At 43.8% G+C, this 286367-nt stretch overlaps 6 protein-coding genes, 1 non-coding gene and 1 pseudogene across 29 annotated transcripts in view; 5 read left to right on the forward strand and 3 right to left on the reverse strand.

Moving 5' to 3' along the window:
• Nucleotides 1–214: 214 nt before the first annotated feature.
• GLG1 (golgi glycoprotein 1) lies at nucleotides 215–144052 on the forward strand. Of its 2 annotated transcripts, none has more exons than XR_004523460.2 (26): nucleotides 215–666; nucleotides 78452–78484; nucleotides 91490–91576; nucleotides 95418–95633; nucleotides 100817–101020; nucleotides 101921–101992; nucleotides 102961–103144; nucleotides 105467–105681; nucleotides 109460–109581; nucleotides 111081–111182; nucleotides 113371–113524; nucleotides 115325–115462; nucleotides 117676–117762; nucleotides 120487–120549; nucleotides 121319–121432; nucleotides 122270–122358; nucleotides 123323–123440; nucleotides 124659–124751; nucleotides 131127–131264; nucleotides 132876–132999; nucleotides 133841–133983; nucleotides 134175–134276; nucleotides 135214–135321; nucleotides 137055–137175; nucleotides 137770–137910; nucleotides 139033–139171. XR_004523460.2 is itself a non-coding variant. In XM_033845718.2 (26 exons), exons 1-26 carry the CDS (start codon nucleotides 232–234, stop codon nucleotides 139198–139200), a joined length of 3537 nt encoding a protein of 1178 aa, XP_033701609.1. In that variant the 5' UTR covers nucleotides 215–231; the 3' UTR covers nucleotides 139201–144052. The 2 variants fall into 2 exon arrangements, 1 of the variants encoding a protein (XP_033701609.1); XM_033845718.2 differs by having other exon boundaries at nucleotides 137804–137910; nucleotides 139033–144052.
• LOC141277235 (STING ER exit protein pseudogene) lies at nucleotides 60713–73432 on the forward strand (annotated as a pseudogene).
• An 18841-nt stretch (nucleotides 144053–162893) lies between the features above and the next one.
• On the forward strand, nucleotides 162894–201611 carry PDPR (pyruvate dehydrogenase phosphatase regulatory subunit). Of its 9 annotated transcripts, none has more exons than XR_004523514.2 (19): nucleotides 162894–163061; nucleotides 170907–171194; nucleotides 172365–172498; nucleotides 176396–176477; nucleotides 176573–176736; nucleotides 177541–177662; nucleotides 178481–178598; nucleotides 179350–179499; nucleotides 181847–182039; nucleotides 183575–183699; nucleotides 185562–185717; nucleotides 185922–186055; nucleotides 186427–186575; nucleotides 187053–187165; nucleotides 188543–188637; nucleotides 190056–190145; nucleotides 195519–195701; nucleotides 196766–199018; nucleotides 201401–201611. XR_004523514.2 is itself a non-coding variant. In XM_033846122.2 (18 exons), the coding sequence occupies exons 2-18, from the start codon at nucleotides 170971–170973 to the stop codon at nucleotides 197168–197170; spliced, it is 2637 nt and encodes an 878-aa protein (XP_033702013.1). In that variant the 5' UTR covers nucleotides 162894–163061; nucleotides 170907–170970; the 3' UTR covers nucleotides 197171–201611. The 9 variants fall into 9 exon arrangements, 6 of the variants coding, with proteins under 6 accessions (XP_033702013.1, XP_073651805.1, XP_033702015.1 ...); XR_004523512.2 differs by having other exon boundaries at nucleotides 196766–198429; nucleotides 198865–201611; XR_004523513.2 differs by having other exon boundaries at nucleotides 196766–197549; nucleotides 198865–201611.
• Nucleotides 194359–275268, reverse strand: EXOSC6 (exosome component 6). 6 transcript variants are annotated; one of them, XM_073795714.1, is made up of 7 exons: nucleotides 267437–275268; nucleotides 264093–264313; nucleotides 217218–217410; nucleotides 212309–212501; nucleotides 207406–207598; nucleotides 202496–202688; nucleotides 194359–201294 (listed from the first exon to the last, which is right to left on the reverse strand). In XM_073795714.1, the coding sequence occupies exon 1, from the start codon at nucleotides 275182–275184 to the stop codon at nucleotides 274366–274368; it is 819 nt and encodes a 272-aa protein (XP_073651815.1). In that variant the 5' UTR covers nucleotides 275185–275268; the 3' UTR covers nucleotides 194359–201294; nucleotides 202496–202688; nucleotides 207406–207598; nucleotides 212309–212501; nucleotides 217218–217410; nucleotides 264093–264313; nucleotides 267437–274365. The 6 variants fall into 6 exon arrangements, 5 of the variants coding, with proteins under 5 accessions (XP_073651815.1, XP_033699900.1, XP_073651816.1 ...); XR_012327929.1 differs by lacking the exons at nucleotides 264093–264313; nucleotides 267437–275268 and adding an exon at nucleotides 223964–224369; XM_033844009.2 differs by lacking the exons at nucleotides 194359–201294; nucleotides 202496–202688; nucleotides 207406–207598; nucleotides 212309–212501; nucleotides 217218–217410 and having other exon boundaries at nucleotides 262823–264313; nucleotides 267437–272746; nucleotides 273661–275268.
• On the forward strand, nucleotides 240738–255717 carry CLEC18C (C-type lectin domain family 18 member C). 4 transcript variants are annotated; one of them, XM_033846130.2, is made up of 13 exons: nucleotides 240738–240874; nucleotides 241059–241294; nucleotides 241914–242005; nucleotides 244244–244483; nucleotides 250679–250776; nucleotides 251197–251318; nucleotides 251496–251603; nucleotides 252077–252169; nucleotides 252559–252665; nucleotides 253256–253385; nucleotides 253753–253849; nucleotides 254759–254850; nucleotides 255307–255717. In XM_033846130.2, exons 2-13 carry the CDS (start codon nucleotides 241156–241158, stop codon nucleotides 255342–255344), a joined length of 1356 nt encoding a protein of 451 aa, XP_033702021.1. In that variant the 5' UTR covers nucleotides 240738–240874; nucleotides 241059–241155; the 3' UTR covers nucleotides 255345–255717. The 4 variants fall into 4 exon arrangements, with proteins under 4 accessions (XP_033702021.1, XP_073651810.1, XP_073651811.1 ...); XM_073795709.1 differs by having other exon boundaries at nucleotides 240758–240874; nucleotides 241064–241294; XM_073795710.1 differs by lacking the exons at nucleotides 240738–240874; nucleotides 252077–252169 and having other exon boundaries at nucleotides 240993–241294.
• Nucleotides 266358–273005, forward strand: LOC141277132 (RNA-binding Raly-like protein). Of its 2 annotated transcripts, XM_073795716.1 has the most exons (8): nucleotides 266358–266448; nucleotides 266861–266939; nucleotides 270888–270935; nucleotides 271017–271159; nucleotides 271306–271419; nucleotides 271792–271931; nucleotides 272586–272655; nucleotides 272869–272993. In XM_073795716.1, exons 2-8 carry the CDS (start codon nucleotides 266869–266871, stop codon nucleotides 272952–272954), a joined length of 672 nt encoding a protein of 223 aa, XP_073651817.1. In that variant the 5' UTR covers nucleotides 266358–266448; nucleotides 266861–266868; the 3' UTR covers nucleotides 272955–272993. The 2 variants fall into 2 exon arrangements, with proteins under 2 accessions (XP_073651817.1, XP_073651818.1); XM_073795717.1 differs by lacking the exon at nucleotides 272586–272655 and having other exon boundaries at nucleotides 272869–273005.
• Nucleotides 269440–269510, reverse strand: TRNAG-GCC (transfer RNA glycine (anticodon GCC)). Its single transcript has one exon. It is a non-coding gene; the product is annotated as a tRNA-Gly (tRNA).
• A 1152-nt stretch (nucleotides 275269–276420) lies between the features above and the next one.
• Nucleotides 276421–286367, reverse strand: part of AARS1 (alanyl-tRNA synthetase 1) — a 26575-nt gene continuing 16628 nt past the window's right edge. For 3 of the 5 annotated variants that reach the window (XM_033843989.2, XM_033843990.2, XM_033843987.2), the window contains exons 9-21: nucleotides 286108–286258; nucleotides 285270–285394; nucleotides 284689–284833; nucleotides 283673–283851; nucleotides 282857–282970; nucleotides 281567–281773; nucleotides 280878–281062; nucleotides 279539–279647; nucleotides 278755–278868; nucleotides 278085–278234; nucleotides 277875–277961; nucleotides 277355–277468; nucleotides 276421–276947 (exon numbers count right to left, since the gene is read on the reverse strand). In XM_033843989.2, the coding sequence (XP_033699880.1) occupies nucleotides 276762–276947; nucleotides 277355–277468; nucleotides 277875–277961; nucleotides 278085–278234; nucleotides 278755–278868; nucleotides 279539–279647; nucleotides 280878–281062; nucleotides 281567–281773; nucleotides 282857–282970; nucleotides 283673–283851; nucleotides 284689–284833; nucleotides 285270–285394; nucleotides 286108–286258 (1866 nt within the window). In that variant the 3' untranslated portion in view covers nucleotides 276421–276761. The other 2 variants (XM_033843986.2, XM_033843991.2) reach the window with 2 other exon arrangements.

Here is a 286367-nt window from a genome sequence, read left to right on the forward strand (position 1 = left end):
CTTAAGGCGCACCAGGAACGCCCCCGGCAAAGAGCGCAGCTTTCCCGCCCGCCGAGGTCCGGGGCGTGGGCCATTCGGAGCTCGGCCACTCCCGGGCTTTGCTCCCAGCTGGCGGGTCTGCGCCGGCAGGAGAAGGGATCGGATGGACCCCGCCGGGCCCCGCCCGACTCCCCGCCCCCTCATTTAAATACGCTGCGCCGGCGGGTGCGTCGAGCTCGCCGCGGACTCAAGATGGCGGCGTGTGGACGTGTACGGAGGATGTTCCGCTTGTCGGCGGCGCTGCAGCTACTGCTGCTCGCGGCGGCCGGGGCCGACAAACTCCAGGGCCAGGGAGGCCACAGCCCAGGCCAGGGCCCGGGGGCCAACCTTCTGCCCCTCGGAGGGCAACCTGGAGGCGGCGCTCTAGGGGGTCAGCTCCAGCTGCCTCAGTCATCTCAGTTGCAGCAGCAGCAGCAGCAGCAGCAACAACCGCCTCAGCAGCCGCAGCCGCCTTTCCCGGCGGGTGGGTCTCCGGCCCGGCGGGGCGGATCAGGGCCTGGCGGGGCTGGCGGGGGCTGGAAGCTGGCGGAGGAAGAGTCCTGCAGGGAGGACGTGACCCGTGTGTGTCCCAAGCATACCTGGAGCAACAACCTGGCGGTGCTGGAGTGCTTGCAGGACGTGAGGGAGGTGAGGAGGCAGGACGGGGCCGGGAGGTCCAGGCCTGCTGCGGGCCCGAGGGTGTCGCCGGCCTTGGAAGCCGCTGACGACGGTCTGCTGCCTCTCTCTCTTCCTCTGAGCTGCGCTCGCTCCTTCCCTCTCTGCCCCTCGCTCCCCGGCGCATTCCAAGAAGGGGACCCCACCCCCACCTTTCATTACCTCTGGGTGCGGGGGTCTGGGACGCAGACCCCAGCTCCCGGCTGCAGTCGGCGAAGGCCCAGAGCGTGTTTATATTTGCTCCGGTCTTTTGTGTGATGCTGTAAGCGCGGTGGCTCCTCGGTGAAAACCTGTTTAGGATTTTGCCATCCGTTTCGACTTGGATAATTTGTAGCAACCCTTTTAAACATGAAAAATGGTTGGCGTACTTCAGCTGTTAAAGAATGCCCAGCTGTTTATTGGCAGTAGATAATGTTTGTTTAGGTAACTGGTTCTATTCTGATGTGTATTGTAGACAGCAACCGAATTTACTGTCTTTACCCTATTCTTTTGTAATTCAAAAATTCCTATTATTTACCAGCTGCTGAAAGTAATATATGCTTTTTTTTCCCCTTCTTTTTCTTCTTCATTTCTTTTGGTCAATTTGTAATGAATCTCAAGTGTAAGCTGTTACTTCAAGTGATTTAGAGTCCCAGAGCTTGAAAAGTTGGGGCAGTATTTGAAGATGGATTGTGGGGTCTTTGCCTTTCTGACGTCTGAATATGATTTTAACAGTACCTTTTAATGCAGTCTAGGTTTGATGTTGTTTGATGTGATTCAGTTAAGTAACAGAGAATTTCTTCTCTGGATTTAATGCTGCAGACTTAAGTGCATTTTTGACAGTTACCAAAGTTTGGGAGCAAATTTGGTAGGGATACTTTTTTTGTAAGGTTTAGGTGTATAGAATTAGGCCCAAAGGTTGACAGGTAGAATAAAGCCACCGCTGGATACAATTTTATTTGGGAAGTTGTTAAGAGAATTTTCTAAGGTGTTCATGGTCATAGGAAAACCACTGGCTTGTTGAAAAATGCTAGTCTTGGCAGGTTTTTTCCCCCTCATCCCCCTGTGATATTTGCTCTGGTATTCCACACAGAGTAATTCACAGGAGGAAAAGATATACATGCTCAGGAGACAGCGAGAAGGGAAATTTCTAGAGCCACCAGAAATGTGGGGCCTTAGATGACTTATCTACAATTTGAAAACTAGGAAGATAATCCCTTGTTATTCTTTATTCTGCAACTACTCCTCTAGTCGATAACAGCTATGATTCTTAATTCTGTCAGGCTTCCTGAAATTTTCTATTTGGCCTTCGAGGATATATAATAGATGCTGTTCTCTCAAACTAGGATCCTAATATTGAAGGCCAAACATTTGGTTAAGCAGTTTGTGGTAGAAACAGGATGTTATTAGCGAAAGTGGCAAAAAGTGACCCATTTAAGGAATACATGTCTCCTTACGTGCATTAGGGACATTTGGAAACAGTCACTCACAGGAGCAGTCTTCCTTTGTCATGCATGTAGAAGTGTGTAGCAGCATATATAATCTGTAAATAACTTAGCTTTGACCACTTTTGGAGTCTTTTTAATTTGGTAGGTACTATCTTTCTTGCATTAGTTAGTATAAAGATCCTGGCCTGAAAATGTAGTCCCTGCTCCACCTTTGACTGTAAGATTCTCAGCAAGGGTATTCTTTTGGTAACTACATTTTTCTTCCTTTATAGGGATTTAAACTCTTTGAAGGTAGTTACTAGGTCCTGTATTTCCTTTGTAACTTTTCAGAGTACCTAATTCAGTGCTGAGACTCAGTGAATAGTGTTGACTGATTGAAGGTGAGTAAGCTAATGGAGCCCGTTTTATGCTCTAGAGAAAGAAAAGGTGTCATGTAAATTGGAAGAGGCAGTTTGGGGGGGGGCAGGGGTTTCCAAATTTCCAATTTAATTAATTTTCCTCCAATTTTATATACATAAAAATTGAAAGAATAGTATCATGAACAGCTGTGTGTATTCTTTAGGAGGTGGAGCTATTTTTAAACTACTTCTTTTTTTCCTTTAAAGACAGCAAAATGAAATTTTATTCCACTCAGAGAATTAGTTAAATCTCAATTATGTGTTTGAAAGAGCATAACGATTAAAAAAGTAAACTAGCTAGGCACATTTGAAGTGAAAGTGTGGAATATGTTTTGTATGTGCTTTTTGGTAAGTAGGACAGTTTGATAGGAAAGTAGACATTTGTGCTTCTTTATCCCTTTGGATACATATTTGGGGAAGATTGTTCTCTGTGTTCTTGCTATTAGAATTATGAAAAGACAAAGCATGTGAGTATTTAAATGGTAGTATAGTAAACCACATTTTTATTTTGAAACAACGTGGGTAGGTTAAGTCTTAAGTTCAGATATTTTAAGGTTCTCTTTAGTGTTCAAAGTTATGTACTAATTCACTTAGAGAATCTATATGAAGGTATTTATACTTACCTTTAAATAATTTCAGTGGATACTTTCCGTTTGTCTAATGCATCATATGCCACCAAATTAAAATTTTATGTGTGAACTATATTGAAACTGTACATAGACTAAGATTAGTTCACAGCTTTTTCTCCTTTTGGCCACTATTTTAAGGTTATATGTTGTGGGGGATTCTTTTTTTAACTCTGTCAGCTGAGTCATACTTTTTAAAAGGTGAAGTATACCCAGCGAGTCCCCTGTTACATAGTGGGTATATTAGCAGTAATGATGGATAGTAGTCCTGGTTACGTGTGTGTGTATGTATATGTAGTTAGTAGTAGTTCTAGTCATAAGAATATATAACTAGAAGGTATAAGGGTAAAAAGGAAAAATACATCCTGGGCTGTTCTACCAGGTGGAGAAGTAATACCCAAAGTATTACTGTCTAGTATTTGATAAAGAGATAAGACATGCTTTATGTTGAGAGTAATTTTAAAATAGTTTATATATTTTTGGCTGAAATGACCAACAGTATCTTTTTCATTTTTTTAAAAAATAGATTTATTTATTTATTTTTGGCTGTGTTGGGTGTTCGTTGCTTCATGCGGGCTTTCTGTAGTTGCGGCCAGCGGGAGCTACTCTTCGTTGTGGTGCACGGACATCTCATTGTGGTGGCTTATGTTGTTGCAGAGCACGGGCTTTAGGTGTGTGGTCTTCAGTAGTTGTGGCGCACATGCTCAGTAGTTGTGGCGCACGGGCTTAGTTGCTCCGCGGCATGTGGGATCTTCCTGGACCAGGGCTCAAACCTGTGTCCCCTGCATTGGCAGGCAGATTCTTAACCACTGTGCCACCAGGGAAGTCTCGACCAATAGTATCTTGTGTTTAGAAGTTGCAGATGGAGATGTTGTTTCTTTAGAAGTTTATTAGTGATGTGCATAGTTTTTCTTAGGTTGTTTTTTTTTTGTTTGATTTAAAAAAAGAAACAAAAAACTTTCTAATATGGAAAATTTCAAACATAAACACAAATAGAATGGTATGATGACTCCCCACATACGCATCACACAGCTTCAGCTATCCTCACTTTTTTTTTTTAATCACACGGGTTAGGAGAATGTATATTTTAAAGCAAGTTCCAAACACTGTCATTTCTGTTATAAATACTTCAGTGTGAGTCTCTGATAAGGACTTAAAAAAAAAACCAGAATCTAATTGTTATTTTTTAGTATTTGAAAGCATTGTGAGTATTTTTTCTGAATTTCTTGGTACTTTGTCTTGATATATCAGTTTCAGGTTATAAATTTGTGACCACTATCTCTAAACTATGCACAGAGTGAATGCTTTGTAAATATTTATTTTAGATGGCCTATTTTACATATTGAACAGGAATTAATATTTCAACATTACAAACTTACTTTCAAACTCATAGGTGAACATTTTCTTATTCTATTCTTAGCCTTTCTCTTAACTGTACGTATCCTAAGATAGTATGCCATAATGTCCGTATTATCGCATTTATCCTGTGAGGTGAATAGTGTTATTATCTTAGTTGAGAAACAGGCTCAGATAGATGAAGTAATTTGTCCAGTGTTATATCCTAAGTTGTAGGGGTGGTATTCAGCAAGTTCTCTTTGACTTCAAAGATTGTATTCTTTCTAATCTGCCATGGATGGTTGCAGCTAGGGAAATTAGTATGTGGCTGTTGAGAACACCAGGGGTTCATAAGTGCACACAAAAGGAGAAGAGTCACCTGGAATTAGAATCTTCTTTTCTTCACTACCAAGAACAACTGGGTAGGAGCAGCATCTTTGCATTGGAGTATTGTCGATTTCTCAGGTGGACAGACTGGCATTATTAGACAAAGCTAATTTAATTACTAGTCTGAGTCCATTACAAGTAGAGTTTCTGCTTCATGAAAAGATTTTCAGATCCCATTTCACCTTAAGCAGAATTTGTACTGGTATAATGGAAGAATTTAGATATATTCCCCTACTATTTGTATTGAATCAATGGAACACCACAAAGAGTAAACTAGGACTAGAGCTGGCACTGCCATTAACTAATTCTATGACTGTGAGCAAGTCAGTTTACCACTCGAGTCTCAGTTTCCTCATGTGTTAAATGAGAGGCTTGGGAAATAGTACAATTTACAATTTCTAAGATTCCTATTATTTAACCTTTATCAGTTGTTTCCTGTGTATATTCCTGTATGTATGTATTTTATAGTTTCTAGGATTTATATATGTGACATCTCCTGGTTCCTTATTCATTCACGGGTGAAATAGTGAAATGGATAATGCAAACAGCAGTTAATCCAAACATCGTTTGGCTTTAGGATACATTATGATTGTTTTGTTTGAGCCAATATGGAATTTCCTCCTATGCTGACTCTCAGTGGTTGGAAGCAGTCTAACCACATAATCAAGGCATTATTTTATTTTTTATTTTTTATTTTTTGCGGTACGCGGGCCTCTCACTGCTGTGGCCTCTCCCGTTGCGGAGCACAGGCTCCAGACACGCAGGCTCAGCGGCCATGGCTCACGGGCCCAGCCGCCTCGCGGCATGTGGGATCTTCCCGGACCGGGGCACGAACCCGTGTCCCCTGCATCCGCAGGCGGACTCTCAACCACTGCGCCACCGGGGAAGCCCCTCAAGGCATTATTGATCCCCTATTATGCACTTATCATTGTGGAAGAACACTAGTACTTTAAGACACTACCATTGCTTACAGTTGGTTTGATAAATGGGATTGTGCTCAAGAAACAGTTATATAAGAGAGTGTTCATCACTTGGTGTCACACAGACAAGTAAATTCTTTAGGGCGATGAAAAGAGCACAAAATTAGGATTTAGACTTGGATGGAACTCCGCTCTGCTACTCTTGGCTTAAAAATCTTATCACTTTTTTTTTACCCTTAAGTAGGGACAGTTTAGCCCTGTTGTAAGTGAAGATACACATGAGTTCTTGAGTTTGATGTGCTAGTTGTATTTTTCTTTTTTATGTTAAACAAAATATGTTACCATTAAAGTAGGCAGTACTAACACATACCACCAGAAATCATCTTGCTTATCACCTATGGTACATGCTTTGGAACATTCTAAGAGTGGATTATCGCTTAAGATCCTTCCAGCTCTGGTACTTTGTGATTCTGTCATCTGTAGAAATACAAAACATTGCAAGGCAATCATAAGCACAAGTGAAAAGGGAAGATGCTTTGAGAAATTAAGGGGGCTGTACTGACTGTACTGAAGTAGAGAGTTTGCGAATTTTTTCAGAGTCCAGGTTATAAAGGGTCTTGCATACACCACTGTCTTATTCTCCAACTAAAGCCCAGAAATGGAATGTGTTTTTATCCCTGAGATAAAAATATTCCCCCAGATAAGTGAGTTACCTGTAAAATAGCACTGTCACTTATGGAAGGAACTTTTTAAGAAGCCTCTTGATAAGACTGCTTTACAGTATGTAGTTGCTGAATAATTTCATTGCTCTTTGGAAGAAAATAAAATACTCGATCAGTCCAAGAGATAAGATGATACGTTTCTCCTAATGTATTCAAAACAAATTTCATCAGCAACAATCCTCCCAAAAAACTTCTCCTGCTTATATGAGAAATGTATGTAGTATTTTAAAAAGAAGCAGTTAAAATGGCTTGTAGGATGTCATGCAAATTAATTTTTCTTCCTTCAGCAAACATTTATTGAATAAATACTGTGTACAAGACACTGTGCTTAGTGTTAAAGGTTACAAATATTGATTATAGCTAGCATTTATCGAGGGCTTTTTGTGTGCCCTGCCCTAAGGGACCAGATGTTCTCTAGGTGTTATATCTCATTTAATCCTATGAGAGATATATCATTAGTATTATTTTAATTATTACTATTTTTTAAATGAGGGAACTCCCTCAGGGCCAGTAAGTAGTGGAATTGATATTTGAAAGCAAGTCTGTCCAACTGTAAAATGGCTCTTTCCCCCTCCCCCTGTGCCTGTGGTAGTCACCAGCTATATATGTTGCTACTGAGCAGTTGAAATATGAGTAGTCTGAGTTGAGATGTGCTGTAAGTGTGAAATGCACACTTGATTTTAAAGACTTAGAACACACAGGAAGGTAAACTATCTCAATTTTTTGGGGGGGGTAGGGGTGCGCTGCACAGCTTGCAGGATCCTAGTTCCGCCACCAGCAATCGAAACCGGGACCTCAACAGTGAAAGCACAGCGTCCCAACCACTGTACTGCCAGGGAATTCCCGTCTCAGTTTTTATATTGATTACATGTTTGAATGATAATATTTTGGATATATTGGGTTAAAAACATTATTAAAGCCAGTTTTACTTTTTATTTTTTAATGTGACTATTAGAAGACATAAAATAATATATGTGGCTTCCATTATATTTCTGTTGGACAGCACTGATCTGGAAGAAGAAAAAGGTATCTTTATTAAAACTATAATACAAGTTATAAAGTAGTAAGTACCATAAGAGAAGGAGAAATTAAATGCTATGCGCATATGGTAGAGGAAATCGTTGGGAGAATCAGAAAAAAACTCTTCACTGCTTTTCAGTCTTAAATTGATGTTCATATCATGAAATTCTTAATTTAGCCACCTTAAAATGCCTGGTTAATAGATGGATGTCATTTTCCTCATGCCGACTTTATGAGTTGTAAAGGGGTACAGTAGCTCCTTCAGATTAAGAGGAGCTGAACTCATAAAACTGGAAGCCAGCAAGTGACTCATCTTTATTTGATTGAGTTAGATATATTTAAAACTTAAGAAAGAATGTCAAGTGATGGCCCTCAGAACTGTGCCAGTACTAACCCTTGTATCTGCATTAAAATAGAGTATGGAGGGACAAGAGTGTGGACTGGAATCTGAAAACAACGAATTAAGAGAACCAGACATGTATTTTCATTCAGTTTAAATAATTTTACTGAAATTAGAATATTATGTTAGATCGACTGCGTGGTGTTTACAGTACCTATCAATTCTCCTATTGAAGCCTTGAATAACATTATAACTCTATACAGGGGAGTCATAGTGAAAACGGGTACTTGGTTGAATTCCTCGATCTGCATCCTTGTAAAACAGAACAAAGAACAAACTCTTAAAACATTTTTGTGTTCCTTTAAAAAAAAAATAACAAATGTGATGTATAGTTAAAATCATAAGGAAGATAAACAGTGAAGTGAAATGATATGTGAGAGAAATTAACCAGGAGAATGTGTGTATGTTATAAGTCAATTCAAATGCAGAGTTACCAAAAAAAAAATGAAAGAAAAAAATCATGTTTAAAGAAAATGCTCTGATGTCTAGGAAGGTTTCATTTGTAATTTAAGTTAACATAGAAAGACAGACTGCAAGTCACTTAACAGAATTCCCAAAGTTCCTATGCTGGCCAAATCAGCTCCGTAATGTGATAAACACCATAAAGTGAACAAAAACTTCAAGGAGGGAGAAGGGAATGTAATGGAGAGTTTTAATCATGCACAAAGTCTGCCATTTGTTAATTAATGCCATCTACTGCGCATACTTGTTGCACATGAAATAATCAGCAGAGATAAGGTCCTGTAGTCATGTGGAGCTCATCATAGGAGGAGCAGTGTGGTGAGTGGTAAAGAGTGGGCTCTGGAACTGCAGTCCTGGATTCAAATCCTAGCTCACTTACCACTTACTGTGACCTTGGACAGATTTATCTCTTCAGCCTTCACTTTTCTTATGTGTAAAGTTGAGGTATGAAACCACTCCCACAGGGTTATGAAGAGGATGAAAAAAATTTAAATATATAGAGCATCCATCAAATTGCAGTTGCCCATCAGTGGTCTTTCTGCCCTTTGTTATTGCAGATGATGTCCTTCAAGATATGGCTTTATGTTCACTGTCTTAAGAGAAATCTGAAGTAAATTGTAATGTGCCACACCTTTTATTATAATCCTTCCAAGGCTTCTTCAAGAAAGCTGTAGTTGAACTTGAAGAGTAGTAAGGTCAAAAACTTTTTATAGGACTTCCCTGGTGGCGCAGTGGTTAAGAATCCGCCTGCCAGTGCAGGGGACACGGGTTCGAGCCCTGGTCCGGAAAGGTCCCACATGTTGCGGAGCAACTAAGCCCACGCACCACAACTACTGAGCCTGCGCTCTAGAGCCTGCGAGCCACAACTGCTGAGCCCGAGTGCCACAACTAGTGAAGTCCGCGTGCCTAGAGCCCGTGCTCTGCAACAAGAGAAACCACCCAATGAGAAGCCCGGGAACTGCAACGAAGAGTAGCCCCCGCTCACCGCAACTAGAGAAAAGCCCGAGCGCAGCAACAAAGACCCAAGGCAGCCAAAAATAAAAATAAATAAATAAATAAAAATTTATTAAAAAACAAATAATGCAGGTAGTATTTTAAAAAAAACTTTTTATAGAGTCTTTACCAGGTATTTAAAATGTGTACACTTTGAGGTTGTGGAGTGCAAAGGACTGAATTCTCTGGGTAAAGGAATTCAGTTCTACCAAATGTTCTTTCATTCTCTTGGCCTAAATGATGCCTAAATTTGGAATAAACTGCCTATCAGACAAAGGAAATCTCTGTTCTTTGATATAAGAGGGAAAAAATTAGTTCTTCTATTTCTGAAGACTGTGTTGCTTAAAACATCCTCCCTCTGTAGAATGGAATGACTAAGTAACTTTTATCAGCTGAGAAACAGAAGGCATTGATTGTTATCTTTTTGCCCTTTGTAAAACCAGATAAATATAAAAATCACTTAAACTTTCCTGAAAGCTGGCAACTTTTCAGAGGGAAAGTAATATGTAAGGACTTCTATGTTGCTAAGGTGGGAACGTTTTCTGGCCTATGAAACAGTCTATATTGAGGTATAAATACATAAATTAATCATACATTAAGGACAGCACAAAATATTCTCAGTATTTAAGCCTTCTTTCTGAGGTAATTAGGTAGTAGAGTTAGTTTTGAATAGTTTTGAAATAGGCAAAATTCCACAATCTCGGGACTTCCCTGGGGTCCAGTGGTTAAGACTTCGCACTTCCAATGCAGGGGGCATGGGTTCAATCCCTGGTCGAACTAAGATCCCACATGCCACATGGTGTAGCAAAAAAAAATCCACAATCTCTTATTCAAACTCTGATTTGCTAGGTTAGTACCTGACTGACGTGTGTATAGATAAAAGCTTTTAGTGTGTAGAGTTGTTGGTTTTCTTTTAAATCATTGTAAGAAGTTTCAAGAATTTATACGATTGTATATTGATTTTCAACTTGAAAGTATCATCTGAAACAGGAGAAATTAGAGCAGTGAAAGCGGAAGTCAGATGAGATTGGTATGGTTCCCTTCCTCTTTTGGAAACAAATTCACATTCTTTAGTCCATGGTCTCACGCTGCTTCTCCATTCTCCAGCTCTGCTTCCCACTAGCTCCCTACATGATATCCTACTGATCGCTACCTTTCCCCCAAGTCGTTTAATGGTATTGGCTTCCAGAGAGTGCCAGTTACAGCTGTTGAGTTTTTATAAATATTTTGTTGGCAGAGATTTTATATTCAGTGATTTGAGAAGTTTCTGCCCCAGACTGTTGCTCATTACCTTTCCCTTTGCACAGTCCACTGCCCCTACCCTCTACCAGTTCTCCTTTAAGCATTGTTTTCTGGCTTGTTTTTACTAGCAGACGGAACCATAAGAATTACTAATATTTGATCATATTTGATTTATAAAAAGCAGTTTCACATGGTTCAGTCTGTTGTTCATCTTGCTCAGATTTTGAGTAAGCAGTATATGCTTCTGTAGCAATATCATTGTTTCCTTTTGTATCATCTTAAACTCTAGAGACAGGAGAAATTTAGTCATTGTAGTGTAGGGCTTTCACCTTGGGAGTCTTCCTGAAATTTTTTCCCCAGCTTCTCATTTGGCTTATCTGCCCCTAGGACCAAAAGAAGAGAACCATTGTAGATTGTTTTATATTTTTACTCATTCATTTGTGAAATATTTACTGAGCGCTCACTGTAGGGGTTAATTAATAAGCAAGATGATTATTTGGCATTAAAAAAAGGTGACATGAGAGTTTTGTTTCTTAAAAAATAATGTATTCTGAAAAATTTTTCTTACCTCTCTTACAATAGGGGAAATGTGGAACCAGGTATAAATGTCAGGGAAGAACTCACCAAATATACTTGCTTTTTAAAACTTGAGTATTGACCTAACAACCTTCTCCCTAAATATTTAGTTACTCTGAGTTAAGTTGCTAGTTAACATTTAGTTTATGGAACCCTTTAAATCTCGTTTGCAGTTCTTGATAATGGTATGTGGTAGATAGGACAGATATCAGCCGTATTTTACAGACAGAAAAACCACAAGAATCAGATGGATTGTGATTTGGCCAAGTCTTGTAAGTATTAAGAAACAGAGCTTAGACGCCAACTCAAGCCTTTTTAAATTTAGAGCCTCTGTTTTTCCGTGCTACCACATTGCTTCTCTGATAATTTTCACATTTACATAAATGATATATTTTCATATTTTTGAATGTATTTTTATAGCCCATTTTTATTTAAATCTGCCAACAAATATTTGAACACATACTGTGTGCCCCTATTTCTTAAAATAATTTTTCTGTTCTCCTCTCCTGGGCGCTAATCTTACACAGGTTAAATTGCTTGCTATCGTCTCACAGTCATGAGGCTCTTTTCTTCACCCTCCTCTCCCCACCAACAGTGGGGTTGGGTTTTTTTTTTTCCCCTCTGTTTCATTTTGGATTATTACTATTGTTGTATTTTTAGGTTCATAGGTCTTTTCTTCTGTGGTTTCCAGTCTGCTGTTAGTGCCATCTGTCCAGTATATCTTTTGTTTTAGATACTCTATTTTTCATCTGTAGAAGTTTGATTTGGATCTTACATATATATTCCATTTCTCTCTTCGTTATGTTCATATTTTCCTTTACAACCTTGAATGCATTTGTAATAGCTGTTTTAAAAAGGTCCTCATCTGCTAATTCCATCATCTGTCATTTCTTGGTCTTTTTCCACTGATTAATTTTTCTTCTGGTGGTCACATTCCTACTTCTTTGCACGTGTGGTGATTTTTTTTATTGGGTGTTGGTCATTGTGCATTTTACGTCTTTGCTGAATTTGGTCGAATTCCCTTAAAGAGTGTTAGATTTTGTCTGGCACACAGGTTACATGGAGATCAGTTTGATCCTTTTGAGGCTTGCTTTTAAACTTTGTTAGGGCAAGTCCAGAGCAGCCTTTAGTCTATGTCTACTTTAATTCTACTGCTGAGATGTGACTCTTCTGGGACTCTACCCAATGTCCCAAGTTATGTGAGGTCTCTCCTTTCTGGTTGGTGGGAATGAACTACTCCCTGCCTTGTGAGCTTCAAGAATTATTTGACGTATTTGCTTTTCAGTGTTTCGTTTCGCACTGCATACACATAGGATAGGACTTGACTCAGGGCGATTCCTCTGAAGATCTCCTGTGTTCTTTGTACAGCTCTCCTTTCCATTACTCTCTCTGTCTTGCAAATTCTGGCCGCCTTGGATCCCCTGAACTTTGATTTCTCTCCTCTACTCAGCAAGTACACTAGAGTCTGTTTGGGTTCCTCCTCCCTGTGCTGCAGCCTAGAAACCACCTCCTGGCAGTAAGATGGGGTGATCGTCAGGCTCACATTGTTTCACTTCTCTCAGGGATCATAGGCTTATGCTGCCTGTTGTCCAGTTACTGAAAATTATTTCATATATTTTGTCTAGTTGTTAATTACTACGGGGGCAATTTCTGTGGTAATTAATAACTTTGTGAGCAGAAGTAGAAATCACTATCCCTTGAAGTTTAACTTCTGACCTATCAAATGGAAATGAATAGAAGAATTTGTTAGAAAAGGAGATTAAGCATTATTTATTAAAATTGCAAATGTATATATCTGTCTTTTGAGGTAACAATCCTACTTCTGAAAATTTATACATAACAGTATGATCAGTGTGTAGGAGGTATTTAATTGAAGTTTTTTTTTTTTTGGTAATAGCAAACAATTGGAAGCAACCTAACACCCTTCAATAAGGAAGTGATTAAATAAATTTATTGTACATCAATGCAATGAACTATTGTATTACTGTGGAAAAGAAACTCTTTATGTCAGGTATGGAAAGAGCTCCAAGATCTGTGACTAAATTAAGAAAGTAAAGTTACCACTTTGTATAGTATACTACCTTTTTTACAATCAAAGGGGAAAAATAATAATATTTATTAATATTTGCTTGTATTTGCATTAGAATGCTCCAGAAGGGTACAGAAGAAATTAAGGCTAATGGAGGATAAAAATGGGTGGGAAACTTTCCACTCTATTCTTAATATTTTTGATTTTTTTTCTTTTTGGCTGCACCATGCGGCTTGTGGGATCGTAGTTCCCCAACCAGGGATTGAACCCAGGCCCACGGCAGTGGAAGTGCCGAGTCCTAACCACTGATGACCAGGGAATTCCCTATATTTTTGATTTTTTAAAAAAATATTTGAGGTGTATGTATGTGTTACCCGTTTAACTTTTTTTTTTTAATTAAGATAAAGAGCTTTTTTCCCCCATTGCTCATGTTGACTAAACTATCTTAGTATGAGAGTTCCACAGGTATAATTTCATTTTGTGCCAAGGTCGGCTTGTTTGTAACTGGGTTGAGCCAAGCCTTTCACGAACTTAGAAGATAAAAGATTTCCTTAATGTATTATTTAGGGCAAAACTAACTGCCATACCAAACCCAAAACTACCAGTGGCTTAGCGCAAGAGAAGTTGTGGAAGACTGCCAGCCATCTGGTGATGGGAAACCCTGGTTCCTCCCAGCTTGTGGTCCTATTTCCTAGGACTTTAGAGTCTTCTGCTTTCAGGCAGACAAGAGAATTAGAAACCCTGCCTGCTGCTTTTTCTTTTTTTTTTTTTAAGTCCTTATTACCCTTCCTTCCATATAATTCACATACCATAAAATTCAACCACAAGTACTTTTTTTTTTATTTTTGGCTGCGTTGGGTGTTCGATGGTGCATGTGAGCTTTCTCTAGTTGTGGCGAGCGGGGGCTACTCTTCACTGCGGTGCTCGGGCTTTTCATTTCTCATTGCGGTGGCTTCTCTTGTAGTGGAGCACGGGCTCTAGGCACGTGGGTTTCAGTAGTTGTGGCTCATGGGCTTAGCTGCTTCGCGGCATGTGGGATCTTCCTGGACCAGGGCTCGAACCCGTGTTCCCTGCATTGGCAGGCGGATTCTTAACCACTGCCACCAGCAGGGAAGTCCCCCAAGCACAAGTTCTTAAAAGCCCTGGCCTCAAGGTGACCAACTCTTTTGTTCACATTCCACAGTCGAGAACTCTTCACATGCAGCACCTAAATACACGGGACTGGGTAATGCGCTCCTAGTGACAGCTCCCCACTGTGAAAAGGGGAGCACAAAATGCTAGCAAGACAACTAGCAAGTTGTATCACAGTTATCTGGGCAAGTCAGATCAAGTTCATGTGCCAGCCTTTTATTTGTCATATCAAGCAGTTATGTTCCTTCACATTTTCTCTAGGAAGATGACAGTTGTTTACAAGCAATCAGATTTTTCTTTGCTCTAAATGTGTGGAAATACTTCCATGTGATCAGTTTTCAGTGTTATGATCTCTTTGATTTAAAGTATGGAAGCAGTTTCAGCCTTGTGTAGTGATCTCAGTTCCAGTTTTATACTTGCTAAGGGTCAAGACCTTGTGTCCTATGCCTGGCATTAAGCCCCAAGCCCTAGGTTAATGGAACAGTCCCCCTTCTTCCTTCCTCTGCTTCTGGTGCCATGGTTTTTAATCCTCCCTCCCTCCTTTTCCTGGCACCTAGGGGATTCCTCTTTCTCCTGAGTTCATCTATGCCTTTGAAAGAACTTCATGTTTATTGTTGAAGACTTTTCAAGTTCTGAACATATATATTGCTAGAACCTGAAGTTCTTGAGTTCTGTGGCAGCTCATTCTTTGGATAAGTGACTTTGTTCAAAAGAGATGAGGAAGTAGATTAACATTTATTGGGCAACTGCTATGTGCTTGTATACATAATCTTATTTAATCACCACTGTTACTCTAAGAGGTAGATTTAGTTTTACCCCTCATTTTATTATGGAAAATTTCAAAGGTACAGAACAGTTTTAAAAAATCATACATTGATCACCCATATACCCGACCACTAAAATTTTACCATTAACATTTTGCTCTACTTGCTTTATCACATAAATACGTTTTAAACATTTACTGTAAGCTATATGAAAAAATTGTATTCCAAGTCAGTTTTAGTTCATAGCTTTTCTTGTGCTTAATAAAAACAAAACACTCTCCTACTGCCAGAACTTTAAAAAAAAAAAGAAAGAAAAGAGAAATTGTATCTTAGTCAAAAACAACTGCATTTATTTTGTGTTAGTCTTTTTTTTCTCCTCCTCAAGGTGGTTGGGAAAACCAGTGTCTTTTTCTGAAGCAGGTCTGCTCATTCTGCTATGATGAGCCAAAATCCTTAGACTTTGCTTTTTTCCTCAGTTTCTGAAGATGTTTATTTTCACTGTCATCTTTTTCTAGATCTGGCCTTTCCATTATTATAAGTTTATGTAACCTAAAAGGAATTCCAGATGATTCAAGATATACCAAGCTTGGGAAATTGAGCCGTCTTCTGAATGGCTGACCCTGCAACATGGCATGGCATTTCAAACTGATACATGTTGGAACTTTTGCTGAGTTTAACGATGCCATGCAATGGTGATTTATAGATTATATTGAGATAATAATAGATTCATTTTTTAGATTAATTAGAATGTAGCAAGTAGAGTGTAGCAAAAGCGCAGAGTGTTTGTTCCTCTGAGCTAGTATCCTCCGTCATCCAAAATAGTTGTTTAATAATTTAGTTATAATAATAACCTGTATAGGATGTTGTCAACCTTTTGATGTGTATGTTTAGTGTGCTTTTTAAAAAATTCCATTACTTTTGTTCTCCACTGGATGATTTAGAGCTCAGTCTTTTGTGATGATAAATCACTTCCATTGGCATGCTGAAGTCTGGACATAGGTTTATTCTTGCTGTGCAGCAACTATATTTCCTGGATTCAGAAGATGGCTGTCAGCTGGAGCTTTCTAAGAGTCAATTTAATATGATTGGCTGTATGTTAAAATGTTGTTGGTATTTGTAATGACTGCTTTTTGCCAAGAGGACGTTTAAGTTTTGTTTTTTTTTTTTTTTTGGCTGTGTTGGGTCTGTTGCGCACGGGCTTTCTCTAGTTGGCGGTGAGCGGGAGCCACTCTTTGTTGCAGTGCATGGGCTTCTCATTGTGGTGGCTTCTCTTGTGGAGCACGGGCTCTAGGGTGCACGGGCTTCTATAGTTGTGACTTGCAGACCCTAGAGCGCAGGCTCAGTAGTTGTGGCGCCACGGGCCCAGTTGCTCCGTGGCATGTGGGATCCTCCCAGACCAGGGCTCGAACCCATGTCCCCTGTATTGGCAGGCAGACTCTTAACCACTGTGCCACCAAGGAAGCCCCATGCTTTTTCTTTTCTTTTCTTTTCTTTTCTTTTTTAAATATTTTAAGAATAGTTTAAAAATAATTAACAATTTGTCACTCCATAAGGCTAGACATACTAAATAAATTTGTTTTAAACTGTTATGATCACCTTAAGAAACAAAGTATCTTGAAATTGTTGTCACAAGGCATTAATTAGCATATGTAGGAATTATAAGATAAAGTGTGAAATTAAGGACAAGCAATACTTTCTTTAAAATTTTTATTGGAGTATACTTGATTTACAGAATGGGTTCATTTCAGGTGTACAGCAAAGTGAATCAGTTACATATATACATATATTCACCTTTTTTTTTTTTTTTTAAGATTCTTTTCCCATATGGGCCATTACAGAGTACTGAGTAGAGTTCCCTGTGCTATACTGCAGGTTCTTATTAGTTATGTTTTCTGTATAGTAATGTGTATATGTGAATCCCAATCTCCCAGTTTGTCCCTCCCTCCTGAAAATGTTTATTATTAAAGACCTAATGAGAGATCATTATAATGGGATTAGCAAACAGATCTGCTTATTTCTGTGACATAAATTGTTAAAGTAGGACTGATAACATTGTATCAGGGCATCTTAGAATTTCAGGAATTTCATACAATTTTGGAACACTTCTGTTAATATATTCCTATATAAATATAAGGTTAAAAGATTGTTTTTCTTTAATTTTAAAAAATTTATTAAAAAAATAAAACATAATGGTACAAAAAGGTTGAAAGTAAAAGAATTGGAAAAGATATACCGTGCAAATATAAACCAAAAGGAAATTATATAATAACATATAGTAGACTTGAAAGCAAAAGCGTTACTAGAAATAAACAAGGGCACTTCATATCAACAAGTCCAATTTACCAGGAAGTTTTAAATTTGTATGTACTTAACTTCAACTTATATAGAGCAACAGAGCTACAAGGAAAAAACAGAGAAATTCACTATCATAATAGGAGATTTAACATACTGCTGTCATTCACTGATAGAGGATACTGCTTTCAGAACCAGGAGACACCCACCCCAAAAAATTAGTAAGGATATAAAAAATTTAAATAACATGAGCAGCAAATTTGATTCAACAAGCAGATATATAGTCATTATACTCCAAAACTTTAAATTATAAATTATTTTCAAGCACACTTGGAACATTTTTAAAACTGACCATATTGTGCTATAAGGCAAATTTTAACAAATTTCAAAGTTTTAAAATTATACAAAGTGTGTTTCTTGACTTGTAGTTAAGCTACAAATCAGTAACAAAAACGTAACTAGAAGTTATGAAATACACTACTTCTAAGTAACCCCCCAAAAAACAAATCACAATTGGAGTTAGAAAATAATTTGAACTGAATGATAATAAAAATATTACATACCAAAACTTGGATGTGACTAAAGCTGTGCTTACAGGAATATGTATAAGGACAAGCAATTCTCAAAATTATCCTTTCAGTTAGAAATGAAGTCTTTAGAGAGACTTCCCTGGTGGTCCAGTGGGTAAGACTCTGCGCTCCCTGTGCAGGGGGCTTGGGTTCGACCCCTGGTTGGGAAACTAGATCCCGCATGCTGCAACTAAGACCCGGTGCAGCCAAAAATAAATAGATAAATATTAAAAAAAAAAGAAGGAAAGAAAGAAAGAAATGAAGTCTTTAGAGTGTTTAATTTTCATCTATCACCATCATTGTTACATAGTCCTTGTAATGAATTGAATTTGATTCTGGATCAATTGCAGCAGACATTTCTTCCATTTCCTCCTGAGAAAAAGGCTGACCTTCTTCAGTCATATAGTTAATTAGTTCTTCCTTAGAAAGAAACCCATGTTTAGCTGGATCTAATACCTCAAAAGCTTGAAGAAGGAGATCTTCCAGAATTGGTCTGTATCTTCTTTCCAGTAGTACTTCAGTCATCAGGAAGAAATTTTTCAAATTCACTGTATCCAGTGGATTCTTCTTCCTCTACCTCTGCAATGAGATCATGTAGCTCTCCTTCACTAGGGCAGCTTCCTAGTGACCTGATAATTGTTCTGATCTCTCTGAGCCTTCCTTGTCTCTGTCGTCCACCATCTTGTTCTGTCTATGCTTTTTCTAATTCAGAGGTACTCGAACTTTAATAATGCAGTTTTTCAGTTCAGGAAGTTCTTTGTATTGAAGCATGCATAAAACTCTGCAGACATGGGATTAAATTACTTAGAAGTGTTATATGTGTTTTGAAAATAAAGAATCTTTTGAAAGCTTGTTAATATTTTGTTCTGTGTGGCTCTTACTATAAATGATGTGAATAATCTGTCTTATACTTACCTTTAGAAAACCCAGTTTAAATGATTGGACTTAAATAAGAAAAACTAAGCCACTTGATTGTATTACATACTATTATTTCATAAAGATTTTAGTATCATAGCATGATAACACATTATAGTTGAATTTTTTTCTTATTTTTAGGTATATATTTTGTAAATTTTATTTTGTACAGAAACTATCCCTTGAAAAAGAAACTTGAAGTTTCTTAATGGGCTATATTTTTTTAACAGATTTTTTTCCTAATGTTGAACCAGAGTTCATCTGTTATTTTAGATAGGTAAATTAATTTGCCATAATTTTATTTAGAATTTTGAATCTGTGAGCATTGGAATTTAAGGACAAATTTATAAAATGCAGCTGTCTGAAACTCTACTTGATAACAGTGTTGTAAATAATAATATTAATCATACTTGTAAGAAACACCCTAAGAGATAGTTTGTAAATGTTTTGCCAGCAAAACTTGGTTACTTAATGTTAGGCCTTTGTGATGCAATTAATAGTAACATTTTCAAGGTAATAATGCTGGTGGAAGTCTGCAAGGAACTTAAAATAAAGGAGAGTCAAAGAGAAGAATTAGTCATTGTTTTTCAATGCCATGGCCAATGGGAGAACTTCCCTGAGCAGCTGACATTAGTTGTTCTTGGCAAATTGAGCTCTTTAGTGAAATGTCTGCATTAGCTTAGATTCGTTTTTGAGGGAAATGGGAAGTCACTGAATATTATTGGGTAGGAGAATGGCATGGCAAATTAGTTAGGGAAATTATTATTATTTTTGGGGGGGAAATTATTTTTGTAGCAGTGTGGATTGAAGTAAGGAAGATCTGAAGGAACTCACTGAATAAGCTGCTTTTGTAATTGAACTGTGGACCACAGTGGACTAGTAGCAATGGAGATGGCAATGGGATTGAAGGGAGACTCATTACTTAGGAAAAATTGAGTGCTTTTGTTCATTCATTTGCCACATTTTGGATAACTGTTATTTACTACATGTCTGAAACTTAATGGTAGGTATTGGGAGTATGGAGATTATCATACCACTCATCTCCTACTCCTAAAAGGCATGATCCTTGTTCTCATGGGGCTTTCCATCTAGTGGAGGAGATAGCCATTAAAGAATCACAAAGTAAATGGAAAATTATAGCTACAATAAATGCTTTGAAAGAGATCTATGTGGACATTTGGCTAATCAGAGAGTCAGGAAATATTTTCCTGAGAAGACGTTGGCTGAGCTGAAGGAACAGTAGAATTTAACCAAGTGAAGAGAGGTTAAAGTTTAACTGTTAGGCTCCCTCCAAAAATATATAATTCTTAGCTTGTGTTGAATTTGAAGTGACAGCCAGGCATGTCAAGCAATTTCCAGTAAGAGGGTGTAAATTTGGAACTAGATCTTGAACTGAATCTAAATTTTAGTCATTCAGCTTAAAAGGCTGTAGTTGGAGGTATGAAAATGGTTGAGCCCTCTTAAAGAATGTATAAATAGAAGAGTATGATTCCAAGGACTGAGCCCTGGGGAATGTTCACAATTGAAGGTTGGAAAGAAGCTTGTTGAGGGAATTACAGGGAACAGAAGGAATGGTTGAGAGTTAAAAGAAGATTTAGAAGAGTTTTTAACTGTGGAGGCCAAGGAGGAAAATTTTAGTTGTGGGAACCAAGGAAAGGGACATTTGAAAGGAGGTAGTAGTAATCACTAGGGTAAATAGCACAGTTAAGATTAATGACTGAGAAAAGGGCATGGGTTTTTGTAAAACAGAGATAGAACAGGTTCTGCAGAACCCAGATTTGGACTATTTGAAACTATATTAGTCTATTTCAGAAGTGTGATAGTGACAAGAGGTGAGAATATCTGAAAGGGAGGCCATCTCAGTTAAATAAAGATATTTCAAGATTAAGGAAATTCATTTTAGTTTAAAGGCAGAGAGAAAGGAACAAGTAGAAGGTAAAAGGAGATGCTGGTGAGTAAGAAGGTAAATATAAATGCTCATAAAGAAGAAAGGAGGAGGAGATTCAAATCAGTTTGGTGTCAGAAAACATGATTTGTAATTTTTTGGGAGAACTTAAAGACTATAGCCCTTTTGAATTTCACAGACCTTACCAGTTCTCAAGAGAGTTGCTATCTTAGGTTTAACTTACAACCCACAGAGTAAAGATTATTCTGCTTTTCTTCTTTTTTTCCTTCCTCAGAACTGTTTCATTCCTAAATTAAATTTCAGTGAAAGTAAATAGAGATGTTTATCCCTATTGTTCAAAGTAATTGTGTAGTCATTTACTAAATTGTCACCATGTTGTTTAGTATTGCAAGGTAGTTTGGGGGTGGAGCCAAACACTTGGGGCTTTGTGCCCCACAAATAATATTTAGTAAACCTGGTTGCCTGTAGGAAAGTAGACAAAACAATGGTTTAAATGCCATTCTGGAATAGATGCAGAACAGTTGGGAAAAGCACCATAGTAGCTTCTGTAAAGAAGAATTACAGCTTTAGGAATGCAAAATGTCAGGACTGCAAGAGTGAACCTTCTCTCTCCAGCTAGAAGTTTTTCAATACATCGTAAAATGCCTAAACTTTATCAGTGTGTCACCTGATTTTGTGTCTGACTAGTACCACCTGGCCTCTTAGGCTCTGGGTGTATGTGCATGCTCACAGCAACACAACTGTTGTATTCCCATTTCCTAGCCGAGTGCATCTTATATGCTCAATAAATCCTGAATGAAAAAAGAAAGTAACTTTTTATTGGCTATGAGTAATTAGAAACTTAAATTATTTTAAGTTTCTCTGCCACTAATGCAAACAAGGAGTGTCTGGCTTTTGTATAGTTTGTTTTCTTTTTTTAAAAAAATATTTATTTATTTTGGCTCTGCCGGGTCTTAGTTGTGGGATCTTTTAGTTGTGGCATGCAGACTCTTAGTTGTGGCATGCATGTGGGAGCTAGTTCCCCGACCAGAGAGCAAACCCGGGCCCCCTGCATTGGAAGCACAGAGTCTTACCCACTGGACCACCAGGGAAGTCCCATGTATAGTTTGTTTTCATACTTGGCATCTACCCAACTGCTTGTTTTATTATCGTACCAGCAACATACAAGTTCAAAAAGAACCCAAAACTGTGTCGTCCATTTTTTTTATTGTGGTAAAATATACGTAACATAGAATTTACCATTATTAAACATTTTTTAGGTCTACAGTTCAAAATGAATTAAGTATATTCACATTGTTGTGAAACCATCACCACCATCCATCTCCAGAACTTTTCATCATCCCAACTGAAACCATAGCCATTAAACAATAACTACCCATCCTCTCTCTCCCTAGCCCCTGGCAACCACCATTCTGTTTTCTGTCTCTGAATCTGACTACTCTAGTACCTCATATAATAGTGGAATAGTACAATATTTGTCCTTTTATGTCTGGCTTATTTCACTTAGTGTCTTCAAGTTTCATCCATGTTGTAGCATGTGTCAGAACCTCCTTCCTTTTTTTTTTTTTTAAAGTTTTATTTTTTTTTATATTTATTTTTGGCTGTGTTGGGTCTTCGTTTCTGTGCGAGGGCTTTCTCTAGTTGCGGCAAGCGGGGGCCACTCACTATCGCGGCCTCTCTTGTTGCGGAGCACAGGTACCAGATGCGCAGGCTCAGTAGTTGTGGCTTACGGGCCCAGCCGCTCCACAGCATGTGGGATCCTCCTAGACCAGGGCTTGAACCCGTGTCCCCTGCATTGGCAGGCAGATTCTCAACCACTGCGCCACCAGGGAAGCCCCTCCTTCCTTTTTAAAGCTGAATAATATTCTGTTGTATGTGTAGACTACATTTTATTTATCCATTCAGCCATCAAGCAACTTGGGTTGCTTGCACCTTTCAGCTGTTGTGAATAATGCTGCTATGAACATGGGTATACAAATATCTGAGACCCTGCTTTCAATTCTTTTGGATATACATATACTTAGAAGTATCAATAGAATTGCTGGATAATATCATAATTGTTTTTAATTTTTTGAATGTATGACCATACTGTTTTCTGCAGTGATTGCACCATTTTACATTCCCACCAGCAGTGCACAAAGTTCCAGTTTCTTCACATCCTCTCCAACACTTGTTATTTTTAAGTTTTTAAAAATTTAATTAAATTAATTAATTTATTTTTGGCCATGCTCCGCGGCTTGCGGGATCTTAGTTCCCCAACCACGGATTGAACCTGGGCCATGGCAGTGAAAGCACTGAGTCCTAACCACTGGACTGCCAGGGAATTCCCTATTTTTTAATTTTTTAAATAATATTCTGATGGATGTGAAGTGATATCTCATTGTGGTTTTGATCTACATTTCCCTGATTATTACTGATTTGAGCATCTTCATGTGCTTATTGGCCATTTGTGTGCCTTCTTCGGAGGAAAGTCTATTCAAGTCCTTTGCCTAGTTTTTAGTCGGGTTACTTCTTGTTGTTGTTGAGTTGTAGGAGTTCTTTATGTATTCTCAATATTAAACTCTTATCAGGTAAATCATTTGCAGATATTTTCTCCTATCCCATGGGTTGCCTTTTCACTGTCGATTGTGTCCTTTGATGCACAGAAGTTTTTTATTTTGATGTAGTCCAGTTTATCTATTTCTTTTGCCATCATATCCAAGAAATCATTGCCAAATTCCATGTCATGAAGTTTTCCCCTTATGCTTTCTTTTAAGAATTTTATAGTTTTAGCTCTTACATTTAGGTCTCATCCATTTTGAGTTAATTCTGTACATGCTGTAGGGTAAGGATCCAACTTCAGTCTTTTGCATGAGGATGTTAAATTTTTCCAACACCATTTGTTGAAAAGACTGTCCTTTCCCCATTGAATGGTCTTGGTACCCTTGTTGAAAGTCATTTGACTATATATGCTAAAGTTTATTTCTGTCCACACTGGAGCAATTGTCAGTAACAGTTTAAGTGTTGCTGGCTCCAGTAGTGGGCTTCTTCTGGGCTTCAGCTTCCAGTAAACTGTGATTCCCTGTATTCACCTGTCTCCGATTTTGGGGCAACAGTTTGCCGAGTGACTTCAGGTCTGATGGATTTCAGAAGAGTTGTTGATTTTCAGTTTGTTCAGCTTTTTTCTCATTGTGAGGATGGGAGTGATGATTTCCAAGCTCTTTACATGTCGGACCAGAGACTAGAAGTTTTCCTGGCTCATCTTGTACTTTTCCAGTCCCAGACCTGGAATCAACCACTTCTCTAAGGAACTCTGTTTCCTTTTAGTGGAGAGTGGTCTTTAGAAGCCAAGGTCTGGGTGCTAGGTGTGCTCATTGCTACTCATGTGTCATTGCTTCAGCAGACAGAGCTAGAAAATGTATAGTGTCCTTGCATCTACATACATGCATTAATATAGACATATGCACACACATGCACATATGTGTATATACACAGACATCTATTCTTACCTGTGTGTATATATATAGACAAACATGTTAAAAGCTGATTTTTATTCATATTGATGCCTCCAGTACCACAAGGTTCATTCTAGCTTTCTCCCTTTCCATGTTTATAATTCCCTTCCATGACGGTGAAAAACTTGGTTCTTACTATCCACAAATTATTTATTTGATTGCTGAATCATATAATACACTTAAAATGGTTTCAGAATGCTAAACTATGTCACTGTGAGAAAGCAAACCTATAACTAGGGTACAGTATTTGTTTATAGCTCTTTTTGTCATTGCACTGAGGATATAAAGTCAAAATACTGTCTTTATAAGCCACTGGAGTGAGTCTCCCTCTTCCTTCCCCTCTCTCCCTTATGGTTATGGTATTCAGTTGAAATACAGTTAGGTTCGTTTGTTTTTCTTTGAATTGCATTTTTGCCTTCCCTCATTCTTAGTTTAAAAATTTTGGGGACTTCCCTGGTGGTCCGATGGGTAAGACTCCGTGCTCCCAATGCAGGGGGCCCGGGTTTGATCGCTGGTCGGGGAACTAGATCCCACGTGCATGCCGCAACTAAGAGTTGCATGTTGCAACTAAGAGATCCTGCATGCTGCAACTAATACCCGGCACAGCCATAAATAAATAAATGAATGAATGAATAAATAAATATTTTTAAAAAGTAAATAAAATTTTGAGTCACTAAAAATAACATGGTTCCAGAATTGCCTCCCTACTACACCTTTTACCCCATTCCCATCCTTCCACCCTTTTCTTCCCATTTGCAGGGTAGCCAGTCTCAGTTTTTAGTTTATACTTTCTCTTTCTTTAGGTACAATGAGCAGATACTATATGTATATTTTTTTCTTTCCCCTTATTTCTTACCCAGAAGATAGCATACTTGATACTCTTTTGTACTTTGCTTTTTTTCATTTAACCTTATGTCTTTGAAATCACTTTATATCAATTCATAGAGATCTTCCTTAGTTTATTCAGCCACTGTCCTGTGCATGAGTGTTTATTTCCTGTATTTTGCGGTTATGAGCAATGCTGCAGTGAATAGCCTTGCTTTTATGTAGTTTCATATTGTTGTAGATAATATTCCTGGAAGTGCAGTTTTGTTGGCTTTTGTTATTGCACCAACAGCATATCAGTTCAAAAGCAAACAAAAAATTTTTCAAGTTTTTTACATTTTATTGTTCACAAGCATTAGTTGATATTTTCAAAAACCTCTTAATAAAGGACTCCCCGGGTACTGCTACTGGGTGATGTAACCAGACAGAAAAATCCCACCTAACTGAATTGCTCTAAAAGTGAACATGGTAAAGTGGAACGGGAAGCATCTCCTTATCTCAGGTTGGTTAACTGCTCACTTGTAAGTCACAAAACATTGTATATATTTCATAGTGATTTTTCTTAATTAGTAATTCTTAGTTGGAATTTTTGGGAAAAGATTATATCGTGTACATCTCTGCAAATAATGTGAAGTACAAGCCTGTCACTCGTTAGGAAAAAAAAGCTAAACATATATTAACAATACTTATAATTTTTTATTTATTTATTTTTTTGCGGTACGTGGGCCTCTCATTGCTGTGGCCTCTCCCGTTGTGGAGCACAGGCTCCGGACGCGCAGGCTCAGTGGCCATGGCTCACGGGCCCAGCCGCTCCGCGGCATGTGGGATCCTCCTGGACTGGGGCACAAACCCGTGTCCCCTGCATCGGCAGGCGGACTCTCAACCACGGCGCCACCAGGGAAGCCCAACAATACTTATAATTTTAAAAAATGGGGCCTGATTAAAAAACAAAAACTTCGTTGTATTTATTATTAGTGTGGTTTTGCTTCTTAAGTACTTCCTATGATGAACTGTTGCTTTTCTCTTACCCAGCCCTTGGATATCCCATTTTCCTGATAGGCCCAGAAAAGCCTAACTAGTGTTTGTTCTTAACCCCATTTAGAGCAACATTTTCAATTTAGTTTTTTGATTTAGCATCTTTAAAATGTGATAGCCTTTAGGATTTAGATACGTGTTTTGGACAGTGGTGCAGCATGAGATTCAACTATTCTGGAAAAGTTTTGCTAATATCCTTAAATGACGATCTCTTGAGTTTTTAAAACAGTTTATGCATTTAATATCTCAAATCCTGGTACAGTATTGCTATTCAGCATTCCTGGGGCAGCCTTGAACCCTCTGATTCTGGATTCCAACTCATTTATGTGGATTATTAAGAACTGGCTCTTAATAAATGTAGAACTTTCAGGACACATCTACCTGTTTTCAGCTAGTTAAAGATTACTGAAATGCCTTCTTAGACCATGTTATCTTGGAAAAACATTGTTTCAAAGGTCTTTTCTTAAATCTTGTTTTAGCTGGTTGATTCAAGATAACCTATGCAAATGGTATTTTGGGGGAATTAAAACAAAACAAAACCAGCATCACTAGACCAGGTAACTTTCTTTGTGTACTGAAGCACAGCAGAGTAGAATTAGGAGTACATCTTAAGAAAATGCTCCCATATTCGCATGGATTCCATTTGTCCTGGCAGGCATATGGATTTTGTTTCTTCCCCTCCGTTTTTTATTCAGTAGTGCATATATAGTTTTAATACATAAAAATTAAAGTCAGAGCACAACCAGGTATATAATGGAAAAGTGTAATATTCTATTTTAGCTTTCCCTACTTTCAACTCTTAGTTCTTTATTTTTTTTATTTTTATTTTTATTTTTTTTTTTGCGGTACGTGAGCCTCTCATTGCTGTGGCCTCTCCCGTTGCGGAGCACAGGCTCCGGACGGGCAGGCTCAGCGGCCATGGCTCACGGGCCCAGCCGCCCCGCGGCATGCGGGACTCTCCCGGACAGGGGCACAAATCCGCGTCCCCTGCATCGGCAGGCGGACTCTCAACCACTGTGCCACCAGGGAAGCCCTCTTTATTTATTTATTTTTGCGATACGCGGGCCTCTCACTGTTGTGGCTTCTCCCGTTGCGGAGCACAGGCTCCGGATGCGCAGGCTCAGCGGCCATGGCTCACAGGCCTAGTTGCTCCGCAGCATGTGGGATCCTCCCAGACCAGCCATGGCTCACAGGCCTAGTTGCTCCGCAGCATGTGGGATCCTCCCAGACCGGGGCACGAACCCGTGTCCTCTGCATCGGCAGGCGGACTCTCAACCACTGTGCCACCAGGGAAGCCCCAGTTCTTTATTTTTGTATTTATCTAATTTTTAAGTAGAATACTTATATTCTCTTTTTTTTATTAGACATTATCTATTGATTTCTTACAAACTATCTACATTTTGTCCTTATAAAACACACATAACAGTATTTACTCTGAAATTGAACTTTGTAGAGCAAGAAATCCTACAAAGCTAAGGGGTAAAATAGACTGTGCCGCACCACAGACAGGATTCATACAAGTCACTGGCTTTAGAATGTGGCATTAATTGGCCAAGTTCTACAGAAAGCTTTGATCTACTCTAATGAGATCAATTTTGGTCCATTTCATTCTTGTCTCAGTCTCATTTATCAGTCATGAGTAATCAGCATACTCATATACTAAACAGTTTCTTAAAAAAGAGATCAGATTTATTGCTACTTAGGTCTGATTAGTTAAAAAAATAAAAGCAAACAAATGAAAAAACCTACAAAAATCCACAAAGTTGTGTCTTACTCATTTTTTTAGTTTTAACAGAATGGGAAGCAAGTCTAAGTCATTGCTGTAAGAATGTTTCAGTGTGAAGTCAGAATACTTCAAGCAACTATCAATCACCCCTTTGTGTTTTATGATTTTCATTTTTATATTTCTGTTATAGATTACAGTCTTCTGGCTATGTTTCTTTTGCATTTCTGGATCCACAGTCATGATGCATATTAACTCTGCAGAGTTCTTTCGTTAGAAAACATTTCTAGAGTCTACTTTTTGGTGATGATTTCCTTTGTGATTCAAACAATATCAAAATAGATTTACTTAGAACTTGTGTGAATCTGGTTTTTATTTTATTTTATTTTTAAATATTTATTTATTTATTTTTATTTTTGGCTGCCTGGGGTCTTTGTTGCTGAACGCGGGCTATTCTTCGTTGCGGTTCCCGGGCTTATTGCGGTGGCTTCTCTTGTTGCAGAGCACGGGCTCTAGCCACGCGGGCTTCAATAGTTGTGGCACTCGGGCTCAGTAGTTGTGGCGCACGGGCTTAGTTGCTCCGCGGCATGTGGGATCTTCCCGGACCAGGGCTCGAACCCGTGACCCCTGCACTGGCAGGCGGATTCTTAACCACTGCACCACCAGGGAAGTCCCTGAATCTGGTTTTTAAATTTGGAAAGGTTTTACTCTCCATGGGAACAGCTAAGGGTATATGTCTGGTTAATTTGAGACCCTCCTGAATTGGCATTCAGTTTTTAAGTTTCTCTTAATAACTACTGAAAACGCCATTTATATAAAACTCAGCAGTAAATTTATTTTCTCTTCTATAAACAGGTACATACTAGGCAGCACAAATAAAAAAACTCTTGCTTTGGCTTGGCTTTTCGCTAGTCCTAGAGACTTACTTCTCCTTCTTGATGGTTATCAGAGCCTGGGTAGGCTTTGCTATTAGCAAAAGTGAATAGGATGATCCTTTAAAAGTTATTTTTTGTGTATTTATATTTGAAGCCCAGGTTTTTGGAGGGTGGGGTCCCATGTATAAAGTATGATAGGAGTCATTAGAAATTTGCCCTCAATAACATCTTGACGTCTATTTTTCTAAATCAGAATTGGTACATGATTTCTTCTAAGAAATAAAAATAAAATATTTCTTCAGGTACTCATTCAGGATCATGAGTAAACAGAATGTTGTCAGTTATATTTTAAAGTGAAAAGAATAAAAAATAAACTTTATCTTCAGTAAGCTTCATTGTTTTTTGGCTTAGCAGTTCTTGTTAAAGCATTACTAAATAGCTATTAAATTGAAATCTAGAAGAGATCAGTTCTCTAATTTCTTCACAACCTTGTTTTATCAAGCACTCCTCTATGCCCATTTGTATCTTAGACTAGAAATTGGCAAACTACAGTCCATGGGCCAAATCCAGACCACAACCTGCTTTTTGTATGTCTCTGGAGGTAAGAGTTGTTTTTACAGTTTTTAAAAGGTTAAAAGAAGATACCACAAGACTGTAGAGATTGTTTGTAGCCCACAAAGCCTAAAATAATTACTCTATGTCCCTTTACAGAACAAATTTGTTTTAGGCTATAATATATAATGTATGTACAACTCTCTATTTGTATTTATTTATTTTGTGCAACTCTTTTTTTTTTTTTTTTTTTTTTTTTTTTCGGTACACGGTCCTGTCACTGCCGTGGCCTCTCCCGTTGCGGAGCACAGGCTCCAGATGCGCAGGCTCAGCGGCCATGGCTCACGGGCCTAGCCGCTCCACGGCATGTGGGATCTTCCTGGACCGGGGCACGAACCCATGTCCCCTGCATCGGCAGGGGGACTCTCAACCACTGCGCCACCAGGGAAGCCCGTGCAACTCTTTTTAAATGGTTTATAATCCATCTGAATTACCGTCACCTTCAGTAAGAAAAATGTCTTGCTGTATCTCATTACATATCCTTCATTTTTATAGGAATTCACCAAATTTGTTGGTTTTTATAGTTGATATGGACTTGAAATTTTTTTTATTTTTTGATTGAAGTATAGTTGATTTACAATGCTGTGTTAATTACTACTGTACAGTAAAGTGATTCAGTTATATATATATACACACACACACATTCTTTTTTTTTTTCTTTGTTTCTTTGACCACACCATGCGGCTTGTGGGATCTTAGTTCCCCGACCAGGGATTGAACCTGCACCCTTGGCAGTGAGAGCCCGGAGTCCTAACCACTGGACCGCCAGGGAATTCCCAACATTCTTTTTTAATATTCTGTTCCATTATAGTTTATCATAGGATATATAGTTCTCTGTGCTATACAGTAGGACCTTGTTGTTTATCCATTCTATATACAATAGCTTACATCTGCTCACCCCAACCACCCAATCCATCCCTCCCACAACACCCTCCCTCTTGGCAACCACCAATCTGTTCTCTATGTCCATGATTCTACTTCTGTTTCATAGATAGGTTCATTTGTGTCATATTTTAGATTACACATATAAGTGAAATCCTATGGTATTTGTCTTTCTCTTTCTGACTTCACTTAGTGTGATAGTCTCTAGTTGCATCTGGTGTGGACTTCTATTAATCAGAATCTGTATACATGACACTGTGGACTTTAATTAAACTAGCTTGGGATTTGAGACAGAAGGACAGCACCCCGCAGGTACTTGTGCTTACTTTTGTGCTTGCTCTTCGGTGCGTGCATTTTTGTGATGCTGCTTTAGGAATGGTAATGAATTTGAATATTGCCATTTCTTCATAGATGCAACATTTTCTCATTGATACATTTGCCTACTGCATAGAGAGTGTTATTTCTTTGAGGCTGTATTTTGTGGTACGCGGGCCTCTCAGTGTTGTGGCCTCTCCTGTTGTGGAGCACAGGCTCCGGACGTGCAGGCTCAGCGGCCATGGCTCATGGGCCCAACCGCTCCGCGGCATGTGGGATCCTCCTGGACCAGGGCACAAACCTGCGTCCCCTGCCTCGGCAGGCGGACTGTCAACCACTGCGCCACCAGGGAAGCCCCGAGGCTATATTTTGATGTTAAATTGGGTGGTGTGGTTGATTTGGCTGAGTTTTTTTTAAAATAAATTTATTTATTTTATTTTATTTATTTTTGGCTGTGTTGGGTCTTCTTTGTGGTGTGCAGGATTCTCTTTGTGGTGGCTTCTCTTGTTGTGGAGCATGGGCTCTAGGCACGCAGGCTTTGGTAGTTGTGGCATATGGGCTCAGTAGTTGTGGCTCGCGGGCTCTAGAATGCAGGCTTAGTAGTTGTGGCACACAGGCTTAGTTGCTCCGCGGCATGTGGGATCTTCCCAGACCAGGGCTCGAACCCGTGTCCCCTGCATTAGCAGGAGGATTCTTAACCACTGCGCCACCAGGGAAGCCCCACCTTAACATTTTGGAAATCAGGATGTATCTTAAATTTTATGACATAATTACAATTGGCAGTTCCCCCCACCGTGGTGCATAAAATAATGGTTCACCTTAAAATCAGTAAGGCATGGTTCATATATTCTACTCACTTATATTAACTGTTACGTGCATTGTTTTCTTGTTCCTTATATAAATTTTTAATAGGTTTTTAAAAATTTATTTATTTATTTATTTAGGCCGTGCTGGATCTTAGTTGCGGCACATGGGATGTTCCTTGCAGCACGTGGGATGGGGTTTTTTCGTTGCGACATGCGGACTTCTTAGTTGCTGCCTGCGGGCTTCTTAGTTGCAGCATGCATGCAGGATCTAGTTCCCTAACCAGGGGTGGAACTTGGGCCCCCTGCATTGGGAGTGTGGATAGAGTCTTACCCACTGGACCACCAGGGAAGTCCCTCTTTTTCCTTATATTGATTCCACCCCTTTTTACTTACTTGGATATTGCAGCCAAAATTCATTATTTTGGAAATCTTTAATCATTAAAGGATTTGTTTGGGGATTTATTTTAATTCTGAGATTTGTAATTTGAATTAGATAATAAGCATCATCATCCATATCTGGTCAACAGAGCAATTTAGGAAAATCCACAGTTAGCATAGTGTTTCTCTCAACTGAGATTCTTACTGCTTTACTTCATCTAACTTACTATAAAATAAAATGGATAACTATCCAGTGAATAAAGATCCCTAAAAATAAAATGAAACTCACAACTCAAATATTATGTAGTTATAGAAAAGTTTGCGATGTTTGAGATAAGAATTTACAAAGCTATTAAATCAGAGACCCTGGGTTCCTTCTAGTTTTGCTAACTATGCCAATTTTATGGGGGATTGAGGGAGAAATTGGTCAGTAGGAAAAGTAGAGACTCACCCTACTGATTCAAGTGTGGAGGGTAAATCTTCCTCCTACTAAATAAAGTACTTCACTGTTCTGAACAGTGACAATCTGAATACATTTTCTTTATGAGAACGTGATTAAGTTAATTAAAGACATATTATTAGGGTTGTTCTTATAAGTTGTTCCTATCTGCCTACATAATGTAAACAACCTACATACAGTTAGACTGTTAGTTTTAGCTCTGTTTTTACCCCTTGGCTCTAGACTTTAGGTTATTTTCCATATAACCTGCGTTACAGGGTGCTCCATACAAAAGTTGGTTAAATAAGGGCTTCCCTGGTGGTGCAGTGGTTGAGAGTCCGCCTGCCGATGCAGGGGACACAGGTTCGTGCCCCGGTCTGGGAAGATCCCACATGCCGCGGAGTGGCTGGGCCCGTGAGCCATGGCCGCTGAGCCTGCGTGTCCGGAGCCTGTGCTCCGCAGCGGGAGAGGCCACAACAGTGAGAGGCCTGCGTACCGCAAAAAAAAAAGAAAAAAGAAAAAAAAATTGGTTAAATAACGTGCTTGAGTTAGCCTCAAACAAAAACATACGTTTTGTGGAGAGAAGTCCATTTCTCCTAGTAAAAAAACTTTAAACTTTCTAGTAAAAGAACTTCTGGTATTTAAAACCAAGGTTTATAATGTGATAAAAATATTCAATATTGTTGACCGTTTCCATCATCTTGCTTTTCTCCTATAGGACTGTTTCACTTTCTTGTAGTAAAAGCAAAAGGGTATTTGTGTGTGTGTTTGTGATTTAGGAATTTAGAGTTAACTCACCAGCTTATAATTGTCCCTGTATGAATTAGTGACTGTTTTTCCACAGAAATTGTTTCTATCCTAGGCTAATTGTTTCTGAGCCATTGCTCAACCTGTTTTCAGAATGGGAGCACATTTTATTAATAATTAGCTCAAGAAAAACATAATTAATAAAGTTAATCTGTTGCTAAGTAAAACCATATGAAATTCCAAAGCAAAATACAAATATGAGTTTATGGGTTCCAAAGCGAGTTCCTTAGCGTAAGTAAGTGATAGAAAGCCCAGGCATGATCCTAGTTCTTGCTGTACAAAAAGGAGCTAGCAGGAGACTTTCTTCTTTGCCATCTTCTGCAGTATGTGAATTAAGAATACTAAGAATCTGGTTAACACACATTAACAGTTATCTTGATGTTATGCATGGTTATTTTATACAGAAATGTAAAAATAGTGGCAAATCATTCTTTGAAGAATAGAATCACATTTTAAATATATTGATGGAGTTAGTGATTTAAAGGAAATTTGTGCTAAGTTTTTTGTTTTTGTTCTGTATGGCAAGTCCCTTCACAGCATGAATAACAGACCTATTTTATGTTTCGTTGTCTGAAACAAAGCCACTAAACAAGACAAGATTATGATTTGGAATTTGGTGACCTGATTCAGTTTTCAAAGAAGGAAAAATTGTAATTTGTGAACTTTTAAACTACCACAGTGATCATTTGATCAGTATGTGAGAATAGTCCATTTAGTTAATATCTCCAAGCACAGCTATAACTGTTTTTTAAATTATTTTTTTCCTTTTTACCACAAAATCCTATAAAATAAACTGAAGGAAATTACATCTTTTTATATTAGCATCTCATCTTTATTGGGGTATCTGTCAGTAGGTCCACTGTTAAGCAGAGAGCTAATTAAAGTGACAAAGCAATGATGTCGTTGAATTTGCAAGTTGAGGAAATGAATATTAATAAGATCCATCCCATTAGAAAATAATTTTATTCATGCACTTTGCCAAAGTTCTTGGGTATAACTTAGTTCTTTCCCCGACTAGTCATTTTCATCCTGATTTAATGATGTCCCATCTGACTTTTCAGTGACCAACTGATATTTAGCAGTAATATATTCAGAAGAGTGTAGGAATCTCAACCGATTTATTGAAAAAATTCTGTCTTAAATATTTTCAAACAAAATAGGGTTTAAATAAATAGTACTGAGGAATTGTACAAATTGGTTTTTATTCCCCAGGACTGTTTTTGTGAGCATAGTAATTCCCAAGTATCTCTTTAAAGATCATTTTGTGTTGTACCTGGTTCTTAAAGACTTATGTTACTGAGGTTTAGCATGGTTGTAAACTATGTTGCCGTGGTTAAGAATGTTGGATGCATATGCTTTGGGTTGAAGGGTTTTTTTGGTTTGTTTTTTGTTTTTGCTGCGCCATGCCGCTTGCGGGATCTTCGTTCCCTGGGATCGAACCTGGGCCCACAGCTGTGAAAGTGCAGAGTTCTAACCATCAGGGAATTCCCATGGTTGAGGATTTTTAATAATCCCATGAGAAATCTAGATGGATAATTTGTATCTTTGTATATGTGAGTCCTGCTATTATCAGATGGCTACTTCTATAAAAGAGCTGTTTATTATACCAAATTATGGAATTTGGATATACAGTGAAAACTCAGCTTTTAACAGCTACAAGAAGACCAAAATAATGGCAAAGTGTAATAGGAACTAGAATGGAAACTGCTATGGAGTCCATATTTTAGAGAATGTTCCAGGAGATTCCTTGGCAGTCCAGTGGTTAGGACTCCATGCTTCTACACCGGGCCAAAAAAAAAAAAAAAGAATGTTCCAGAAAATTGCCGTTTGTCTAACTAACACTGTTAAGCTAGAATCTGTCGAAACAATCAAATTTTGAGCAAAGATAAAACAAGGTCCTGTGACTCAACCATGGACTTAAGTACAAATTAAGAGGGAAGATTTCTCTTAAGAAAGGGAGAATGGAGAACTCTCCCTGAATCTTTGCCCGCACCCGACTCTTCTGAGGTGTGGCTGAAGCAACACTGTAAAGGCATACCCCACGGGACACTGCTCACATTCTTCTGGCCCTTGTGCTCGAAGTGACCCGGCCTAGTTTTGATATTTTTTTAAAGGCAGTTGTAGAGGAGACTGAGCGGTCTACCTCATGCACACCACCGCTGCACTTCCACACTGGTGAATTAGCAGTGTGTTTACAAGAAACCAGGTTTGCCTCCTCGTTTTTTTTTTTTTTTTTCCACACACACATACTGTATTTTATTTTTACAAGAGATAAATAAACTGACACCAAGCATTGTAACTGGATGACCACAACAAAAGCAACAATGATTGCAGTTACCAAACATGAAACACACTCATACTATGTCATGATATTGACATTCAGTCCAGTAATCCTCCACTGTAACAGCTCCTTTACTTTACAGTGAAAATTGATTTGTATATTTTTTGCCTTGAGTCCTTGTGGGATTTTTTTTTTTTTTTTTTTTTTTTTGGTGGTACGCGGGCCTCTCACCGTTGTGGCCTCTCCCGTTGCGGAGCACAGGCTCCGGACGCGCAGGCTCAGCGGCCATGGCTCACGGGCCCAGCCGCTCCGCGGCATGTGGGATCTTCCCGGACCGGGGCACGAACCCGTGTCCCCTGCATCAGCAGGCGGACTCTCAACCACTGCGCCACCAGGGAAGCCCGGGATTTTTTTTTTATTCAAGCAGAAAGTCACAAAAATTATAATCATCCTCATCAGTTCACTCAGTCCCATGTAATTAATTTTTTTTTCACCTCCTCATTTTTTAAAAGAGTGGTATAATAAAATATATATTTGATCTTTGTCTCCAGTTCCTGGCACAGAGCTCCGAAAACCCTTGGAATTTCCTGAGTAATAGGATTTGTTACTTCATAACACGCCCCTTTCATTTCACTTGAGTTTATGCTAATGAAGTGATTTACAACGGGGCCCCAGGATAGCCAGAGAATGGGCCAGTCATCAGGAGTGATTAGAAGGTTGGAACGTTCAGTCCCACCCACCAGCCTCCAAGGATGGGGTGGGATGGCTCTCTGGAGACTGAGCGTTATAAAAACTCAAACTAGAAGACCTGGGGAGCTTCTGTGTTGGTGCACAGATCAAGGTGCCAGGAGGTGACGTGCCCTGTGTGGGCCTGAAGCTCTGTTGTGCCTTCCCTCACTTTGCCCTAGGCATCTCTTCCATTTGACTGTTCCTGAGTTGTATCTTATATAATAAACTGGTAAATGTAAGTAGAAGTTTTCCTAAGTTCTGTGATTTGGTCTAGAGAGTTATTAAACTTGAGGAGGGCGTCATGGGGACCCTCTAACTTGTAGCCAAGTCAGAAGAATTACAAGTGTCCTTGGGACCTGAGATTCACGACTGGCATCTGAAGTAAGGGCAGTCTTGTGAAACCGAGCCCTCAATTTGTGGGGTCTGCCCTAACTCTGGGTAGTTAGTGTGACGATGAAAATTAATCAGTAGTCAGTATATGAAAGTAGTGGAAAATTTTATTTGAGCCAGATTTGAGGATTATAACTTGGGAAGAGCATCTCAGAAAGCTCCCAGAACTGTTCCTCCCATTGGAAGTCAAAACACAGTTACATAAGTTTTTTTAGACAGAGGGCTGTACATTAAATGACGTATTATTGACAGTTTACACAATCCAGATCTAAACATGGCCCTTACAAGATCAAGAAGGAATGTTATCTTTTAAGGAGTTGTCTTATTGATTTTAGGAGAATGTTGCTCTTTGCTTCACTTGAACAGGTATTTCTTCTGATGGGGGAGGTTTGGTTGATGCATAAAGCAGATACACAGTAGGTGGGGAGAGAGGAGGCCAGAGGGCAGAGAAAATTTTTTATGTTTAAATTTTTCTTGTTTTGCCATAGAATATGAATTTTATTTCACAGTGTCAGAACTAAACTGACACCCAGTTAACGTAGGAGAATCTGAGAGCTGGTATCACAAAGAGTAAGCTCTGCTTGGGACTTCCCTGGTGGTCCACCTTCCAATGCAGGGGACACAGGTTCGATCCCTTGTTGGGGAACTAAGATCCCACATGCCGCGGGGAAACTAAGTTCGTGTGCTGCAACAAAGACTCAGCGTAGCCAAAAAAAAAAAAAAGCATAAATTCTGCTTTGTTTTTTTGTTTTGTTTTGTTTTTTAAATTAATTAATTAATTTTTTTGGGGCTGTGTTATGTCTTCTTTTCTGTGGGAGGGCTTTCTCTAATTGCGGCAAGCGGGGGGCCACTCTTCATCGCGGTGCGCGGGCCTCTCACTATCGCGGCCTCTCTTGTTGCGGAGCACAGGCTCCAGACGCGCAGGCTCAGTAGTTGTGGCTCACGGGCCTAGTTGCTCCGCGGCATGTGGGATCTTCCCAGACCGGGGCTCAAACCCGTGTCCCCTGCATTGGCAGGCGGATTCTCAACCACTGTGCCACCAGGGAAGCTCTCTGCTTTGTTTTTATGTGCTTAGTAGATATTAACATTTGCATTAAAAAATACATAAGAATAAATTTGCTCAAAGAAAGTGTCAACTGAAGAAAAATGCACAACCTAAAAATTGCAAGTTATGTTTTATTTCGGGACCTTGCTGAGGACTATAGCCCAGGAGACAGCCTCTCAGATAGCTCTGAGGAACTGTTCCAAAGAGGTAAGGGAGGAGCTAGGATATATAGGAATTTTTGCTGAAAAAGAATCATGTAGTTGAACATCAAAAGATTACTGCCAATCTCAAAAAAAAACCCAGACATTTCAAGTTAATGATTTTATTGCTTTTCTGTGTATGGGAAGAAGCTAGAGTCTGGGCTCATTGAAATTATTTCTTAGATACGCATCTTAACTATTTAGGGCCAGTATCCTGTTTTTTTCTCCATCCTGAATTCCCCTTATAGCACACTGTGGCACTGTGGCGGGGCGGGGGCTGCAGTGGCTGGTGGCTTGGTGGTGGCCACATTTGCTGTTTACTGGAATGACGGGCAACAGTGTTTGTTTACTGGAATGGCAGGCAACATCCTTTGTCCACAAAAGTAAAGATCCAACTTAACAGAAAGAGATAATATTCTTCCTAGATTTGGAAGACCTGCAGATCAGTTCAATGCAATCGCAGTCAAAATCCCAGCAGGCTTTTTTGGGGGGCTAGGTAATAGAAACTGACAAGCTGAGTCTTACATTTATATAGAAATGCAAGTGAGCTTGAATAGCTAAAACAGCTGAAAAAGAATAAAATTGGATGACTTGCATTACTTGTATTTCAGCACTTATAAAGATTTACTATAAAGTAATCAAGACAGTATGGTAGGGCTTCCCTTGTGGCGCAGTGGTTAAGAATCCACCTGCCAATGCAGGGGACACGGGTTCGAGCCCTGGTCCAGGAAGATCCCACATGCCACGGAGCAACTAAGCCCGTTTGCCACAACTACTGAGCCCACGCACCTAGAGCCCATGCTCTGCAACAAGAGAAGCCACCACAATGAGAAGCCCGCACACCGCAATGAAGAGTAGCCCCTGCTCACCACAACTAGAGAAAGCCCACATACAGCAACGAAGACCCAACACAGCCAAAAAAAAAAGACAGTATGGTATTGTCAGAAAGATAAACTTATAAACCTGGGGTTGACAAAATGGCTGTGTGTTTTGTAAGTAAAATTTTAGTGAAACAAAGCTAAACCTATTTGTTTATGTATTCCCTAGGGCTGCTTTTGATCTACAGTTACCAAATTGAGTATAACAGAGACTATATATGGCCCCAAGCCTAAAATACTGTCTATTCAGTGGTTCAGAATCGAAAGTTGATAAATAGGTCCACATATGCCTGATTGTTACCTGAAAACTGATTTCACCTCTTGGTGGGTGTTGAGCCAAAAGATACAACCAAGCCAAAGACTGGGAGAAGGAAGGATTTGTTACTTGCAGCAAGTAAGGAGGAGAACATGGGAGATCTTTCCCAAAGCAGTGTCTCCCTGAACAGCAAAACTGGGGAAGTTTTAAGCTAAGGGTACATGCATATTCATGAAGGGGCTTGAACAGAGGAGAATTCAGCATAGAACTGAGGCAGAGGTTGAGTCCAAGCTTTAGCTGATTAAAGTCATGAGGGTCAGAAAAGGTCACCATTATAATTCCTTAGATTCTGGCCAGTCTGGGGTTCTTAGCATGTAGTTGCCATTCTCCACCTGGATGGGGCCTTAGTTCCTGTTGAACAGCTCAAAGATATGTATCAGATTGTCATTTATATCCCTTGAGAAGGAACTAGGACTCTGTTCTGTCGCTGAACTATTGTTTCTTTCTTTTTTTTAATATTTATTTATTTGGTTGTGCTGGGTCTTAGTCGTGGCAGGTAGGCTCCTTAGTTGCGGCTCGTGGGCTTCTTAGTTGCTGCACGCAGGCTCCTTATTTGTGGCATGCAAACTCTTAGTTTCGGTATGCAGGTGGGATCTAGTTCCCTGTCGAGGGATGGAGCCCAGGCCCCCTGCATTGGGAGTGCACAGTCTTAACCACTACGCCACCAAGGAAGTCCCTGAACTATTGTTTCTTGACTGCTTTTCCTCTGTTCCTGCATTCCTTTGTTCACTTAGGATCATTAATTGCTGAGACCTGTTAAGGGCAAGCATTGTGGCCTGGCTTAGATTACAAAATGGCTTAGGCCTAAAATGGCTTCTTTTATGTCAAAAAAGGCTGTATCTGCTTCTTTTCCTCCGGGGATCCTATAACCTATCTGCCTACATGATCAAATGATTTTCAACAAAGATGCCAATCAAAAAGGAAAGGATAGTTGTTCAAGCACAATTTGTTGAGGAATCTGTTGTGTTTATATGGGAAGAAAATTAACTTCAGCCTTACATCACACCATCACCAAAAATAACTTGAAATGGATCATAGATATAAATTTAAAAGCTTTTTAAACAAAATTCGACTGAGTAAAAATGTAAAGATCTTACTGGCCTTATTCAGTGATTCATGAATAGGACAGCATCCCATCTAGCAAATAGAAAGGAGCTCGGAAGAGCTATACAAAATGAGTGGCTTCTATAGGTGAAAGGGGACAGAAAAAGGAAATTTCTAGCAAAGAGTGTGTTGTTTCAGGCAAGGTCACCTTCCTTTGGGGGACAGAAGGGGTCTCAGGCAGATTACCTCACTAGTGCTGACCAGTAATTAACCAGATTGACTGGTTAAAGGTTACATTCCTGGTAAAGACTGAAACTGCAGTTAGGTTAGGTATTGTCTTGATTTGCTGATGTGGGGCCATTTTGGGCCTGTCCTCTCTTTTTTTTTAACAAGCTAAAAATAAAAATTCTAGAAAAGATACAGAATATTCATCAACTCGGAGTAGGCAAAGATTTCTTAAGACATAAAAGCACTAACTATAAAAAGAAAAAATGGATAAATTTGATTACATAAAAATTAAAATTTCTGCTCTTTAAAAAGCACTATCGGGACTCCCCTGGTGGTGCAGTGGTTAGGAATCCACCTGCCAATGAAGGGGACACGGGTTTGAGCCCTGGTCCGGGACGATCCCACATGCTGATCCCACATGCCGCGGAGCAACTAAGCCCGTGCGCCACAACTACTGAGCCTGCGCTCTAGAGCCTGCGAGACACAGCTGCTGAGCCTGTGTGCTGCAACTGCTGAAGCCCATGCGCCTAGAGCCCATACTCTGCAACAAGAGAAGCCACTGCAATGAGAAGCCCACACATCGTGACGAAGAGTAGCCCCTGCTCGCCGCAACTAGAGAAAGCCTGCACGCGGCAACAAAGACCCAACACAGCCAAAAATAAATAAAATTGAAAAAAATAAAAATAAAAAAAATAAAAAGCACTATCAGAAAACGAAATGGCAACCACAGACTAGGAGAAAATATTTGTAAAACATATATCCATCATATGATGTGTCTAGAATAAATCAAGAAGTCTTAAAATTCAATAATAGTAAACTCAATTTTTTAAAACAAGAAAAAGATTTGAACAGTGCTTTACAAAAAAATGATATTAGTGGCCACTTATCACTTGGAAAAACTCTGTATATCATTAGTCATCAAGGAAATGCAAATTAAAACCATGAGATACCACTTACTATCCACTAGAATGGCTAAAATTAAAAATATGAAAAAAAAAACATGAGCAATTGTTGGCAAAGAGGTGGAGCAACTAGAACTCTCATGCATTGCTAGTGGGTGGGTTGTAAATTGGTGTAACCACTTTGGAAAATTGAATTAAAAAAAATTTTTTTATTGAGGTACAGTTGATTTACAATATTATATTAGTTTCAGGTGTAAAACATACTGATTCACAATTTATATAGATTATATTCCATTTAAAATTATTATAAAATATTGGCTGTATCCCCTGAGCTGTACAATATATCCTTGTAGCTTATTTATTTTATACATAGTAGCGAATTTTCTTATATTTCAACATACACTTAACGTATGATCCAGAAATTCCAGCCTTAGATATTTACCCAAAGTATACCTCGAAGTTGATTTTTAAAAAGAATTTTATTGAAAAATAATAAATAGGGAATTCCCTGGCAGTCCAGTGGTTAGGACTCTGCACTTTCACTGCCGTCAGCCTGGGTTCAATCTCTGGTCGGGGAACTAAGATCCTGCAAGCCTCATGGCACAGCCAAAATAATAAAGAAAAAGAATAAATAAAGAGCATCTCTTTTGCAAAAGTAATTTGATCACGTCTATTCCCTGATTAAACTCTTTTAACACTTTCTCACTGCATTTCAAGTAAAATCCAAATTCTTTCCTGACTTCTTTTGGAATGTATTTTCTGCCACTTTACTTTTCACTAGGCTCTGTCCATACCTGCACTCCTTAGTTGCTAAAACATGCCAGACTCTTTCCAATATGATGTTCCTTCTGCCTAGAATACTCTCCATCCACCCCCACCTTCCCCACCCACTTGTTCATAGCTACATCCTCTCCGTTTAGATCTAGGCTTAAATGACATCTCCACAGAGAAATTTTTCCTGCCCTCCTTACCTAAAGTAAAAATTTCCACTGTTATTCTTTATTCCCCAGTTTCTTTCATGACAAAATTAGCCATTATTTTAGTTGTCTGCCTATTTTTTCATTGTTTATCTCATCCTCTCGCGTGAAAGCTCCACAAGGTAGTGCCCTTGTCTGTCTTGTACAGCACTGTGTCTCCATCACCTACCTCAGAGTCACCTGGGCTTTGTGAAGGAGTGAACATTGTTCCCTAAGCCTGAAATCTCTCTTCCTTCTCATCTATTGTAACTCCCCCCTCATCTTTCAAGGCCCAGCTCAAATGACAACTATTCTTCAAAGCCGCCTTCCACTCCTTGTTTAATTCCTTAGTGTATAAGTTAGTGTTTGTACTACACTAAAATGTTTTCAAAACTGGTGAAGGGCGACTTCCCTGGTGGTGCAGTGGTTAAGACTCAGTGCTCCCAATGCCCGGGTCCTGGGTTCGATCCCTGGTCAGGGAAGTAGGTCCCACATGCATGCCACAACTAGGAGTTCTCATGCCACAACTAAGGAGCCCGCCTGCTGCAACTAAGGAGCTGGCGAGCTGCAACTAAGGAGCCTGCCTGCCACAGCTAGGACCTGGCACAACCAAATGAATGAATGAATGAATGAGTAAATAAATAAATATTAAGAAAAAAAAAAACCTGGTAAAGGAACTTAGAACCAAAGCAGAGGTTGAACACTGGCTTAAACAAAAGGACCTATAACTTAACGGAGTTCGTATCTTCCAAGTCAAGACATTTGAAAGAAAAAACGGTGATCTTTGGTGGAAAATATAGTCTATTTTCCACTCCTCCAAACTAGGTCATAGCAGTGTCTTAAGCTATACACACTTCCAACTTCTTTGGTTAAAACTTAACTCCTCAGGAGGATAGGTATAGGACTGGTAAGAAAAGAAAAACTGGAAAGGTGTTTGCCATTTTCTTTTAGTTGTAATTAACTTCCTGTTCTAGGCTAGCTTCTGTTGTGCCTACTTGGAGGAATGGGTAAAATTTTTAAGAGCCTGCAGGTGAAAATAAGTAGTTTTAAAAAGATGCCTTCCCCTTCTTCCTCCTCCTTTCTCTCCCCAATAATTCTCCTGGTACATGATTTACCTCATTCATTTGAAATTAGCTGTTTAACATCATTATAGCCTTTGCCATGACACCTAAAGGTGAGCCCCTCTGCCCCTGAACACACACACGTGCACACAAATCAACCGACTCTTTAAAGTTGGATTTTCTTTTATTAAAAAAAAAAAAAGGTATAGCATTTGAAGGGATGAGAAGATACAATTCTGTAAAACCCTAAAAGCATTTCTCGGATAATCCTGTCATAGTCCTCTGATTAATTTATGACTTCTAGGAATTAATATTCTCAGGAAGTTACAACAGCCAGTATGACAGAATAAACCAAAGTTGCTAAATTGCTTTTCAGCAGTGTGATCTGTATTTGGCATACTCTGTCTTTCTCATATCAGGAGTCCAAGTACTGTTACTTCAGTGGTTCTTAAACTCGAGCATGCATCAGATCACTTTGAAGCCTGGTTACAACATAGATTCAGTAGGTCCAAGAATTTGCAGATGCTGATATTGATGCACTTTGAGAATCACACAGTAGCTTATATGAATATTCCTACATATTTGGGTTGCCCAGACAAAAGCCCTCTTTAGGTGAATGTTATTTGAGTTTACAATTCACCTTAATCTAGATAATTTGTGTTTATTGTTGTTCAAGGAATTGAATGGGCAGGAAAATGGAGTTCTCATAATTTTAGATTTAACCTAGTCCTTATCTTAAAATTTTTCTTGCCTTATATAAAGCAGTTCATAAAACCTGTCTTGTCATCTCAGGCCAAACTAGAAGCTATTTTTATTACGTATAATTAACCTAATTCTCAGAAAAGGAGCAGGTGTGGGGGAATGGCCAGCATTGAAACAAGTGTGGAAGCTCTCAAAAATTGCTTTTCTGAAATTAATGTTACCAGCCTCAATATAGCATTTGAAGTTGTTGTTTTTAGAATCTTGGACCTAGTTACTCAAATCTAGGGCTGAGTTTGTAAGGGTTAAATAGTTTGTCTGTGGATTCAACATGAATATTTCCAAGGTTGTCCTAACTCCAAACGTTAGATCAGCTTATTTGAGAAGTTGGAGGTGTGTTACTATGCAGAAACTTGGAGAAGTAGTTAGAGAGAAATACAGAATCCATCCCATTGGTGAACCGTCTTTCAGCTTCTCACATCTACTGCCCGTGTTTGATGTTATCACAGCATAGTATTCCAGAAGCTGTTTCTATACATAGCATCTTTATGTTTATAGTATAACTATGGAGAAGTTTTGTTTAAATCTTTAAAAAAATTTTTTTCAAAGAATTGTTGCCAAGCTTATTCCCCATCTTTTGACTTTTGTTTGAATCTTTGTCTTATTTCAAAGGCTGAGAGCTGTTACCCAATTGAGCCTTGAATTATGAAAGTCCAATATTTTTGAAATCGTAAAATTAAAAAATCTTTTTTAATTAAAAGATTCTTATGTTTTAAATTTTAGACTTATCACGTCTTATGGACCAAAATAGCACATTCCGTTTTTGGCAGCTTCTGTCCTGCCCATGCCAATAAAAGCAGCACCATATGGTGTGACTGCTGTCCCACTAGGAAACCCACACCCTGTGGAGACGTTGCCTGCCATGAAGCAGAGCCGCTGCTCCCCATATGCTTATCTTTTTAAGCCAACATATTGACCAAGATATATTAAGATTCCAGGACATCCTATCAGTTGAGTCTTGTAGCCCTCTTTCCTACCAGCTTTAACATTTGACCACATTATGAAAATACATACTCAAAACTTTATGGAATCTCTTACCCAGCCTCAGAAAGAAGCTTTTGAATGACTACTGCAAGAAACGAAAATATGTACGTTTTAGAATACAGTCAGTAAGTGTTTCAGTGCTCCTTAACTGCTAGTACCCCTCCACAGCTATCTCCTCTCTTGCTCACCCCCCTCCCCTGACCAAACACCCAGAAGGAAAAGGGTTTGCAAATATTAATCTTAGGTGTTGGTGTAAGTGTAGGAAGATGGGCTGAAAGTTGTAGTTCTCTGTGATGGAAAGAGTTTAGAATGTGAAAGAAAGAGGGGATAATTGCTGTTCTACTCACTTCTGTGTATTCTGTCCTTTGTTGGATAGGTGTGCAGTGTTTTCCAAATAACCACCCTCTGCTGCCTGTTCTTTGTCTCTTTTATGCTGGAGCAGCCATTTAGTTATGGCTGGAGCAGCCATTTAGTTCATTGTAACCTTCATCCAAACACTTCTCTACCTTATAAAATTACTATTAAGGCTTTCCAGTATAAAATTATCTTAATTCTTCTGAAAATAAAGGCACACAGCTAAGTTTTGTTCATCATATAGATTATGTCTGTAGTTTTCAATAACTTTATTTAGTTATTCTTGAAACATGTATTATTGAGCATTTACTGTGTTAATTGTATTGGGCAATGTGTATATGGAATAGACAAAATTCCACCCTCCAGAAACATATAAGCAGGTTATAATACAGTATAATGCTTTACTGAAAAGATATGCAGTATACTATGGTTGTATCTTGAGGCAGCTCCTGAAATTAAAGTTTCTAAAGACTCAAAGGAAAATATAAAACTTTGGTGTTACAGCAAAGTGCTTATAAATGTTATTGCCTGGTCTGTCAAAAAAGTGCTTAAAGCTCAGAGAAATTTATAAGGCTGGTTCAAGCTAAGTGACAAATAACTGAAAAATTAAGTATCTTTAAATAATTTATGTTACAGTATTTCTAAAATTTGAACATCTAATAGTCATGTGCGATTTTTCAAAGTTAAAATTTTGGGGAATTATATTTTTAATTTGAATATGATGAAGTGTTTTGTTAGTAATGTATATGCCTTATATTTAAATTTCTAGAATAAGAATCTACAGATATTTTACATTTTGAGGTGTTACTAGATAGGAACGTGGTTTAAATCAGTGTTTTTCAGCAGGAATACTTTAGGCATCTTGGAGGAATCATTTCTCCTTGTGTAGTAGTGTCCTATACATTGAAGGACATTTAGTATACTCGGCCTCTTTTTATATTTTTTATATTCATATAAAAAGTTGAATGCCTTCTTACAGCTGTTTGACCCAATAACATTGAGGCTGCTTTTATTACGTATAAATGAAGACCAGTATGTATTTCTGATTTACTGTTTTTAAAAGCAGTAAATGATAGTTAAAACATTGCCCTCTAAATGCTAGTGTTTCTCCTCCTCCCACGTTGGTGTGATAAAGAAAAATATCCCTTCACATTTCCAAATGTACCTCGTTGGGAGTTGACCATCTCCTTATTACATAATACTTTCGCTTTCTGTACATGTGTACAAAATTTTACTTTCTGAACTTAAGAGATTTGCTCTGAACTTTAATAAATAAGACATCTCTCTTTTTAAAATTAGAATGCATGCTTAGATATGTATGGGAGGGGTTTCCAGCTGGCTTGGTGCAGGAGCGTATAATTTTGTTTACTGTAAATCTCAGCAAACATTTTCTCACACTAGGGACAGCAGCCACATCACACTGTGGAAGGTGCAATACTCAACCTGATCTTTTTTTTAACAGCTTTATTGAAGTGTATTTTACATATCACAGAATCCACCAATTTCAAGTTTACATTGATTTTTAGCAACTTTACTGAATGGTATAATCATCACCATAAATCAGTTTTAGAACATTTTTATCACCCCAGAAATATGTCTCGTGCCCATTTATAGTTAATCCCCATTCATTCCTTTACCTAGACTCTACTAATCTACTTTTATATAAATGGAATCATCAACATGTGACCATTCCCTTCTTAAAACATTTCTCTGTGGCTCCCCTATCAGACTGTTGTCTTTCACTCACCTCCTCAGTCAAGGGCTTGAATGTTCTATCCAGGGTTCTGTTCTCACTCAGCCTAGGTGATTTCATTCTGACCTAAATGTGATGATTACCATATCTCTATCACTAACCTAAATCTCTTTCCTGAGCTCCAGACACATATTGCCAACTACACCTGCAGGGTATGTCCACAAGCACCTCAGTCTCAACATCTCTGAAACTGAGCTCAATACCCGCTAATACAAGCCTAATGGGCCTGAATTTCACTTTTCAGGGAAGGTACCACCTTCCACTTTGTTCACCAACTTGTAAAGTAGGGCAGCCATCATCCTTCATTCTTCTTTCCCTCACTTCCACATCCAATAAGTTACCAACTCTGAAATTACCCTTTAAATACCATATACACTGAATACAGTCAACCTGAGTTTAGGTAGTATAAGTATGCCATGTAGTTTGGGTCAAGAATCTGTAGAGATTCTAAGCAAGATCAGGCCTTAACAGGAAGTGTAGTAAATTTTCACCCATTTTAAGTTTTGAGATTCACAAGAATAAACTCAGCACACTTAGTAACAAGGTATCTTTAAGAAGTTTCAGAATTCTTTAATTTTATTATAATTTTATTTTTCTTTTTTTAAGTTTTTTTATAAAAGTTACACATAAAGAATCAACAGATTCTACAGTGTTTCTTTTTTCCTAAATAAATTTATTTATTTAATTTTGGCTGCGTTGGGTCTTTATTGCTATGCGCGGGCTTTCTCTAGTTGCTGTGAATGGGGGCTACTCTTCATTGCGGTCCACGGGCTTCTCATTGCGGTTGGCTTCTCTTGTTGTGGAGCATGGGCTTCAGTAGTTGTGGATCGCAGGCTCTAGAGTGCAGGCTCAGTAGTAGTGATGCAAGGGCTTAGTTGCTCTGCGGCATGTGGGATCTTCCCCCACCAGGGATCGAACCCGTGTCCCCTGCATTGGCAGGTGGATTCTTAACCCCTGCACCACCGGGGAAGTCCCCCCTTTTTTAGGGGGGAAAAATTATTTATTTATTTATGCTGCACCCAGTCTTAGTTGTGGCACATGGGATCTTCCTTGCCACGTGTGGGCTTTTCGTTGCTACGTGTGGGCTCCTTAGTTGCAGCATGTGGGCTCCTTAGTTGCAGCATGCGGGCTCCTTAGTTGCAGCATGTGGGATCTTTAGTTGTGGCACATGGGATCTTTAGTTGCAGCATGCGGGATCTAGTTCCCTGACCAGGGATCAAACCCAGGCCCACTGCATTGGAGGTGCGGAGTCTTAGCCACTGGACCACCAGGGAAGTCCCTACAATGTTTCTTGAGGCATGTAGCAATCTGTATTTCCCCTTATAATTTTTTTTTAATTAAGGCTAAAACAGAGATTCTTTTGGCTTTTACATCCCCACTCCCAGATACTCTAAGTGAAGTTTTCCATTTTCTGTAGAACAGAAGAATAATTTACAGTTTTCTCACAAAACAAAATTGGTACTCGCATAACAAATTGAATGTCTATTTGCAGTGGTTTGACACAATTAGGTAGAGGCAGTTTCCTGTTCAGTAAGTAAATAAAAGAGTAATGTTTTATAACTTTACAAAAGAGTAAAGTTCCTTTCTATTTTATTAGCAGCAAATTTTAGTTGGATAAAGAGCATTTTAAATTTTATGTAAAATATTTGTTGACTTAGATTTTCAGGGTCCTCATCACAAAGACTGAGTGGACTTTGTGAAGAACATAGTGGAACATGGGATAGAATTAGAAATGAATTGTTAGACTTCAGTAGAAGCTAGCAAGAATGTCTTTTCTAAGCAGCTGTTAAGAAGCTAAGGAAAGGGGTTTTTCTTTCCATATAGGAGATGGCTTTCCCATTACTTCCTCTTCCCTTTTGAATTATTTTTGTTTGTTGTCCTAGGGAGATAATCAGTTTTTGCTCTTAGTTCTGTCTCTCTCTGTCTCTCCTCCAGATCTCATCGATTGGTGTTTATTCATATGAAATTTTTTCCTTAGTCATTTCTAAAAGCTTTACCTGAAGGATGAGCGGTTTCTCCTGAGGGAATTGGATTTAAATGAATAAGGGTGATGAATTCCTTTACAGGTGCGCAGAGGAACTCCAGAAATGTAATTCTTGATAATCCTTTCCTTCTCCATCCTAGTACTATTCCATCAGGAATCCAAAATAGTGGATTTAGTTTTCTGAGAATAGTGCTCTTTGACATCCTTATTTAATAATTTCTTGTCCTGTCCAGCTTAAATTCATTGCATAGTTTTGGTCTTAATTTGGGGATATCTTAGGGAATTGATGTTAAAATAAAAGGCCTGAAAAATAGACCAAAAAGGAAGAAGTTTAGGAGAAGCTGTGTATTTCATTGTGACCCCAGTGATTGACAGCCTGCCTTTGGAAGCTTAGAGATCAAATAGAATTTCTGTCAACCAAGTAACAAATATTTGTAGAATGCCAGTGTGTGCCTAGTATTGTGTAGCACAGGATGTAATTACTGCCTTCCAGGAACTTCCTTAAATATAAGTTATCTTAAGAAGAAAATTTTTGCCAGAGACTTGTGGGGGTTTGTGATCAACCAAGAATTTATTTTATTAGGATTTTAATATTTTTAGGAAAATTTTCAGGATAGATATAACTTGGAGCCAAAAATTATGTTTCATTGCTTGCTCTGTGATGTCATAGTTGCACCAAGTAAGAATTAGAACATAGATTTGAAATTCTTACTCAATTTCAGATTGAATAAAGGTATCCTGCAGCAGATATTTTTAGAATGGAGGATCAACTGAAGGGCCCAGGTTCTCATGCAGAAACTGATGTTGGGATATTGACTTTAAAACTTTGAATTTTTCACTCTGAATTATTTTTCTGTTCTGAAATGCAAGTTTAAGCTGTCATCAGTGGATTAAATCAATTTTTATATATATAATAAGAATACAACTTTTGATATGAGAGACAATTTAAATGATCCCCCTATTAATAGGAAGTGGATATTTTTCACAGATGTTAATTGAGTTGGTGATTATACTATCAGAATTGTCAGATGGCTTTAGATGGGTATGGCTTTAATTTTTATGGGAGAAAGGTTTGAAAAAATGTGTTTTTCTCTTTTCACCATACTTTAAAGCATTGTAACGGCAGAGGATGGGATTAATGATTAGCTCCTCCCAAGTCATCGTATGAGTTAACTGGTAGAATAGGGATAGAAATTAACAATTTCATAGTCTTAGTCAGTTGCTTTCCTCACCATACAAAAAGAAAGCTAAATGTGAAAAAAATGTCTTGAATTTTGTCATTAATGGAAACTGTAGTCTTAAGCCAATACACAGATATAAGACACTTTTGTTGTGTCTGATCTGTTTTGGTGGCAATTAATTATGTAAGTTAGATCTACTTAATCTTAAATTCTAAGGCAAAAGTGATCAGTCATCTTTGGAAAAAGAATCTGCTATTCATTATATCCTTTTTTTTACTGAGATTTTTAGAGAGGATGTATAATTATATTAAATAAGCTATTGGTGAAACAAGGAAAAGGTTGCAGAGATAAGTTATATTTTTAGGAATTTTTATGTTACTTTTTTATTAAATTTATTTATTTATTTATTTATTCGTTCATTCATTTTATTTATTTATGGCTGTGTTGGGTCTTAGTTCCGCCCACAGGCTTTCTCTAGTTGCGGCGAGTGGGGGCTACTCTTCATTGCGGTGCACGGTCTTCTCATTGCGGTGGCTTCTCTTGTTGTGGAGCATGTGCTCTAGGCGTGTGGGCTTCAGTAGTTGGGGCCCATGGGCTCCAGTAGTTGTGGCTCACGGGCTCTAGAGCACAGGCTCAGTAGTTGTGGCGCACAGGCTTAGTTGCTCTGCGGCATGTGGGATCTTCCCGGACCAGGGCTTGAACCCGTGTCCCCTGCATTGGCAGGTGGATTCTCAACCACTGCGCCACCTGGGAAGCCCTTTGTTACTGTTTTTTTGGGGTTTTTTTTTGCGGTACACGGGCCTCTCACTGTTGTGGCCTCTCCCGTTGTGGAGCACAGGCTCTGGACGCGCAGGCCCAGCGGCCATGGCTCACGGGCCTAGCCACTCCGCGGCATGTGGGATCTTCCCAGACTGGGGCACGAACCCGTGTCCCCTGCATCGGTAGGCAGACTCTCAACCACCGCACCACCAGGGAAGCCCTGTTCCTCTTTTTAATTGAGGTACTACCACCTCCAAGGGGCCTAGGGAGCAAAATAAAATCAGAAAAACTTAGGAACACACACACACACACACACATTCTTTTTATATTCTTTTCCATCACGGTTTATCACAGGATATTGAATATAGTTCCTTGTGCTATACAGTAGGACTTTGTTTATCCATTCTATATATAGTAGTTAGCATCTGCTAACCCCAAACTCCCAATCCATCCCTCCCCCACCTCACTCCCCCTTAGCAACCACAAGTCCGTTCTCTATGTCTGTGAGTCTGTTTCTATTTTGTAGATAAGTTCATTTGTGTCATATTTTAGATTCCACATATAAATGATATCATATGGTATTTGTCTTTCTCTTTCTGCTTACTTCACTTAGTATGATAATCTCTAGGTCCATCCATGTTGCTGCAAATGGCATTATTTCATTCTTTTTTATGGCTGAGTAGTAGTCCATTATATTATATACCACATCTCCTTTGTCAGTTCATCTGTTGATGGACATTTAGGTTGTTTCCATGTTTTGGCTATTGTGAAGAGTGCTGCTATGAACATAGGGGTGCATGTATCTTTTCAAATTATATTTTTGTCCGGATATATGGCCAGGAGTATGATTGCTGGATCATATGGCAACTCTGTTTTTAGTTTTTTGAGGAACTTCCATACTGTTTTCCATAGTGGCTACTCCAACTTACATTCCCACCAACAGTGTAGGAGGGTTCTCTTTTCTCCACAGCCTTTCCAGCATTTGTTATTTGTAGACTTTTTAATAATGGCCTTTTTTTTTTTTGCGGTACACGGGCCTCTCACTGTTGTGGCCTCTCCCGTTGCGGAGCACAGGCTCCGGACGCGCAGGCTCAGCGGCCATGGCTCACGGGCCCAGCCGCTCCGCGGCATGTGGGATCTTCCCAGACCAGGGCACGAACCCGTGTCCCCTGCATCGGCAGGCGGACCCTCAACCACTGCGCCACCAGGGAAGCCCAGTAATGGCCATTTTGATTAGTGTGAGGTGGTACCTCACTGTAGTTTTGATTTGCATTTCACTAATAATTAGTGATGTTGAGCATCTTTTCATGTGCCTATTGGCCATCTCTATAGGCCATCTCTATGTCTTCTTTGGAAAAATGTCTGTTTCGGTCTTCTGTCCATTATTCGATTGGGTTTTTTTTTTGTATTGAGTTGTATGAGCTGTCAGAAAAACTTAGGAATTTTTAATGGCACCAAAATGAACTTATAAGAGACTCTTTTAAACCAGGGAAGTCGGTTTCCAATTCCTATGCACTGTTTCTTTGTTTCGGAAGCAGGAACAATTTAGTAACCAGTCTAATAAATTACTTGGTAAGTCATGGATGTTGAGATCATTTATTCAGTGTCAAGCCTTCTGGAAAGGGAATATTAATACCTTCACTTATCTTTCTTTTCAAACTTCATTAACTGGCTGTTAGACCAACTATCCCATATTATTTGATGTTTTAAAATGTGTATTTGGTATTCACAATGTACTATGATGTAAAATAAACTCTTCTATACCTGAAAAAAGAAATGTGTATTTGATAATTTTGAGATGAAGTTTAAAAATTAAAATTCTGGCTAAAGGTTTTTAGTAAGTTACTTAATTAGATGATAAGATATCTCGTATGAATTATGTCCTAAATTTTTCTTTTAAAATCGGTCATGAATCACATATTTTGGCTTATGTATATGCTTCTGAATTCTTTATGTTAGTGGCATAACTAGCCACCAACATTCATAATGTTGTAAGATTCTTAACCAGACAGGTGACTCAGAGTAGACATAAAGGTGAGTACAGTACAGCTTACAATTGAAGTGTGTATTTATTTTAAAAAAAATTTTTTTTTAAGTCTTTATTGAATTTGTTACAATACTGCTTCTGTTTTATGTTTTGGGTTTTTTGGCCGCAAGGCATGTGGGATCTTAGCTTCCCAACCAGGGACCGAACCCGCACTCCCTGCATTGGAAGGCGAAGTCTTAACCACGGGACAGCCAGGGAAGTCCCCGAAGTGTGTATTTTAAATAAGTCTTAGAATGTTGCATTTTATGGATTTTATTTAGTCCATATTACAGAGAGAAGTCTCAGGTAAATGCTTGAATCTTTTCTTCTTGCATACTGAGGTGAAAATAAGGATCAGAGTCTAGGTAAAAGGTTAAAAATATTCCTTGGCACCAAAAGCAAGAGAGAAAGCAATCCAAAATTGACTTTCTACTGTTCCCCTCTCCCCAGTCTTTTTTTTTCTTTCTTCTGAAACTGAAACAAAAATATGTTTGGGGTTATTAGATATTAAGTCCTGCTTCTGAATAGGTATAGTTATGCCCTGCCTAATGCAGAGAGCCTTTCCCCAGTCGAGTTCTGTGATGTGGATTATTTAGTAAGATTTCAGTTGGGAAAACGCTTGTGTGCTTTCTGTGGCTCACTTATGTTACTTGTTCTGTCCTCTTTCTGTGGTCCATGAGGCATTTCATTTGTATCACATGTCAGAATTTAAAATATTATCTTTGAAATAGTGAACTTTCCTCCAGTCATAGATCCTTATCTTCTATATTTCTGGTGTAGACTAAAGATTCAGAGAACCTAAATCAAAGGCTTCTATTTTAGACATTAGATTTCCCAGTACTCTTCTGAAGAATAATAACTGTGATGATCAAAATTTTAAAGATACTGTTGTAAGGTCTGAGTGTATTTGAAAGAATTATGGTAGTGTAACCCTGGACCACTTTTACACTGCTTTGTACGATCTGTTCACAGGTGGCTGTCAGGTGATTTAAAGTAACAAACCCAGACAGATGCATGGCATTGACTGAATTGTCAAAGGCATCAGTCTTGCTTATTAAAATTGACAGTTGCTGACAAGCAGCATTTACTTTCACAAAATGAATCAGCTGGAGTTTGATGTGATGAGAGAAGTGCATTGATTGCCAGCAGTGGGCTAGAAACATTTACCAAGTAAAATTTAGAAAAGCGATTTTAGATGACTAAGAGCCTTGGTTTGTTTGCATATTTAAAGATACTTGCATCTAAACAGTTGGACTTAAATACAACCAAATACAGAGGTTGTTTGGAGCCTTAAAACAGTTGAGAGAACAAAATCAAAACTATTTAACTTCTGATGTTTACTTAGAAACAAAAACCTAAATGAAGTTCAAAACAGATATCTAACCTGGATTTGTATATGGATATTAGATTGAGAGATTAGAGTGAGGAGCAAGACAAATTCCACACACAGTTGTGCCGAGCAAACTTGGTGAAGTGATTTAAAGACTTTTCTTTCCATTAGGATAAGATTTTTCTACCTTAATTTCCTAAATTAATGTATTCCTTTACTCTAGTTTATCCTAATGTAATTGAACTACGTAAACTGAAGTTGCCTTCCTACAACAGTGAGGCCCGCATACGGCAAAAAAATAATAATAATTCTAAAAGGATCTGTGATTGTTCTGCCTGTCTCCTTTCACCTCTCCCAGTTATTTCTATAACAGTATTTCTCCTTCCTCAAAAAGGTAATTATCTGTTTTTCTTTTTGGCGGTACGCGGGCCTGTCACTGTTGTGGCCTCTCCCGTTGCGGAGCACAGGCTCTGGATGCGCAGGCTCAGCGGCCATGGCTCACGGGCCCAACCACTCCGCGGCGTGTGAGATCTTCCCGGACCGGGGCACGAACCTGTGTCCCCTGCACCGGCAGGTGGACTCTCAACCACTGCGCCACCAGGGAAGCCCTAATTATCTGTTTTTATAGAATCATATTAGTTAGCCAATTGGAGTCAAACTGTCTTGCTTTTTATTCAGTTTCCTACCTATTGTAACTGAAGTGTGGGGAATTATTATATATTCAGGTCATATAGTGATCATTGGCTCAACTGAACTTCCCAGCAAAAGAATCCTCCTGGTTTTTTGTTCTTTGCACTTTCGTTTCAAATCAATTTTATAATAGAAAATTACCACTTTAAAAGGCAAAGATGTGGTTTAGAGATTATGGATAATTCTTATTAAATATTGCATCTTTATTAATGTTTATATTAATTTTTCAATATTTCCCAGAGTAAGTGTTTAATTCTATCATTTCAGCCTTTATAGTTTGATATAATGGTAATTATTAACATACAATTAATGTACCTTTGTTCTACCGACTATAGAATGATATTATCTAAGCAAGAAGAAATATGGAAAACTTTTGAAGATTTCTGTAGATTTTATGTATATTACTGATGTTGTTAACCCCAGAAGATTGTTTTTAAAATATATCAATTTTTTCCCTGTTCAGCCCTAAATGCCTTTGAACTGGATGTTGAAGGATCTATTGGCATAGAACCTGATGAACTCCTCCAAATTTCACCAATCTGTTAATAAAGCAAAGCTGAATTTATTAGAACTTACTACAGTAAAGGAGAATACCACCTTGACAGGAAGAAGTAAAAAATGGGATATTTAAATGGCTTTGAGGTCTGAGGCCAAGTGGCTTTAATGGGATTTTTTTTTTTGGCCGTGCTGAGCGGCTTGTAGGATCTCAGTTCGTTGCAACACACAGGCTCAGTATTTGCGGCATGCGGGCTTAGTTGCCCCGCAGCATGTGGGATCTTAGTTCCCCGACCAGGGATTGAACCATGGGTCCCCTGCATTGGAAGGTGAATTCTTAACCACTGGACTACCAGGGAAGTCCCTGTTCAATAGTGATTTCTTTTGCCCTTTCAGTTTCTCCATGTGACTCTCTTTTGAGAGGAGACTATTTATGTGATAACTCTTTGCTGTTCCTCTACCACTTTTCAAGTCCATTTAAGCATCCACTGGTGTTAAGGTATCAGGTACTCTTCTTCCCCCATTCCAACTTACCATACTCAACTGTTCTTTTTTTGGCTGCATTGGGTCTTCGTTGCTGCACGCAGGCTTTCTCTAGTTGTGGCGAGCGGGGGCTACTCTTCGTTGCTGTGCGCGGGCTTCTTACTGCGGTGGCTTCTCTCGTTGCAGAGCACGGGCTCTAGGCACGCAGGCTTCAGTAGTTGTGGCATGCAGCCTCAGTAGTTGTGGCTCACGGACTCTAGAGTTCAGGCTCAGTTGTTGTGGCACACCCGCTTAGTTGCTCCATGGCATGTGGGATCTTCCTGGACCAGGGCTTGAACCCATGTCCCTTGCATTGGCAGGCGGATTCTTAACCACTGCGCCACCAGGGAAGACCTACTCAAATGTTCTTCATTGGGACTTCCCTGGCGGTCAAGACTTCGTGCTCCCGATGCAGGGGGCTCGGGTTCAATCCCTGGTCGGGGAACTAGATCCCACATGCGTGCCGCAACTAAGAGTCCGCATACCACAACTATGAAGTCCGCATGCTGCAACTAAAGATCCCTCACACTGCAATGAAGATCCTGCATGCCGCAACTATGACCCGGTACAGTCAAAATAAATAAATAAATAAGTAAGTAAAATATATTTTTTTAAGTTCTTCATCTCTCTCATTTAACTGAATTTTTATCTCCTGTGCATTCCTGCTTCAAAACTTGCACATCCTTCAGAATTATGCAATGTAGTTGCAGACTTAATTCAGATAGAAGGCCAGTCCCTGAATCACAGCTGTTCTCTTAAGCAGCACCAATCATCTGAAGTGGGTTATACAGAAAGGGTTCTGTACAGTTTGGCAATTCAGCCCTATTGGCTTCTTCTCATCAGGCCAGTAAAAGTAAACAGTGCACTCACCACTAGTCAGTATGGAAGAAATGTGGTATTTTTAGATACTTGGGTATGGAGCATGAGAAATTATATTTAATTTCAGGACTTTTTTTGCATCCTGTAATCTTATATCCATTTTTTGGTTTTATCTTTTCACAATTATAGAAGTAGCATAGTTGGATTGGAGGTAATGAGCTACATTGATAGAATCATTCCAGATCTACTGGGTATAAACATTAATAGTATTGTCAGATGTCTGGAAATTTTGTCTCTATTTTAGTCTCCTTTCCCACGTTGCATTTGGCTGTAGTAGCCACTGTTTTGACACATTTGTACCTATATTCAGCTGTTCCAAATCATCTGAGATGGCAAATAAAGAGTATAAAAGGTACCATATTAAAATTGACATTCTGTTCCTTTTCTTTCCCTTCTAGTTTTATTGAGATATAATTGACATACAGCACTGTATAAGTTTAAGGTATAGAGCATAATGATTTGATTTACATACATCATGAAGTGATTATCACAAAAGTTTAGTGAATATCCATCATCTCTTAGAAGTACAAAATTAAATAAATAGAAAAATTTTTTTTCTTGTGATGATAATCTTAGGATTTACTCTCAACAACTTTCATGTATAACATATAGCAGTGTTAATTATATTTATCATGTTGTACATTACATCCCTAGTACTTATTTATTTTATAACTGGAAGTTTGTACTTTTTGATTGCCTTTGTCCAATTCCTCTTACCCTCCCCACCCCCTGCCCTTCTTCTCTGGTAACCACAAATCTGATGTCTTGGGCTTCCCTGGTGGCGCAGTGGTTGAGAGTCCGCCTGCCGATGCAGGGGACACGGGTTCGTGCCCTGGTCCAGGAAGATCCCACATGCCGCAGAGTGGCTGGGCCCGTGAGCCATGGCCGCTGAGCCTGCGCATCCAGAGCCTGTGCTCCGTAACGGGAGAGGGCACAACAGTGAGAGGCCCGCGTACCGCAAAAAAAAAAAAAAATCTGATGTCTTTTTCTATGAGTTTGTTTGTTTATTTGTTTGTTCTTGAAATATAATTGACCTACAACACTATGTTAGCTGCTGTTATACAACATAGTGATTCAATGTTTCTCCTCATTCTAAAATGATCACCATGATAAGTCCAGTTGCTTATGTCACCATACAGAGATATTACATGGTTAGTGACTCTATCCCCCACACTGTACATTTCATACCCATGACATTTATTTTGCAATTGGAAGTTTATACCTCTTAATACCCCTCTCCTATTTCTTACTTCCCCCTACCCTCCTTCTCCCTGGCAGATATCTGTTTCTTCTCTGTATCTGTAACTCTGTTTATGTTTTGTTATGTTTGTTCATTTGTGTTTTTTTTTTTAGATTCCACATATAAGTGATATCATACAGTGTTTGTCTTTCTCTGTCTGATTTATTTCACTTAGCATAATACCCTCTGGGTTCATCCATGTTGTTGCAAATGACAAGATTTCATTCTTTTTTATGTCTGAGTAATATTCCATTATGTGTGTGTGTATGTGTGTATACCATATCTTCTTTATCCATTCGTCTGTTGATGGGCACTTAGGCTGCTTCCATATCTTTGTTATTGTAAATAATGCTGCAGTGAGCATAGGGGTGCTTATATCTTTTCAAATTAGTGTTTTTGTTTTCCTCAGGTAAATACCCAGGAGGAGAATTGCTGAATCGTATGGTAGTTCTATTTGTAAATTTTTGAAGAATCTCTGTACTGTTTCCATAGCTGTTGCATCGGTTTACAATTCCACCAACAGTGTATGAGGATGACATTCTTCTCATAATTCCTATAATGTTCTTCAGAGAATTTTGTTTTCATCTCTCATTTTAAAACTCCCATGTAACAGTTGACCACACTGGGAAAACTAGGCCAAAAATTGTTAATGTGCTTTTCTTAGAGTAGAACTACCAATGTAGGACTCTTTTTTTTTTTTTAAATACACATTTCTTCTTTCATTCATTCATTCATTTATTTTATTTTTGTCTGTGCTGGGTCTTCGTTGCTGTGCGCAGCCTTTCTCTAGTTCCGGTGAGCAGGGGCTGCTCTTTGTTGTGGTGCGCAGGCTTCTCGTTGCGGTGGCTTCTCTTGTTGTGGAGCGTGGGCTCTAGGTGTGCAGGCTTCAGTAGTTGCAGCACACGGTCTCAGTAGTTGCGGCCCGTGGGCTCTAGGGCACGTGGGCTTCAGTAGTTGTGGCTTGCTGGCTCTAGAGCGCAGGCTCAGTAGTTGTGTCGCATGGGCTTAGTTGCTCCATGGCATGTGGGATCTTCCTGAACCAGGGCTCGAACCCATGTCCCCTGCATTGGCAGGCAGATTCTTAACCACAGCCCCACCAGGGAAGTCCCCTGTAGGACTCTTAAAAGGGCCAGATTTCCACTTGCCATGTCCCAGAAGATGTTGATATTCTATATTTCCTCCCCACCACTACCCTATTTGGAATAGACAGTGGAAGAGAAAAAAAGAGAAAAATACGGACTGAGGAGGGTATATCATTAAATTTCCTCGGTGCCCCAACCATGAATATGTATTCCAGATATTTTCAAAGGTGTCTATGTTTATGTCTTAAAGTGGAATTATCTTTGATTTTTCTTCTTTTTTCTTCTTTTTTGCATGTGGTACATAATTCAAAAAGTGCAAAAGGGTATATAGTGAAAGTCAATATTTTTATGTGTCCTTTCAGAGATAGTATATACAAATACAATCAAATATGTATGTCATTTATTTTGAATTCTTATTCTTCTCCTGCATGAATTATGGGCTACTAGAAAGCAGTAATGTTGCTTTTGATGTTTATTTGATTAGATTATGTGCAGAGACTGAAGGGCCAGTATTATCTTATATTTGAAGGCCCTGTATAATTTTCAAAGGCCTTTTAAATAATTCTACTCATAACAGCCCTGTGAAGTACGTAAAGCAGGATTTATCTGTTTTGTAGACATGAAATTTGAAGCCTGAAGAATTATGTGACTTGATCAAGGCTTGCTATGCAATCAATATACAATGGAACTGGAATCAGAACTTAAGTTTTTTGGCTCCTAATCCAGAATTCTTTCTACCATGTTTCCTCTCAAACACGATGAAATGAGGGGATCTATTATATGGTGTCTGTTTTTATGAGGTATGAAAAATACTGTGAGTAGCTATTTCAGAAGAATTTTGGTACTGTATTTTTGTAGTGTTGCCATAGTAGTAGTAGTCATTGCAGCCTCACAGTTCAGAGGAAGTATGTCCTTTTTGATGAATTGTCTGCAAAATAGTTTATAAACGTTAGGCACTTTAGACTGAATGATAATGCTCTAGGTGCCACTCTTGTAACATGGGCACCAAAACTGACTTTATCCAGGAAACTGGGCAATGAAAAACAAGGTCTTTTATCTCTTTGCATCTGTGTGCCTGTCATGGCTGGAAGCCACGTTGACAGACCTGTCCAAGATTCTTTCCCTTGAAGGTTAAAGGGGAATCTGGCCAAGCATTTGATAGAATGCCTCTTTTTTCTTCCCCGCCCCCCCAAATTAGGACTAAATTGGATTCTGAATTTCTAAGTTGTCTCCTAGGGAGAAAAAAAAGAGTTGGTAGGAGGTAACTTTTTTCTCCTTGCTGATAGTAGGCTCTCATGAGGATGATTTAGTTCCAGAAAAATTCATTCACGATGGTGAAGTGAGGCAGAGTCCTTGCAAGGCCATAATTGGATTTTAAAGCACTTGTCACTACAAAACCATCCCTGTATTTCTTCAATATTAGGCAGTCCCAAATGGAAGGTTGATGAAAAGGTTGAATGAGCTCTGTATGTGAAAGAAATATCTCTAAACAATTCTTTTGAGGATGACCTGTCTCCTACAGTTTATAGGTACCTTTATTTCTGATTCATAATAGAAAAATGGGGGGGGGATGGGGAAAAACTTCACAATATTTCTTATAGTACAGAAAATTACTTGGTTTTGTAATTTACATTTTTTTTTTTTTTTTTTTTTTTTTTTTTTGCGGTACGCGGGCCTCTCATTGTTGTGGCCTCTCCCGTTGCAGAGCACAGGCTCCGGACACGCGGGCTCAGCGGCCATGGCTTATGGGCCTAGCCGCTTTGCGGCATGTGGGATCTTCCCGGACCGGGGCACGAACCCGTGTCCCCTGCATCAGCAGGCGGACTCTCAACCACTGCGCCACCGGGGAAGCCCTGTAATTTACATTTCCTAATAAACTTTAAGATTTGTAAAATGATAATCCAATGTGTATCCTTTGGGCCATAATGTAATGATGCAGTTTTTGTTCAGTAACTAGATTACTATATCCTTATTTGTCATTCCCTGCTCTGGGCACAGAAGATGATAAATTTTATTAATTTTGAGTGTTTCCATTTGGTCATTTGAACAAGTTTTAGAGTTTTCTTAGGCAAAAATAAGATGTAATTTGGCTTCTCAAAGTGAATTTTGGGGCATAGCATCTTCATGGATATGGATCATTCAGTCAGTGAGTCAAGAGTTGCTCGGTCTTGGTGTGTGAGCTGTTAAGTCCAGTAATTAGCCAGGTTGTTGTGCTTTAATATTTTTAAAATAGAGCTAAAGCCTCATTGAAGGTGAATGAATTAGTACTTGACAAAGCAGCAAGTCTTGCCAGTATTTTTTATCTATGAGTAAGTGTGTTACCTGAACCAGAGCAGAACCGTTTGCTAATTCCCACTATAATATAGATATGGAGATATATATATATATATATATAATTAGAATTAAAGGCCATTGAGGATATTTTTCATTTTAAAGGTATAAGACAAGTAAGTCTTGACCTCATCATAGTCCCCTGACTGTCCAAGAACCAGGGTTAAATGAGCCCTAATTTGTGCGTGTGGGGTCTTGCCTATTTATCTTTTATCCCTTTAAATTGTATCATGTTCCTATAGAAGTAACATTGAGTAACATTCTTGGTGTTGAGTTTTTGGGCTGTTTCTCTGAACTACACCTAAAGTAGTGCCCTGGTCAGTCGTCTGCTCCAACACCTTCGAACTGGGGAGGAATATGATGATGGTGAGAAGCCCCTTGATGTCTGTTACTCTTCGTGTTGCCAGATGGTCCTGGTACTGGACTGTCAGAGAAATTACCCATGAGTCCCCAGGATTGGTCTATGTAATTGATGCTGCCAAACACAGTCACAAATTTTGTAACACAAGTTGAAGATACTATGTATCTTTGGAGGCCTGAAGGTGTGGAAGGACAGCACAGGAAGAAGTGTACGAAGTGTAGACTGCCACTCTTCTGCCAGTCCCAGCTGAAGAATGCTCCCATGACCTCCATTGTGGATAGAGCAGTAGTCAGGTTTGGCCAGGGTTTTGGGAAAATGAAATACGTATACCCAGAAACAAGAGCCTCCTAAGAAGGTGATAATGACCAAATGGACTAAAGACATGGGCACATTCAGCTCTGTCACTATGTCTGCTATTGATGAAGAGGAAGAGAAGATTGAGGCTAGGGAAGTTGCTGACTTGTGTGCACAGAATGCCAAAGTGATAGAAAAACAGTTGGAACGCAAAGTCCTGAGCAACAGGCAGTTGCAAGAGCTAGCTGAACTAGAAGCCAAGAAAGCAAACATGAAAGGGACTTTGACTAACCATCAGTTCAAATGATCAGGACCTTTCTCTGAACCCAGCTGGAAGCAAACATTTAGATCAAGAGGAAAAAGAGCTTTTCTTAGACTACATGGACTGGTTCCTACCTTTATGCCCCAGCAGAAGGCTTTATGTTGTTTCCCTTTGATTCTCCTAGATTCAGTGAGGTCTGTGAGTCCATATGATCTGCTTTCTAGAAATGGATTTTTCTGAATCTTTCTGTATATAGGTCTTCTGTACTATTTTTTGCCCCTATGATGTACACTTCTTGAGCTGTGTAAAAGCTCTATGAATAGATCAGTGCTTGAGTGTCTCCAGTTTCTAAAGTAGCTGTTCTTATTCCTTCTTCAAAGTTAATAAAATGTTTAACGATTATTAAAAAGTAATTATACATTATTTACCTGTTGTTAACCCCACCACCCATTGGGGGAGCACAGAGGTAAATAACAGTAAATTGAAGCACCACTCTCTGCACTGAGTTTACCATAACATATTAATATGGATGATGGCAAACCACCGTTAGACCAATGTTGGGATTTTATTAAAATTTTGTAGTTATCTCACTGTGTATTAGGAGATGCCAAATATGTAAGCCTAAGAATGGTCACCACAGAGTTCCTCACTTTCTTGCTCAAGCCTCTGCCCTCTGTACAGAATATACCTTTCAAACTCCTCCACACCTAGTGTTCACAGCCCCCCTCTCATCTGCCTCAACCTAGACACAGTATTACATCACCAAATCACAACCTCCTTTTAAGACTGAACTCAATTGTTCCCTCTTCCATTAGACTCTCTCTGATTCTATCATCCTAACTCATGAGGGGTGGTGGTACTTCTTTCGTTCTTTAAGATATCAGCTCCTTCAACTCCACATTCAACTTTGTGTGATCGTTAGGTACAGACTCACGTTTTACCTCCTCTACCACAGTAATTTACTTGAGAGCCAGCATCTGTAACTCTGTTTCATACCTTTTCTTTTTATTTCGCACTGAACCTGTACATAAATCCTTTCTGAAGAGATGGATGAATGTTAAAGAATCATACAAAAGCAAAACTCTTTAGTGAATCAGAGCACAGTTGGAGGGCATGAAGCTTATGTTTATCACTGTTCTTTTGGAAAAACAATACTTAGCAGCTATCCCGGGTACAAATAAAAATTAATTCTGGGGGACTTCCCTGGTGGTGCAGTGGTTAAGAATCCGCCTGCCAATGTAGGGGACATGGATTCAAGGCCTGGTCTGGGAAGATCCCACATGCTGCGGAGCAACTAAGCCCGTGCACCACAACTACTGAGCCTATGCTCTAGAGCCCATGAGCCACAGCTACTGAAACCTGCGCGCCTAGAGCCCATGCTCCGCAACAAGAGAAGCCACCGCAATAAGCCTCTGCACCAGAATGAAGAGTAGCCCCCGCTTGCTGCAACTAGAGAAAGCCCGCACGCAGCAATGAAGACCCAATGCAGCCAAAAATAAATAAATAAATAAATATATTAAAAAATTAATTCTGACTCAGCCAGAATAAGGCACTAAAGGAACTTAGTTATGAATCTGACTGAGGGTTAATATTCAGTTTACACTTGCTCAGGGGAAGTTTACCCAGACTAAACGACTGAGTTTATCTAATCATTACCAACTATATTATTTTCAGTGTGCTTTTTTGGTGGGCAAGAGTGAAGTGGTTTGGGCCAAGTTAATAAATGAATTGCTTATATGATTGGAAGTTTACGGGGTTTTTAATGTAACTCCCAGAAGAAGAATTTACTTACTACTGTAGCAGAATGTTTCTAATCAGAAGGAGGCATCGCGCTGTTGCTCAGCCTTCAGATTTTTGCAAGGCCGTGAAAGCACCAATGCTACTGATTTCTTGTTTTGTTGTTTTTTTGTTTTCTCTTAGTGATTAATAAACAGTCTCTTGCCACTTAATTTAGTATCAGGTGTGATCTGGTGGGTAGTTCAACTTCAGTGGATGTGACTATAGAATGTTTCATATTTTAGACACAGTCTAATTCCCAAGATTTCTGTTTCAGAAACTGGGACAACTTCCAAGTCAGTGTTGTGAATCCTTTAATTTCTCCTGCCAGACTCATTAACTCAGCCTGTTCGCCTTTGGGGAAATCGTAGTTCCAGACTTCTACTCTTTGCAAAAATCATCCTCTTAAGTGAATGTGATGGTTGAATTAATTGAGAACATCGAGACTCAAGCTTTTCAGCAGTATATTCTGAAACCTGTTTGTTGTGACTTTGACCAGCATAGAATGATTAAGATGAAGTAGTAGGAAACCATAATCATAATACAAAAATTACCTGCATTAAAAGGTGTGGAATTCAACAAATACTCTATTTTTGTGTTCCACACCTCAGCTTTTATAGACTCAGAAAGCTGGAAAGAATCTCGACCATCTTAGACCCGTGTTTCTTTTTTTTTTTAAACCATAGTGTGCATTTATTTTTAAAAATCCAAATATAAGTGGACCCATATAGTTCAAACTCATGTTGTTCAAGGGTCAACTGTACTTCAGTGCATTGTTGGCTTTGATTATTATTCTGAAGACTGCCATAGTATTGTCTTGAAGGCTGTCCAGTGTTCTTTTTTTTTTTTTTTTTTTTTTTTTTGCCGTATGCGGGCCTCTCACTGTTATGGCCTCTTCCGTTGCGGAGCACAGGCTCCGGACGCGCAGGCTCAGCGGCCATGGCTCACGGGCCCAGCTGCTCTGCGGCATGTGGGATCTTCCCAGACCAGGGCACGAACCTGTGTCCCCTGCATCGGCAGGCGGACTCTCAACCACTGCGCCACCAGGGAAGCCCTGTCCAGTGTTCTTTTGTTTTTAACTTTTCATTTTATATTGGAGTATAGTTGATTAACAATGTTATGTTAGTTTTAGGTGTACAGCAAAGTGATTCAGTTATACATATACATGTATCTGCGCTTTTTCAAAGTCTTTTCCCATTTATGTTGTTACGTAATATTGAGCAGAGTTCCCTGTGCTATACAAGAGGTCCTTGTTAGTTATCTATTTTTTTATTTTTACTTATTTATTTATGTATTTATTTATGGCTGGGATGGGTCTTTGTTGCTGCATGCGGGCTTTCTCTAGTTGCAGCGAGCAGGGGCTACTCTTCCTTGTGTGCGGGCTTCTCATTGCGGTGGTTTCTCTTGTTGCGGAGCACGGGCTCTAGGTGTCCGGGCTTCAGTAGTTGTAGCACACGGGCTTCAGTAGTTGTAGCACACGGGCTTCAGTAGTTGTGGCTTGCGGGTTCTAGAACACAGGCTCAGGAGTTGTGGCGCACGGGTTTAGTTGCTCTGTGACATGTGGGATCTTCCTGGACCAGGGCTTGAACCTGTGTCCCCTGCATTAGCAGGTGGATTGTTAACCACTGCACCACCAGGGAAGTCCCTGGTTACCCATTTTTAATATAGCAGTGTGTACATGTCAATCCCAAACTCCCTAACTATCCCTCTCCGTATCCCCCCCGGTAACCATAAATTTGTTCTCTAAGTTTGTGAGTCTGTATCTGTTTTGTATCTCTGTTTTGTGTCTTTTTTTTTAGATTACGCATATAAGCAATATCATGCTATATCTGTCTTTCTGACTTACTTATGGATCTTTTTGAGATTATGATGACAGCTGTGGATTCTCTTCTCAGGAAAATATACTTGCACACAGAAGTTTGTATTCAGTTTCAGGACAGTCTCACTCCTAAGTCTGTCATGGATCCTAGGTGGTGAAATCCCTGTTATAGTCCAAAGCCTGTCCTTGGGAGTCTAGAGAAGTGACCCATCTAAAATCACAGAGCTTCTAGGGACTTCTCTGGTGGTCCAGTGGTAAAGAATCCACCTTCCAATGCAGGGGATGCGGGTTCAGTCCCTGGTCAGGGAACTAAAATCCCACATACCATTGGGCAACTAAGCCTGTGCACCGCAACTACTGAGCCTGCGTGCCTCAACTAGACAGCCCACATGCCGCAAACTACAGATTCCACGCACCCTGGAGCCTGCGCGCCACAACTAGAGAGAGAAAACCCTCAAGCCACGACTAGGGAGAAGCCCATGTGCCGCAACTAAGACCCGACACAGCCAAAAAAAATAAAGGAGAAAATAAATAAATAAAATAATAAATAAATATTAAAAATAAATAAATAAAATCACAGAGCTTCTATAGCTAAATACTTCTACTAGTCTATTGTTCTTTCTCCACAGTTCTATCCCTTAAAGCCCATATTGAGTTTACAGAACTAGAGGAAGGGCTTAGGGGTATTAAGCCTTAAAATCAACTGTTTCAGCTTAATTTACCCAGTTAGGAGATTAAAGTACAATAATACCCCAAACATTTAAGTCATTGATTTAGAAAAGCCAAATAAACTAAGCAAAGTTTTTTTTTATAATCTGTTGTGGTTATTCAAAGAGCTAATCTAGATCCCTAGTTGATCTAATTACCAGTTTCTTACCCAAGCTGTGGGCATCTGAATTCATTAAACAAATCAGTGTAGAGCACTAGTTCTGTTTATTCATCCTGTCTACCTTTCTTTGGTTTTTGGGGGGTTGGTTGCTTTGTTTGTTTGTTTTTAACATGTATATTGGAGTATAATTGCTTTACAGTGTGGGTTAGTTTCTGCTGTGTAACAATCAGCTATATGTATGCATATATCCCCATATCCCCTCCATCTTGCATCTCCCTCCCAGCCTCCCTATCGCACCCTCCCTATCCCACCCCTCTAGGTGGTCACAAAGCACTGAGCTGATCTCCCTGTGCTATGCGTCTGCTTCCCACTAGCTCTCTGTTTTACATTTGGTAGTGTATATATGTCATTGCTACTCGTCCCAGCTTACCCTTCCCCCTCCCTGTGTCCTCAAGTCCATTCTCTATGTCTGTGTCTTTGTTCCTGTCCTGTCCCTAGGTTCATCAGAACCAATTTTTTTTTTTTGAGATTCCATAAATATGTGTTAGCAACGGTATTTGTTTTTCTCTTTCTGACTTACTTCACTCTGTATGACAGACTCTAAGTTCATCCACCTCACTACAAATAACTCAATTTTGTTTCTTTTTATGGCTGAGTAATATTCCATTGTATATATGTGCCACATCTTCTTTATCCATTCATATGGCAGTGGACACTTAGGTTGCTTCCATGTCCTGGCTATTGTAAATAGTGCTGCAGTGAACATTGAGGTACATGATTCTTTTTGAATTATCGTTTTCTCAGGGTATATGCCCAGTAGTGGGTTTGCTGGGTCATATGGTAGTTCTAGTTTTAGTTTTTTAAGGAACCTCCATACTGTTTTCCATAGTGGCTGTATCAGTTTACATTCCCACCAACAGTGCAAGAGGGTTGCCTTTTCTCCACACCCTCTCCAGCATTTATTGTTTGTAGATTTTTTGATGATGGCCATTCTGACTGGTGTGAGGTGATACCTCATTGTACTTTTGATTTGCATTTCTGTAATAATTAGTGATATTGAGCATCTTTTTCTGTGTTTGTTGGCCATCTATCTGTATGTCTTCTTTGGAGAAATGTCTATTTCGGTCTTCTGCCCATTTTTGGATTGGGTTGTTTGTTTTTTTGATATTGAGCCGCATGAGCTGCTTGTATATTTTGGAGATTAATCCTTTGTCAGTTGCTTCATTTGCAAATATTTTCTCCCATTCTGAGGGTTGTCTTTTCGTCTTTTTTACGGTTTCCTTTGCTGTGCAAAAGCTTTTAAGTTTCATTAGGTCCCATTTGTTTATTTTTATTTTTATTTCCATTTCTCTAGGAGGTGAGTCAAAAAGGATCTTGTTGTGATTTATGTCATAGAGTGTTCTGCCTAAGTTTTCTTCTAAGAGTTTTATAGTGTCTGGCCTTACATTTAGGTCTTTAATCTATTTTGAGTTTCTTTTTGTGTATGGTGTTAAGAAGTGTTCTAATTTCATTCTTTTACATGTAGCTGTCCAGTTTTCCCACAACCACTTATTGAAGAAGCTGTCTTTTCTCCATTGTATACTCTTGCCTTCTTTATCAAAGATAAGGTGACTATATGTGTGTGGGTTTATCTCTGGGCTTTCTATCCTGTTCCATTGATCTATATTTCTGTTTTTTGTGCCAGTACCATATTGTCTTGATTACTGTAGCTTTGTAGTATAGTCTGAAGTCGGGGAGCCTGATTCCTCCAGCTCCATTTTTCTTTCTCAAGATTGCTTTGGCTGTTCGGGGTCTTTTGTGTTTTCATACAAATTGTGCAATTTTTTGTTCTAGGTCTGTGAAAAATGCCATTGGTAGTTTGATAGGGATTGCATTGAATCTGTAGATTGCTTTGGGCAGTATAGTCATTTTCAAAATGTTGATTCTTCCAGTCCAAGAACATGGTATATCTCTCTATCTGTGTGTATCATCTTTAATTTCTTTCATCAGTGTCTTACAGTTTTCTTCATACAGGTCTTTTGTCTCCTTAGGTAGGTTTATTCCTAGGTATTCTTTTTGTTGCAATGGTAAATGGGAATGTTTCCTTAATTTCTCTTTCAGATTTTTCATCATTAGTGTATAGGAATGCAAGCAATTTCTGTGCATTAATTTTGTATCCTGCTACTTTACTGAATTCATTAATTAGCTCTAGAAGTTTTCTGATAGAGTCTTTAGGATTCTCTAGGTATAGTATCATGTCATCTGCAAACAGAGACAGCTTTACTTCTTCTTTTCTGATTTAGATTCCTTGTATTTCTTTTTCTTCTCTGATTGCTGTGGCTAAAACTTCCAAAACTATGTTGAATAATAGTGGTGAGAGTGGGCAACCTCGTCTTGTTCCTGATCTTAGTGGAAATGATTTCAGTTTTTCACCATTAAAAACGATGTTGGCTGTGGGTTTGTCATATATGGCATTTATTATGTTGAGGTAAGTTCCCTCTATGCCTACTTTCTGGAGGTTTTTATCATAAATGGGTGTTGAATTTTGTCAAAAGCTTTTTCTGCATCTACTGAGATGATCATGTGGTTTTTCTCCTTCAGTTTGTTAATATGGTGTATCACATTGATTGATTTGCGTATATTGAAGAATCCTTGCATTCCTGGGATAAACCCCACTTGATCATGGTGTATGATCCTTTTTTTTTTAAGTTTTTTTTTTAATTTATTTTTTAATATTTTATTTATTTATTTTTGTCTGTGTTGGGTCTTTGTTGCTGTGCACAGGCTCTCTCTAGTTGCTGTGAGTGGGGGCTACTCTTTGTTGCAGTGCATGTGCCTCTCACTACAGTGGCTTTTTCTGTTGCAGAGCATGGGCTCCAGGTGTGCGGGCCTCAGCAGCCATGGCACATGGGCTCAGCACTTGTGGCTCGTGGGCTCCAGAGCGCAAGCCCAGTAGTTGTGGCACATGGGCCAGTTGCTTCATGGCATGTGGGATCCTCCCGAGCCAGGGATTGAACCCGTGTCCCCTGCATTGGCAGGCAGATTCCTAACCATTGAGCCACCAGGGAAGTCCCTGTATGATCCTTTTAATGTGCTGTTGGATTCTGTTTGCTAGTATTTTGTTGAGGATTTTTGCATCTATGTTCATCAGTGATATTGGCCTGTAGTTTTCTTTTTTTGTGACATCTTTGGTTTTGGTATCAGGGTGACGGTGGCCTCATAGAATGAGTTTGGGATTGTTCCTCCCTCTGCTATATTTTGGAAGAGTTTGAGAAGGATAGGTGTTAGCTCTTCTCTATATGTTTGATAGAATTTGCCTGTGAAGCCATCTGGCCCTGGGCTTTTGCTTGTTGGAAGATTTTTAATTACAGTTTCAATTTCGGTCCTTGTGATTGGTCTGTTTATATTTTCTATTTCTTCCTGTTTCAGTGTCGGAAGGTTGTGCTTTCCTAAGAATTTGTCCATTTCTTCCAGGTTGTCCATTTTATTGGCATATAGTTGCTTGTAGTAATCTCTCAGGATCCTTTGTATTTCTGCAGTGTCAGTTGTTACTTCTCCTTTTTCATTTCTAATTCTGTTGATTTGAGTCTTCCTTTTTTCTTGAAGAGTCTGGCTAATGGTTTATCAATTTTGTTTATCTTCTCAAAGAACCAGGTTTTAGTTTCATTGATCTTTGCTGTTGTTTCCTTTTATTTCTGAACTGATCTTTATGATTTCTTTCCTTCTGCTAACTTTGGGGTTTTTTTGTTGTTGTTGTTGTTCTTTCTCTAATTGCTTTAGGTGTAAGGTTAGGTTGTTTATTTGAGATTCTTGTTTCTTGAGGTAGGATTGTATTGCTATAAACTTGCCTCTTAGAACTGGTTTTGCTGCATCCCATAGGTTTTGGGTCATCGTGTTTTCACTGTCATTTGTTTCTAGGTATTTTTTGATTTCCTCTTTGGTTTCTTCAGTGATCTCTTGGTTATTAAGTAGTGTATTCTTTAGCCTCCATGTGTTTGTATTTTTTACAGTTTTTTCCTGTAATTCATATCTAGTCTCATAGCTTTGTGGTCAGAAGAGATACTTGATACGATTTCAATTTTCTTAAATTTACCAAGGCTTGATTTGTGACCCAAGATATGGTCTATCCTGGAGAATGTTCCATGAGCACTTGAGAAGAAAGTGTATTCTGTTGTTTTTGGATGGAATGTACTATAAATATCAATTAAGTCCATCTTGTTTAATGTGTCATTTAAAGCTTGTGTTTCCTTATTTATTTTCATTTTGGATTACCTGTCCATTGGTGAAAGTGGGGTGTCCCCACTTAAAGTCTCCTACTATTATTTTGTTACTGTCCATTTCCCCTTTTATGGTTGTTATTAGCATTTGCCTTATGTATTGAGGTGCTCCTATGTTGGGTGCATAAATATTTACAGTTGTTATATCTTCTTGTTGGATTGATCCCTTGATCATTATGTAGTGTTCTTTTTTGTCTCTTGTAATAGTCTTTATTTTAAAGTCTGTTTTGTCAGATATGAGAATTGCTACTCCAGCTTTCTTTTGATTTCCATTTGCATGGAATCTTTTTCCATCCCCTCACTTTCAGTCTGTATGTGTCCCTGGGTCTGAAGTGGTGTCTTGTAGACAGCATATATATGGGTCTTGTTTTTGTATCCATTCAGCCAGTCTGTGTCTTTTGGTTGGAGCATTTACTGTGTTTACATTTAAGGTAATTATTAATATGTATGTTCCTATTACTATTTTCTTAATTGTTTTGGGTTTGTTATTGTAGGTCTTTTCATTCTCTTGTGTTTCCTGCCTAGAGAAGTTCCTTTAGCATTTGTTGTAAAGCTGGTTTGGTGGTGCTGAATTCTCTTAGCTTTTGCTTGTCTGTAAAGGTTTTAATTTCTCTGTCAAATCTGAATGAGATCCTTACTGGGTAGAGTAATCATGGTTGTAGGTTTTTCCCATTCATCACTTTAAATATGTCCTGCCACTCCCTTCTGGCTTGCAGAGTTTCTGCTAAAAAAATCAGCTGTTAACCTTATGGGGATTCCCTTGTATGTTATTTGTTGCTTTTCCCTTGCTGCTTTTAATATTTTTTCTTTGTATTTAATTTTTTTAATAAGTTTATCTTATTTATTTATTTTTGGCTGCATTGGGTCTTCGTTGCTGCAAACGGGCTTTCTCTAGTTGCGGTGAGTGGGGGCTACTCTTCGTTGCAGTGTGCAGCCTTCTCATTGTAGTGGCCTCTCTTGCTGCCGAGCTCGGGCTCTAGGCACGCGGGCTTCAGTAGTTGTGGCCCGTGGGCTCTAGAGCTCAGGCTCGGTAGTTGTGGCGTATGGGCTTAGTTGCTTCGCGTCATGTGGGATCTTCCCAGACCAGGGCTTGAACCCGTGTCCCCTGCATTGGCAGGCAGATTCTTAACCACTGAGCCACCAGGGAAGCCTGTTGTATTTAATTTTTGACAGTTTGATTAATATGTATCTCTGTGTGTTTCCCTTTGGGTTTATCCTGTATGGTAGTCCCTGTGCTTCCTGGACTTGATTCACTATTTCCTTTCCCATGTTAAGGAAGTTTTCAGCTATAATCTCTTCAAATACTTTCTCAGACCCCTTCTTTTTCTTGTCTTCTCCTGGGACCCCTATAATTTGAATGTTGGTGTGTTTAATGTTGTCCCAGAGGTCTCTGAGATTGTCCTCAATTCTTTTCATTCTTTTTTCTTTATTCTGCTCCCTGGCAGTTATTTCCACCATTTTATCTTCCAGCTCACTTATCTGTCCTTCTGCCTCAGTTATTCTGCTATTGATTCCTTCTAGAGTATTTTTTATTTCAGTAACTGTGTTGTTCATCACTGTTTGTTTGCTCTTTAGTTCTTCTAGATCCTTGTTAAATTTTTCTTGTATTTTCTCCATTCTGTTTCCAAGATTTTGGATCATCTTTACTATCATTACTCTGCATTCTTTTTCAGGTAGGTTATCTAGTTCGTCTTCATTTATTTGGTCTTGTAGGTTTTTACCTTGCTCCTTCGTCTGTAACATATTTTTTTTGTCATTTCTTTTTTTTGTTTGTTTGATGGGTGGTACTGTAGTCCTGTCTTACTGGTTGTTTGGCCTGAGACATCTAGCACTCCAGTTTGCAGGCAGTTAGATAGAGCTGGATCTTGGTGCTGAGTTGAGGACCTCCAGGAGGCCTCACTCCAGTTGATATTCCCTGGGGTCTGAGGTTCTCTATTAGTCCAGTGGTTTGGACTCGGAGCTCCCACCACAGGAGCTCATACACAACCTCCGGCCTGGGAACCAAGATCCTGCAAGTTTCGTGGCATGGTGAAAGGAAAAAAAAAAAAAACGAAGAAAGAAAGAAAAAAAAGAGCTGTACAATATCAAAGAATAAGAAACAAAATAAAATTAGAAGGATAAAAAATATATTAGGAAAAATAAAACTATAATTGAAACAACTGCAGTAAGGTAAAATAAAACCACAGCAAAAAAAAGAAAAGAAAGAGGGGGGAGGGCAACAAGCCAAAAGGAGAGATCACTAACAAAGTATAAAAAATAAAATAAAATTAGAAAAATAAAAGATTTATTAGGAAAAATAAAAATATAAAAGAATCAACAACAATGAATCAACAAGGTAAAACAGAACCCCAATCTAAAAGAGGAAGAAGGAAAAGGAAAAAAATAAAGAAAAAAGCCTTGGCTATGGGGGTGGAGTTTAGGAGCAGGTGGAACTTAGGCAGGGGTGGGGTTTTGGGTGGGGCGGGGCCTAGGCAGGTGTCGGGGTGCGGGGTGATGTTTGAGCGTGGAGTGGGGCCTAGGCGGGCACGTTGCAGCGTGGGGTGGGGCCTCTGCTTAGGACCTGGGGAAGGGGAGAGGCAGCACATCCAAAGGAGGGCCTCTGGAGTGTGGGGTTCCGGAGTTTGGAGGTAGGGCCCTGAGTGAGGGTGTGTGGGTGGGGTTTAGGCCCAGCTCATTGGACGGGGTCTCCCAGTGTAGAGGTGGGGCCCGGGGTGGGGGTGTAGGGGCGGGGCTTGGGCTCTGTGCACAGGAGGGAGGCTCCGAGGGCAGAGGACTGGGCCCGGGAGCCCAACAGTCTTCCCGGTGCCTAAGAGGACAGGGGACGCACTGGCCACGTTCCCTTCTGTTTCTCTGTGCCCCTCCCCCACCTTCTCTCCCAGGTTCTCGCCCCCTAACGGGGGTGGGTACCGCTTGGTGTAGGAGCTCCTCACCTCCCCCAGCCGCCCCTCAGGGGTGCCGGTCCTGGAGGTCCGGCCTTTACTTTTACTCCGCCTTGCCTTCCTCCTACTCCCTCAGGACCTGCACAGCTGGAGGGGGCCTCTGTGGGCAGAGGATCAGGCCTGGGTCTTCAGCAGTCTCCCAGGGGCCCACATGGGCATGGTAAACCTGGCCATGCTCCCTTTTGATCCTCTGCCGTCCCAGTGGTTCCCCAATTTCCCCTTTCGGGCGTGGGATACCTTCCCCTCCCACAGCCACCCCTCAGGGGCGCCAGTCCCATCCCGCCTCCGCTTCTTCTCCCGCTTCACTACCCCCACACCCCACGTCCTACCCAGTCACTAGGGGCTCCTCCCGTTCCCTTAGGTGTCCGTGGTCCCCCACCAGTGCCTGGTAGGTGCCCTAGTTGTGAGGAGACGCGAATTCTGCGTCCTCCTAGTACACCATTCTTGATTTTGCCCCTGGTTTTTTTTTTTGCCGTACGCAGGCCTCTCACTGCTGTGGCTCCCCCGTTGCAGAGCACAGGCTCCGGACGCGCAGGCCCAGTGGCCATGGCCCATGGGCCCAGCCACTCCACGTCACGTGGGATCCTCCCAGACGGGGGCACGAACCCACGGCCCCTGCATCGGCAGGCGGACTCTCAACCACTGGGCCACCAGGGAAGCCCCCATCAGATTCTTTATTGGAGTCAGGCAGGTGTCTCCAAGTACTTAGGGCTTGTCTCTCCTACAGTGCTATTGCTGCATCATTCATTCAGCATTAACTGAGTTCCTTCTCTATTTTAGTCACTGCTGTGTTTGGTTGGGGGGATGCTTCACATTTTCTTTTTTCTCTTTCCTCTATTCATAATCATTTCTTTTTTGATATTAATATAGGTAACTTCAGCAGTCCCTTTTCCAAAATTTGATCATTAATTTAACAAAGTTATTTGTGAGCCTTTTCATAAAATTTTCTCCTCCCAGTTTTCTGTTGTTAAGAGGACAATTATTTTAATTCCAAAGAGGAAACACTTGATGTAAGAGTCTTTTCAAAGTCCAGATTTCTATCTCCAGAGTAATAGAGAGCAGCTAATAATGTGGCAAAGCTTAGCTTCTAATTTACTGCTTCCACAGCTAGGAACCTTCGCTTTGCCTCTGATTTGAAGGGGTAGGGATGGGGATAGGACTCCTAAACTGGTGAGAAGAAAGGTTTCAACTCTTAGTTTTCTATCTTGATCATGTTCTTACCGTTTGAAAAAATTACTAAGCATACTCTAGTAGATATATATTCATAAAATATTAATTATTCTAACATATATTATAAAAACATTAAAGTGTAAATTAAAGCATGAGCTTTTCAAAAAAGAGAGGTCCATTATTTTCTTCCTGAGCCCCAGGGGATCATCTAACTTGCATCCCCTTTGGAAATCATTCTTCTGTCTAAACCTTCAGGCCTAGTCAAGTCCCTGCTCTTGCTTACTTGCTTGATTGCACCATTTTATTTCTATAACTGGATTGTAAACTACCTGAGGTTAGGGACTATTTGTGTCTTACCTTTCTTCTGTATCCCACAACAATGCCTAGCACAGTTTTGGGTAGTTCATAATTATTCAGTTTTTACTTGTTGATTGATTTCTTGGGATCATTTCAGAGTATTATTTCACTGATTGTTAATAAAAGGAAAAAATCCTCAGCCTTTTTTCACCTTAGTAATTCTGGTGTTAGTCCTCATACTATTCTTATTCTAAGATTAAAGGTCATCAAGCCTATCTGCATTTACAGATTTGCAGAAATAGATAACGTCTGATGAAGTGACTTGATTGGGACCTCATGGCCATGGTGTAGGCTCAGAACCAGACCTGTGTCAGCACCCATGTTTGTTTTTGTTCCTTGAAATTTCTGTCTTAGTTTCTTATCAAATGGCTGAGTGCCAAACCATAGCATTTTCTCTTTATACTTTCTCTAGTTAGTTTGTGCTGGCATTATTCATGTTCCCACTGTTTGGGTATACTACTTTATATTTTATATTCTGCAAGTCTCTTTTCTGTTCCTCTGAACCACTACTTTGTCCTTTGATTCTAAAGACTCATTTAAATTTATAAGAGTAATTATTCATAATTACACTTAGAAATTCTTTATAGCTGTTCAGTTCAGTGAGTCTCAGTGGCTTAACATCATAACCTTGTTCTCATGGCAGTCCTATATTGTCTTCTCTCTGTGGGTAGAAAAACTAAATCTAGAAAGAAAAAAAATAAGCCAGTTTATTGTCAATTGCAAATTGATACAGCGAGAGAGATGAAAACCAAACACTGACCTCCACATTTGCAGTTCACTTATGTCTCTGTGGACTGTGTCATTCCTTCATAGAAGGTGTAGTATTCTGTACTTACTAATATAATTCGCTAAATTAAACCATTGCAGTTACCAATTACGACTTAAAGGTTTTGAGATTTTTCTTATTTCATTTGCCTGATGGGCTTATTAGTCATTTTTTTCTTCATTACAAACACCCTCAAAATTTCAAGGGCTTATAACGACAAATATTTATTCTTCTTGCTCATGGCTGTGCAGGTCAGTTGGGGTGGCTGTGCGCTGGGCTGCGGGTTAGGTTTAGGTCTGCTCCACGTGTCTCTCCTTTTCCTTGTACTAGCAGCTCTCTGTACATGTTGTTCGCATCGGGAATGTCAGGAGTGCGAGAGTACAAGCCAAACCACCCAAGCACATTTAAAGCCTCTTCTCATATTATGCCTGCTAAAATCCCATTGGCCAAAGCAAGTCAGTGGCCTAACCTAACATCAGTGGAGCAGGGTATATACTCATTCCACAGCAGGAGGCTATGCAGAGTTACAGAGCGAAGGATCTGGATATCAAATTGTATTAAAGAAAAGTAGAAAACTGGGGGAAATAATCCATTCTATCACTGTAGGAAAGTAAGACGTTAAAACACTCATTAATTTGCTGATTTAAGTCCTATGGACTGAAAACATGGCAATGCTTTTTTTCCATGGGTAACTTAAATGTTCTTTGACTACTTTACTTTGAAGATTCTCCAATGCTCTGAATTTCTTTCAAGAATGCCCCTTTAATCCAAAGTTATCATTTAATAAAAATGAACACAAGTAGAGATGCTAATGGTATTGATTGCTGTCTGTGCTTTGAGAAAGAGCTAGAATTACTGATTGATTGGAAAAAATTGAAAGGATAGATTAAAAGGGGATAAGGCAGAAAACTGCCTGTACAAAATAAAGTATTCTTGCAAATAAACTGTTAAGGGCTATAAGTTGAGCACTTGGAATTTCAGTGAAGGGAACAGAGTTAAGCTAGATTAACTCATAGTATGGAGGCTGACTTCTGAGATTTAGGAAGACACTTCAGAAAGACATTAAAATATCTATTCTTACTTAGACAAGGAAGGAGAAAGTTCAGAAGTGGTGTGTTATAATCTCACGATTGCCTAGCAATCTAATTAAAGTCCATTTTAATATAATATTTTATAAGTAAGTACAAAAATGAGTTTGTACATTAGAATTAATGCCTGCTAAATAATGTAGTGGAATGAATAGTTCCCTGGAAACCTTTTTCTTCCTAAAGTGATGCTAGGTGTGTCTGCTTAATTTGTTAATGTTTACTGTTTTCTGTATTGCCTTATTTCTATCCTTGAATAGGGAGAATCTTTTTATTTTGAAAGTGGCATCTTTTAACAGCCTATGTCAGGAATATTTCATAGAGGGGACGCAATTTACTTTGTTTGAGCAGGTTGGAGTACTATGGAATCTCAAAGGAAATAGTGCTTTATTATGGCGTACATTATGACAATTGTATCTCCTTTAACGGTGTGAACAAGGAAATTAAAGGAGAAGTGTATGGCAAAGGTATTCAATATAAGGCCTAACCTAGTCTACTTTTTTGTCACAGAATTGAAAGTTCATTTTATCTCTGTTATATGTACCTGGCTTTATGAGCGAATGTATTCATGGGAATATATAAATAATTTCTGTTTTTTTAAACTTTGTATTTTTAATCATAGACCTGCAAGATTATAGACTGATAAGAAGTTACAAACATAGACGTAGAGGTCCCATGTACCCACCACCTCACTTCCCCTAATGGTGACATGTGAGACTAATTTTTAAATCATTGTCAGACCTTTTTTGCCCTCTTTAATAAGCCTTCTTTTTTCCAGATATCTAACTTTCTTTAAAGCGAGGGCACCTGTATTGTGCCTGATCCTCTTCAGCTTTCAGAATTATGAAGTATTATGTAAGGATCCTTCTGTCACTCTTGCTTTATGTCTTTAGTACATCCTTCTCCATTTTCCCAATTTCCAGATTGTACCATTGATTGGGAAGGGACTGTGTCTCATCCTTTTCTGGTATATTTCTCCTCAGCAATCTAAAAGATGTATAAGCCCCATTTTACTCCTCATATTGAAGTATTATATTCAGTTGAATATTCAGATTTCTTGTCTTGAGTTTATTTTGGTGGTGTTTGAAAACTTGAGAGGATGTTTTTTTTAACATCATCTCTTCTTTTTTTTCCTTTTAGCCTGAAAATGAAATTTCTTCAGACTGCAATCATGTAAGTATGGATTTTCCATAATTCACCTTACGTGCTTTATATATATGATGATAGATATTGGGATGCTTTTCCTGTTGTTCTGGGAAGCATAATGTTTTCTTAAATTCACTTAATCTTAGCAAGAGGGTGATTAACCTCATTTATGGTAAATCTACACCTACTCACTCCTCTATTGTTGAAGTCAGTAGGCTCTGCCACATAATATTAATATACTTAAGTTTAAATTTTTCTTCAGTTACAGCTACCATATGAAATTGTTTCTTTGCATGTCAGGCTTACAATTGTAGAGTTTTGTATTTTAAAGTTGTTTCATTTAGTCATCATACAGTCATCTACTGTGTGCCAAACACTGTGGTAGAAATTAAAGACACACAAATAAGCACCTTGAAGATAGAGACATATATTAGAGTTAGCAGATAAGAACCCCAGAGATAACTACTATTAATACATTCAATGTCATATATATGTGTCATATATATATTTGTAATACATTCAGTGTCTATATATCTCCCCATATTACATACAGTCTGACATTAAAAGGAGAGTGACGTGAAATCAAATCTGTGCAAAAAGTACCAGGTGCTTCAGCAGAAACTTGTAAGAGTACAATGGGGACACAAGAGTGAATTTTGCCCAGGTGGGTTGATGTCAGGAAACACTTAATAGTGGAGATGATACTTGAGTTGTGTCTCAAAAGAGGAGTAGTTATATATCTGAAATCACTCTGTGTCCACATTATTTGATAGTTTGAATGGGAGACTGTAAGAATAGAGAAGCAGGTTGGCTGCCTAAGTTGACTACTTATTCTAAAGAAGGTCTAGATAGGTCAGAGATTTAAAGTAAAAATAAAACCACAAGAGTAGTAGAAGAAAACATGAACAGAGGGTAGGGTTTTTAAAACATGATACAACCTCAAAAAATATTTAAAGAAAAAAAAAGATTTATAAATCTGATTGCATTAAAAACCTCAGAAAAGGGGACTTCCCTGGTGGTAAAGACTTCACCTTCCAATGCAGGGGGTGAAGGTTCAATCCCTGGTTGGGAGCTAAGATCCCACATGCCTCGTGGCCAAAAAACCAAAGCATAAAACATAAAGCAGAGCAATACTGTAACAAATTCAATAACAACTTTAAAAATGGTCCACATAAAAAAAAAATCTTTAAAAAAAAAACTCAAAAAAGAGATTTGAGGGTTTTTTCCTCAAAAATATTATGTAAATTATGAAAAAATATTTGCAGTGCAGATGAAAAGGACTACATTCTTTAATAGAAAGTACTGTTAATAAACATAGAAAACAGACATAAATAGACTATTCACAGGGAAAGAAAAAGATGTCCAGTAAACAACAAAAATTTCAATTCTTTCATAAAGTGTGAAAATTAAAAGAAAAATGAGTGCACTGTTTTTATCCATCTGATTAACAAATATTAAAAATTTGATAAATATACAGTATTGACAAGCATATGAAGATTTAAGCATTCTCTAGCCCACCAGTCAATGGCTACCCATTGGCCAAATCCAGACCACTGCCTGTTTTTATGCATAAAGTTTTATTGGAACACAGCCACACTCATTCAGTTACATACTGTAGCTGCTTACCATGTTATAATGGCAAGGTTGAGTAGTCACAACAGTGACTGTAGTTTCCTGAAAGCCTAAAAAATTTACTTTCTGGCCCTTGCGGGAAAAGTTTGCTAAACTCTGCTCTAGCCTATGGATAGGAATATAAATAAGAAAAACTTCTTTATAAAGCATTCAACTTAAAATGATATTTGTTATGGCATTATTATGGCATTATTTATTAAGCAAAAGATTAGGAAAAAATCCTCAAAAATCTATTAATAGACTGAATCTGACAGAGAGGAAGCCCAGAAAGAAGCTCCAGAGGGGTGGAGAAAGAAGCTGATCTCCAAAGGACATTACACCGCTGAAAATGGGGACAAATAGTATACAGAAAACGGAAAGATTTATGTCCTAATAAAGAGAGATTAGGGCACAGACACAGGAGAAGATGGACATCTACAAGTCAAGATGAGAGCCCTCAGAAGAAATTGGTACTACTGACACCTTGATCTCAGACTTCTACCCTCCAGATTTGTGAGCAAATAAATTTTTGTTGTTTAAGCCACCCAGTTTATGGTATTTTGTTACAGCAGCCCTACCAAACTAATACACTTGGGTTGGGATGGAATGCATTATAATTTTTCCCATTAAAGTTTTTATTTTATTTTTATTTTTATAAATTTATTTATTTATTTATTTTTGACTGTGTTGGGTCTTCGTTGCTGTGCGTGGGCTTTCTGTAGTTGCAGCAAGCAGGAGCTACTCTTCGTTGCGGCACGCGGGTTTCTCATTGCTGTGGCTTCTCTTGTTGCGGAGCACGGGCTCTAGGTGTGTGGACTTCAGTAGTTGTGGCACGCGGGCTCTAGAGCACAGGCTCAGTAGTTGTGGCACACAGGCTTAGTTGGTCCGCGGCATGTGGGATCTTCCCAGACCAGGGCTCAAACCCGTGTCCCCTGCATTGGCAGGCGGATTCTTAACCACTCTGCCACCAGGGAAACCAAGTGAATTTAAAAGTAAAACTATTTAAAATAGCATATAAAGCATCAAATACATAAGAATAAATCTAACAAAAGTATGTAAGACATCTCTACAGATAACTATAAAATATTACTCAGAGAAATTTGAACACCTAAATAAATGAAGAGATATATTAATATATACTATGCTAGTCAGTTGGAAGACTAAATATTATAAAGACATCAGCTCTTACCAAATTATAGATTCTGTACGATCCCATTTTTGTTGTTTCAAAAAATAGTAAGCTGATTCTAAAATTTACATGGGAACACAGTTTTGACCAATAATAGCCAAAAGTCTTGAAAAGAACCAAGCAGAGAGAATTCACCACCTGATTGAAGACTTAAAGTAGCAGTAATTAAGGCAGTGTGGCAGAGGCACAGGGGTCGACAAGTAGACCAGTGAAACAGAATGAGTCCAAAAACAGACTCATATATAGATAGACACTCGAATAAAAAAATCTTAATCCTTACTGCACACCATTCACAGAAATCTATTCTAGATGCATTATAGAGCTAAAGGTGAAAAGTATAATAAAACTTCTAGAAGATAACATAAGAGACTATGTGGGATAAGCAAAGATTTAATAAATGGGAAACAAAAAGCAGTAAGCAAAAGCAAAAGATTGATAAATCAGATTATATTAAAGTTTGTTTCATTAAATATAGTATTCAGAGTGTGAAAAGACAAGCCATAGAGAAGGAAAAAATATTTTAATCCTTATCTGACAGTATGTGCAGAATATATGAAGAATTCATACAAAGCAATAAAGAAAAGACAACAGGGCTTCCCTGGTGGCGCAGTGGTTAAGAATCCGCCTGCCAGCGCAGGGGGACATGGGTTCGAGCCCTGGTCCGGGAAGATCCCGCATGCTGCAGAGCAGCGGGGCCTGTGTGCCACAACTGCTGAGCCTGCTTTCTAGAGCCCGTGAGCCACAACTACTGAGCCTGCAGGTCTGGAGCCCGTGCTCCATGGCAGGAGGGGCCACCGCGGTGAGAGGCCTGCGCACCCCAGTGAGGAGTGGCCCCTGCTCACCACAACTGGAGAAGGCCTGCATGCAGTAATGAAGACCCAACGCAGCCAAAAATACAAGATAATAAATAAAATAAATATTAAAAAGTCTTAACTATTAAAAAAAGAAAAGAATCCCCCTGCCAATGCAGGGGACACGGGTTTGAGCCCTGGTCTGGGAAGATCCCACATGCTGTGGAGCAACTAAGCCCGTGCGCCACAACCACGGAGCCTGTGCTCTAGAGCCTGTGAGCCACAACTACTGAAGTCCACGCACCTAGAGCCCGTGCTCCGCAACAAGAGAAGCCACTGCCATGAGAAGACCGCACACCGCAACAAAGAGTAGCCTCTGCTCACCGCAACTAGAGAAAGCCCGTGCACAACAACAAAGACCCAACGCAGCCAAAAATAAAATAGATAAAATAAATTTTAAAAAAAAAGAAAGAAAGAAAAGACAACAGAATAGAAAAATGGAGAAGATAAATTTAATCAAGGAGGTGAAAGACGACCTGTATATTGAAAACTACAAGACATTACTGAAAGAAATTGAAGAAGACATAAATAAATGAAAAGATATTCCATGCTCATGGGTTGGTAGAATTAGTATTGTTAAAATGTTCATACTACTCAAAGCAATATACAGATTCTGTGCAATTCCTATCAAAATTCCAATGACATTTTTCACAGAAATAGAACAAACAATCCTAAAATTTGTTTGGAACCATAAAAGACCCCAGATAGCCAAAGCAATCATGAGAAAGAAGAAGGAAGCTGAAGGCATCACACGCCCTGAGTTCAAACTATATTACAAAGCTATAGTAATTAAAACAATATGGTATTGGCATAAAAATAGACACATAGATCAGTGGAACAGAATATAGATCCCAGAAATAAACCCATGCATATATGTCAGTTAGTTTACAACAAAGGAGCCAAGAATATGTAGTGGGGAAAAGAACAGTCTCTTCAGTAAATGGTATTGAGAAAAGTGGACCACTGCCTTACACCAGACAGAGAAATTAACTCAAGACCTGAGACCATAAAACTCTTAGAAAAAAAAGGCAGTAAGCTCTTTCATAGGTCTTGGTGATGGTTTTTTGAATGTGACACCAAAAGCAAAAATAAGGCGAGGCTATATCAGACTAAAAAGCTTCTGCACAGCAAAGGAAACCACCAAGAAAATTAAAAGGCAGCCTACTGAATGGGAGAAAATATTTGCAAATCAAATCTCAGATAAGGGGCTAACATCCAAAATGTATAAAGAACCCATACAACTCATACAACAAACAAAAAAACCCAATTAAAGAATGAACAGAAGATCTGTATAAACACTTTTCCAAAAAAGACATACAGATGGCCAATAAGTACATGAAAAGATAATCATCAGAGAAACCAAATCACGAGATGTCACCACAAACCCGTTAGAATGGCTGTCATCAAAAGGACTAGAAATAACAAGTATTGGTGAGGAGGTGGAGAAAAGGGAACCTTTGTGTACTATTGGTGGGAATGCAAATTGATACAGCCACTGCAGTGTGGAGGTTCCTCAAGAAGTTAAAAATAGAACTACCATATGATCCACTTCTGGGTATTTATCTGAAGATAATGAAAACACTAACTCAGAAAGATATGTGCACCCTCATGTTCATTGCAGCATTATTTACAATAGCCAAGATATGGAAACAATATAAGTGTTAAATGGTTAAGAAAATGTGTGTATACATACATACACACACACACAATGGAATATTATTCAGCCATAAAAGGAAGGAAATCTTGCCACTTCAAACAACATGTATGGACCTCGAGGGCATTATGCTATTGAAATAAGTCAGACAAAGACATATACTATACGATCTTTCTTTTATGTGGAATCTTAAAAACAAAACAAAAAAAACACCAAGCTCATAGATACAGAGAACAGATTGGTGGCTGCCAGAGGTGGGAGAAATGGGTGAGCTGGTTTTTGTTGTTGTTGTTTTAGTTTAAATAAATTGAATTTTTTAAAAATAGAAATTGTTCCTTAAAATACAATATAACTACTGGATGGACAAATTTAGGATAAGCCCTTAATTAAAAACAAAAAGAAAGAAAGAAAAGAAAAATGGGTAAGATACTTGAACATCCATATGTTAAAGATGGCAGTTGAATGATCTACAAATAAATGGAAAGGTGCTCATCCTCATTAATAATCAGGGAAATGGAAATTAAAACCTGAGTGAAATACTAGTATCTACATTCACCATTAGAATTGCTAAAATTCAAAAGACCGACAGTGTTAATACCGAGCATTACTGTGAATATAAAATAAGGGAGCTTTCGTGATCGTTTCGGCAGCACATATACTAGAATAACGGAGTTTTCAAATACTGATAGTGATAATGTAAATTAGTGTAACTACTTTGAAAGCTGTTGGGTATTACTTAGTAAAGCGGAACTTAGGCACAGTATATAATACAGCCTTTTCACTTCCAGGTACTTACCCCACAGAAATGCTTATGTATCTGTCTATACATGTAAGGAATATTTATAGCAGCTCATAATAGCCCTGTGAGTAAACAGTTAACAAAACCTTTCTTTCCCCTTCAGGAGAATTTCAATCCTGTTAACTATGTAGCTCAGTTCCCTGGTGACCTAGTAAGGGTGAAATACCAACTAAGGTTCAAGGCAGTATTACTTAAGATAAAAATGACCCTGATTGGTAAATTCTATATGGATTGGGGAGAACTATAAATGAATTATAAATACTCATTGGGGGTGCCATACTATAGGTTTCCCTGAATGTGGTGACTCTTGTACCTGGGTGTGTGTGTTCCTTGCAGGGATCCTGGAAACTATGCCCAGAGGGCTGTTTCAACAGATAATGGCTCGCATGGGGCTTGAGGTTTCTAAGCCAAAACTGCCTCTTCCAGTGCCTGTTGGGAGTGTTGTCTTCTCACACCTGAGCTGTCATTTGGAGAGAAGATACCGCCAGATGGCTACATAGACTGTTGCCATGACTCCCATTGGAGAGGAACAATTGATGCTGCCCTGCTGACTGACAATTTGTGGTTCCTGTCTTTTATCCAGCACAGACCTTTCCACAAACTCCAGACTCCAAGTGCTGATTTCACGTTTCTACGCTATCTCACAGTCATTTCTAGAACTGAACTCTTGATTTTCTACCTCTAAACCTCTCTTGTTACAGTCTTCCCAATCTCAGTTCTTCCCATTGCTCAAATCAAAAACCTTGAGTCCTCTTGTCCTCTTATATCCCACATTCAGTCTGTTAGCAGCCTTGCTGTCTGGCGCTCCTTTTGAAATGTGTCCTGAATCTGACCATTTTCACTGGTACCCCCTGGTTCAAGCCATCGTCAGTTCTCTTTTGTGCTTCTTTAATAGCCTCCTAAGCAGTCTCCCTTCTTCTGCCCTTGTCCCTCTACAGTCTATACTCCATGCTACAGCCTGAATGATTCCTCTAACAGTCAGGTCATATTACGTCTCTGCCCAAAACCCCAGAAGCTTTTTTCTCACTTATTAAACTCCCAGGTCCTTAACAGTGGCCTACAACACATGCAGAGAGTAGAGACCTGCTCCTTGGCCTCTTCTACCACTGTCCGCCTTGATAACTCTACTTAGGCCACAAGCAGCCTCCTCGCTATCCCTCAGATATTCACAGAATATGCCTGACTTAGGTCTTTTGCATTTGCTGTTCATCATGGAACAGTCACCTTTTCAGGATGTTCATTTTCCTTGTCCTCCTCTATTAAAGCACCCCTCACTCGTCACTTCAGTTCTTTTATACTAGCTTAATTTTCTTTATAGCATTCAATACCTGATCTATTTATTTGATCATTTGCATATTATCTTTCTCTCCTTCATACAGTGTAAACTACTTGAGGGCAGGGATTTTGCCCTTCTTTGCTCACATCTGTCTTGAGTGGTACCTGGTATATATTAGCCACTCCAAAAAAAAAGAAAAAACTTGAATGAAAAATATGAGAAAATTTCCAAGAACTGAAGGATGAGTTTCTAGATTAAAAGTGCCCATGAGTGCCTCACACCATGGATGGAAAGATAACCCAAACCAATTTTAGGGTTCTGAAAAGAACCCTGGGAGTAAATAAAAGATCTCAAAAGCTTTCAGAGAAAAAAATAATAATTAAAGTACTGGGAGTTTGAGTAATATGATACTTCTCATTAGCATTACTGGAAACTAGAAGAGAGTAGACCAGTGCCTTTAAAATTCTGAGGAAAAATTATATTTAGTCAAGATAATACAAAATAGACATTTCATACATAAAATTTTTCAAGACATTTACTACCCATACATGTTTTCTCATAAAGCTACTAGAGGATGTGCTTCACCAAAATGAGGGAATACAGCAAGACAAAGAAAACTAAAGAATCCAGTAATTAGTGCATCAGACTAAGAAAAAGCAAAGGAATTCCAAGGATGATGGTGAAGGATGACACCTGTGCAGAGGCTTAGATGGCAACCAGTCCTGACTGAAGCAGGAAGACGGAAGACTCCAAGAGGAATGTCTCACCTGAGAGATCACTTGAAGCATTTGAACATTTTGAGAGATTTGCTTTTCCAGTGAAGAGATGGGGGATTAATTAGTAATGGGTATATCGAAAATAGGCTGATGAAATAAATGACTGTTAACTATATGACAAACTAAAAATTGAAAGAAATATAATATTCTATATGGCTCATTATATATAGTATTTTTACATAATCAATAACGTAAATACTGAGTATCTAATGACATTATGATTTAACTATATTGGGAGGATTGGGATCAGGAAGAGGGTGTAAGAGTTCATTCCTTACCTTCTATAGTATAAAGCTATTATACAGTATCTAAAACTAACAGGTCAGGCAATTTTAAGCAATTTAATAGCTTAAAAGTATGGAGGTAATTACCATAAGAAAAAGGTAAAAGAATTGTCTCTGGGTAATGGGTAGGACTTTAGAAAGGGACTTTGTGGGGGACTGCTTGTTTGTTTAGATTGACTACCTTTGACTATTTAACTAAACAGACAGCTTTGATTTTAAAAATTTTAAGGATGAATGGAAGAGTAAGTAGATTAAATAAACTTAGACTATACTTTAAAGGAGCTTGACTGTGAAGGAAGAATTTTCCTTCATAAGTCAGACAGAGAAAGACAAATATCATATGATATTGCTTATATGTGGAATCTTAAAAAAAAAAGGGTACAAATGAACTTACCTACAAGAAAGAAACAGAGTTACAGACGTAGAAAACAAACTTCTGGTTACCAGGGGGCAAGGCAGGGGAGAGGGATAAATTGGAATATTGGGATTGACATATACACACTACTATATATAAAATAGATAACTATTAAGGACCTACTGTATAGCACTGGGAACTCTACTCAATTCTCTGTAATGGCCTATATGGGAAAAGAATCTAAAAAAGAGTAGATATATGTATATGTATAACAGATTCACTTTGCTCTGCACCTGAAACTAACACAATACTGTAAGTCAGCTATACTCCAATTAAAATTAAAATTAAAAAAAAGAATTTTCCTTCGCTCCCCACACCCAAATCTTGTCATTATTCTAAATAAATATCTCAAATATATCCCATCTTCTCCCATCCAAAAACTCTTGCCTTTTAACTGGCCTACTAACCCCCTCAGTGTAGCCCTTCTCTATACAACCAGAGTTCATCTTTTGAGTTCTCTGATTAAAATTATCCATTAGCCTCTCATTTCCTTTAAGGTAAAATCCAGATTCTTTAATATCAGCTACAGTAGTGTGATCTAACACCCCTTCTCCCCTGATCTTTCATACCCTCAACTCCAGCCATTCTGAACTATGGGATTCCCAGAAGTTATCATTATTCTTTCTGTCCTTTCTACGCTTGCAGTCCTAGAACCCCAGTCTTCCTCAGTTCATCTGACAAAATTCCTTCTTACTCCTGGCCCAGTATAACTTGACCACCACCAGCCTCACCTATCCCTCCTCTACAATCACTGTGATATGTTCTTTCCTTGTGTTCCCATAATATCTTCTGCATTCTTCTGTTACCACATTTATCACACTGTGTTTTTATTGCTTATTTTCTTCCCAGTCGAACTCTTCCATCTTTTGTTTCCTGTGGTTGAGCTTCTTGAGTACTAAGACAGTGGCTTTTTAAATTTTTTTTTACTTCCACCTGTCTCAACTTTGTCGCCTAACACAATACTCAGATTATAGTAGTTACTCAGTACATATTTGGGGGAGGGAGTTGGGTGCGTAGATGGATTCAAAGATGAGAGTCTTAAATTTAAGGAAATTGAAGCTGAAATACATCATGCTAACCAGTAGTATTTATTGTCAAATTGCAGTTATTTTTCTTAGTTGATTATAGCCACTCAGAGGAAAGGACACCTATCAAATATGGTGTAAATAATCACCTCTCAGTAATCAAGTGTAATGTGTGTTTATCTGTTTTCTAGAGGAAAATGTACTTGTGGCAACCTATGTTGAATTCCCTTTTAACCTATATTCCTGAAAGAGAATAATAAAGCGTTAATAAGTCATATTAAAAGTGAAAGACCAGAAAGTAGATTAATGGTTGTAAAGGATGGAAGTAGGGAGGATGGCGAGTGATAGAACAGGCATGGGGTTTCTGCTGGGGTGATGAGAATGTTCTTGAATTAGAAAGTGGTGATGGTTATGCACCCTTGTGAATACAGTTGACCCTCGAACGACACAGGTTTGAACTGCACGGGTCCACTTATACACAGGTTTTTTTTCAGTAGTAAATACTGCAGTACTGCAGGAATCTGAGCATGGGGAACTGTGGATACAGAGGGCCCCCTATAAATTATACTCAGATTTTCAACTTCACAGAGGGTTGGTGCCCCTAATGTGGCCGTTGTTCATATGTCAACCATATACTAAAAAAACACTGAATTGTACACTTTAAAATCGTGAATTTTATGGTATGTGAATTATAACTGAAAAAGTGAAAAAAAGACAAGAGGTAGAATATTTAGCATTAGACAATAGTATCATAGTTATCTGGGAGGAGTCCTGTTCGTAAGGAAATTTACACCTATTATCAGAACGAATAAGGTTCCAAATTAAAAGTTAAAGACATTCAAAAGATCTAAATGATTATCTGATAGGTTTTTGTCAGAAAATCTGTTTCTAGCCCAATCATAGGACATCTGAGTTTGTATTAGATAAAGTAAGGAAATACTCTGTCGTTTGTATTTATTTTTTTTGACATTTGTTGCTGTTCACTCCAACTCTAAGTACCAAACAACTTTTTTCTTTCTTGCATTTTCCCTTTTCTTCTTTCTTTCTCTTTCTTTCTTTTTTTTTTTTTTTTACATGGAAGAAATGCCATTGGGTCACCTGCAAGTCACTCAATAAGGAGGACATTTTTAATCTGTCTTTGGTTTGATGTACATATATAATCAGAATGTGTTGCCTTAATTTTAAAATATAACATTTAATTACCATGTAGTACTGACTTAGATATATGGTAATAGATAAATAGTAAAATATATTTGTCCAGTTCTAACCACATCTTTTGAATCATGGGATCTACTTCTGAGGAGCCAGGAGGCCTAAGATGCCTTCAGTTAGAACTAAGCTTCTCCTATATCTTTTCTCAGTTTGGCCTTATATGTCCTATTGGTTGAACTTATCATGGTATAGATTTGTTATTTTGTTGATCCATTCAACAGATACTTATCAATGCCTGTGTCTTACATGCACTCTTCTAGGCACCGGGCATATAGTAGTTAACAAGGCAAAAGTCCCATCCTCTTAAAACTTTCATTATAGATAGTAGCCAGATTCTTAACCCTTTTTCTAAAAACTCACTTATTGATGATAGTTGGGCGATTAGAATTTTTTACCGCTTTTCTTTGTTTTTTGGTTTTGAGGAGGGAGGAGAAGAAATCCTCCTCATCCTTTATATTTTATTTCTTCACAAAATCTTCCTCAGCACTCTTATGCGGAATTTACTGCCTGTTTCTGTGTTGTTCCTAATGCACTTTATATTAGCTTCTGTTCTACTTCTAAACAGCAAATCCGGTCATGTCACTCCCTTATTTCCCTTTTAGTGACTCCCCATTACTCTTGGGTTAAAGTTCAGACATGACTTACAAGGACTTTATGATCTGGTCCTGGCCTGTGTCTCCACAGTCAATCCTCCATTGGACTTTCAGTTCGTCTAACATGCCCTGCTTCCCATTCCAATGAGCTTCCATGCATGCTGCTTTATTTACTTAAAACAGTCTTCTTACCCTTTTTAATATGGCTAACTGCTACTAATTTTTCAGATTTCATCGTAGATAGCACTTTCTCTGGTAAACCTTCCCTGACCAAACCCCCTACTGCAGTGTGGGGTACTCCTCCCCTGTACTGCTGTGGCACCTTGTGATGCCATTAACCAAATACACATTACCTGCTATTACCATAGCCACCACTGGACAGTGTTTGTCTTTCTCCTCCTGTTTTAACCCCCAGTTCCTAACACAGTATGTGCTCAAACATTTGCTTCTGTTTCCTGTAATAACCTATGAAGCCCTTGAGATTAGACTGTGTGTGGTACATCATAAGAAGTGCTAAGCAGATGTTTGAATAATCAGTGAATGAGTGATTGTATTCTTTAGTCTTGGAGTGCAGCCATCTGAAAGAAAAGCTTGTGAACTGCCCCTCCACCCCCCAAACCTCTTCATGTTCTACGTCGTACAAAGCCCCTGCTCTGTCTCTCCATCCGAGCAGAGTTTAAGAGCTCATTTTTGCTACTTTTCAGGAATTGAATCATGTATTGAAATTTTTTAACTGAAGCTGCAAAAATAAAGTAATATTCAGCCCTCGCCCATGAATAGTAATGGATTTAGAGATTTCATAGCTTAAGACATGTTAAAACAGTTGTGTAAAATAGACCTTATCGTGTATATGTCAAGTTGAGGGTTTTAGAGGAATAAAGAAAGATGTGTCAGGAAACTAGACTCTGGACAACACTCCTTCATAAAAATGATGTGTGAAAAGCACTGTTGATTGTGAAATCTGCAACTACCAATTCTTGAGCTCCTGGGTTAGACTTTTTGATTTAAGAATTTTGCGTATACAACCTATTTATATTTTCTCTGAAACCCTTATCAGGAATTTTCATTTTAATTATTTTCCTGACTTAAAAAAAAATTTGTCCTTAAGTAAAAAGAGAAAAATGTATGTCCGAATGGTAGTGTTTTATTTTGTCTGCACATTTTTTCCTTTTATCTGTAAATACAGTGACATTTTATCTTTTTGTTTGTTAACTGAAGTGTGAATATGTTTTATCTGACTCTGTATAATGGAATTTTATCATTTATAGTAACCATTGATGTTAAATTTCATACTATTCTAACTGGAGTTTTTTTGGCTTTTTTGTTTTGTTTTTCTCTTATACCTAGTTGTTATGGAATTATAAGCTGAACCTAACTACAGATCCCAAATTTGAATCTGTGGCCAGAGAGGTTTGCAAGTCTACCATATCAGAGGTAGGTTGTGAAAGAAAGAATTTTGTGCATATTTAATGACTTAGAAGCGAAAATTACATCTGTTGACCAGACCAGTCATTAAAGGAGGAATGACTGATTCAGTAACTTTACTTTTCTTGGAATTAACATATGTCTTGGCTCAGAGATAGGCTAAAGGGGTGTAATTAGACTTCTTTTTCTTAACATTTACCTACACTTACAGTAGGATACTGTTGATTCAGACAAGTTGGAAATCAGGCTCTTTTTGTCCCCAAATGGAGAATACAATCACTTCTGTTATCAGTCAGTGCTCTCACACATTGTACAATCTGCTTATGACTGAGGCGTTATCAGAATGGTTTCCCCAGGAGGCTGATAAACATTCCTAAGTGTTTTGGCTATGCACTTGGACCAGTTGAACCACAGGGCATATGCTTCAAATAATAGGAGTTAGCATTAAAAAGGTTTGTAAAAAGATTGTATATATTGTTATAAATGGATATTGAGTATAAAAATAAAAATAATTACTAAAAATGTATAACATTATATGGATGCTAATTGGTGATATTTTTCAATCATTTCTCTTGGCTCAGTGTAAATATCAAATAATATGAGTGAAAATTGTGGTATTGAAATTTTTATTTTAATTTATTTTATTTTTTAGAATTAGTGATAGAAATTCCATGAAGCTGGGGATTTCTTCATACTGAAAGAATCACAAAGAAAATAGTTGCTATTTTTTTTACCTCAAAGTTAATAATCACAGATCTTGCATCATATAGATTTGTCCCCAAACTACCCTATTGATGACTTAATTCAGGACCATTTTCTCCTGAGGTCTTAAGGAAGACGCTACTCCAACCAGATAAGTCCTCAGCTTGTGTTCCTAACTTTCGTCATTATGGGATCTTGTGGAACCTGTTTTCTTCCTCAAACTTTCTACTACTGAATCAGATATGATTTATTCTTTTAAAGCTTTCTTCATATGCGTTGGGGCTTCAGAATAGAATAGCTTATTTTAAAACATTGATCTTCAGCTTCTAGGTTCAGTATCACGCACCTCAAACTCCCTATGTGACTCATGTACATACCCGTTTGAGTGCCATGTGGAAATTTAGCTCATAGACTATGCAGATTCATCAGAATAATCTCCCCCTTTGCTGGTTTTATCCATCTGTATTTATAAAATGAAACTGGCTTCCTTGTAATGTACATGTTATGTTATGGCCCTCTTGTAACCTTTTGGGGTGTTGTGGTTTTATAAAAGATTAATGTAACAGGGACACTTCTCCCTCCCTAGAGGGAGATTATACTGGAGTCAAGAAAATTAAATATCAGGAAGAACATAGTTGCCAACAAAACATTTTATTCTACATCTCCCTCTTATCTTCTTTCTTAATTTTGGAATCCTTCCAAGGAGGAAAACAACATCATAAGAATACTGAAGACTGCCAGCCAAACTTTTTATTTACTCTCCATGATTGAGTCAAATGTTGCCTGCTTTTCTCCTGCCTCATGTCAAAAATAGAGTGACTATAGCATTTTTTAATGGCACCTTAAGCATCTGCTCCCCAGCCACTTCAGAGTTTACTCCCATTCATAAATATGTTGACGATTTAATGCTGTTTTTTGCTGTTAATCTTAGAAATTTCTTTTATTAGACTTCTCTCCAATAGAGTGGTTGAAGAAAAGCATACACTTTTAATTCAGACACTACATCTGGTTGTAATTGGTGGTGAACAAATAGGTGTTTCAGTAAAATCTCAGGTGATGGAAGCTAAATATACATTTAATTTCTTATTGAGGCCCCAATGCAAAATGTCTCTTGGTCTTTCTTCAGAGTTTTAAACCATTGATTGCCCAGTATTAGAGCCTATACGAATACTTCTACTTCATTGTTTTAAAACCCAGGTGTCTGCCACTAGTCCTGTGTTTTTCATGCAGGGTTTTTCCAGTGGTTGAATTACAAATGCTGAGATGTTCAAGCAGCTATTTCTCCTTTCACTTTTGAAACTTACCTCTGTTTTGCTTTAAAAAAATCACAAACAAACAAAAAACCCTTTTCTTGGAAATACATTCATGGCCCTCTCTTTAGGCATCACCCAAAAAAAAGAGCTCAATGTTAAGCTGAAAACATTACATTCAGCTTGTTGACTGTTGAAGATCTCTGCTGCCTCTTGAAGCCAGTGTGAGGCTATTTAAATTTCCAGGTTTGCTTCTTTAAAAGTAAACACGATTTCCTCTCTTGAACTGAGTCTTTGACTTGCTCTGGATTTAATCCTGGGGTTAGACATGAAGAGACCCATCGGCCCATAGGACAATTAGTATGTGGTATATCCTTCACCTAGCACCTTTTGGAAAAGGAGATTGTATTTATCTTATCAAGTGTACATGTTTACCGTAGGTGGTGTAATAGTAGAGAATGGTCTCTATTGGTTTCAAAAAAACCGGTAAAATATTCCCTTCTCATTTTTTTTTCCTTCTCATTTATATTGGAAACAGACATTTACATTTGGCTCCTTCCTCTTGTCAAAACTGCCTTTTTTTTTTAATTGCTCCAAATGCAACAGGCTTTTTCTAAACAACCTTCTCTGCTTTATAATTCAAGCTTAAAACCGTGTAAGTAGATTTCACTTTTTTATGCCTGAATTTCAACATTTTGGGGCTATTTTCCTTCATTAGCGCTTGTGATTTTGTGTACTTTGCAGGAACACTACCCATGTGGAGTCACGCTGTGCTTGATCCACTAGATCATATGTCTAAACCACCCAAATTAGACTTGCAATGGCCTTCGCCTTCCCAAACTTCTTGCCAGACTGCACTGAACATCATTTTTTTTAAATAAATTTATTTATTTATTATTTATTTTTGGCTGCATTGGGTCTTTGTTGCTACGTGCGGGCTTTCTATAGTTGTGGTGAGTGGGAGCTGCTCTTTGTTGCGGTGCGCAGGCTTCTCACTGCAGTGGCTTCTCTTGTTGCGGAGCACGAGCTCTAGGTGCGTGGGCTTCAGTAGTTGTGGCACTTGGGCTCAGCAGTTGTGGCTCACAGGCTCTAGAGCGCAGGCTCAGTAGTTGTGGCGAACAGGCTTAGTTGCTCCGCAGCATGTGGGATCTTCCCAGACCAGGGCTGGAACGCGTGTTCCCTGCATTGGCAGGCAGATTCTTAACCACTGCGCCACCAGGGAAGTCCCTAAACATCATATTTAAACATATTTCTGTTCTAGACCACAGTGTTGAAGCTGGGATTCTACTAGGTTCAAAAACATATGTCCAAATCCATAGTTAATTCAGAACACATTAATGTCATGTCAAGAGGTAATAGTACGGCTTCCTCCCTCCCTCCCCTTGGTCATTAGGTTTACCTAACATTAATAGTTTGCTGTGTAGCTTGGCTTGGGATATGCAACTAGACTTTAGTTCTGCACCTGTTTTTCAGACCTATTCCTTAGACTGATCTTCTCACTGTCCATTGTGTTCTTTGCATGGATAAAGGGACTTCTCAGTAGAATCATTATAAAAAGAGCTGTCAAAAGCTCTTTTCAATAAATACATTTTAATCAACTTTCTCAACAAAGCTGAAAATTTTTAAAAAGCTCTTTACTCCATTTAAACATGAGTTCTACCTAAGCATTTGTATATGTATGTATTTTCTCGCAAAGCATATTAATCAGGTATTTCCTAGAAGGTGCAACGATCTGAGTAGGCATGGCACACGATTTTCTTTAAAACACAAGCATTTCTAAGTGTTTTCCTTTTTCTTCCCCGGAAGAAGAAACAAGAAAATATCATTCTCTCTTTTGTAAAAGTTGTTTGGTAAGAGAATAGTATAATTGTGTAAAACAGCCACTTTCCTTTGAGCAGATCAAAGAGTGTGCTGATGAACCAGTTGGAAAAGGTTACTTGGTTTCCTGCTTGGTGGATCACCGAGGCAACATCACTGAGTACCAGTGTCACCAGTACATCACCAAGATGACAGCCATCATTTTCAGTGATTACCGTCTGATCTGTGGCTTCATGGATGACTGTAAAAATGACATCAACATTCTGAAATGTGGGAGCATTCGGCTTGGAGAAAAGGTATCTACTACACTGCCTTCACCAAAGGGGTCTTACAGACTCGATGGATGAAAAGCTTTGTATGACTGGCATGGAAAAATTTAGGGCTAGAGGTAGACGTAAAGTTGAGGTCCAGACAGCCCCAATATCTAAGGCTAGTTGGCCTGTGGGTACACTTCATCTGTTTGTAACAAAATGTTTCGATACTGTATGGGGGAGTAGAGGAATTAATATCTGCTAAGATTAGTGTTAGCTTCAAAATGCAAAACCAGCTGCTGGTTACCTATAACGTTCCTCTGGAAAAGTATTCAGTAGTCCTTTGGGAAAAGTAGTTGGATTAGGAGGGACTCAAGTTCTCTAACCTTTCTTTGCATATACCTCACTGTTGCCATAAAAAAAAATTACTTAGTAAGCACACCAGTATAAAAGAAGATAATGTATTTAAAAATTAGAAAATTTAAAAATATGGAAGGTACTCTTAGCTTCTCAGAAGAAAGCTACTCTGTAAATGTTATATATGTTATGTTCATCTCAGGAGAACTAGTTTTAGTAAAGACAGGAAAGAAAATAACTACCTAGGTTCTTCTTCCTTAATTATATCTGATCTTGTTTTTGTCCTTGTTAGTCTGTTGTCCAGAGGGTCACAATGGAGGTTCAGCCAGGATAATGCTGAATTTGTTTGCTTAGCAAAAATGAAAGAACTCCTAAAAAGTAGCAGATGCCGGTGGGAGAGGTAGTCTGAGACCTATGTATGGCATCAGCTGTTAATTGCTGCTGCTCATTAATCTGCTGTTCAGGAAGTACGAGAGAAAGCAAAATCCATTTGTGCCTTTGCCCTCTGTTCAGAGCACTGTGACTTGCAGGCTTCCATCCCTGACTGGGGGGCGTGGTGTTAGAATTCTGGAACTGCACACACCAGTTCAAATGAAGGTTTGAGCGCTGGTTATTGTCTGGCTGTCACCAAATACCCTTTGCTTCATACCAGCACAGGGCTCGCCCTTTCACAGGGAACCTCTGAGTCAGTCTTGAGAGCGCCGTGAACTGACATTTAGCTTTCAGGCAGCTAATGAAAGGCCAGTTTTAATAAAGAAGGGTGATTCTTCACTTTCCCAGCACACTGTAGAAATGGAACAAAAGCATTTAAGTCACCCTGATAGTTCAGGAAGCGCCTCTGACTTTATTTAGGGTGTTGAGGGTTATATCCAGTTCCAAACCTCGCTCTTAAAAATCTTCATATAAGTGTAACAGACACACTTTTCAGGACTCAGTGATGACACATTTTCATTTTTGTGGTTAGTGATCCATGCTGTAGAGCAGACCATTACAATTCACCTCTCTTTGTAGTAGTTCTTCCCTATTGCCCACAAAGATCATCGCTGGTTAGCTTCCCACTAGCAATCTGAACTGTTAGTGTAAAACCTGCTTTCAGCTGCGTGTACAAGTTACTAAGTCTGCACTGACTTGAACCATGGTAGAATATAACAGTGCCAGAGCCCAAAGATGTGGCAGTGAGGATTGATTTTTCAGCTTAGTTAAAATAACAAAAAATGTTTCCATGGACCATCCAAATGCACATTTTTGTCATTTTCATCTTTGGCTCTACCTGCCAGTTAGATGAATTTCTTTTTACTCCAGACCCCCACCCTAGCACCCTAGAATGACTCATGCCTGCACTTCTGAAAAAGCATGTTCCTTTCTATGTAATCCACCCTATTGCTACAGCCAAGTTTAAAAATGATAGCAGTCTGTCCTCAGCCCTTCTTTGCCTTTTTCTAACTATAGTTTACTTCTCTGAAGCCAAGTTATTTAGTTTTGAAAATTATCCTGAAAATTTATAAAGTCAGCTTCTGACCACAGAAGAGAACACACTCATCAGTTTTAAATTTGTTGCCCTGAAGCTTGCAAACTCCTCTGTGACTAGCTTTGAACTCACCTCCAAAGGCCAGAGGAGAGGGGTCATGGTTAATCTGTTTATACCCTGCCTCTGTATGAACATATAAATGTCATAATTTCAAAACTATAATGATTCTTTCAGAATGTTAATATATGTAAATTTTTAGAACAAAGACTATATATTTAATAAAACATTTAGAATTTTCTAAATAAATATTTTTAAAATGAAAAGGCAGATCTCCAAAAGTAAATGTAAATAATTTATATCATTTGAAGAGAAAGTAGAATGTGGCATCCAGTACAGGAACTTAATTGCAGACAAGTGCCCCATATTATTACTACTTTTATACTTTTCACACACTAGTTTTATCATTTTATCCTTTTCTGCTTTTAACCAACTACTTTGAATAGTTCAGACATTCTTTTTCTCTCTTTACCTATGGAGGTAGATCACAGAAGACATTACAGATGTTGAAACGGAGAATGGTTAATAGCAGAGATGAAAACTGAGTTCTTGCCCACCTTTTTGTGATTAGTGTTATCCTTCTCTGGTCTTTCAAAAAATTTTTTTAATAAGGCAAGGTGTATGGAGAAGAAAAAATATTACCTATTGAACTGCTAAAAACTGATCGGGACCCTAGAAATAGTTTGTTGGGGGTTTTTTTGTTGTTTTTTTTTGTTTTTTTGCGGTACGCGAGCCTCTCACTGTTGTGGCCTCTCCCGTTGCGGAGCACAGGCTCCGGACGCGCAGACTCAGCGGCCATGGCTCACGGGCCCAGCTGCTCTGCGGCATGTGGGATCTTCCCGGACCGGGGCACGAACCCGTGTCCCCTGCATCGGCAGGTGAACTCTCAACCACTGCGCCACCAGGGAAGCCCAGTAATAGTTTTAAGACAGACATTTGTCTCACCACAATAAGAATTTTAAAAATTCATTTTACATCCATTTACAATATCATTTGTTATTCATATGTCAAGCCTGCATATTAATAACTTTTTAAAACCTAACCCTAAGTAATTTCATTTTCTTGTAGGTAATGTGCTGCTGTACAGTTCCTTGCTTTCATTCATATTCAGTAATAACCCTACAGTCTTCTTTGTCAAATATTTGCATACATTTCAGTTGTATAACTCAAATGGGCTGAACTGAAAAGCTCAGAGACTCTGGGAAACTGAAGAATTCCTGAAATATCTTTATTAGAAAAAATTGTCTAAAGTTATGATGAATGAAAATATCTAATGGAGGTGATGTTATGGCACAATACTAATATGTGGTGCTACAATTGCTATAATTAAAATTACATCTCACATTCCGTAGAGGACTTCAAACCAAACCATGGTGCTGGTGCATTTAAACAGTTGTAAACCCTAAGTATACAGGGAAACACTTAGACTCATTACAGGGAAATCATTTCTTTACCCTATGATGTCAGAACTGAAGGGTAAGTCTAAATCGTGAGTTGACTATCATGCTATTATTTTCAACCTCTTTTATGTGATTGTGACCTAATTGCTAGCAACCTCTCAGTAAGTTATTATGAGCTACTAAAATTTGGTATAGGACATTATTTCATTAACACAAAATCATGTTTATAATAATCTCTTGTAAACTGTAAATAGTAAGTGACTGATATGTTTCCAAATCTTTGTTATCACAGGTTTGTTTTTCCTTTGGGAAGTGGAAATGGGTAGGGCTCTTCTAAGTGGGCCAAAGTCAGACACATTTTAGTGTCACTCATAAATTAGGAAGAAAAAATAAGCCTTACTCTGAATTTCTGGGGTTGTGTCCACTTTTCTCTCTGTCCTTATCTTTTTGTCACTTGTCCTTCAGAGTTTTTTCTCCCTTCAGAATTACTCTCTCAAAAAGCTTTTTGCTCATCTCAGGTTTCTAAGCATTGGATGGAATCATAAAGCTAGTGAGAAAGTTTGAGGTACAGATAGAAAATAGGAAAGCACGAGAATCTGCTAGTATAGTGTGCTTCCTGATCTTTTTTGGATCAGAAAACCTTTTGAAATTTAATGAAAGCTATGAACTCTCCTCGGGAAAAATATACAAAACCCACATACAAATTGTAGGAGTTTCATAGCACTCCAAGATCTAAAAAATAAATGGTGGACTGTTAGCTAGGTGCCTTATGTTCTGCAACTTGGACAAGTTGATAAACTCCTTTAGGCCTCTGTTTACTCAACTGCACAATAGGTATCACAGCTCGTAGCCCCTTTCACAGGTATATTAGGAGAGAACATGAAAATTTTCATGAAAATACTTGGAAATAAATGTGCTGTGGAACAAACCCTATTACAACAAAATGGAAAAAAACTATATACATTTTTTGTTGAATTGAAATTTTAGTAAAATAGACGTTTCCCTACCTAGTTTTAGGAGTCTTATATACAGATGATTTCATAAACATGGTATTTTACTATAATGAGATTTTATATACGTGCGTGTGTGTGTGTGTGTGTGTGTCAGTAAAATGATAACACTGAATTTTCTGCTGCTTTGGTTTGGTATATTTATGGATATACCTCTCAAGTTTTTGAAGCATATCTTCTGAGTATAGGAAATTAGGACTCTTGAATAGAAAGTGTTTAGGGGAAATTTTTCATATTTTGAACGATTGAGTGCTTGTGGTTGCTATGGGGTAGATGCAATGTACAATTAAAGATAATTGGATTAGGAAAGCTCTCAAAAGCAGTTTGTATAAATGGTGGTAATCTTGTTAAATCATATTAAGATAAATCCAGAACATCAAAGTGAACAACATTACACTAAAGATTGGGGTCTTTGCGGACAGTATAAAATAGAAAAAAGAGAAAGAGGGTCTCTATAACATATTTTCTCAATGAATTTTGAGGTTTGTTGTTATTTTTTAAACTTGACTAAAGCACATTTGAGAAATACCTAGCCCTTAGAGGTAAATGAACAGATATTTCTGCAGTGTTCTATCAGTATTGACAATGAACTGTGATCACTACATTGGGCTGATGTAATTTCTTTAAAATTTTCTGACATTTTAAACTCTGAAAAGTCAGGTTCTTGTTTCTAGTGCAAACTAAACTGACTTAAATTTCCCAGGATCTGTATTTTCATTTATAGCTTGCAACTATTACATTCTTACCAAAGATTATCGAGGGCATTTTCTGTAACTTTCACAATGTGGTTGGTTCTCACCCTATTTCTCAATAGAACATTGATAAACAATTGTGTGTTGAGTTGATTTTTTTGGTTTTTTGTTTTTAACCAAATGATGTTTATTTGATGCTCATGGTGGTGAGAGTTTTTCAATGTTAGTATCCTTGCTGTTTTAGGATGCACATTCACAGGGTGAGGTGGTATCATGCTTGGAGAAAGGCCTGGTGAAGGAAGCAGAAGAAAGAGATCCTAAGATTCAAGTCTCTGAACTCTGCAAGAAAGCCATTCTCCGGGTGGCTGAGCTGTCCTCAGATGACTTTCACTTAGACCGGCATTTATATTTTGCCTGCCGAGATGATCGGGAACGTTTTTGTGAAAATGTGAGTCAGCTCAGAAACTGTTCTTCTTTGCTGCCTTTTCTTCCTAAATATTTTTTTATACTTGATTCCAAAATTAAACCAACACAAGCTGTCACATGTAGAAAAGTCACTGAAATGGAAGGTGGAGTTGGTCCCAGGATAACAGAAAGTTATCTGGGTACTGGATACGGCTCCTCAGCCTTGAGGTAACATCTAGTTAACACTTGGCTTCGAACAGTCTCCATACGTTGTTTTTTCTACTCTATCTCACTTCTCAATTTCAGTTCTTGGAAGTCTGTTTTATATATAGGAATCCTATCTTACCAGGGAATCCCATTCACATATATTCCGTGGCTAAAAATTGGCCATATTACGTATTTATATTTAACTACTTTTGGCTAAGACGAAGGAAGCAACAGGTGGCTAACTTTTAAAACCAAATCCTTGGTTACTACCTGCGTACCCTATAGAAGACCTTTCCAACCCTTTAGGCAGAAATAATCTCCATCTTTACCGCAAAGGACTGAGCGTGACTTGTGTACACTCCCACTCTGCCTGCTGTTTTGAATTAATAGCTTTAACTATCAGAACCACTGATCAGAGCCAATGCTAGAGTTTTATTGACTCTAGCATAAAGTTGTAAGAAGAGAGACTCATTGACGCTTCTCTTGGTTTCCTAATTAACAGTATGTCTGGGAACACATGACAGTGTATTCAAATACCATGGGAAATTTTTTTTCATCTTTACTGCAATCGTTACTTTCTTTCAAAGGCTACTAAATTTTACAAATGGCTGAGCCATATGTTCAAAGGTAGTCATCATTATAATAATTTAACAGAAAGTTCTTTATAAGATTGTGGATATTGCCCAGCGTAACTACTTAGCTAGTGATGATGATGATGTTATATTCCATCTTACAGACACAAGCTGGTGAAGGCAGAGTATATAAGTGCCTCTTTAACCATAAATTTGAAGAATCTATGAGTGAAAAAGTAAGTATTACTTTGAAACAAACCAGCATTTTATTCATTTTCTTAAAAGCTTTCTCAAATCCTCTCAAACAATATTCTTATAAACTCATACCAAAATATAAAATACTGATACAGCTTGTCCTTTTCAGGGGTAAGATACTTGGCTTTTAGTAGGAAACCAAAGCATATTTCACCTAAACCAAAAAAATTAAGCTTCTCGTGATATCTGGACTTTGGGACGCCAATGGGGAATCAATTTGGGGAGTAAAATCAGAGAATTTTATGTCAGAATTACACTGAAGCCATCCCTATGTACTCAAGAAGTTTAGACTAACCAAACCAATATGCTTCATAGATAATTAGCGATTTAATTTTTCAGCAACTGTGTCATTAAGCTTTCTCATTACTGTTAGTTCTTTGTCCCTGGATGAATGCAAGAATCTTTCATGACTTTTGAAAGTCGTTATTTTTGGCTTTGCTATCCTGTCACTTACTTTCCTGTGTGGCTGAAGAAATGTTTTTCATTTCACTTCCTTATATCATTTAGTATTGAATAATTATATTTTAAAAGTATAGTAGAATGGAGCTTCCAGAGTGTTATGTCAGTTGCCACTTTCATTCTGGTGGAATTTACTTTAGGGATATTGTTGAAGAGGAAAAGAATACTTTGTCAAGTTAATGTATTAGAATCTACCAAATATTTATGTGTTTTGGACAGTTGCTGTTGTTGCAACAATCAGCAATTCACCATAGAATTCCAGGCTTTCCTGCTCATATACCCCTGCTTCTTGCTACACTAGTTCAGCACACTTGTGCTCAATTTTAACCAAACCTAAACATAGACATTTTGGTAACCACTGCAGTTGTTTACTGTACTTGGCCATGAGCCTCTGCTTGTCTTAGAGGTACATGTACTTAGAGGTACATGTGAACGGCTCAGAGGTACATGTGAGCGGTCTCACAGCTCCCTTGGTGCCCTCTTTTCTCAGTGTCGAGAAGCACTAACAACCCGCCAAAAGCTGATTGCCCAGGATTATAAAGTCAGTTATTCATTGGCCAAATCCTGTAAGAGTGACTTGAAGAAATACCGGTGCAACGTGGAAAACCTTCCTCGGTCCCGGGAAGCCAGGCTCTCCTACCTTCTGATGTGTCTGGAGTCAGCTGTGCATAGAGGTAAGAGTTAATTTCTTTTTATCCTTTTCGCTCCTTTTTGGATCGTCTCCTGCTATGTGGGCTCTTTTGAGTACACTTGTACCTTGTGACTCAGGAGCCTTTCTTTGTAAGCAAAACTCTAGGCTGAAGGCTTGGTATCCCTAAGTCTTATTGAAGCCCCTTCCTCTTAACTCAACAGCCCTAAATTTTGTTTTTCTTTACATCCCAGCCTTTTTAAAGTAAGGTATATTTCTCAAATCCAATTTAAAAATTTTAAAATGCATGTCACACAGCAATTTTAGGAGAGTCAGGGAAGCGTAATGATTTAGCATATGAGCTTTGGGTCAGAGAGACGTGACTTCAAATGATGGCTCTATCACCATACTAACTGCCTGGGGACCATTATTTATGTTTCTTAATCTCTCCAAACCTCATTTTTCTTATCTATAAAACAAAAATATATTACCTGTGTTGAGGAGTTCTTGTGAGGATCGAATGACGTTTTTTGGCATAGCACGTAACATATGGTAAGTGATAAGTAAGTACTGTTATTATTCTAACAGTGTTGATATAAAGAAATGAAGCAGTGAAAGAAGGAAGGATTACCTTATAAGGTCAGACTCGGGGTCTGTTCAGTCCAAAAGTCAATCCCTGATAAAGGAACTAAGAAGGATGTATAAAAGGTCAGGGTCATTCAGAAAGAATGTTTCTTAACATGGGCTATAGGATGTAAAAATGAAATTTCTAGCTGTCGAATGAATGATGCTAGGACAATTGCCTAGTGATTAAAAAGTTAAGAGGAAAAAGATCAGTTGTTAAATAAAACTCAGAACTTTTTGTTGAATTTTTTTCTCATATCTGGGTAGTGAAAGACTCCTAAGCTTAAAAGCAATGGAATAGCAACCAGAGACCATGCCTGTTTGGTATTCATGCAAACGAAGGACATTTTGGAGGAAATTGGAGAATTTTGATTATGGTCTGGGTGTTTGATGAAATTTTCTTGAAACGTAAAGGCGGAGATTGTTGACTACTAAAAGCATATTATAAAGCAGAATGCAAAACATCTAATTTTGGTATTTAAAAAATAGAGAGTTTATCTCCTTAAACTGCAAATTAACAGGAAACACAAAAAGACTCAGCAAATAAATGGTCAAAGGATATGAACAGATAATTCATAGAAGTTATACAGATTTTTTAATACTAAAAAGTCTGACCATGTGAGTGTTAGTAGGATGTGAAAGAACTGGAACTACACTATTGATGGGAATTTTAAATTTCTACTTCGGAAAATAGTTGGCCAGTTTCTTAAGAAGTTCCGCATACATCTAACTTATGACCCAGCTGTGTAAATCCTAGGTTACCCAAGGTATATGAAAGCATATATCCATATAAACTCTTGTGTATGAATGCTCATAACAGCATATTTGTAATAGCCCAAAACTGGAAATAACCCAAATGTTCATCAGCAGTTTAAGGGATAAACGAATTGTAGTATAGCCACATAATGGAATCATATTACTTAGCAGTAAAAAGCAACGCACTGTTGATTTGTGGCTGAATCTCAAAAAGTCTGAAAGAAGTCAGACAAAAAAAAAAAGAGTCCATAGCATATCATTCCATTTATATGAACTTTATTTATATGAACTTCTGAAAACTGCAAACTAGTAAAATAATGTGTAGTCACAGAAAGCAGATCATTGGTTGACTGGGCATGGGGTAGGTGGGTAGAGAGGAAAGGAAAGGAGGGATTCTAAACGAACATGTGGAAGCTTTTGGAGTTGATGGTTATATGTTCGATATCTTGATTGTGGTGATGGTTTCATCGATGCGTACATATGTCAGACTTATCCAATTGTATGTTTTAAAAGCGTAGTTTATTATATGTCAGTTATACCTCAGCAAAGCTGGGTTTTTTTTTGGTTAAATTTCATAAGTTTTCCCAGATGGCATTGACAGCTCAAAGAAGAGTTGGGGAGCTGTAGTGAGTATTTGAAGTGAAGATTTTTCCACACGCTTAAAGGGTGTAAGCCAGTAGGGATTTTCCTGGCTTTGAGTTTTACCCCAGTAGTTATCTTATTGATAAGACTTCTGTTGGCAAAACATACGCATTACTAGTTCAGTAGTATAAAATTCTGTATAAGGCAGAACACTGACAGGATAAACCCTAGTCTTTGGAGTATTAAACTCATTTTATGCTGATAAAGCTTTTGCTAAGTTCTCTGCTTTTCAGTCTAGATAATAGCATGACTGGTATATTCTAGGGAAAAACTTGTACTTTTAATATGTGGTAATATCCGATCCTGTAGCTCACCATCCATAATGTTGTGACTTAAATCCTAACAGGGCGGCAAGTGAGCAGTGAGTGCCAGGGCGAGATGTTAGATTACCGCCGCATGTTGATGGAAGACTTTTCTTTGAGCCCTGAGATCATCCTGAGCTGTCGGGGGGAGATTGAACACCACTGTTCTGGATTGCATCGAAAAGGGCGAACCCTGCATTGTCTGATGAAAGTGGTTCGGGGGGAGAAAGGGAACCTTGGAATGAACTGCCAGCAAGCGGTAAGGACAGATTTTCCGCTGCCGTTGTTAATGTTACAGTTTATCAGCCGAGGAGCCTCTTCCTGACGCTGTCCCAGCTCATTTATCTGGATCATTTGTGACATCACAGTGAACCTTAGGTATTAAGAACTAGACACAAAATACTGTTTCTTCAGGCATATCAGAGTAAAAACGTGGAATTTGCTGCAGAGCAGAAGTTTGAGCTCATAATAAATAAAAAGAGCTATACAGTAAACTTAAAGAAATAGATTAAATGCATTGTTTACTGGAGTGTTTAAAGAAGAGATATCTGGCTAGATTGTATTTACTAAGGCAAACCGGGTTCTGGGAAATCAGAAAAGGTCTTCCAGCAAAAGAGAATGTGCCTCTCCCACCACTTTTGATTGAGTTGAGGCTGAAAGAGAGCTGAAATGAATTGAAACTTTCTAAGATTCTCTTCGTGTTACTGATATGCAGCATGGCATGAATTCCTGGCCTGAAGGATCAAGAAAGCATGTCGTTTTCAAAATCCCACCATCTTTTCTTGTTCAACAAGGGCAGCTGTGCATGGGAGGGTCTGTCTTTCTCTACCGCCAAACTCTACAGTCAGTTCTGTAAACATAGTTGGAAAAAATTAGTGTGCTTTGCTTGAGAAGATAAAGTTGTTCTTGATTCAAGGTTTATAAACAGTTGAGTAACTATAGATCAGGTACATATTATAATTTAACAAAGTATTATAATAGATACAGTGCATCTGTTTCATTACCATTATCCATGTTTATTGCTTTTTACCGAATAAGAGTCTTTGAGCAATTTACAATACGAAATGTAACAGTGGCATCCTGTACAATGAATTCTGTGGTTTCCTATACCTTCCTTTAGGAAGCACAGAAGATAGAGTTTAGCCTTATACTCTAAATTAGAAGGTTGAGATTCTCTCCTAAGTGAAACTTCAGAAAACTGCAATTCATTAGTCTCTTATTTTTGTTGTTGGCATTTTTTATTAAAAACAGAATATTAATTGAATTTGATTTTCCTCCTAATCAGGTAAAATCATAATTTTACAGTCTGAAACACAAAATTTCCATAGAATTTTGACATGGAGTAAAATTTCATCTTAGCTTCTATTACTCACCCTGACCCAGAGTGGACAGTAACTTACACATCCCATAGTGGGGAAAATAGACAAATGTCGCCTCTTATCCAGAATACCAAGCCTAGCTAGAAGGAAGGCTTCTGGATATAGTTCCTCAGGAGCAGTCTTTGCTGGTGATTGTCCTGGGAAACTTCTGTGACAGTGTGTGTGCCTGGGCCCCAGACCAAGAACGAATCAAGACATTTCATCCTTAATGCAGCATGCAAAGGGGAGGGTGGTGGTCAGGACTAAACTTATATTTTTCCTGAGGCTACACTTTGTACTAAGGTGTACAGAAAAAAGAAATTAGTCTGATTTTGTTTGGAAGCATCTAGTTTACCTCCAGGGCTTTTTGAAATTTAGCTTGTTGAGAGAGAAATAAATAGCACCCACCTCATGCTTTGTGCCCAAAAGAAAAGTGCTTCCAAAGCTAGAGGTTAGCCTCAAAAGGTAAAATACGTGGTTCTGTCCACATTAAGTTTGGCTAAGTGGGCAAGAAACACTTCATTTTGTTTTTTATGGACCTGTGGTCTTTAGCCTTTGCTCACAAAAATTGAAGATAGGTGATCCAAAGGGAGAAAGTTTTCCTTAGTCATCTACTTCATTATCCATCCTCAGTCACATGGAGGAATGTTTTGTAATAATTTGCTTTTCAAAGTTTCTTTCCTTGATACAGTAGACTTCCATATTGGTCTGTGGTTGACCATTAATTTTCCCTTGTTCTCTGCTTGGTGGTGCTTTGATTTAGTGATCTCTCAATAAATAGTAAAGCGAATAAATAGTGAAGCATAAGAATAATTATTATCTTAATGAGTATATACTCTTCCAAACACACTGTGATCATGAACTTAAATTCTTTTCAGTTATGGCTGAACAAATCTGGGCCCAGTCTCACCTAGGCTGAGGAGACTGCTGTCTATTCTCTAGACTAATTGTTTGGAAGCATTTTCTCACGTTTTCCTAAGCAATCAGGGCAGGAATAGATGTATCATCATGTACTATTTCACGTACGTAGTGTTTATTTCCCACACCTCTGTCACTGGATTCCAGAGTAGCAGTGATCCCTTGAGCCTTTGACCTCCTAGAGTCTGTAGGGCATTCACTGTCTTCTTTTAGAACCTGCAGTCTGGTACATGCACGGAGAATTCTCAAAGTTTGCCTGTCAGTCATGGATATTTAACTAAGTTCTTAGAGAAACTTCCAGACTCCCATGATGCTTATAATGTCCCTCAGAAAAAGAAGTAAATATTTTGGTCTTTGTCAGCAAATTAAAATTCGTAGTCATTTGACAGTAGTAGTAATCTTCCTACTAACTAACCACTGCATTTTGAAGCTTCTCCAAATTGCACCGAGAATTGGTATAAGTTCCATCCCAGAATATTAGATATCTTTCATACTTCTCTCATCTTGATTGTTGACTTCTTTTAGGAGAGACAAAATTGGGTTTTTCTTTTGATCTTTGTTCTCTGATCAAGTGTGTGATGGGGTCAGTGCTTTCATATGAGCCTCTATAGGATTGTAGGTCAAACGTATGAGGATCAGACAAGGCTCCTACAGAGGCTAAATCAATGACACAAAAAGGGCTCCAATTCTTTAACTTGGAACAAAAGGAACCCCAACCAGAAGCACCGTAGTTTTCAGATTTGCTTTGTGTTATTTAAGATTCCCACCCCAAACACCATCTGCTGCCCATCTGTAGTAATAATGATCTTTTACATCTGTAAAATGCTTTGCAGCTTACACAACCTTCTATATATTATTCTTCCTTATAATTCTTTGCAGTTAAAGAAACTGGAACTTAGAGGTTAATCAACTTGCCTTTGTTCTCAAAGCTAGTATCTGGCAGAGACAGAACTATTAATAGAACTCAGGTTGTCTCATCCTTGATTTAGAGCTTTTTCATCTGTGCCCCGACTGCTTTCTCCTCAGACAGGAAAAAAGAATCTGAGGCACATCTTATCATGCTTTCACTTTATTCTATGACAGAGTGTGGACCGAGCAAAAGTAAATGTTAAAGAATATATCCTCATTTTCAACTGCATAGTGACAAGTATTTTTCTGTATTACTTGTAATGAACAAGCTCTGGTTCATCTCTTGGTTATATAAAAAATAGTTGAGGAAAAATAGGAAATTATAAATAATATTCTTGTTTTTTGTAATTGGTATTTCTTGCAACTGAAATCTCACATCTCTTTTTAATAAAGCAGAGTATACTTGTTTTATGCCATTGTCTTTGCAGCAAAATTCAAATTCTAGATTTTTAAGACCAAATTAGATCTCTAACTGGAAATGTCTTCTGTTTACTCTTCTCCACTCAACTCTGCCTTGGCACTGAGTGTCAGATTTAGTAATTTGATTAACAGATGTGAGGAAAGAGGCAGCTTTTATATTGTAAGGTCCTCTTGTTTTGCACACATCCAGGGATGGTTCAGACAGGTAGGCAAGCTATACCTACAATGAGTTAAACAGAAAAACTTGCAAAGTAGAGGAACTAGTTGGAAAGTATTTGACAAGAGCCGTTGAGCTTGGCCAGTGACAATTGTAGTACCTTGTTAAGAGTACATTGTGATATACCAGACTGAGAACTGATTGAAGACATGACGTTGCTCATCCTAGATGTATAAGTGACTTTCTTTCTTCCTTCTTAATTTTTCTTAATCCAGCTTCAAACACTGATTCAGGAGACTGACCCTGGTGCAGATTACCGCATTGATAGAGCTTTGAATGAAGCTTGTGAATCTGTAATACAGACAGCCTGCAAACACATAAGATCCGGAGACCCAATGTAGGTTATCTTACTTGTGGTATTGTATTGTATTTGGCAGTGCAGCATGGGGAATATATCCCCAAATGACTTTCAGACGGTTTAGCAACTTAACTGAAATTTTGTTAAGCAGGAACACATACCAGCTTTTGTTAAAACTAGTATTGGGATGGAGACTTGGGCTCTGCCTCATCCATGATGTAGAGAACCTAGACCCAGCATTGTGATGATGTGTGTTGACAGTGACTGAGCATATACAGTCCTAGACATTAGGTCACTGAATAATCCTACTTAATGGTCAAATAAAAATCGGAGAGAAAAACTCACAGGATAAAATGAAGCATGCTTTGGCTCTATACTTTTCATCCTATGTGTATATTGTCTCATATGCATTGGCAACTTGATAATTATTAGAGAGTAATTAATTATAATTGAAATAAAGCACAAAATGTGGTGGTTGGAGGGGGTAATCATGGACAAAATGAACTCTGAAGTTATATCCAAGATCTAGGAAAGCTGTAAAATGCTGTAATAAAGCATTTGAGTCTCATGTATTGGTTTTTTTCCATATGATGTGCAAACAGCTCTTAAAACCAGGTTGCAAGTAAGAACAGGTTTTCCATTCTGCAAAAATCTTTATAGCCTGCAGCTGGCCGTACCCAACTGTGTGAAACAAATGCAGTCCATGTTTCTCATCATTCTCCTGTGCATATACTCCAGATGTTCATGCTGTGGTAGGAGGTTAAAAAAAAGATCTTCTTCCTTGAAGCTCTTTGTATGGTTGGTGGAGGTAGACAAACACTCTTAAGACTGATTAAGACTATTTACCAATATGAAAATAACTGTGTCAACTATTAAGGGAGCAGGGGAGAGGGAGGAAGGAGGGAACTGCTACAGATTAAATAGATTTGAGATACTGTCAGTTAAATGCAGGTTATGGACCTTTTCTGGGTCCTGTTTTGAACAAATGTGAAAAGGCATGAGATAATTGGAAAAATTTGAAAGCTGACAGGATATTTCATGATATTAAGGATTTTTAGATTTACTTCTTTGGTGGATAATGGTATTATGTTTTCATATTATAGAGAAACATGCTGAAGTATAATATTTACAAATGAAATGATAGGGTATCTGGGATTTATTTCAAAATATTAGCAAGGAGGGTATAGGGTTAAAACAAACTTTGTCTTAAAGCTATGGGAAGGGAAGATGGATATTATATGATTCTCTACTTTTGTATGGTTGGAAGTTTCTCATAATAAACAGTTAAATATACAGCAGCTGCACACAGCTCTTGTGTAAGCTGAGTCCTAAGTGCTAAGTGGCTCTAAAGTTGATAGAAGGCATAAGCACTGTTAGGTTGAGTTAATTTGAGTGATTCTCAGGAAAGTAAGTCCCTGATTGCCCTAGGAAAATAGCTAAATGGCTTTTTCTACAGACCAAGCAATACTGGTGTGAGAGTTCTGAATCCATTGTCAGAACTTTCTCTAGTTACAATTTCACCCCTGTTTTATGCCCAGGATCCTCTCGTGCCTGATGGAACATTTATACACAGAAAAAATGGTGGAAGATTGTGAACACCGTCTCTTAGAGCTGCAATATTTCATCTCACGTGATTGGAAGTGAGTATTTTGTTTTGTTTGGTCGGGGGGTTTTTCTGGCCACGCGGCATGTGAGATCCTAGTTCCCTGACCAGGGATCGAACCTGTGCCCCCTGCATTGGAAGCGCAGAGGCTTAAGCACTGGAAGTGAGTATTTTGAAGCCATAGTAAGGTAAGCCTCAACCTGTTCTCCTGTGTAGTCACTATCCCTTGTATTTTTAAAAAATAATCAGTAGGGCTTCCCTGGTGGCGCAGTGGTTGAGAGTCTGCCTGCCGATGCAGGGGACACGGGTTCGTGCCCCAGTCCGGGAAGATCCCACATGCCGCGGAGCGGCTAGACCCGTGAGCCGTGGCCGCTGAGCCTGCATGGGCCGGAGCCTGTGCTCCGCAATGGGAGAGGCCACAACAGTGAGAGGCCCGCGTACCACAAAAAAATAATAATAATAATCAGTAGTAATTTGTTTTTGTTAAGTTGTGGGATAGCTGACACTCTAATCTCCAGAAAAATCTCTTTCTTGCTTTCAGAACAGTATCTAAAAGCAGAGACAGCCCCTGCAGGTCTATTCCCAAGTGGCCCCATTAACTACTACATTGAAAGTCAGGGTCCAGTGTTTCTGATACCACAAACGTCTATCTAGAAAGAACTTGGGCAGCGGTGGGGCAGCAGAAGCATCTTCAGATATGTCTCTTATAGTGATTTTTATTTTTATTGATTTGTCCTGGGTATGGGAGTTTGCTTTATTTCTTTTACTATTCAAAGTTATTGAATTTATTCTGTCTTAAGAAGCTCTTCTCGGTAAATGACAACTTGATTCTCTTTTCATCCTGTTAGCCAGAAAAAAGGGAGGAGGTAGATGAAATAGAAGTATATCTCTTATAGTCAGAATAACTGTTTATTGGCTGCAATCCCTCCCTCTTTCCATGTCTTATTTTCTCTTCCCACCTCCAGACCAGGCTGTTCCTCCTGCCTCCCAAGTTCAGCTGCTTCCTGATTGTTTTAAGCCACTGTACTTTGGTCATTAATTATTTTTCTGGTGATTAATATATGTTTTACCCCCATACTTTACTGGAAAAAGATTACTTGAAGACTCAGTGTGTCTATTTCTGTTTCCTCAAGTTAACTCTTGAAAAGACTTCAGAAACTTGGGTGGGAATTTCCCTGTGCTTACTCTAGCTATCTAAACCGAAATAACAGACTGTTTACTGAGTTTATTACCTTAAAAAAGTATGTTTTTTCCTCTCCTGTAATTCCTTCATCCATGATCAAAGGATGCTTTCCAATCTTTAAAGCTACTTAAATATTAGCCTTTTTCCTCCCATTAAGTAGCCCTCCCCCAAGGTTGATAGTATAATATAGACAGAGTGAAGTATCCATTGGTCTGATTTGGAGAGGCAGCAGGCTCGTCACCTAATCCACTGTCTCCAGAGTCAAAGTTAAATGTCAAGTTTTTTTAATTGATAAGCATGTTCAGGTAAACTAAAAATATAACTGCCTTACCTTGCATGGGAAAAAGAACTGGAACAGTTTTACTAGAAAAGAACTTGAGGAGGAGACGGTTTATGTTGTCCTTTCCTGATCTTAATGAACCTAGTATATCAGGTAAGATTGACTTTTACTCACAGAAAAAGTACTGAGTAAAAGTTGTGAATTGCCTGGTGATTGCTACAACCCTTGTCTCATTTCAGCTAGGGCATGTTAATGCTGAGTCTATTATTGTAATGTTGTGTGCCTTACATTGGGAAGATACCATCTTTTTTTTTTTTTTTTTGCGGTACGCGGGCCTCTCACTGTTGTGGCCTCTCCCGTTGCGGAGCACAGGCTCCGGACGCGCAGGCTCAGCGGCCATGGCTCACGGGCCCAGCCGCTCCGCGGCATGTGGAATCTTCCCGGACCGGGGCACGAACCCATGTCCCCTGCATCGGCAGGCGGACTCTCAACCACTGCGCCACCAGGGAAGCCCGCGAAGATACCATCTTTGAGGCAGAACTTAAATCTTCTATATTAAGGATTAACAAACTTCTACAGATTAACCACTGTGTGTTCATGAAGAACAAAATTCAGGAATGTACTTGTGCTCACCTGCCGTCTCCATTCCCCTAGAAGTGATTGTCAACGGGTACACAAACAAGCACCTTGCAGAAACCCTTAGCATGTCTTGGGAGGAAAGGTATAGTAAGAGTGGTTATCTCTTAACTCTTAACCTTATAGGCTGGACCCTGTCTTATACCGCAAATGCCAGGGAGATGCATCTCGTCTTTGCCACACCCACGGTTGGAATGAAACCAGTGAACTTATGCCTCCTGGAGCTGTGTTCTCATGCTTATACCGACATGCCTACCGCACTGAGGAACAGGGCAGGAGGGTATGCACTCAATATTGACTTCATTTCTTCCTGTCGTCATTCAATTCATTTGCTGTGAATTGTTGTGATTCCTATCATCCTAGGAAAACTTTGTTAGTATATCTGGCGAGGAGGGGTTGCTGCACTACTAGAAGCTTCTTCAGTGAGTGTACATAGAATTGTTCTACCAGCTTCCTTCCATCTGATTTTATGTTTTTAACGAAATGAGGGGACATTTCCAGTTTTTCTTAAAATTACCAAAATCTAAATCACAAGTAGACAAATGCCGCTACCCTAACTGTATTTAGCGTTAAAGATCCATTAGAAGCTCTTAGCCAAGGTGTAAATGGTTTTTAGGCTTCTGCCCTTGGCAGCAGAGCCCATAGTGCGTGTATTGGTGAGGCCCCTCAGACAGCACACGCGTTGGAGCTACACCCTCCACGCCCCACTCCCTTGGTATTTGTCTGCCCTGAGTACTGCCTCTTGTTGGGATGTTCGTGTCTGCTTGGCTCTCAGGTGACATTTGTTGCCTTCTGGTCCCATACTGACATGCTACTTGCTCTCCAGGGTGGCCTTTTTAAGCCTTCTGAGATACTCTATTGCATTTCAGCCCTGCATTTGTTACAGAAAATATAGATGGTACTATTTCACAGGCATGTTTGCAAATACCCCTTCTGAGCTTAATGCAAAAGTCTGACTGTTTAGGATTCGGAATGAGGAGACTCAGAAAGAAATGTCATACTTTAGTTACTGCAGTATTAACCCAGTTTTTATATTGCTACGTAAGAAAATATGGAAATTTGTTGTTACTTTTTTCTTCGTATAACGAGCCTGTCATTAATCACAGGAGCTCCTAAATCCTAGCGTCTTGGTAGTAACTATAGTAGGAGGTTCCTTGTCTTTGTAAATAAAGAAAGAGTTGGAATCTGGTATGCTGTCCTTTTAAAAAATAGGCTTCTTTTAAAAATCGAGGTTAAAGTCACATAACATAAAGTTAATCATTTTAGAAGGAAAAATTCGGTGGCATTTAGTACATTCACAAAGTTGTGCAACCACCACCTCTGTCTACTTCCAAAATATTTCCATGTCTCTGAAAGGAAACTCCTGTGCCGATTAAGCAGTTACTCTCTATACCCACCGTACCTCCCTCCAGATGTGTTGGCTCTTTTAGGAGGAGAGGCTGACTGTACCTGTCAATGACAGCTTTCTCACAACTCTCCCCAAAATATTAGTTTTAATATGTTTGACCCTCTGCTTAATTCTCATTAACTTATCTAGAAGAGTCGGGTTCTGACCTGAAGTAACTCTCACCTTGTTCCGAGTTTAGGTAAATTTGAACTCAGTTCTCCTCACCCAAGTGTTTATTCTCTCTTGAATCAGACCCAGTATTCCACTCTACATTCATAGAGTAGTGGCAAATTAATTTTCCTGAACAAAAACCTCTCTACCTCATCTGAACAAATCCAGTTCATTTTTTAATTGAAGTATAGTTGACCTACAATATTATATTAGTTTCAGGTGTACAGCATAGTGATTCAGTCCTAATTCACTTTTATCAGGATACTCTGAGAAAAGAATATTGTTTCATACAGTATATATATTAGAAAATGCCTAATGTATTTATAATCACATTCCTAGAGATACAGGTGTTTAGAAGCCTCATAGAACATTTAATTTTTATTCTGGAAGAGATTCGAGGCTTAAAGTTTGGTTCAAATAACTGTCAACTTATTTGTTATTTTCCTGACAATGGATTTGTTCTATCTGGTGTCTTTTGGTTTTGGTACCTTTGAAGTATTTTGCTTATTATTTCTCATGTAGCTCTCACGGGAATGCCGAGCTGAAGTCCAGAGGATCCTACACCAGCGTGCCATGGACGTTAAGCTGGATCCTGCCCTTCAGGATAAGTGCCTGATTGATCTGGGGAAATGGTGCAGTGAAAAAACAGAGACTGGACAGGTAGGTGACAAAGCTACCTATTTATGGTGCAGTAATAATAATAATGTTCACGATTAACATTTTATGTCGACTACAAACACTGTAAAATCCATCTCCATCAGCTTCACAGGTGTGTGATTTGTTATATTAGTCACTGTTCTTCCTATAAGAAATCCTGAGGAAAATGTTCTCTTTGGTCTCTATAACTGTACTTTTCCTAAGCAGTTAGTTTGTTTGAATGTTATGGTTATTATGGTTTGTAATTGATTGTTTTCCCTCTTTGTGCTGCCTCTTGAAAAGCCTCGAGCCAAAGATATGGCGTGCCTCTCGCAGGTGTATTAGATTTTGTGGTAGGCATTTTGTGTACTAACTTACTACTGGCTTCATTCCACTTTCCTTAACATATTTTCTTTTTCCTTTCTCTTTTTTACTCATTTTTAATTGATTTTATCTTGCCCTTCTTTTTTTTTCTTTTCTCATTTTTGTAAGCTACATTAGGTCCTTTTGAGGGAAGGCAGAGTATAAATATATACATCGATATGTGAATACTGATATGCATGAATAGTACGCTTGCCCTACGACAGTCCTAGAAGAGATGTAGAAATGGAATTATTTTTTCCATTTAGTAATTGATACACTTGAGGCTCAGAGAAATGAAGGGTATTGACTTAACTTACCTTGAGCTCAGGTCTAATCCTAGCCAGGCATTTGTTCCATTTTATTATAACCTCTCCGTACAGGAAAGTGTAGAAAAGGAGCAACCCCAAGAATTAATGTGCATGCTATAAATGGTTTCTTAGGATTTTGTGCCTAGTTAAAAAAAAAAAAAAAGATACGTTGTTGCATTCTAGCAAATTATGTGGGAAGGTATCTTGTCTTTTAGATCAAGGCAGAGGAACCATGCAGTGAGGAATAGCTACTTATTTAAAGGCCCATTAATACTAGAAGGAGGCATGAACGGTTCCATTTGTACCACTCCAAAACACCCTCTGGGATTAAACTAATGAAAGTCACATGTGCAGGAATTGGACATTTTTTAAAAGCAACATGATGCCTGCTCAGATCTGTTGGGCCTGGGAATATCATTTTCAGCAGTCTGTTTCCTGGGCCTGCTACAGTTCTGTCGAGTTTATTGTTAGGAAATGCCATATAGTTTAGCTTGCTGTTGCCTCTGTCTAATGAAACAAGGGATGTAGTCATATGGAATCCCATGAAACAGTTTCCTTTCATACGCCCTGTAAAGTAACAGTGAGAAAGCTGCACTACATTACAGCCCATCCCTGTGAAGCTAACTTAGGAAAGGAGTCCATGAGTGGAATTTTTCCCTTAGCTATTTATCTCCTCCCAAAAGTTGTATGCATTTTCCTTTAGGGTCCCCACCCCCCATTCCCTTTCTGGCTCTTGTATAATTCCCACAATCCTTCTCCTCGCTTCCCATTCTAATTCTGAAACAGAGATTCTTGCAGAATAGTCAGTAAGTTAAACTTGATCCTTTAACAGAGCCCTTTGCTGAGAAATAGCTGTTCGTGTTCTTTGGGAAAGTAAGCTAATGTAAAACTTAAAACCTCTAAGTCCCTAAAAGGAATAGCAATAGACTGATGTTACAAGGTAACTCCAGCTCAGTTTCCAAAGCCCAGGTAAGATAGCTTTTAGATACTCAAACCCTAGTGTGCTCACTTGTTTTACAGTTACCCTCAGAGGATCCTTTTATGTGGGTTAGGGTTAGAATCCCAGATTTGATTTGCAGGAGCTATCAGCTCTCTACTGTGTTTCAGACCCTGAAACTGGGTCCCAACTTACTTGCCCACGAAGAGTCGTAGAACGTGCCGTGTCTTTCACTGTGAATATTTTGTCCAACGATAATTATCAAAATGCAGATTAGCAAGGTGTTGACGGAATGGAGTAAAGGCCTGATGAGATTTTTAGACTCTGAGGACACCTGAACATTGATTCTTGTTGGACTTATCAGTTTGGCCTTCTGGAGGATTTGCATGGCGGTTGTACCCCCTTGACCCTCTTAACCACCCTGATACATCAAATAATCATCTTTTCGATGATTATTTGATGAATCCCAGTTTGGGGACTCAAATAAAGCTCTAGCATTCTGTTCAGTGAAGTTGTTTAAAAGAAAAGAAAAGCAAGACCACTGAAAAGGAGGTGGACACTGGTGTCTCATCTACCCTTGACTATTTATATAACTGACAGGTGCTAAGAGAGTGCCTTTTCATTTGCAGGAGCTTGAATGCCTCCAGGATCATCTTGATGACTTGGCTGTAGAGTGCAGAGATATAGTCGGCAACCTCACCGAGTTAGAATCCGAGGTAAGCAGTTTGCAGCTCATGGAAGGAGAGTGCCCTGTCGGCAGCTTTTCTTTTCTTCTTAGTTCTTTCGTTTCAAGACTCTTGAGAATTCAGATTCCCTGTAGAACAAAAGAAACCTTGTCAGATTCTCTGTTTGCTTTTTAAAGATGAATATCATGATGCTTCTTGAACCCCTTTCCTCATTTCTGTAGCTAAACACTGCATTTAGCCCTTCGGTTTTCTTCATAAATTAGAATTATCACAGTGACAAGACCAATCTTTTTTCCCCCTTTAAGAAAAGATAACAGCTATACTTCACATCCCTTAATCACATTCAAGAATAGTCCAAGCATTCCTATTCTGTCATCCTTAGCTTTTTCAATTAGGTCATTTGGTAATGTCTTTTTGTTTCGTTTTTTTAACTTATTTATTTATTTTTGGCTGCTTTGGGTCTTCTTTGCTGCATGTGGGCTTTCTCTAGTTGAGGCACGCAGGGGCTACTCTTGGTTGTGTCGCGCAGGCTTCACATTGTGGTGGCTTCTCTTGTTGTGGAGCACGGGCTCTAGGCGTGCGGGCTCAGTAGTTGTGGCTCACGGGATTAGTTGCTCCGCGGCATGTGGGATCTTCCCCGACCATGGATCGAACCCGTGTTCCCCCCCATTGGCAGGCGGATTCTTAACCACTGTGCCACCAGGGAAGTCCCCATTTGGTAATGTTTGTGTGTGCACTGAAATAAAATAAAAGCCTGAGATTTGCAGTAAAACATGGAAGATTGAATATTATTGCATGTTTATACCTGTTCCATCCTAAAACTCACTAAAGTACAAAAAATGAGATTAAAAAGAAACCTCATAAACATAGGCATACTATTTGAAATATAGAGAGTATTGGGGGGGTGGCAGTTAAAATGTGAAAATTGTCTTGTAGGGCCAGAAATCAGGGAAACAGTGAATGGCTATTTTTTTTTTATGTAAACCTTTTAGAACTATTTAAGTTGTCAAAATTGGCAATACATAAAATTACATTTCTTAGGGTCTTTATTTTCTTTCTGTTTTTCAAAAATGCATTGTCTTCTTTTATCTTGTGTCATCTCCTGTCTCATTCTCATTGTCCTTGTGGGCTGATGAGGATGTTCTGGGGTGTGTAACTCTTTTTTTTTTGTGGTGTGCGGGCCTCTCACTGTCGTGGCCTCTCCCGCCGCGGAGCACAGGCTCCGGACGCGCGGGCCTAGTGGCCATGGCTCACGGGCCCAGCCGCTCCGTGGCATGTGGGATCTTCCTGGGCCTGGGCACAAACCCGTGTCCCCCGCATCGGCAGGCGGCCTCTCAACCACTGCGCCACCAGGGAAGCCCCTGGGGTGTGTAACTCTTTAAAGGAAGATGTTATTTCAGCAGCTAATGCTGCACAGCAGTTAACTCTGCTTGAAGGCAGTTAGCGTGTGTTCCCGAGAGGTAGTAGTTTGTCATCTGGTTCGAGGACAGAATGATAGATGTCAGTTACTCCTGTTTTCATTTTGAACTGCTTAGCTTTGGAGAAAAATTCCAAAGGCTTTACGTACTCTAATATTATTTTTATTTTTTTTTTTATTTTATTTTTTATTGGGGTAGAGTTGTTTATACTCTAATATTATTTTTGAATGTTTTTTTCTACCCACAGTTCTTACTTCTGTCTTCTCTCTTGCTCAAGCACGAGGGGAATCTGCCTCTAGAAAACTTGCCTTTCAAAGTATAATGAAGGAGCGTTAGAGGAGTAGCGTAGAACTGCTGTTCTGTCTGTGCTGGGGCTATCTAACCGAAATACTGGAAGAGTTTCCAAATGTACATATTGGACTATTTACCCATCAGATGATACTGATTCAGAGAAAGAAACTGCTCCTCCCCCACCCCTGGCTCTTTCTAAAGCAGAATTACTGATATTTTAGCTGGAGAGGGTGTGGAGAAAAGGGAACCCTTTTGCACTGTTGGTGGGAATGTAAATTGATACAGCCACTATGGAGGTTCCTTAAAAAACTACAAATAGAACTACCATATGACCCAGCAATCCCACTACTGGGCATATACCCTGAGAAAACCATAATTCAAAAGGAGTCATGTACCAAAATGTTCATTGCGGCTCTATTTACAATAGCCAGGACATGGAAGCAACCTAAGTGTCCATCGACAGATGAAAGGATAAAGAAGATGTGGCACATATATACAATGGAATATTACTCAGCCAGAAAAAGAAATGAAATTGAGTTACTTGTAGTGAGGCGGATGGACCTAGAGTCTGTCATACAGAGTGAAATAAGTTAGAAAGAGAAAAACAAATACCGTATGCTAACACATATATAGAGAATCTAAGGGGAAAAAAAAAGGTCATGAAGAACCTAGGGGCAAGACGGGAATAAAGACACAGACCTACTAGAGAATGGACTTGAGGATATGGGGAGGGGGAAGGGTAAGCTGTGACAAAGTGAGAGAGTGGCATGGATATATATACACTACCAAATGTAAAATAGATAGCTAGTGGAAAGCAGCCGCATAGCACAGGGAGATCAGCTCAGTGCTTTGTGACCACCTAGAGGGGTGGGATAGGGAGGGTGGGAGGGAGGGAGACGCAAGAGGGAGGAGATACGGGAACATATGTATATGTATAACTGATTCACTTCGTTATAAAGCAGAAACTAACACACCATTGTAAAGCAATTATACTCCAATAAAGATGTTAAAAAAAAAGAATTACTGATCTTTTAATCTTCTGCAGGATATTCAAATAGAAGCCTTGCTGATGAGAGCCTGCGAGCCCATAATTCAGAACTTTTGCCACGTAAGTGACGTCTAGAGGAACAAGGGTTAGAAACAGAACCAGTTTCTCTGGGGCTCTGGCCCCCACGTGTATTGAACTCATCTCTGTCTTCAGCTCACATTGCTCCTAAGTGATAACCAACTTTCACCAGTTAAAGTTGAAAATGCAAACATCAAGAGGGGCCACCGTCCTGGGAAACTATTTGCTTACCCCTCGTAGGTAACCAGATCGTTGGTTAACAGCACTTGCTGAGATGCCGTCTGTAAGGAAAGAGGGGAGGGGGAAGCCCCATTTGTAGGGCTGAATTGCTTCTGATAACATACAGCCGGGATTTGTTAACAATAATGTGGCTTCCCCTTCCAGCTCTCTCCTTGTACCTGATGTTGAGGGAATTCCGTTACTTTATTACTTTTAGTCACTTACTGAACTACCTAAATTGTGGGAGTGAAGCACACCCAGTAACCCTAAGGATCTGACCATCAGCAGACAATGTTAGATGTTATCCCTAAAGCCAGCTGCCGGCATCATATAAGGAAAAGAGTTAAGAGACCTGCATAGTACATGTTCTTGTTGGAGCTTCACGCAGTGAGGGCAACTTGCTGCGTAAATTTTATTCCCCTGAGTGTTGATCCTTTGTAATGTCTCAGACTTACTTTGACATAATTTGTGATGTGTCTTATTTGTAAAGGCTCTAGAATCGATCTCGTTTGCATTTTTTGTATGGGCTGGGGTGCAGGCTTTGTTCATTAACAGTTACAAATGAAGGGTAAATGTGCACTGCCTTCCCCAGGATGTAGCAGATAACCAGATAGACTCTGGAGACTTGATGGAGTGTCTCATACAGAACAAACACCAGAAGGATATGAATGAGAAGTGCGCCATCGGAGTCACCCACTTCCAGCTGGTCAGTAACACCTGGCACATCCTTCTCGTCTTGACTGCTTGGATGGTTACTGAATCCCTTCCTCTTTCAGAACATCAGGGCACCTCTTCTGTGAAAAATCATTTTTTCCAAATATCTGTTCAGTGCAGCAGCCCAAGTGTGTATCAGTACACTAGAATCTAAGCTTTTTTTTTCTTTTAAATCATACTACCCAGGTCTGGCATTTGAATAAGAAGGTTAAACCATAGTCTTCGTAGTTACCACATGTCTAAAGGAAGTATTTCTGATAAAGCAAGCACTTCCTTCCTAGAAGGGTGAAATCCAGTCATCTATGTAAAATTGACCTCTTCTTGGGGCACCTAGCCTCCCTGACTGCCATCCCCAAATGGTACTGAGGGCCTCTGGACTGTGGGCACTGGGAGACAGGGGAGAACAGACAAACCCTGCTGTTGTTGACTTGTTTACATTCTTGTGAAAGAAAGATGCAAAGGTACATTTACAAATATATAGTTTCAGGTGAGCCTGTGAGGAAAAATAAAGCAGTGTAAGGCCTGCAGGGTGATGGAGAAAAAGGGACTTGAGAAGGAGGTGTTTGAATAGAAGCGTCAAGAAAAGTGAGGGAGCAAACCATGGGAAGATCTGGGGGAAGAGTCACAGCCTGTGTGTGACTGGAAGCTGGTGTACGCGGAGCAAAAGGTGCCGTGGGCAGCTTAGCAGGTCATGAAGTCTGACGAGACAGAGTTGCGCAGGCGTGAAAAGCTAGCTGCTGCAAACGGTATATGAATACACTTACACCCAGCGCCGCTGATGAGACCTCGTCACAGAGCTTCTGATTTTCTTTTCCATCATCTTTTTTAGGTGCAGATGAAGGATTTTCGGTTCTCTTACAAGTTTAAAATGGCCTGCAAGGAGGACGTGTTGAAACTTTGTCCCAACATAAAGAAGAAGTATGTAGCTTTTAATTGATTCGTTCTGCTTCCCTAAAGTCCCTCTTAGCTACTGAATGAGTATCCAGGATGTCAGATGGCCTGCTGCTCTCTGACAGGATTAGGCCTGCAGGCCTCCTACACCCTCCTTTGGTAGTATGGCCAAACACTTGGATTGTCTAGACATATCCTCTTTATAGCAGCCTGGAGCCACACCTGGTGGTGGTAGTTCTGATATGGAGAGCCTGTGTCCTAAAGGAGCATTTTTAATTTTTCCAGGTTCAGGCTATCTAACTGATGAAGCACATACAGATTGTGTACTTAGAGGAGCACGTTGCAGTGTGAATAAGATGTTAACTGATTTCCTCCGAACGTCATTCCATTGTGTCATCTCTTCAGGGAAGCAGCAGAAGCTTTCACTGAGTTAGAGATGTAGTAAAGAAACAAAAGCTGTATTCATTTAAGAATTAGGTGTTAATGAGGAGAGTGATGAGCTTTTATAGCATGGCTGCCCAGATTCTTCCATGCTGCTCTTTGCAAAGGTGCATTTCTAGAACACAGTTCCCCTCATAGAAACCAAGTTCCCGTGTTTGCTTAGATTTCTGTACTTTTCAGGAATGATTTTCTCAGTATATCAAAGACACTGTCCAGAGTTAAGAGTAGAGTAGCATTCCTCTCTGGTCACATGTTTTCATCAAAACAAGTGTTAAACTGTCCTTGCACACATGTTCCCTCTCTGGCCTCCCCACCAGCCAGGAATGTTGTCAGCATTTGAGCTGTGGCCCAACTTTTATGACATATACAGACAAATTGCTGCTTTTAGCTCTCTGAAAACACAGTGAGACTTACAGGAAAGGCATTCAAAAACATGGTAAAGGGGTTCCTGGGTTCTGGGGGGATGGTGTGGCCCCTGCCCCAGCCCAGTGCTCGGCCATCTGCCTTTGTGTGGCTCCAGCCAGTCTCAGGCCTCTTCTTTCCTTGGCAGGGTGGACGTGGTGATCTGCCTAAGCACCACCGTGCGCAACGACACTCTCCAGGAAGCCAAGGAACACAGGGTGTCCCTGAAGTGCCGCAAGCAGCTGCGGGTGGAGGAGCTGGAGATGGTAACGCTGCAGAGCACAACCTCTGGTCCAGAAACCACAGGGCAGGGCTTAGAGAGTTAGGTGAAGGGTGAGGGCAAACTGAAAGATTTCAGCCACAAGCGTGATGGTTAAGACTTGGAGCTGCGTGCTAAAATTTTACCATAGGACGGCTTCTTGTTTCCCTTTTTTTCAAGGATAAAGTATTTTTTACCACACATAACTGGAAGTCCAGCTGTAAGACAGGCTGTAAGCATGTGATGTAGTCATTGCATCAATAATGTCCTCGAGGATCGAGGGTCTCTCCCTCTCCAGTCTGCTGCCTTGGACACCAGCTTCATTGTTAAGGCTGGTTTCCCTCATGGCCGCACAATGGCTGCCTGCAACAACTGGGCCACCCGTTGCAATATTCATCTCCAGCAGGAAAATAGAAACAAGAGAAAACTGCCCCCAGCCTGAAATAAAGGTCCTTCTCCTCAATTTGATTGTGTCAGTTTGAGATCTGTGCCCCGTCCCCCGTCAGGGGATGCAATCACTGATGAGCTTACTGATAATCAAGGGGAGGTGGATGTTGGGAAGCCACCCACAGTGTGCACTATGAGGGGACACTACTTTTCACTTTACTTTTGAGGATAAGCCTAAGCCACATAAGACGGCTAAAAATATATTTTAATATGTTTTGTATTGTGAATCATACTTACTTCACCTCAGTCTAAGCAAAAACTAGTAATGGGCACCAGGTATTAGTAATATCCCCAAAGTTGCAGTACGAGATTTTCATATACAGAGGTAGTGATTCTGTGGTAATTATATTTAAGTGGAACTGGCCTAAACATACTTCTATAATAGGAACTTTGGGTCCTCAGATTTGAACCTGGCTCTTTCAGTAACATGATAATAATAATAAAAGTAGAGTCCTACATCTGTATAATGGTTTTAGCTTTCAAAGTGGTTTCCACATCATGCTATCTTATTTCATCGCACAGCAGTCCTGTGAAGGGGTCAGAGTAGATGGTAGCATTTCATTTTGCAAACAAAGGCCAAGGCCTTGTAGCTAGGTAGTGGCAGAACTGAAACTCAATCCTACTTCTCCGTTTACTGCAGTGACCACACTGCTGCCACTTAGCTGTGTAGAAGTTATGGCCACCAGACAAGATCCAATCAACAAATAAATATGTAGAACATTTGATCTCTCCAGCTTAGAGTAAGCTCACTTTTCCATGCCGGTTCCCCCTCATACAGACAGAGGACATCCGTCTGGAACCAGATCTGTATGAAGCCTGCAAGAGTGACATCAAGAACCACTGTTCCACTGTGCAGTATGGCAATGCTCAGGTAACTTTTTGTTTTTATTTTTTAATTGTAAAGGTAACGTGAAGGTACCTTTTTAATAATTAATTCAGTGCTGGTGAGATAGGCCCCATCACATCCTATCCAGCCTGATCATCCCTTCTTAAGGTACACCAGGCTGCATTTCCCAGACAGACTACTTTTGCTCACCTTCATTCCTCTTTGTCACCTATTCATTCTCTTCCCTCTTTCAGGTTACCTTGTCCTCCTCCACCTTGTCTGCCTAGTAAACTCCTAATTATCCTTCAAATGCCTCCTCCTCTCTATAGCTTTCCCAACACTCTGCACCTCCAAAATTAATTATTCCCTCATACGATCCCATTGCACAGAAGTTCTTAACTAGAGGTCACGTAAGAACCATCATGGGAGGTTTTCTTACCCTAATTCACAGAACAGGGCCCTACCCAGAATCATCAGGAATGAAATGCAATCAAGTGGTTTTTTGTTTTTGTTTTTAATGTTCTTCCATTGACTCATCTACCTCTTCTAGTTCAGGGCATTGCCAGGTACTTTAGCCTTTGAGATAGTGGCTTCGTTGTCTTCTAGTATCTGCTGTTGGTGATGCAAAGTCTGATGTCAATCTGATTCTTATTTCTGTGTAGTTAATCTACCTCTGAGTTTTCTCTTTATCTTTAATGATCTGTAATTTCACTGTGATATAGTTAGATATGGTTTTTGTTTTCATTATCCTGGTTGGCTCATTCAGTCTCAGAATTCATGTCTTACTTCAGTTCTAGGAAATTCTCAAACCTTTCAAATATTGCGTTCCTTTTCCTTCCTTCTGGAACTCCTGTTAGACACTTGGAGCATCTGCATCTGTCCTCCATGTCTCTCAATTTTTCTTTTATGCTTTTCATTTCTTCATCTCTCTGTACTACACTGAGGTAATTTTTCAGTTGTTTCCCAGCTTCATAATTTATCCTTTAGCACTTTCCATCCTGCTCTTTAGAGAGACTACCAGTTGGGTTTTATTTTTCATTTCTTTTTTTTTTTTTTCTCATATAGTGTATGCATTTTATTAGAGAGCATTCGCAATTCCTTCCACCCATCCCTTGTGACATTGCTATTATTCATTTTTTATGCATATGCTATGATCACCCAGTACATTGTTATTAGGCAGTTATCAGATCAATTGAGAATAAGAAAAATAAATCATTTTTTTCACTTTTTTTCCTTCTCTAATGCTCTTCCTTGCTTTATGTAGATCCAAGGTTTTGACCTATATATTTTCCCTTCTGCCCAAAGAACTTTTTAACATTTTTTTTACAAGGTGCATGTATGGGCAATGAATTCCCTGTTTTTATTTGTGTGAGAAAGTCTATCTTCTCTTCATTTTTTTTTTTTCCTTTTTTTTGCCATACGCGGGCCTCTCACTGTTGTGGCCCCTCCTGTTGCGGAGCACAGGCTCCGGACGCGCAGGCTTAGCGGCCATGGCTCACAGGTCTAGCCTCTCTGTGGCATGTGGGATCTTCCTGGACCGGGGCACGAACCCGTGTCCCCTGCATCGGCAGGTGGACTCTCAACCACTGCGCCACCAGGGAAGCCCCTCTTCTCTTCATTTTTGAACAATTTTGCTGGATATAGAATTCTAGGTTGCTGGATATAGAATTCTGGGTTGCTGGATTTTTTTTTTCTTTCAATACTTTAAATATTTCACTTCACACAGTTTTCTGCATAGTTTCTGATGAGAGGTCCACTGTAGTTCTTGCATCTGTATATGAGTTTCATAGAGCTGCCAAATTACCACATACTGGGTGCCTTAAAACAAATTTATTATTTCACAGTTCTGGAGGCCTGAAGTCTGAAATCAAGGTGTTGGCAAGACTGCTTTCTTTCCTAAGGCTCTAGGGCGGAATGCTTCCTTGCTTTTTCCATCTTCTGGTGGTTCCAGTCCTTGACTTGGGGATGCATGATTCCAGTCTCTGCCTCCATCTTCTCATGACCTTCTCCTCCATGTCTCTCCTTTGTGTATTATGTATATTTTCTTATTCTTATAAACTTATAAAGACATTTACATTAGATTTAGGGCCCATCCAGATAACTCAGGATGATCTCATTTTGAGATTCCTCGCTTAATTACTTTTGCAAAGAATTTTTGTCTCAAATATTCACATTCACAACTGCGGGTTTAGGACTTATACATATCTTTTGGGGAACCAAAATTCAAGCTACTAAAATCTCTTTCTCTATAGATGAGGTGGTTTTCCCCTCATATTGTCATTTATTTAGGTTTTCTTATTGGTTTATATCTGCAATGATTTTTAGTTTCTGGTGTACAGTTTTTCTACATCTTTTGTCAGATTTATCCCTATGTACTTTATATTTTCTGATGCTATTTTATCTTGTAGTTGATTTCTAATCTCACAGTGTTGTGGTCGGAAAAGATGCTTGATATGATTTCAATTTTTTTTAATTTACTGAGGCTTGCCCAGCATGTGGTGTATCCTGAAGAATGTTCCATGTGCACTTGAAAAGAATGTGCATTCTGCTCCTTTTGGATGGAATGCTCTGTAAATAAAAGTTAAGTCCATCTGGTCTAATGTGTCACTTAAGGCCTATGTTTCCTTATTGATTTTCTGTCTGTCCATTGACGTTAAGTGCAGTGTTAAAGTCCCCCACTATTATTGTGTTACTGATGATTTGTTCTCTTAAGGCTGTTAGCATTTGCCTTATAGATTGAGGTACTCCTATGTTGGGTGCATATATATTTACAATTGTTATATCTTATTGTAGTGACCCCTTGATCATCACGTAGTGTCCTTCTTTGTCTCTTGTAGTAGTCTTTTTAAAGTCTGTATTGTCTCATATGAGTATTGCTACTCCAGCTTTCTTTTGATTTCCATTTGCATGGAGTACCTTTTTCCATACCCTCACTTTCAGTCTGTATGTGTCCCTAGATCTGAAGTGGGTCTCTTCTACACAGCATATATATGGGTCTTGTTTTTGTAGCCATTCAGCCAGTCTATGTCTTTTGGTTGGAGCATTTAATCCATTTACATTTAAGGTAATGACCTATATGTATGTTCTTATTGCCATTTTGTTAATTGTTTTGGATTAGTTTTTGTAGGTCTTTTTGCTTCCCTTCCTCTTTTGTTCTCGTGATTTGATGACTGTCTTTAGTGTTGTGTTTGGATTCCTTTTTCTTCTTTGTGTGTATATCTACTGTAGATTTTTGGTTTGTGGTTACCATGAGGTTTTGATATAGCAGTCTATATATATACACAAGATTGTTTTAAGTTGCTCTTGTCTTAATTTCCAATGCATTTCCAATATCCTGCATATGTACTCTTCTCTTCTCACGACTGCTGGTTTTGATACCATATTTGTGGATGATTTCCTACCTTTACTGTATGTTTGCCTTTCCTGGTGAGCTATCCCATTCATATTTTCCTTGTTTCTAGTTGTGACCTTTTCTTTTCTGTCTAGAGAAGTTCCTTTAGCATTTGTTGTAAAACTGGTTTGGTGGTGAATTCTCTTAGCTTTTGCTTATCCAGAAAGCTTTTGATTTCTCCATCAAATCTGAACGAGAGCCTTGTTGGATAGAGTATTCTTGGTTGTATGTTTTTCCTTTTCATCACTTTAAATATATCATGCCAGTCTCTTCTGGCCTGCAGTTTCTGCTGAAAAATCAGCTGATAACCTTATGGGAGTTCCCTTGTATGTTATTTGTTGCTTTTCCCTTCTTGCTTTTAATATTTCCTGCTTGTCTTTAATTTTTGTCAGTTTGATTAATATGTGTCTCAGTGTGTTCCTCCTTGGGTTTATCCTGCCTGGAATTCTCTGCATTTCTTGGACTTGGGTGTTAAGGAAGTTTTCAGCTATCATCTCTTCAAATATTTTCTCAGGCCCTTTCTCTCTTCTCCTTCTGGGACCCCTATAATGCAAATGTTGTTACATTTCACGTTGTCCCAGAGGTCTCTTAAACTGTCCTCACTTTTCATTCTTTTTTATTTTTTTAACTCTGTTCTGCAGCAGTGATTTCCACCATTCTGTCTTCCAGCTCACTTATCCATTCTTCTGCCTCATTTATTCTGCTATTGATTCCTTCTGGTGTATTTTCATTCCAGTTATTATATTGTTTGTCTCTGCTTGTTTCTTCTTTATATCTTCTAGCTCTTTGTTAAACATTTCTTGTATCTTCTCAGTCTGTAACTCCATTGTTTTTCCGAGATCTTGGATCATCTTTACTATCATTACTCTGAATGTTCTTTTCAGGTAGATTGCCTAGCTCCACGTTACTTAGTTGTTCTTCTGGGGTCTTAGCTTTTTTCCTTCGTCTGGAACATATTCCTCTGCCATCTCATTTTGTCAGACTTTCTGTGTTTGTGGTCCCACTGGCTTCAGGATTGTAGTTCCTCTTGCTTCTGGCTTCTGCCTCCTGGTGGGTGAGGCTGGGCTAAGAGGCTTGTGCACGTTTCCTGGTGAGCAGGGCCGTGTCAGTGGGGTGTGTTTAGAGGCGGCTGTGGGCTCAGGAAGACTTTAAGCAGCCTGTCTGTTGATGGGTGGGGCTGTGTTCCTGCCCCATTGGTTGTTTGGCCTGAGGCGTCCCAGCACCGGAGCCTAAGGGCTGTTGGGTGGGGGTCATGTCTTGGTGTCAAAATGGTGGCCTCCGGGATAGCTCACGCCAATGAGTACTCCTCAGTACCTCTGCCACCAATGTCCTTGTCCCTGCAGTGAGCCACAGCTACCCCCTGCCGCTCTAGGAGACCCTCCAAGTCCAGCAATGAAGTCACTGCTTTTCCCCCTGGGTCCTAGTATACACAAGACCTTGTGTGAGCCCTCCAAGAGTGGAGTTTCTGTTTCCCCCAGTCCCGTGGCATTCCTGCGATCAAGCCCTGCTGGCCTTCAAAGCCAAATGTTCTGCGTGCTCCTCCTCCTGATGCCAGACCCCCAGTCTGGGGAGCCTGAAGTGGGGCTCAGAACTCTTACTCCTATGGGAGAACCTCTGCGATATACTTATTTTCCAGTTTGTGGGTTGCCCACCCAGTGGGTATAGGATTTGATTATATCATTAATGTGCCCCTCCTACCATCTCACTGTGGCCTGTCTTTGGAAGTAGAATATCTTTTTTGGTAGGTTCCAGTCTTTTTTGATGGTTGTTCAGCAGTTAGTTGTGATTTTGGTGTTTTTGCGAGTGGAGGTGAGCTCAGGTCCTACTACTCCACGGTCTTGTCCCCTTCACTTATTTTTCATTTGTAACATCTCTAATTGGTTCTTCTCATAACTACCTGTTCTTGACTCTTATTTACTGTTTTCTTCTCTGTTGTTCTGAAGATATTCAATATACGTTTGATTGCTCTGTTGCCTTTCCCCCTCAGTTCTGAGGCCTTGATTTATTTTGTTTATCATCTTTCTTACGGTATTAGTGTCCCTTAACTGCAGTTGACCCTTGAACAGCATGGGGTTAGGAGTGCTGCACGTCCACATAGTTAAAAACCTGTGTATAGTGTCAGCCCTCCATATATGTTGGGCCCTCCCTATCTAAGTTCCACATCCACAGATTCAACCAGTCACAGATCATGTAGTCCTGTAGTGTTTACTATTGAAAAAAATTCTCATATAAGTGGACCTGTGTAGTTCAAACCCTTGTCATTGAAGGGTCAACTGTATTTGGTGATTCTTGGTTGTGCCTTGAGGATTTCATAGAAGTCTCATGACTACATGCTACAGCCCTAGCTACTGCAGCTTCCCATCTGCTTTCTTTCTTTATCTTTTTTTTTATAGTAGCTAAAAGTTTGTTGTAGGGAAGGGGAGGTTTTAGGATACACCTAATTCAGTCTCTTAAAATCTATCCCATGGCATTTTATTCTTTTATGTTAAGTCACTCATCTTTTTTATTGTAGTTGTTTATTTATATAACTGCCCTGTGAGACTGTATAGTCTTCAAAGGTAAGGATTGAGTCTCATTCGTAGCTGGCATCTAATGCTCTGTTCTCATGTGGTAAATGGTGAGTTGAACTGAACTTCCTGGCTTGTGCTTGCTGTCGAGTCAGGGTTATTGCTCCAGGGAAAGGCAGAGAGCCTGATGTATGCTCCAGAAGGGATCTTGACAAGGAATAGCCCTGGAAGGAAGAAGAAACCAGGAATCTTGAGAGGGTTTCCTTCCCCTTAGACTCCAGTACAACCTGCTCTTTATCCATAATGTTTATACATTTGGTTTGCTATTAGCCCTGGGGTTGTAAATCTATTATAATTCTCCTTTGTGAGGAAATCCTGATTCCTATTACCTAGGAATTAGAAATGAAAGGTACCTGTATAGAAAAGTGAGGAATGTACTAAGAACTTAATGCTTCAGCCAGAAAACATGGATTATCAATACCTGATCCACCTCTTAACTTGCCCGTAACTGTTATGCCCTAGATTATTGAATGTCTGAAAGAAAACAAGAAGCAGCTGAGCACCCGTTGCCACCAGAAAGTCTTTAAGCTGCAGGAGACAGAGATGATGGACCCAGAACTAGACTATACACTCATGAGAGTCTGCAAGCAGATGATAAAGGTAAGGGACCCAAAACCAAGGGTTGAGCACAGGGTAAGTCAACATAACAAAAACACAAACTTCTTTAAATTTCAGAGAAAATTCATATAATCTCTCAATGTCAACCTGTTTTATACAGCTACGGCTGTGGTTCTCGAAGTCTGGTCCCTATACCTGCAGCGTCAGCACCACCTGGGAACTTACAAAGTCTCAGGCCCCACCCCGATCTCTGAGTCAAGCTCTGGGAGTGGCGCCCTCTGTTTTCACAAGCCCCCGGGGGTTCCAATGAAGCTCAAGTTTCAGAATCACTAAGCTAAGATAGCTAACCTCACTTTGACCTGAGGAAGAAGTAAATAGATGTCCATTAAATATGTGATTGGTTTTCAGCGCGGTTGGTGGTAGGTATACTGAGGAGGCCACCATCAAATGTCCTGATCATCCATCTGTCACCATCAAAGGCTTTTTTTGTTCTACAGGTTGTTTTGCTTCATTTACTTCTTCAATAAATGCCCCCTGCAGCAGGGCTGACTGGAGAACCTGGATGTCAGTTCCTTTATTTGTCCACACGTACAAAGAGATTAAACTTACACCTTACTAAATAAGGTGCTAACCCCTTACTTCAGCTTCCCTTTAAAATAAAATGATACTCCTCACCCTATCAATAAACTCCAAAGAGAACTGTGAAAGTTAGAAGTCTCTTTAGCTGGGTCTGGAAGAGTTGAGTCCTCTGTAAAAGTGGAAATGTCAGGCTCTGATTTGAAGGAGGTTTGTAAGATTTTGATGACTTCTATAAAAATCAGTCAGCAGGGGCTTCCCTGGTGGCGCAGTGGTTGAGAGTCCGCCTGCCAATGCAGGGGACACGGGTTCGTGCCCCGGTCTGGGAGGATCCCACATGCTGCGGAGCGGCTGGGCCCGTGAGCCATGGCCGCTGAGCCTGCGCATCCGAAGCCTGTGCTACACAACGGGAGAGGCCACAGCAGTGAGAGGCCCGCATACCGCAAAAAAAAAAAAAAAAAAAAAAAATCAGTCAGCACTCCATGTCCCCATATTAAGATAACAGTGGACTATAATTAATAGACTGTGGATTAGCAGATATAGATAGAGTTTATCACTAGTCCAAAATGAATCTCTGACTTCAAGGACACTAACAAGTGTACGGGGGCTGGCTCCGCAGGATTTGGTAGGATTATAGCCCCTCTGGTTAAAGGGGTGAACCAGATAGGTCCTTCCCCCACATCCCTGTTCACACTGGTTGCTGGGTAATTCCTAAATTTCCCATTGGGATTGGGTAGATGTGGCTTGAGGGCTAGGTGGTCACCTGGTACAATGTTACGTTCATGCAAAAACAGTATGTAAGCTTATGAGAGGCCGTGTGATGCAGCATAGCCATGTAAGTAGGGAACGCATCCTATCCAAAATAGGAAGCAGGTAGTAGAAAGAAATGTGAGAAATATAGTAGAGAATAGATAAAGGGGAACTTGAGGCTGGGTGATTATTCAGGCTTACCATTTCTCGTCCCAAGTGATGCCTTTAGGTTCTGTCATAAGCTCCCCAAAAGATGTAAGAGTGATAAATATGGTGTTAATTGCCATATTTGGGTAACTACTTCTATAAAACTTTGTTTCTTTGCAGAGATTCTGTCCAGAAGCGGATTCCAAAACGATGTTGCAATGCTTGAAGCAAAATAAGAACAGTGAATTGATGGATCCCAAATGCAAACAGATGATAACCAAGCGCCAGATCACCCAGAACACTGGTAACATTTTGGCGTGGCTTTCCTGGTCCTGCTGGGTATGGCTTGAAAGGAATTGAGTGGGCATATACTTGCCTAATTAAACTAAAGGTGCTTTGTTGCTCCTGAGTGTTAAGGGAAGAGTCTGCATGTGATGAGCAAAGTGACTTACTTCTTCCTTGAAGAGCATCTAGAAGAACAGAATGAAAGTCATGGGAAAGAGGAGGCTGAAAACATAGGAAACTTGCCTTTGAAGGGTGTACAAAACGAATTAGGGCTAAAGTTCATTGAAAAGTCTAGAAATTTAGTAGAACTTCACGCATGTGGCCGAGAATATATGGGTAATCTGTTTTAGAACAGAGAAATTTAAGCTCTGAGTTGCAAGACCTTGTAACTTAGTGGTCAAGTTGAGTTGAATATTCTGTTCTCAGAATTTTCAAAAATATGTATCATGGGGAAGGTTGCTGATGTCTGCTAGATTTTTGTGAGGACTGCTTAGAATGTTGGCCTCAATAGATCCTGCAGAGATGCTGCGGAGTACATTTCCTGGGGGTTTCCACGTCTGCTCTTCCACCACAGTATATTGCTGATTTAAAACAGCGTGTTGAGGGAGTTCCCTGGTGGCCTAGTTAGGATTCTGGGCTTTCACTGCCATGGCCCGGGTTCAATCCCACAAGCCGCAGGACATGGCCAAAAATAAAATAAAACAGTGTAGTGAGAGCTCAGTAAACATTTACCAGATAAACAAATCAGTGGTGTATTAGTGGTCGTTGACCTAATATGCCCCCTTTGGGTAAGTGGATCTCAAAACATTTGTGAATCCAGGTGGAGTGTTTTATCCTGTGCTTATTCCTTTCTGCTCTAGATTACCGCTTAAACCCTGTGCTGAGGAAAGCCTGTAAAGCTGACATCCCTAAATTCTGTCATGGTATCCTGACTAAGGCCAAGGACGATGCGGAGTTAGAAGGTCAAGTCATCTCTTGCCTCAAGTTGAGATATGCTGACCAGGTAAACTGCCCTGGGCTTTCCACAGAGTGCACTTATGGAACCTCCACTAGTCCTGGCAGTTTTTTCTTTGGAGGTCCGTAGCTTGCTGCTACTTTCCCCAAGACCTTTCTGCACACCTTCCCCAAGCCAGGGCCCAGATAAAAAGCTGACATGTTCTAATAGGCTGGCATACTCTCCCTTGTCACATGTAGCGCCTCTCTTCAGACTGTGAAGACCAGATCCGGATTATTATCCAGGAGTCTGCTCTAGATTACCGACTCGATCCTCAGCTCCAGCTACACTGCTCGGATGAGGTAGGATCTGGGGACAAAACGGGTTGTGAACAGAGCTGGTCAGAGAAGTTTTTACTGGAGAAAAGTTCTTTACTCTGTTTCCCTTCAGCCCTGAATCCAGGGCTCTTCTAGGCTCTCCACTGTCTGAGTTCCTGGTTCTGTGTAACACTGAATTTGGTTTGTCCTTAGTCCTATCACTATTCAGTTTTGATTCCATATTTCTCTATTGAACAGCATTTTTGTTTATTATATCTGTCTACGTCTAGTTTGTCCTTCCCTCTCCTTATTCTGATGTTCAACGCAGAATACTCCCAACACTTGCCAGAAGGATAAAAGTGCTCCTGCAATGCCTCTGCCCAAGTGCCAGTTCTTGGATATTACTTGACTTTCTAGCTAGAAAAGGTCATGTAGTGAACCTTGTTCAACATATGTCCATTTTATGGGAACATGGCTAAAGATATTTCAAAAAAGCTTACAAAGCTGTCCAAAGAAGGTTAAATTTTTAACTGTGCTGCAGGCTATGTGTCAGGACCCCTTTGTGTGTGTGTGTGTGTGTGTGTGTTTCCAAGTTGTGTAGCTGGGTTGACTCTGAACCTCTGTCAATGTCAAGCATTTGCTTTTAGGATTTTACTTGGCTGTATGACCTTCCTCTTGAGGAATCAGAGAGTAGCCTTCTTTGTGACCAGCCCTGGGACAGTCTGACTCAGGTCTTGGGGTTGACAGCATGAAGATACATGTATTGACTGTTTTTCAGTTCTGTGCCAGTCCTTGTGAAGGAGAACAGAGCCTGGCATCCCATATGGGAGGGAGGGGAGTGAAATCCACCAGGAATCCGTTTGATCCGTTTGAGAAGAGCCCCGGGCACATGTGTGGGAGGATCTCCAATCGACATGCTTCAGAGACCAAGGTGTCTCGTGAGAGTAGGGGTTCCCTTGTTTTTTGTGTGTGTCCTGAACAGATTGCCAGTCTATGTGCCGAAGAAGCAGCAGCCCAGGAGCAGACAGGTCAAGTAGAGGAGTGCCTCAAAGTTAACCTGCTCAAAATCAAAACAGAGATGTGTAAAAAGGTAACTCCCATCAGTCACCATTTTCTCTCACTTGCTTTTCTCTGCTCTTCTTCCTCTTAAAGCTATAGTCTGTACATCTTAGTGATCAAATCTAAACCTTCCTTCCCAGAATTCTATCTTGTTCCCTCTTACCAAACTAATTTGCCTTTTGACCATTAATTGTCTGTAACTTAAATAGTCTTTCACATGTACTAATTACTTGTGAATATGTCTCATCCCCATGACTAGACCATTGTTTAAGGTCATTGTTTAAGTGCTATGCCAAAGTAAAATGTCAATTCCAATATATCAGTAAGCGTACTGCATTTGTAAAAGTCAATGAAACTACAAATTCAGTTCATTTCAGAAACATCACATAAAAACAAATTTATCAAAATATGATAGCTGGACTTCTCTGGTGACGCAGTGGTTAAGAATCCTCCTGCCAGTGCAGGGGACACAGGTTCGAGCCCTGGTCCGGGAAGATCCCACATGCTGTGGAGCAACTAAGCCTGTGTGCCACAACTACTGAGCCTGCCCTCTAGAGCCCACAAGCCACAACTGCTGAGCCTGTGTGCCACAACTACTGAAGCCCACGCGCCTAGAGCCCATGCTCTGCAACGAGAGAAGCCACCACAATGAGAAGCCCACACACCGCAACAAAGAGTAGCCCCCACTCACCACAACTAGAGAAAGCCTACGTGCAGCAACGAAGACCCAACGCAGCCAAAAATAAATTAATTAATTTTAAAAAAAAAAGATAGCTAAGAATGCATTATCTTACAAAATTGAAAGTGAAATAATGTATTTGATCTTTTTTAAAAAACTTAATCTCTTTTTGGAAAAGTGTTTCAATGATATTACTGAGTCACTGTGAATATTGTGTGCAGATATTTTCATCTGCTAAAAATGTTTCTAATTCCACATGGTCTGAGGAGTGGCAGAAGTTGGCTAAAGGCTAAATCCAGATATTTTCCTTTGAATACTTTTTCATCAAATTATCCCATTTAACTTCAAGGAGGACTTTTTGAACAACATTTCAGGGTTTTTTTTTTTTTGTTTTTGTTTGTTTGTTTTATTGTTTTACAGTCTGTGAAGCACAAAGTAATTTTTACTTAAGAAAGCAATTTTTGACTGTCTTTACCTGCTATAATTTCATCATGTATAAATGGAGAGTCTGCAGAGTTGATTTCAGTTCTATCATGTTTATATTCCTGTTGTTCAGAACATCTTTAAACTCAAATAAGAATTATTCTTGCAGTAGAAGTTATGCTCTGTCAGTTCTTTCTTTCCTTTTGAGGATAATGGAAGTAAAGTGAAACATTTTGCAAATGCACCTTTCTGTTTGGGAATTTTAGTATAGCTTATTACTCTGATTTTCAATTTTCACATTTTCAGACATATAAAGTAACAAAATAACTGCATTAAATCAATATAAACACTAACACTTAGTATTTAATAATATAGCATACCAGAGTGCCCAAAACCCAATTCTGATCTTAAACTTGCCTCGCTTTGCTTATTAGCAAACAACTCTGCATACGCTAGGTCCCCAAATTGTATTTATTGAATTAAATTGGATGCTAGCCGTCTGCGTTCTTTGCATCATCACCACATTGCCACCTATCTCAGAGTAGCCTCTGTTGGCTTAATCGTCCCTCCTTGACTTTTTTGTTTGTATGTAAAGTATTTACAGACAACGGATCTGATGTATTTCCTCTATAAAAGCTCTGTCTATGATCTTCCCTTCTTAGGAAGTGTTAAACATGCTGAAGGAAAGCAAAGCAGACATCTTTGTGGACCCAGTTCTTCATACAGCTTGTGCCCTGGACATTAAACACCACTGTGCAGCCATCACCCCTGGCCGAGGGCGTCGTAAGTCACGGTGTTCACTCTGACCCTGTCTGAACTATCTTGGGAGGAGCAAAGACTCCCTCTGAGACATCAGTTCCAGCTACTCTGTTCTGTAGCTGCAGCTCAACCATAGACAGCATCCACTGGGGGCCTGGTTGATGCCTTTGTGGCAAAGTGAGTTTAGGAGTAATCCTGCTGCAGGTTTGAACTGATAGAGCCATGACCCGAGGTAAAGATTTGATGACAAGAGGAAGTTGAGTTATTTATCAGGGAGGCAAAAGTTAAGCTATCCTCATGGCCCTCTTCCCTGCCTGTCCAACCTTGAACAGCTTCATCAGCTTCCCCAGTGGCCACAGTGGGCTCAGCAGACAGGTTCTGTGTGAGGTGGAACCTGGGCAGGTATATGGTTGTTTCTGAGCCATGTGTGTCCAATGAATAAAATGAGAGAGGTTTTAAGAGAGACTCTGGACAGCCAACCTTAAATATTCTTCTCCATGGTAGCTCTTGGGTTAAGTGTCCTTGAAGGGATTTAACTTTGTATAGCCTCCAGATCTGAATTCTCTGGTGGTTAGGTACCCTTCTCCCCATCCTTACCGAAATTTCTGTTCTGTACAGCTTCAGACGCTTCTTATCCCTTTCCGTTGCACAGAAATGTCCTGCCTTATGGAGGCCCTGGAGGATAAGCGGGTGAGGTTACAACCTGAGTGCAAAAAACGCCTCAATGACCGGATTGAAATGTGGAGTTACGCAGCAAAGGTAATGACCACGAGAATCACCTGATGTGGCGTCTCCTCTGTCAGTTTCCCAGGTCTCTTGGAGATACTTCACTGGCCTCCTTGTCCTTGTTGTGAGACTGGCAGTAGGTTTATTTGAAAAAATCTCTCAGTGCACCATAAGACGCCTGGGCTCTGTGAGCCTGGAGCCATCATCTCCAGGTAGCACAGCAGAGACATTAATTAGTCCCTTCTTTCGTCATTGGTTTCCGCCTTTGAGCCGCCAAGCGTTGCTTCAGTGACTCCACTGCTAGTTTTCTGTTGGCAGATGTTGGTGCTTAAATCAGATTAATCTGGAGCCTCCTTGCTCTGTTCCGAGTACATGGATGAGCACAGAAGCAGCCCAGACCTCTCTGGGCTGGACCCTTTTCAGCACCCAGGCTAAGTTGAGACTCAACGGAACAGGTCCGTGTGCACCTGGGGAGCCTTTTGGTCCTGATTCTGCTATAGTAGCCTACCACAGAGGTCCACTGGAGAAAGCACTGAGGAAAACTGAGGAGGAAAACTGGTTAGACTCTGAGTGTCCACGATTGGGGGAGTGATTAAGTATATTCAGTCAGCATAAGTCATGTTTGCAAGTTGTTTTTGGTGGGGGGCGGATGCTGATGATATGATGGTGAGTGAAAACAAGTCACGACAGAGAATTAGCACCCGACAGAATCTCAGCTTTTCTCTTTGTTTTTAAAAAGACAGCAACGTGAAGAAAATAAATCAAAATATGTAAGAACCTGTGACCTTGTGCAAGTCACTTGACCACTTCCCACCCCTCGGGCCTCCGGGCCTTCATCTGTAGCGTGGGAGTAGTAAAATGTATGTCCCAGGACTAATGTGAGGACTAAACGATTGAAACATGCTGAGCCCTTTGCCAGCACACCATCAGGTCCTCTGTGAGAGCTGTTACTACGTGGGCGGCAGTGATCACTGTGATGAATTGTATGATCGGGAAAAACAGTTGTAGCTCGGTGTTTGATTTTCTTGCCCGTTGCCCTCCTCTCTCCCCAAAAGAAATGACCTAAGTTACAGTAGCAGTCCAGGGGGGCAAGTTAGAGCAAGCATTGTCCCAGCCCACTTCTCTCCGAGGATGATGCCCCTGTGTGTTTTCCAGGTGGCCCCCGCGGATGGCTTCTCTGACCTCGCCATGCAAGTGATGACATCCCCTTCAAAGAACTACATTCTCTCTGTGATCAGTGGGAGCATCTGCATACTGTTCCTGATTGGCCTGATGTGTGGACGTATCACCAAACGAGTGACACGAGAGCTCAAGGACAGGTAGAGCCACCTTGAGCACCAGAGGAACTACCTGTCCAGTGCCCAGTTTGTACAGCCCTCCTGTATAGCGTACCCACCCACCTCGTCCTTCTGCGAGGTGACACCAACACCCATGTTAGAGCAGCAGCAGGTATCCACCGCATTGTCCCGTCTCAGACTTCACCCGTGTCCATGGTATCCTCCTCCTCGACCATTTGTGCAGCAGCTGGCCGCTTTGGGTATTGCCTTTGTTGGCAAACTCGGGTTTACCTGCCCATAGACAAGTCTCTCATACCGATGGAACTACCAGTACTTCCAGAACCAACTCACCTGACCTGCAACTCAAACGATTTTTTTTTTTAAAAACACCAAAAAAAAAAAAAAAGAAATTTTTAAAGAAAAAAATGTATATAGTAACACATCTCCTCCAGGCTTGATTTGAGCAATGGGGTTATTTCTTCTGTGTGACAGTGTGAAATGAAGGCAGGACTTTAGAGGGGAAACACACCACCCAACATGCTGTAACTGGGATGTCTTGCTTACTTCTCAACAGCACCTTTGGCCCATGTCAGGGCCATGGACTTCACCGAGTAGTGGGAAACGACTAACCAGCCCACTTTGGGTCTTGTTTTCTTCTGCTGAAACAGTGATGCCTTCCAGTTCCTACCCTAGTAGAGCCACTGCTGGTCAGGACCCCACAGCCGTGGGCATTTGTGTGATCTCCTCACCTCAGTGGAGTAGAGCATGAGCTTCCCTAGGCCGAGGGCAGGTGGGTTGGAGAGGGGATCAGAAGTGTGTGCAGCTGATCTGTCCACTGATCTGCATGGAGAGGCTGGACCCTGAGGCCCAAGGCAGAGTGCCCCAGTGACCTTCCTCCTCCAGGGCACTGCAGGACTCAAGCCGCGTTCGGATTGATCCTGCTGGGGTGGCAGTTCCTCCAGAAGCCCTCCGCTTCACCGGGAGGCCGTGACTCTGGGGGCCGGAGCTCAGGGCAGGAAGGAGGAGCGGGGTATTGATTGACTTTGCTTTACTTCCCAGGTGAGACAATGGCTTATAAAGACTTAGCCTGGTCTCAGGGTGTGACTGGCAGTCCAACCTGACCTTTCTGCAGGTTCAAGACCACCTTCCCAGACAAGCTCCTTTAGACCTCTACATGGAGAGGGTGTGGAAAATTACTACATTAAAAGATGGAGGCGTTTCTCCGTTTTTTCTTTCTGTCCGTTTGCTGCATATACCCACTACAGTAGGCATTGGCTAAATGTACTTTGATGATTCATCAGTCTTTCCTGAATCTGAGCTTTATGGAAGCAATATTCCTGACCATCCCTCGTCCCTCCAGTGTAGAGATGACAGGCTTGGAGTATAAAAAGGGAGGAGTGCAGGCATCACAGTTCAACCTGGTGCACCTGGACTTGAGTTTGGGGCATGGAATCCAGTGGCTGCACAAGAGGGCGGCGTGTACAGTAGAAGATATATTTATATAATATATATTTTATTAACCTGTTAGACTCCACAAAGTATTATAAATCACGTGCCTAAAACTGTCCACGTAGACCATGCTCCATCCCTTGCCCTGTGCCTCTTTGCCGCTGTGCACACGTGCTGAGGGACCTCCCCACATCTGTCTTCCCTGGAATGTGTTCAGTACAAAGTGGGTCAGTTTGTGGCTTGGTTGATCCAAATGACTCCTTGTCTAACCTGACTGACATATATTTGAATACTGTGGTTTTCTTCTTTTTCTTTCTTTTTCCTTTTTACTACCCTTCCTGGAGGCAGTGGGTTCCAGAAGCTGCATATGCCCCCTGCCTAGGGTACTCCAAGTCATGAAGGGGAGCTTCCAAGCTGCTTGGTCCCCCAAGTCCTGCTCTTAGGGTCTTCCTGATTCTTAGCAACTGTCCTGGGGTTCTTCAGCCTCATAAAACTTGAAACTCTTGGAGTCCGAGCAGCGCCCCCTCCTACCACCACTTTTGGACTGAACTGAGCTGATCTAGATAGTCCACCTCCAGGGGCTCCCCCCTGGGTGGTGGGGTCTGGGATCGAGGACCGGGGATATATCTGTACACAGGCCCCCACTGACATGTCTGATGTGGTTTACAGGATAGAATGACTGTTCCCTGTTTGATGAGAGTGGGAGTACCATTCTCCATCTCTGCAGTCTCCCTCCCAGTGTATGTAAAACATCTCCGTGGTTTAATGTGTCTAGATACTTTCGTTCTTTCTGAACTGAGAGATGATCTCAATTGTCTGCAGCAGATCTGGAAGTTTGAAAAGGAGTTTGATTCTTGAAACATTTGTCATCTTTAGAAATGATCCAGATAGATAGAAGGGATAACTCGGCCGGTATCTTTGATTGCTCGTTGTCAGAAAACATTTCACCATCCGACTTGGAGTAGTTTCAGTGACTGGTTTTTAGAATAGTTTCATATGACTGAGCAGTTTCCTGCATCCAAGGGGCCCAGCACCATCTGAAACTACGGCCCAACTATATCCATTTCTGTACCTCATTGGTGTAACAAAACAGGTTCTGGGACACCTCTGGTTACTGGGCTCATAGGTCACTCTTGGGTAAATCAGCTAGTCAAGAATTAGTCAGGAAGAAACCATGGCCCTAGTGGAGCTGATGACAGACCTGTGTCCTTTTTCTCTTCTGATGTCTAGCCCATGAACAATAACATAAGCAGCAGGTAGGGTTTTTGGCCAAGGCCAAGGCTCCAAGCACTTGCTGAAGATTCCAGTAGCCAGAGAACTCATCAGGCCTTGTCAGCTCACACCAGTGTGTCAGAGACTCAGACTTGGTGTCTCTACAACACCCCAGAGGTGCCAGGAGGTCAGTCTCTGGGCTGGAGGCCCTGCAGTGCAGGAGGTCAGAAATCTGAGCAGAACGTCAAGAGCAAGGCTGTCTTCTCCCTGCATTGGAGTTTCTCACACAGAAGGGTGGCTGTGGGAGTGAGACCTTGACCCTGGTGCATCCCTGGCCTTCCTCTGCTATTGCTGCTGTCCCAAGAGAAGTCTGCTAGCAAGATGCTCTGAGGTGGGAGCCATCGCTCGGGCTTGCGTTCACTCCAGCAGGAAAGCCCTCCTTCTTAGCGTTCCCTAAAATTCTGGTACCACTACCAGGCCCAGTGCTGTGGATCCCATCAGCTTGTTCTGAGCCAGTGCACCCTTAGAAGCGAGGGGAATTCTAATACTGAGTGAGCAGGTGTTGACTTGCATTCATTGCAGGCCTTTGACCGTCTCACATCCTGCACGTATTCTTCTTGGGGACGCTGGGAAGGAGGGAGATTCTGCTTTCCTAGGTGTGCCAGGAAATTACCATCAGATTTCATTTCTTCCTGTTTCCTGAGGTCAAGTAACAAGAGAAGCCAGTCGTAAAGAGTCGTAGGCTCGTTTACGTTTTATCAGACAGAGTGCTGACCTCCCGCCACCTTCCCAAAGGAAGATTCACTCTCCTATATCAGCCTCACTTCTGTGCCACCTCCAGGCTTGTGGTACCACTTCTATCCTAAAGAACCCCACTAGTGTGAGTCACCCAGGGAGGGGTAGGTTGCTTTGTGGGACCTCCTTACCTGGTCTCAAGTTCCTCTGAGAAAAGGCCTCCCCATCCCATTTCTTCCCCTCCCCCACCAAAAAGTAAACGTTTTCTGCATATAACTTACTCTAAGCAAGCAGATACGGAGAAGGAACCTGGAGCAGGGACCCTTAGAAGCCAGCCAACACAGCCTGACACATTCAAACTAAATTGGGGCCGTAGAATAAAAAGAAGAATATGGCTTTTTGAATCATGTGCATTTTGGTATGTTTACTTATATTTCTGATTCTTAGGAAATTTGAAAAACCTCAAAGACTCCTTTTATTTATTCTCACCATTTGGACAGCACCTAAGTAATTTTATAAAATGCAGCATTCCAGTGCCCTGAGTTTCCCCGAGGCCTTTAGGGATACTCCACTCCTAAGTCCCCTCTTCCGCACTGGTCTTCAGTTCCCAAAGGGCCTGGGGCCAGAGCTGATGTTCTGGTCTCCGTCTCTCTCTCACGTGTCTTGGTTGGTCATCTCTCCCACTACACTCCTCTTGGTCCTCCTCTCCCCTAGGACCAGGGTCACATGTCAGGGCAGTCAAGTTTGAAGCCGAATCCCCCTTCCTGCCCAGACCCCAGACAAAAGATCAGTCATTAGCAAACCAGGACTGACTCTTCAGAGTGACAGGTTCATCCAGGCCATCTAGTGAGATCACTGTGGAGACCCAGGGAGCACAAAGGTAGGACTGTCTGCTCGGGCTGGTAGTGACAGGATCCTGATGGTGGCTTCCTCTCCTTCTCCCTTCCCAAGAGCTGCCACAACGCACAGGTAGGGGTTTTGGGATACATGCAGTGGAGGAATCTCCTTGGGCAAGGAGAAAATTCAGATAGTGCCTCTATATTCTGTTTTGCCTTCCCCCCCAACATAGAATTGACAACTGGACCCCAGAGCCCAGCAGGCCCTGTACCACACACGCTAGATGGTTTGAACAGGTCCCTGTCAGACTGAGGGGCACTAGAGTGAATGACCGACGGGAGGGGCTGGCAGCCCGAGGCTTCCTGAGCGGCTTCTCCCAACACCATGTTCCCAGGTCAATCGAAGCAGGAAAACAGACTGTACAGCAAATGCTGTGTGAGATCTTAGGCCTTTAACTTTTTTTTTTTAAGAAGGAAAAAAAGAAAAGTAAAACTAACAAGCCTCTTTTGTAAATGGTTTTCCTTTCTATGTATAAAATCCTGGAAGTTTCTTGTTTTTACATGTTCATGCTGTGTAATTTTGAGATGTTACTGAGATTCTGAACATAATGTGCATTTTTTTCTGTACAGATGAAATGGGAGAATTTAATAAAGAGTTTGCAGGTTTTTACTTGTTAAATTTTCTCTGTGGTGACTGGGAGGACTCTCCTCCAACCACATGCTCTGCTGGAAGAAGTCTTCGGAGCTGTGAGTACTGACTGTAAACTTGCCACTGACGCTCAGAAACTTACTGTTAGAATGTCCGTGTTCTTGGCTAATTAGGTCAAACAGAGTAGGACCATAGGCCTTTACAGGAGAGCTGGAAGCCATATCTGGGGTTTTCTGACTCTCAAGCTCATGTGTCCAGACTTGTTCATTCTACTGATGTGTTTAAGCCATGTGATGAGGCTCCTTCCTGGGGGGAACACATACCTGGAACTTCTCCTTATAGATGTGACACATGGATGGCACCTGGTCTCTGATGGCCGCCTTCCCATTCAGGCCCAGAACTAGGCCACATTTATTTTCTGGGCCCTGCTATGTCCGCGTTTAGTCAGTGCTTGCCTCCCCCTTCCAACAGCCCACCCCTGAGGTCAGTGACCTCATGACACCCTTCCCGAACCTTGTCTTCTACCTCCTCTACTCTCAGCAAAGCCAATGTGCATCCGGCTGTTAAAAAGTAACAGCTTAAGGAATTGCATGGTAGCAAGGATTTCTTTAAGTAGTAATGGCTGTACTAATATTCAAGTAATGAAATGGGATGTTCAGTGAGAAAGGAGGGGTAACCTGGAACCCAGGGTTTCTCCTCAGAACTCCTCAAATCCATTTTCAGCAGCTGTCACTTAGGAGATAGTAGGCCTATGTGTACAGTGGACATGGGAGAAGGTGAAGAGTAGAAGAAGAAAGGAGGGAGCGGTTGAGGGGCATTTTGAGTCCCAGTGTGAATATTCCTTTATCTAGGAGGCTCAGGGCAGCCGTCAGCCCTGAATGCATGCCCTGGAGAGGCTACCTGGCTTTGGTGTAAGTGTAGGACTTGAGCTGTGGGTTCAGGCTCCTCGTCACCTGTATCTCTACAAGGGAGAAGTGGCTCGCCGGCCAAGCTGGCCTCAGCCCCCCGAGGGGACACCGCAGCAGTGAATGGCTTACGTGTCGCCTGGCTGACACCTTAGCAGTCTCTGAATGAATTGCCCCACTCCCAAATTCTGTGTGTGATTTTTCTGGTAAAAGATCCTTGGCCAACTTCAATCCTCAGAGGCGTTTGGCCTCTGTTTTCCAAAGGGACTAAGAACAAAAGAGTTTTAGCCGAAAAGGGAGAAGGTTAGACTGTCCAAGTCTCTCACTTAGATGAAAAAGTGAGGTGCAGGAACTTCCCTGATGGTGCAGTGGTTAAGAATCTGCCTGCCAATGCAGGGAACTACGGGTTCGAGCCCTGGTCCAGGAAGATCCCACATGCTGCGGAGCAACTAAGCCCGTGCACCACAACTACTGGGCCTGTGCCCTAGAGCCCATGAGCCACAACTACTGAGCTCATGTGCTGCAACTACTGAAGCCCATGGTCCTAGAGCCCATGCTCCACAACAAGAGAAGCCACCGCAATGAGAGAAGCCGTGCACCGCAACGAAGAGTAGCCCCAGCTCACCGCAACTAGAGAAAATCTGCGCGCAGCAATGAAGACCCAACGCAGCCAAAAATAAATTAAAAAAAAAAAGAGAGCTTCCCTGGTGGCGCAGTGGTTGAGAGTCTGCCTGCCGATGCAGGGGACACGGGTTCGTGCCCCCGTCCGGGAAGATCCCACATGCCACGCAGCGGCTGGACCCGTGAGCCATGGCCGCTGAGCCTGTGTGTCCGGAGCCTGTGCTCCGCAATGGGAGAGGCCACAACAGTGAGAGGCCCGCGTACCGCAAAAAAAAAAAAAAAAGAAAAAGTGAGGTGCAGAGGCGGGGAGGGGCTTGTGTTCACATACAGCTGATTAGCTGCAAAACGAGAGTGTTTGCCCTTGCCTAACCAGATTGGCTTCGGGACCTGTGTGACCAAACTGAAACTCCAGCCCCCATCCAGCTCTGGGCAGAGGCTGCTGACCTGACCCCAGAGCCTGCAGACCCTGGACAGGCCTCCCTGGGGAGCTCTTGACCTTGTTCCTGGGTTCCCACCTCCCCTGCTCAAAACAATAACCCTCAGCACAGCAGTGTCTTCTCAAATTACTTGTTATCTACAGAGAGAAAATAGTAATTCACAGTGGAGAAAACACAGCTAAACCACGTGATCCACGTTAACATCAAGAGGAGCAGAATGAACAGACATCACGTGCCTCCTGATATAATGTACTGAGGACACAACATCCTTTCGTCTCCCTGTCAAAAGAGCAGAGCCTGAATCCAATCATAATGAAACATCGGACAAACCCAAACTGAGCAACATGGTACAAAATAACTGCCCTGCACTCAACACTTATCAATCATGAAAGATAACGACTAAGGAATTGTTCCAGATTAAAGGTGGCTGAAGAAGGACATAATAACTAAATTCAGTGTGTGATCTAGACCAGAAAAAAAAAGTTTTGTTACCTAACACACATCTGAGGTAACCTTTTTGGAGAATTGGGTCACTAGGTTTTTAAGGCTGCCTCTCCACTACGGAGACCAGGGGGCCAACAGCAGTTCTTACTTTGTAATACTTTGATGCAACCAATAAAGAAGCCTTGAACGTGGAAAAAAACACTTTTTTTGACCATTGTATTGTGTTACACTAAGACTGATGGCTGACTTCGAATCAGAAATGATGGAAGTCAGAAGACAGTGAAAAGACATATTTAAAGTCCTGGGGTGATAAAAAATGCCAATGTAGAATTTTTTTTACCTAATGAACATAACCCTTAAAATAAAGATGTTCTCAGATAAAAGCTTAGAGAATTTGTCACTGTGAGACTTGCACAAAAGGAATCCGAAAGGAAAATCTTCAAGTAGAAGAGAATGATCCTAGATGGAAACACGGAAATGCATGAAGGAGGAGCACTAGAAAAGGTAAATATGTGCTTAAATATTAGCAAAAAGTGAAATTAAAATATATATGAATTTTAGTGAAATAAATTTAAGATTAAAAATAAATTTTATTTTTTTTGATATGTAAGAAGTGGATTTATTTAGAGGGAAACACACTCCACAGACAGAGAGTAGGCCATCTCAGAAGGTGAGAAAGGCCTAAATTTTTTTAATTAAAAAATATATAAATATTGTACAAAGCAATAGAAATGTCTTTAACATATATGTTGACTTAAAATGTCTTTAAAAAAACACACAGGGGTTCCCTGGTGGTGCAGTGGTTGAGAGTCAGCCTGCTGATGCAGGGGACACCGGTTCGTGCCCCGGTCCGGGAAGATCCCACATGCCGCAGAGCGGCTGGGCCCGTGAGCCATGGCCGCTGAGCCTGTGCGTCCGGAGCCTGTGCTCCACAAGCGGAGAGGCCACAACAGTGAGAGGCCTGTGTACCGCAAAAAAAAAAAAAAAGCCCACAAACGTTGGTAGGAGGCAAGTGAAGTTGAAGTGCTCTAAAGTTCTAGCCTTACTGGACAAGTGATCAAAGTAATGTATTAGACTATTAAGTCAAATGCTTTGGTGTGGTGGGGGTGTAAATTAGGAGTTTGGGGTTAAAATATACACACTATATAGAATAGATAACCAGCAAGAACCTATTGTATAGCACATGGAAGTATACTCAATATCTTGAAATAACCTATAATGGAAAAGAATCATATATATCATGGAAACTGAAATGCAGACTACAGTGAGATCAGCTGCACACACACCTGAATGGTTAAAATGAAAAGACAGAATGTTTCGTTTTGGCAAGGATGTGAAACCACTGGAATCCTCGTACAAATGTATTTTATCTGTTTTTGTTCATATTCCAAAATCAGAAGGAAATATTTGAAACCATTAATAGTAGCAGAGTGTGGGTTTATGATTATGGGAGGTCTTTTAACTTTTAATATTTCTCCTCCTGTTTTAATTGTATTTTTCATGCTTTAATCAGACAAAAATGTTCAAGTTTCACATTTTGAAAAGAACAAGCCCCTTCCGCACCACACACAAACACCAAGGCCCAGGACCAAAGGACGTCTCACCTTCATCTCTCCCGGCCTTCCAGCCACGCTCATCCCTGATGCCGCCGGCTCAGAACCTCGCGAGTCCTCCCCACCCTCCTCTCCCTACCCCCTCCGTCACCCCTCCAGGGCCCTCTGTCTTAGTTCTTGGCCTCTCTCTCCCTCACCCTCTCTCCCATCAGGGTCAGGGTCCGTCTTTGCTGAGGGCGGCTCAGTTTCCCCCGGTCTCAGTTCCCGAAGGAGAACGAGGAACAGACCCCGCCCCCTGCCCCTTCGTAGCCGGGCTCCACCGGCACGCGCCCTCTGTCTCCGGTCCTGCAGATTCCTCTCCCATCCAGCCTCCCTCCACCGAAGCCTGCGGAGCCCAGGTCTGCTTTGCCTGCCGCCTGGGTGGCGCCCAGCCTCCCTGCTGCTCCCGCTGCCCCCACTCCAGCTCCAGCCCATCCTCCACCAGAACTCCACCACGTGCGCCAGGCCCACCCGCCCAGACCTGCAGTGGCTCCTGTGCCTGCTGGCCGCCGCCCCTCCCCAGGTCGGCTCCCCAACCTGCTAGCAGTGTGACTGTGGATAACCCCGTCTCACCTATGCAGTGAGGGGTGTAGAACCTACATCACAGACTTGTCAGAAAGGTTAAAGGAGAGAACGTCTAGTGCGAGGTGGCTGTCTAATCAGTGTGGCCCACTTCTGCCATTTCTGTTAAGCTTCAGTGGACAGCATTGCAACAAGGTGGCCCCCACTGCCCCCCCGGAGTACTGCCTCTCTGTGCCTGCTGCTGTTCCTCCACCCTTCAACTGCCCTTCCAGGCCTCCCCCAGCCCGTCCATCCAGGTCCAGCCCTGGTGACCTCTCCCCTGCCCGCTGCGCTCCCATCCCTCAGGCCTGTGTTCTTCATGGGGGGTGGCAGTGAGGGGCCCACGGGGTTGTGCACCAGGATTCTGCCCTCCAGCCCATGGCCTCTGATACCCTCCCCAACCTAGGAGGCCCCTTCTTTATTGGCTCCTAAACCAGGATTTGTCTCTTGGGCAACCCCCCCACCTACCCCCCCCCATTAAAAAGGAGAAAGAGGCTAAGGATCTGGGGGTGGGGGGCTGGGAAACAAGGACCTCGCCTGAGGCAGAGAAGAGCAGCCGAAGCCACAGGGTCCAGCCAAGCCGGGAGACTGTGGCTCCTCTCAGAAGCTTTCCTTGGGTTACCATCTCCATATCTGCCCCGGGACAGAAGGCGCAGCGCTTCTCGAACTGAGCCGTCCTTGTCGGGGGCTTGGTATCTTCTTCCTCCCTAGGTAGGGAGGGTAGGGGACAGACACAGGTGCCTCTCAGTTCAGCAGCCGTGCCCCAGCCTCTGCCCGCAGAGCCGCCTCCTCACTGCCTCTCCGTGTCGCTCTCTAAAGGGCGCCTCTGCTTCCTGATGGGTCCGAAGAAGTGGGCAGCAGTTTCTCTTACAGCTCAGTGGTAAAAGCCCCAAGGTTCGGTCATCGGAGACCTGAGACACCCTTTCCTCCCAGGGACCAAGACCTCATGGTTCTGTGATGACAAGATCATCATCATCATCATCACAGAAGATAACTGGCCACCTCATCTCCCCCTTGGGTTGGGTTGTTGGGAGGACTCAAGGACAGTGCCTTGCCTGTTGGAAATACTTGGTGAACGAGGTAGGTTTGTGTTTTCCAAGATGGCCACCACAGCCTATCACCTCCCATGTGCCTTCTTTCTTTTTTTTTCTTTTCTTTTAATTTTTATTGGAGTATGCTTGATTTACAATGTTGTATTAGTTTCAGGTGTACAGCAAAGTGAATCAGTTATACATACATCCACTCTTTTTTTAGATTCTTTTCCCATATAGGCCATTACAGAGTATTGAATAGAGTTCCCTGTGCTATACAGTAGGTCCTTATTAGTTATCTATTTTATATATAGTAGTATGTGTATGTCAATCCCAAGCTCCCAATTTATCCCTCCCCCCTTAACCCCTGGTAGCCATAAGTTTGTTTTCTACATCTGTGACTCTATTTCTGTTTTGAAAATAAGTTCGTTTGCACCCTTTTTTTAGATTCCACACATAAGCAATATCACATGACATTTGTCTTTCTGTGTCTGACTTACTTCACTCAGTATGAAAATCTCTAGGTCTATCCATGTTGCAGCAAATGGCATTATTTTGTTCTTTTTTTGTGGCTGAGTAATATGCCATTGTATATACGTACCACAGCTTCTTTAGCCATTCCTCTGTTGTTGGACATTTAGGTTGTTTCCATGTCTTGGCTATTGTAAATAGTGCTGCAGTGAACACTGAGGGCATTTATCTTTTCAAATTATAGTTTTCTCTGGGTATATGCCTAGGAGTGGAATTGCTGGGTCATATCGTAGCTCTATTCTTAGTTTTTTTAGGAACCTCCATACTGTTCTCCATAGTGACTGTACCAATTTACGTTCCCACCAGCAGTATAGGAGGGTTCCCTTTTCTCCACACCCTCTCCAGCATTTATTGTTTGTAGATTTTTTGACGATGGCCATTCTGACCAGTGTGAGGTGATACCTCATCGTAGTTCTGATTTGCATTTCTCTAATAGTTAGTGATGCTGAGCATCTCTTCATGTGCTTTTCGGCCATCTGTGTGTCTTCTTTGGAGAAATGTCTGTTTAGATCCTCCACCCATTTTTTGATTGGGTTGTTTGTTTTTTGATATTGAGCTGCATGAGCTGCACATGCCCTTCTTTCCTTTTCCAACCTAGTATTTGTTATTTTTAAAATTGGCCCACTGTAAACTGCACATATCTAAAGTGTACAATTTGGTACAGTTTAACATGTATACACCTGTGAAACCGTCACCACTATCAGGGTACTGAGCATATCCATCAACCCTAAGTTTTCTCATGCCCCTTTGTCATCCCTCCCTCTACCCCACCCCTAGCATCTCCATGCAACCACTGGTGTGCTTTCTTGTCACTACAGGTTAATTGCATTTTCTAGACTTTTATATAAATTGAATAATACTGTGCATACACTTTTTTTGTCTGGCTTCTTCCACTCAGCATAATAATTTTGAGAGCCATCCATGTTGTTGCATGGATCAACAGTGAATTCATTTTTTTTAATTCAAAAATTTTTTTTAATTAAAATTTTTTTTTAAATTTTTTGGCTGCATTGAGTCTTCATTGCTGTGCTCGGGCTTTCTGTGGTTGCAGCGAGTGGGGGCTACCCTTTCTTGCAGTGAGCGGGCTTCTCACCGTGGTGGCTTCTCTTGTTGCGACTCTAGGCACATGGGCTTCAGTAGTTGTGGCACATGGGCTTAGTTGCTCTGTGGCATGTGGGATCTTCCTGGACCAGGGATCGAACCCGTGTGCCCTGCACTGGCAGGTGGATTCTTAACCACCACGCCACCAGGGAAGTCCGATAGTGAATTCATTTTTATTGCTGAATTGTATTTCTCTGTATAGCTATACCATAATTTACTTATCCATTCGCCTATTGATGGACATTTGGGTTGTTTCTCATTTTTGTTTACTTCAGATAAAGCTGCTATGAACATTCATGTGTAAATCTTTGTACGGACATCTGCATTCATTGCTCTCAGGTAAATAGCTTGGAATTGCGTGGCTGGGTCATATGGTAAGTGTATGTTTAACTTCCAAAGAAACTGCCAAGGATTTTCCAAAGCAGTTGTAGGAGAGCATCCTTGACAACCCTGGGCGTGGCAGGTCATTTTTATTTAAACATTCTACTAGGTGTGTAGTGGTATCTCATTGTGGTTTTAATTTGCATTCCCCAGTGACTAATGATGTTACCTGGGGTCATCAAGCTGGGAAGAAGCCAAGCATCGGCAGGGAGAAGCCCACATGTAGGTGTGCTGCTGACGACCAGCCTCAGCTTGCAAGTGAGCAAACCCTCAGATGATCCCAGCTTCCAGCCTTCCAGCCACCCCTGCTGGTGCCACATGGGGCAGAAACAAGCTGACCCCACGAAGCCCTGCCCCAGCTGCAGATTCATGGGCAAAGTAGATGATGGGTGTCATAAGCCTCTCTGTTTGGGGTGGCGTATGCAGCGGTGGCTAACTGAAACAGTGAGTCTGATAGCTGTGATGTGTTATTACTACTGACCTAGTTCTTTTCCTCCACATGTGGTTTATATTTGTCTTCTCAATAAACCCTCAGTTCCTAGCAGACAGACATCGTTTCTTTCATTTCTGGAATGCCAGCCCCAGAACCTTGCTCCTGACTGTCCTGCCCCCTTCTCCCTGTGACTCCCTCCTCCAGTCCTACCACATTCTCTCGTCTGTTACGTCAGCTCCCTCTGACCCTTTGCCTTCTCTTAGCCACCTCCCCAGGGGACAGAGTAGAGTGTTGAAGAGCTTAGGCTCTCCTGTTGGACTGCCTGGATTTGAATCCTGTCTCTGCTCCTTCTTTTCTAAGCTGTAAGAAATTGACCAAATTCTTTAACCTCTCCGAGCCTCAATTTTACCTTCTATAAAATGAAAACAGTGGCACCTACCGCAGAGGGTGGTGATGAGGCTTCAGTGAGATGATGCATGTAAAGAACTTAGACTTGGGGTGGCGCCACTACTGTTATTTTCACTATGGTGTTGTCTGATGCCTGTATGGATATAAAAACACCCTCTCATTCTCTCTCAGGGAGCTCGTCTGCCCAGCTCCTGATGGAAAGGTGTCTGGGTGGGAAGAGCTAACATCTGTTGTCCTAGGAGATTTACAAACATGAAATAACTTGCATTCTTTTTTCTTTTTTATAAATTTATTTATTTATTTTTGGCTGTATTGGGTCTTCGTTGCTGCGTGCAGGCTTTCTTTAGTTGCGGCGAGCGGGGGCTACTCTGTTGCAGTGTGTGGGCTTCAGTAGTTGTGGCACACGGGCTCAGTAGTTGTGGCTCACGGGCTCTAGAGCGCAGGCTCAGTAGTTGTGGTGCACGGGCTTAGTTGCTTCTCAGCATGTGGGATCTTCCTGGACCAGGGCTTGAGCCCTTGTCCCCTGCATTGGCAGGCGGATTCTTAACCACTGAACCACGAGGGAAGTCCCTCACTTGCATTTTTAAATCCTGGCTTCTCTCCTTACAGGTCTTATATTTCCAGGCAAAATATTCCCTCCTTCTGAGCCTACTTCCCACATCCAGAACAGGGGTAATGCTGTCTGCCAAACAGGGGTGAATGCAGGGACGTTACAATGCACTGTCCTGACACAAAGTGAGCCCCTGATGAATGGTAGCTTTTAACACGAATAACATTCACTCTGTGATGCAGCAGGTAATAGTTACTGAGGAAGGAGAACAAGGATGGGGGAAGATTTTTCAATGTATATTTTTTGGAGCTTTAAAATGTTTATATTATCTATGTTGTTTTAAAATTAAATATAAATTTTAAGAAATGAATAAAATTGATAAATTCAGATTATGAACAAATAAAATTTACAATATACTATGTTCCAGATAACTATTTTTGTCCTATTTTATAGATGGAGAAACTGAGTCTCAGAGTGGAGTAACTTGCCCAGGATCAAGCAACCAGCCAGAGCCGGAGCCGGGATTAGAACCCAGGTCTGCCTGACTCCAGGGCCCAGGGCCTTTCCCTGCGCTTGCTCTCTGGTTTCTGGGTAAGCACCATGGGGTGGTCAGGCGGCCTAATGGATGGGAGTAGCTTCCTGAAATCAGCTTCCCAGTGAGAAGCTGGTCCATCCCATGCCTCCTTAGACTCCTGAAGACGGGGTGTCTCCTCCGGAAATCTTCCGGCTGGGTGTCGGGGCCTCCTGACCCTCCCACATTTGCTCCAGCGGGCAGATCCCCACATCTCTGATGGCACCTGTGTCTAGGACTGAGCAGGTTTCTTCAGAGGCGCAGACCCCTCACTCCCAGTTCCGCTAACTCATGGTCTCACGTGGGGAGCGGTCCCATTCCCATGGGGTGGGGGGCAGTTTGGGAGGGCTTTGGCACCTCCATAATTCCCATCAACTCCTTCTGCCAAAATAATGAAACAGTTTCAAGGCAAGTCCTTAAATCCCCACTTCTCAATGCCCCTCATTAATTATTATGCAGACATTCCATACGTGACCAGTGGCTGCTCTCAGACTGCTTCCTGACTGTGGCTGTGCCACAGTCCCCCTCCTTCTGGCCCAATAGAAATTCAGCCCAAATGTTACAGGGAGCAACGACAGTCTAGAAAAGTACACAACTGTGGGGCAGGGGAGGGCCGGTGTCACGGGGCCTGGCCCCATCATTTTGCACTTGAGGAACGTGGGTGGGGAGTGGGGCACTGACACATGTCGAGTCAGCCATGGCACGGGCTCTCCAGGCCTTCTGAGTGCCCACCGATGCCCTTCTCCCTAAAGGGCAGGGAGTTAGAGGACAAACAACAAACAAAACAAAATCATTGCCTTTGAGCACTTATGAATGTCCCTGCTGGACAGGAGAAGATAGATTGAGGGGCGGAGCCCTGGATTCATGTCAAAACAATCAGGGAACCAAAGGCCATCCGGTAACAAAGTCCTGCAGCTCTCACAGAGTCCCATGGTCACAGGCTCTGCAGACGTATCCTAGGCACCTGCCCCGCAAAAGACCACACCTGATATCCACAGAACACAATTCACCGGCTCCCCTGGGGGCAGAGACTGGCATCCAATGTGCTTTTGAAACAGCTTTTTTGAGATTTAACTCACATACCATTCAATTAACCCATTTTAGGTGTAGAAGTCAATGGTATTTAGTACATTCACAGTGTTGTGTAACTATCGCCACAATAAATTTTAGAACATTTACATCACCCCAAAAAGAAACCCCATACCTGTCAGCAGTCACCCCTATTTCTCCCCAGCTTCGCATCCCAGCCTGTTGCAGCCAGAAATCTACCTTCTGTCTTTATAGATTTGCCTATTCTGGCCATTGTCTATAAATGGAATCATATAATATGTGGCCTTTCCGTCTGGCTTCTGTCACTTAGCTTAATGTTTTCAAAGTTCATCCATGTTGCAGCTGTATCCACACTTCATTCCTTTTTATTGTTGGATAATAGTCCATTGTACGGATATACTCTATTTTATTTATCCACTCGTTTGTGGATGGGCATCTAGGTTGTTTCCACTTTTTGGCTATTCTGAATAATGCCGCTATGAACATTCATGTGCAAGTTTTTGGCACCGAATTTTCAAAACCTATTTATAGCAGCTCAGTTATCTAATAGGAACCACTGCCTCAGTTGCTGTTCCTTTAAGGGAAAGTGGTAAATCCCATTCAGAAGCAGCCTGACGTGAGGGGCCCCTCTAGGTGCTCCTCTAAGCAGCAAAGAGAGTGCTGGGAAGGGGGCAGCTGAGGGCTAACAGTGGCGAATTTTCTATAGCTCTCACTCTGCCATGGAGAAAAAGGAAAACTAAAAATAGTTTGTAGGTGGATCCCAATGTTGGTTTGAACTTCAAAGAGTCTCCATCAATAATTGTCTCCTAGTTGCACAGTCAAGGTGTCGAAATGGTTGGGCCTCTCTTATTAGCTGCTTCCTAGAGAGTATTCAGCTATCCTTTTTTTAATTCAGTGTGTTTCACTCAACTCTAGTTGCAACTTGAGGAAAGAAAACACATGTCAAGTCTCCTGACAGAAGAACAAATCACTGAGCAGAAATCGGCCAGCGGGCACATGTCCTGGGGTTCATAGGATGAAGAGGCAACTCGAGAATCTGCTGGGCATTGGTGAGCAGGTGGAGTGAGGGAGGGAGAGAGTTCTGAGGGTGTTTGATTCTTCCTCAAAACGTTGGGTATTGTCATTCAGCCATTCCTGGTAAGAGACGCCGGAAACAGCTAAGGAAAGAATCCCCCTCTAATTCTGACGTGGGAGCTTCTCAGGGTGGGGCACCCAGTTATCTGGTGAAGGCAGGTGTCTTCAAAGTGGAGGCAAAACAAGTTTTGCTCAGTTAAACACCATTAACATAACTCTGCAAGTGTCCCAGCGGGTTCACAGGAGCAGCCCTGAAATGGTTCAGTTACACTTTTGAAGGGAAAAGATTCTGAGAAGTGACCAACATTAGGTGTGAACAACAAGCACCACACAGGCCCCCAGAAAAGCTGGAAAGCACAGAGGCCAAGTCAGCCAAGATCACCGGAGACCAGGGTAGAGCTGCTCACAGGTCATCCACACCCATGCATCCCTGGGCCTGGAAAGAGCTCACTCAGCTCAGACAAGCCCACTGGATTCCCAGGCTGCCTCCTGAGCGAGTGAGTCTCCACCAAGCCCAAGTAGCTCGTAAACAAGTCATAATGAGCGCAAAGCATCAGCCCCAGGGGCACCTGGGGACTCCCGCCCAGCTCCCGCCACAAGCGTCAGGCTCACAGGCCTGGGCACAGGCCTCTGCTCTTCATCTGCGTGTCACCAGCCTCTGTGGTCATTCAGTTTGGCTCATCACCCACACCTCCCACAGTCTGGAGTCTCAGGTGCCAGGCCGTGCAGCTCACTTTGCAAGAATAATAATAAAAGTAGCTGTTGTGTAAAATTTTTCACAAATTTTTGGCCAAGTATTTTATATGCATTATTTGAGTCTGCAAAAACAGAAACCAAAACGTATCGTTGCCCGTTTTACAAGCAAGTAATCGGAGGCTGTGATGATTAATTTTATGTATCAACCTGGCTAGGATATGGCGACCAGTTGTTTGGTCAAGCACCAGTCTAGATATTGTTGTAAAGGTATTTTCTGGATGTGAATAACAGTAAAATCAGTAGGCTTTCAGGAAAGCAGATTCCCCTCCATAATGGGGGGGGGGCCTCATCCGTTCAGTTGAAGGTCTTAAGAGAAAAGACAGAGATCCTGTGGAGGAAGAAGGAATTGGGCCTCCACACTGCCTACAAACTCGAGACCCCCAACATCAGCTGTTCCCTGGGTCTCCAGCCTACCTGCCTGCCCTGTGCATTTCAGACCTGCCAGCCCCACAATCCCATGAGTCACTTCAAGATAAATCTCTCCCTCTCTCTATATATACATCCTATTGGTTCTTTCTCTTTATATATAGTCTCTATTGGTGATTACTACAGAGGCCCAGGAAAGGTAACCACCTCCCAGGGTCATACACTAAGGAAGAGGCAGTGCTGGCCAGCTCCAAAGTTGTGCTCTTAACCAAACGCACAACAACCCTTTCAGCCTGGACTCTGAGAGGCTCCAGTCAGCTGATGCCCCAGATCCAAGTGTCTGAGGGTCCCTAACTCTACAGAACATCTCATGGGAAGGACAGCAGAGGGATGGGCACACCCCTCTCTTTGGGAGGCTGCACCAAAGGAGCTGCTCCTCAGTGGCTCCTGTGTCACAGGGACCACGCTGGGTTATCACCTCTCGGGGGAGATTTTATTAGTCTGACTTGGGTTTCTTACTAATCTCCACGTGGTGCCCTCCAGATGAGGGGCTGTGTGAACCAAGAACACAGCATTTCATAGGCCGCAGCACCACCTACTGCTGGTTTATATGAACAAAGAGAGTGACTGAACCACGCTGATCTGAGACCACTCCAGCATTAGCCCCATTTTACAGTTTGGCAAACAGAGGTTCTTTAAGAACCAGCTCAAGTCTTGCCTCATCCACAAAGCTTTACACAACTACCATTTCTCCTCCAGACTTTTCAAGAGTTGGCACCCAGGGGATTCCAGATACAAGAGGAGTTCCTGGAAAGCTATTTAGAAGAACAGATGTGTCTCTCAGCCTTGCTGATTCCAGTTCCTGTGGAGGATATGGGTTTAGATTCCCCAGGTGATTCTAATGTACCACCACGGTCTCTACCACATGTCTTAGCACTGACTTGAATAGTTCACTACTTCATAGAGACTTAGATGTGAGGCCTGGTTTTTATTATCTGCAACTTGAGAACGTGCTTCTCTAGGCCTCACTTTCCTCACAGTTCCTCACTTTCCTCACAGGATACTCTGCTCTAATTCACACAGTTGTGGTGAAGTTTCAACAAGGCAAGGCAGTTAGGGCACAGGAGCCACTTATAAAATTACTCTGTCTTACAGGGACTCTGTGAAATAGCGTCCTGCACCCTGCACAGCACTGAGTCCATACCAGGTGTTTTACTGCAAAACTGCTCCATGATTTGTGGGTGCAGGTTGGTGTGGTGAGCGCACTGGCTGCTTCTCTTAGACAATGAGCTTGTCTTCCCACAGGTGTGAACAGGAATGGGCACAGCCCTGGTTTCCACACAGACATGGGCTCACAGGTACATGGAGGATATGCCCTGTGCCAGGTGCTTACCATGGAGTCCGTGTAAGGCTGGATGTCAAGTCCAGTGACAGCGATAGTAACTTCAGGGGGAGGAATGGGGTTTCTCCCCCAGCCATGCCCCTACTGCATGGAGAGTAACATTTGTAAATGTTTGTGTCTTCATTATGTCAGTTCTCAAATTCTCTTTTACACTTCGGTAACAGGACAATGGTTTTTTTGGTTTTTGTTTTTTTTTAATATGTTGGGGATAGGAGTTTATTCATTTATTTATTTATTTTTGCTGTATTGGGTCTTTGTTTCTGTGCGAGGGCCTTCAGTTGTGGCAAGCGGGGGCCACTCTTCGTCGCGGTGCACGGGCCTCTCACTATCGCGGCCTCTCTTGTTGCGGAGCACAGGCTCCAGACGCGCAGGCTCAGCAGTTGTGGCTCACGGGCCCAGTTGCTCCGCAGCATGTGGGATCCTCCCAGACCAGGGCTCCAACCGTGTCCCCTGCATTAGCAGGCAGATTCTCAACCACTGCGCCTCCAGGGAAGCCCAGGACAATGGGTTTTTCTGCAATGTTTATTCCATCGTCTAACACAATGCCCGGCCACAAGAGGCCATCCCTTAAACAAAATTGGCTTGTGTGGTGAGATGGGCTTGAATCCAAAGAATGGGAACTGGTGAGTGTGGCCCCAAATGGAGCATAACCTGTGCCCATTTGATTATTATCCATTCAAAGACATATTTACTGGACAATGTGCCAAATACAGTTCCAAGTGCTGAGAACATAGTCGTGCATGAGATTTAGGTTCTGTTGTCAGAGGGCAAAGCTTGCAACTAGTGGGAAAGGCAGTCAACACTGATCTAATTTAGTGACAAGTTCTATAAAGGAAAGAAAACAGGGTGATGTGATAGTAAGCGGGGTGATGGAGTGGATGGGGAGCTTCTGAGAGGATGGAGTGAATGATTCCTCTTCCTCTGGTTCAGACTAGCAGGGAAGGTGCAAAGAGTAAGATCCAGCCCAGAGCTCAGGTCTTCTTATCCTGCCTCTGAGGTTGGGCCAGGCCAGAAGACTGGATTTCAGATCTGCACTTTGGTAACGTAACAGGACAACCATTTTATGTGCAATGTTTATCCTTAGTGATGGTAAATACATATGCCTGGTAGCTACAGATATAGAACATTTCTCAAGCAGACATGGCAAGAGTAGTGAAACGTCTGTTCATTCATTTACAAACCTAGTGACATGAAAAGAAAATCTTCATTGAAATCCGGCTTGATAGAAACTGTGCACAATGTTAATACCACATTTGCAGAGGGCAGAAATGCTCGGTCACCCTGTGTGCCTGTCATCACCAGGGCTCATGAGAAACATCCCATTTACTGAAGTGCCTCAGGGAATTCCCTGGCAGTCCAGAGGTTAGGACTCTGGCTTCCACTGCCGAGGGCCTGGGTTCAATCCCTGGTGGGGAACTAAGGTCCTGCAAAACACGAGGCACGGCCAAAAAAAAAAATTATAATAATAATAAAGTGCCTCAAACACCCTCAGGACCACATGCTGATGCAACACAGGGACAGAAAAGGCTGAGCTGAGCTGGACATTTACAAACGCAAAGAATAAGTTGTAGCCTTTACAATAATTATAGTGGCGTTTATCATACATCCCAAGAGTTGACCAGAGAGTAGAGAGTTAGCTGTGCTGTTAGAAAACCCTTCACTGAAATGAGCTGCGGTTTTGACCCCACACCCTCTTGTTCTGGGAAAAGAGAAGCTGTGTAGAGTGAATGGTTACCCTCAGACAGAAATTAAGGTACTTTTTCTTCCTCCTTCACGTCTCCACCCACCATGTGACACTCTACAGTATGAGGCATTAGAATATAGCTTGGAAGAAAGAGGTCCCCCAAGCTTCAGTTCTTGGTGTGCAAAGTAAATCCTGGCATTGATCTTTTGAAACAGGCGCTAAAAGTATCCTCCCCACCTCTTGTAATTCCTGTCCTTGAGAGAATGAAAAATGAGAAGGCAGAAGGTTTGCAAAGGATAAAACAGATGCACCTAGGGGCTTCCCTGGTGGCGCAGTGGTTGAGAGGCCGCCTGCCGATGCAGGGGACACGGGTTCGTGCTCCGGTCCAGGAAGATCCCACATGCCGCGGAGCGGCTGGGCCCGTGAGTCATGGCCGCTGAGTCTGCGCGTCCGGAGCCTGTGCTCCACAACGGGAGAGGTCACAACAGTGAGAGGCCTGCGTATCGCAAAAAAAAAAAAAAATAGATGCACCTAAATATCAGGAGAAACATGGCCCATGAAGAAATGTGTAATTCTGCAAGGGCTGCATACACTCTTCTCAGAGGATTCAAGAATCACACAAGAAATAACTCTGGTCTTTAATAGAAAAAGAGAAGTCAAGATCATAAAAACACTCAATCCTCTTGAAAAATAGTGCATCAGTGGTTATGAGAGCCTACAAAGCACAAGACAAAATTGACAATGAAAGGAGCCTTAGGACTTAGCATTTTAAAGTGGAGGCCAGGGGATTCCCTGGTGGCGCAGTGGCTAAGAATCCGCCTGCCAATGCAGGGGACACGGGTTCAAGCCCTGGTCTGGGAAGATCCCACATGCCGCGGAGCAACTAAGCCCGTGCACCACAACTACTGAACCCACGTGCCACAATTACTGAAGACCACGCACCTAGAGCCCGTGCTCCGCGACAAGAAAAGCCACCGCAATGAGAAGCCCGCGCACCGCAACGAAGAGTAGCCCCCACTCGCTGCAACTAGAGAAAAGCCGGAGCACAGCAACGAAGACCAACGCAGCCAAAATAAATAAATAAATTTATTTTAAAATAATAATAAATAAAATAAAGTGGAGGCCAGAAATGGCAATGGGGGAGGGAAGCAGGGAGAAATCTAAACAGCTTGTTCAGTACTTACTGCATGAAAACAATGTAATTAACAGGTTAAATATCACTATTCCATCCACCATTTCCTATACACAACTAGATTTCTCCCAAATTCACATGCCTGGGAGATGGCTCATCAAAAATATTTGTGACGGGACCCCTGGTGGCACAGTGGTTGAGAACCCGCCTGCCAATACAGGGGACACGGGTTCGAGCCCTGGTCTGGGAAGATCCCACATGCTGTGGAGCAACTAAGCCCATGTGCCACAACTACTGAGCCTGAGGTCTAGAGCCCGCGTGCCACAACTACTGAAACCCGTGCACCTAGAGCCTGTGCTCTGCAACAAGAGAAGCCACTGCGATGAGAAGCCCGTGCACTGCAACGAAGAGTAGCCCCCGCTCGTCGCAACTAGAGAAAAGCCCACGTGCAGCAACGAAGACCCAATGCAGCCTAAATAAATAAATTTTAAAAAATATTTTTTAAAAAATTGTGACTATTTTCCCTCGAAATTGCCACATCCAGGTATCAGAAAGACTTCCCCAAGAATATACCTCATATCTGTTAGTCTATTCCCTCTTCTTTTGGGGGGCAGCTGGTGACCCTAAGCTTTAAGCCCAGAGCTAAAATATTAACGTATGTAGCTAGCATGGAGTCCCAGAATGCCTTGAACTTTCAGGTAACAGAGTAGCAAAAGGCAGTATCTGTTCTCAGGAAACCAGACCTCATGTGGGCTGTCTTGTGTGAGTTAACTGGCAAGTGAGAACATATAAGGCTGTGGGCTAGCGTGGTAACACAGAGGTCCCTGGAGCTTTACTGCCACTCCTTAATAGCAGAAGCCCTTTCTTTCTTGTGCACTGCTGAAACCCATCACCCAGCAGGACGCCCAGCCACAAGAGGCCATCCATTAAACAAAATTGGCTTGTGTGGTGAGACGGGCTTGAATCCAAAGAATGGGAACTAGAGAGGTGGCCCAACACGCTGGGGAGGCTATACCATTAGATCACTGTCCATTCAAAGAATATGTACTGGACTTTGTGCCAAGCACTGTTCTAAGTACTGAGAACATAGCCCTGCACGAGATTTAGGTTCTGTCGTCAGAGGGCAGAGCTTGCAACTAGTGGGAAAGGCAATCAACAAACACTGATCTACTTCAATGACAAGTTCTATAAAGGAAAGAAAACAGGGCGATGTGATAGTAAGCAAGGTGATGGGGAGCTTCTCAGAGGATGTAGTGAATGAAATGATTCCTCTTCCTCTGGTCCAGACAAGCAGAGAAGGCGCAAAGAGTAAGATCCGGCCCAGAGCTCAGGTCTTCTTATCCTGCCTCCGAGGTCTGGCCGGGCCAGCAGACAGGATTTCCCATCTGCTCTGATAGCTATTCGCCCAAGAAGACCCGGGCGACTTACAAAAAACGAAGCGGCTGTCCAAGAATCTTCTTTACGCCCTGGACTAGAGTGTCTTTGGGCAGCGGACGACGTGGGACAAGACCTGGGGAACGCGCCTCAAGGGAAGAAAGAACCCCCGCTCTCTCCCCACACTGCAGCGGGGTTGCCACCACCTCGGCCGGCAGGACTGCACCTGCATAAATAGCAGGCTCCGAGGCTAGAGTCCTAAAGCGAGCCTCAAAGGGCAGTCCCACAGGTCGCCGCCATCTTGGCGGAGGCGGCCCCCATTTAGGGGACGGGCCTCCAGAGACCCAAACAAGCCCCACGTGTCAGGGGCGGAGCCCTACCACCTAACGTCACGGTGCGCGTGCGCGAGTCAGGTCACGTGCCGGCGTACCCTTGCTAGGCACCGTAAAGCGCGGAAGGTCGCCGTATCAAGCTTCGCCGGAACTTTTTCCTCCCTCCTGTCCCGCCCCCTTCCCAAGCCGTGTACCACCTTCCGGCTCCCGGGAACGCCGGCAAGGGTTGTGGCTGCTGCCCCGCTTCAGCCGGAGTGTTGCTGAGCGCGGAGCCCGAGGGCGCCCGTGAGGTAAGGAGAAGCTGCGGAGCCGCTCTGGCGTCCCCGTCCGCGCGGACCGTGGCGGCCCGGGTCCCCCAGCGCCCCCCCCCTTTCCTCTGTGGTCTCGGTCAGGGGGCTTCCGGCGTCCCTCGTTTCCCGTCGGTTCTGCCTGGCCCTCGGAAGGCGCTTCCCGGCGCCGGGACTCCGCCCGCCGGGGCCGACAGCGCGTCGCCCGGTCTCCCTCAGCCTCTCTGCGGCGGTGGCGTCTCGCGGACCCGTGCCCGGCTGCCCGGGGCCAGCGCACCGGCTCTGGCAGGCGCCCGCAGCCGAGCCCGGATGCCCAGGGCGGCCGGGGTAACCTCGCTCCTGAGGCCCGCCTCGGGCAGGCAGCCCCCACCCCCACGCCCCAGCGTGGGTCGGGCTTGTCCAGCTGGGTCGTCTCTGCAGGCGTAATTGTTTTCCCGCGTGGCAACGTGCGGTCCGCTTGTGCTTAACTAACTAGTAAAAGTGCTGCAGAGTCAGCGGTGAGGTTAGGTGGAAACGTCCATGCCGGGGCGGTGAGCTCTCTTCCCAACGTTTGACCCTTTGGGCCTGATGTGTATGACACCGAGATTTGATTCAGGCATCTTCACGTCCGTTTCGCCCGTGCTGGGGGGCGGCGAGGTAGCCGGGCTGAAGGGGACACGTTCCTAGGGCTAGAGATTTGTGTTAAGTTCTCAAACTTGGCTGATCACCTGGTGCACTTGTTGAAAAATATAGCACCCTGGACCGCAGGATCAGAATCTCCAGAGAGGGAGCCTGTGTGTGTGTGTGTGAGTGTGTTTTAAAATGTGTCCCAGGTGGCTCTCATTTGGAGGCAGGTGTGGGAAATGTTGTGTTAATCCATCTCTTCTCACCCAGTCTCCCTTGTGACCAGCAGCCAATTTGTACAAGGTGTTGTGACCATGCAGAGGAACAGCTCAGAAGGAGTTGGAGCTGTCCTCTTGCTCTTGTTGGTGTAAGCAGATCTGAGCATAACCAGCGTCAGTATTGAGATTGTTTAGCAGGAATTCTTCTCCTTAGCAGAAATTAAACACGTAATTTACTTTCAACCAGGTGTGTGTTTTACTTTGTTGTCTTTGACATCTTCCGTTTCTTCTCTACTGGCTTTATCTCCTTTGCTCTCAAGTTTTATTTTGCTTTAGCTGCCAAACCTACTGGAATAGACTGTGATGCCTTCTGTACCTTCACTGTTTGCATCCACTGTAAGTCCTTCTTTTTTTGTCCTCACCACTTCACTGACTCTTGAAGGTCATGGTGAGCACAAGGTCAAAAATCCTTTTCTTGGTTCTTATCACCCTGGCCTTTTAGTATTATTTCTTCCATCTTGAAACTCATCTGTTGTTATGTTTTTGGGGTTTTTTTATTATTTATTTTTGGCTGTGTTGGGTCTTCATTGCTGCGCGTGGGCTTTCTCTAGTTGTGGTGAGCGGGGGCTAGTCTTCGTTGCGGTGCGTAGACTTCCGTAGTTCTGGCTCACAGGCCCTAGAGCACAGGCTCAGTAGTTGTGGCATACGGGCTTAGCTGCTCTGCGGCATGTGGGATCTTCCCGGACCGGGGCTCGAACCTGTGTCCCCTGCATTGGCAGGTGGATTCTTAACCACTGCGCCACCAGGGAAGTCCCTGTTGTTACGTTTTTTAATGCTACCTTTGCAATTCCTTTTTTCTATTTGGGGAAGTGCCTTGTGGTTCTGGCCTCTCAGCTACCCTGTTTTAATCATCTAATCCTAACTTACAGGTAGCAAGAAGTAATGATTCAATGGCAGACTCTAATGCTGAACTGGCGGGCTTTGAATTGAGGCTCTGCCACTCACCAGTATTGTAGGATCTTGGATCAGTCACTTCACGTCTCTGTGCCTCCTTTACCTCAAGTGTAGAATAAAAATTGTAACATCTTCTAGATTTGTGAGGGTTAAATTAGTTGTATACATAAAGCAGTGCCTGGCACATCATAACTACCTATAAGAATATAACCTTTTTTAAAAAATTATATCAGGTTATTTAGAGATCTCCTCACATCTGGGGGCCTAGCCTTGAGATATGAGTCATCACTGAATTTTTTCCCCATCTCCTTTGTTCACTGTTCTCATTTAATTGTCAGGTTGTATTTCCAGGGTGCCTACTGTGACAACCCTGATCAAGTTATAAGTGGTCCCTGCTCTCAGAGAGCTCCATTATCCCAGGGGGCTAAAGGCTACCACTTTCCAAGTGCTTCTGAGGTGCCACTTGCCATGTTCTTCCTGCATTTCTGCTTTAGTCTTGCAGCAGCCACGTGAGGTAGGTATTCCTAGCCCATGTAACAGACGAGCAGCCTGAACCACAGAGATTGAACAACCTGCTCAAAGTCATACAGCTAATGAGTGGTGGGGGAGATTATCAGACCCAGATCTGTCTGCTTCTGAAGTCTGCTTCCTCCTCACGCAGCTTGCTGTTTTGCTTCCCTGATTGGCAGACAGACCGTTACAGAGTGTGGTTGGCTCTGAGCTGGGGCTTGTGCAGGGTGTTTGGGGAAATACAGAACAGTTACCTGAGTGTTGGGGGGAGAGTGGGAACAAATAAGATGTCAGACAGGCTGAGAGCTGCAGGGATTATCTTTATTTGGGGGGAGGGGTGGCAGGAACTATGCCACTGAGAAGGAACAGTCTGCACAAATCCCAGAGGTGGAAGAGAAAGTTCACGCCTGACACATGTGAGGAATTAAAGTAGTTTAGGTTTGATGCGAGTGTGAGAGGAGAGAGAGAGAAGAGAAATTAGATCAGAGATAAGAAGTGAGCAGGGTCTTGCACTTCCTATTAAGGAATTTGACTTTTTCTGAGGGCGCCAGATAGTCATTGAAGGGTTTGAGCAGGGGCACGAAATAGGATCTTCATTTCAGAGATGTGCTCAGGCCTCTGTGTGAAGGCTGTGGGGCGTGGGGAGAATGGTGTGCAGATTAGAGGCGGGAAGCCCAGTTGGGAACCTTTTGCAGTAAACAGAGAGGATGGCGGGCTGTGCTCAGTTCAGGGCAGTGGAGATGGAGAGTAGACCCACTGGAGGGAGATTTACGATGTAGGGTTGTTGGTTAGGCCTTGATGATTGACTGGAGAGAGGAGATGAGAGCAAGGGAGGAATGTGGGATGACACCCAGGATTCTAGTGTATGGTGTTCCTGGGGGACACAGGAAGTGGAGCAGAGTTGGAGATCAGGGAAGATGGCTTTACCTTTTGGATGTGCTCAGTTTGACCTGTGGGAGTCCAAGTGGAGGTGGCCCTTCTTCCACTAGACGTGCGGGTCTAAGGCTCAGGAGTGCTATGGGTTAGGCCATCAGTCATGTCAGGAAAGGGAATCACCCTGAACAGTGGTGGATGGGGAAGCGAAGCTGGCCTCAGGGAACCCTGGGGGACGTCAACACAGAGGGAAGGGCAGAGGAGAGAGGCCAGTGATCGGGGCAGAAGGTGCCACAGAAAACAAGGAAAAAGTGTGGATAGGAGGGAGTGCCCAGAAAGTGCCCTTGGAAAGGAGCAACATTTGCGTTCCTGGTAAGAGGAGTGCAGTGGCCTGGTGGGGCAGAAGCCCGACCACTTTTGGTTCAGAAGAGAGTAGGACGGGAAATAAAAAAGACAGGTTGTGAAATACATGTTAAGAAATTTTTGCTTAAAATGTCCACTGGCCGACTGTGCCATCACCAAGGTAATAAAAGAAGGACTTAAGGCAAAGGTGGTGGCAAACAAGTGGACGTCAGGGCAGCTCATTGCTGCAAAAATAACATTCTGGGAAAATATAATTGACACTGGTACTGGTGATCTTTGAGTGGAGGGAAATCTTAACTTCCTCCTGTTTTTCTTTTTTTTTAGATAAATTTTATTTATTTTTATTTTTGGCTACATTGGGTCTTTGTTGCTGTGCGCGGGCTTTCTCTAGTTGAGGCAAGTAGGAGCTCCTCTTTGTTGCAGTGCGCGGGCTTCTCATTGCAGTGCCTTCTCGTTGTGGAGCATGGGCTCTAGGCACATGGGCTTTAGTAGTTGCAGCACGTGGGCTCAGTAGTTGTGACTTGTGGCCTCTAGAGCGCAGGTTCAGTAGTTGTGGTGCATGGACTTAGTTGCTCTGCTGCATGTGGGATCTTCCCGGACCAGGGCTCGAACCCGTGTCCCCTGCATTGGCAGGCAGATTCTTAACCACTGCACCACCAGAGAAGCCCTTTACCTCTGTTTTTGATTTTTTGCAGACCATCATTTTATAACTTAGAATTTTTAAAATTGCTAATTGAAGAGTGTTTTGGAGCTTTGTTTTATTTCTTAAATCCCCTGGGCAGGGGGAGGGGGTACTTAAGCACATCTAAATGCTGAGGAGAAGGAGGTAAATGTGAAGGTATGTGAAAGAGGGAGGACAGCTGATGGAGCTCGGTTCAGGGGAAGGGGGCAGGAAGGGGGATCCAGGCCACTGTAAGGGATTAACTTCTGACCCTGTGAAGGAAGGCAGAGATGGTTTGCTCATGCAGGGAGGTTTACAGGTGGTGTTTTGGGGAACAAGATGAGACAGGTTATCTCCTTTGATGAAGGAAGAGAGGAGGTGGTGTTAAAGGTTGGGAGAAGAGCCATGTTATGGGTTCAGAACCTGGATGTAGAGAGAGCTGTGCCTGTGGCTTAATAGGAAGTAGCCCGGAGCCAAGTAGGGGTGCCTGCTAACTTAAGGCACAAAGGAACAGGGTCTTTCCCAAGTGTGACTGAGTGGTAATGGTTCAGAAGCAAGGAGGATGCCAACAGTGCCTCTTGATGGTGTCAGTGGAACAGGGCTGGCTGTGTGACAGTGACAGTTCCCTCAGGAGAGCTGCATTTCCATTAAGACGGAGGGTGGAGAGAACATTCGTGAAGGGGTGGGTGCGTCACTTTGGTAAGGGTGTTCTAGAGCGCCCATAGAGGTTTTAGGGAGGAAAACAGATGGTTTGGAACTGGGGAGAGAAATTGGTCATGTGGAGATGAGCTTACAGCAAGACTAGCTGTGTGGAGAAGCTTCCATCTTGAGACAGAGTTTGACAGGGACATGAGGCGTGGTGGGACCTCAAGGTGGCCAGAAAAGTTAGTCCCTAGTTGGTTGGGATTTCTCTTGGGATGCAGTCTGTGCCTGCCCTCGTCACAGATCTGAGAGTCCTCTGACAGGTGGGTGTTGATACGTGGCCTTAGGTGATTCAGGCTGATGGTGGAGCGTGCTGGGTCCTGAGGCTGCTGGTGGACGTGCTGTTGGTGACTTGCTAGCCACCCTCATGTCTGCTTGTCACCCCCACTCTGGTCTTCAGACCTCGTCTTCCTGTACGTCTGTGACGGCATAGTCTGCGAACAGGTCTTTCTTCAGTTTCTTGAAACTTGAACAGTCCCCTGTTTTGCTGTTAGATTAATTTTGTTAAAAGCCTGCCTTTGTCATATTCAGCCTGTGGTACTGGACCAAGTATCAGAGGCTTCCATGGTCTGGCTTCACCGTACTTCAGTTTCTGCTGTTACCCAGCGTTCATAGAAGCTGCGGCCTCTGAGCCACATCCTTCGCTGTCATCCACCAGTGGGTTCTTGGACTCTTTAATCAGTAGAAATTGAGGCAAGGCTTTATCGGGACTCGAGGGAGCAAAAGCAAGCGGCAGGTTCCCTTGCTCACTCCCCCGGGGTGGGGTCAGATCGGTGGGTGGGGCCGGGGGTGGCTGGGGTGGTGTGCCCACCCCCGTGGTGGTGCTGTGCGCGGGGGTCATGCCAGGAGCCTGCTTTTGCTTCTGGCACCTCAGAAATGGCAGGTGGGTTTTGGCCTCTTTGTATCTTTGTTCTCTTTGCCCCCATTGCCCTGCATGCAGTTATTCTTAGTCCCTTACTGTTTCTCTGTTTTGTTGCTCCAGGAGATGTTTGTCTTGGTGCAGGCACTGCAACAAAGGGTCCCAGGTCCCAGCCTGTCTCACAGGCAGTTAGGGCCAGGCTTGTTCTGCAGCTTGATGGTGTGTGCTTCCCGTCTCTGTCCCAACTTTGCCCCTCCCAGGCTCAGCTTAGGTCTTACGCTGTACACGATCCTCATCCCCGTGGACCTGGCCTCCACGCTTTTCCTTGTCTAACGTAGGATATTTATTGTCTTGTAGAAATGTCTTGGTTACAGCCTGTGACTGGTGTGTAAGTGATCAGCCTGACGGGACTCATCATCCTCTGCTCTCAGCAGCGCACACCTGGTACCTTCAACTCCCCCCATCGCTGTGGAAGCGTGAGGCCAGCTGTCCTTCCCTGCAGCTTTGAATCCCGTCTCTCTCTCTCCTTCTCCTGGGCCTCATCCTTTGTTCTTGCCTCTCCTTTCTCTGCCGTCTCTTTCCTTTTTACTGGCTCATCCCCCAAGCAGTGAAACATGCTTAATAGCTCCCGGCCCTAAACACAGACCGCCTTGCGCGGCTCTGAGTTCCTCTGCTCCCCTCAGAGCACGGGGTAGCGGTTGCCTCGCTCCCTCATCTCGCTTACTCTTTAGTTTGCTCTAGTCTCTGTTCTATCCCTGCCATTCCCCTGAGAATGTTCTTTTTGAGGACACCTGGGGCTCTGTGCTGTCACATCTGGTGGACACGTGGCCGTCTTGCTCCCCCCTCAGCACCCTCTGTAGTTACCACTTCTTCACACACGTTCCTCTGTTGGCTTCTGTGCCCTCTGCCTGGTTTTCTTTCTTCCTCACTGGCCACTCCTTCTCTATCTCTTCAGCCACTTTTCTTTTTCAGGACGCTCTGTGCATCTACAGCGTTCAGTCCTGTTTGTAGTCCTTTCCTTCTCTTCCTTGTGTGTAAATGCCGGGAGCCTTGGGGGTCTTGTTCCTCCAGATGCTAGGGCTTCAAATATTGTACATATGCTAATGACTCCCGGACCACACCCCCAGGTTTCAGGCTTGGGAACCCAGCTGCTGCTCCCTGTTTTCACGTGCTGCCTGCTGGGTCTCTGGCTGTTGACATCTAAGACTGGGACCTTTCACTGTTCACACGCATGCACACCCTCACAGCCTCCCTCCCTATGTCTGATCCATCTCACATAGTCCGTGGCCCCAGTTGCTTACCCCACAAACTTAGCCATCATCCTTATTTCTCCGTTTTTCCCGTTTTAACATCCAGTTTGTTGGCAAGTAAGTTCTGTGTTTTCTACTTCCCAAACAATCCAGTCATTTCTCTGACTCTGCTGCCACCATCCTCGTCTGAGCCACTATGGTGTCCCCCCTGGAGAACTGCCATAGCTTCCTGACTCACCCCTGCTTTCCCTGTCCTTCTGGGAGCCTTCCATGGAGCCAGCCTGATCTTGGAAAAACAGGCCAGATTATGTCATTCCCCTGCTTTAGTGTTTTCCTTTGCATGTAGAATAGATCCCACTCCTCGTGGTGGCATCCAAGAGCTGTGTACGATTGGTCTCTGCCACCTCCAGCTCGATCTCAGGTCACCTCCTCACCCTCACGTGCTGTGGACACACTGGCCTCTTTTCTGTGCTTGGACTCCTCAAGCTCTCTCACTTCAGGGCCTTTGCACATGCTGGTTCTTCTGTCCGAATACTCTCACGTAGCGGGTTCTTTTTCATCCATCAGGTCTTTTCAAATGTCACCTTTCTGACCATGATATTTTGGTGTGCCCCTAGTGACTCCGTCGTACTAGCTTTGTTACTTGTTTTATTTGTATATTGGCTGCTTGTCTCTCTGTCTCAAATGTAAGTTGTGTAAAGGCAGGGACCTCCTCATTTGTCTTCATTGCTGTATCTATACCTAGCAATGTGTCTGGAACTCAGTGAGTCCTCAGACATTTGCTGAATGTACAATTATTGTTCTGTGTTTCAACACTTTCTCGTTAATCTTATGCTCTTGGTTTTCTCTGTCTAGTTTGAATTCTTGGGATCCGCTTCTTGCTGAGTGAGAGCACGTCTCCCAGTTGCTGACAGACGTGATGCTTTACCAGTTGCTATCGGTGGTCCGAAGACCAAGAAGCAGCCGAGGATGGCAGAAGTGGTCCTCAGCCAGAAGCGGTGCGTCAGCTGCCAAAGCGCATTCTGTGGCCCTGCCTGCCCAGGCACAGGTGGTCATCTGTGGTGGTGGAATCATGGGCACATCTGTGGCCTATCATCTCTCCAAGATGGGGTGGAAGGATATCGTCCTTTTGGAGCAGGGCAGGTAGGGATCAAGCTGGACATGGCTTGGGGCTGTGCTGCACTGATTATATGGGCTTCCCTCATCCCTCTCATTTCAGTAATACTGACTCAGCAATAGCTAATGTAAGTGTCACTAAGTAGCATAAGTAGAATTACAGAAAAGTGAAATCTTTGGTACTTTGTTTTGCGATGCCTAATACTCCTGTTTTCTGGTTTTCAGAGAGATGGCAGATTGGGACATAACAAGTAGCTAAAAGATGTGTTTATTTCCGGTTCAAAGCACATCTTATCATCTTGCTCTCTTTGTTGTAAAAATACAGCAATAAATCCTGCGACTCAGGTGCTTCCTCTTTGAGCCAAAATGAAATTGGCTACATTATTTCTTATTTCTGTTCCTTTTCAGTTGATTAACTTACTTTAGAACAGTTTAGATTTATAGAACAATTGGAACGATAGTGCAGAGTTACCATATACCTTGCATCCAGGTTTACCTACTATTAACATCTTATATTAGGATTAATGTTTCAATTAATGACGCAATTGTGATACATTATTTTAAACTAACATTGCTGCTTTATTCGAATTTATTCACTTTTCACCTAGTGTCCTTTTTCTGTTCCATGCTGTTTATGTTGTTGCCTACCGCAAATTGGACAACATTTTAAAAATTTAAAGTGTGGTTATTTCTGAATAGGTGATACATTTACATAGTTCAAACTTGAAAATGTGTAAAAGAGTGTACAGGGGAAAGTCTCCTGCTCGCTGACCTCTAGCTACAAGTTTCCCTCACTGGAAGCCAGTTAAGTTCCTTAGGTACCATTTCAGATACTCTTCTCCATGTATAAGCAGATATGTATTGGTAGGTATGTATGTGGGTATATGCATATTCATTTATTTTTTTTCCCTTTTTCATACGAGTAGTAGCGTACCTTAAACAGTGTTCCTCACCTGGCTTTTTTCATTAGGGTTGTTCCATTAGGATTGGTGCATAAAAGTGTTCATTTATTTTTTATGGCCGTAAAGTATTCTGTTGTATAGGTGAACTCCAAAATTTTAAATCATTGTCAGGTTGATGGACATTGCGGTTGTTTCCATCTTTGGATGTTACAACAGTGGTATAATGAGGAACCTTGAACTTCTTGTATTCACCGATATATGCGTCTACCTAATAGCATTTGCATCTATCCTGCAGGCTGGCTGCTGGCTCTACGAGGTTCTGTGCTGGCATCCTAAGCACCGCCAGGCACTTGACCATTGAGCAAAAGATGGCAGACTACTCAAACAAACTCTACCATCAGTTAGAGCAAGAAACAGGGATCCATACAGGTAAGCAGGTAATCTAGACTCTTTTACTCAGTACTGTGTTTGGTCCTATACCAAGTCAGCTTGTGATTTGGTAATTCAGACTTGAGTTTTAATACAGGTTTTGCCACTTGTCAGGGTGTGGCCTTGGGCAAGTCACTTAGCTTGTTGAGCTATCTTCACTTTCCTTATCTGTAAATCGAGGACCTTCAGTCAGTATCCTGGCTCCTTTTCAGATTCTATAATTCTTATAGAGTGGAAGTTTTCCTGGGCCGTTTCCTATATATTTCACTCATTGAAGTCTAGTAAGTGGCAACACTTGGCTCCTGAATGAAGAGGAGGAGAAACAACTCAACTTTAGGTGCTTGGTAGTTAAATCATAGTTTGACCCACTGCACTTCAAAAAATTGATATTAAGGATATTTCTACCTAGAAAGCATAAACATGTATTTCTCCTTACCTGTGTAATCAAGGGGGTAAGGACACAGAATTGTAAGTTAAATAATACTGGAGTAAGTAGGAACTGTCCCAAGAAGAGGGAGACAAAGCCACGCTATGGTCCCATGTGGTAACAAGGTAGAAAGAAAGTCCAGCGCTTTGTTATAAGGTGATGGATTAGCTAGAAGCCCAGAGTCAAACCCAGTCTCGTGGCTGATGAAGCAGTTTGGTGACCACAGTATAATCATGAGAGGGTAGTGAGGCCCCGTGATGAAATTCAGGACAATGCCTATATGAGGCAGACCTTGCATAATTCAGATCACAGATACTTCAAGATTAATACAGACAAAAAATGGTAGCTTTTCTTTTTGCCAACCGAAGTGTAACCTTACTTGTAAATTGTAACTTAAGACTGATTTTCTAATAAATTGAATATGATAGACATGGACCTAACTGTATTTCAGTCCTTTTTGGTTGGATTTAATTTAATGACAACAAGGTACTTGAATCAGATACTAACCAGTATTTGAGTCAGAAGAGGGTCCACATAATGAGCCCAGAAATGGAACTGCTGAGTCCTGGTCCTTTGGTTCAGTTACTCGTGATTTGTTGAGCCTCGCATGGCTCAGCTGGTTAGATTCCAGAGGAATCAGGGCTGCAGGCTTCTGTAAGGTAAGTTAGTCTAGCTTTTGTTTGAGGTCACTGGCTGGAATCCTTTATTGGGCCTGATCTCTCTTTGATGTCTGTGGGGCAGTGAGGAAGTCAGGCAACAGAGAGTAAGGGCATCCCCCTCAGTCTGTCACCCCCATTGTAGTTCACCAGTGATGCAGTGAAAGATGATGTAGGGACTTCCCTGCTGGAGAATTCTGTTGTCCAGCAGAATATACAAGTGTGCATTCCAATGACTGCTGTCATTCAGTGGACTGCTTTGAGATATTAAATAGGTGACATGTGTACAACATACATTTGATGATAACATATAATAAGCTAATCCTCTGAAAATAGTTCATTCATGTGAGGTGTATGTTAACTGCTTTCTACTCTGAATTACTGGGTCACTCCAAGGGTCCTCATTACGCAGATACTAGTTTCTGCAGTGCTTCTTTTGCACATGATGTAATTTTTGTCAAGTGATTGAACATGATAATCTAAAAGTTTTAATAATCTTTGAAAGTATTCCACATATTATTTGATCTTATAATAAGGAAGGATCATTCTTTTTTTTTAAATTTATTTTACTTATTTATTTTTGGCTTCATTGGGTCTTCGTTGCTGCGCGTGGGCTTTCTCTAGTTGCAGCAAGCAGGGGCTACTCTTCGTCGCAGTGCACGGGCTTCTCATTATGGTGGCTTCTCTTGTTGCAGAGCACGGGCTCTAGGTGCGCGGGCTTCAGTAGTTGTGGCATGGGGGCTCAGTAGTTGTGGCTCGCAGGCTCTAGAGCACAGGCTCGGTAGTTGTGGCACACGGGCTTAGTTGCTCCGTGGCATGTGGGATCTTCCCAGACCAGGGCTTGAACCCATGTCCCCTGCATTGGCAGGCGGATTCTTAACCACTGCACCACCAGGGAAGTCCAGATCATTCTTTTACAGATGAAAAACCTAGATGCAGATAGATTAAACCATTAATTTACTAAGTCGGTGCCAAATCAATTTTAAAAAATTACTTTGTGGGTTAGAAGGAACTTTTAAAAAGTTTTAAACATATGTAATAAGTTATATACTCATTATAATAAATGTGAACAATACAGAAATCTGAAAATAAAAAGTGATCCTCCCCACTGAATACCCACCAGAAGGTTACTAGTCTGTGGTTAGTTTGTATGTATATACAGGTCTACTTCTTTTTTTAACCCAAATGAGATTGTATTAAGCATATTATGTACTTTGTTTTTTCCACTTAAGAACATCTTGTACAAAAATATACGTGCATGAGATTGGTAAAATAAAATGGAACATCCCCACAAAGGATTATTAGGTAGATGTAAAAAGAAGGAGGAAGATGTCTGAATTGCTATGGAGTGATCTCTGTGATAATTGTTAAATGAGAAAAACAAGGTGTTAAAAAGTATATAAAATGTGCTACTTTTGTGTAAGAAGAAATAAGAAAATATGCAAATGTATACTTAATTTTGCAAAGAAAGAAACATAGGAAGGATAAACCGGAAAGTACTGAGGTTGGTTACCTCCCAGGGTAGGTGGGAAACAGGGTGCAGGGTGGGGGCCTGGGGGGTAGTGGTATTTCTGGCCTGACTTTGTATAGTTTTGACTTTTAGAACAATGTAAACATTTTGCATATTCAAATATAGAATAAAACCATCAGGAAAAGGGGGGAACGTTCAGTGGAACACTATCCGAAATAATCTAGTTGCATTTCATGTGAATAACAGCTTTACTATGGGGGAAAAAAGAACAAACCCAGGGACTTCTGATCACAGTATTTAGACTCCACCTTCAGTCAAGACAAAAGGAAATGTGAACAAACATTGAGCCATAATTAGCAAGTTTATTTTTCACAGTGGTATGGACAGTTCTGCTTTCTGTGTACCCCAGGATTGAGCAAAGGAGTAAATATATTGAGGATAAATTTACCACTTATAAAATCAGGCTCTGAAATTTCAGTTTTCCGAACTTGGCAATCTTGTCATGTCTGCGAAGGGCATATTTATCTGATGATTTCAGAAGGAACAATAAAATATTTAAATATCGTGACTGTATTTCCTTTTTAAAAAGACACTTGATTGATGCGAGTGTTTCTTCATAACAGCTAAGACTCATTGCATTCTGGGAGGATTGTCATTGTGTAATAGTGGTCATATCCAGTACACTGATTGCAAACAACAGGAATTGACCATGGCTAACTTGGGCAAAAGGAGTTTGTTGGAAGGCCACTGGGGCCTGTAGAGTTGACAGGAGGCTGCCAGCTGGAGGCAGGGTGGAGGCCAGGTTGTAGGGACCCAACAGCAGCCAGTCCCTCAGCTGGAACAGGAATCATGTGGCCAGGACGCTGCTGCTCCCGAGATGAGGGACGTCCAGCCATTCCCCTCCTTGCTCAAGACTCAGTATTCCAGGAGGATCAGATTGGCTGAGCTTAGGTCACAGGCCTGCTGACTGTACTGAGGCGGAAGATGTGCTGAGTGGCCTTCACCAAGGGTTACTCTCCCACCAACAATAGGAGGAGAAAGGGTCTAATTATAATTGCATAAAGGAGTGAAGAATTGATGGGTCACAGTTACTTCTCGGCCCCCCCCCCCCCAAAAAAAAACCAAAGGTTTGTTCAGCATTGGCGTCCTTCATTTCTAGTGTAAGAGTGATTTTATGTACGTTAGACTCATTTGATCCTCACAAAACTGTGAGCTGAGAATGATTGGGAGGTGGCAGCCCAGGACTCATCACAGGTCTTCCACTTTACAGTCTAGTGGGCTTGCTCCTCCGCCCCCCTGCATTTGGCCTGCTCTGTCTCAGTTTGGGCTGTTTTTTCTTCCAGGTTACATAAGGACAGGCTCGATCTTTCTGGCCCAAACTCAGGACCGGCTGATCTCCCTGAAGCGCATCAATTCAAGGCTGAAGTACGTATGAGGCTAGAAGCCTGTCCTGACTTTACTGTCACCTGACCTCTGCCGGAGGGCAGTGAATGTCATTGTCCCCCTGTGTTCTGTGGCAGTGTTATAGGCATCCCCTCCGAGATCATCTCCCCCAAGAAAGTGGCCGAACTTCACCCTCTCCTCAATGTGCACGACCTGGTGGGGGCCATGCATGTCCCCGAGGATGCAGTGGTGTCCTCTGCTGATGTGGCTCTTGCCCTGGCAAGTGCTGCCTCCCAAAATGGTAAGCACGTTTTGGGGTTAGGAAGGAAGAGGTCGTCTAAGAAAGCATCTCTCAGTAGGGCAGGAACACCAACCAACTTCCATATTGGGACACTGGCTCCTGGCTCCTAGAATTTTTGTCTTAATATAGTATCTGTTAATATTTTTCTTCAGGGCCACATTTTTCTTATTAAGTTCCAAGGAACTGCTTTTAGTCCTGCTTAAAGCACTTCAGATGTAAGGGCATTTTCTCCCCCACAGGACTTGAGAAGCTCTAAGGTTGAAACACACCTTGGGGATTTAATCCACAGCTTGGATCATATCCTGATGTTGGAATGAATGGGGGGAAGACTAATCAGCGTCTATGGTGTTATATACTTTGGATGAACTGATTCATGATGTACGTAGATTAGGATTTAAGGATGCCCAATGGCACTTTTTCTCTCCTACCCCTTTTATGATCCCTGGAATTTTTTTGGCCATGCTGCGTGGCATGTGGGACCTTATGTCCCTGACCAGAGATCGAACCTGTGCCCCCTGCAGTGGAAGCGCAGAGCCCTAAACACTGGACCGCCAGGGAATTCCCATGATTCCTGGAATTTGATTACATACTAAAGTCAGTTTTTTCAGTTGGTCTGGTATTTTCAGTCTTGGGAAAGGTCCATTTACACAGTCTCAGGATGCAGTTCCAGGAGTTTTTTTGGTTTTTAAAATTAAAGGCCAGCATCGACCTGGCCTCTTCCGTGTTTGCTGTGAGTCTGCTGCACATGCCTAATTCTGAAACATCAGATGATGATGCCCCAACTCTTTGTTTACATTGGAACAGGTGTTCAGATCTATGACCGGACAAGTATTCTTCATGTTATGGTGAGGAAAGGTCAAGTCACTGGTGTGGAGACTGATAAAGGACAGATCCAGTGCCACTATTTTGTCAACTGTGCGGGTCAGGTAGGTTAGCGACAGTACTGGGTCACTGCTTTTCTTATTTAACTTTTGTCTCCAGGATTTTTTTGGGGTGGGGGGGCGGTACAGATGTACAGTTAATATTGTGGTGGACTAAGCATATGTCAGGGACCACACTGTTTCTTGTTTGGACAGGAAAACTCAGAATCTCTCACTCCAAATTGGAAGCCTGTTCTTATTCCTCAAATAGAAGCCTGGGTGACCTTTTCCTTCCTCTCCCCTGGCTAATTGGCGCTGTCCTGGTCAGGAAGGCCAGGAGAGTTGGGCATTGACAGAAATCAGTCCTTGGCGTCGGGTCTGTCTGTGGTGTTTCATTTCATCCTACCACCCAGCAGATGAGTATTAGGCTGTTTTATTGTGTCAGGAGTGTGGATTCAGTTTTCAGGACACTAAACTGCTGCTGCTTTGAAGGCAGATTGGTCCCTTGCCTCCCACTCCACAGTCTTAAGGGGACCTAGGAGTACTTGCTGCCATGTGCAGTTCTTTATGATTGGTATTTGGGGTTTGTGGTTGAGGCCAGGCGTTTTGTTAGAAGGGCCTCACTTGCTCCCCACGAGCTCCTTTCACAAGCTGGTAAATCTGTCTTCCTCTGCTAGAAAAGCAGACTTTGTGGTTTAAAGGGCGTAGTGTTGCTCCCCGTTCAATAACTGAACTAAAGCAGGCTGGAACTTGGCTTCCCACAGCTGACGTGGAGGCAAGAGCGCACAGAAGCCACTTGAAATTAAACTCTTTTCAAGAGGCTGCACTTGCTCATTTGTCTTTCTGTTCCTCTTCCACCCACAAATCAATCTGTCCGTTTGTAGTGGGCATACGAGCTGGGTCTGTCCAACGAGGAGCCGGTTAGTATCCCGTTACATGCCTGCGAACACTTCTACCTTCTGACTCGCCCCTGGGAGACCCCTCTGCAGAGCAACACACCAAGTGAGGACTTGCACTTTGTTTTTAATCTTGTTTCCTTGCCCCTGTTCTGTCCTCTGCAAAGGAAGGCTTTCTGCTAAGGACAGACTGCGCCCGGAAGAGTCTTTTCTTTTTGTTTCTTTTCTGGAGCATGGTACAGGGAGGTGGACCCCATTGTAACTTGACTTTAATAACTCTTTATGAAAGGATGGCCAAGCTGGGCATTGCACTTAAGCAGTTTTGTTTGTTTGCAAGCTAACGGGTAGTCTCAAACAGGTCTAAACTGAGAGTGTTTGGAATGTAACCTAGAGTTCTTGACTTAATGCTACACGTTGTGGAGATGTCACAGGTGAGCTATAAACTCGGGCTGTTCAGAGACTCCCAGCGCTGTAGGGAGGGGTTGATACCGCTTGGAGGCCTTCATCCCTGGAGTGGGCTCCGCAGTCCCCCCTTCTCTCTGGCTTTCAAGTGGCACAGTGGCAGTTAAGCAGTTTGATTCTGAGAACTAGTCAAAGCTTCTAGGTAAGTGATCTGGTTAGGGATAATCTGAGAAACAGTCTCCACTGTAAATCTGAGAGGGAGGATCCTCCCCCATGACCGGGAACAGTATTTTAAAGCTAATGAATGCCCGTGTTCACTGAATGCTGTTTGGTTAATAAGTCCAATTTTGGGTGTTTTTGTTTTGCTGCTTTTTCTGTCCATTTAGACAGCTGGCTTGTCGCTCAACCCTGTCTACTCCTCTACCCCCCACCCCCTTGTCATTTCTCTTCCTCAGCTATTGTGGATGCCGATGGAAGAATTTATATTCGGAACTGGCAGGGTGGCATCCTGTCTGGGGGCTTTGAGAAGAACCCAAAGCCAATTTTCACTGAGGGCAAGAACCAGCTGGAGATTCAGAATCTGCAGGAAGACTGGGATCACTTTGGTGTGTGAACTAGATTCTAACAAGATTGCCTTATATTTGTCTAAGATGGTACACTTTAAAGCCTTTTCAGGAACACAGGCATACCTCATTTTATTGTGCTTCGCACATGCTGAGTTTTTTCTTGGTTTCGTTTTTCAATTTTTTTTTTTTGAAGTATAGTTGATTTAGTGTCATGTCAAATTCTGCTGTATGATACTGAGTTTTTTTGTTTTTTTTTTTTTTTGCGGTACACGGGCCTCTCACTGCTGTGGCCTCTCCCGTTGCGGAGCACAGGCTCCGGACGCGCAGGCTCAGCGGCCATGGCTCACGGGCCCAGCCGCTCCGCGGCGTGCGGGACCTTCCCGGACCAGGGCACGAACCCGTGTCCCCTGCATCGGCAGGCAGACTCTCAACCACTGCGCCACCAGGGAAGCCCGATACTGAGTTTTTTATAGATTGAAGTTTGTGTTGAACAAGTCTGTTGGGACTATTTTCCAACAGCATTTTCTCACTTTGTGTCTCTGGCACATTTTGGTAATTCTAACAATATTTCAAGCTTTTTAATTGTTATGGTTGTTATGGGGATCTGTGATCAGTGCTTTTTGTTGTTACTGTTGCAAAAGATATGATTTGCTGAAGGCTGATGATGATTAGCATATTTTAGCAGTAAAGGCTTTTTTTTGGTTTGTTTTTGTTTTTTACTTTTTTTAGAAGTTTTAAATAATACACTGAAGTCTAAGTAGAAAATTTTTTTAAATGATCTTTTTTTGAGGTACAATTGATGTACAGTACACAAGTTTCATGCGTACAAACAATATAATGATTCACAATTTTAAAGGTTATGTTCCACTAATAGTTATTATAAAATATTGACTACGTTCTGTGTTGTACAGTACATCCTTATTTTTTTTATACATAGTAGTTTGTACTTCTTGACTCCCTGCCCCTATCTTGTCCCTCCCCTTTTCCTTCTCCCCAACAATAACCACTAGTTTGTTCTCTGTATCTGTGAGTGTTTCTTTTTTGTTTACATTCACTAGTTTTTCTTTTTTAGAGTCCACATATAAGTAATAACATAACAGTGTTTGTCTTTCTCTGACTCATTTCACTAAGCATAATACCCTTCAAGTCCACCCATGTTATTGCAAATGGCAAAAGTTTTTTTAAGAGCTGAGTAGTATTCCATTGTGTGTGTGCATGTGTGTGTGTGTATATACACACACACACACACATCTTCTTTAGCCATCTGTTGATGAACACTTAGGTTGCTTGCATATCTAGCCAAGTAGTTTTTAATTTACATTGTTTTTGGTTATGTACATTGTTTTTTAGACATAATGCTATTGTACATACAGTACACTATAGTATAGTGTGAACAAAATTTTTATATGTACTGAGAAACCAAAAAATTCACGTGACTCGCTATATTGCGATATTCACTTTATTGCGGTGGTCTAGAACTGAACCGAGATATACCTGTAGTTCCTTATTTGATCTTTGTAACAACCCCTTTTGGTGGTTACAGAGGGTAGTCTACAGAGTTTGTCTGATCTAAGGATACAGTTATTGGTGAGCAGATTCAGGGACCTAAAATTAAAATCTTGGTTTAAGGGACTATTGGCTTATCACTTATTCGCCTAAAATCATTGCTGAAATTTTAGGCTGGGAGGAAACCTTCTTTTGATAGGACTTCATTTAAAATTGAAGAGAATTTTAAGAAGCAAAACAGTTTCATTAATATGTTCTTTTACTCAATTTTTAAATAATTTTAATTTAATTTATCGAATAGGTAATACAGTCACATGGTTCCAAATTCAAAAGATATGAAAGGGTCTGTAGTGAAGAGTGTCCTTCCTTCCGCTTGGACTTAAAATTTTTTTTCTTTAAATTTAGGAAATTTCAAACTTTTAAAAATGAAGAGAATAGTATAAAGAAATCGCATGTACCTACCAGCCAGCTTCAGTCTGGCTTCATCTTTACCACTGTCCCCCTGGATCATTCCCTGACGATGGACTTACCTTAAAACAGGTTGAGGATCTGTCTTGTGCAGCTGTTCCAACTTAGGAAAACATTGCCTTTTATTGCACATCTCTTTGGGGGTCATTTAAGAGCTTTTCCATGAGTCCTGATCCCTTTGAGATTCTATAGCCAGATGTAGTATTTACTCTTCCATAGCTCTTTTCCCTCTGTAGGAAGGTCCCATACTTCCCCAAGGCTTCTGCTTCTGATAGATGGCCCAGTTGGCTCATCTTAGAAAACCTCCAGAAGACGTTTTCCGAAAGGAGAGAGAATAGAAAAGTGTAAGGGGTAGGGAGTTTTGAATCCCCTAAAGCTGACGACCGTGTTTGGGTCTGTTTTTGTTGCTCAGAGCCCCTGTTGAGTTCCCTGCTGCGTAGGATGCCAGAACTGGAGACTATGGAGATCATGAAGTTGGTGAATTGCCCCGAGACCTTCACGCCGGACATGAGGTGCATCATGGGCGAGTCCCCTTCAGTGCGGGGCTACTTCGTCCTGGCGGGAATGAACTCTGCTGGCCTTTCGTTTGGTGGAGGAGCTGGAAGGTAAGTCTTTCGCACTCAGGTTCGGCTTGCGAGGCTTCTTCCTTTCTGGAATTACTTCTGGTTCATAGGGTTTGTGATATACCTAATCCAGTATGTTCAAATAAGAGGAAGACACATGTCATGAGACAGTCGTCCCCTTGAAAGTACTTGCCATGGGAGGCACTCCCCGTGTTCCAGACACGTCATTGTACAGAATGTTTTTGGAACTCCTCTTTTGGAGTTAGCCTTGGAGCCAGTGGGGTGTTCTTCTGTACTACTTCAGTCATAACAAATGTTGGTCCTTTGAATCTGTATTTGAGTTTGGAAATAGCCAAGTGTGGTGAGTGAAGTAGAAGATCATGCTGATCACACAGGTTTTTATTTTCAAATTTGGTACTTATAAAAATTAAGTGAGGGGGCTTCCCTGGTGGCACAATGGTTGAGAGTCTGCCTGCAGATGCAGGGGACACGGGTTCGTGCCCCTGTCCAGGAAGATCCCACATGCCACGGAGCGGCTGGGCCCGTGAGCCATGGCTGCTGAGCCTGTGCGTCCAGTCCGGGAAGATGCCACATGCCGCAGAGCAACTAAGCCCATGCGCCACAACTACTGAGCCTGCACTCTAGAGCCCACATGCCACAACTACTGAGCCCACGTGCCACAACTACTAAAGCCCGCATGCCTAGAGCCTGTGCTCCGCAACAAGAAGCCACTGCAATGAGAAGCATGTGCACCACAACAAAGAGTAGCCCCCACTCACTGCAACTAGAGAAAAGCCTGCGCGCAGCAACGAAGACCCAACACAGCCAAAAATAAATAAATTAAAAATTAAGCCGGTGTTGAAAGGACAAATACTGTATAATTCCACCCATATGAATACTTACAGTAGTCTAATTCATAGAGACAGATGTAGAATGGTGCTTGCCAGGGGCTAGTGTAAGGAGGGAGTAGGGAGGGGCTGCTTAGTGGATATAGAGTTTGTTTGATGAAAAGAATTCTGGAGGTGGATGGTGGTGATAGTTACAGATAACGTGAAAGTGCTTAATACCACTGAAGTATACACTTGTAAATGGTTAAGATGGTAAATTTTACGTTGTGTGTTTTTTACCACAATTTAAAAACATTTTTTAATTGACCAGGGTTCTTGAGTGAATTGTAGAATGGCTCTGAAGACAGTTATGGAGTATAAGTTACCAAAAATGTTTGGAGCAAAGGCGATATGGCCAGATAACTGTATAACCTCCTGAGGTGACTTTTTACAGGAAAAAAACAAACAAAAAACCCATTGGATGTATGGAGTACATTTGTATGGAATGTGGCTTACTTATCTCTATACTTTCTAGGGAATCTTATCATTAGAGCTCATATCCTCATAGCGGTCTTGTGAGAGCAGTAGATGGATATAATTTGTTTCTTCCAGAAGTTAAGGAAATTGCCCAGAATTGCTCAACCACTCTTGACAAGATAGAGTCTTTCGATTCTGTTGGTGCTTGATTCCTAGTACAGCGCTGAGAGTATCACGGTGCTGAGAGGCCCAGCAACTCCCCCATCTACACAGGTACCTCGCCGAGTGGATGGTGCATGGCTATCCCTCAGAAAGTGTCTGGGAACTGGACCTGAAGCGTTTTGGAGCCCTCCAGAGCAGCCGAACCTTCCTGCGCCACCGTGTCATGGAAGTCATGCGTAAGTGAAGCTTTATCCCCGTTGCCCATTGTTGCAGGCATCTGACTGGTTCTGTCATCCAGAGGGGCAGATTCTTCCTTGGTTCTTTAGTAATTGCTTCAAGTTGGGTGTCTGAGTTTGGCTGTTTCAGGCCTGTGTTGGGGGCATTATGCCCACATGACATTTATGGAACATTTTCTTTAGTGTATTGTATCTTAGTTACCTCGGGGACCAGGAAAGTGGACTAGGACGTACAGGTGGTGATTCCTGTCAGACTCCTGGCAGCAGCTTCTTGAACATTCCCAGCATTGCCTCCTTTCCACTTTGCTGTGTCAGAATGAATGCTCTCACTCCCCACTTGGTCTCTGAGATCATGGTTTGCTTTCCAAGGCAGAGAATTTGCCAAGTTAGTCTCAAAGCTTCAGGCTCCTTTGAGTGACTCTCGTCATCATCCCATCGTATGCTAGCAAGATAGGAAACCATTTCTCATGTAAATACCAAACATACATTCCTGCTCTTTCTCCTTGTTTTTGCTTCTCTCTGACTTTGAAGGACGCTTTTAACTTGTTACTACTTTGTCTTGGCTTTGTTTTCCAGTGTGCCCTTTAGAGATAGCTTTTGAATCAGGAATTGAACCAAATCAGATTGTAATTTCATTTTTGTATACTGAGGAACTGTTTTCAGACTTGACCAAATATATCTGTTTGGGGAATAGTTATCCTCAGGACTAAGATTCTGCACTGGCTGTGACCAGCATTCTTGTTTAAGGACGGACTGCTGGTTTAGTAGCTGGAGGTTCCATTAGCAATGAGGCCTTTGGATGACCTGTCACACCTGTGTGCTCACTTTTGGTCTGGGGCAGAGAATTCACATCCATGGGAGTTAAAGGACCTGGAAGCAGTATGTGTAACTGCTAAGGTTATTTAGTGAATATTTTGGTTACAGTGTTGAACTGCTAAGAGTCTAGGTTTCTACATCCATCGTTACTTTGGAAGCTGTGCAAATTGTAAATGAGCTGGAGCTTCTTCTTGATGATGCAGTCCTTTTGGTGGCCGCCTCTGATTCTCATGAGCTGGAAGTCGCAGGCATGATAGAAAACGGGGAAAGGGAAAGTAGAACCTAAAGCCCAGAGGAGACTGTCACAGTATAAGGACACCAGCTTGGTTTCCTTCTCTGTGATCTCCCAGTCTCCCCCCACGCTGATGTACCTCTTGTTTGGCCTGGTGTGAAGTCTGGTCTTCTCTCTGCAAGAGACTAGAGACCACACTCTTTCTGGGTATTTTACTTATTCACTGTTGCAGATTGGACATTAGGAGAAATGAATTCTGACCCTCCCTTTGTTATGTAAATCATGTCACTGGGACAATACTTTGCAACCTGTCAGATTTCAGAACCACCAAATCAAGGTATGCTGTGTGCCCTTTTGCTTCAGAAATGGCTAAATATTAGGAAAAGTGTGTAACAGGTCTGAGACTGCAACAACACAGGCACTGGAAAGAATCAGGTGCCATTTTTTCACACTTTTTAACCACCTGTGTCCCGTGTAGACATAACCTTCATCTCTGCTGGGAGCTTAACAAGGTTTAGAACTCTGACCTTTCTGCAATTGTTTCTACCTACTAATTTGGAACAGTAATTATAAACAAAGATCTAGAGTTGTTATGTGACTCACAGCTATATAAGTCTGTGGAGGGGTGTTAACAGCTCTTGCAATGTGATCCTTTCTTCTGGAACATTCGTGTCACACTGGGTACTGTTTGGCAAATTAGGCTACAGCAGCCTGAAAGCATGCTTTTTTGAGTAGGAGCAGCTCCAGAGGCCCATGGATATTGGTGCTCAGCTCTGTGCGTTGGGCTTTCATAGACTGCTCTTCTCTCTCCTAGCTCTGCTGTACGATCTGAAGGTTCCCCGCTGGGACTTCCAGACAGGAAGGCAGTTACGCACATCTCCTCTGTATGACCGGCTGGATGCACAAGGAGCCAGGTGGATGGAGAAACATGGATTTGAGAGGCCAAAGTACTTTGTGCCACCAGACAAGGGTAAGAAGGCACGTTCTCATTTTTGGTTTTTGGGGTTTTTTTGTCTTAAGAATAGTAAACCTTGTTTTTAAATGTGCATAGCTAGTTTGTCTTCCTAGGAGAATAAATAATAAAAACCTACTATACTCTACTGATCTATCAAGGAGACTCACCAGTACAAGTCCCCTCCTTTTCTGTCTTCCTTTGGTTTTCTCTGTCCTGTAGACCTGTTGGCCTTGGAGCAGAGCAAGACTTTTTACAAGCCAGACTGGTTTGAGATTGTGGAGTCCGAAGTCAAGTGCTGTAAGGAGGCCGTGTGTGTCATTGACATGTCCTCTTTCACAAAGTTTGAAATAACAGTAAGTATTTGGGAACCAAAAGAACAGATTTGGAAACTTGTGTATTTATTGAATGCCTCTTGTTTTTCATCTGTCACTTCAAAGCAGACTGAGAACTCTGATATATTTTAGTGTTTCACCTGTATTATAACATTTTCTGGAATTTTTAGCGCTTTGTTTCTGGTTCTTTATCTGCTTGCAGAGGCTTATTTGACACTAGAATCAGTAGCTAGCTTTCTCTGGAGCTCGTTGCAGTGGAGCAAATCTGCAAATACTGTTGCACGAGTACCGGCTAATTGAATTTTCTCCGCAAGTGACTTTGCTTGTCAGGCTGCATTACCGGCCAGAGGTTCTCATGTTTGTTCTCTCTGCTTCATTCCCTAACCCTACAGTCCACCGGGGATCAGGCATTAGAAATTCTCCAATACCTCTTCTCCAATGACCTTGACGTGCCCGTGGGCCACATCGTGCATACTGGCATGCTCAACGAGGGCGGAGGGTACGAAAATGACTGCAGCATAGCACGGCTGAGCAAGCGCAGGTGAGCCGGCTGCCACTCTGCTCCCTCCGCCTAACGGCTGTGGCGGAGCCGAGCACTCAGCTCACCTCTCCAGGAAACTGTAATAACACTGAGGACAATAAAACATTTCAAAGTCACGGCCAGTTCATTAGCAGCCCAGCACACACACACACAAAAAGCACCAGGAGGAAAAAAAAAAAAAAAAAAAAGAAACCCATCAGATTATGTAAAACTTGGTGTGGAAAAATTACTCTATTGAGGAAAAATGCCTTATCTTATGTTAGTAGGTCTGTATAATTTCTTGGCACTAGCAGAAAGCCAGAATCTTCAGTTTTGTCATTATGTGGTATATCCTAGAAGTATGTGCAGTTGGCCTTCCCTAAAAGCTAAGAGATCATTCACCAGTGTTCTGTTCGTTGCTTTGAAACTAGCTGAGAACTTACTGCCTCCTGATCATTCTCCTGCCTGGTTTTGATTACTTTTGGGTCTCACTTTCAGTTTCTTCATGATTTCTCCAACCGACCAACAGGTCCATTGTTGGGCCTGGCTTAAGAAGTACATGCCAGAAGACAGCAACCTGATTCTGGAGGACGTCACCTGGAAATACACTGGTAAGGGGGCCCTCTGCAGTCAGCTGAGCGAGGAAAAGCCAGCTGATCGAAGTTGATCCAGATCTGTCTTCTCCATTTGCCTTCTCTATATCTAATATTCAAAAATGAGTGTCAGAATTAGAATCTTGGAAGAGGCTCCTGGTCATAGAAAATTGATCTCTAATGCTTCCCCATGTTTTTATAAGTGAAGTGTGAATGAGTTGGTGCTTCAGTTTCTTTGTGTTTTGTTTACTGCTGTGTCCCCTACAGCCAGCATATCAGAGTGCAAATATTTGTTGAATGAATGAGTGACTCATTATTAAAGTATTTTTATACTTATTATCTAAGTATTATTTTCTTCAAAATTTCCCCTTAGTTTTTATTTTTTCTTTAATGAGTAAATACTTTTTAAGGATAGATAACTTAATTTCCTTATTATCTCTTCCTCAGCAGTCTTCTCAGGGAGCAACCCCTCCTCTTCTGCCACCTGATTCCAGCTTTAACCCCTCCCTACCCTCAATGGACCCCTGCCCCTCGCCTCCACCAGGCCCTCATCCTCAGTTCATCATGGTAGCAAATATGATTACTTTCTCGCTACCAGATTAGAAAACTATAGAAGCTTATTGAAGCAAGCCTATTTTCTAGTCCATTTAAGGGTATTTGATGTGTAATTAGCTTAGGTGCTGTCGTAAATGTGACAGAATCCAGGCTGGGTGGGCAGCTCTCCTCAGGGCTCTCCATGTACTGATTTGGGTTTGGGGCTTTTTCCATCATGTAGCCACACTGGGAAGAGGAGGGGAATGGGAATTGTTTTTGTTTTGTCTTGTTTTTAAATATTTATTTATTTATTTGGCTGTGCCGGGTCTTAGTTGAGGCATGCAGGATTTTCATTGCGGCACATGGGATCTTTAGTTGCGGCATGTGGACTTCTTGGTTGCGGCATCTGGGATCTAGTTCTCTGACCAGGGATCGAACCCGGGCCCCCTGCATTGGGAGCATGGAGTCTTAGCCACTGGACTATCAGGGAAGTCCCAGGGAACAGGAATTGTGCAGGGGGTGGTTTGGCCAGCCCTGGGAGTGGGCTCCTATCCCCTGGCCTCATGATCCTAATCTAGTTGCAAAGGAGGCTGTGGAGTTTTGTCTTCCTTTGTTCAGGAAGAGGCAACACACTAGCCAGGCTGTCAGATGCCAGGAGTCAGTAGCAGCATTAAGCAGCCCTGTCAGGAGAAGTGTATTTGCCAGAATCAAGGTCCACCCTAGGATTGCCTAAGCAAATGGACATTTTCATGGTCTTGCCACCCACACCTGGCCATAGGTGAGCAAGTCAGAGCAGACCTTTCCCATTGGTTCAGCTATTCACCTGGAGCGGCCAGACATCTCTTGTTCTTTTCCGTTTAGCCCTCAATCTGATTGGTCCTCGAGCTGTGGATGTGCTGTCTGAGTTGTCCTATGCCCCTATGACTCCAGACCATTTCCCAAGTCTGTTTTGCAAGGTGGGTACTAGTAAAGTTGTAGTTTTTAAATAAGCAGGGAATATTTCTTTTATAGAGATGGCAATTACATGTTCTCACTATGGTGTTAATACCCACAAAGCATGTTCTGACTTTTATTAAGCAAACAGAATGACTGAGTAAATCCATTTCTTTATTTTTCAATCTTCATGTTCTTCTTGTTTAATAAACATTGATATCTTTGAAGACCTAATTTCTCTGAGTATCAATTCTATATATTTATTGATTTCTGTAGAGGTGGATTAAATTTTTAAGTTATAGTATTATGACGCGGATGCCAAAAAATGTCAAGGTCAGGTCCCTTCTCTCCATGCAGTGCTTCCTCTTTTCCATACACAAAGTAACTTCTGTGTATGTGGCACCTTCAGGTAAGAAATGATTTAGGTGAATCCCTAAACAACTTACTTAATTTTCTTTCTTTCTTATAAATTTTCTTTCTTATACTTGGCAACTAGAGCTGAGTGAAACAAATTGTAACCGAATAAAAGGAATGATAACTGAACACACTCTCTGGGAAGTGGTTGATTAGAGAGGTCCAGACAGACATGTTTTGGCAGCCTGTAACAAGCAGCTTCGGGACCGTTACTGATGGGATGCTCTTTGACGTTCAAACCGAAGTTAGGATCCACCTCTTAAGTGATTTTACAGCTCTCCTTTTTCTCCATGGCACAGTTAAAGCAACAGGAAACTCTGTTAGCTGGCAGCAGACCCTGTCACAGTACATTCTTTGCTCCTTGAAGAAGTAACCCACATGCGTGTGCCTACAGCGTACTGTGCTGCAATGCCTGCTCCTCATGGCAACAGTCTGCTTTAGGGCCGTCTGGGGCTTACCACTTCCCATTGCAGGAACGGTGATTGAGTCAGGGGCCCCTTTTGGGTAACTGAGCTGCTGGAATCACGTTTTGAACATGAGAAGCCCAGTCTCTTCCCCCAGGGTAGCAGGTGAACGGTGTTCTTTGGTCATCCGGCATCATCTTCTGTGGGGCAGGTACCCAGGACTTGTCTGCCAGGTCCACCAGAGAACACATTTGCCTGGTCTTCATTCCCGGTGTCTCTGACTAAAACAAATCTTTAGCACGACTTTGTAAAAAGAAGTATTTCATGCTTTTCAAAGACTTTGCCTCCACTTCCCTCCACTGGCTTGGCTGGCACTCCTGAACTGGGGCTGTTCATGAGAAGAGCATTGGAAAGGCTGTGCTCTGTTCCTAATGACCCCAATGCCTGGAAACAGACTGTCTTGAGGAAGAAATTTTCATTCACATGTATCTCCATTAGGGTCCAACACAGGGTACAGAGCTAATGAGAGGGGTTGCCTCAGGCATTCATTCCTCTAACAGACATGGAGGGGCCCACTTCCCCTAACAAGTTTCCACGATGACCTTCTCCCTTTGTTTCCACAGGAGATGAGTGTGGGCTACGCAAATGGGATCCGGGTGATGAGCATGACTCACACGGGAGAGCCAGGATTCATGCTTTACATTCCTATAGAGGTGAGAACCACGAGAGGATGGGTGCTGGCAGGGTTAGAGCACCATGTCTGACCGGGCCTTGGTCACTGAGGTAGGCTGCGTTAAAGAGATTTTAACGTTTTTAGCTAAGTTATATACTTTTTTTGTGTAGGTAATACATTTACATGGTCTAAAACTAAAAACCTCTAAAAAGTATTCAGTGCCACCCGACCAGTTCCCACCAGCCACCACCAGTGATATAATTGTTAGTTTATATCATGTCAGAGATTTTTGTGCATATGGAAGCAAGTTCAAAGATGTATACATAATCCTCTTTTTTAGAAACACAAATGGAGGCTTACTGCTGTTCTTCATCTTGATTTTTTTTACTTAGCAATTTAGAGATTTTTCCCTGCCAGTACCTAAAGAGAAAGAGCTTCCTTTTTCTTTTTTCTTTATTTTTTAATGAAAACGATATAGTATGCCATTATATAGTTGAATCGTAATTTATTTAACCAGTCTGGTACTAATAGACATTTATAGGGTTTCTAGTCCTTTGCTGTTATAAAAACTTCTGCAGTGTACAAGAGTGTCTTTTTCTTTATTGCTTGTACCAGCACACAGAGTTGTCAAACTTTGGGCTGATGGGTGCAGTTCCATGCAAGAGATCAAGCTACTTGTCAAAACCCATCTCACTCCGAGTAAAAGCCCATCTGCAGGGCGCACACAGCTCTGCCGACCTTCCTCCACACTGCTGCTCCTCATCTCACCCTGTCTTCTTGCCTCTCCTTGCTGGACATGTTTCTGCCTCAGGGCCTTTCCACTTGCCCTTCCCCTTTCTTTGGCATATCCCTCCCCCCTGTAGAGCCTCCCAAGCTCACAGCCACACATGCTTCAGGTCTTATTCACACCTCACCTTTTTTTCTTTTTAATTAAAAAAAAAAAAAAACTTTTTGGCCACGCTGCATGGCCTGTGGGATCCTAGTTCCCGAACCAGGGATTGAACCCACGTCCCCTGCAGTGGAAGCACGGAGTCTTAACCACTGGACCACCAGGGAGGTCCCCACACCTCCCCATTTTTTTTTTTTTTTTTTTTTTTTAGTTTATTATTTTTGGTTGTGTTGGGTCTTCGTTGCTGCCCGCGGGCTTTCTCTGGTTTCGGCGAGCGGGGGCTACTCTTCATTGTGGTGTGCGGGCTTCTCATTGTGGTGGCTTCTCTTGTTGCAGAGCACGGGCTCTCGGCGTGCAGGCTTCAGTAGTTGTGGCTCACGGGTTCTAGAGTGACAGGCTCTAGAGTGCAGGCTTAGTAGTTGTGGTGCACGGGCTTAGTTGCTCCACAGCATGTGGGATCTTCCTGGACCAGGGCTCGAACCCATGTCCCCTGCATTGGCAGGCGGATTCTTAACCACTGCGCTACCAGGGAAGTCCCACCTCACCTTCTTGAAGAGACCATTTAAAGTTGCAGTCTCTGGCCCCCTCCTCCCTAGCCTCCTTCCCTGTTTTATTTTTCTCAAGAGTGCTTACCACTGTCTCATAGAATGTATATTTTCTTTATCTCGTTCATCACATTACCCGTTTAAATGTAGGTTTGCTAAAGGCAGGGATATTTGTTTAACTTCTGTATCCCCAGCAGTTAGAGAAATACTTGGCACATAGTAAACGCTTAATAAATGTTGCATGAATGAATGTCCTGGCAGTATCTTTTGTCCGTTTTTGTATTGAATTATTGGTCTTTTCCCCCAATTTCTAGGCATTCTCTGAATCAGCCAGCCAGTCCTTACTATTAAGTTGTAAAATTTTTTCCAGTTTATCATTTGTCTTGATTTGTTTTTTTTGCCACATAGAAGGGTTTTTTTTGGGGGGGGGGGTTGTTATATATGTATTTTTTGGCTGTGTTGGGTCTTTGTTGCTGGGCGCAGGCTTTCTCTATTTGTGGTGAGCGGGGGCTACTCTTCATTGCAGTGCGTGGGCTTCTCATTGTGGTGGCTTCTCTTGTTGTGGAGCACGGGCTCTAGGCACGTAGGCTTCAGTAATTGTGGCATGTGGGCTCAGTAGTTGTGGCTTGCGGGCTCTAGAGCATAGGCTCAGTAGTTGTGGCACACGGTCTTAGTTGCTCTGTGGCATGTGGGATCTTCCCGGACCAGGGATGGAACCCATGTCCCCTGGCAGGTGAATTCTTAACCACTCTGCCACCAGGGAAGTCCCAGAAGGGTTTTCTAAATTTTACTTTTTATTATGGAAATGTTTCATATGTTGCAAAAAAATTTTTTTGTAGGTGAATTGATGAATCTTTTGTGGCTTCTAGAGTTTAATACATAGAAGGGGCTTCCCCACTCCAGAGTTAAAAAATTTTTCCACTTCTGGTGCTTTTATAGTTTGTGGTGTTGCTATTTATGGGTTTGTGTGTTTTGTTTTTTCATATTTAAATGCTCCAACCTTTTGCACTGTCTCTTGGTACTTTATGAGCTATGGATCAAACTATTTTTTCTAACATGGATGACCAGTTGATATGAGATTCTACCTTTATCACATACTAAGTTTCTATATATATTTAGATTTATTTCTGGACTTTTATTCTATTTGTGTATCCAGTATCACATTGTTTTAATTACTGAGTCTTTATTGTATATTTTAATACTTGGTAATGCTTATCCTCCCTCATAGCTTGGAAAACTCTGGAAAAGATGAATTCCTGTTTCCTTATTTTCCCTTATAAACTTTTTTTTTTAACATCTTTATTGGAGTATAATTGCTTTACAATGGTGTGTTAGTTTCTGCTTTATAACAAAGTGAATCAGTTATACATATACATATGTTCCCGTATCTCCTCCCTCTTGCGTCTTCCTCCCTCCCACCCTCCCTGTCCCACCTGTCTAGGTGGTCACAAAGCACCGAGCTGATCTCCTTATAAACTTCTATAATCATCTAGTTAAAACAAAAACACCCTGAGTTGTTGGATTGTTACGTTTGTAAATTAGGAAGAATTGACATTTTTATATGTGTTGAATCTTACAATCAAAATATACCTTTCTTTATGCGGGGTTTTTTTTTTTGGTGACCTTCAGAGGCATTTTGAAGTTTTCTTCATGTAGATGGTATACATTTCTTAAATTTATATGAATATTTTGGTGGTGTTGCTGTTGTGAATGGGAAGGGTGTCTTTATTCTGGTGTCTTCTGGTTTATGAAAGGTTTTTTCCCTGTATATTAATGCTTTAACCTGTTTCCCTCCTAAACTATCTTACTGTTTATAGCTGTTTTTTAGTTGATTTCTGGAATTTCCAGGGTATCCATACACAAACAATAATAGTTTTTGTTTCTTAACAATTTTTATTCCTGCATTTTCTTTCCCTTGTCCAGTTGTGACAAGTAGCAGTGATCTTCAACCTCGTCATGTTCTTGACATAGTCATACTACTCATGGTGTTAGGTTTCCTTTTAATTATTAAATGAAGCACGGATTTACCAGCCCATGAAATTTTATCTGCTTTTCCACACTCAAGAGTATTATAACAATATTAAGGTGAAGGGATTATTCATGGTTTGAGAAGAGTTAGTATGCATGTAGCTGATACGTTTTGCCTGTACTGAAGTGCCATATGGTCATTCAGGTGTTACCACCTGCTCCTGGGTCATTAATCAGCCAAGCCCATCAGGAGGGAGAAACCCTGTTTTCTACCCAATTTTCCTGGGCTGGTCCCATTTTTATGGTTTTCTGTGAGTCCAAGAGGTAATCTGTGCACTGCTTGGGTTCTTTTCAAGCTGGCTTTTGTCAAGAAGCTTATACTTGTCTCTGAGGAGCTGCCTTCCAAAGCATGGTGGCAGATAGCAGATTGGTTTGTTCACACTCAATCCCTGGCATCTGGTGAGAAAATGAGTAAGTAGTGGGGACCCACTTTTCGCTTTGCTCTTCTCTAGCCCAAGACTACTCACCTGCTTTAAACCTTTGTCTTCTTAATTCAAGTACAGAGCATTCAGCTTGAGACACTGAACCCGCCCGAGATACAGCTCATTCTTACTCTCGTTTCCCAGCCAGTCTCCAATGGTCTCCTCCACCCACCTTTGCTATTTGCAGTGTTTCACTTACACACATACCACAGGCTATGTTGTACCCAATAGCCCAGACTCCCTTTTCCACATCTAAAGTTGCCTTGATCACAGCAGTCTGCTTAGCCAGTGCCTGTTCGGCTGCAGTAGTGCAGTTTATAGAGCAACATACATTGCCAGGATAAAGAATTGCGATACCAATGAAGCAGATTTTTGTTTTTGACTTTTCCCCCGTTTTATTGAGATATAATTTACATACATCATTGTATAAGATTAAGGTGGACAGGATAATGGATTGACTTACATAGACTGTGAAATGATTACCACAGTGTTAAGTTACTAGCATCCATCATCTCATATAGACACAATAAAAAGAAAAAAATTTTTTTTTCCTTGTGATGAGAAGAACTCTCAGGATTTACTCTTAATTTTCATGTTATCACACAGCAGTGTCACCTAGTCATCATGTTGTGCATTATATCCCTAGTACTTACCTTATAACTGGAAGTTTGTACCTTTTGACCACCTTCCTCCAATCCCCAACTGTAACCACAAATTGATCTCTTGGTCTGTGAGTTTAGTTGCTATTTTGGTTTTATTGTTGTTTAATAGTTGTTTTTAAGATTCCACATATAAGTGAGGTTATACAGTATCTGTCTTCCTCATTCCTCTGTCTTGTTTTCTGTTTTACTTTTACAGTTTTTAAAGTAAACAGTGTAGTTTGTTGTTGGGCTTTAGACTTAACAGAGTATTTGAGTATTTGCTTTCAATTTGGAAAACTTTTGTTCATTTAAGTTATGTGATACTTAAACATGTCTGGAACCAAGAACAAAACAACATGAGAGACTGGATATTGTGGGACACGGGTAGGAGAGCTCTGATTTTTGGGGTCCTCTGTGACTCACTCTAGGTCTCTTAAGATACGCCATAATCAGTGTGACAAATCAGAGTTGTGCGTGCATGTCTAGAGTTACGTGTAACACCAGTTTCACAGCATAGGCCATTGCATAAGGGAAGGACCAAGTTCAGGGAACTGGCGCAAAAAAACAAAGCCAAAGCCAGTGGAGGATGCATGGCTGTTGGAGAGGCAGTTACGAGACTGGTCGTTTACTGAGTGGTAAGAGAGCTTCTGTGAGTTATTATTTAATAAGTGCTATATACTGAGATCCTAGACATTTTAGAGAAGTAAAAAGATAAAGGTGCTGCTTTCGTGGAGCTTAAGCCCGGGCTGCAGCACTTTGGTTCCTGAGGATTGTAGACAACCTTCTCCCTTGTCCAGGTAACAGTGTCAGCCGTCAGGCACTGCCAGACAGATTCCGTGTTTAATTCTGAAGGTCTGCTGGTTACTGACCTTTTGTCTCTCCCTCTAGTACGCCCTGCACGTATACAACGAAGTGATGAGTGTTGGACAGAAATATGGAATCCGGAATGCTGGGTATTATGCTCTTCGTAGTCTCCGAATTGAAAAGTTTTTTGCCTTCTGGGGTCAGGATTTAAACACCCTCACCACACCCCTGGAATGCGGACGAGAGTCTCGGGTGAAGTTAGACAAGGTATTGTACCTGTGCACACTCCACTCTGCCCTCAGCTTCCTGAGCAGGGAGCCTGCATGAGAACAGGAAGAGCTGAGGTGGGAGCAAAAGTGTATAGGTGTTGAGACCTCCAAATGTATCTATGGGATAAAACACTTAATATGGAAACATCATAAATAGACAACACTTGTTTGGGGCACTTTGTTCTCTTTTAGACTGAGTGCTTTCTGGGCAGTTTTTCTGAGTTGATTGTGGTAATTCATTAATATGCCACATGTACAAATGAGTCACTTTACATTCAACTGCCAAATTTATTTGTAATCACCATTCAAGAGGATGAAAAGGCTCTTTCCCACCTCTGAGCCCACCCAGTCCCACTGCCAGCTTGACCAGAAGCAGCAGTGTCCTGCCTCTCCTTGTAGAGAGCTTCCATGCAGTGCAAACAGATGAGTAATTTCCCCTCACCACGTTCTTAACCTTGGTGGTTGGATACTGTATACTTGGTATATTGCACCTTGCCTTTTTCACTTAAAATATCTTAACAGTCATTCCCTATCAGTATAGTAGATCTCTGATGTTCTTTTTGAGCAATTAGGTAAGTATTTTTCTCTGATATAAAAGTAAAGAATACTCGATTTGGAAAATAGGGAAAAACATAAAGAATATTTTTTCAGCGACACGCATTAAGAGTTTATTTTATCCTGCTCTTTTTTGGACATATGCATATATGTAAATATTTATGCATAGAATACGGATATATATGCATGGACTGCTGGTTGAGATTATATAAAAACATTGTTTTTTTACAATAATTCTAGCAAGCATTTCAAGTGTTGATTTTTCTTCCTATTTTTGTTCTGTGTGGTCTTGTGATTGAAATGTGTTTATAAAATAGAAAAGAGAGTGATGCTTATCTGTGTTGTTACAAGAATTCTCTGCAGGTGTCTTTCATACTGTGAATGCAGTTTTCCGCATGGGGGAAGCACACGTTCTCCAGAGCTTGCAGGGGTGTGGTGGGGAGTGGGCAGCCCACTGCAGTGACACCGGGTCCCAAGCAGTGATGCTGTCTCTGTGCTCTTTCCTAGGGGATGGATTTCATTGGGCGAGATGCCCTGCTGCAGCAGAAGCAGAACGGGGTGTACAAACGCTTCACTATGTTCATCCTGGACGACCACGACACAGACCTGGACCTCTGGCCTTGGTGGGGGGAGCCCATTTACCGAAACGGGCAGTACGTGGGCAAGACCACCAGCAGCGCATATGGTTACACCCTGGAGCGCCACGTGTGCCTGGGCTTCGTGCACAATTTTTCCGAGGACACCGGAGAAGAGCAGGTGGTGACAGCAGATTTCATCAACCGGGGAGAATATGAGATTGACATTGCAGGACACCGGTTCCAGGCCAAGGCCAAGCTCTACCCGGTCACCTCCCTCTTCACCCATAAGCGCCGAAAGGATGACGTGGAGCTCAGTGACTTGCACGGGAAGTAATGCCAGGCAGTCCCGCCACCTTCCCACCTTCTAGTCATCTTAGGAGCTCCTCTTCCTGATCCCATCTCTCTTCTTGATTTAACCTTTGCCTCCCACCTCTTATCTCGATATAATTTTTTTTTCCCTTGATATAATTTTAAGTGTTTAAAACTTTTCCTTTGCACCCTCTCTTGTCCCTCCATCTTCTCCTCCCTCCTTCTGCAGTTCCCATCTCCTGATACTCACTCTGGGCTGGTCATCCCTCCCCCCATCTCAGGTTCCTGTGGGGACAGGAAGGCAGGACAGAGGCAGACTCCACTTGTGGAAGTGGGTTACAGTGACAGCCTCACTTAATGCTGGGTCTTGAAGCAAGGGAGGCTTGTGGTGTGCAGGCCTCAAGGTAAGAGTCCCTCTCTGTGGGGCTAAATTTTCTCGAGTAACCTGTGAATTCTGGCTAGCTGCTGTCTGTGTGATACAGCCGTGTGGAATAGCTTATGCCTTTTAGCCAGGCAGGTCCTTCTCCCATCCCTTTGTGCTGTGGGTCGGCACCCTGATACCTCTAGCAGGAGGATGACCATCTACCTCGCTAATGAGAGGCATCACGTGGGCGTTACCTGGGGTTTAGCACAGATTAGTTCATCCTGGGCCTCCCTACTGACCCAGTTATCAGACTGTGACCCAGTTATCAGACTGTTGGGCTAGGGCCACCTGCCTATAATTTTCTTCATCTCTTGCTAATCTCTATTATGAGAGGGGTTGTGGTTTATTTAACCGACTAAACAAATAAGCCACAGTGTTTGAAAGGGAAAGACCATGTTGCCTTTAGTGTTGCTTTTCCTAGCTGAAAGGGTCTAACCTCAAACTAAGCTCCAGCGATGCTGAGTTTTCTATGAAACAGTGCTGCTTTTCTTTCAGCTACTCACAGTTCAGTCACCCCACCTTGATGTTCCTCTTCTCCGAGCACATGTGACTTTCAGTTCAGCCTCATGTGTCCCTTCCACAGGAGGCCCACTGGCTCAGTGCACGCTCTCTCCCTTAGGACGGGGGAGACAGGACAAGCATGCTGGCTGAGTAACTAAACCTTGTGGCCACACTGAGTTGAAGAGAGCTACTGGGACCCCAGGGTTGCTTCCCCCGCACAAAAGACACAGATCCACACAGAGATGACCCACTTGGGTCCCTTGAGATTTCCCAGTGTGGAGAGCGTATGTTACCTGAGCCCAAGGTCTGCCTTCCGTCTTCTTTTTCCAGACATCTCTCCACATTTTCTGGAATAGAAGGTAACTTGGGGTAAGAGCGCCCTGCGCACTTTTAAGCAGTGTCTCTATTTTCTAAGGGTGGAACTTGGATTGCACAGACTGTGGTATCCATCCCCACACTTAATTTCCCCTTGCAAACAAATGGCTGCTAGAGATTTTAATTAACCATAGCCTTTGTTATCTTGGTATCTTGCATGCATTAGGTCTTATAGGTCTGTAAGTATATTAGAGACAATCCTTTCATTTTATTAGAGCAGCTTACAATTCTCAGGTGTCTGCCTGCTCTGGCATTTCTCTGGGATTTCTGTTTACCCACTTGATCACTGACTTTACTGTCCACCTTCTTACGAGGTCTTCATTGATTTAACGAGGGAGTATGTGATTAGAATTCTGTCGGGGGGCCTTGGTATTTTGGTGCAAATGTGAATTTAACTAGCTGAGAGATACTGCTTCTAGGCAAAGAGGAGAGGTGCTGCCCAGCTGGAGAGCAGTGAACAGCAGCTGTGAAACTTGAAACTTGGGAGAGCAGGAAACTGGCACCGGACAATGCAGGTGTTACCAGCAGGGAGCCGACTGACCCAAGAAGATGGAAACAGATGTAGAACTAAAGGTATCCCATGCACACCACTGCAAAGTTGTCTTTATAAATGGAAAGTTATTTGGGATTGAATCCAAAAGAAAATCTAGATTTATGCATAAATCACATCTTGTCCATAAATAGGGGTCACACTTCTAAGACTGACAAGATGTTAAGATTCTGGGGGGAAATCACTTGTTTATTGAGTACCCTGAAACTTACATATTTATCTTCCAGCACTTTACAATTCATCTTTCAAGTCTCCTTTGGTTCATTCAAATATAGGCAATATGAATCTGGTAGGTTTCTCTATTTGGTCCTAAAGGGAAGGGGGTGACTCTTTCCTGCCTCAAGCATAGTTGACAATCAAAACATCTTCATTTCTGTGTCATCCCCGATGGGCACTGGGACCGCATGTGTTTGCTTTCTGTGACAACTCACCTCTCCCTGGAGGTTGCAGGGATTGTTCAAGGAGTAGCTGGACTCGTTTTAGGTGGTTGGTACTTTTTTCTTCTCTCTGAAATGATGTTATCACCACTTGTGCTGTCTTGGGAGAGGGGCTCCACAATCTTCTCAGCATATGCAATTGAAGAATCATTTTGCACCTAGAAACACAAAGTGTGCTGGCTTCAAACAGATGGAGAATCAAGTTTGCAAGTCTCCTGTGAGCCTTCTCCTCTCTTGAGATAAGCCCCTAGCTACTTGTGCCACATGTAAATCCCATGGTCATGTGACTGACATTGAAGATTTCTTGTCTGTGATAAAAGCTCTAATTCAGAAAGTTTTTAGAGCAAAAAGGGACAGACAAGACCTACCTGCTTGGATAGCACAATGTGATGTCCTTTAACTTGTGTTTTGGTCACGTAGCACTGCATGGGCAGGACAAGCTCCAGGAGAGAAAACTGAACAGTTCCCACTACATTCTAGTGCTTTTCTGAGAAGTCCCTGTACCCCCAAATGCAAGAGATGCCATTTAGCCCAGTGATTAACCCCAGTCTCAACTTTGGCCCCAAAGTTCCCATTTCTGCACCAAGTCACTTGTTTGATTCTCATCAGGAGGTGTGCTGTCCCTGGATTCTACGTCCTTGTACAGAGTTTTAGCTGTATCTCTTCTTTCCTAGGCTGTTGTTTCCAAGAAAGTAACTCAACATGAAACTAACTCTTCAGCTTTCTCCTTTATCCTGCCTTTGCATGCATTTGCGACATTAACCCCTCCCCACTGCCACCATGTATGTGGCAGGAATGATAGGAGCTTCCTAAAGTGATTTTGCTTCACTGGAGGGATGACCCCTCCGCCTTGATTTCTGCCTCTGTAAAACAACTGCATTGGCTGGCTTTCAGGCATTACAAGGTCCTTTTTATATCTTTGTTGCCTCTTGGCCAGTGTAGGCAGCAAGGATCTAAGTATCTTTAGTATCTAAGATAGAGATTTGGTCAACAGTGCTCAATCCTGAAGTATAACCTACTGTGTTCATTTTCTTTCTGTACACACACCCCCATCCCTCACAAACTTTGATATAAGCAGCATTTTATCAACAGGAGGTAGAGAAAAGTTTCTCACGAGTAAGGAATTTTCATCTGGCACATGTCATGTGCAGGCACATGGACTCAGGAGCAGCACAGTTGAGTGGAAGAGACGGCAGATGAAGTAACAGGCAGTAGCCGCGTCCTGCAGTGAGTCGTGAGGGAGCTAGGGAGCCACGTATCAGAGCCGCTCCCCACACCCACCGCCACCGCCCTCCACATTAAGGTGCTCCGTTAGTTGTAAGGCTCCTTCACTGTCATCACGGGGCTGGCATATGCAGTCCCTTACCATGACAAATACACTATTTTTCAAGAGGACTGAGTATTTTTGTATGTCTTTGCCTTCTCTTTATCCATTAAACACCAGAGTTCCTTGTGTATGATTCGTGACTTCTCTGAGCAGAACCCTTGGGGAATTACACGTTTCTTCATGGGCCATTTTTCTCGTGATATTTAGATACACCTATTTTCATCCTTTGCAGACTTTCTACCTTCTCATTTTTCTGTCTCTCAAGGACAGAAATTTTAAGAAGTGGAGAGGATACTTTTAGCATCTGTTTCTATGGATCTATGCCAGGATTTCCTTTGCACACCAAGAACTGGAGCTTGGGGCACCTCTTTCCTCCAAGCCAGGTTCTAGTGCCTTACACTCCAGAGTGTCACATGGTGGGTGGAGACGAAAAAAAGTACCTTCAACAGATGGGTGTAGGGTCGAAAGCTTCTGCAGCTCGTTTCAGTGAAGGGTCTTCCAGCAGCACAGCTAACACTTTACTCTCTGGTCAACTCTTGGGATGTAAGAAAATGCCATTGTAATTACTGTAAAGGCTACAACTCGTTCTTTGCATTTGTAAACGTGCAGTTCAACTCAGCCCTTTTCTATCCCATGTGTAGCATCAGCATGTGGTCCTGAAGACGTGCGAGGCACTTTAGTAAATGGGATGTTTCTCACGAGCCCTGGTGATGACAGGCACACAGGGTGACAGAGCATTTCTGCCCTCTGCGAATGTGGTATTAACGTTGTGCACTGTATTTCTATCAAGTCAGATTTCAATTTTATTTTATGTTACTAAGTTTGTAAATGAATAAATGGACATTTTCACTACTCTTGCTGTGTCTGCCTGAGAAATGTCCTGCATCTGTGGTAACCAGATATGTTTTTGCCATCACTAAGAATAAACGTTGTACATAAAACCATTTGTACCTGTTCCCAAAGTGTACAAGAGAATTTGAAAACAGGTAAATAAGATCCCTTCCCTCCATGCAATGGGCAGCATGGCTGTGGAGGAAAAGCCCCATTCCTCCTCCTGAAGTCCCTATCACTGTCACTGGACTTGACATCCTGCCTTACACTTGACTTAGTAGTAAGAACCTGGTACTTGACTCATCACTCAAGTATTGGGTTGGCCAAAAAGTTCATTCGGGTCTTTCGGTAAGATGTTATGTAACATGAGCCCATGTCTGTGTGGAAAACGAGCTGTGTGTGTATTTTTGCTTACAGCAGTAGAAGAGAAAAACAGAAGCAGCCAGTGATCCTTTACTATACTTAGCTTCCATCCAGAAATTTAGTCACTGGACTTCTATTCTCTTTACCAACTGTTCTGTGAGTCACCACATCTGGGAATCCATAGGTAGGCTAACATGTCTAACAAAAATTTCATCATCTTATCGTCCAAACCTGCTCTTTCTATTTCCAATTTCATGAATGAGCAACATTTGTTATGACTGAAGTAGTTCCAAAAAAACATCCCACTGGCTCCAAGGCTAACTCCAAAAGAGGAGTTCCAAAAACATTCTGTACAATGACGTGTCTGGAACACGGGGAGTGCCTCCCATGGCAAGTACTTTCAAGGGGACGACTCTCTCATGACATGTGTCTTCCTCTTCTTATGAACATACTGGATTAGGTATGTCACAAACCCTATGAACCAGAAGTAATTCCAGAAAGGAAGAAGCCTCGCAAGCCGAACCTGAGTGCGAAAGACTTACCTTCCAGCTCCTCCACCAAACGAAAGGCCAGCAGAGTTCATTCCCGCCAGGACGAAGTAGCCCCGCACTGAAGGGGACTCGCCCATGATGCACCTCATGTCCGGGGTGAAGGTCTCGGGGCAATTCACCAGCTTCATGATCTCCACAGTCTCCAGTTCTGGCATCCTACGCAGCAGGGAACTCAACAGGGGCTCTGAGCAACAAAAACAGACCCAAACACGGTCGTCAGCTTTAGGGGATTCAAAACTCCCTACCCCTTACACTCTTCTATTCCCTCTCCTTTCGGAAAACGTCTTGTGGAGGTTTTCTAAGATGAGCCAACTGGGCCATCTATCAGAAGCAGAAGCCTTGGGGAAGTATGGGGCATTCCTACAGAGTTCTTGGCATAAAGATGGAGAAAAAAGATACTCTTTAGAAAGGAAAGGAGCTCTGGAAAAGCAAATACTATATGTGGCCCCAAAATAAAATCTTAAAGTGATCAGTGGTAGTAAAAGAGCTCTTAAATGGCCCCCAAGGAGATTTGCAGCAATTTCAACTTAGGAAATCCTTGCCTTTTACTGCATAAGACAGAGTCTCAGCTTGTTTTAAAATAAGGCCAACACCAGGGAATAATCCAGTGGAACAGTGGCAATAGATGAAGCCAGACTGAAGCTGGCTGGTGGGTACATGGGTTCTTTATACATTCTCTCCACTTTTAAAAGATTGAAATTTCCCAGAAATTAAGTCCAAGTAGAAAGAGGAAAACTCTTCATTATAGACCCTTTCATATATTTTGAATTTGGAATGTGACTGTCTTAACTATTCAATAAATAAAATTATGTTAAAATTGAATAAAAGACTGTATTAACACAATTCTGCTTTCTAAAAAATGTCTTCAGGACTTCCCTGGTGGCGCAGTGGTTAAGAATCTGCCTACCAACGCAGGGGACACGGGTTTGAGCACTGGTCTGGGAAGATCCCTATGCCGCAGAGCAACTAAGCCCGTGCACCACAACTACTGAGCCCGCCTGCCACAACTGCTGAAGCCTGTGCACCTAAGAGCCCGTGCTCCACAACAAGAGAAGCCACTGCAATGAGAAGCCCGCGCACCACAACAGAGTAGCTAGCCCCCGCTTGCCGCAACTTAGAGAAAGCCCGTGCGCAGCAACGAAGACCCAATGCAGCCAAAAATAAATTAACAAAAAAAAAAACTCCTTAAAAAATAAACAAGTAAAACAATAAAAGGACCTATGGGAGACCTTTTCTTACTACTGACATTCTACTGGATGAAGAAGTGAACCAGGCCCTGAGATACATTATTAATCTAGGACAAGTTCAAAAGACAATCCTGAACTATACCCACAAGGCACTGCAAGCTCCCACTAAAAATACAGAGGAAGGAGCTGCTCCTTCACAAATCCCAGGGACCAAGTTCTTCTTAAAACCCGGAACGGGGTCCCCCGAAGACCAACTATTGCCAAAATGGAAGGGCCCCTATAAAGTAATCTGAACCACTCCCACTGCTGTCAAAGTGCAAGGGATATCTAGTTGGGTACATTTTTCCAGACTAAAGCTTTTACCTCCAGAAGCCCCGCAGGTTACAACAGAAGAGCAATACACCTGTAAGCCAGTGGAAGGTCTGAGATACCTATTCAAAAGACAGGCACCATCGACAGATAAGTAAAATGATGTAGTGGGTTGGACTCCTGTTTGCCACTCTTGCTATTGTACTCAGCGGATCATACGTGAACATCTTGTTAGAAATGCTGTAGAGCTTTATATGCTTAATCATCAACATAATAGTCTGCTGTCCCCTAACTGTTTAAGTACTAACAACAGTTATGTCCTTCAAGGGCTATCCGGTCTTAACAGCTGTGAGACAGACATTCAGGTCTGCACCCCCAGAAGGGTTTGTTTTCCTCTGCGGACACCCAAACCATCATATGTTACGGAATTATCGACAGACCCTGTCTTTTCCAACCAAGCCATAGCGTATAAATGCACTGACAATGTTCACTTCATAGGACAGTGTGCTATAAGGACTACAGGGTTAAGAGGGATTTTTATCTGTAACAGAACCAGTCAGGCTCACCACCAAACCCAGAAAGCACTAGGAATGATCTTTTTTCTCTATATATGTTTGTTTGTTTGGCTACGCGGAGTCTTAGTTGTGGCACACAGGATCTTTAGTTGCGAAACGCAGGATCTTTTAGTTGCGGCATGCGTGTGGGATCTAGTTCCCTGACCAGGGATCGAACCCAGGCCCCCTGCATTGGAAGCACAGAGTCTTAACCACTGGACCACCAGGGAAGTCCCCTAGGAATGATCTTAGCAAGGGCAGAGCTGGCCACAGGACTGGCAGCTCCATGGGGAGGCTTTACCTATCATGAAGCAACACTGAGATCAGACAGCTTGGTTATATGATGGAACAGACAAGACAAGCCTTAATGGGACTTAAGACCTCTCGTTTCTTTGGCGAATTTAGTTCTTGACAGTCGTCTAGCTCTTGATAACCTTCTGGAAGAACAAGGTGGAGTCTGTGCGATAATACTTCCTACTGCACCTGAATTAGTGTGATAGGACAGGTGGAAGTTAACATTAAGGAAATATATGCCCAGGCAGACTGGCTTCGTAATTTTAGAAGCGGCAATATCGCCTCCACTGCCTGGTCAACAGTTAAGGAAGCCCTCCTAAAGTTACGCTGGTTCCTTCCCTTTCTAGGCCCTTTAGTGGCTACTGGTGTTCTTCTTTTTGGCCCTTGTTTGTTTAGCCTTCTGGGCAAGTTTGTGTCTTCTAGGTTCTAAGAGTTTCAAGTAAGACTCATGAGGGCTCAAGGAATTCAACCCATTCCAGCAGAGGGTGGCCCAGGTCCCTACAGGTCCTTGGAACAGTCAGAGAGGGACTTCTACACCTCTAGGGTAAGCTAGGGTCTGCAGCCCCTGTCTGGCAGGAAGACGTTCCAGAAGATGAGACCCTTGGCCCTTTACCCCTTAAGAATAAAAGGTGTAGAATCCCTCAGGGGATAATGAGACAGACTAGGACCTGGGACCCTTTGCTGCAGTGCTTACACCTGAACAAATGAAATACAAACAAAATACAAAGAAACTGTAAGGGACTAAAAATAACTATATGCATGCATGCACAGCTGGGGGAAATTATAGACAAGATACAAAAAGACCAAAAAAAAAGCCAACTGCCACTTGTGAAGAGCTGGGAGCAAAAGCAGGAGTCAGGAGCAAAAGCAGGGTCCTGTGCATGCCCCCTGCACTCACCACCACCAGAGGGCGGGGGGGCAGACCACCCAAGCCACCCCTCTGGCCTGACTCCTGGACCCGCCCCTGCCCTCACCCCACATAAGGAACCAGCTCGCTGCCGGCCTCCTCGGAGCAATCAAGGGAAACTGTTACTTGTTTTCACTCCCACCTGCTGCAGCAGGAGCCCAATAAAGCCCTGCCTGAATTTTCTGTCTGGCCTCTTATCAATTTCTATTGATTAAGGAGGCCAAGATCCCTGGTTGGTAACACTTCACTAATGTTCTCTCCACCCTCTGTCTTAATGGAAATGCAGCTCTCCTGAGGGAACTGTCACTGTCACACAGCCAGCCCTGTTCCACTGACACCATCAAGAGGCACTGTTGGCATCCTCCTTGCTTCTGAACCATTACCACTCAGTCACACTTGGGAAAGACCCTGTTCCTTTGTGCCTTAAGTTAGCAGGCACCCCTACTTGGCTCCGGGCTACTTCCTATTAAGCCACAGGCACAGCTCTCTCTACATCCAGGTTCTGAACCCATAACATGGCTCTTCTCCCAACCTTTAACACCACCTCCTCTCTTCCTTCATCAAAGGAGATAACCTGTCTCATCTTGTTCCCCAAAACACCACCTGTATACCTCCCTGCATCAGCAAACCATCCCTGCCTTCCTTCACAGGGTCAGAAATTAATCCCTTACAACGGCCTGGATCCCCCTTCCTGCCCCCTTCCCCTGAACCGAGCTCCATCAGCTGTCCTCCCTCTTTCACACACCCTCACATTTACCTCCTTCTCCTCGGCATTTAGATGTGCTCAAGTACCCCCTCCCCCCGCCCAGGCGATTTCAGAAATAAAACAAAGCTCCAAAACACTCAATTACCAATTTTTAATTTTTAAAATTCTAAATTATAAAATGATGGTCTTTGCGAAACATCAAAAACAGAAGGAAGATTTCCCTCCACTCAAAGGTCACCAATACCAGTATCAATTATATTTTCCCAGAATGTTATTATTGCAGCAATGAGCTGCCCTGATGTTTGCCACCACCTTTGTCTTAAGTCCTTCTTTTTTTTTTTTTTTTTTTTTTTTTTGCGGTACGCGGGCCTCTCACTCTTGTGGCCTCTCCCGTTGCGGAGAACAGGCTCTGGACGCGCAGGCTCAGCGGCCATGGCTCACGGGCCCAGCCGCTCCGTGGCATGTGGGATCTTCCCAGACAGGGGCACGAACCCGTGTCCCCTGCATCTGCAGGCGGACTCTCAACCACTGTGCCACCAGGGAAGCCCCCTCGCTTAATTTTTATAAGTACCAAATTTGAAAATAAAAACCTGTGTGATCAGCATGATCTTCTACTTCACTCACCACACTTGGCTATTTCCAAACTCAAATACAGATTCAAAGGACCAACATTTGTTATGACTGAAGTAGTACAGAAGAACACCCCACTGGCTCCAAGGCTAACTCCAAAAGAGGAGTTCCAAAAACATTCTGTACAATGACGTGTCTGGAACACGGGGAGTGCCTCCCATGGCAAGTACTTTCAAGGGGACGACTCTCTCATGACATGTGTCTTCCTCTTCTTATGAACATACTGGATTAGGTATGTCACAAACCCTATGAACCAGAAGTAATTCCAGAAAGGAAGAAGCCTCGCAAGCCGAACCTGAGTGCGAAAGACTTACCTTCCAGCTCCTCCACCAAACGAAAGGCCAGCAGAGTTCATTCCCGCCAGGACGAAGTAGCCCCGCACTGAAGGGGACTCGCCCATGATGCACCTCATGTCCGGGGTGAAGGTCTCGGGGCAATTCACCAGCTTCATGATCTCCACAGTCTCCAGTTCTGGCATCCTACGCAGCAGGGAACTCAACAGGGGCTCTGAGCAACAAAAACAGACCCAAACACGGTCGTCAGCTTTAGGGGATTCAAAACTCCCTACCCCTTACACTCTTCTATTCCCTCTCCTTTCGGAAAACGTCTTGTGGAGGTTTTCTAAGATGAGCCAACTGGGCCATCTATCAGAAGCAGAAGCCTTGGGGAAGTATGGGGCATTCCTACAGAGTTCTTGGCATAAAGATGGAGAAAAAAGATACTCTTTAGAAAGGAAAGGAGCTCTGGAAAAGCAAATACTATATGTGGCCCCAAAATAAAATCTTAAAGTGATCAGTGGTAGTAAAAGAGCTCTTAAATGGCCCCCAAGGAGATTTGCAGCAATTTCAACTTAGGAAATCCTTGCCTTTTACTGCACAAGACAGAGTCTCAGCTTGTTTTAAAATAAGGCCAACACCAGGGAATAATCCAGTGGAACAGTGGCAATAGATGAAGCCAGACTGAAGCTGGCTGGTGGGTACATGGGTTCTTTATACATTCTCTCCACTTTTAAAAGATTGAAATTTCCCAGAAATTAAGTCCAAGTAGAAAGAGGAAAACTCTTCATTATAGACCCTTTCATATATTTTGAATTTGGAATGTGACTGTCTTAACTATTCAATAAATAAAATTATGTTAAAATTGAATAAAAGACTGTATTAACACAATTCTGCTTTCTAAAAAATGTCTTCAGGACTTCCCTGGTGGCGCAGTGGTTAAGAATCTGCCTACCAACGCAGGGGACACGGGTTTGAGCACTGGTCTGGGAAGATCCCTATGCCGCAGAGCAACTAAGCCCGTGCACCACAACTACTGAGCCCGCCTGCCACAACTGCTGAAGCCTGTGCACCTAAGAGCCCGTGCTCCGCAACAAGAGAAGCCACTGCAATGAGAAGCCCGCGCACCACAACAGAGTAGCTAGCCCCCGCTTGCCGCAACTTAGAGAAAGCCCGTGCGCAGCAACGAAGACCCAATGCAGCCAAAAATAAATTAACAAAAAAAAAAACTCCTTAAAAAATAAACAAGTAAAACAATAAAAGGACCTATGGGAGACCTTTTCTTACTACTGACATTCTACTGGATGAAGAAGTGAACCAGGCCCTGAGATACATTATTAATCTAGGACAAGTTCAAAAGACAATCCTGAACTATACCCACAAGGCACTGCAAGCTCCCACTAAAAATACAGAGGAAGGAGCTGCTCCTTCACAAATCCCAGGGACCAAGTTCTTCTTAAAACCCGGAACGGGGTCCCCCGAAGACCAACTATTGCCAAAATGGAAGGGCCCCTATAAAGTAATCTGAACCACTCCCACTGCTGTCAAAGTGCAAGGGATATCTAGTTGGGTACATTTTTCCAGACTAAAGCTTTTACCTCCAGAAGCCCCGCAGGTTACAACAGAAGAGCAATACACCTGTAAGCCAGTGGAAGGTCTGAGATACCTATTCAAAAGACAGGCACCATCGACAGATAAGTAAAATGATGTAGTGGGTTGGACTCCTGTTTGCCACTCTTGCTATTGTACTCAGCGGATCATACGTGAACATCTTGTTAGAAATGCTGTAGAGCTTTATATGCTTAATCATCAACATAATAGTCTGCTGTCCCCTAACTGTTTAAGTACTAACAACAGTTATGTCCTTCAAGGGCTATCCGGTCTTAACAGCTGTGAGACAGACATTCAGGTCTGCACCCCCAGAAGGGTTTGTTTTCCTCTGCGGACACCCAAACCATCATATGTTACGGAATTATCGACAGACCCTGTCTTTTCCAACCAAGCCATAGCGTATAAATGCACTGACAATGTTCACTTCATAGGACAGTGTGCTATAAGGACTACAGGGTTAAGAGGGATTTTTATCTGTAACAGAACCAGTCAGGCTCACCACCAAACCCAGAAAGCACTAGGAATGATCTTTTTTCTCTATATATGTTTGTTTGTTTGGCTACGCGGAGTCTTAGTTGTGGCACACAGGATCTTTAGTTGCGAAACGCAGGATCTTTTAGTTGCGGCATGCGTGTGGGATCTAGTTCCCTGACCAGGGATCGAACCCAGGCCCCCTGCATTGGAAGCACAGAGTCTTAACCACTGGACCACCAGGGAAGTCCCCTAGGAATGATCTTAGCAAGGGCAGAGCTGGCCACAGGACTGGCAGCTCCATGGGGAGGCTTTACCTATCATGAAGCAACACTGAGATCAGACAGCTTGGTTATATGATGGAACAGACAAGACAAGCCTTAATGGGACTTAAGACCTCTCGTTTCTTTGGCGAATTTAGTTCTTGACAGTCGTCTAGCTCTTGATAACCTTCTGGAAGAACAAGGTGGAGTCTGTGCGATAATACTTCCTACTGCACCTGAATTAGTGTGATAGGACAGGTGGAAGTTAACATTAAGGAAATATATGCCCAGGCAGACTGGCTTCATAATTTTAGAAGCGGCAATATCGCCTCCACTGCCTGGTCAACAGTTAAGGAAGCCCTCCTAAAGTTACGCTGGTTCCTTCCCTTTCTAGGCCCTTTAGTGGCTACTGGTGTTCTTCTTTTTGGCCCTTGTTTGTTTAGCCTTCTGGGCAAGTTTGTGTCTTCTAGGTTCTAAGAGTTTCAAGTAAGACTCATGAGGGCTCAAGGAATTCAACCCATTCCAGCAGAGGGTGGCCCAGGTCCCTACAGGTCCTTGGAACAGTCAGAGAGGGACTTCTACACCTCTAGGGTAAGCTAGGGTCTGCAGCCCCTGTCTGGCAGGAAGACGTTCCAGAAGATGAGACCCTTGGCCCTTTACCCCTTAAGAATAAAAGGTGTAGAATCCCTCAGGGGATAATGAGACAGACTAGGACCTGGGACCCTTTGCTGCAGTGCTTACACCTGAACAAATGAAATACAAACAAAATACAAAGAAACTGTAAGGGACTAAAAATAACTATATGCATGCATGCACAGCTGGGGGAAATTATAGACAAGATACAAAAAGACCAAAAAAAAAGCCAACTGCCACTTGTGAAGAGCTGGGAGCAAAAGCAGGAGTCAGGAGCAAAAGCAGGGTCCTGTGCATGCCCCCTGCACTCACCACCACCAGAGGGCGGGGGGGCAGACCACCCAAGCCACCCCTCTGGCCTGACTCCTGGACCCGCCCCTGCCCTCACCCCACATAAGGAACCAGCTCGCTGCCGGCCTCCTCGGAGCAATCAAGGGAAACTGTTACTTGTTTTCACTCCCACCTGCTGCAGCAGGAGCCCAATAAAGCCCTGCCTGAATTTTCTGTCTGGCCTCTTATCAATTTCTATTGATTAAGGAGGCCAAGATCCCTGGTTGGTAACACTTCACTAATGTTCTCTCCACCCTCTGTCTTAATGGAAATGCAGCTCTCCTGAGGGAACTGTCACTGTCACACAGCCAGCCCTGTTCCACTGACACCATCAAGAGGCACTGTTGGCATCCTCCTTGCTTCTGAACCATTACCACTCAGTCACACTTGGGAAAGACCCTGTTCCTTTGTGCCTTAAGTTAGCAGGCACCCCTACTTGGCTCCGGGCTACTTCCTATTAAGCCACAGACACAGCTCTCTCTACATCCAGGTTCTGAACCCATAACATGGCTCTTCTCCCAACCTTTAACACCACCTCCTCTCTTCCTTCATCAAAGGAGATAACCTGTCTCATCTTGTTCCCCAAAACACCACCTGTATACCTCCCTGCATCAGCAAACCATCCCTGCCTTCCTTCACAGGGTCAGAAATTAATCCCTTACAACGGCCTGGATCCCCCTTCCTGCCCCCTTCCCCTGAACCGAGCTCCATCAGCTGTCCTCCCTCTTTCACACACCCTCACATTTACCTCCTTCTCCTCGGCATTTAGATGTGCTCAAGTACCCCCTCCCCCCGCCCAGGCGATTTCAGAAATAAAACAAAGCTCCAAAACACTCAATTACCAATTTTTAATTTTTAAAATTCTAAATTATAAAATGATGGTCTTTGCGAAACATCAAAAACAGAAGGAAGATTTCCCTCCACTCAAAGGTCACCAATACCAGTATCAATTATATTTTCCCAGAATGTTATTATTGCAGCAATGAGCTGCCCTGATGTTTGCCACCACCTTTGTCTTAAGTCCTTCTTTTTTTTTTTTTTTTTTTGCGGTACGCGGGCCTCTCACTCTTGTGGCCTCTCCCGTTGCGGAGAACAGGCTCTGGACGCGCAGGCTCAGCGGCCATGGCTCACGGGCCCAGCCGCTCCGTGGCATGTGGGATCTTCCCGGACAGGGGCACGAACCCGTGTCCCCTGCATCTGCAGGCGGACTCTCAACCACTGTGCCACCAGGGAAGCCCCCTCGCTTAATTTTTATAAGTACCAAATTTGAAAATAAAAACCTGTGTGATCAGCATGATCTTCTACTTCACTCACCACACTTGGCTATTTCCAAACTCAAATACAGATTCAAAGGACCAACATTTGTTATGACTGAAGTAGTACAGAAGAACACCCCACTGGCTCCAAGGCTAACTCCAAAAGAGGAGTTCCAAAAACATTCTGTACAATGACGTGTCTGGAACACGGGGAGTGCCTCCCATGGCAAGTACTTTCAAGGGGACGACTCTCTCATGACATGTGTCTTCCTCTTCTTATGAACATACTGGATTAGGTATGTCACAAACCCTATGAACCAGAAGTAATTCCAGAAAGGAAGAAGCCTCGCAAGCCGAACCTGAGTGCGAAAGACTTACCTTCCAGCTCCTCCACCAAACGAAAGGCCAGCAGAGTTCATTCCCGCCAGGACGAAGTAGCCCCGCACTGAAGGGGACTCGCCCATGATGCACCTCATGTCCGGGGTGAAGGTCTCGGGGCAATTCACCAGCTTCATGATCTCCACAGTCTCCAGTTCTGGCATCCTACGCAGCAGGGAACTCAACAGGGGCTCTGAGCAACAAAAACAGACCCAAACACGGTCGTCAGCTTTAGGGGATTCAAAACTCCCTACCCCTTACACTCTTCTATTCCCTCTCCTTTCGGAAAACGTCTTGTGGAGGTTTTCTAAGATGAGCCAACTGGGCCATCTATCAGAAGCAGAAGCCTTGGGGAAGTATGGGGCATTCCTACAGAGTTCTTGGCATAAAGATGGAGAAAAAAGATACTCTTTAGAAAGGAAAGGAGCTCTGGAAAAGCAAATACTATATGTGGCCCCAAAATAAAATCTTAAAGTGATCAGTGGTAGTAAAAGAGCTCTTAAATGGCCCCCAAGGAGATTTGCAGCAATTTCAACTTAGGAAATCCTTGCCTTTTACTGCACAAGACAGAGTCTCAGCTTGTTTTAAAATAAGGCCAACACCAGGGAATAATCCAGTGGAACAGTGGCAATAGATGAAGCCAGACTGAAGCTGGCTGGTGGGTACATGGGTTCTTTATACATTCTCTCCACTTTTAAAAGATTGAAATTTCCCAGAAATTAAGTCCAAGTAGAAAGAGGAAAACTCTTCATTATAGACCCTTTCATATATTTTGAATTTGGAATGTGACTGTCTTAACTATTCAATAAATAAAATTATGTTAAAATTGAATAAAAGACTGTATTAACACAATTCTGCTTTCTAAAAAATGTCTTCAGGACTTCCCTGGTGGCGCAGTGGTTAAGAATCTGCCTACCAACGCAGGGGACACGGGTTTGAGCACTGGTCTGGGAAGATCCCTATGCCGCAGAGCAACTAAGCCCGTGCACCACAACTACTGAGCCCGCCTGCCACAACTGCTGAAGCCTGTGCACCTAAGAGCCCGTGCTCCGCAACAAGAGAAGCCACTGCAATGAGAAGCCCGCGCACCACAACAGAGTAGCTAGCCCCCGCTTGCCGCAACTTAGAGAAAGCCCGTGCGCAGCAACGAAGACCCAATGCAGCCAAAAATAAATTAACAAAAAAAAAAACTCCTTAAAAAATAAACAAGTAAAACAATAAAAGGACCTATGGGAGACCTTTTCTTACTACTGACATTCTACTGGATGAAGAAGTGAACCAGGCCCTGAGATACATTATTAATCTAGGACAAGTTCAAAAGACAATCCTGAACTATACCCACAAGGCACTGCAAGCTCCCACTAAAAATACAGAGGAAGGAGCTGCTCCTTCACAAATCCCAGGGACCAAGTTCTTCTTAAAACCCGGAACGGGGTCCCCCGAAGACCAACTATTGCCAAAATGGAAGGGCCCCTATAAAGTAATCTGAACCACTCCCACTGCTGTCAAAGTGCAAGGGATATCTAGTTGGGTACATTTTTCCAGACTAAAGCTTTTACCTCCAGAAGCCCCGCAGGTTACAACAGAAGAGCAATACACCTGTAAGCCAGTGGAAGGTCTGAGATACCTATTCAAAAGACAGGCACCATCGACAGATAAGTAAAATGATGTAGTGGGTTGGACTCCTGTTTGCCACTCTTGCTATTGTACTCAGCGGATCATACGTGAACATCTTGTTAGAAATGCTGTAGAGCTTTATATGCTTAATCATCAACATAATAGTCTGCTGTCCCCTAACTGTTTAAGTACTAACAACAGTTATGTCCTTCAAGGGCTATCCGGTCTTAACAGCTGTGAGACAGACATTCAGGTCTGCACCCCCAGAAGGGTTTGTTTTCCTCTGCGGACACCCAAACCATCATATGTTACGGAATTATCGACAGACCCTGTCTTTTCCAACCAAGCCATAGCGTATAAATGCACTGACAATGTTCACTTCATAGGACAGTGTGCTATAAGGACTACAGGGTTAAGAGGGATTTTTATCTGTAACAGAACCAGTCAGGCTCACCACCAAACCCAGAAAGCACTAGGAATGATCTTTTTTCTCTATATATGTTTGTTTGTTTGGCTACGCGGAGTCTTAGTTGTGGCACACAGGATCTTTAGTTGCGAAACGCAGGATCTTTTAGTTGCGGCATGCGTGTGGGATCTAGTTCCCTGACCAGGGATCGAACCCAGGCCCCCTGCATTGGAAGCACAGAGTCTTAACCACTGGACCACCAGGGAAGTCCCCTAGGAATGATCTTAGCAAGGGCAGAGCTGGCCACAGGACTGGCAGCTCCATGGGGAGGCTTTACCTATCATGAAGCAACACTGAGATCAGACAGCTTGGTTATATGATGGAACAGACAAGACAAGCCTTAATGGGACTTAAGACCTCTCGTTTCTTTGGCGAATTTAGTTCTTGACAGTCGTCTAGCTCTTGATAACCTTCTGGAAGAACAAGGTGGAGTCTGTGCGATAATACTTCCTACTGCACCTGAATTAGTGTGATAGGACAGGTGGAAGTTAACATTAAGGAAATATATGCCCAGGCAGACTGGCTTCATAATTTTAGAAGCGGCAATATCGCCTCCACTGCCTGGTCAACAGTTAAGGAAGCCCTCCTAAAGTTACGCTGGTTCCTTCCCTTTCTAGGCCCTTTAGTGGCTACTGGTGTTCTTCTTTTTGGCCCTTGTTTGTTTAGCCTTCTGGGCAAGTTTGTGTCTTCTAGGTTCTAAGAGTTTCAAGTAAGACTCATGAGGGCTCAAGGAATTCAACCCATTCCAGCAGAGGGTGGCCCAGGTCCCTACAGGTCCTTGGAACAGTCAGAGAGGGACTTCTACACCTCTAGGGTAAGCTAGGGTCTGCAGCCCCTGTCTGGCAGGAAGACGTTCCAGAAGATGAGACCCTTGGCCCTTTACCCCTTAAGAATAAAAGGTGTAGAATCCCTCAGGGGATAATGAGACAGACTAGGACCTGGGACCCTTTGCTGCAGTGCTTACACCTGAACAAATGAAATACAAACAAAATACAAAGAAACTGTAAGGGACTAAAAATAACTATATGCATGCATGCACAGCTGGGGGAAATTATAGACAAGATACAAAAAGACCAAAAAAAAAGCCAACTGCCACTTGTGAAGAGCTGGGAGCAAAAGCAGGAGTCAGGAGCAAAAGCAGGGTCCTGTGCATGCCCCCTGCACTCACCACCACCAGAGGGCGGGGGGGCAGACCACCCAAGCCACCCCTCTGGCCTGACTCCTGGACCCGCCCCTGCCCTCACCCCACATAAGGAACCAGCTCGCTGCCGGCCTCCTCGGAGCAATCAAGGGAAACTGTTACTTGTTTTCACTCCCACCTGCTGCAGCAGGAGCCCAATAAAGCCCTGCCTGAATTTTCTGTCTGGCCTCTTATCAATTTCTATTGATTAAGGAGGCCAAGATCCCTGGTTGGTAACACTTCACTAATGTTCTCTCCACCCTCTGTCTTAATGGAAATGCAGCTCTCCTGAGGGAACTGTCACTGTCACACAGCCAGCCCTGTTCCACTGACACCATCAAGAGGCACTGTTGGCATCCTCCTTGCTTCTGAACCATTACCACTCAGTCACACTTGGGAAAGACCCTGTTCCTTTGTGCCTTAAGTTAGCAGGCACCCCTACTTGGCTCCGGGCTACTTCCTATTAAGCCACAGACACAGCTCTCTCTACATCCAGGTTCTGAACCCATAACATGGCTCTTCTCCCAACCTTTAACACCACCTCCTCTCTTCCTTCATCAAAGGAGATAACCTGTCTCATCTTGTTCCCCAAAACACCACCTGTATACCTCCCTGCATCAGCAAACCATCCCTGCCTTCCTTCACAGGGTCAGAAATTAATCCCTTACAACGGCCTGGATCCCCCTTCCTGCCCCCTTCCCCTGAACCGAGCTCCATCAGCTGTCCTCCCTCTTTCACACACCCTCACATTTACCTCCTTCTCCTCGGCATTTAGATGTGCTCAAGTACCCCCTCCCCCCGCCCAGGCGATTTCAGAAATAAAACAAAGCTCCAAAACACTCAATTACCAATTTTTAATTTTTAAAATTCTAAATTATAAAATGATGGTCTTTGCGAAACATCAAAAACAGAAGGAAGATTTCCCTCCACTCAAAGGTCACCAATACCAGTATCAATTATATTTTCCCAGAATGTTATTATTGCAGCAATGAGCTGCCCTGATGTTTGCCACCACCTTTGTCTTAAGTCCTTCTTTTTTTTTTTTTTTTTTTTTTTTTGCGGTACGCGGGCCTCTCACTCTTGTGGCCTCTCCCGTTGCGGAGAACAGGCTCTGGACGCGCAGGCTCAGCGGCCATGGCTCACGGGCCCAGCCGCTCCGTGGCATGTGGGATCTTCCCGGACAGGGGCACGAACCCGTGTCCCCTGCATCTGCAGGCGGACTCTCAACCACTGTGCCACCAGGGAAGCCCCCTCGCTTAATTTTTATAAGTACCAAATTTGAAAATAAAAACCTGTGTGATCAGCATGATCTTCTACTTCACTCACCACACTTGGCTATTTCCAAACTCAAATACAGATTCAAAGGACCAACATTTGTTATGACTGAAGTAGTACAGAAGAACACCCCACTGGCTCCAAGGCTAACTCCAAAAGAGGAGTTCCAAAAACATTCTGTACAATGACGTGTCTGGAACACGGGGAGTGCCTCCCATGGCAAGTACTTTCAAGGGGACGACTCTCTCATGACATGTGTCTTCCTCTTCTTATGAACATACTGGATTAGGTATGTCACAAACCCTATGAACCAGAAGTAATTCCAGAAAGGAAGAAGCCTCGCAAGCCGAACCTGAGTGCGAAAGACTTACCTTCCAGCTCCTCCACCAAACGAAAGGCCAGCAGAGTTCATTCCCGCCAGGACGAAGTAGCCCCGCACTGAAGGGGACTCGCCCATGATGCACCTCATGTCCGGGGTGAAGGTCTCGGGGCAATTCACCAGCTTCATGATCTCCACAGTCTCCAGTTCTGGCATCCTACGCAGCAGGGAACTCAACAGGGGCTCTGAGCAACAAAAACAGACCCAAACACGGTCGTCAGCTTTAGGGGATTCAAAACTCCCTACCCCTTACACTCTTCTATTCCCTCTCCTTTCGGAAAACGTCTTGTGGAGGTTTTCTAAGATGAGCCAACTGGGCCATCTATCAGAAGCAGAAGCCTTGGGGAAGTATGGGGCATTCCTACAGAGTTCTTGGCATAAAGATGGAGAAAAAAGATACTCTTTAGAAAGGAAAGGAGCTCTGGAAAAGCAAATACTATATGTGGCCCCAAAATAAAATCTTAAAGTGATCAGTGGTAGTAAAAGAGCTCTTAAATGGCCCCCAAGGAGATTTGCAGCAATTTCAACTTAGGAAATCCTTGCCTTTTACTGCACAAGACAGAGTCTCAGCTTGTTTTAAAATAAGGCCAACACCAGGGAATAATCCAGTGGAACAGTGGCAATAGATGAAGCCAGACTGAAGCTGGCTGGTGGGTACATGGGTTCTTTATACATTCTCTCCACTTTTAAAAGATTGAAATTTCCCAGAAATTAAGTCCAAGTAGAAAGAGGAAAACTCTTCATTATAGACCCTTTCATATATTTTGAATTTGGAATGTGACTGTCTTAACTATTCAATAAATAAAATTATGTTAAAATTGAATAAAAGACTGTATTAACACAATTCTGCTTTCTAAAAAATGTCTTCAGGACTTCCCTGGTGGCGCAGTGGTTAAGAATCTGCCTACCAACGCAGGGGACACGGGTTTGAGCACTGGTCTGGGAAGATCCCTATGCCGCAGAGCAACTAAGCCCGTGCACCACAACTACTGAGCCCGCCTGCCACAACTGCTGAAGCCTGTGCACCTAAGAGCCCGTGCTCCGCAACAAGAGAAGCCACTGCAATGAGAAGCCCGCGCACCACAACAGAGTAGCTAGCCCCCGCTTGCCGCAACTTAGAGAAAGCCCGTGCGCAGCAACGAAGACCCAATGCAGCCAAAAATAAATTAACAAAAAAAAAAACTCCTTAAAAAATAAACAAGTAAAACAATAAAAGGACCTATGGGAGACCTTTTCTTACTACTGACATTCTACTGGATGAAGAAGTGAACCAGGCCCTGAGATACATTATTAATCTAGGACAAGTTCAAAAGACAATCCTGAACTATACCCACAAGGCACTGCAAGCTCCCACTAAAAATACAGAGGAAGGAGCTGCTCCTTCACAAATCCCAGGGACCAAGTTCTTCTTAAAACCCGGAACGGGGTCCCCCGAAGACCAACTATTGCCAAAATGGAAGGGCCCCTATAAAGTAATCTGAACCACTCCCACTGCTGTCAAAGTGCAAGGGATATCTAGTTGGGTACATTTTTCCAGACTAAAGCTTTTACCTCCAGAAGCCCCGCAGGTTACAACAGAAGAGCAATACACCTGTAAGCCAGTGGAAGGTCTGAGATACCTATTCAAAAGACAGGCACCATCGACAGATAAGTAAAATGATGTAGTGGGTTGGACTCCTGTTTGCCACTCTTGCTATTGTACTCAGCGGATCATACGTGAACATCTTGTTAGAAATGCTGTAGAGCTTTATATGCTTAATCATCAACATAATAGTCTGCTGTCCCCTAACTGTTTAAGTACTAACAACAGTTATGTCCTTCAAGGGCTATCCGGTCTTAACAGCTGTGAGACAGACATTCAGGTCTGCACCCCCAGAAGGGTTTGTTTTCCTCTGCGGACACCCAAACCATCATATGTTACGGAATTATCGACAGACCCTGTCTTTTCCAACCAAGCCATAGCGTATAAATGCACTGACAATGTTCACTTCATAGGACAGTGTGCTATAAGGACTACAGGGTTAAGAGGGATTTTTATCTGTAACAGAACCAGTCAGGCTCACCACCAAACCCAGAAAGCACTAGGAATGATCTTTTTTCTCTATATATGTTTGTTTGTTTGGCTACGCGGAGTCTTAGTTGTGGCACACAGGATCTTTAGTTGCGAAACGCAGGATCTTTTAGTTGCGGCATGCGTGTGGGATCTAGTTCCCTGACCAGGGATCGAACCCAGGCCCCCTGCATTGGAAGCACAGAGTCTTAACCACTGGACCACCAGGGAAGTCCCCTAGGAATGATCTTAGCAAGGGCAGAGCTGGCCACAGGACTGGCAGCTCCATGGGGAGGCTTTACCTATCATGAAGCAACACTGAGATCAGACAGCTTGGTTATATGATGGAACAGACAAGACAAGCCTTAATGGGACTTAAGACCTCTCGTTTCTTTGGCGAATTTAGTTCTTGACAGTCGTCTAGCTCTTGATAACCTTCTGGAAGAACAAGGTGGAGTCTGTGCGATAATACTTCCTACTGCACCTGAATTAGTGTGATAGGACAGGTGGAAGTTAACATTAAGGAAATATATGCCCAGGCAGACTGGCTTCATAATTTTAGAAGCGGCAATATCGCCTCCACTGCCTGGTCAACAGTTAAGGAAGCCCTCCTAAAGTTACGCTGGTTCCTTCCCTTTCTAGGCCCTTTAGTGGCTACTGGTGTTCTTCTTTTTGGCCCTTGTTTGTTTAGCCTTCTGGGCAAGTTTGTGTCTTCTAGGTTCTAAGAGTTTCAAGTAAGACTCATGAGGGCTCAAGGAATTCAACCCATTCCAGCAGAGGGTGGCCCAGGTCCCTACAGGTCCTTGGAACAGTCAGAGAGGGACTTCTACACCTCTAGGGTAAGCTAGGGTCTGCAGCCCCTGTCTGGCAGGAAGACGTTCCAGAAGATGAGACCCTTGGCCCTTTACCCCTTAAGAATAAAAGGTGTAGAATCCCTCAGGGGATAATGAGACAGACTAGGACCTGGGACCCTTTGCTGCAGTGCTTACACCTGAACAAATGAAATACAAACAAAATACAAAGAAACTGTAAGGGACTAAAAATAACTATATGCATGCATGCACAGCTGGGGGAAATTATAGACAAGATACAAAAAGACCAAAAAAAAAGCCAACTGCCACTTGTGAAGAGCTGGGAGCAAAAGCAGGAGTCAGGAGCAAAAGCAGGGTCCTGTGCATGCCCCCTGCACTCACCACCACCAGAGGGCGGGGGGGGCAGACCACCCAAGCCACCCCTCTGGCCTGACTCCTGGACCCGCCCCTGCCCTCACCCCACATAAGGAACCAGCTCGCTGCCGGCCTCCTCGGAGCAATCAAGGGAAACTGTTACTTGTTTTCACTCCCACCTGCTGCAGCAGGAGCCCAATAAAGCCCTGCCTGAATTTTCTGTCTGGCCTCTTATCAATTTCTATTGATTAAGGAGGCCAAGATCCCTGGTTGGTAACACTTCACTAATGTTCTCTCCACCCTCTGTCTTAATGGAAATGCAGCTCTCCTGAGGGAACTGTCACTGTCACACAGCCAGCCCTGTTCCACTGACACCATCAAGAGGCACTGTTGGCATCCTCCTTGCTTCTGAACCATTACCACTCAGTCACACTTGGGAAAGACCCTGTTCCTTTGTGCCTTAAGTTAGCAGGCACCCCTACTTGGCTCCGGGCTACTTCCTATTAAGCCACAGGCACAGCTCTCTCTACATCCAGGTTCTGAACCCATAACATGGCTCTTCTCCCAACCTTTAACACCACCTCCTCTCTTCCTTCATCAAAGGAGATAACCTGTCTCATCTTGTTCCCCAAAACACCACCTGTATACCTCCCTGCATCAGCAAACCCTCCCTGCCTTCCTTCACAGGGTCAGAAATTAATCCCTTACAACGGCCTGGATCCCCCTTCCTGCCCCCTTCCCCTGAACCGAGCTCCATCAGCTGTCCTCCCTCTTTCACACACCCTCACATTTACCTCCTTCTCCTCGGCATTTAGATGTGCTCAAGTACCCCCTCCCCCCGCCCAGGCGATTTCAGAAATAAAACAAAGCTCCAAAACACTCAATTACCAATTTTTAATTTTTAAAATTCTAAATTATAAAATGATGGTCTTTGCGAAACATCAAAAACAGAAGGAAGATTTCCCTCCACTCAAAGGTCACCAATACCAGTATCAATTATATTTTCCCAGAATGTTATTATTGCAGCAATGAGCTGCCCTGATGTTTGCCACCACCTTTGTCTTAAGTCCTTCTTTTTTTTTTTTTTTTTTTTTTGCGGTACGCGGGCCTCTCACTCTTGTGGCCTCTCCCGTTGCGGAGAACAGGCTCTGGACGCGCAGGCTCAGCGGCCATGGCTCACGGGCCCAGCCGCTCCGCGGTATGTGAGATCTTCCCAGACCGGGGCACAAACCCACGTCCCCTGCATCGGAAGGCGGACTCTCAACCACTGCGCCACCAGGGAAGCCCTTAAGTCTTTCTTTTATTACCTTGGTGGTGGCACAGTCGGACTGTGGACTGTTTTTTTTTTTTTTGGCCTGTGGACTTTTTAAGCAAAAATTTCCTAACATGTATTTCACAACCTGTCTTTTTTATTTCCCGTCCTACTCTCTTCTGAACCAAAAGTGGTCGGGCTTCTGCCCCACCAGGCCACTGCACTCCTCTCACCAGGAACGCAAATGTTGCTCCTTTCCAAGGGCACTTTCTGGGCACCATCTCACTCCCTCCTATCCACACACTCTTTCCTTGTTTTCTGTGGCACGTTCTGCCCCGATCACTGGCCTCTCTCCTCTGCCCTTCCCTCTGTGTTGACGTCCCCCAGGGCTCCTTGAGGCCAGCTTCGCTTCCCCATCCACCACTGTTCAGCGTGATTCCCTTTCCTGCCATGACTGATGGCCTAACCCATAGCACTCCTGAGCCTTAGACCCGCACGTCTAGTGGAAGAAGGGCCACCTCCACTTGGACTCCCACAGGTCAAACTGAGCACATCCAAAAGGTAAAGCCATCTTCCCTGATCTCCAACTCTGCTCCACTTCCTGTGTCCCCCAGGAACACCATACACTAGAATCCTGGGTGTCATCCCACATTCCCCCCTTTCTCTCATCTCCTCTCTCCAGTCAATCATCAAGACCTAACCAACAACCCTACATCGTAAATCTCCCTCCAGTGGGTCTACTCTCCATCTCCACTGCCCTGAACTGAGCACAGCCCGCCATCCTCTCTGTTTACTGCAGAAGGTTCCCAACTGGGCTTCCCGCCTCTAATCTGCACACCATTCTCCCCACGCCCCACAGCCTTCACACAGAGGCCTGAGCACATCTCTGAAATGAAGATTCTAGAGACCTTCCTGGTGGCGCAGTGGATAAGACTCCACGCTTCCACTACAGGGGGCGCAGGTTCGATCCCTGATCAGGGAACTAAGATCCCACATGCCGAGGACGCATCCAAAAAAAAAACACCAAAAAACAAACAAACAAAAAAAACAGTATAGGAAACAATGGCATCAGAGTCTATTCCAGTAGGTTTGGCAGCGATAGCAAAGGAGTGAGATCAGAGGAGATAAAGCCAGTAGAGAAGAAACGGAAGATGTCAAAGACAACAAAGTAAAACACACACCTGGTTGAAAGTAAATTATGTGTTTAATTTCTGCTAAGGAGAAGAATTCCTGCTAAACAATCTCAATACTGACGCTGGTTATGCTCAGATCTGCTTACACCAACAAGAGCAAGAGGACAGCTCCAACTCCTTCTGAGCTGTTCCTCTGCATGGTCACAACACCTTGTACAAATTGGCTGCTGGTCACAAGGGAGACTGGGTGAGAAGAGACGGATTAACACAACATTTCCCACACCTGCCTCCAAATGAGAGCCACCTGGGACACATTTTAAAACACACACACACACACACACACACACACACACACTCACACACTCACTCATAGGCTCCCTCTCTGGAGATTCTGATGCTGCGGTCCAGAGTGCTATATTTTTCAACAAGTGCACCAGGTGATCAGCCAAGTTTGAGAACTTAACACAAATCTCTAGCCCTAGGAACGTGTCCCCTTCAGCCCGGCTACCTCGCCGCCCCCCAGCACGGGCGAAACGGACGTGAAGATGCCTGAATCAAATCTCGGTGTCATACACATCAGGCCCAAAGGGTCAAACGTTGGGAAGAAAGCTCACCGCCCCGGCATGGACGTTTCCACCTAACCTCACCGCTGACTCTGCAGAACTTCTACTGGTTAGTTAAGCACAAGCGGACCGCACGTTGCCACACGGGAAAACAATTACGCCTGCAGAGACGACCCAGCTGGGCAAGCCCGACCCACGCTGGGGCGTGGGGGTGGGGGCTGCCTGCCCGAGGCGGGCCTCAGGAGCGAGGTTACCCCGGCCGCCCTGGGCATCCGGGCTCGGCTGCGGGCGCCTGCCAGAGCCGGTGCGCTGGCCCTGGGCAGCCGGGCACGGGTCCGCGAGACGCCACCGCCGCAGAGAGGCTGAGGGAGACCGGGCGACGCGCTGTCGGCCCCGGCGGGCGGTGTCCCGGCGCCGGGACGCGCCTTCCGAGGACCAGGCAGAACCGACGGGAAACGAGGGACGCCGAAGCCCCCAGACCGAGACCACAGAGGAAAGGGGGGCGCTGTGGGTCCCGGGCCGCCAAGGTCCGCGTGGACGGGGACGCCAGAGCGGCTCCGCAGCTTCTCCTTACCTCACGGGCGCCCTCGGGCTCCGCGCTCAGCAACACCCCGCCTGAAGTGGAGCAGCAGCCACAACCGTTGCCGGGGATCCCGGGGGCCGGAAGGTGGGACAAGGACAGGGAAGGGGTCGGGACAGGAGGGAGGAAAAAGTTCCCGTGACGCGAGAAGCCAGCTAGGGTTTGCCGGCTCTAGTCCTCCTTCCATCCGACGCGCGCCGTGACGTCAGGGTAGGGCTCCGCCCCTGACACGTGGGGCCTGTTTGGGTCTCGCGAGGCCCCGCCCCTGGGTGTGTGTAGCGGGGAACCGCCTCTGCCAAGATGGCGGTGAGCTGCAGGCGTGGTGTTTCAGGGCCGCTTTAGGACTCTAGCCTCGGGCCCTGTTAAATTGTCCAGGTGCAGCCGGGATCGCCATGATGGCGGCAGCCCCACTGCAGTGTGGGGAGAGCGGGGGTTCTCTCTTCCTTCTATGCGAGTCCCCAGGCCTGGTCCCACGAGGTCCACCGCCCAAAGACAGTAGTCAGGGCGTAAAGAAGATTCTTGGACTGACAGCCGCTTTGTTTTTTGGAAGTCGCCCGGGTCTTCTTGGGCGAATCGCTAGCAGAGCAGATGGGAAATCCTGTCTGCTGGCCCGGCCAGACCTCGGAGGCAGGATAAGAAGACCTGAGCTCCGGGCCGGACCTTACTCTTTGCGCCTTCTCTGCGTGTCTGGACCAGAGGAAGAGGAATCATTCACTCCGTCTTCAGAGAAGCTCCCCCATCACCTTGCTTACTATCACATCGCCCTGTTTTCTTTCCTGTATAGAACTTGGCACTGAAGTAGATCAGTGTTTGTTGACTGCCTTTCCCACTAGTTGCAAGCTCTGCCCTGTGACGACAGAACCTAAATCTCGTGCAGGGCCATGTTCTCAGCACTTAGAGAATGGCACAAAGTACATATTCTTTGAATGGATAGCGATCTAATGGTACAGCCTCCCCTGCGTGTTGGGCCAACTCGCTAGTTCCCATTCTTTGGATTCAAGCCCATCTCACCATACAAGCCGATTTCGTTCAATGGATGGCCTCTTGTGGCGGGGCATCCTGCTGGGTGATGGGATAAACATTGCACATAAAACCATGGTTCTGTTACCGAAGTGTAAAAGAGGATTTGAGAACTGACATAGCGACGACACAAACGTTTACAAGTGTTACTCTCCATGCAGTGGGGGCATGGCTGGGGGAGAAACCCCATTCCTCCCCCTGAAGTTACTATCGCTGTCACTGGACTTGACATCCAGCCTTACACTGACTCCATGGTAAGAACCTGGCACAGGGCGTATCCCCCACGTACCTGTGAGCCCATGTCTGTGTGGAAACCAGGGCTGTGCCTACACTCTTTTTCACACCTGTGGGGAAAATGCTCACTGTCTGAGAGAAGCAGCCAGTGCGCTCACCACACCAACCTGCACCCAAAAATCATGGTGCAGTTTTGCAGTAAAACACCTGCTATGGACTCAGTGCTGTGCAGGGTGCAGGGTGCTATTTCAGAGTCCCTATAAGACAGAGTAATTTTATAAATGGCTCCTGTGCCCTAACTGCCTTGCCTTGTTGAAACTTCACCACAACTGTGTGAATTAGAGCAGAGTATCCCTGCTTGACCTGTGAGGAAAGTGAGGCCTAGAGAAGCACGTTCTCAAGTTGCAGATAATAAAAACCAGGCCTCACATCTAAGTCTCTATGAAGTAGTGAACTCTTCAAGTCAGTGCTAAGACATGTGGTAGAGACAGTGGTGGTGCATTAGAATCACCTGGGGAATCTAAACCCATATCCTCCACAGGAACTGGAATCAGCAAGACTGAGAGACATGTCCGTCCTTCTAAAGAGCTTTCCGAACTCCTCTTGTATCTGGAATCCCCTGGGTGCCAACTCTTGAAGAGTATGGAGGAGAAACAGTAGTTGTGTAAAGCTTTGTGGATGAGGCAGGACTTGAGCTGGTTCTTAAAGAACCTCTGTTTGCCAAACTGTAAAATGGGGCTAATGCTGGAGTGGTCTCAGATCAGCATGATTCAGTCACTCTCTTTGTTCATATAAACCAGCATTAGGTGGCGCTGTGGCCTATGAAATGGGGTTTCCTGGGTTCAGAAAGCCCCTCATATGGAGGACACACTGTGGCGATTAGTTAGAAACCCAAGTCAGACTAATATCTCCCCGGAGAGATGATAACTGATAACCCAGCGTGGTCCCTGTGACACAGGAGCGAATGAGGCTCCTTTGGTGTAGCCTCCCAAAGAGGGGTGTGCCCATCCCTCTGCTGTCTTTCCCATGAGAGGTTCTGTAGAGTTAGGGACCCTCAGACACTTGGATCTGCGGCATCATTTGACTGGAGCCTCTCAGAGTCCAGGCTGAAAGGGTTATTGTGGTGGTTGGTTAAGAGTACAACTTTAGAGCTGGCCAGCACTGCCTCTTCCTTAGTGTATGACCCAGGTAGCCACCCAGGGAGGTGGTTACCTTTCCTGGACCTCTGTAGCAGTCACCAACAAAGACTAAATCTAAAGAGAAAGAGCAATTTTTAAATTGATTTAAATCAATTTTCAAATTGATTATGATAAGGCTTCCCTGATGGTGCAGTGGTAGGAATCCACCTGCCAATGCAGGGGACACGGGTTCAAACCCTGGTCCAGGAAGATGCCACATGCTGCGAAGCAACTAAGCCCGTGCGCCACAACTACTGAGCCTGCGCTCTAGAGCCCATGAGCCACAACTACTGAGCCTGCGCTCTAGAGCCCATGAGCCACAACTACTTAGCCCACGTGCCTAGGGCCCGTGCTCTGCAACAAGTGAAGCCACCGCAATGAGAAGCCCACGAGCCACAATGAAGAGTAGCCCCTGCTTGCCGCAACTAGAGAAAGCCCACGCACAGCAGCGAAGACCTAATGCAGCCAAAAATAAATAAATAAAATTAATTTTTAAAAATTGATTATGACAGTAACCAGTTAATACTTTCACTTGGGCAAAATGTCTCACAAGGATGGTTCAACATACACAAATCAATCAATGTGATACACCACATCAACAAAAGAAAGGACAAAAGCCACATGATCATCTCAATGGATGCAGAAAAAGCATTTGATAACATTCAATAGCCATTCATGATAAAAACTCTCACTACTTCTATTAAATAGAGTATTGGAAGTCCTAGCCATAGCAATCAGACAAGTAAAAGAAATAAAAGGTATCCAAGTTGTAAGAGGTAAAACTGTCATGATATGCAGATGACATGATGCTATACATAGAAAACCCTAAAGACTCCAAACAAAAACTACTAGAACTGATAAACGAGCTCAGCAAGGTAAAAGGATACAAGATTAAAATACAGAAACCTGTCGCATTTCTTTACATTAATAATGAAATATGAGAAAAGGAAAGTAAAAAAGGAAAATCCCTTTTAAAATTGCATCAAGGGAATTCCCTGGCAACCCAGTGGTTAGGACTCTGCACTTTCACTGCTGAGGGCCCAGTTTCGATCCTTGGTAGGGGAACTAGGATCTCACAAGCAATGCAGCACAGATAAAGATAAAATAAAATAAATTTAAAAATAAATAAAATTGCATCAGAAAAATAAAAATACTTAGGAATAAACCTGAACGAGGAAGTGAAAGACTTATGTGCTGAAAACTATAAAAATATTGATAGGGGCTTCCCTGGTGGCACAGTGGTTGACAGTCCTCCTGCCAATGCAGGGGACACGGGTTCGTGCCCCAGTCCGGGAAGATCCCACATGCGATGGAGCGGCTGGACCCGTGAGCCATGGTCTCTGAGCCTGCACGTCCGGAGCCTGTGCTCCACAACGGGAGAGGCCACAACAGTGAGAGGCCCGCGTACCGCAAAAAAAAAAAAAAATTGATGAAACTGAAGATGATTTAAAGAAATGGAAAGATAGCCCATCCTCTTGGATGGGAAGAATTAATATTATTAAAATGGCATACTACCCAAAACAATCTACAGATTTAATGCAATCCCTATTAAATTACCCATGACATTTTTCACAGAACTAGAACAAATAATCCTAAAATTTACATGGAAACATAAAAGACCCAGAATTGCCAAAGCAATTCTGAGGAAAAAGAACAAAGGAGGAGGCATAACCCTCCCAGACTTCAGACAATACTACAAAGCTATAGCAATTAAAACAGCATAGTATTGGCACAAAAACAGACATATGGATCAATGGAACAGAATAGAGAGCCCAGAAATAAATCCACACACCTACAGTCAATTAATCTTTGACAAAGGAGGCAAGAATATACAATGGAGAATAGACAGTCTCTTCAGCAAGTGGTGCTAGGAAAGCTGGACAGCCACATGTAAATCAATGAAGTTAGAACACTCCCTCACACCATACACAAAAATAAACTCAAAATGGCTTAAAGACTTAAACATAAGACATGGCACTGTAAAACTCCTAGAAGACCACATAGGCAAGATATTCTCTGACATAATCGTAGCAATGTTTTTTAGGTCCGTATCGCAAGGCAACAGAAATAAAAGCAAAACTGAACAAATGGGACCTAATCAAACTTATAAACTTTTGCACAGCAAAGGAAACCATAAACAAAATGAAAAGACAACCTACAGACTGTGAGAAAACATTTGCAAACAATGCAACCCACAGAGCTTAATTTCCAAAATATACAAACAGCTCATACAACTCAATAACAAAAAGACAAACAAAAAAATGGGCAGAAGACCTAAATAGACATTTCTTCAAAGAAGACATCCAGATAGCCAATAGGCACAAGAAAAGATGCTCAACATTGCTAATTATTAGAGAAAAGCAAATCAAAACTACAGTGAGGTATCATCTCACACCAGTCAGAATGGCCATCATCAAAAAGTCTACAAATGATAAATGTTGAAAAGGGTGTGGAGAAAAGGGACCTTCGTACACTGTTGGTGGAAATGTAAATTGGTGCAGCCACTATGGAAAACAGTATGGTGGTTCCTCAGAAAAACAGAGTCGCCATATGATCCCACAATCTCATTCCTGGGCATATATCGAGACAAAACTCGAATTCTAAAAGATAAATGCACCCCAACATTCATAGCAGCACTATTTACAATAGCTAAGACATGGAAGTAACCTAAATGTCCATTGACAGATGAATGGATAAAGATGTGGTGTATGTATATACAATGGAATACTACTCAGCCATAAAAAAGAATGAAATAATGCCATTTGCAGCAACATGGATGGACCTAGAGATTATCATACTAAGTGAAGTAAGTCAGAAAGAGAAAGACAAATACCATATGATATCACTTACATGTGGAATCTAAAATATGACACAAATGAACTTATTTATGAAACAGAAACAGACTCACAAACATAGAGAACAGACTTGTGTTGCCAAGGGGGAGGTGGGGTGGGGGAGGGAAGGATTGGAAGTTTGGTATTAGCAGATGCAAACTATTATATGTAGAATGGATAAACAACAAGGTCCTACCGTATAACACAGGGAACTATATTCAATATCCTGTAATAAACCATAATGGAAAAGAAAAACAAAAAACTGGGACTTCCCTGGTGACGCAGTGGTTAAGAATCCGCCTGACAATGCAGGGGACATGGGTTTGAGCCCTTGTCCGGGAAGATCCCACATGCCGCGGAGCAACTAAGCCCATGCACCACAACTACTGAGCCTGCGCTCTAGAGCCCGCTAGCCACAACTACTGAGCCCGCATGCCACAACTACTGAAGCCTGCATGCCTAGAGCCCATGCTCTGTGACGAGAAGCCACTGCAATGAGAAGCCCATGCACTGCAACAAAGAGTAGCCCCCGCTCACCTCAACTAGAGAAAGCCTGCATGCAGCAATGAAGACTCAACGCAGCCAAAAATTAAAAAATAACATAAAATAAATAAACTTATTAAAAAAAAACATCACCTTGGACAAACATTGGCAGTGACTGTTTGAGCTTGAAACCAACTTGGGCCCCCAATCTTCTCTGGGATCAAAGCAGGATGAGAAAACTGCTTAGCCCTCAGAGATGTGGCCTATTCAGATGTGGCCAAGGAGGAAAAGGAAGGGGGTAGAATGAAGAGCCCAGAGGACAGATTAAGGAGCTACAGAAAACAATGTGCTAGGGGCCTGCTCCCCAAAGCCAGAATGAAAATCTAACCATAGAATATTTTCCACCTGGAGAATAGAGGGCTCTTGTAACATTTGCATCCCAAGATTTCAGAATTACTCTGAAACAAAGAGTGCTGTGTGCATCCCATCTTCTCCTTTTCCCAATGGGAATGTTGACTGTGGTGATCCTGTCCTGTTTGCTGGATGGCAGAGGAGGAAAGGCAGAACAGGGCAGAAGACATGTCTTGTTAATTAACAGGTCTTTCACTTAAGTAGAATGGATGCATAAGTTGTGGTATATTCACGGCAATGGAAAAGAACTACTGCCAAACCTAACTACATGGGTAAGTCTCGTGGACATAATATTGTTATGTCTAACAAAACCCCAAAGAATACATGCTGATATATGTTTATTTACCTGAAATTTCAAAAATAGTCAAAAAGGGCTTCCCTGGTGGCACAGTGGTTAAGAATCCTCCTGCCAATGCAGGGTTCACGGGTTCGAGCCCTGGTCTGGGAAGATTCCACATGCCGCAGGGCAGCTAAGCCCGTGCGCCACAACTACTGAGCCTGCGCTCTAGAGCCCACAAGCCACAACTACTGAGCCCACGTGCCACAATTACTGAAGCCCGGGTGCCTAGAGCCCATGCTCCGCAACAAGAGAAGCCACCACAGTGAGAAGCCTGCACACAGCAACGAAGACCAACACAGCCAAATACAAAATAAATAATTAAAAAAAAAATTTTTTTTAATAGGCAAAAAGAGAGACAGAGAGAACCAGTAGGATGTGTATATATGTAGAAGGAGAGATTTATCTCGAAGTGACTCATGGGATTGTGGGGCTGTCAGGTCTGAAATGCACAGGGCAGGCGGGCAGGCTGGAGACCCAGGGAACAGCTGATGTTGGGGGTCTCGAGTTCGTAGGCAGCGTGGAGGCCCAATTCCTTCTTCCTCCACAGGATCTCTGTCTTTTCTCTTAAGACCTTCAACTGAACGGATGAGGCCCCGCCACATTATGGAGGGGAATCTGCTTTCCTGAAAGCCTACTGATTTTACTGTTATTCACATCCAGAAAATACCTTTACAACAATATCTAGACTGGTGTTTGACCAAACAACTGGTCGCCGTATCCTAGCCAGGTTGATACATAAAATTAATCATCACAGCCTCCGATTACTTGCTTGTAAAACGGGCAATTATACGTTTTGGTTTTTGTTTTTGCAGACTCAAATAATGCGTATAAAATACTTGGCCCAAAATTTGTGAAATATTTTACACAACAGCTACTTTTATTATTATTCTTGCAAAGTGAGCTGCACGGCCTGGCACCTGAGACTCCAGACTGTGGGAGGTGTGGGTGATGAGCCAAACTGTATGACCACAGAGGCTGGTGACACGCAGCTGAAGAGCAGAGACCTGTGCCCAGGCCTGTGAGCCTGACGCTTGTGGCGGGAGCTGGGCGGGAGTCCCCAGGTGCCCCTGGGGCTGATGCTTTGCGCTCATTATGACTTATTTACGAGCTACTTGGGCTTGGTGGAGACTCACTCACTCAGGAGGCAGCCTGGGAATCCAGTGGGCTTGTCTGAGCTGAGTGAGCTCTTTCCAGGCCCAGGGATGCATGTGTGTGGATGACCTGTGAGCAGCTCTACTCTGGCCTCCGGTGATCTTGGCTGACTTGGCCTCTGTGCTTTCCAGCTTTTCCGGGGGTCTGAGTAGCGCTAGACGTTTGTGCTTCATTCCCACTTGGACCAGCTGGCCCCCCTCTGCTGGCTACACCTCCTCCCCTGGGTGACCAGTTTGGACACCCAACCTCTGTTCCCACAGGCTCTAGGTTGGAACATCACAGCAGCCTCCCAGGAAACTTGTGTCCTGTCTCTCAGCCCCTTGCCACAAGCCCCTGCTGGCCTTGCTCCTTGAGGAGCAAAGGCAGCCAGGACCCTTGGCCACAGAGGAGAGTGTGGATTCAGGGGAGCCTGGCCAGAGTCTCACCCAAGCAGAGGGCCCCCACTTGTGACTCATTCCCCTTATCCTGGCAGCTTTTTAAACCGAAGCTCAGCAGAATCACGGGAGGAAGACACACCAGTGGCAACAAGCACGGAGGACTTGGGCCTGAAAAAGCAGGATCCCACTCTCCTCTCCACTCGCGCTCAGTGCCAGAGCTCTGGGCCTACAACACACTTGCTTGTTCTGGGCTCCACCTTTCCTCCTCCAAATGCTTTCTAAATGTCTGGTCCACATACCCTTCTCATTAAAGGTTAGGCACAGACTCTCTCCATATGACCTGGTGACACACCCCATCCCACATGTAAAATTCTCTTTGCCTAGCCAGGCCGTGCTTTCCTCCTCCAGGCAGCCCTCCAGCATCTCCACCTGCAGATGCCCAGCCAGTCAGGAGCTAAGAACAGAGAACAAGAGAGGCAGGTGGGGATGCCACCTCCAGGCTCCTGCAACCTCTAACCCCACTGCACCACCTGAGGCAGGGGCAGGTTCTGGAGACTCGAGAGGGCTCGGGGCCAGTCCAGCACCCTCAGCAGCCAGGAACCCTCCACGAAGGAGCAGTCCTGACCTCAGGGAACCAGCCTTGGGTGACTCTGGTCTCCAGCTCAACCATGCAACCCAACCAGGCGAAGGTCTTGGGCTGCTGACTCACATAGGACCTGCTTATTACTTTCCTTATGACTTAAGTATCAGCTTTTTATGACTGATTTTTAAGTTTAATTTTGACTTTCATCAAAGTAATACCAACACAAATTTTAAGTCAAGTAATACTACAAGTGATTCTCAATCCCCAGGGGTAATCGTCTGACTCTTACAGGTCTTTCTTCTGGTGATTAACTCTTTTTTTCTTAATTCATGCTTATCCTGCTATTTTATTGGTTTTCCAGTTTTCAGATATTCTCTGCTGACTTGGAAGATGATTTAGCTCCCACGCTGTATACACACACTCGTTCCTTCCACTTGCCACCAATTTTATAAGCTTTGTTTTTATTTTCCTTTTGGATTAAATCCATATTATTTACATTTTTTGTCTTTATAAAAATTATTCTCAGCTGAGCCATATGAATTCATTTCCTTTTTTGCATTTTATTTTTAAAGATTTCAAATGTACTGTAAAGTTAAAAGCATTTTACAATGAATATAAAAATACTTAATGCTAGATTCTACCATTTTTCTAAACATCCTTTATCAGATCTTTATTCATCTATTCATCCCAATATCAATTCACTAATTTAACCTGGTTTTGGTGCATTTCAAAGTAAATTGTGGACATTAGTCCACTTCACCCTACATACTTTTCTTGTAATATCTTTGTCTGGTTTTCGTATCAGTGTAAGGCTGGACTCATAAAACGATTTGGTAAGTGTTTCCTACTATTTGTTTGCTTTTTAAACAGCTTTATTAGGATATAATTTATCTTCTGTGAAATTCACCCACTGTATATGTACATTTGAATGACTTTTTGTCAATTTATACATCTGTACAACCTTCACCACAATCCAGGTTTAGAATACTTTTATCATCCCCAAAAGTTCTCTCATAAATATTTATAGTCAGTCCCTACTCCCATCTTCATCCCCAATCACTGACCTTTCTCCTCTAGAGATGTCCCTTTCTAGAAATTTCCTATAAATGGACTCATACAATATATCATCTTTTGTGTCTGACTTCATTCACTTAGCTAAAGGCATTTGAAGTTCCTCCATGTTGTGACATGTGTCAAAATTTGTTCCTTTATATGATAATTATATGTCAATAAAGCTGGGGGGAAAGTTTGTTCCCTTTTATTGATGAATGATATTCTATTATATAGATATACCACAGTTTATCAGCTCACCTTTTTGATGGAAATCTGGGTTTTTCCAGCTTTGAGCTATTACGAATGATGCTATGATCATTTGTGTATAAGTCTTTGTGTGGACATGTGTGTCTATTTCTCTTGGGCAGATAACTAGAAGTGGAATTTCTGGGTTTGGGGATAAGTATATATTTAACTTTTTAAGAAACTGCCAAACTGTTTTCCAAAGTGGCTGTAAAATTTACACTAGCAACACATGCAGGTTCCAATTCGACCACATCTCATTAAAACTTGGTATCATCAGTCTTTTGGACTGTAGTCAATCTACTGGATATGTGGTGGTACCTCACTGTGGTTTTAATTTTCATTTCCTTAGTGACTAATGATGTTTAGCATCTTTTCATGTGCTTGGTCTCCATTCATATATCTTTTTTGTGAAATGTCTATTAAAATCTTTGCCCAATTTTTAATTGGTTGTTTGTCTTCTCTTTGTTTAACTGTGAGAGTTCTTTGTGTACTGCATATAAATCCTTTATCAGACATATGATTTGTAAATATTCTATGTGGCTTGTCTTTTCATTTTCATAATGGTGACTTCTCAAAGCCAAAAGTTTTAAATTTTTATGAAATCCATTTCATCAATTTTTCATTTTATGAATTGTGTTTTGGGTATTATAACTAAGAATTCTTTGCCTAACCCAAGGTCACAAAGATTTTCTCCAATTTTTTCTCTAGATGTTTTATAGTTCTAGCTCTTATACTCAGGTCTATGACCCACTTGAAATTCATTTTGTGTATGATGTGAAGTAGCTGTGTAATCTCATGATTTAACATATCCAACTGTCCCAGCACCACTTGTTAAAAAGATCATCCTTTCCCCCACTGAATTGTCTTGGCATCTTTGTCAAAAATCAATTAACCATAGGAGAAAATATATATTTGCAAATGAAGCAACCAACAAGGAATTAATCTCCAAATATATACAAATGCATATATACAAAATATACAAACATGCAGAGCTCTATGTCAAAAAAACAAACAACCCAATCAAAAAATGGGCAGAAGATCTAAATAGATATTTCTCCAAAGAAGACATACAGATGGCCAAAAAGCACATGAAGAGATGCTCAGCATCGCTAATTATCAGAGAAATGCAAATCAAAACTACAATGAGGTATCACCTCACACTGGTCAGAATGGCCATCATCAAAAAATCTACAAACAATAAATGCTGGAGAAGGTGTGGAGAAAAGGGAACCCTCCTACACTGTTGGTGGGAAAGTAAATTGATACAGCCACTATGGAGAACAGTCTGGAGGTTTCTTAAAAAACTAAAAATAGAACTACCATATGATCCAGCAATCCTACTCCTGGGCACATATCCAGAGAAAACCATAATTCAAAAAGAGCCATGTACCACAATGGTCATTGCAGCACTATTTACAGTAGCCAGGACATGGAAGCAACCTAAGTGCCCATCAACAGATGAATGGATAAAGAAGATGTATATATATTCCATTGGCATCCATTGGCATATATTTCATGGTATATATATTCCATTGTGTGTGTGTATGTGTATATATATATATATATATATATATATATATATATAAAGAACAAAAGATAACAAAATAATGCCATTTGCAGCAACATGGATGGACCTAGAGATACCATACTAAGTGAAGTAAGTCAGACAGAGACAAATATCATATGATATCACTCATATATGGGATCTAATTTTTAAAAAATGATACAAATGAACTTATTTACAAAACAGAAACAGACTTACGATATCGAAACAAACTTATGGTTACCAAAGATGAAATGTTGGGGGATGCATAAATCAGGAGCTTGGGATTAACATGCACACACTACTATATATAAGACAGATAACCAATAAGGACCTATAGTATAGCACAGGGAACTCTATTCAATATTCTGTGATAACCTATATGAGAAAAGAATATGAAAAAGCATGTATATATGTATATGTGTAACCAAATAACTTTGCTGTACACCTGAAATTAACACAATATTATAAATCAACTATACTCCAACAAAAATTTTAAAAAACCAATTAACCATAAATTTAACTATTTCTGGAGTGTCCATTCTCTTCCCTTGATCTATATATCTATCTTTTATCCATACCACATAGTTGTGTTTATTATAGTTTCATAGCAAGTTTTGAAATCAGGTAGTATAAGTTCTCCCATCTTTTCCTTTTTCAGATTTGTTTTGGTTATTCCAATTCCTTTGCCTTTCCACATACATTTTAGGATCCAGTTCTCACTTTCTTTAAAAAAAAAAAAAAAAAAGGCGGGCTTCCCTGGTGGTGCAGTGGTTAAGAATCCGCCTGCCAATGCAGGATGGGTTTGAGCACTGGTCCGGGAAAATCCCACATGCTGCGGAGCAACTAAGCCCGCGAGCCACAACTACTGAAGCCCGCGTGCCTAGAGTCCGTGCTCCACAACAAGAGAAGCCACTGCAATGAGAAGCCCACGCACCGCAACAAAGAGTAGCCCCAGCTCACCGCAATTAGAGAAAGCCCACGTGCAGCAATGAAGACCCAACGCAGCCAAAAATAAATAAATATTTTTTAAAAAAAAAAAGGTTGTGGGATTTTGATAGGAATTGCACTGAATCAGTAAATGAATCTGGGAATAACCGGCATCTTAACAATATTGAGTCTTCTAATCCATAAATATGAAATGTCTCTCTCTCCATCTATTTAGATATTTTTCCATTTCTCTCAGCAATGTTTTATAGTCTTATGCACTTAGGTCTTGTGCTTTTTTATGCCATTGTGAAAGGAAATATTTCTCAATTTCATTTTTGGATTGTTTATTGCTAGTTTACACAAATACACTTTATTTTTATATATTTATTTTGTATCCTGAGACCTTTGTTCTAGTAGGTTTTTTTTTTTTAAACATTGCTTAGGATTTTCTAAATACAGGATCATATCATTTGCAAATAAAGACTGTTTTACTTCTTCCTTTCCAATCTAGATGACTTTAATTTGTTTTTCTGGCCTTATTGCACTAATTGCACATTCAGCAGTACAGTGTTGAATGGAAGTGGTGAGAGTAGACATCCTTGCCTTGTTTCCGATCTTAGTGGGGAAAGCATTTAGTCTTTCACCACTAAGTACAATGTTAGCTGTAGGGTTTCCATAGGGGCTGTATGAGTTTGCTAGGTTGCCATAACAAGGTACCACAGACTGAGTGGCTTAAACGACAAAAATTTATTTACTCACATTCTGGAGGCTAGAAAGCCAAGATCAAGGTGTCAAGAGGGTTGGTTTATTTTGAGGGTCTCTCCTAGGCTTACAGATGGCCATCTTCTGTGTCTTTACATGGTCTTCCCTCTGTGTGTATGTGTATCCTAACCTCCTCTTCTTATAAGAGCACGAGTCTATGTCCAGGACTTCCCTGGTGGAGCAGTGGTTAAGAATCCGCCTGCCAACGCACGGGTCATGGGTTCGATCCTTGGTCCAGGAAGATCCCACATGCCGCAGAGCAACTAAGCCCGCGTGCCACAACTACTGAAGCCCACGTGCCACAACTACTGAAGCTCACACACCTAGAGCCCGTGCTCTGCAACAAGAGAAGCCCCCACTCGCCCCAACTAGAGAAAGCCCATGCTCAGCAACAAAGACCCAATGCAGCAAAAAAAAAACAAACCAGAAAACAAAACAAAAAAAACAAAGAAACTATGTCCAAATGTAGTTACATTCTGAGGTACTGGGATTAGTATTTCAACATACGAATTTGGGGGGATGCAGATTGTATTAGTCCATAACAGGGACCCTTTAACAGGATGAGGAATTTCCTTTCTATTCCTAGTTTGCTGAGAATCATCATATGGAATAGGTTTGGGATTTTACCAAATGCTCTTTCCGTGTCTTTGAGAGGATCATATGGGTTTTGTCCTTTGTTCTATTAATACAGTGCATTACATTGACTTTTACATGTTAAACCAACCTTGCATTCCTAGAATAAATCCTACCCGGTCATGGTGTTAATCATTTTTTATGGTGCTAGATTCGTTTTTATAATATTTCATTGAGGATTTTTTAAATTTATTTTTTGCTTATTTGTTTAAATATTTATTTTTGGCTGCATCGGGTCTTAGTTGCAGCACACGTGATCTTTTGTAGTGGTGCACAGGCTTCTCTCTAGTTGTGGCATGCGGGCTCAGTAGTTGTGGCATGCAGGCTTAGTTGCCCTGCGGCACGTGGGATCTTAGCTCCCCGACCAGGGATCGAACCCACGTCCCTTGCATTGGAAGGTGGATTCTTAACCACTGAACCACCAGGGAAGTCCCTCACTGAGGATTTTTGTGTCTGTATTCATGAGTGATATTGATCTATAGTTTTCTTTTCTTGAGCTATATTTGTCTGGCTTTGGTAGCAGGATAATACTGATCTTGTAAGATGAGTTGGAAAATCCTCCTCCTCTTCTGCTTTCTGAAAATGTTTATGTATGTTTGGTATTACTTCTCCCTTAAATATTGACAGAATTCACCAGTGAAGCCATTTGCACTTAAGCTTTTCTTTGTGGGAAGTCTTTTTCATTCAGTTTCTTTTGTTGTGATAGATCTACTTAGATTTTCTATTTCTTCTTCTTCTTTTTTTTAGATTTTCTATTTCTTCTTGAGTCACTTTTGATAATTTGTCTTTCTAGGAATTTGTCCATTGTTCTTATGTTGTCTATTTTGTTGACATAAAGTTGCTCTTAATATTCCCTTACAACCCTTCTGATTTCTGTAGGATCAGTTGTGATGATGTTCCCTCTTTCCTTCAGGATTTGGGTAATTTTGTCTTTTCTTTCTTTTATACATGTTTATTAAACGAAAATTTAAAATTGTTCAATCATGTTTATAGCAACTTTATTCATAATAAACAAAAGCTTAAAACAAGCCAAATAACCATCTGTAGGAGAATGAAAATACAATGAAACACTACCATCAATTAGAGCAACAACAATGACAAAAGCAAAAACAACCTACTAATACTAAACAACAACATGGATGAATCTCACAGACATTTCATGGAGCAAAGGAGACCAGGCCTCAAAGCGTGTATATTCTATGAGTCTGTTTATATGAATTCAGAACAAATAAAACTAACCTATGGTGATAGAAATCAGAATAGAAGTTGCTTATCGGGGAAATTTGTCTTGCAAGAAATTGGATGCCCATTCTCAAACCCCACTACAACTACTCAGCAGATTCCTGTAAAAAGTTTGGACCCAGGAGGAAATATTACATACACCAAAGTGCAATGCCCTAGTTAGGGAGTCCAGAGAGATTGTCACCCCTGCTTTACACAATTGGACACTGAGACCCAGGGTGGAAGTGACAATTCCAGGGTCACAGACAGCACCTCAGATAGAAGCTAGGCCCTCAGATGTCTGGTCTGGTATTTTCTCTGCTCAGCTTCTCCTCTTCTGGCTCCTGAAAGCCGGGCTCGCCCCGGCCTCCTCTTACAGTGAGCCAGGGCCGCTCAAAAGTTGTTCCACCCCAGGCCCCAAAATATATTTTCCTCCCACCTGTGTCATGTGCCCAGCATTGTACTACAGGAAAACTAGCCACATTTATCTTCAAAGCCCAGGAGCAGGAATTGGGTCTTTTGTTACCTGGTGCAGAGCAGGGCTGTGGGAATTGAATTCAAAGGGCCGTGATGTGAACTAAAGCAGATCTGCACCAGGGTCTGGGAATGAATGTGAAGACAGAGCCCCCGGATTAGCTGGGATGCACCATGTGCCTGCCGGGTGACCTGGGGCAAGTCCCTCAGGCATGCTGAGCCCAGCTTCCACATCTAAAACATGGGCTCCTCATCTTCTATTGCCCCGGGTTGTTGCAACAATTAACTGAATTCACATATTCGAAGCTGCTTTGTAAACTCCGTTTTATTAAGCACTGCTGGGACCCAGACAGGGTGAATTTGAGGTTGTCTGGTCATGCGTTTGAGGGAGAAGAAACTCCTCAGCCCTGGGTATTACAGGGGGATCCCCAACCCCAGACTGGCTTAGGGGTCCTTGTGCCTGGCCCTGCCTCCACTCCCCAACATCCACAAAGGTATCCACATTCCATCCGTGTTTCCCCCTCAAAAGCCAAGCCCACTTGCCTCTCAGCAGAGCTTCCAGGGAACTGACACCTGGTTCTGAGAGAGTGCTGGCCCATGGGTCAGGGGTCACTCAAACTCCAGAAGGAAGAAGTACCTGGCTTTCAGGGCTGTCCTTTGGGATGGCTGAATAACCTCTGATCTGCCCTGAGGGGAATGTGGGCATTTGGCTGTGGCCTGTGGGACAAATTTTATTTTCTAGGAAATGTGGGCCATGGTGCAGATCTTCTTCAGCTTATTCCAGTGGGACTGTGCTGGCTGCAGCCAGGCCCCGGAGCATCATGGCAACTGGCTGCCCTGCTGCCTGTTTGTCCGGAGGCCGACTTGTTCCCAGCAGGACTCGAGTCAGCCAAGGGCATCACGTGCTCTCTTCTCACTTTTGCCCTCTCCTAGCCTGCAGTCACGTGGGTGGGCCTGGGGGGGCAGCAGGGCTGGGACCCAGCCCCGCACACGACCCAGACAGACTGTCCTAAGGTACCCATTTCCACCCCCTGGGGCAGCCCCTGCCCACTCTCCTACAAACCCACTGCCCCAGTGCCCCCACCCACCAGTGGCGCTTGACTGGTGTGCGGTTACCATCCGCCTATGTTTAATTCATGGCTGGGGGTTGGGACGGGGCTTCCCAAGAAAGGAAAGAACTCCCCTGGGGTCTTGCCCAGTTCTTGCCCGCCCGCAGGGCACATGGCCGCAGCCTGCCTGGGCCTGGGGCTGGGAGGAGAAGCTGCCAATGGGCCTGGAGGACACTGTTCCAGCGTGGGCACAGCCATTATTCGTTAATCTGCAGCCCTGGAATGTCTGCGGGCCAATCAGCAGGGTCTCCGAGGGCTCCCCAAGGGCTCTGATAATCCTGCAATGATTAGCAGGGGCCACGGGGTCGCTGCGAACCACTCGGTGGGTTGGTCGGTTGGCTGTCGGGCGGGCGGGCGGGTGGGCTGACCAGGCCAGCAGCCAGAGGAGGGAGGGAGGGAGGGAGTCCCGGGACTGGAGCTGTCTGTCTCCTTTCATGCCAGCGCCAAGGAAGGGAGGCTGTTTGGACTCACCGATTACTCACCAGCCTCCCCCTTTTGTCTGCCAGCCCAGCCTGACTCTTAGAGATTGTGAATAGCTCCATCCAGTCTGGGAAGCGAGCTGGACAGCTGAGCCGGGCAGAGCCCAGAGAACCCAGCAGGCCCATGTTGAGGCTGGAGCCCTCCCCTGGGCTGGGGGGCCACCGGCCGGGCCTCCTGCCCGTACTCCTGGCTCTCCTTGGCATGACCTGGGCAGAGGTGCGCCCACTCCAGCTACAGGAGAAGCAGGTTCCAGTGCCTGGAGGTAAGGGGCTGCGGGGTGAGGAAAGAGTGGAGGAGCTATGAGCTCTGCAGAGGGTCCCAGGGGGCTTCTGGAAGCCAGTTCCCAGGCCTGAGCCCTGGGCAGGCTGGTGTGATTTAAAGAGCCACCCTCGAACAGTCCAGGGGCCGGAGATGGATGGAGGAGGCTGGGACTGGGGCAGAAGGATGAAGGGGAGTGGGCCCAGGCTTGGGGGTGAAGGAAGAACACTGGGAGCCTGCAGCAGGGACCCCAGAAGAGACTCAGTGGCTGAGAGGAGCCCCAGCCAGAGGGCCTGCTGCGAGCCCAGGGCTGGACCCCTCTTCACACCTAGCCCCCAGGCCCCCATTCCCTTCTATCACCCCACCCCCAGCTCTCAGCCTAAGGCTCCTTTACGCCTACACCTGTCTCTCTGTCTCAGCCCCACTGCATTCTCCACAACTCCCTATGCCCCCATGCCTCTGCCCCGGGTCCTCCCATACACACCCACCATCGTCCTGTCCCATCACTCGTTCCATAAGTGCAGGGTTGCATTCTCGTCTTGCCTTGGTGACGCCCGCCCCATCACCAGGGGCCGGGCCCAGGTCCCACCGCTCAGGTGGCCTGACCGTGTCTCCCGCCCCAGCCCTGAGCAAGAAGGAGAGCTTCCTGCTCCTCTCCCTGCACAACCGCCTGCGCAGCCGGGTCCACCCCCCTGCAGCCAACATGCAGAGAATGGTGAGTACCCCCAACCCGGGCTGGCCAAGGGGGCACCTGGAGGGGCAACCCTGAAGAGGACTGAGGAGGCCATGCCAGTGCCAGGTGCCCTTTCACCTGGCAGAGTGGGGCAGCGGCCAGCCAACTTCCCGCTCTGGGACCACGCCTGGTTGCCGGGGTCGGGGGGGGAGGGGGGCCGTTGCTTCCCCCTCCCCCAGAAAGGCAGCCCTTGGGCTTTTCCTTGCATCCCTTCCCGTTGCCCCGGAGACCAGAAGACATGGAAAGAGCTGGGGTCCCCTCCTCCAAGAAACAGGAGCATCACAAAAGAGTCCCAGCAGGACTGGAGGCTAGTCAGGGAGGGAGAAGCATCCTGCTGGGGGTGGGAGGGGTGAGGCTTGTGTGTGACCAGACCCACTGCTTCTTCAGCAGTTTGTCTAGGCGACTAGGAGGGGCCCCCTCCCCAATTCCCAGCTCATTCACTGGGGGCCAGGGAGCGGGGTATAGGGTTTCCCACCACTCCCTCGGGGCTTCAGGGTTGAAGGTGTCATCCTGGGGCCCAGAAACACTGCCCCGTAGTATGGGACCCCAGCTGCGCCCTCCCATGGTAACAGTCGAGGGAGCGAGGGAGGGGCAGTGTGGGGCAGGCAGGGTTCCCCATGACTGCTTCCCATAAACTCCTCTGAGGCTGGCGCAGCAGTGGCGACCTTGAGAGCTCCAGGGTCAGGTTCCCAGGAGGTGGGGGTGGGGTGGGCAGGAGGGGGGTCGCCTCTCCCCCTTTCCCTGCTCGCGGCGGCTCTGCCCCTCCTCAGGCCCAGGTCCTGCCTCTCATCCCCACACTCCCAGCCCTAGTGCCCGGTGTGAGGCTGCTCCGGTCAGCTTCTACACTTCCCATGGTCCTGTTGCCAAAGTCTTAGAAAACATCATTTCATAAAAAATGCAACTGGAGCCCCACAACTCAGCCTCTGTCACACCCACAGCTTTGGCCCTGGGCACCCCAGTGGAGGCTGAGGCCCTTGGGGGTGGTCCGGGCTGCTGAGGCGCCCCACGCAGTCCCCGCTGCTCCCAGCTCCAGTTCCCGTCAGCAGTAAAATCACAACCACCATCTGCCCAGGCTGCTGCAGGTCAGGCCCTAAGTGCAGCACTTTTCTCTCTGCATCCATTTAATCTTCACACAATCTTACCCTATGGGTACCTTATTATCTGTTTGTTTTGTTTTGTTTTTTGGCCACACGGCACGGCTTGCAGGATCTCAGTTCCCCGGCCAGGGACTGAACCTGGGCCATGGCAATGAAAGCCCAGAATCCTAACCACTAGGTCACCAGGGAACACCCACCTTATTATTTCATTTTACAGAAGCTATTATTCCATTTTACAGAAGCGTATGTTGAGTCTCATGGAGATTAGCAGACTGCTGGAGGTCACAGAGCTGGAATGAGGTGGCTGGGCTGGACCAGGGCATGACGATCGGGTGACACATGTCATCCTGGTTGCTAAGCCCCCCGTTTCAGAGGACGGGGAGCTGTTGGATGGGGGTAGGGAAAAGGGCAGCTGGTACGTGGTGGGAAGAGCAGATTAGGCCCACTCCAGAGAACTCTGCTCGCTGAGACCAAAGCGCTGAGGCCCTGGAGACCTTTACACCCTCTCCGGTCCTGACTCCCAGCTGGTGCCCCTGTGTACTCCAAAACCAGATTTAGGGAATAAGACACAGCGGTATGGCTGCTACGACTTTTTGCATCACAGAAGGGAAGCCAAGAGGGAGCCTTTCTGACAATGGCCAGGGTCAGTTTTACCTAACACGGAACCAGTTTGAAAGGCTTGGGCACTATCCAGGGCTCCCATTACCAGACGGGAAAAATTACGGCAAAGACCCATCCTATCACGTGGGCTGGCACCTCGCGCCCAGGAACACCCATCCCCCTTAGTGGGCGGGGCCTGAGGGTACACGCCACTGGATCAGAAGGACGGAAGCCGTCAGTCCTGGGTGGAGCCGGGCTCTGGGTGGGGGGTCCAGACAGGACAGGTGCTTTTCCAACACCACCTTGGAGCGCCCCTTGCAGGTCCTGTCTGACCTTCCCTGGCCCCAGTGAAGGCGGTGAAAGCAGCTCAGAGCACTCAAGCCGCCAAGCAGGACCCCTGTTTGGGCTGGGGTCTCTTCCCTGCAGGACCAGCACCTCTGGATGTGCTGGTGGGGGGGCTGGATCACTAAGGCCTGGGCCAGGGTCCCCTGATGATGTTGCTGTTTGCGCTCCTTTCCCCCAGGACTGGAGCGAGAGCCTGGCCCAACAGGCCCAGACCAGGGCAGCCCTCTGTGGCGCCCCAGCCCCAAGCCCAGCCTCTGTCCCCCGGGCTACCCCGCAAGTGGGCTGGAATGTGCAGCTGCTGCCCGTGAGCTCGGCGTCCTTCATCCACGTGGTGGGCCTGTGGTTCTCAGAGGGGCAGCAGTACAGCCAGGCAGCGGCCGAGTGTGCCCCCAATGCCACCTGCACCCACTACACTCAGGTGAGGCCCGGGTACCGGCTCTGAGGCCCCTGCCCTGCTGGGCTAGTTCAGAGGTCTGCAGTTTGTCCTAAAATTGGTGGTTGCTTTTCCTCCCATTTGTTTAGTTTTACTTTTTTCAGCTTTAAATATGAAATATTTCAAAGCTAAATCAAATAATGGACTCCTTCTTATCCACTACCTAGCATTAGAAAATGTTAACTATATTTGTTTCTCATCTCTTAAAAAAACAAAACTAAGCGTAAGCCCTCCTTCTGCCCTTTCCTCTGTCCCTCCCGAGGTAACCTTGCTGAAGTCCAGGTGAAACACCCCATGTTTCCTTTTCTTCCCCCTCAACAAAATTTGTTGAATGTCTTCTCTGTAACTGGCATCGTTTATGTACTAGGATCCAGCACTGGAAAACACAGGCAAAATCCCAAGCATGTTTTTCTCTTTTTTTTAATGGTTACTTTTATGTGTCAACTTGCAGGGTAGAGGGTTGTTATTCTTGTTGTTTTGCATGACACTAACATTTTTTATATTAATTAATTAATTTATTTATTTTTGGCTGCGTTGGGTCCTCATTGCTGCGTGCCGGCTTTCTCTAGCTGCGGCGAGCGAGGGCTGCTCTTCGTTGAGTTGCGTGGGCTTCTCATTGCGGTGGCTTCTGTTGTTACGGAGCACGGGCTCTAGGAGCGTGGGCTTCAGTAGTTGCGGTGCATGGGCTTATTTGCTCCGCGGCATGTGGGATCCTCCCGGACTAGGGATCAAACCCACGTCCCCTGCATTGGTAGGCAGATTCTTAACCACTGCACCACCAGGGAATTTCTTGTTTTTCTTTTCTTTTTTTAAGGGGGGGCCGAGGGTAGTTCCCCGACCATGTATGGAACCAGGCCCCCAGCAGTAAAAGCACCAAGTCCTAACCAATGGTCCCTCAGGGAATTTCCCCAAGCATGTTTTAATACCTTTACTATACGTGGAAGGGTTTTGATACCTTTTCTACTTGTGCAAGTGGGTTGTGTGTTATTAAATCCTACCTAAGTGCTCTCTCTGTACGTCTCCTTTTGCAATTTGTGTTTATCACTTCAGACCACATTTGTAAGATTTGTTTCCGTTGATCTGAGCATGCATGTGTGATTCACTATGAATAAACTGCAATTTACAGGCATCTGGGTTACTTCCACGTTTTTTTTTTTTACTATCCCAAGTCATACCGAAATGCACAAATGTCCTCTTGTACATATGTGTCCAGACTTTTTCTAGGACACACTTGGAAGGGGAATGGCTGGGTCAGATGGAGCACGCACCTACAACCTTAGTAGCTATTGCCAAAGTGATGTCGCCAACTCTACTCCTGCCCACAAACCAGTTCTCACTCCCCATTCTTACTCTATTCATTAAGGAGTATTGTCAGCTCCTTCATTTTTGCCAACTCAAGGCTGTGAAATGCTACCTCATTCTGTTTTTAATTTGCATTTCCCTGATTACATGTGGGACTGAGCCTCTTTTCTGTTCTTTTCATTGCCTTTTAATTTCATCTTTCCCTTATTAATTTGTAAGCATCTTTGCTATATGCTTTGTACTTTTTGTTGGTCATATTGGTTGCAGATACTTTTTTTCTAATATATGGCTTGTATTTTCTCTTTATGTTATCTTTTATAAGATAAATCTTTCAGAAGATTTTAATATTAATGTAATCAATTTTCTCTTGTTTTTCATTATAGTTCATCCATTTGTTGTATCATGTTTAAGAAATAAATCCTTTTCAACTCTGACATCAGCTAGATATTCTTCCTGTATTTTCTTCCAAAGTTCAAATGTTTTCCTTTTTTTCATATTGAAGTCATTAAGCCATCTAGTGATATTGGAGTTAATTTTATCTTTTTATTTTAAAGGAATTTTGCCTTTTTAAAAATTTTATTTATCTATTTATGGCTGTGTTGGCTCTTCGTTTCTGTGCGAGGGCTCTCTCCAGTTGCGGCAAGTGGGGGCCACTCCTCAACGCGGTGCGCGGGCCTCTCACTATCGCGGCCTCTCGTTGCAGAGCACAGGCTCCAGATGCGCAGGCTCAGTAACTGTGGCTCACGGGGCTAGTTGCTCCGCGGCATGTGGGATCCTCCCAGACCAGGGCTTGAAACCGTGTCCCCTGCATTGGCAGGCAGATTCTCAACCACTGCGCCACCAGGGAAGCCCAATTTTATCTTTTTTTTTTTTACTTCTTGTATTAAGAACTGAATCTTTCCCCCACAGACTCTAATGCCACCTCAGCCATATACCAAGCTCACATATCCACATGGGTCTGTTGCTGAGTTCTCTCTTCTATTTTGTTGCTTTTTTTGTTTACTCCTGCATATATGTGCTTTAATTATTATGGCTTTATAAAAAGTTTTGACAGGAAAATCCCCCATGTTATTATTATCATTCAAAAATTTCTTGGCTATTCTTGATTCTTTCTCCTGATTCTTTCATATGAATTTAATAAGTAGCCTTTATCAGGTTATAGACAGGCCTAGCCGCTCCGCGGCACGTGGGATCTTCCTGGACCAGAGCACAAACCCGTGTCCCCTGCATCGGCAGGCGGACTCTCAACCACTGCGCCACCAGGGTAGCCCCAGACATTTCTTTCTAATCTAAGTTTGTTAAGGATTTTTAAAGTCATGGAAAGGTTTTGTGTTTTATCAAATGCCTTTTGTGCATCTATTGAAATAATTATAAGGTTTTTCCTTAACTATTTACAGTGATGAAATACATGAATAATTTTTTTGTGTGTGTACAAAGCTGTTACATGACACTACATCTTCCTGGTCACGTATTTTAAACATTTTATTATAGAAAATTTCAAATATATACAAAGCAGTCAAAGTGATATAATGAACCCCCATCTACCTATCATCCAGCTTCAACAATTATCAGCTCACAGTTTCATGACTCATATTTATTTATTTATTTGTATTGAAGTACAGTTGTTGTACAGTACTATATAAGCTACAGGTACACGATAGAGTGATTCACAAATTTTAAAGGTTATACTCCATTTATAGTTATTATAAAATACTGGCCTTGGGCTTCCCTGGTGGCGCAGTGGTTGAGAGTCCGCCTGCCGATGCAGGGCACACGGGTTCGTGCCCTGGTCCAGGAAGATCCCACATGCCATGGAGCGGCTGGGCCCGTGAGCCATGGCCGCTGAGCCTACGCGTCCAGAGCCTGTGCTCCACAACGGAAGAGGCCACAACAGTGAGAGGCCCGCAAACAGCCAAAAAAAAAAAAAAAAAAAATACCGGCCATATTCCCCATGTTGTACAATGTATCCTTGTAGTTTATTTTATACCTAATAGTTTGTAGCTCTTACTCCCCTACCCTTATACTGCCCTCCCCGCTTCCCTCTCCCCACTGGTAATCACTAGTTTGTTCTCTATATCTGTGAGCCTGCTTCTTTTTTTTGTTATATTCACTAGTTTGTTTTATTTTTTAGATTTCACATATAAGTGAGATCATACAGTATTTGTCTTTCTCTGTCTGACTTATTTCACTTAGCATAATACCCTCTAAGTCCATCCTTGTTGCTGCAAATGGCAAAATTTCATTCTCTTTTATGGCTGAGTAGTATTCCATTGTGTATATGATGTGATGCGAAATAAAGCGATGTAGGGTGTGTGTGTGTGTGTGTGTGTTATTGTTGTTTTTAATTAATTGCTATATTTGGTTTCCTAAATACTATTTGATAGTGAAATCGACCTCTGATTTTCTTTTCTCGTTCTGCCCTCACCTGGTTTATATTAACCTCATAAAATGAGTTGGAGGTTTTGCCTCATTTTCTGTTTCCTGGAATAGGTTCTATGATATTTGCTGTAACTGTTCTGTAAAACTATTTGGGCCTTGTTCTATTTTTTGATTGTTTGTTTTGTGTGCATGTGTATGTATCCATGGATTTTTAATTACTGATTCAACTTTTAGAAATGGTCGTAGATCATTTCAGATTTTCTATTTCTTCTTGAGACAGTTTTGCCAAGTTCTGTTTTCTAGGAAACTATCCATTTTATATTTTCCAGTTTGTTGGTGCTAACTGTCATTTAACAGAGATTTTAAACTAGAATTAAACAGATTTTTTAAATGTTTCCTGTGTCTGCAGCTATGTCCTTTTAAAATTCTCGATTGTATTTATTTGTGCCTTCTCTCTTTTGTTCTTTACCAGTCTTCCCATAGGTTTGTCTATTCTAACGAATCAGTTTTTTGTTTGTTTTCCTTCTCTCTTTTTTCCACCCATCCACAACTTTATTCTTCTTTTTATTAATTTCTGCTCTTTTTTAAAAAAATTAATTTATTTATTTTTGGCTGCGTTGGGTCCTCGTTGCCGTGCGTGGGCTTTCTCTAGTTGAGGAGAGTGGGGGCTACTCTTCGTTGCAGTGTGCGGGCTTCTCATTGCAGTGGCTTCTATTGTTGCGGAGCACAGGCTCTAGGCGCACGGGCTTCCGTAGTTGTGGCGCATGGGCTTCCGTAGTTGTGGCACGTGGGCTCAGTAGTTGTGGCTCACAGGCTCTAGGGCACAGGCTCAGTAGTTGTGGCACATGGGCTTAGCTGCTCCGCAGCATGTGGGATCTTCCCGTAGCAGGGATCAAACCCATGTCCCCTGCATTGACAGGCGGATTTTTAACCACTGCGCCACCAGGGAAGTCCTTCTGCCCTTGTTTTTATTATTTTCTTTCATCTACTTTCTTAACTCATTAATTTTAACTCCTTTTTCTTTTCTGGTATATGCCTTTTAAAGCTATCAATTTCCCTCTAAACTCTGTTAGCTACGTCCCATAAGTTTTGGAATTTAGTGATTTCATTGTCACTTAGGTCTATGAGTTTCCTATTTTCCATTATGATGCTGTCTTTGATTTTGAAGTGTATATTTAAATTTCCAAACTATGTTTTCTCCTTTACTTACTTCTAAATTATTTCCTTGGGAATTCCCCGGTGGTCCAGTGGTTAGGACTTCATGCCTTCACTGCCAGGACCTGGGTTCAGTCCGTGGTCAGGGAACTAAGATCCCATAAGCCACGCAGCCAAAAAAAATTTTTTTTTTAATTTAATTAATAATAATAATAGTAAATTATTTCCTTTACATTCTATTGCATTGAATTCATAGAATGTGTCCTGTAGGATGTTGGTTATTGAGTGTTTATTGAATCTTGCTTTGTGGCTTACTGAGGGGTCAGTGTCTGCAAAAGTTCCACGCACTCCTAAAAAGAATGCATATTCTCTAATTGTTGGATACATAGGTATGACTACATGTGCATTTCTCCCTGCCTCATGCTGGTCATTTTTAGTGGCTACCAGAGTTTGCTTGGCTATTCCTGTGTATTGACTATTTGTGCTATTTCCAGGTTGTCACTGATTCTAAAACTCTAAATCTTAGTTTTGAATACTATTAAAGACCTGTATCTGCTAGCTGTTGCTGCATGACGCACTACTCCCAAATATAGCATCTTACGATTCTGCAGCTTGGCAGTTTGGGTTGGGCTCAGCTGACAGTTTCTTCTGGTCTTCGCTGGGCCCACTCCTGCAACTGCAGTCAGCTGCTGCGTTGGCTGGGAGCTGGCTGTCTAGAGTGGCCTCAACTGGTTCATCTCTGCCCTATAAGGTTCTTCAACCTCCAGCAGTCTTGTTCACGTGGTGGCTGAGCATGAGAGTTCTATGAGAATGAGCGGAAATTGTAGGGTCTCCTGAGGCCTAGGTTTAAAATGGTTCAATATCATTTCTCCTGCATCCTGTTGGCCAACAGAAGCCACAGGGCCAGCCAGATTCAAGGTGTGGGAAAGAGATTCCTCCTGTTGATGCAAAGAACTGCAAAGCCACATTTTATAAAGAGGGGGCTGTAGGGAGAAGTGAAGCGTTGTGGCCATTTTTTCAGTCATCACAAGGCCTTTGATGTCCAAGTCTCTTTTCCCACTCTCCTCCACTATCCACAATCTCCCTTCCCTTCAGGTATCTGCTGACCCTCACTTCCCGACCCAGAAGGCCTTTCTAGACTATTCCCACCTATCCTTATATCCCTGCCCAGCACAGCTACTGCTCCTGGGGTCCCCAGGGAGGTGACAAAACTGTTTATCTGCTTGGCCTGGGGCAAGAGCTGTGTCCACCCTTCCCAGGGGAGCATCATCTAGGCTGTTGGTCCCCAGACTAGGAGTGCAGGGGGCCCCTGAGAGGGTTTCTGAGCCACTGTGTCTCCTGCAGCTCGTGTGGGCCACCTCGAGCCAGCTGGGTTGTGGGCGGCATCCCTGCTCTGGGGCCCAGGCTGAGATGGAAGCCTTTGTCTGTGCCTACTCTCCCGGGTAAGCCTCCTCCATGGCAGCTGCCCTGCCATCCCCTGCTGGGCTGCGGGGTAGGGGATGCTGTCACCCAGGGTGAGACACTCACCCACCCACCCACAGGCCTTTACCCCTTGGTCTGCACTCCTGCTGGGAGAGGGAAAAAGGAGGAAAGGGAGAGGGTGCAGAAGTGGGCAGCACCCAAGATTCTGGCCACGCAGAATGTGGCTTCTTCTCAGACACCCCTTCCTGGAGGCACCACCCAGCGTTCAGGGCATCTGCCCAGTATTAGTTTGGAGGTCATCTTTTCTTTCCTAGGAAATCTCCTTGTCTCTCCCAGCTCCCTGCCTTCCTGGCTGGGCCGGAAAGAGCTGAAGGGGCTGGTGGGGCAGGCAGCAAGGCCCAAGGCCAGGTCCTTCTAGCCTCTGCTGCTTGCTCTCACAGAGGCAACTGGGAGGTCAACGGGAAGACCATCGTCCCCTACAAGAAGGGCGCCTGGTGTTCGCTCTGCACAGCCAGCGTCTCGGGCTGCTTCAAAGCCTGGGACCACGCAGGGGGGCTGTGTGGTAAGTGCCCCACCCTGCCTGCCTCTGGCTGGGGCGGCTTGATCTGGTGATCCTGGAGGAGGCAGGCAGCATCCTGAGGGACTGTCCCAGAAGCCCTGGCCCTCAGCACTCGGGGAGGCACCTGCCTGGCCTGCCAGGGAGAGGCGCCCTCACAGCGTTTCCTTCTCATCCGACCAGAGGTCCCCAGGAACCCATGTCGCATGAGCTGCCGGAACCACGGACATCTCAACCTCAGCACCTGCCACTGCCACTGTCCCCCGGGTTACACAGGCAGATATTGCCAAGGTGAGGGGCGCCTGGTGTTCTGGACTGTGACCACCCGGGGGACCCAGGGAGGGATCCTCACACAGCCTATCCTCATCCAATAAGCATTCACTGAGCACCGACGGTCTGCCAGACCCTGCGCTGTGCAGGGAATTCAAAGTGAAATCAGATCGGCCCCTCAGGCCCTGGGATGGTGGGAGGAGGACAGTATTAGGATCCAGAAGTGGATTCCTTTCCCACTGTCCCCCACTCCCCAGCTCTGTGACCATGAGCAGGTCCACTCCCAAACCCCGATTTGCTTCTCTCTACAAGATCAAACCAAAGATGCCAAATGTGGCAGCGGTTGGGAGCCCAGATGGTTTCCATCTCTGGGGCGCAGGGGTTGTTCTTGTTGTGGTTGGCCATTCTGCGCACATCTGTGGCCTGTGAGGGGCAGCCTGCGGCCCAGTGGCTGCCAGCTGAGTGCCGTCCCCTCCCCTGCCCCATCCTGGCAGTGCGGTGCAGCGTGCAGTGCGTGCATGGCCGGTTCCGGGAAGAGGAGTGTTCCTGCGTCTGTGATGTTGGCTATGGGGGAGCCCAGTGTGCCAGTGAGTCCTGTCGCAAAGCCCCCCGACAAGACGAGCCCCTCCCAGGACCCCCTCAGCTGGTGCTGGGTCTGGCTCGGACCAGCTCACAGGAGTCCATCGTACGCATCTCTCCCCCATTCCCCGATCAGTGACGTCACAGTGGTAGCTTGAACTTGGCCATGGTGGGGGTCTTCACACCACCACAGGAATGGCAATGCTAAAATCATAGACTTTTTTTTTTTTTGAGGGAGAGCTGGTTGTTACACATTTACCAGCACACCACTGACCCCAACCCCCTCTCCTGCTTGGTGGCCAGAGGAAGGGGTACCTTGAGCTTAACATCCTGGCAGGACCGGAAGGGTAATGATTCTGAGGCACCCACACACAAAATCAGGCTTCCCTCCTCCCAGCCAAGGTGCACTTTCCCTTCCACACCTGTGACCTGAGGATCGATGGAGACTGCTTCATGGTGTCTTCAGAGGCAGACACCTATTACGGAGCCAAGATGAAATGCCAGGTAATGGTTGGCCCCTGCCTTCCCAGGGACCGTCCCCCCGGGTTCTTAACAGAGGGACCCTGGGCTAAGAGATGAATTCCTTTGACTTCTCCTGACTCTCATCTTTAGTATAAAGCAGGGGTTACAACTCAGAGGCCCATGGAAGCCAGGAGGTCACTTAATGAGCTGAGGGACCCAGGGACAAGGCCCCACTCAACCCCCATCTAAGGGGCCACCTTGACTCAGCTCAAGCTGCTGGCTGCCGGGCAGGAATGCAAGTTCAGGGAGGCCAGGACCTGGAATTTCTCAAGAGAACCAGAAATGCAGATTTTCACTGAGCTCTCAATTTATTAGTGTTGGCAACCAATCCAAATGTATTAAAGACACTGAGCAGGTGAAACAAAACCCTTCCAAGTGTGGGACCCTGACAGAGGAGCTGTGGGCAGAGAAGAGAAGGCGGACTCTGCTCTAAGAGGCAGGAGGCTTTGGGGGGCTGATGACAGCCCGGCCAGCACACAGATTGGACATCCATGGCCACGATGGGTGGCAGGATGGAAAGGAAGGGCTGGCCTGAGCTCTGGGGCCAGAATGACCCGGAGCGGGGGTTACAGGGAAAGGGCGGGGTGCTAGCCCAGATTGAGAGCCAGAAAGTGCAGGACATCCTCGCCTTCTACCTGGGCCGCCTGGAGACCACCAACGAGGTGACCAACAATGACTTTGAGACCAGGAACTTCTGGATCGGTGAGTGCCTGGCTGACTGGTGGAGCGGGAAGGGATGCAGTGAGTGTGGGGCTGGGATGCCTCACACTGCTCCAGGAATCTGGGCCGTGGAAACCCAGAGCACCTACCAGCGGGCAGTAAGGGTGTGGTGAGGGCTTGGGGCCCAGAATGGGGCCAGTAGTCAAGCTGGTGACTCCTTTCAGAGAGAGCCGAAGGGAGGGAGAGCCACCAGAGGGGCTGGAAGTGCTGGGAAGGGGGCTTAAGGGCTGGGGGTCGACAGGCATTGGGCAGCAGGCTCTGGGCTCAGGCCCTCATCACAGGGAGCCTGGGCTGCCAGCGGGGCCCAGGGATCTCGGGTGTGAGGCCAGCCTTGGCTGCTGTGACTCAGGGCTCACCTACAAGACCGCTAAGGACTCCTTCCGCTGGACCACCGGGGAGCACCAGTCCTTCACCAGTTTTGCCTTTGGGCAGCCTGACAACCAGGGGTGAGTCTGGGGTGCCCTCCCTCCCCTGTGCCCACTTCTCACCTGCCTGCTGGCCGAGCCTTCAGACACCGCTGAACCACCTCCACCCTGCCTGCTGCTTGGCTAAGCGCCCTGAGGGTCTGGGCCTTACCTGGTGCCCAGGTGCCAGGAAGTCTGGGCACAGCTGGCTGTGGGCCCAGTGCTGAGATGAGGTACATCCCTGACCTCCAGGGGCTCAAATAAAAGAGAGGGAACCCAAGAAGGCTTCATCCATCCACAGTCCCCATCATCCCTCCAGCTGTCTCTCCATCTCTCTATTATCTATCCATCCCTCCCCCACACCGTGCCTCCTCTGCCTGTATCAATACACTGATTCTGCCCTCCTTAGCTGGCCACCCACCTGCGTCCACTCCTGCACACATCTGCCCACTGGCCCGCCTGCACTGAGGCCCAGCCCTGGTCTTCAAAGCCCAGGAATGCCCAGGGCAGAGGGGAGGTGGTCAGGCTGTGTGGCCACCAAGGCTCCAGATACCCCGCCCAGTTCTCCTTTGACCTCCTTGATGGCAGCCATGCCCAGGCCACTGGTCTATCCCTAGAGGAAGCCGGCTTGGTGGGCCCCCAGGCATACCTTCTCCTGCTGGGAGGAAAGATGTGGGCCTGTCTGTTCCAACCCCACTGCCCCCACCTGCAGTGGCCGGCATGGCTGAGGGCTGCAGCGGTGGGTGGAGCTGTCCCCACTGCACCCCGAGAAGAGAGGAGCTGCAGTGCTGTGAAGTGCAGGCATGGGCTTGGGGCTGGCTCCCAGAAGCCCCATATGTGGGAGGGGGCACCCAAGAGGCACCTCCCTAGGTGCAGGTGGCCCACTGTGGGGGAGGATTTAAGGACTCATAATTTCATTCCTCCACCCTGAGCACTCGACAATCTTGGCAGGTTTGGCAACTGTGTGGAACTGCAGGCATCGGCCGCCTTCAATTGGAACGACCAGCGCTGTAAAACCCGAAACCGTTACATCTGCCAGTTTGGTGAGGGCCTTCCCACGGCTCCCCTGTCCCCTGGGGATATCCAGATGAACAGTCTAGAGTGTCTGAGCACACAGGGCCATCCTGCTCAGGGCCTCGCTGGACCTGTAGGCCCCTGAAGCACAGAGAGGGAGATAGGCCTGGGCTCAGCCACGCAGGGGCAAGACCAGAACTACAGCCTGGCTGGGGATTTCACCAATGTCCATTTCCTCCTGTCACTAAAGCTGCCACATGGGGACCCATCGGGTTCTTCAGCGTTCCCTGATTCCCTAGAGCACAGTGAACTATGGTGGGGACAGAGGTGAGACCTAGCCCAGAATCAGCCCCCAGCAGCACCTGCTAGAAGGATCTGGAGCTGCAAGTGGGATCATGGCTATTTCTGGACCTAGTGTAGCAGGGTCCCCATCCCAGGACCGCCTGGGCTGTCACTGACCCTTGTTCTGTTCTCTTCCTTTCCAGCTCAGGAGCACATTTCCCGGTGGGACCCAGGGCCCTGAGGCTCACCCATGCCTCTCCCCTGCCAGCACCTGGATGCACAGCCCTACCTGCCCTTCTGCCCACCTGTTTAGAACAAGGGTTGGGCTAGGACTGCAGGCCCAACAGCCAAAGAGGCCTCAGACCTTGCAGGAAGTGGGGCAGGGGGTACAAGTGAGGCCGATGGAGAGCCCGGTATAGGAGGAGGGGAGCCTGGGGTCCCCCAGCCTGCTTTTGAGTGGGAAGATTGGTCTTAATTAGGCACTGAAACAGGAGTCCGGGGCAGTGGTCAGAAGAGACCACTCTCCTCCATCTGGGCTGGACCCTCTGGGGCAGACAGAGGTTCCTTGCTGCCCAGGATGCACCCCACAAAGGATTAAACTAAGTTATGGATCAGATGGACTTGTGAATGCTCATTGTGAAGGGGAATTCAGACAACCCAGAATGATCCCAGGAAGACTGGTTTCCTCCCAGCCACCTCAGTCCCATCCCTGCTTGCCCACATGACCCAGGCCACCCTCTGGAGGTTTTCAGACTCTTAGTCCTGAATAATGCACAGATTTAGAAGCCTTGTTTGTCTGCATCCCTAATTCCCAGCTCCTCTCACCACCGCCTCTGTCAGCTTTGTGTTTCTGTTCACACCTCCTCCTTTATTAATTATGCTTGCTTCTACTTGTCTCTTCTTTCTTTGTGATAATCTGAACTGGGGTCTGTTATGGCCCCATCTCCTCCCTCTCCCTATAGTGGTGAGAGGGTGAGTCCAGGCAGGTGCAAGAATGGGAGGTGCTACCATTAGCGTCCAGAATGCACACTGTTATGTGCGAACATCGAGTTGCTTTGCTGGTTGGAAGTATCAGTACAAGTGTGGCCTGGGCCCATGGAACCGGGAGAAGCAGATCAGTCACGGTTCTTGGTTGCAGCCAATAGAAACATAGAAACAGCCCTGGCTAGTCATGGCAGAAAAGGAATTTATCAAAAGGGCAATGATTTTTAAATGGGCAAAGGACTTGAATAGACAGTTCTCCAAAGAAGATATACAAATGGCCAATAAGCACATGAAAAGATGTTCAACATCACTAGTCATTAGGAAATCCAAATAGAAACCACGGTGAGACACCACTTCACACCCATTAGGATGGCTGTTAGCAATGAAACACAATAACAAGTGTTGATGAGGGTGGGGACCCATTGGAACCCTCATACATTGCTGGGGAATGTAAAACGGTGCAGCCATGGTGAAAAATAGTTTGGCGATTGTTCAAAAAGTTAAACAGGACTTCCCTGGTGGCACAGTGGTTAAGAATCCACCTGCCAATGCAGGGGATGCAGGTTTGATCCCTTGTCCGGGAAGATCTCACATGCCGCGGAGCAACTAAGCCTGTGCACCACAACTACTGAGCTTGCGCTCTAGGGCCCGCATTCCACAACTACTGAAGCCCGCGCACCTAGAGCCTGTGCTCCACAACAAGAGAAGCCACTGCAATGAGAAGCCCACGCACCGCAACAAAGAGTAACCCCTGCTCACCACAACTAGAGAAAGCCTGCATGCAGCAACGAGGACCCAACGCAGCCAAAAATAAATAACTTAATTAATTTTAAAAAATTAAACACAACTACCATATGACCCAACAATTCCACTCCTAGGTATGTACCCAAGAGAAACGAAAACAAGTGCTCAAATAAATCCTTAAAACACAAAGTTCATAGCAGCATTATTCACAATAGCCAATAGCCAAGAGGTAGAAACAACCCAAAAGTCCATCAATGGATGAGTAGCTAACAAATCGTGGTGTATACATGCAATGCAATATTAAATCAACCATTAAAAGGGATGAAGTACTGATACATGCTACCAGGTGGACGAACCTTGAAAACATTTTAAGTGAAAGAAGCTAGTCACAAAAGGTCACATATTGCATGATTCCACTTATCTGAACTACTCAGAAAAGGTAAATCCATAGACGCAGAGACGGGTGGTTGCCAAGGGAAACAGGAAAATGAGGGTATGGGTTTTATTTTGAAATGATAAAAATGTTTTGGAATTTAGATAGAGGTGGTGGTTGTACAACACTGTAAATGTATTAAATGCCACTGAATTGGTTAATTTTGCATTACGTAAATTTCACTTTTTTTTTTTTTTTTTTAAGTATAATGGCTGGTCACAGGATCCTAGGGAGAGTGAGAGAGACATGCTGGGGCCTCTGTAGCCCAGAAATAGTGCTCCAAATTCTGCTGCAAAGCCCATCTGGGTAGACTCCCATGCCACTGCTGCCAGGCACAGGAAATGCAGAGCCTGCTCTGACAGCAGCGACACAGGAGCCACCTTTATGGCAACTAAGGTTGGCAATCCAATGCCCTTCTGAGCCTCTAACACCCCAGACGCCAGATTCCCATTCAGCTGCAGCCTCTCCCATCAGCACTCCTGGCGCTACAGTGCTTCCCTCACCAATATATTTCTCAGTGCCTCGGCAAAGGACGCGCTTGGGGCCGTCCCAGGGTTTCTAGGTTGGGGTGTCAGTGAGCAGGTCCTACCTGAAAAGTCCATTCCAACATTCTCATCTGGAGGCGAGGTAGCCGAACGCCGCGGTCCTCCATGTTGGTCCACGGGCCAGCAGCATCGGCATCACCTGGGAACTTGTTAGACGAGCAGATTTTCAGCTGCCCCAAACCTAATCTGAGTTTTAACAAGATCTCCAGCCACTTCAGATGCAGGCTCAGGTGTGTGAACCACTGGCAGAAGCAGAGTTCGGGTCTAAAGTCAGGCTACCTGAATTGGAGGACAGGCTCTGCCACTCACTAACTGTGTGACTTTGGTCAAGTTATTAACACCTAGGTGGACCCACTGTTCCAGTTTGCCTGGAACTGTCCTGGTTTTAGCACTCAAAGTCCCACATGCTGGGAAACCTCTCCATCCTAGACACACCAGGACAGCTGGTCACCCTAAAACATCTCTCTGTCTCATGATCCTCTTCTGTAAAATGAAGATAATAAAATGAGTTAATACATTAAAGTGTTTGAAACAAAGCCTGGGGAGAGTAAACACTGATGAATATCAGCTGGGCTGAGCCAGCGCCCTCATTTCTCTATTCCTCCATCAACATTAGACTATCTAAACTTCATTCGTTAACTCAGTAAATTTGTTAAATAAATGAAGTGCTTAAAACTGTCCCTGGCAGGATAGTAAATGCTCAGTAAGTTTTAGCTATTCTTTTTTTTTTTTTTTTTTTTTTGCGGTACGCGGGCCTCTCACTGTTGTGGCCTTTCCCGTTGCGGAGCACGGGCTCCGGACGCGCAGGCTCAGCAGCCATGGCTCACGGGCCCAGCCGCTCCGCGGCATGTGGGATCTTCCCAGACCGGGGCACAAACCCGTGTCCCCTGCATCTGCAGGCGGACTCTCAACCACTGCGCCACCAGGGAAGCCCAGTTCTTATTTGTATTATTATTATTATCTATTAGCTTTTAGCTAATATTATTCGGCCACAATTGAGTCCAGGGTTTAAGCAAACATCAGAGCAAACAATTGGAACCATCCCAGCCACTCAAGGTAGCCCCATAGAATCCTAAATACCGGTATGTTCAACCAGACTTCCCTGGTGATCCAGTGGTTTAGACTCCGTGCTCCCAGTGCAGGGGGCCTGGGTTCAATTCCTGGTCAGGGAACTAGAGCCCACATGCCGCAGCTAAAGATCCCACGTGCCACAACTAAGAACCGGCACAGCCAAATTAAAAAAAAAAAAAAAATTCAACCCCATTTAACATTTTCTTCCTTTCCCACTCTCCACCCTCAGAATCCATTCCCAGATCATTTTGCAGGTTTTGTCAATATAAATTAGCAAAATCTCATGGTTCTTCTGGTGTTTCAATATCTTCCTCCCAGATTTGAAGTCATCAGCCCCCTGGGGTCTGCTGCGATATGACTTGTTATTTAAGTCTGGAGAAAATGAGGGGTGATGGGGTAGGACACACAAGAGGTCTCCTTCAGGGCAAGGTCATTACAGAGTATATTTTTTACGGAAATGCTATCTGCTGGCCTGGTTGCACATGTGCCATGGAGCGGGGGAACCCAGGCTGAGCAAGGCCCTGCCACCAACAGCACATGGCTTCCCGGCTCACCCAGGGCACTGGCATTCAGGTGGCCAACTTGGGAAGCAGGAGGGCTGATGGCCACTTGGAGGATGCTATGGGTCAGGCATGAAAGCGGTGCACATCCCGCCCTCCCATTGCCACTGGCCACACCTCAGCCATGCAGCACACTAACTGCGAGGGAGGGTGGGCAACTCCACCTAGATGTGCACCCAGGAGGAAAGGGATCTGGGTTTGGCAAAGAGCTAGTGAATTTCTGCTACCAGTACCTTCAGAATGACTAAGAAGAGTCCCTTTGGCTGGCAAGGGAACCTCTGTAGCAGTGGGGGTCCTGAGTCTTCCACAGCTTCCCGCAAAGCCCTCCACTCTCTCTGCTCCCCACTCTCCACTCTTTCCCAACTAGAGACCCAGAGAGAGTGTGAAGCCACCTCATGGTGTCATTTTATAACCACTGATGAAGCCTTAAGTTTGGGTTGTAGCTCTCTCAGCCTTGCAGCCACAAGATATAAAAATTCCCTGATTTTCTAACCATGTCTTGAGCCGCAAATTTGGACTTTGATCTTGTCTTTCCTTTATGCTGTTGGTGCTGTTAGCACACAGCCTGCCTAACAGCCCTTGACTTCAGGGTAATCTTTATATTCTTCTATGGCAAGAGCCACCAGGTCCCGAAAGCCTTGCCCTTGATGGGCGCTTTGTTCTGAGGACCACAGGATTAACTGTCTCGCCATGGCATGCTGTGGGCTACTGGTATCCTGTCCCTTAATACTAGCTGAACTTTCACTGTCCTCTGGCCACTTGCCAGGCTTCCATCACCCCCATTTCCCACAGGGCTTCTTGTTCCATCCACCTCTAGTCCTGTTTTTGTATCCATCAAGGTTCTTAACTGTAAGCAACAGAGTCTGGTGACTCTAAGCAATAAAGGAACTTGTCCAAGTTACTGGTTAGCTCCCAGGAGTTCTGGAAGGTCGGAGGATCAGATCTGGAAGAGACCCTACTGCCTCTGCTGGGCACAGATGCCACAACAGGCATCACCAACGAGGGATGGAGGTGCCATCACCTTTGAAAGCCGGATATAGCTGCTGCCACTGCCGCCATCAATTGCTGAGATGAGCTTCTCCCACCGGCAGCTTTACCTTGAAGTTGGGCATGCAGCTCTAATTGGAGGAGCCACGTCATGTGCCCAGGACCTTGCTTCAAGGGAGGTTGGGAAAAGGAGGCAGAAAGGGGCATTTTCAGCTTCTTTCAGGGAGGCAGCCTCTGTCTTCAAGCTGGGGGATACCTCTAACACAGGAATGGGACTCCGATGTGGGACGGCCAAGAGAATGACTCAGGTCCACTGCAAGAAGCCACTGGGTACACCTGGGCCCCTGGGCCCCTGGCCTGCAGCACTGGCCCTGTCGTCCCACGCTCTAACCAGGGGCCTCGCCAGCCTTCGGAGTCTGTGCAGGGTAAGGTGGGTAATGGAACATCCCGTACAAAGGCAGTGTGGCCTGGAGGTCCTGACAGAATCAGGCTATGCTTGTAGCCGAGCCTACCAGTAAGTGTCTTTCAGTAATTCCTCTAACTTCTTGGAACACGTAGTGATTGCCAGGCAGGCGACTGAGATCTCATCACTCCTCTCAAGTGGCTCTCCATGTGACCCTGGGCACATTCGGTAGCCTTTCTATAAGATGGGGAGCAGCTACCCTGCAAGGTTGTTGTGAGGATTAAATGACACGATGGATGTAAGTTTGTAGCACAATGCCTGGCAAATAGCTGGAATTCAATCACTGTTAGCTGCCGACTGCAATTTTAATACTGGGGATGATACAATTACCCTTTTCTTTCTTTCTGGGAGCTCTTTGCAAATAAGTGAACTATTTTGTATCCATCTCATGAATTCAGGGTGGATGTGTCTGGGAGTCAACTCAGGGAACTCTGGGGACCAGTTGTTCAATATGTCCACCCCCTTCTGCTCCTCTCCTTTTTCCTTATTCTTGTCCTTCCGTCAGCTTGGCCTCTCTGTTTCAGCCTTCTTCTGTCTTCCCACCGGACTGCCAACCTCCCCATCCTTGCATCATTTGCTGTCACTCATTATGACTCCCATTCATTAACTGTCCTACCCATGTTCTGTGCAGTCAAGCACTCACAACCTGGGGGAATACAGGAGGGTGTCCCTTAGGAAATCTGTCTGGGAATCTTTGTGAGAGGTGAAGATGGAGCAAAGACCTCCACCCCATTTCCTGATTCTTGGTCCCTATGATGGTTAATTTTATGTGTCAACTTAATTGGGCCATGGGGTACCCAGATACTTGGCCAAATATTATACTGGGTGAGTCTGTGAGGGTGTTTATGGATGAGATTAACATTTGAATCAGTGGACTGATAAGTTTCCTCCTTTTGTAATAGATTGAGTGATGCGGACAAGAGCATTTGGTCTTTCCAAGAAGAAGAGGGAGAGGATAAGGGAAGAAGTAACAGCAGGAAAGAGTATACAGTCCTATTCTGGTCATCTTGGGAAAGCTGTCTCCTTCAGTTGCTGTCTGCTTCAATTCCTGGTGAAATTTGATCCAGAGGTCTCCAGCGCTTGATTATATCGGACTGGATGTCAGTTGGAGCCTTCTTTAACTGTGAGATGTACACCCAAGGCTTGAGTCTCAAGTTTGGCTGCCATCTGGGTAATGAGGAGGACCTGGTATAGTCCCTTCCAAGGACATTTAAGGGCAGTCTTTGTTCTTACTGATTTCAAATCAGGAGGGTGGGAGAAAATTGGAAACAGTTTGGAGGTTTATAGTCAGATATTTGAGGAAACTAGAAGAGTTTAGAATCCAGTTCAGCTTACAGCTGTATAAAAAAACCTTGAAACTTTATCATTAACAGGACAAGAATCTAATATCTACAAAGTTGCAAACACAATTTCTCTCTCAATAATTATTACCCTTTTTATCAAAGATAATCATAGTAAAACTAATTTGTTTGTAGTAAATTTGGCTTGATTATTTACAAAAATACAGCAAGAATAGTGCTTTTTTTTTTTTGGCCATGCAGCTTGAGGGATCTTAGTTCCCCAACGATTGAACCCGGGCCATTGGCAGTGAAAGCACAGAGTCCTAACCACTGGACTGCCAGGGAATTCCCTCATATAAGCCCTTTTTAAGATTACTTTGCTGGGGCTTCCCTGGTGGTGCAGTGGTTGAGAGTCCGCCTGCCGATGCAGGGGACGCGAGTTTGTGCCCCGGTCTGGGAGGATCCCACGTGCCGCGGAGCCGCTGGGCCCATGACCCATGGCTGCTGAGCCTGCGCGTCCGGAGCCTGTGCTCCGCAACGGGAGAGGCCACAACAGTGAGAGGCCCGCGTACCGCAAAAAGAAAAAAAATAATAAAATAAAATATGACACAAATGAACTTATTTATGAAAGAGAAACAGACTCACAAACATAGAAAACAAACTTACGTTTACCAAAGGGGAAGGGGGAAGGGATAAGTTAGGAGTATGGAATTAGCAGATACACACTACCATATATGAAATAGAGAAACAACAAGGATTTACTGTATAGCACAAGAAACTATATTCAATATCTTGTAATAACATATAATGGAAAAAAACAAAAAAGAATACGTATATATATAAAAAAGAACCACTTTGCTGTACACCTGAAACTAACACAATATTGTAAATCAACTATACTTGAAGTAAAAGAAAAGAAATGGGGGATGTGTATATCAACTATACTTCAATTAAAAATAGAATAGAAAAAGAGAAATGGGGTATGTTCTTTTAAATAAGGATTGCTACTTGGCTGTAAATTTGAAAAGACAAGGCAACAAAGTATGAGCCTATCAACAAGTGATTATAGCCTGGCACTGAGAAGTTATCACTGAGTGTGTCCAGGGCAGAAAGGGTGGTTGTTCTTGTATTGGCCTTTTCAGCTGGCTGTAAGACCCTTTTGTTGCTCCATTTACTGTGGTATAAGAGCAGTTGCTTTCAAATGTGTTGGATCATTCCACAGTAAGAAATATTATGGCCCAGCATATACTTACGTATATAAAAACATATAAGTAACTGAAATAAAAGTTAAATAAATTGTATTTCCTATTTTCAGCGTATGTCATGCATGCACTCTATTTTGCATTTTATGAAACTATTCTCTTCTATTTATATATAGATAATAAACAAATCTATAATAAATTTATCTATAAATTATAGATAAAATTGAAGATATATATTATTAATTTATCTATGTAGGTACAGACAATATGTATATGTTCTATTTAATTAAACGTTAATCAAATTCACCAATGGTCTGTGATCACAATTTGAAAAACAAGAAGTTACAATAAGCACTGGGGCTTCCCTGGTGGCGCAGTGGTTAAGAATCCACCTGCCAATGCAGGGGACACTGGATCGAGCCCTGGTCCAGGAAGATCCCACATGCCGCAGAGCAACTAAGCCCATGAGCCCGCATGCTGCAACTACTGAAGCCCGCGCACCTAGAGCCCGTGCTCTGCAACAAGAGAAGCCATCTCAATGAGAAGCCCGTGAACCACAACGAAGAGTAGCACCCGCTTGCTGCAACTAGAGAAAGCCCATGCACAGCAACGAAGACCCAATGCAGCCAATAAATAAATAAAATAGATTTTTTTAAAAACAAACAAAAAAATACTAGGAATCCCATGTTTTCCCCACTTTGAACAGGAAGGGTGACTTACCAGAAAGCTTCATGAAAACAGATTCCAGTAAAGCTGGAGAGTTCAAAATGCAAAGAGAGCAGAGCTTGGATTCAGGAAAAAACTTAGCTTCAAACTCCAGGGTTGACAAGAAAGCAGTGAGCTCAATGAACTTCATGGGTACCAACACCTGCTTGCTCACCAGCCTCCAGGTCATTAGAGGGCATCTCTGGATCCCACTTCTGACACCATGTAATGTCAACCTTTAAAATAAAACATCCAGTTATTTTACTGGCAAAATAGGCTTACTCAGAAATAACAGAGAATTGCAATTTGGGACAAGTATGTTATGATGTATCATAGGCAAGCCTGGAGAACAAAGGAGAGGCACTTGCTTTTATTAAGTTTTAGGGGGAAATTGGGGAGAGCTGTTTTGAACAAAACCTCATTGGAAAAGAACAAGCATTCAAGGCTGTGGCAGTTTCTCATTGGCTGCAAGTGGTGGTAAGAGAGCTGTTGCTGGGGCAGGGAGGAAATTTCCTTTTTTTTTTTAAAGCAGGAGAGGGAATTCGCTGGCAGTGGTTAGGACTCCATGCTTTCACTGCTGAGGGCCTGGGTTTAATCCCTAAGATCCCACAAGCTGGACTTCCCTGGTGGTTAAGACTCCATGCTCCCAATGCAGGGGGCCCGGGTTCGATCCCTGGTCAGGGAACTAGATCCTGCATGCCACATGAGGCAATGAAGATCCTGTGTGCCACAACTAAGACCCGGTGCAGCCAAATAAATATATATATTTAAAGTTATTTATTTTTAATTTTATTTTTGGCTGCTTTGGGTCTTTGTTGCTGCACACGGGCTTTTTCTAGTTGCGGCGAGCAGGGGCTACTCTTCGTTGGTGTGTGGGCTTCTCATCGTGGTGGCTTCTCTTGTTGCAGAGCACGGGTTCTAGGCACACGGGCTTGAGTAGTTGTGGCATGCAGGCTCAGTGGTTGTGTCTCGCGGGCTCTAGAGTGCAGGCTCAGTAGTTGTGGTGCACGGGCTTAGTTGTTCTGCGGCATGTGGGATCTTCCTGGACCAGGGCTCAATCCTGTGTCCCCTGCATTGGCAGGTGGATTCTTAACCACTGCGCCACCAGGGAAGTCCTAAATAAATATTAAAAAAAAAAAAAAAAAGGCAGAAGATAAAATCCCCATGTGATTAATGTCCTCCTCCGTCAAAATAATTCTTATCTTCCCTCTTCCTGCTGGTTATACAGACTGCAATGAATGGTACATGTGTGCGAGTTCCCTCTTCAGAGCTTCCCAAGTCCGTTTTAAATGAGATTTTCTTTATATATTTTCATAGTGCTCATGCACTGTTGCCCTACACAGTGGACATGGGTCTGTTTTTCTGTCCTCTCCAGACACTGCAAATACAAAAGTCAAAGAAACAGACATAGAAAGCCAGACAACATGGAAGTACAGCTGTTTTCTTGGTGCATGTATATCTGTTTAATGTGTTCTTGAGTGGATAGTTGGATAAGGCAGGATCATGAATGGAAGAGAAGGGCTGAGGGTGCGGGTACAGAATTGCCAGCTTCCTCCCAAATGAACACTTGATCTGGATTGTCAATGCCTCAGGGACATCGTTGCTGGTCTCCTTGTTCCTCACCATGAGCAAGCAGATGCTGGATAACTGCTCTTGGTGATTGTGTTGCAGGAAGTCTTGTGAACAGGAAAAGGAGAAGGCTCGCATTTGTTGCTGTCTTTGCAGTTAAAAGTGGGCCACGGATGATGATCATAGATTCAGGAAGAAAGCGGGGCGGGGGGCTCAGGGAGGGGCCTCAAGGTCACAGGTGAAACTCTGGGGTCTGATCCAAACCCAGAGGCAAAAGCTGGAATTTATTTAATGGAGTTTCATTCATTTATTCAGCAGATAGCAACTGAGCACCTACTAAGTGGCCAGGCCCCAAGTGAGCTGTGGGAATATGGCAAGAAGCAGATTCTCCTCTGTCTCCCACGAGCATAGAGCTACGTGCTCAAGTGGTGAACACTGAAGGAGCCCAGAAAGGAGACAGTCTGCCCGTGACTGGTGCACAGACGGCTGCCTTGCTTCTCAGTCCTCCTCTAAATCGGGTTCAGCTGACTCTTGACTCCCCTGCCACCAAGAGAGAGGGCAGCGGGGTGTCCCCACCCCAGACCAGGCAGGCTGCTTGCTTTGTTTCTCAGAGCCACCCTGGCTGTTTCAGACGCAGCCAGCCCAGGAGCTTAGACCAGAGGCAGCTGTGGGGCGTGGGCCTGGCAGCAGGCAGGCCTGTGGGCGGGCAGACAGGCAGCAGGAGAACATTCAAGAATTAACCCAACCAGGGACGGGTGTCTCCTCAGAGGATCACAGACATCCCCTCTCCTGCCCTTTGACGGTATCATCCCCAACTTCCAAGGCCTGGGCGATGGGGTTGATTCCCGTGGTAATTTGGGGGAAACAGTAGAGCAGCCTCCCCATCCTCGGGGGTTTTTCGTTTTGAAGTTAGCCAAAGGGACTGTTTGTCTCAGAACCATGGTCCCCTGAGGATGGAGATGAGCCCTCTGGAGCTGGAGCCCACCTCTGAATAGGTGGGCCCAGGGTCTGGAGGCCAGGTCGGGCTGCCCACTGACTGGGGATGGGCGCTCCACTGCACTGCCTCTCAGGGGGCACTGCCCACCGCCTCAGAGCGGAGGAGCAGGGAAGGGCCAGCCAGGAGGCAAGCGGGGCCTGTGTGCACTTGGCCCCATTTTCCTGCACCCCTCCCTCTCTCTCTCCTGCTCTGTCCCACTCTTTGGCTCTCTTTTCAGATTGAGACATGGCTCGGGAGCCCAAGCCCGGCCCTTCCCGGCCAGGCCAGAAGAGGCCATGGGGCAGAGCCATCTCCTGGTGAGTCTGCCTGGGGTTGCCTACCGGGGAGGGAGTCTGATCACCAGCTTGTTTGGGGCTCTGGGCTCCCCTGAGACAGAATGAGAACCCCAGGAGGCTTGCTCAGTGTGCTGTCCGCCCAGCCGGCCAGGCTGCTCGTCTTACTCTCTGTGGTACCAGAGGAGGTCCGGTCTCCCTTGGCCACAGGTTTTGTCTGTAAACTGGGGGGGGTGGGGGGGGGTCCGTGGAGGGGGGTCAACCCAGCTCATTCCAAGGCCCCTTCTAGCTGACACAACCCAGCCACCCTCCTGCTGGTGATGCCCTCTCCTCTCGCCTGGACCCGGGGGTGTGAGTCCTCCAAGGGGAGCCTCACCTGTGGGGTGCTCGGGGGCTTTTTCTGGGTATACATGTTTGGGAAGTAGACAATGGGAACCCTTCTGGATGAAATCTTCCCTCTAACTTGGAAAGCTTCAAGGAATTTTAAAGAAACCTTTAAACATGTTTAGAAAGGAGCTCACCAACTTCTGCCAGCCAACGTGCCATTTTCACAGGCGTAACCAGAGTGTGTGTGAACCGGTGGCCCCTTAGTCCCCTCAGCTGGGAGCCTGTGATGTCTGTGATCAGCTCCTGGCCTGTCTGTGGGCATTTGAGTGGTTTCTGTCTTGCCAGTGGGGGAGGCAGGAGGCAGTGGGTCAGGTGGTTGCTGTTAGGTACAGCACTGTGTAAACAGCCTGCTGCCGAAGGTTCTGGTTTCTTTTGGGTTTTTGTTTGTTTGTGGGGGTTTTTTATAATTTTTTTATACTTAATTACTTTTCTTATTTATTTACTTATTTTTGGCTCTGTTGGGTCTTCGTTGCTGCGTGCAGGTTTTCTCTAGTTGCGGTGAGCTGGGGCTGCTCCTCATTGCAGTGTGTGGGCTTCTTACTGCAGTGGCTTGTCTTGTTGCAGACCATGGGCTCTAGGAGAGCAGGCTTCAGTAGTTGTGGCACATGGGCTCAGTAGTTGTGGTTCACGGGCTTAGTTGCTTCCACGGCATGTGGGATCTTCCTGGACCAGGGCTCGAACCTGTGTCCACTGCATTGGCACGCGGATTCTTAACCACTGGAACACCAGGGAAGTCCGGTTCTGGTTTCTTTTGGGTCTCATCTCCTCAGAAGTGCGATGGCAGGAATGGGTAGGGGCTACTCTGAGAAGCCTCTGCACCTCCAGGCTGACCTCGAAAGTCATTAGGCCAAATCTCTCCCTGCCTGCGGCAGCCAGGTCTACATCATCTTTGCCGGCATGGACTGCTTTTTCACTGTGTTGTTTTGGGTTGATGAGTAGATGTGTACTCGTAGTTTTTTAAGCTTGCGTTTCCTCAGTGATGCTGAACTGCATATGCGGTGTGTTGGTTTGCCTCGAGTCTTGTGCGTGAGGCTCTCATCTGGGAGTTGATATGGTTTGGTAAATATCCGTCTGATGGGAGGTAAGTGGTTTCTTCCCATAGTTCTCTGCTGTGCTTTTTCACACGGCCGCTTTGAGGCTGGGTTAACCCTTTCTCAGTTCTTCAGTTCCAGTTGCCTTCTCCAGATTTCATGTCGCCCCACCCCCTTGCCTAGCAGGCTCGGACCCAGTCCTGTAGGTGCAGGTGGGAGAACAGGGAAGCAATGGGGAGTGATGCCAGCTGTCCTGCAGGAGCTCAGATTCCATTCGGAGGGGTGCCTGGCATTCAAGGCCTGGGGCAGGGGTGGCTTCCTTAAGACCCATGTGTCCCTAGGGGACTCCAGTGGGGAGAATGAAACCCTTCTCTGGGGACTAGGGCAGCATGTCTGGAGCAGCAGCAGGCTGTTGCTGTGGCTCTGGCCCCTTTGGATAGTCACCCAAAGAGGGGTGGTTCGGGATGGGGTTCTGGTGGCCCCTGAGTTGTTGGATGACTTCTCTATGAGAACTGGTCAAGTCCAGGCCTTGTGTCTTGGGTCTCAAAATGGCATTTGTCAACCTGGAGGGAAAGGTTTGTGGTGGAAGGATTGCCCCAGGTCCCCTCCCCCCCCACCTCCCCCCACTTGGCCCCTGACGACACTGAGGGAGGTGGCTTGACCTCTGCCCACAGAGTCATACTGATGGTGCATTTTATTTCTCTTACTGTGGGAAGTCCCCTTGCACTGTAATCATTAGCCCAGACCAGGGGACAGATGTGACTGCAGACCCTGTGTGACCAGGCCACTGCCCCTTAGGAAGAGAGAATCAAGGTCACACACCCAGGGCACAGGCCTCAGCCCTGGCTGATGACTGGGGGCAGGGGCAGAGCAGGGATGACCCCAGACCGGGAGGGACCCTCTACCTACAGCAAGCTGGAGCAGCGAATACCGCCTAACCTCTAACCCGCAAACTCATCCTGCCTTTGTCTCAACTCCGGTAGCTCCCGAGTCTGTGCTCAGCAGTCAGTGAATTACCATTCCTTTACCATTAATTTTTAGGTACTCTAAGAAGTCATTTTAGGAAAAAAAGTGAGGAAGAGGTGTTTAAAGAAAAGTGTGCTTCTTGCATTGGCTGGGAATTGAACCCTGGCCTCCCACGTGGCAGGCAAGAATTCTACCACTGAATCACCAATGCTGTTGTAGAATAGGGTTCATCGAGGTAGCTCAGGAGGTCGGCTACTGGTCTCTCCCCATCTCCCTCCCCTCCCCTCCAGCTGTCTGATCTCTGCTGAGGTTTCAACCCAGTCAGGGAGAGGGGGCCCCCATGGCCAACCCAAGGCGGGCCAGACAAGCGAGAATTTTCCCGGAGTGGTCATGCTCAGCTGAGACTTGTAACCTTGAGCTCTGTCCTGGCCCCCAGCTGTCCCAGCTTGGTCGTTGCCAACCCTCAGGGGGCTGCCTGTTTCCTGCACCATGCCCCGGACCCCGACCCCAACCCCAGAGCGCCGAAGGGATGGGTACCTGCCCTCCCGCACTCCACTGGCTCGCTTTCCTTTCTCCAAGGATGGGCCTCCCACCACTGGAATCAACATCCGAGCGGCTCCTGGGCCGCCCACCAGACTTCCTGAGGCCAGAAAGCGGGGACGGGGGTGGCCGGAAATCTCATCCACAGGCTTGGGGACCTCACAGCATGAAGGGGAAGGGGCCCCTAATGTTCCCTATTCCGCTCCGGTGGCTTCCATAGGCCTTGCCCCTCATCAGCTGGGCCTGAGCGGGTGGTGTGGGCACACAGTCCCAGAAAGTTATTTCAGAAACTTTACTGCCCCCAGCTTGCAGCCCCTCTCCTCCCCCTCAACTCCTCACTTGCCTTAACTGAAGCCTCAGGCTGCACCCGAACTGCCTGCAGCTGTATCCCCACAGGATATTCCTGCCCAAGCCAGACCCAGCTGTCCCTCTGCACCCATCTTCCCTTCCCTCCTAGGCACCAGTTCCCTGGAGGTGCATGGTGCATGAGAGCAGGCGTGAGGCCAGGCAGTGACAGCCTGGGACCTTCCAGACTCAGCCTCTCTCCCAGGGCCTGGAGCGAAGGGAAGGTGGCCTGGGCACGGCCCTTAACCCCCACTGTCTGGCCCTGCCAGCGCTGAGCCCTGCATCCTGGCGATTCCCACGCAAGGATTAAAGGCTCTCTCCGTGGCTTTGAGCCCTGACTTAATTCTTCCCTTTCATCCTTTGCCAGACTAAGAACCAGAATAAGATCAGCAGTGCCTGGGTCAGGCAGAGGAGCCTTTGGACAGCCCAGACCTGGCTGGCCAGAAGCCTGTGGGCAATCGCCCCCTCCTGCCACCTGGAGGCACCCGGAACGTGCCCCTAACAGAGGCCAGCTATGGGGAAGCTGGTTTGCTGTGGTCTCCCAAAGTGACCTTGGTCAAGTCCCTAGGGGCTCTTATGGTGAAGAATCCTGGGATTCTAAGAAAAAGCTGCATACATCAGTTTCTCCAAATTAAACTGGAGCCGAGGCAAGGATTCTGGCCCTGGACAATGACCCTTTCCTCATTTATCTCTATTTCAACAGCAACTATGACCTGGATTACAAGCTGTACAGGGAAGATGTCCCCTACAGGTAGGTGGGTCCTGCCCCCTCAGTCCTCTGGGCAAGCAGGTGGGGCTAGTTGGCCTGACTCCCTCTCCATCCTGTCCATAGGGTGTATGAATACCAGAGGATCCCTCCACTAATCAACCGTGTCCCTATCAAGATCCGGAGGACCCATATGGGCATGGGGGTCAAGAGCAACTTCAGTCCCCACAAGGCTCCCAGGAACAGTCAGCTGACCCCCAAGATAAAGCGTGAGTGAGGGAGCACAGCCCTCAGCTGCAGGGCTAGGGGAGAACTGGGAGGCCCTTAGCAGTGAGGGTGGGTTCAGGAGTCCTCGCAGCACTGCCCTCTGCCTCCTGAACCTGATTGATACCAACTCTGACCCCTCTCCCAGCAGTCCAGACTGAGGAGCTGCACTCCATCAGGGGAGAGCTGAGCCAGATCAAAGCCCAGGTGGACCACCTGTTGCACAGTGTGGAGCGCATGGACCAGCAGAGGGACCAGCTTTCAGGTCAGGTCCCCCCAGGCGTGGGCCCAGGCCACACCCTTAGCAGGCTCCAGGTTTTCCCACTCCTAAAGGTACCAGGGGGTCCTGCCTCCAGCTTTCCCTGGGTGCAGGGCTCCTCCTCACCCTCCCTGGAGTTCACTTCCCCCTACTCCCTCTGGGTATCTCTGTGGCTTGAGGACCTTTTTGGCTTCTAGATTGTTCTATGACCCCCACCCACTCAGCAGCTGTCTGGAGCCAGAACAGTGTCCCAGCCCATCCCCATCTTGTCCTCTCGAGCCCTAGATTCCCTAGATCAGTGCTGGGCATCAAGTGGCATCTTTGGGGTTAGCTGGGGCCTTCAAATCTATCCACTGACCAGTGACTCTCCCTGTGCAGGGACAGAGGACTGTGAACAGAACAGGGGCTCTGGAAGTAAAGGCTCCTCATGCAGAACCACTGATCCCCAGCAGGAGCCCAGGGGCCAGAGGGCCCATCCAGAGGCGGACAGCTTCCAGAACACAGACCTGGAGAAGGCAGTGAGTGGCCTGGCGCTTCCCCCCATTCTCACCCTCCTTGTGGTCTCTCTGTGAGCAAAGGAGGGACTTGGGTTTGCGTGGGAGACCACAATGGTGGTTGCAGGGAGGCGTCTGACTTCCATCACAGCCAATGCCCAGGAGAAGATGGGGCCCTGCCCTGTTTTTTCTCCCCTCCTGATTTGGGCTTGGTCGGCTCAAATGGACCAGGGGCTACAGCTGGGCAGCTGAGCCAGTTCTGGGCTGAAATACCATCTCCTCCTGGAAGGTGGGTGGGGAGGGGGCTTTGAGCATTGCACAGGGAATATCACAGATGTGCCCCATAGCCCCAGATCCCTTGCCCAAAAACCATCTGGTAAGCCTGCCCCTGCCCACCTGCTACCCCAGAGTCTTTGGGCTGTCTTGCATTGTACCATACTCCCCAGGAAAGCTGGAGCACACTGACCTTCCTGGACTGAGAATATCCAAACCTGGATCTGATAACAGCCTTTTGTGCAGCTTCAAAGGGCCCAAATGTTCCCTGCCCTACCATTTCCTCCTCTCCTATTGGTGGTCCCTGAGATGGGCCAAGCCCCTACTGTTGCTAGGGCCACCTCAGCAAGGCTGGGGCTGCTGGGGGGTTAGTAGTGAGGAGCTTCCTCTCCTCCACTTGCCTAGCTCTGGCCTGTGGGCTCCAGGGGACACTTACTGCTGCCCAAGACTGTATCACATCTAGGAAAAGACTGGGGTAGGTGCAGAAAATGCCTTCTTCTGTCTGGTGGTCCTGGGTCCGTTCCCAAGTCTCAGGAAGAATCTACAGTAGCACTGAGATGTCAAAGCTGCCAAGAAAGGGAGGTGGGGGTGAGAGACTGGGAGTTGTTAGCAGATGGCCCTCCCTTTCCCAGCCATTCCACACCTCTCAGCCCTTGGGACTAGAGTCCTGCTTCTGCTTCTCCTACAGGTGAAGAATCATGCAGCAGACCAGGAAGACAGCCAGTAGAAGGTTGTAACCCCTCCAGGCTCATCAGCTCCAGGCACCTTCCCTAGTGGTTCCTTTCCTTGCCTTGACTGATTTTCCAAAGGCCTCTCAGTGGCACCCATGCAACCCATTCTGGAGCAAGGGCAACAGAAATGGAGGCACGGCTCAGCCAGACCATCCAGGAAGCCTCCCCCCAAGTGCTGGCTTTAGCTTTGGTCATGTTTCCAGATGACAGTCTGGGGACTGGCAGGGAAGGGAAGAGGCTGCAACTGCCCAGCACCAGCTCACCATTCTTAGAAAGCTGAGGCCCACTCGTCAAAGGGGCAGCTGGACGGGGCCCACCTGGGAGCACCATCAGCCCTCTCTCACTGCAGGGACTGTTCCAGTGGCTCTTCTCCCTCTCAAAGCCCCCAGTCCTGTCTGGGTGTCAATAGGGGTATCCTTTTTGTGTCATTTCTGTCTTGTTTCTTGCTGATGTGATACCATGTATTTCAGATCTGCTTTGGAAATATGTATTATGTCACTGGGGGGAAATAAAATTTATATTTTTTTCCTCTTGATCAGGGGTTCTCGGTGTGGTCTCCAAGCCTTATTCTGGCCCTTTGGCTGTCCCAGGCCAACCCTTCCTAGAGAAGCTGAACAGGCCCGAGACACACAAGCTCAGAAGCTCACACCAAGCCAGGGCAGAAAGGGCACCAAGCTGCCCTGCTTTTCTCCAAACCAGACCTGAGCACAAACCTGCAGGGCTCAGGAGCCACAAAGGGAAGATCTTACCCTTGTGGTCAGACAGGCCAGCTCTGCCCTACAAAATGGCCAGACTCCATCTCCAACATCCAGAAACTCTCACTCCTGGCAATTCAAGTGCCCTCTCCCAGGAGCCAAGACTAGATGAGGGACCCAGGACACATATAATGCTGTCCCAAGCCCTGGACACCAGGAGTCCGAGAACACACTACCCAGCTCGGAAGAGCCTTGCTCTCTTAAATCCTGTATCAAGAACAACAGAATTTTTCAGATATAAAGGAGTTTTTGTTTTAGCTCAGATATTAAGTGGGAAAGCACAGGCCCCTGGTCCATTCTCTCAAAAGCAGCCCAATAATATAGGAGGGGGTCACTGGCTGGCCTGCATACGGCCCATCCCTTACGAGACACTAGCTCCAGGTTCCACTTTCCAGGTAAGTCCAGGTGAAGTCCTTTCCAACTTGGGGGGGGGGGGGGTCAAGCTGCATTCGCAGGTTTCTTCACCTGAGTCGTGGCTGGGAGCCAACTCAATTCGAAAAGTTCCTTTAACGGAACAGTTTTTTAAAATATCATCCCAATACAGCTGTCCAGTGCATCAGTTCTGAGCACGCCTCCCTAGATCCTCTCCCGTGCTCCGAGTTCTCAGCTTGGCGCACGCAGTCTGCAAGCCGACGGCGCAGGTCCTTTCGGGGACAGCGGCAGCTGTCCTCGGCGTCCGTCCTTGCTCAGGGTTCTGCTTCAGGGCGGCGTGGCGGCGCCCCTCCGGCGGGCGGCCCGTACTAAGCACTGCTGCAAAACGGGGTAGAGGCGCTGGCAGCCCTCGAGACCCAGGCGCACGGCCTCCGCCCAGCTCTCGGTCGGGCCGCCCTCCCCGCTGCCCAGCAGCCCGGCCACCTGGTTGAGCACCGGCATAAGCGCCACGGTGAGGCCGGCGGCGGCGCGTTCCTCCTCTAGCAGCGTGGGGTCCAGCAGCCAGGTGGGCTCCGGCCCCGGCGCGCGGCTTAAGCCGCAGCCCACCACCAGGTCGTACATCTCGATGCCCGCGTCGGCCAGGGCGATCGCGGCAGCCGTGAGCGCGGCGGCCAGAGCCGAGCCGCCGTCCTCGAGCAGCAGCGCCGACACCTCGAGCTGCGCGCGCGGGTAGCGGCCCAGGCGCACGGCCGGCTCGAGCGCCTCCTGCAGCGCCAGCGCCAGCTCACGCTCCTCGCTGCCACCCGGGGGAGCGCGGCGCCGGCGGCCCGAGAAGGGCGCGCGGCGGAAGTCGCAGAGCAGGCGGCCCCGCAGCGCGGCCGGGGTCTCGCCGCCCGCTCCGGCCGGGCCGCCACCGCGCTCACCGCCCTCTACCTGGCGTGGGCCGGACACTGCGCACAGCACCTTGGTGCCTCCCGCCTCCAGGTAGGCCGAGCCCTTGGCCTGGCTCAACAGCCCGGCGCGCGCGTACACAGGCCGGAGCCGCGTCGGGTCGCGAGCGGCCGGCACCTCGTCCTCGTCGGTCGCGTACAACTGCGGCGGCTGCGACTCCTCGGGCCCGCGGATGCGGCGGTTGTCCCCGGGCATGGCGGCATCTGGCGCACGAGTCCCCTTCACCCGTCGGCCCGGCCTCGCGCGCCGGCTCTTCCGCCCGCTCAAAGCCGCGCGCTCGCGCGAGGGCTGTCGGGATAGCGGCAGGCCGCCCCGCACCGCCCCCTGCCGCCCCGGAGGGAGAACGGCGAGCGCTGCAGAGTCCTGGGGCCGCCGCAAGGACGCCCAGAGCTCGGTGGATGGATGGACGGATGTACCGGACAGGCCTGCAGAAGTGGCACCTAGGCCGGCTCGGCTGACCTCTAGCCTTTGCGCTCAGGGCGTAGGGCTTCTTCCTTTCACTTGTGAAGCTGTAATTATTTTAATTTTGCACTTATGTGTGTGACTGTTTTATCCATGTTCCCCACTGCCTTGCCCAAGAGGGCAGTGACCTTCTGTCTTGGTCACTCCTGTACTGTCAGTGTCCTGGCTGGCATAAACGCTTGTCGAGTGAATGAATGGAACTACGTCTCTCCTGCCCTGGATTGTGTGAGCTCTTTGTATCCCTAACACTCCTCACCTGGCATGCACATATTGCAGCCAAGGGTCTCAGCACCCTCCGTCTGCTTTTCATACTCCTCACCCCCAGGCCTTGTGACTGCTGGCCTCTGCTTCTTCTCTCAGCATAGACCTGCTTTTCCTCCTCCCTCAAAGTCCGCAGGCCTGAGAATGACCCAGGGCCCCAGAGCCAGCCTGCTGTACTCAGGGGACATGAAATCAGCCAGAGCGGGCACAACCAAGTACTGTACACTACTACCAAACCCAACTGTCTTCAGACTTGGGTGAATGAACACAGAACCAGGTCAGAGTCTCCACCCTCACTGTCCAAGTGAGGTCCTGGAACCAGGAATGACATGGCAGTCAAAGGAGTGGGGGGAGGCAACTGATGTACCCTAAACACCTCCTATACCAAAGAATGCCTCTGACCTCACACCCAACCTGCACATCAAGTGAGGAAAAGGGATATGGGCCTAAGAAATGAAGGTATTCTCCTACAAGGGGCTCTATTCCGTGCGCCACCTCCACAGATGTCGAGGAAAATCCAGCGGCCATTATTCCCGAACTTCAGGGGTCTGGGGGCGAGACTCGGCAAGGACTGCGACCAGAAGCCAGCTGGAGCCACAGCATTTATTCTACAGACACCTAGGGAGCCACGGGCTGTCACCCTGGGGGCACCCATGGGGTGGGGGGGTGGGGAAGAGAGGGAAGGAGAAGATAAGAAATCACACGGCATTATCGAGTATTGCACATGGTCCTTTTATTCTCTGCAGCAAAAACGATTCCTCCCTGCAGGCCCAGAGCCTTGGGTCTGCAGAGAACTCTACAGACACAATCCTGGGGTAGTGGTTCTAGACAGATGGCGCTGATGTGCTCGGGGCAGAAGCGTAACATGGGAATTGAGTCACAGGCTGGCTCCCAGGCTAAGTTCCAGTTACTGCTGGGTTAGGAGGACAGATGGGGCTGTTTAAAGGTCCCAAGATTAGAATGTCCTTGTGGGGGATGGAGCGCTCCTGGCTGGACGGATCCATCTGGGTGCGGGGGAGATGCCTCCTCGTGGTAGCCGCCCTTCCCCCTCAGTTCTTCACATCTCCCAGGTGGAGCTGGGCAAAGGTGGCGGCCAGCTGCAGCGCCTCCTGCAGGCAGCCCACGTTCTTGCCTGTGGCCTGAGCGGACACATCTTTGCCACCACCTTTGCCATCCATCAGACCTGACACCTGTTGCACCCACTCACTGGCTTTCAGGCCCCGGTTGGCTGCATTCTAGAAGACAGGAAGGAGAAGTGGGGGTCAGGACAGAGGATGGGATTGAGGGAGACAAGGAGAGGGGTGGGATGGAAAAAGGATGGGGGAGCCTGACACCCAATCCTGCCCTGGGTGATGCTGCCAAAGCTAAGAGAGATCCTACTGTGGGTATGACAGCCAGGGCGAGGCCTACCAAGCAGCAAAGCCAGCACGGTTAAATATATCCACCAGGGAGGGGAGAGCCTGAGGGGAAGGCGTGCTGGGGAGGTGACAAACAGGTGAGCAGGAAAACGGCCACTTCTAACAGGGGTTGCACAAACACACATGGGTCTTGGCAAACAGGTGTAAGAAGAACCAAGCTCCCTGAGAAAAGCTATGGCCACTGGCACAGAGCTGCTGTGAGCAAGACTGTAGGGCACTCTGACCTGGGGGACTTGACACAAGCATGTGATCTTGCCAGCCTCATTATCCACTGTGAAGAGCATGGCAGACGTCTCAGGGGAATGCGTCTTGAAGAGCTTCAAGGCTTCGTTCAGGGCCTGTGGGGAGAACCTGGCATCAGGCCATGGCCCTGGGGAAGGGGGCCACGCTCTCCACAAGTGCAGCGGGTCAGCAGAGCTCAGTTCTCAGAGAGCTCCCACTCCCTCCCCCCTTCTAAGAGCAGGTGCTGGTCCCGGGGGCCTGGATGGAGGACTAAGCACAGGGCCTCGCCCACGCTCTGGCTCGGAGCTTCGCCTTCCACCTCGAGGAGCCACAGCTCTCCAGCCACCAGCTCTCTCCATGGCTCAGCCCAACCTCAGTCCCAGAGAGTGGGCCGTCAGGCAACTACTCTGCTTAGAGCCACAAGGCTCCCACTTCAGCCACCAGAAGGCTGAGACCCCGAGAGGAGGAGACAAGCAGCAGACAGGCACAGGGTGGTGCCATGGAGCCCCAACCCCGGCTTGCCTTGGCCGAGGCGCCGCTCTCCATCTCCAGGATGACAAGGGGCTGGTTGGGGCTGCTGTCAATGAGCTGCTTTGTCTTCTCCAGCACCTGCAAGGAAGGGAGTCCAGAGGAGAGGCCTCAGGTCAAAGGCTCAGACTCCGAAACCCAGAGAGCAGTCTGCACAGCCTTTGCTGGGTAAATCCTCCCGGCTCCTGCACTGCCAGGACTCACCCGCTTTTGGACATCGGCTTTGTTAGCCCGGTCTAGGTCATCCATGATTTTCTTCAGGGATTTGAGATTCTCCCGGAATTCATCCTTCTGCCACTGAGGGATGACTGCGGTGGCCAGAGCCTGGAACCAGAACAGGAACTCCCCTGGGAGCTGGGCCACGAGGAGCGAGGATGTGAGCCCACCCCACCCTTCTGGCTTCTGACACCAGAGTCCCCCAACCAGTGTCCAGAAGGAGAGAGAACACAAGAACAAAAAGGAATCCACTGGCCTTGAGACGAGTCACTTTATGAGCAACTGCATGAGTTGTAAGGAGCAGGGCTGGAGAGAAAGGGGCAGAATTAAGAGAGCTGGGACCCTGTTAGACCTGGTCCCCCCACGGCAGTGAACACAGCCCGTGATGGGCTAATGGGAAGCCCCCGAATGTTAACAAACACCAGGAGACCTGGAGACAGTGGGCTCCCACAGTGCCTCTCCCACCCCCCTCAACACCGGTGCCCACTAGTGCTCAGAAGGGGCTGCCCTGCCATCGGCAATGGGGGCAGCAGCTGGTTCCAGGGGTCCGGAGGCCAGGATCCGGGAAGCTCCCTTGGCAAGGTTGCCGGACATCCGAAGTCAGTCCAAAGGCCCACTGCACCGAGAACCAGGACCTGAGGAGGGAGGCCACCCCTACCTCACCGAGGTCCGCGATCTCCCTCTGCACGTCCTTATTTGGCGCAGTCTGGGCCTTCACTTTGGCCTCCGCGACAGAGAGAGATTTCTTCAAGCTCTCTGCTTTCCTGAGCGCCTGGGAGGAGGCAATCAGAGTTGTAAACTGTGGGTCAGGCAACTTTCAGCTTCACGACTCTGTGAACGGTGGCAGACACCAATGGCAGGCTATGGAACAACACACCCCCAGAACACCAGAACTTTCTCTTCCTTCAGGGGCAAGTGTTTGCAGCCTCATGCCCCAGAAAGGAGCACCCTCCTCACACACCTGGCCAGCGGAACTCAGGTTCAGGGGGTGACAGAGAACTCATGAGCCAGGAGCCCTTCCCACCTATGAAATCATCACTCCTCAAGCCTCGGCACACGTCAGGCGTGAGCTACAGTCCCCACCCCCAGAGCAACTGTCCCCGTACTCCATGCGTCTCAAACTGGGTACATACCCCAAGGGAGATGTGGCTAAGTGCTGGGGGCACAGAAGCCACAGCAAAACTATGGCCTACCCTCCTAGACACAGACATCTTATGGCAGAATCTACCTATATTTTAAAAGATTAAATGTAAGATAGCTAGAACGTTTTGTGCGGTGCTGGCTTTCTTCCGCCAGGAGGGGTAACGGGAGGACACCCTGGAGGGAGTGCTGTACCTCCGATTCTGACCGCAGTGGCCACATGACCATCGGCACTGTGGATCCACAGATTGGGCCCCGCTTGCCTTGTTCAAGTAAGCCACAAACCAGCCTGACCTGCTCACCTTCTGGGCTTCGGCACCTGTGACAGCAACAATCCTCCGGATGCCCTTGGCAATAGCTTCTTCACTCACAATCACAAAAGCTCCCGCGTGACTCGAATTCTGCAGATGCCTGAATGGCAGAAGGCAAAGTTCATGGTCCTCACAGCACCCAGGAGCCCTTGGCTGGCAGGCAGGAGCCCTAAGTGGTAGTCGCTCCCAGGGAAGCTCCCTCAAAGGGATGATGAGCAAAGGCCCTTCGTGTTTATTTCAGAACGCAGCTGTGGCCTGGAAGGGGCAGGCAGTCAGGGAAGGCCTGGCTGGGGCCGACACTGAGCGAGGCGCCACGTTCCTGAGCCTCAGTTTTCTCACGCATGAAATGTGGGTAGTTCTCCCTCACCACACTGCTGCCGTCTGTCCCTGCTCAACAGCCTGAGAGTATCTGTGGATTCCCTCTCAAGTCTTACCACAGCACCTCAGACAACCCCAGGGGCTCAGAGAACCTCAAACGCTCATTTACTCTCAGCCACTCCGCAAGGATGATGTAAAGTCTCCGAAAGCTGTTTCCAGTGCTCTAGAGTGTCATGGAGAGAGGTATCAAGGCAGAGGTGGGACTCATTTGAAGGCCCAATTCTACTGGACAGAGGGAGGCCTGGAATGTGATCTCCCAGATCCCTACCCCATCCTCCATGCACCCACCTGCTCTCTGCCTGCCGGAGGCTCACAGGAGGCCCTGGATGGGCTCTATCATGGCCTTAAGAATGTCTTTTTCCCCCTGATTTCTTGGCAGGCAGGAACTTCCCAGGCCACCAGACAGTCCCAGAAAGACCCCAAGGGCTATGGAGGACTCCAAGTTGGCAGAAACACGTGGCTGCCCACAGCCAAACTGAGCCAGGTCTACCGTGGGGCTTGACTCAGGGGCTCTGAGACGATGAGGTTAATTCCACAGATGCTACTCAAGCCTGCAAAGGGAACTATGTGAGGCCCTGGGAACGAAAAGGGGCTAGGACCAGATCAGAAGCTCCAGCGCCTTGCGGAATCATGAATTCCCAGGCCTTCTGTCATCATCCGTCCAGGGAACAAGAGCAAGCAGCTGTAAGTGTTAGGATGACATTTTTCACCTTCCCTCCTGGGAAGAACGTTTCATCACACACCCAGTAAATGTCAGCGTCAGACACGGAGGGGTCTGATGGGAGCACGCAGATGCTGATTCCTGGGAATGCTGTTTGGCACCTGCATTTCTGAGGACTCTGTTTCATCCTTAGACAAGTGAGAGCTGGTCTAGCCTATTACCCACACCTTCCGAGGGTAACGCAAATTAACAAAAGGCAGGTCCACTCACTGCTCCCCCTGAGGTACTCACGTTCCCCCACAGAACTCAACAGAAGTGAGCGAGCCAGCAGGACCGGAGGGGTCATCCAACAGCTCAGACACCGGGACCCCAATAGAGACGACTCGCACAGGGTCAGGATAGGTCTCATCAAACACAGCCCGCAGGCCCTGGATGGCTTTAGCTGCTGCCAGAGGACAATCCTGGGTGTAGACGGGCTGCCACGGAAAGAAGATAAGAAAAAAAGCTGGGAAAAGATCTTCTCTGAAGGTGCAGTAGGAAGCAGCAGGGAGAGTGCAGTCTTGCAGGCATGGCTCTGGGTTTCTGATCTCGGTTCTGCCCATCACGTGCCCTGAGCCTCCCAAAATAAAGCCCCATGTGTAAAGTCAAGGGGCTCAAAATAGGAATTTCCAACTACTTTGTTGAACAGTGAACCAAACCTTAAATGGACGTGCTGTATGTAAAACAGATTTAACTAAAAGAGCTCTGGTTGTCCTAAAGAAGGGGCGGACCAAAGACCTCCCTGAGGTCCCCCACTGAACACCAGCACTGCCTCCTACCCAGCACAGTTAAGAATCACTGCTTTGAACAAATGTGTTCACCGGACAGACTATGGCTCGACAGTGAGAGCATCTGGGCGGGGGCGGCTCCATACATAGAAAGCGATGGTGCAGGAAGGAGTGGAGTTCATGACCCAAGAGCTCACATGTAACGCAACCCACCTTGGCTGCTTCAATCATCTCGTTTGCAATCTCCTCGGCCTTCTTGATCTGTTGGGTGGACATGGCTCCCTTGGCGGTGAAGTCAAACCTAAGGCGGTCAGGAGCAACCAGGGAGCCTCTCTGGTCAGCCTCCCCAAGCACGGAACGCAGGGCGAAGTTCAGGATGTGGGTGGCTGTGTGGTTGCTCATGACAGGCCTCCGTCGGGGCTATAAAGGGCAGAGCAGGCTGGTGGAGAGGTCTGCAGCGGACTGCTGCTCGGCCCCCAGCACCTGCTCTCTTCTTCCCAAGTACTAGAGTTTTTAGCTGGACCCATGGCTGCCCAGAATAAAGCCTACAGCTTCCCATGCCGCTAACTGTGGCCATGTAACTAAATTCTGGTCAGTGGGCTGTGAGCAGAAGTGATGTGTACCCTTAAAGGAACACACCCTCCCCTTCCTCTTTCCCACTGTCTAGAACAGGAGTTGGCAAGTTATGGCCTGTGGGCCGAACCCGTCCTGCAATCCATTTTTATATCTAGGTTTATTGGAACATAGCCACACCTGTGTGTTTACGTATTGCCTACGGTGCTTTTGTGCCACAACCGCAGAGTCGAGTAGCTGTGATGGAGACAGTATGGTTCAGAAAACCAAAAATATTTACTATCTAGCACTTCACAAAAAAAAGTCCACCAACGCCTGGCCTAGAAAATGGATCTCATAGCTACCTTCTTGGACCATGAAAGCAAGGGCAACACCCCAGGAATGATGGTGGAACAAAAGCAAGGAAGAGCAAGGCCCTGTGACTTTGTGGGGAGGGCCTCTGCATCAGCTCAGACTTTCAGGTGACAAACACACTTCCGTCTTGTTTTATGCTACTATTATTTTGGAGCTCTGGCACGTGCAGCAGAACCTATTTCTTAACACAGGATCCTTGGCTCCTGAAGAAGTATTTGAGGTTAAGCTGGAGAAAGGCCATCCGTGAAAAGGAAGCTATAGGATCTCAACTGAAATCACTGTGGTCTAACTTGGGAACAGATTTAACTCTCAGTGACATCCCTCAAAATTTACTTCTGCACCTTACACGCAATCATCTACTTATAATTTCACTTAGGAGGGACAGTAATGATGGACCAATTGAAAGCCAGAGGAGGAGATGAATTCCTCTCACAACCTGCATCAAATCACTATGATGTACACTTTAAAACAACTCTTGTAATTCTACATGCCAGGTATGCCTCGATAAAGCTGACATTTTTTTTAAAAGGGGAAGGAAAGATGATTACTAACCAGCCTAAAGCAACTCAAACTCACCTCATCAATAAACAGCCGGACCTGATCCCCCACTTTCAGGCTGCCATAGATTGTTCCTACGTGCAGGACATACCCTCCTCGGACCTGAGCGTTCTTCACCGTAAACTCAGTTTTCTAAGAGGAGTCAAGGAGGAGACCAATACATAAATAAATCCAAATACATATGTGTGTGTATATATGTATATATATAAATATATATAAATGGACATAAATATGAATTCTCCCTTTATGTACTATACACACATACCATTAATACCATTATATATACACACATATATATATATATATGGACCACTATATAAATATTTATCATTACAAACACACAACACTTTAAATATGTAATACATGTGTATATATACATAGACACAGACACACACACACTCTCTCCATTAAGGAGCATCTTAGAGAATTAAAGCCATTGTAAGGAAGCTCAAGCCCGAGACAAGGTAACTCATCCAAGACCACAGAGACAGCAGTGGCTGAGCTACAGGCCACATCTTCTACAAGGATGTCTGCCCTCCAGGGAGCTATCTCTCCTTATTTACAAGGAAAGCCTGGAGGAACCAGGGATCAACCTAAGCAGCCTGGCTGCAAGGATCCTGCTACAAGGGGACCTAACGGTGATGAAAGCAACACAGTACAAGAAGCAGCTCCCTCGGCTTCAGAAACACTGACCACAGAACACGACCCAAAGATCGGTGGTGTCTGCCCCTCAGGGCTGGGAGCACCAAGAAGCCAGAGCAGCTGCCCGGCGCCCAGGCCCGGCCCTTTGCTGGGCCCCCGCTCCCCACTGATGAAGAAGAACTGTTGGCTCACGTCTTCACTGCTGTCATCGACCTTCACCAGGTAGCCTTCGTCGTAGATCTGCCCTCCTTGCTCGGCATAGAAACAGGTCTTGTCCAGCACCACTCCACACTCCTGGCCCGTGGACACTTCCTCCACAAACATCTTGTCCCTGCGCAGAGCCATCACTGTAGCCACTGCACTCTCAAACACTGCATACAAGGGGAAAACACGGTTGATGACTTCATTCACACATTCTTAGCTGGCTTTTATCGGATTCTATTTCTCAAACTCTCCTTAGGTCCTAATTGTCTAATTTCATGTTGGAAGAAGCCTATTAGACTCCACAAAAGGGCTTAACATGCTGGTTTTCTACTGGAGAATATAATACTCAGTAGGGGTGACCAACTGTCCCGGTTTGCTTGGGACCAGGGGATTTCCCAAGGTGTGAGGAAAACACTGGGACAATTTCAGTGTCAACACTGGGACAATTCTGGGAAAATGGGACAGATGGTCACCCTAACTGTGAGCTACTGAACAGAAACCTGATGAATTTGATTAGTAGGTATTTAAGAGTAGTAATAAATTCCCTACTCCAAGGTCAATTCATAAGGAATGTATTCCTTTTGTGGGCTTCCTTACATAGATTTAGGTATCTCTGCTGGAGCAAAAAAGCAAAAACATGTAACACCAGTATACTTCTTTTGAGTTGTCTTAACTTTAGAATGCTACTATCCCGATGCAAAATTCAACAGCCACAGGGAATTTTATAAATCAATGTCATTTTCCTTATTTCCTGCAAGATGTTGCAATTAGGGAAAACTGGGTATAAGGTACAAGGAATCTCCTGGTAAATTTCTTTTAGAACTTCCTGTGAACCTATAATTATTCCAAAATAAATAGAAAGTCAATCACCAAGGGTCTCTCTGAGTATAAAATTACACAGCATGACTACACAGCACTGCAGGCAAGGCTACCATGGATATCCTGGGTTCCTAATCTTGAGACTCATTGCTTGAAAACCACCCCAGATGAGCACACTAACATACCGTAGCTCCCACTGGAGTCCGAATGGTAATTATACTTTGGGGAATCATCTGTTGCCTCCAGACCCTTTTCCCGGAGCTCTTCAATAGCATAAATGTCCAGCATAATGAGGTCTTCCCCACCAGCTCCCTTGCCCTGTGATTTCAGCTGCCAGTAAGAGAAATAAGCATAAGTTACCTTAATATCAAAGAAAAAGCACTCTGAAGGACTTGAAATTGCTAAACTATGCCCAATGTAAAGCTCTAGAACAGAGTTTTTTGACCTCAGCACTACTGACATTTGGGGCCAGGTAACTCTTGTTCTGGGAGGCTGTCCCCTGAAGGAGGTTGAGCAGCATTCCTGGCCTCTACCCACCACAGGCCAGTAGCATCCATCCCCAGTTGTGAAAACCAAAAACTACCTTTATACGCTACTGCCTAATATCCCTTGGGGAAAGGGGGGCAAACTGCCCCCACTTGAGACTCACTGTCTTGGGAAAAACAGAATTTCAAAGACTTTAATGGAAGGAAATTCTTTCTTGCCTTGCAGCCAAGTCCTGCCTTGACTGGGGCTGAGTTTCTTGCTCACTCCCCAAATGCTTTACCTGAGCCAGCTTCCTCTCCTCTTCAAAGCCATCCATATCTACCACCAGGCCCTTCTCTTCAGCAATCAGTCCAGTAAGATCCACTGGAAACCCATAGGTGTCATAGAGGAGCCAAGCAGTGTCCCCTACACAGCACAAAGGAATCACGTAAGAATGACAGGGATGGCCCCCCTTCCTTTCCATCCCAACCCCTTCCCAGGAGGACACTGGCAGTGACAGGAGGGATTAAAGAGCCAGGCAAGTTAGTAATGGTTCTGTCTATTTGTCAGAAAATCCATCAAATCTTTTGCAGTCAACCTGGGGGAAGCACAAGAGGTCCCTGGAAAAGTTCTGTTTCTTAATCTGAACACAAGTGTGTTCAGTTTGTGGAAATTCATCAGGCTTTCACCTTGCACATTATATTATACTTCCATAAAAAGTAAAAACTTCTGGAATTAATTTTCCTGTCTGGTAAAAAATTAAAGTTGTAAAACACTATATACTACTCGTTCCCATTTTTTGCTTGCACACGTGCACACACCCCTATATACGTTTGTATGCAAATACAGAAAAGTCCTGAATAGTTATACAAGAAACTCCAAAGAGTTGTGACTTCTGAGAAATGAGTTTGGGAAAGAGGATTTTCACTTGTTACTTCTGTACTGTTTGAATACTTTGCCATAATAATATGTTACTTTTATAATCTTACTATAAACCCCATTTTACACCAAAAGCGGTCTAACCAAGCTATGCTCAGCCTTTGGAGACACAGGAGTCCACTGTCAGTTTGTGAGAAAGGGCTTGCCTCTTCCAGAAAGATGAACCAGGCTATTGAAGAAAGGAACAAACCGGTCCTTACCGGGAATGGTTTTGCTGTCTCCCAGGCTCTGAATTTTCCTGTCCAGGATGCGACGCCCTCTGCTGAGCGTCTTGAGAAATTGCACTTCTTCTTCATTAATGATGTCCTTCACCATATCTGGGTCCTTCTTTAGCTCAGGAAATGCATCTCCCTGGTAAATGGGAGACACAGATATGAGCCCAATGAAGGCAGGGACTATACTATGACTCCTCTAAAAATTCTCATTAACAGTGTGATATCTCCCACTCTACACCTTTTAA

This window comes from Tursiops truncatus, chromosome 19 (assembly GCF_011762595.2).
Source record: "Tursiops truncatus isolate mTurTru1 chromosome 19, mTurTru1.mat.Y, whole genome shotgun sequence".
In the NCBI taxonomy this organism is placed as follows: domain Eukaryota; kingdom Metazoa; phylum Chordata; class Mammalia; order Artiodactyla; family Delphinidae; genus Tursiops; species Tursiops truncatus.

Bases quoted from the DNA above. Each gene is read 5' to 3' on its own strand.
- CLEC18C (XM_033846130.2), top strand. From the start codon at position 241,156: ATGTTGAGGCTGGAGCCCTCCCCTGGGCTGGGGGGCCACCGGCCGGGC. The intron at 251,319-251,495 runs GTAAGTGCCCCA...TCATCCGACCAG, and splicing joins CCACGCAGGGGGGCTGTGTG to AGGTCCCCAGGAACCCATGT. The intron at 253,850-254,758 runs GTGAGTCTGGGG...CAATCTTGGCAG, and splicing joins GGGCAGCCTGACAACCAGGG to GTTTGGCAACTGTGTGGAAC.
- LOC141277132 (XM_073795716.1), top strand. From the start codon at position 266,869: ATGGCTCGGGAGCCCAAGCCCGGCCCTTCCCGGCCAGGCCAGAAGAGG. The intron at 266,940-270,887 runs GTGAGTCTGCCT...CTATTTCAACAG, and splicing joins TGGGGCAGAGCCATCTCCTG to CAACTATGACCTGGATTACA. The intron at 272,656-272,868 runs GTAGGTGCAGAA...CTTCTCCTACAG, and splicing joins ACATCTAGGAAAAGACTGGG to GTGAAGAATCATGCAGCAGA.
- EXOSC6 (XM_073795714.1), bottom strand. From the start codon at position 275,184: ATGCCCGGGGACAACCGCCGCATCCGCGGGCCCGAGGAGTCGCAGCCG.
- GLG1 (XM_033845718.2), top strand. From the start codon at position 232: ATGGCGGCGTGTGGACGTGTACGGAGGATGTTCCGCTTGTCGGCGGCG. The intron at 91,577-95,417 runs GTAGGTTGTGAA...TCCTTTGAGCAG, and splicing joins GCAAGTCTACCATATCAGAG to ATCAAAGAGTGTGCTGATGA. The intron at 95,634-100,816 runs GTATCTACTACA...TTGCTGTTTTAG, and splicing joins GCATTCGGCTTGGAGAAAAG to GATGCACATTCACAGGGTGA.
- PDPR (XM_033846122.2), top strand. From the start codon at position 170,971: ATGCTTTACCAGTTGCTATCGGTGGTCCGAAGACCAAGAAGCAGCCGA. The intron at 178,599-179,349 runs GTGAGGACTTGC...TCTCTTCCTCAG, and splicing joins TCTGCAGAGCAACACACCAA to CTATTGTGGATGCCGATGGA. The intron at 186,576-187,052 runs GTGAGCCGGCTG...TCTCACTTTCAG, and splicing joins GCACGGCTGAGCAAGCGCAG to TTTCTTCATGATTTCTCCAA.